Source organism: Archocentrus centrarchus, chromosome 2 (genome assembly GCF_007364275.1).
Source record: "Archocentrus centrarchus isolate MPI-CPG fArcCen1 chromosome 2, fArcCen1, whole genome shotgun sequence".
Classification (NCBI taxonomy): domain Eukaryota; kingdom Metazoa; phylum Chordata; class Actinopteri; order Cichliformes; family Cichlidae; genus Archocentrus; species Archocentrus centrarchus.
Window position 1 is genome coordinate 26782317 of NC_044347.1, and position 259487 is coordinate 27041803.

Genomic DNA, 259487 nt, shown 5'->3' on the forward strand with positions numbered 1-259487 from the left:
GCATCACTTTCCAACCTGCAGAGGCAGTTGGGGAAGTGGAGGGCACTATCACACAGACCTTCATCCAGGCGTCAAGAGTTTGTGTCCCATCTGGGACCACTTTTCTTGTATTGCACTTCATTCACTTTTATTTTCTCTTTACAATTCAGCAATAGGAGTACCAGTAAAAGTCCATTTCTGTCCCTACAAAAGTACAATCTACACAAATGTGCCCACAGGGCTAATCGCTGGGCCTCAGGTACTATGTGCACCTTTCCAAGGGCCACAAGTATAAATGAATGTTTCCAAGCAGTACAAGGTTCATATTTGCACATTTCTTCTAGATTTGTGGTGCAGATTTACGGTGGTGGAGCTCGGCCAGAAGGCATTATTATTTACTGTTAGATTTTCAGGCTTTACTGTTTAATACGTCTCTCTGCGCCTGATGGGTCGTCTTTGGGTGCTCTGGCTTTCCTCCCACAGCTCATTTAAGGTTCCACGGGACATTAAATTTGCCGTAGCTGCAGAGTGCGTGCATCAGCGTTGAGTGGTCATAAGACAAGAAATGATTATCCAAATGCAGTCTATTTCCAATGATGAGTAATAATAAATCATGGTTACCCCATATCCAATTTTGCACCTCTTTTCTTAAAGTGTACCACAAGTGTATAAAAAAGTACACTGTGCCTTAGAGAGTACTGCCCCGAGTCAAGCTGCTAAAGGTACAATAAGGCCTTTATGTATTTTTTTACGTGTACCTTTTTGTGCCACCCTGGTTAGGTTTCGAGGATCATTTAGTGGCCACTTAAACATCTTGGTTAGATCAGGAGAAAAATGGTTGGAGTTAAAGCAGCTGTCTCACCCGCGTAAAACACGCAGTAAAAAGCAAACGTCTCTGACCTCCACAAGTTGCTTTGACATTTCCTTGGTTACCTTGGGTGGGCGTGACGATGAACTGGAAGGTAAGAGGTTCAGTAGCCACAAAGAAAGTCCACGTGTCAAAGGACTTTTCAAAAACACCCCCCCCCCCCCCCCCCCCCCCCAGTTGGCCCTCGATGCATCCTTTAGTGTGTGTGATAGTGCTTAAGAGGCATAAAGGAAAAAAGCGCTGAAGAACAGCTTCCTCAGTTACCATGGTCACAAGTCCAGCTACAGTGACAACACTAGACTTTTGCTCGTGGTCACATGTGTTTGCATCCAGCTGAGACACTGTCGGACCCCTACTGACGTCTATCAGACTGTTTAAAAAAATGACGCTGAAGGGTGCCCACTGTGGCACAGTGTGGATCAGAAGGTGGGACTGAGACCGGTTGGAGTAAGTGGTACATTTGTTAAAGACCCATTTAATACGAAATTGTTTTGAGGGTTTGGATACAAACACAGTACTTGTCAATACATAAATGGCAGGTCCCAAGTTTTCCAGCAAAGCATTACTTCATAACGAGCTCATCAAAGCAATTCATAATATCTGTCAGTTATCGTGTTTTAGGGCTTATGGGTGTACGATATGCTAGCAGGAAGTTAAAATAAAGGAGGTGGTTTAAATCCATTTAAAGGTACTTGAATAGAAGACAAAACTACTCAGTACAGTGAGTAATTTATTAGCCACTGAAAACAAGGAAAACAAAAATTTGCTCGCCCTTTCTTTTAAGAGGTCGTGTGTGTGTTTCTTCAGTCGTGTTGTCTCTGATCACTGAAACTGCCAGAGAGAACAACAAGGCAACCTGAATCATTTCAAGTGATATGTTAGGAGACCACTGCACAGATGCCCTTCAGGAGTTGTCAGTTTGATATCTCACCCAGTAGTGTTCACACACACCCATGCACAACACTCACCCACCCACCCACACACACACCAACACACACACCACAATCCAGAGTGTGGGTCTTTAAGAAATTTCTCATATAAGAGGACAATTAGAGTGTCTCATTTCCCCCTAATATCAATCACACAGCTCATGAATAAAGACAATTAGGCCCTCACGATTCCATACAATTGCATCTGCCCTTTGAGCTCCCCTCCGAATTGGGAGCGATGCCTCTTGGGTATATGGTTCTCTCATCACCGCAGCTCAGCATGAGCCACCGCAGTCAATAACAAGGAGACAAAACAGAGGAGGCAAGGGCCCAGTTTCAGACTAGATCAGATCCTCTGGACGCATGTCACTCTTCATTAGGGAGGCGGGGTACCAGGGGACGCCCTTAAGGTGAGGATGGCCACAGAGTGGAGAGGGCTAGGGAGGGGAGGGGCAGAGAGGCAGCTGTGGAACAATGACAGAATCTGTGTCCAAGGCCCCCTCAGGCCAAACACCAGCTCTCCTCCACCCTGAACTGATCCTTCGCCTCCAGACCAAGAGAGGGAGGGAGCGAGGGTGGAAAAAAGAGACAGAAATAGACCAGTCACACTCAGTGGACTTTCTATCCAGACTTGCTGTACTGAAGACTGGCTGACATTGATGGAACACATCACATCAATGTGTCTAATGTCATATTCATAGAAATCTGATTGGTTTACCTCAGGCATGGGTGGTTCCCCTTACAGCACAGCAGCTTGGATAATGTCAGGTATTAATCTTTCATAGCCTCCATTAAATTAAGCACTTTGATTCACTTATTATTAATGTATACTGATTGCTGCAATGTTGGCGTACATGCAGGCGAAAGCAGTTACTAAAGGATACCCCTCCCTGGGATTGCCATTTGGGAAGACAGTGATCTTTACCCAAGCAGGAATAAACATTTCACGTGTTATTACGTGCGCTGGTCCAAGGCTGGTGCGGTGAATTTTAACTTTAAGATAACATCAGATGACAACAACTGTTTCTGAATGCAGTGTACCTCTTAAGTGGGAAGCTGGAACTTAATATTTCCAATCTTTGTGCATTCGTTGCATTGGCATGGCTGCCTCCAGGTTTGCTTTATTGCTTTTCTGCAAACACCCACTCAGAATATATAAATGATGGATTTCACAGAATATATAAATGATGGATGCTGCCACTGAAAAGTGAAGCCAATGCAAAAGGACCTCAAAAATTGTGTCCTTCTTAATAATCAGCAGAGTGACTACTCACAATGTAAAAATGTATAAAAATCAATAAGAAAACAACCCTCCTTCCCCCTTGATTTATGACCTTAGTAAACACTTTTCTAATGAGTTTATGATCACAATTGCTAATTTATTGCCTTACTTAATACAGCACAATATCTACTTTGTAATTTATGCCCTTGTTTAGAGTGATACAGATGAAGCAGGGGTGTGGCTACCTTGTGGGTGACCATGAGTAAGTATCCTCAATTTCTAAGTTTCATCCACCACTTGTTTATCATGTCAAAATCTCAATCTTGAGAACTTCACAAACCAATGGGTGATATCACCATGGCACCATCCATCTTTTATATACAGTCTATGCTTCTTCTTGCTTCTTCACTTAACTGAAGGAAGAAGTTTTGTTGGCTCAAGAATAAGAAAAGAAAGACTCGACATGTCGTAAATGTGAAAGAAATGTGCTGGTTTTACTCCGACATTAGAGAAGCAGCGTGCTTATTTTGGGGGAGCAACATAAACTGAGCGATTCATGGTTGAAAACTCTTACCTTAATTACCGAATATGAAATCTGACTTCTGGTTGCAACGTGTTTTGGATTTTTCCAAGCAAAAGATCAAAAATTCTATCTGCCCTCAAATACAGCGTTATTTCATATTTCCCTATTATACGACGCACTGAGTGGTGCAGCATCCAAGCACCTGATCTTTGAGCAACACACACATTTTTTGGCATCAGCGATACATCAAACTAATAACCTCATCTAAAAGAGGACAATGGGTGCTGCGACGCAGGCCGCGGTGCTCTCCTGCCACACGTAGGTGGCACACACTCGCCTTATTAGCCAGGTCAAACATAATCAGTGATAGACACGGCAGGGCTGTTTAATTATGGCTGGCAGCTGGCAGCGGGGGCCTTCCTTCAGGGGCCGGGTTATGCCCATGCATGAACCCCCCCTCCTCCTCCACAAATACTCCTCCACCCCCACCCACACTGCCCCAAATGAAGAATAAATCTAACCCTGCTTTTGTTCGGAGCGAGGCATGTGGCAGCCCCTTCATTTAAGGCTAGAATAAAAATGTGGGCAGAATACGGGATTAATAGAGGGGAACGTGGCATTAAATTTGTGTAAATGTGAGGTAACAGGACTGTGTGCGTTCGCGTGCGTGCTTTGTGTGCTCGCGTGCGTAAACATAATAAAAATATCCCTCCAACAAGAACAAATCCATTTCTCAGAACAAACCAACAAAGCACCTGAGCTATTAGAGGACTCCGATTTTTCAGTTTCACAACACAGAATGCCTGACAGCTTGTTTGCTGCACTTTAGATGACACGACAGATGTATTCACACGGCAGCTTCCTCCCAACTAGGCGCGTTGAAAAGGCACCTAAGCTCCTGTTGCAAACAGCTTTTAAATCTGCACTTAAATGAGAGCAAGCGAGAGCCCGACTCCTGCCTGTCTGTCTGCCTGCTCACCTGCTGCATCACTGAAGAGATACAGCCTCGTGAAGTTTGGAACAAAGCAGTCCGGAGGCTGATATACCGTGTGATTACATTGTTGCTTCACCTTAACGTTGTACACTCAAAACAGTGTGTGTCTGTGCATGCAGCAACCAAACAGAACAAAACCAAAAAAAAAACTGCTGTGTGTGAGAGACACAAATAGAGAAGCTGTTTGAGGCTGCAAGCAGTTGTGCACTCTGATCTCCCAAGGCTGTCTGTCCACACACACACACACACACACACACACACACCACACACACACACACACACACACACACCACACACACTGTCTCTCATATATGCAGAACTCCCTGATTCAGCCCCCTCTGGTATATTGATCCACTTCATTCTGCCTCAATGAGATGCAGACAGCATCCCAGGCCCAGACCACTCATAATCATGATATAACACTCGGCTGCATTGAAATCTGCCATAGGAGGCCACAAATCGGATAACGCTACAGCTGGGATAATGAACAATATCAGACGACATATTGATGTTGTCACGCACGGCCTGCGATGGAACATAAATGTGCATTGTGTGATATTAGGTTTGAGTTGGTACACTCATGCAGGAGCGGCCAAACAGCTGTAAACACATGTTATTTGTGCTTTAACACTGCTCCGTGTACGGGAAGCCATGAAAGCGAAAAGAGCTGCAACCTTTCAAAGCGGGCCCTTGGTCATTTCTCCATTCAGACTCAAGGCTGTTTTAATGTGTGGCTGCGTTTATATATACCTGAACTCAAGCCCACTTTCCTCTTCCTGCTCCCTTTCGCTTCAGCCTCTCCCCATCACATCCCACTGTAGCCATGGCAACTATTGTGATCGATCCAGCGCCATCTAATACCAAATCTTTCTCCAAACCAAAACTTAAACAATCAGGCAGGTCATCAGCGACGCGTCAGGGAGGGAACGGCTCCGGCAGAAAGGGGATGATGGGAGTGAGGTTTGCTTTCCGTGCCTGCTGGTGTGTCAGCCTCATTGTGGATTGTGAGCAGTGGCAAATTCAGTTCAATAACATCCAAAGTATTTTTTTTTCCTATCATGTGATGGAAATGTGCTTTTGCACATGTGCAGCACAGTCCCTTTTACATCGCATAAATGAGCGGTCCGTTTATTTATTGTCAATCACAACCAAATGCGGACAATGTAATTAAATACGTGGAGATCACAACACCTGTGCAGCACCTAAAACTGTATAAAAAGACGTGCGTGGCCCAGTGGCCTGTGAAGTCTCTCAAACAGCTGTTGCCAAATTGTTCTTTGGAACCAGAAGTGAGCATATTAGACGAGAGGGTGGAGTGCTGAGTAATCGGCTTGCAGGCTTGGTTAGTAAGATGCATCCATAGACTGCATGTGTCCAGCACAGTACAACACAAATGAAGTGCTAAAATGTCACTCAGCAGAAATGGAGCATTGGCTTCTTGGACAGCCTGTCATTCAGTTCAACTTAAGGCCACATGCCTAATAGAGCGAACCTTAATCCTTAATGAAGTTTAAATGGGTGAATGATTTATTTCCACTTTTGCTCTTTAACATGGAATTTATGGGCACTGACACTCCGGCTGCATATCGAACTCTATTTTCTGGCTTTATTTTTCAGAGATTGCTGCTCGCACAGCACGCGGCAGAATTTTATTACACAGCAGGCGTTTGTCCTTCAAGTGTGCTCAGCTTTTGTCACTTTTTTCCAACTGCTGCACAGCTGCTTCATATATTTTCATGCACTTCCTTACTTCTAAGAGCTGTTAGCGTTCTCATGCAACACCGCTGCAACAAAGAAGATAAAAATCTAATGCAGACTTTAGCGCTTGCCAGCAGCTGGAAGGGGAGAGAGTGGGGCGGTAGGGGTGGTGGGTGGTGGGGTTTATGTGAGGAGAGATGGTCATGTTACTTTGTGTCAACAGCCATAGATACTGGTAGGGTTCAGGGGGTTACACTGTGATATTTCGCCATGTCTCTGTTCCCCTAAACAGCAACTGAGCTTGTGTTTATGTCCAGAAGCAACATTGCCTCTCGTACCAGATCTCTCTGTCTGCCTGCGTCTTTTTATGTCTGGGGAATGATAGTAAGACAGAGAGTAAACCATCCCAAACACAAAAGCAGAATCAACACAAAACACAGAGAGGATGAGGAGGGAAAGAGTGAGAATGAATGAAGAGAAAGCTTATTACCAGAAAACAGATGCCCCCCAATCATAGTGGCCCCACGGGGGACCTGGAGGGACAACTCTTTGCACCTCCAGGTTACCAGCGCTGCAGAGAGGGGTGGAGCACTTAAACACGACTCTGTGTGTGTGCACTTTTGTGTGTTAACTTGTAAACAAAAAGCAAATTTGTGACATCCTTGGCAAGGTGCCACCGTCAGCTCGATTTCCCAGGAGTTCGTGTTTTAAAGACTATTTCATTAGAGCTTTTGTTACATCTGAAAAAGGATGAAGAAAGACAACAACTCGGCGACGCCACGATGCTGCCAGCGAGGGAGAGTTGTCGAGAGTTGAGAGTTTGTTTCCTCTGCGGCTCCTGCTGCAAAAAAAAAAAAAAATTTTTTTAAATTTAAAATCAGACCTTGCATGTTGAAAACAGCGGAAAATCCTTTTTGAAAACCTGCACACGCGCATTGGCATCGCCTTTTATTTCATCAAACTCATCAGTCGACATCGCCGCTGAGCGAGCTAATGTCACAACATCCGTAAAATGAGATCTCACACGCACCCAAACATTCACACCCTTTCTCTGTGCCTACGCAACTGTACGAGTGGACACACACGCACACACACACAGATGACAGGCAGTGAGTGGAAATGAAGGATTTGGAGTTCCATCCCGTTACATTATGCAGCAAGATGGCGTGCAGGCCAAGCCCGGCCAGGCCTCTCCCAGGAGAGAAAGAGTGAGAGAGGAAGAGGGGAAGAGAAAGATGGGGGGGAGGTGTAGAAAAGAGGGGTGAGGGACAAAGCTGTTGTCTTTTTTTTTTTTTTTTTACTTGCGTGAACGCACGTGTTTGTTTTCCTATTTTTTCCTGACTCCCTCTTGGCTCCCCTGCGGGACAGAATCCTTCTCCTCTCTCCTCTCTTCCTCTGCTCTTCCTCACATCACCTCTCCACCCCCCCCCCCCCCCCCCCCCCCCCCCCCCCCCCCCCCCCCCCCTCCTCCTGCCCAGCTGAGGCTGCACCTGAGACCCAGCCATGGAGGCTCCAACCCCAGCTGACCCACCGCTAGGAAGCAGAGGACAGAGGAGGGAAAAGGTGAGAGTGGACGGGAACGATAAAATGCGGTACAGCTTCAGGTAAAGCACCGTAGGAGAGCATTTAAGAGAGAGAAAGAGTGAACTAACGAGCTTTTTGTTGTTCTTTCACATGAAAAAAATGATCATATGTGTCTCAGTGAAGTAGCTGTGTACTCTGATTAATTTGAAGAAAAATTCACACATGCATAGACTGCTGCTGACTTGATCAAATGCCACAATCAATACACACACACGCACGCACACACACACACACACACACACCACTCTCTCTCTCTGATAGACACACGTGCAAAGTGTTCTGTGAAGTCCCCAGATCTTTGCCCCTGGCGCTTTTTGTTTTGTGTTTTCCGAATTAATTGAGCCAACGCTCAAGTGTGGGGCCAGATGTCACTGCGACCTGTGGGGATTATTAGAAATCTGTTACCCACTCATTGTTTATGTGGACCCCTTCAGACCACGACGCCTTGCGCTCTTCCCTCTGAAGTTTAAGGGACAAACAAGCCCCAAACCAGATTGCTAATGTACGAAATAACAGTCTCCAGGTTCCAGGAATGGGACTGAGCCTGCATATTGACATGTGGGACATTATGGGACTGTTCTGTCCCAACTCCAATGACCAAGGCCTGTGCCCAATGGCCACCAGGGGCCCCCCTGATGCCCTCCCGGTTTGGCCCAAACAATGCCACACTCCTTGGCAGAGCTCTGGGCTAATGAACTCATCAGCCAGCTGGAGGCCCTAGATGGAGGGACAGGGTATGCTCAGGGGACGATGGGGGGCCAGAGGGAGAGAGAGAGAAAGAGAGGGTCATCAGGCTGGGGTGCAAGGTATGCTGAAAGTGGATGTGTGGGGTGCTGAAGATAGCTAACTAACACCATAATGAGACAGGTGCAGCTTCAGATGAGGGCTGAGGGCCAAGACAGGAGGGTCAGCGGGCAGAGGGAAGAGTTTATGGGAGGCTTGTGGAGGATGTGCGAACAAAGTGGGATGGCAAACAGAGAGAGATGAAGGAGAGGGGCAGGATGGATGGCTCTAATGTGGAGCTCAGGTGAGCAGGTGGTAACAAAGGTGATAACAGAGAAGCTGGGAAGTTTCAAGCAGATTAAGATAAGAAATAAATGCACTAAAAATGTAGACAACAAGGAAAACCCATTCGCAGCTTTGTTGTAACACAGTGTGTTTTCAAGCTCAATAAAGCCACAGATCCAACCAATATTAATTCCTATCATAAATAATGAGTTAAAAAATGCACTTTCCCCACAATAAAAGGAAGTGTGCACGCTTGCTGAGAAGAGCGATGCAAGACTGACACCTCTTTTATACAGATTGGTGACAAGTAAAGGAAATCATGAGCCCTTGAGCCATACAGTGAAGGCTCTCTGTCCCTTAGAGGGAAGGGTCAGTAAAAATCAATACCTGAGTTCTGAGTGATCACCTTTTTCCTGTGATGACACATTTCTATCCTCATGGGTATGAAAATGATGGAAATTATGGCCTGACCTTCACGGTCAACCCACCTGAACCACCTGTGGGAGTTCTGGACCACAGCGTCAGACATCTCCAAACCACCACAATCAAATTCCTGAATATGGAAATATATTTTCCAAGAATGGATTTTCATCCATGTGGAAGAGTTCGAGAGACTTTTAGAAGTAAGGCTCAGGAACATTTTGGAGCAACACCTCATGAAGACACTTAATGGTGGCTTTTCCTTCCATTTGCATCTAATATGCTAGCAGGAGGCTATATTTGACTCAGGTGTGTTGGATCAGGGACACAACTAAAACCTGCAGGACACCGGACCTCGAGGCCTGGATTTGAGGATCCCTGCTCTACACTTTCTAACAGCATAAACCTGAGGCTACAGTCCCACACACCAACACAAATCTCTATCCCCATGAGAACACACATTTCTTTTAGTTGAGCACAAAACCATCAACACAATGCAAAGCTGAAAACCAGCTCAAAGACACTTTAAAGTGATTTTACTGTAGAAACATGTACAGGTAGAAATGGAGGCTACAGTGGTACAAGCCTGACTGCTGCGTCTCTGCCTTTGTTACCTGTTGAAGTTCAGGCTCTGGCTGCTGGTCTGGGGTCAGCACACACTCAGATTTAACATCTCGCTGGGCTCTTTGCTAGCTTTGTGCTAGCATGTAGATGCTTACAAAGAGAAGATGTTGCGTTAGCAGTATAGTGCGGTTGTTTCTGTCCTGGAAGCAGTTTGTATTTCACCATTGCACTCTTAAAAATAACATCCATATCTTCACTCCTCAAAAACTCTAGATCACGCCACTGTTTCCCTCCTCCATGGACTGAAATTAGCTGATTGTAGCGCGAGTGTGCAGGAAGAAAAATGTATGTTTGTTTGATTTTTTTCTTTTTATCTACCCGACATGCAAATAACTGAAGAGCATTTGTAACACAAGTAACAACATCATTTAAACTGTAATGTAATTACTGAATTTAGTACACAAACGCATTACATCACCGACTTACTGAAAACCATAATTGTGATTACAGAGAACACGTTACTTTGGAACATGTTACACTGGCAGGCAGATAAGACTCACGAGTCTGCTTAAATGAGCCAAAAACTATAAAATATTTTTTTAAAAAGCCACAGAATATTAATTAACATCCTCGATAAAATGAAACTGAATGATTTTGTGTGAATTGCAGAGAACATCGGGGTCATTTGCTTACTAATATTTGCCTCTGAAGTCCATCACACGTTAGATCAGCATCATCACCAAGACACTCTCATCCTGTTTCGCTGCACAGTCAACAAACTCATCATCCTTCTTCCTGCATCTCTCACCGCTTGTTCCCATGTGTGTTTCTTTCCACTCCTGATAAGTGAGTGTGTGTGTGTGTGTGTGGTGTGTGTGTTGGTGTGTAACTGCACGAGAGATAGAGAGAAAGTGAGCACCTTGTGTCCATATGTGTCTGGGTGGCGTAGAACATGCTGGGCGCCCTGCTGGGAGCACAGATGGTGCCGAGGCCTGCCACGGCAGCGTTCTGACGACGCCACATTCTCACATGGGACCCCCCAGCTTTCTGGATCCCACACTCCTGTTCAGGCCTGAACGACAAACCCTCCCCTCCCCATCCATGCACACTCACTCTCTCTCTCTTTCACACACACACACACACACACACACACACACACACCACACCACACACACCACACCACACACACACACACACACACACAGCACATGCACAAGCCAAAGTCCAGGGCCAGCTGCCTATTTCACTAGCCTGGAAGAGAAGACACAACACAGCACATGGACAAGTTTGGCGGTTACACCGCTGGCCCAGAGTGTTTCCCAGGTGCGTGAGTGTGTGTCTGAGTGATGCAAGTGAAGTAAATGTGAGAGAAGTGGAACTAGAGTGCCGTCAACTTTTTGGCTTCTGGGCCAAATGATCAGTCGCAGCAACTTCCCCTGTCTCCTTTTTGCATATTACAAACTGCGTTTTCTCCCACTTCGTCTTCATTCTCGCTCACCTTCACGGACCTCCCTCCCTGTCTGCTCGTCTCCATCTTTTCTTTCCAGCATCTCTTGCCTCCTCTCTCCCCGTCTCCCTCACGCAGACGCCCCCTGTGGCTCACTGTCCACCTGAGAGAAGCCTCATACATCTCCTGACAAAGTGACTAATCCTTCCCATTTCACAGCTCCATCCCACTGCTCCCTGGGAATGTTCAAAACTGTGTGTGTGTGTGTGTGTGTGTGTGTGTGTGTGTGCGCGCGCACGTGTGAGTGTGTCTGCTAGGTGACAGGAGGGAGTATGTCGCGCGCAGGTTCAAGGTGTTTTTTTTTGTTGTTGTAACAAGCAGCTCAGACAGCTGCAGGGGTCTACAGAGCTCTGACTGATTAGAGAGATAACTCCATTACATCAGAGTGACATCACTTCCCAACTTCTCCCTGACAGCTTTTTCACGACGAGGTCCACCTACACACACACACACACACACCACACACACACACACACACACACACACACACACACACACACACACACACACACACACACACAAAGGCTCGTTTTAAGTCTTAGAAGCTTTTTGACTAAACTCCAGGAAACAATTTGATCCTTTCAGGTTTTACATTTGCATCTTAAATCCTCACACGCTCAGCAGCAGTATTAGGCCTCAGCTGGTTGATATAAACCCCTCAAACAATAATCATAACCATAAATCACTGAACTGCTTCCTTCCTGTGCTTCTGCCAGTCTGAATGAGTATGGGAACAAAGGTAAGGGAAGGTTTCAGCAAAGGTGGTTGATTCAAAGGAATATTTCAACCTAAAAAAGAAAAAAGTTTGATCAGTTCTTTTAAATGCTTTTCAGCAATTGTCTCTAAAATGTATTTATATCATCTCTGGACCAACCAGCCTGCCTGAAATGACACAAGTTATTAACATGCGATATGTGTCACAACAAAGTTTCGTTTTCCTGAGTGGAAGTATGGCTTGATGTGCACACTAAGCAGCTCAGAGTCAGCTCCGCTTTTTACACCATGACTAAAGCGAACATCATCCATTAACCGTTCTCTGGTGACTCCACCACCCTGCAGTTTGCCTGTCTGTCTCCAGAATCACTACATCAGCTGTGGGATGTAATTGCAGCAGGCACTAACAAAACAGCCTTGGAGGGGTCCTTCGTGTCTTTGGCCAAAGGCCTTATGGTCTGAGGAGGGGTCCGGACGATGCAGACCACCAAGCTTATACTATCTCCACTTCTCCCATCTGTGGAGCAATTAGGGTGGTGGTCCGTGTGTGTGTGTGTGTGTGTCTGTGGGCTCCAGCTGTCAGGAGGCCTCTGTCTCCTGGTCTTGACATGTCTCCGATACGCCCCGCTGTGAGTCCCTCTGTGACACGCACACACTCCATGGACCCGGCCAGAGCCCAAGGCGAGCTGTCCATCATCTCACACACAAGCACACCCGCACATTCCCACTCTCTCTCCCTGTGTCATGCACACACACACAAACACACACTGATTTTTCACTGATATGGTCCTTCTGGCACTGTGGTAGTACTTCTGTCTCTCATTCACATTTTGCGTGTCTGTCTGTGTGCGTGTGCGTGTGTGTGTGTGTGTGTGTGTGTGTGTGTGTGTGTGTGTGTGTGTGTGTGTGTGTGTGTGTGTGTGTGTGTGTGCATGTGAGACAATAAACACGTTGGTGGCTGCGGGCCACAGCAAGTCATCCGTGCTTCCCCTTATCGTTTTAATCACCTCGTTAGGCGCAGCTAGTCCCCACACTTACTGGCCGCTGCTCCTCCTCTGGAACCATGCCCTTCTGACCTGACGCTGGTGGTGCCACCGGGCACAGAGATGCATGATGGGGAGAAGAGAAGAGAAGAGAAGAGAAGAGAAGAGAAGAGAAGAGAGAAGAGAGAGAAGAGAAGAGAAGAGAAGAGAGAAGAGAAGAGAGAGAAGAGAAGAGAAGAGAAGAGAAGAGAAGAGAAGAGAAGAGAAAGAGAAGAGAAGAGAAGAGAAGAGAAGAGAAGAGAAGAGAAGAGAAGAAGAGGAAGAGAAAGAGAAGAGAAGAGAATCCATCAAGTTTTCTTGATTTCAAGATTTACTCTCAAGTGCTTGTGAGTAAATCTTGATGATTTACACAAAAAGAGCATTCCTGGTGCTTAAATAAAAATATTCTAGTCCAAAAACATCATATGACTGTAAGCCTGAGATAAATCTCCGCCTTGAAATCCGTCTGGAGTTAGCTGTTGCATCCATCTTTATTGTGTGTCTAGATATCCCGTTTGTTTTTTCCATCTCTCTTCGTTTGCAGGGACAGGAAAGAGCTGAACTTGAATAAAAGTAAATGATGTACAGGCTGTTCCCTGTTCTCTAATATCAGTGTTTAAAGCAAAATCCTCCCAGAAGCAGCATTCATGGTAACACCTGCAGGCAGTCGTTTGGAAGCATTATTTAAATTTACTTTAATTTGAACAGTAGATGGCAAATAAAAAAACTACATGTGTGGAATCAGCTGTCAAATCTGATTTAAAAAAAATTTTAAAAACATAAAAAGTTTGATGACTTTGTTCTTGTTGGTCTTGATTCAGAGACATTTTTTATATAATCACGAGTGCAATAAATCACTTAAAAACATGGGATGAAACTCATTCAGGTGTGTTATCCAGGAAAATCTAAGTCCCACCCATGTCACCCAGTGTGCACCACCAGGATTAAAACCACACAAAAAGTTTAACTAGACAGAGATAATACAACAAATATGAAAAACCTACAATTGTTTTATTATTTTTGCCACTTTACAAAAAGGTTTCTACTTTTCAAAAATCCAGAATAATAATCAAAAAGGATTTCTTTACCAGCGTGCGTCACATTTAAGTTGAAAACCCCGCTCCCCTTCCCTCTGCATTTGCATTGAAAAAATTATATATACACATATTTATAAGCATTACTATTCACTACAAACGCGAACACGTGCATAAACTCACAACATAGACAAGTATTGTTTTTTTTTTTTCATCCTTTATCATGCACACATCTCTGCTTTCCCTTTGCCCACTACTCCCACGGGAGGGAGACCGCTTGAGGGGCTGAGGGGCGTGAGGAGAGAGGGAGGAGGTGTGTGTGTGTGTGTGTGTGTGTGTGTGTGTGTGTGTGTGTGTGTGTGTGTGTGTGTGTGTGTGTGAGGAGGAGCGAGAGAAGGAGAGAGAGAGGGGTGAGAGAGGAGGGAGGGAGGGGCGGCGTTAGACAATACCATTCTTCAAATATATTCCATCCCCTCCGTCCATGAAGTGAGCCTTTATTAGTCGAGATCGTTTGGATCTTATCTCGCATATGACACTCGGTGGAAGAAGGAAAAGAGAGGGGGGATTATCTGCGAACCGCCTTCCGATCCGCTGATTCCTGACACGGGAGAGCCTCGCTTATCTATCCCTCTTTATCCCCATCTTCCACAGGCGGATGGACGAGTAGCCCTGGCTGCACTTTCACCGCTATCAGCCCATCTCCTCTATTGTCTCACCATCTCTGGGATCATACAGGGGGCTGACTGATCCCCGCTTATCATCATCATCATCATCATCACCACAATCATTATTATCATTTCTTTTTCTCCAAATCGAGCGACCAAATCATCTCAAGACTTGCGGCTGTTTTTGATCAGCAGAAACATTTCCATGTTTGACGTTTGACCCCCGCGTGATTCCCATGTTGCAAGTTCGCGGCTGAGAAAAGTCAAAGAAGTACCTAAAAAAAAAAAAATCGTTTCTTTGAGTTGATTTTGAATGTTCTCCTCTTTAACATCTGATGCTTTTTTTTGGCCGGAGGAATATGAGTTAATTTGGAGTTGAGGCTCCGCTCAAGAGCGTCTTTTTAGTTCCTAACAAGAAAAAAAATTAACCTCCAACTCTTTGTCAAGGTGAGTCTCAGATATGTGTGTGTGTGTGTGTGTGTGTGTGTGTATGTGTGTGTGTCGTAGTGGTGGTGATTTGGGGGGGTACGCTTTCAAAAAAAAAAAAAACAAATTCAAATTTTCCTCCCAGTTTTATTAATTTTTTGCACCCGGCATCCATCTATTTTTCTTTATGTGGCTCCAAAAACTGTTTTACTCTCGTTGTTCTTTTTTTTTTTTTTTTAAGCAAAACAAAAACAAACAAACAAACAAACAAAAAAAAAAAAACTCAGTGGATCCAATAATTTCAGGTCCAGCAGATGTCAACATTATTTTTACCGTCTTCTGCCTCCATGCTGTCAAGTCGCTCCGGCCTCAGCCAAGCAGATGTGTTCATCACACTGTGACAGATGGCCAATTCTGATTATGGTAATTCGCAAAAAAAAAAAAAAGAGTTTGTTCCTTAAATTAAAAAAAAAAATCATTATTTTTTTAAAGACATTCATCGTTTAAAAAACAGTATTTACATACAAATTTTTAAATATGGCACTTGGAAAACTCTGCTTTTATACTAATTGTTGGACTCCTTTTAAGGCCTAAAGCTTTAACGAGTTAACCGCGGATTTTGAGCCATTTATTATTTATGGAGTTTAATGGTATTATGCAATAGGCACAGAATGGATTGGAGTTCTGGGGAGAAGTTTGGGGGGGGGGGGGGGGGGGGTCATCTAGATTGAGATTGCCCTTGGATTGTATGTAGTTAATTATATTTTTAGATAATTTAAAAAGCAGCGTTTTAATGACTGGTTTTGCCCGTGCATAGGTTCTTAAGAAGAACTGCCCACCAACAGAGAATAAAAATGATGCTGAGCCCGGATCAGGCTGAGGCGGACCTCTCCTGGACTCAGTCCGACCCGGAGACGATGCTCAACGGTTTGAAGTCGGCCGGTTGCGCCTCGGACGAGCCGGCGGAGATCGAAGACAGAGCCAAATGCAAAGCCGAGCAGCCCCTGAGCAGAGAGGAGAAGAGGAGGAGGCGGAGGGCGACGGCCAAGTACCGCTCGGCCCACGCCACCAGAGAGAGGATCCGGGTGGAGGCGTTCAACGTGGCCTTCGCGGAGCTGAGGAAATTACTCCCTACCTTGCCCCCAGACAAGAAACTCTCCAAGATTGAGATCCTCAGACTGGCTATATGCTACATCTCCTATCTCAATCATGTGTTGGATGTCTAAAAGTGAACCCCCTCCGCCTTCCACGCACGTACACGAGGAAGACTGGACTCAAGCAAGCGTGCTGGGAGTTATTTGGGTATGGCAAGGTTAGCAGTTAAGGTGGAGTGATGCAGGGGATTTTTATAAGGTTTATTTTGGTTTTCAACAGCATAATCACCACTTTGAATAAAGTGAAAGTAAATAAAGTAAAAAGAAAAAAAAATTAAAGGAATGAGGAATTTTACAATAATATGAATAATAATAAAAACAATCACGACTTTTACTGCAGCGTGCAAAATGTTGATTTTTGGTTGAATTGGTTGATGTAGAGTGTCCAACACCTGTGACACAATGTTGCCTTGATGAAACTGAAATCTATTTTAATTATGGGGGAAAAAAAAAATCACCTACAAACTCCAACCAATTCCAGCCCCAAATCCGTTCAGCATCATCTCCAACCAAACTGAAGCATCTCCTCCCCCCCGGATGCTGAGACTTTGCCATACCTCATACTGAGCTGAGCCCTTCAGTGTGAGTCCAGTGTTGAATGATGTAGTAGCAGCGGTGGGGGGAAAAAAAAAAGTTGTGGGAAAGCCTAAACTTTCAGTCAAGATCACTCACTGCGAGCTGTTTGAGCTGCTGGATGCAATAATGAGAATTATTTTTTCCGATATTCAGTGTGTGATGATGATGATGATGATGGGGGTGGGGTGGGGTGGGGCGCGGGGGGCTGGAAGAGCCCCGCGAGGCATTCATGTTTCCTTCCCAAAAGTGATGTAGTGGAGGATAGAAAGAAAAAAAAATGCGTGGGCTGTAAAATAATGATTTCAAGAAGAATCTGGCTCTTTTAATTCTTCATTTCACATTTAATCAACATCTAAAACGGTATTAGCTTAATCCCGTCTAATATCATGAATATATTTCTGAACGCTCCCCCCTCGCTGCGTCACTTTGAGGTTGAACAAAACAAACACTGGGGGTCTTTTTTTTTTTTTTTTTTTTTTTTTGGAAGGATGTAAACGAGATAGCTGCTTTAGATCTAGTTTAGATTTTCCATAAAGGAAGAAAAAAAAAATTCAATGCGTAAGTGCCACTTATGACATATAAAATTGTGACCTTAATCATGTTTGTTTTTGAAAGTGTATGGAATTATTTATTTAATTGTGTTGATATTTAAGGCTAATTTATTTATGTTGATATCATAGGCTGCCGTCTTTTTGTATAAATGTATATGGTTTGTTGCTTCTATATTTTAGGCTGTGAATTTGAACTTGGAAAGTGGTGGTGTTCTTCAAAAATGGCACTTTCTGTTAATCCATAGCATAACTTATTCGTTTGATGTATGTTCGATGTCTTTTATTTTCTTCTGTTTTTAATGTCCGCTGTCTATCGACAGCAACGATAAGCACTTCAAGATGGGGTTCAGTGGCCCCACGAATTTGTTTCCCTAAATTGTTGCGTTAAGAGGTCGCTCGGTGAAAACGGTTTGGGCTGCTGAAATTGTTCTTTTTTTTTTTTAAACCTTGGTGGTTTGAATTGTTAAACAATTCAATCCACCAAGGGGATAAAAGTCAGAGCTGAACCTCTTTATATTGTTTTATTTTATTTATTTATTTTGCTATAACCAAAAATTATTATTTGGAGAAAAAATATTATCTTCAATGTGCTGATTTGATTTTTTTAATTATTATTAATTGGGTTATTTATTTGTCTCTGCTTTGTATTAGAAAAAAAAAAAGTCAAGAAGTAATTTTATAGTGAAAGAAAAAAAAAACATATCCTCTATCCAAAGATTTTTTGTCTCTTCAGGGTTGTGTAGGCTACTTGTTGCTTTATGCAGATCTTTTGTAGTAGAGGTATTGTGTGACAGCTGGTTTCTAATGGACAAACTTTTCATATTTTCCGGTGTTATTTTTAATTAAAAAGGAAAGACTTAAAAAAATAAAAGGTTTTCTGTTTTGAAATATTTTTTAAATAAAGTCACTAAAGTTCTTTTTTTTTTTTTTTGGTTTTGAAATGTAACAGAGAACTATGACATATTCCTATCCACCGTCAATATTCAGCAGATCGTAATGATGGATATTGGCCGGATGACGTCAGACTCACATAAACGCGCACGCGCATGCACGCACGAGCAGAGTGGCATAAGTGTACATGCAAATCAGTCAGCACACATGTAATGCAAGCTTTCAGATGCTTTCTGAGCTCTGACACACATAAACACACACACACACACACACACACACACACACACACACACACACACACACACACACACACACTAGCCTACTCACATAAAAATTTGCATAATGTACAAACACACACACACACACACACACACTGAAAGGTGAAACAAGTGCAAATCCAGTTTAGCATACAGATGAAAACTCAGCCTACTGTACACACACATGCACACACACAAACTGTGTGTATTTGCACATGTGCATGATAAAACAAGTGCACACTCATAGAAGGAAACAGTCCACTCCACACACACACTCTCTCAGACACACACACAGACCCAATGGTCAGCAGCTAAAGGCAGTGGTAGCCTACATGTGTGCTCTTGGCTGAAAGGCTCTCTCCCTCCCCAGAGAGGGGGCAGGTGTTACTCCAGACGAGCCAAGACAACCAAATTACTGGCCGTCTGGCACCTCCCGTGGGAAACCCGGCGAGAGAGTAGGGATGGGAGAGATGGAAATTTATGAGCGAGAGAGCAAGTGCTGAGATGTAATATTGCCAAATGGTATGAGCAAAAAAGATCCAAATATTTATATTCATTTGTGATATATACGCCTATCCCCATCGATTGTGCTATAAAAGGCTTGTAGCTGGGTTCAGTTACGGAAAAAGAGACGTGTGAATGCTTTTATCTCAGCCACATTAGATTATCATGAGTGAGCCCTTTTTAAGCATGTGTGGCCCCAGAGGGAATCAAACCTTTAACCCTGGAAATACCAGAATTGTGCACTTCCAAATGAGCAACAGAATGAATAAAAATACAAATCTATCTATCTATCTATCTATCTATCTATCTATCTATCTATCTATCTATCTATCTATCTATCTATCTATCTATCTATCTATCTATCTATCTATCTATCTATCTATCTATCTATCTATCTATCTATCTATCTATCTATCTATCCATCCATCCATCTATCTATCTATCTATCTATCTATCTATCTATCTATCTATCTATCTATCTATCTATCTATCTATCTATCTATCTAAAGGTGGCAGGTGCAGCGGCATTTCGGCCATATTTCTCCTTAAATTCTTTTATTTGTGGACACTGAAGGTAGCATGAAATTTTCTTTCCTTTTCAGCTCGAGGGTCTCTCGGGTCTTGTTTTTTTTATCTGGTATTTCTCTGTTTGTCAGTCATCTGCCAGACATTCTGGTTTTCACTGCAGTCTCACACGCTGGGAAAGTTTGCTGGCTGTTAATTTACTGATCAGACTGACATGTCAGTTATAAAATTCAACATAACTTTTGAAAGAAGAAAAACTAGAAAGTAGATGATGTCAGTGCAGCGGCTCAGTGGTCCTACGCAGAGCTTTGCAGACCTATGTCTGCATATCACCTTGGACAGTGGCAGAAATATGTGGAACAACATGGGTCACTCTTATTTGTGTTTGTGCTCTTGTTGGCCCTTCAGTTTAGGGTTAGGGTTTGTTTGTACTTCTACACTCACTGACCACTTTGTTAGGTACACCTTGCCACTGCAGTGTTGGACCCTCTGTTGCCTTCAGAGCTGCTGTAATGCTGGAAAAATTCCTCGGAGATTCTGGTCCACGTTGATGAGATAGCATCATGAAGTTGCTGCAGATTTGTCAGCTGCGCATCCATGATGCAAATCTCCTATTCCACTGTGTGCCAAAGGTGCTACACTGGATTGAAATCCGGTTACTGCAGAGCCTATTTGAGTACAGCAATCTCACTGTTCATGTTCAAGAAACCGGTTTGAGGTGATTTGAGCTTTGTGACATGGTGTGTTATCCTGCTGGAAGCAGCCATCAGAAGAGGGGTACACTGTGGTCAGAAAGGGATGGAGATGGTCAGCAACAAAACTCAAACAGACTGACTGCAAAACTCCCGGAAATCGAGTCAGACCATGCAGCTGATTTCCAGTCATCTGTTGTCCAGTTTTGGTGAGTCTGTGCAAATTGGAGCTTCGGCTTCCTGTACTAAGCTGATAGCAGTGACACCCGTGTGGTCTTCTGTTGCTGTAGTCCATCTACTTCAAGGTTCCCCCATGTTGTGTGCTCAGAGATGCTCTTCTGCATACTTTGGCTGGAGCTAGTGGTTATTTCAGCTACTGTAACCTATCATCTCGAGGCAGTCTGGCTATTCTCCTCTGTTCTCTGGCATCAGTAAAGGATTTTTACCCACAGAACTTCCACTCATTAGATATTTTCTCTTTTTTTGGATCATCCTTCATAAACCCCAGAGTTCTTTGTGCAGGAAAATCCCAGCTGACCAGCAGTTTCTGAAATACTCAGACCAGCACGTCAAGCCTGCCACATTCAAAGTCACTTAAATCACCGTTTTCTTCCTCATTCTGATGCTTTATTTGAAATAAGTTGTCTTGACCGTGTCTACATGTCTAAATGCACTGAGTTGTTGTATTAATGAGCAGTTTAACAGCTGCACTGAAAAAAGGTGGAAGTCTGATGGTATTTTTGCCCTTCTTCTTTCTGTTCAAGCCAGCTTTTCAGCTAGCAACTTTTGTTTAGCTGTCAGGCCCCCAGCTAAACATTTGAGTTCACTCTCTCCACGTTCTGCATTTGGCGTTATTAGTCGAAACTCCAGGGGCAAAATCTTTTCTCAGGAGTGTACAGACCAAAACCAGAGCTAAAAGCTGGGTAAATATTTGCCTGAAGTTGAAGTAGTGAAAACACAACTCCAAATGAATGCTAATGTTTCCCCACAGCTAACATTCTGTAGTTGAGAAGCATCTCTCTTCACAACCCAAACCTTTAAGCAGACGACAGCTTTTGCAGCTCATTGGACAAAAATCCATAAAATCTTTTAACGTAATGCTATTCTGTTGGTCTAATTGGAAACTAGACTCCTGCATCCCATCTGGGCTCTGCTTTCAGGTTTTACATATCCAGCCCATGATGGGGAACTTTGGCCAATCACAGGTCTTTTTAGACTAGATCAGATAGCTAGTTAATGATAATCCACACAGGAAGTAAGATGTGATGGAGCAGTGGGTTAAGCAAAGGACTTTTACCTTTAAGAAGCTGAATTCTGTCTTTTTCCTTTCTGTTTTTCTTTCATCTCATCTAAACCTAACTTTAGGCTAACATGAACCAGAACTCTGGCTTGAACCCTAATCCTTGGAATGTCATGATATACAGTCAACTTGCTGGGTTTATTCACCATTGTACCAAGTGTACACACACTAGCTGTAAACTAGCCGGCAACAGGCGCTGCTGCTGTGTGTGTGGGAGTGCATTAACGTAGAGGCTAATCTTGTGTTCAGCTCGGCCTCTGACCAAACAAACGGGAAAATCTGGTTCTTTACTCCCTATCCCTGCAGTCTCTTTCCCACTCTCTGCTCCCTGTTTCTGTATACCCTAAACATTGTGAGCAATCATGAGTTTGTGCCGCAACAGATTAAATTTGCTTCACATTTTACCTGAACTCACAACAACCACAGGAAAAGAATACCACACCTGTCGTGAAATGAAAGGAGATGCTTCGTCGCATTCAGCTCTTATTCCTGTCAACCTTTCATTTAGACTTTCATTAGACTATTTGTTTTACATTATTCAAATCTGACAGGCCCAGTATTTCAGAGTCTATCAATGCTTTCATCAAAAAAAAAAAAGGGAAAGAAAAGAACGCCAATATGTTGCATCAACAGATTGTCCTCTTCAGAACACAAAACAAGCTCTGTGATTCTGGCATGGTGTGGAGACAGACTTCTGCTCAAGCTTATTGAATGGAGGAGTCCATCTGTACATTGCCACGAAGCACTACAAGGCCATTTGTGCTCTTCATCCCAAAAGCTTCCATAGCATCAGTCCTCTTCAATTTATTCTTTACAAACCCCCAGAAGGGGCAGGGGAGAGAAAAGTGACAGGCGAGGCCCAAACTGCTGAGGGCACTGAACAGCCTGGCTGACAGTGTGGCCGGTGCATGCTTGTGTGTGTGTGTGTGTGTGTGTGTGTGTGAAAGTAAGTACCACGTTTCACCACATCCCCCCACCCTCTTTGCACTGTGTGGCTTATGTAACGGTGGAGGCCGAGGAGTGACCATATGTCAGGAGGTGTGTGCAGACGGCAGGGGATTATACAGGGGCCATTAGCAGCGTTTGGACATCCTTCTCCTCATCATCATTCAGGTATAGACCTACACAAATCCAGGAGAAGCTCACACACACACACACACACACACACACATTTAATTCTGAGAGCTCACTTGCTCTGTGTAAATTGGACAGGGAGAAAGAGTATGACAACAAACAGCCATATGTTCACAGTACAAGGAACAACATTTGGGGCTTTTTGTGCTGCCTCATTTTTTCACCCTCGCCTTTATTCTCCACGTCACCGGGTATTATGGAAGTGTTCATGTTCAAGGCGAGAACTCCCCCATCAGTGCTGCAACCCCCCCACCCCCCACCCCCTTCTTGCTTGCCTCTGTCATAGCAGTGCACGTTTGAGAGCGTGTGCGCGGAGTGTGCACGTCCCGGTGTGTGTGCGCAGTATGAAGGGTGCTCGTGCTGCAGAAGTACAAAGCCTGGTCCATGTGTTGAAATGCAGCCCCCGGGATGGACCGTATTATCCCTGCCTACTTCACCAGCAGGGTCCCGGGGCTCGAGCTGGCTCGTGGCCCTTTGTCTCCAAACAGATGGAAATAGGCAGAGGAGAGGAGAAGTGGAGAATCAGAGAGGAGGAGGAGGAGGAGGAGGGAAGGAGTAGAATAGATGGAGGAAGGCGAAGGGGAGGGAGAAAGAGTCAGTCTGTTCTCATTAAGTGCTGTATTGAAGAAGACGTCCCCCCACAATGCGTCAGCAACCGTGGATGTTCCCCCTCTCATTCAGGCTCACGCTCAGACCATCTGTACCACAGGGTCTGTCACAAGGTGTGCGTGCATGCATTAGGCCCCGGCATACGGCCCAGTCTGGCGAGTTAAAATGGTGATATTCATTGGGTTTCTATTTGGTTAAGATCGTTTAAATCCAATTGTTGGACCTTTGTTGCGGACGCCTCACTGGATGTGAGTCACTGTGAGTCAGAAGGGGAGTTTATTCAACATCCTGCTGTCCCTCTTTAGTCTCAGAGGGCACACACACACACACACGGAGCCAAGATGTAGATTTATAATTAGTGAATCCTAAATGCATTAAGGAAGAATGATCTCTACTTTAATCCTGTTAATATATTTTACTGTGAAATGAAATATTTGCTGTGTTTTGAACTTCAGCCCTTCAGTTATTGCAGAACAGAGCGGTCATAATTAGTTATAGAGCTACGACATCTTCAGAGATGTCTGAGATTGTTTCATTTTGCAGTGCAAAAACACAAAGAAAAGTATTAAATATTCATATGAGACATAGATACAGTAGAGGCGGCTGCAGCTCAGGAGGTGGAGCTGGTCATCTACTGATTGGAAGGTTGGTGGTTTGATGCCAAAGTATCCTTGGGCAAGATATTGAACCCTGTGATGTTCCTGGTGTGTTCATCGGAGTGTGAATGTGTGTGTGTGTGTGTGAACATTAGATAGGAAACACTCAGACGTGGTAAAAAGGGCTTGTGTGAATGAGCCCTTTAAAGCACTCTGAGTGCTCGAGCAGAGCAGAAAAGTATTGTATAAGAACTGGTCCATTTACCCAGAACAAGCAATTTTTTTTAAATTTTGTTATATTTTTTTAAAAACTGACATTCAAGGACAATTTTAGCATTCAGTGTTGCTCTTCTCCTTGAATTATTTGCAAGGTCACTCTACCTGCCGGGGGAGCAAAACTGGCAACAGACATTTATGAACTAGGTGGGTTAAAAAAAGTAGGGCCCTTTGGACAGCACCATTTTAGTTTATATCATTAAAAATGTATAAAATAAACTTTATTGCCACAATTAAGGCTTGTTGGGGGACCTGGGGGTCAGGGTCCACGGCTGCCCACTTTGTCTCCTGGTAAGAATTTTGTTTTTTGGCTTGTTCTTGTCTTAACTAACTTCATGTGAGTTGGATTAGATAGAATTCATTGTCCAAATCTGTAATTCTGCCGTCCTTTCTTTCTTTTTAGGTTCAAACGAAGAAGTGTGGCATAAACATATCGTTCATCGACAGGGTGCTTCCTGCAGGAGATGACACACTGCAGCAGTTTTCCATTAGCTGCCTGTCAGTGTCCAGTTTTCATTTTAACCTCCTTTTTTTTGCTTGTCTTTAAGGCACTGCTTCCGTGTACAGCTGTTCCAAAGAGCAGGACAAAAACGTTTTCACCTTTTATGACCCGAACAGCTGGAACAGCCTGCCAGCCGACCTGAGACCAGCTGGAAATGTAAAAATCTGTCTACTTAAAACCGACCTCCTTCATTCAGTATGCTTTATAGACATACTTTATTTTATTTGCTTATATAAATTGTAGTTTTATTCTGTTTAATGTTTATCATGGGAGTTTTCTTTAGCGCTGGACTTTCTTGTTCACTGATTATAGCTGATTGATTATTGGTCGTTTTATCTTTTGAATGTATATTTTATCCAATTAGTTTGTATTTTCCTCACAAACAGGGGGGCCTTAAGAGTTAATTTGTCACACACGCTGACTGAAACAGGCCCCGCACAGAGAATCTCATCTGGCTGCCTGCAAAGCGATGTTTCCTCTGGAAACTGTGGCGTTCATCCCGCTGCAGACTGCATCTCTCCATCCATCTCCTTCTCTCTTTCTCTGCATGTATGCGTGTGGTCTCATAAACGGCATCTCTTCCCACTTCATCTTCATTTTTACGCGCTTTCATTTTTCTCCCCTATTTACCAAAAACCCCTCTAAACTCATAAACTCCGTGTCTTTGGGGAGGGATCCATCCATCTTCCCAACACCAAATTGAATTGATCTCAGGGGGGGTGGGATGCGTGGGGAGGTGGGCGCCTCGCCTTCTCAATAGGGGCCATCTGCGCGCGCTTCCCGCTTTGAATAAACGTGAAAAGTGACAGCACGCGCTGCTGCTGCTCCCGCTGCTTGCCGTCACACGGCGCGCGTGCCAATGAGGGCTCCTCGCGGTGTAATTTCACTGTCACTGACGGATTCACACATCGAGGCGGGGGTGGGGCGGGGGCTGTTAACTTGCTGTAATGATGCTGAAGTGTTGTGTTTTATTAATTATCAGCTGAAACGATAACTTTTCATTTTTGACTGAAACATAAAATAGTGTCGAATAAAAATCAAAATTTTACATTTTTAGCGCGAAATCTGTGCGCGTGGCTTTAATTTTAAGGCAGTCATTACAGCAAAAAATTGAAACAATTTAAAGGTCCGCCAGATGCTGAGCTTTGATTTACTCTGGACAGTCATGGGGGGGTGTAATGGCGGCAGATTGCCACGTGGTGGCGCACTAATCTTAAACTACGATGCCTGCTGCACATTGACTCAGCATGAGAACCTGGATTATTCAATCACAAAGCAGCTAAATTGTGAAAGCTGTCAAATATTTCCACTGCTGATTCTAAAATCACAGATTTTTTTTTAAAACTTCCACATACAGAGAATCTAACATCCAACCATGTCTTCCACCCCCCATCCTTGACACAGGACTGGTGTTTATTTGGTTCTCCAAGGGGGAAGAAAAGAGGGAAGCTCTGGGGTCGTGTCCCAGTCATGACCTCTATTGTATTCTGGAGGGGATGAGATATAGCTAAAAGAGTGCTGTGTGTGTGTGTGTGTGTGTGTGTGTGTGTGTGTGTGTGTGTGTGTGTGTGTGTATGTGTGTGTGTGTGTGTGTGTGTGTGTGTGTGTGTGTGTGTGTGTGTGTGTGTGTGTGTGTGAGAGTGTCTAGTAAGGATGCATTTCAAAGGAGGACAAAATATTGATTCATATACAGCTGTGTAATTGCTGGAGGCATCTGTTGCCTTGTGGATTGAGCATTGGGGTGTGTTTGGAGTCTGAATGAGCTGGCCCGAGCCCCCTTTGTCTTGTGACACAATAGATGGAGAAAACAACAACAGAGAAATGTGAAATCAATTGGTGGGGATGTATGTTTTAACTGAGGTTCTGCAACCTTTATTTAAATAGTTTATCAGGGTGAGGCTGCTATATATAGGAGCTGAGGGAGCAGCAGTCTAAGTACAGGCATCAAGACCTTCTCCAGCTTTTCCTGTGGCACTATGAGGCACTCCCAAGCCAAATGAGAGACATAAACTCTCCATCATTTCCTGGGTCTACTCTCCTTCTGGTAGGACATGCCTGAAACTCATCACCTAAGAGGCATCCAGGAGCCCAAACCACCCCCAACTTGCTCCTTTCAATGAACCCCTCCTGACCAAGCTTATCGCTAAGGAAGAACCCAGCCACCCTTCAGAGGAAGCTCATTTCAGTCGCTTGTATCTGTAGTCTCACTCTTTCAGTCACTACCAAGAGCTTGTGGCCATAGGTGAGGGTAGATCGACCAATGAATCAATCGCTTTGCTTTCACTCAGCTCTCTCTTCACCACAACACACCAGTACAGTGTTTGCATACCTGGAGACACCATCAATCTCCCACTTCACCTTGCTCTCACTCACAAACAGGATGCTGAGATACTTAAACTCTTACACTGGGGGCAGCAACTTGTGCTTGACCCAGTGTGAGGCTAGAAGAACCTCATCCCCAAAGAGCAGAGATGTGATCCTGAAGCCACCCGAGCAGAAACGCTCCGCCACATAGCTGGGCATAGAAATTCTATCCATAAAAGATATGAATAGAATCAGTGACAAAGGGCAGCCCTGGCAAAGTCCAGCTCTCACCGGGAACAGGTCTGACGTACTACCAGCAATGAGAACCAAGCTCTTGCTAAGGTTGTTCAGGGACTGAATAGCCACTCTGTAGTGCTTCTGTTGAAGCAGTCCCCACAGGATGCCCCAAGGTGTGCATTTGAATGCCTTCTGCAAGTCCACAAAATACATTTAGACTGGTTGGGCAAACTCCTTCACATCTTCACACAACCTCAAGAGGATAAAGAACTGGTCCAGTGTACCAGGACAGAAGCTACATTGCTCCTTCTGGATCAGCGGTTTGACTAACAGGCAGGCTTTCCTCTTCAGCTCCCTGGCACAGACCTTCCTGGGAAGGGTGAGGAGTGTGATCCCTTTGAAACTGGAGCACACCCTCCAGTCCCCCTTCTTGAAAAGGGAGACCACCACTCCGGTCTGCCAGTCTAGAGATACTGTCCCCGACTTCCACAAGATGCAGCTGAGGCATGCCAACCAAGACAGCCCTACAACATCCAGTGTTAAAGGACTCAGGGTGAATCTCATTCACCCTAGGGGCTCAGCTACATTGATGGGTGAGTCATTCCCCTTGTCCCCAGACCCTGCTTCCACTACAGAAGGTGTGTTAGTGGGATTCTTGAAGTATTCCTTCCACCACCTGTCTATACCCTCAGTTGAGCGCATCAGCACTCCATCGCCATTGTATACAGTGTGATCAGGAAGCCACTCCCCTTTCCTGAGTTGCCTGACAGTTTGCCAGAATTGCCTCAAGGCCAATCCCACACCTGAGGTTTTACTTTAGCTATTGCTAGGACCGCACTCCTTGGCCTGTCAGTACCTGTCATCTGCCTCAGGAGTCCCACAAGCCAGCTTGATAGGACTCCTTATTCAGCTTGATGGCTCCCTTCACCGCTAGTGTCCCTGGGTTACCAGCATGATGGGCACCAACCATCTTGTAGCCACAACTCTGTACACCAGCTTTGGCAATGGAGCTGTGGACCACAGTCCACTCGGTCTCAATGTCCCCAGCCTCCCTCAGAATGCTGTCAAAGTTCTGCCTGACATGGGAATCGAAAATCTCTTGGACCAGGGCCTTTGCAAGACACTCCCAACACACCCTCACTACGCATTTGGCTAAACCAGGTCTGTCCAGCATCCTCCCCACCACCTGATCCAACTCACCACCCTTATGTTAAAACACAGTGTTTGTAATTGACAAACAGTGGTTAGCACAACATCAAAACACCACTCAGGTTCAGCTCGGGCAGTCACCCTCCAGGTCACACTGTGGTTGCCCCTGTGAGTCTTGAAGTCCCCCAGCAGGACAATGAAGTCCCCAGCAGGGGCACCTTTAAGAACCCCACCTAGGGACTCTAAGAAGGCTGGGTACACTGAACTGTCGTTCAGCATTTAAGTACAAACAACCCAAAGTTGCAGTGAAGCAACCCTCTTGTCCATTGGGGAAAACCTCAGTTCAGAGGCACTGAACCCCTACAGTCCTTGCTGCAAGTGGTGCACCCACAAGAGGGCAGACCCATATATTTCTTTCAGGCTCTCCCCAGCCCAGCCCCATCAGCCATGTTCCTCGACTTTTTCTTCATCATAGGGTTTTTTTTCTGAATCACTCTTTGAGTGGATGATTTGTTTGCTTTAGGATACCCTACCAGGGGCTGATTCCCCCAACAACATAGCTCCTGGGCACACAAGCCCCTCTACCCCAATAAGTTGGCAAATTTATTCTGGATTCACCTTGCCTTGTCCTTTCCCCCGTGCCACCCCATTTAAAAAAAATCCTCCTGTTATGACCATTTTGGAGGCAGCAAACCAGATGTTGGGAACTACTGGACAAAACCAGCTAACAGAGGATATTTTACTGCACAATCACTAATTTGATACTTGATGCTTTGATACATACTGCTGACTCCACAGAAGTATCACTCACCCTTTGGGGAAATCTTTGAGACGGGCTCTTTGCATTTCCAAAATATCTTCTGCAACATTATTTTATTAAATCATAAATGCTCAGGCAACACTGGCAGTAGCATCATAATATTTTTGCGTTCATCTTTATCAAAGGAAGAGAAGTTATCTGGAGTGTTTGTTTACATTCTATTTTCAGACGCTTACTCAAGGCCTCACTGACTGCATTGTGTTTCTTTCACTGACTGCGTCCAAGCCAGATTGCCATCGCTCCGCTGTTTTGTTTCGTTGCTTCGAGTGAGTGACTGAATGGTTACATCGTTGACAAGTGTTTACCTTTTTCAGCACCATGAGCTGTGACAAAAACATCGCCTGTGTGTGTGTGTGTGTGTGTGGGTGTGTGTGGGAGGGAGAAAAGAGACTGGCGCTTTTGTTCAACTATCAATCAATCTTCTCAGGATCAAAGTCTTCCGTGAACTTTTTGAATTTAATGCAAATTTAGAACGGAACTAGTTTTCTTTATTTAACTCATCCTCAGCCCATTTAGCTCATGCAGTCTTGTGTCAAGATATTTTTTTTTTTAACCTTTCTTAATGTTGTATTTTGGCATGCTGCCTCTATTCAAATATACTTATTTTCTCTTAAACATCAAGACTACGGTAAACAAGGACATCAGGGCTCAATGCTGTTGCATGTTTATCCTGTTGGAGTCACATTCTCTGGAAAAATCGATTTCACTGTTGTCTACAAGATGTCTCGCTGCCATGACATCGGGAATGTTGAAAATAGTGTTTCCAAAAAAGCTCCCACAGTGATCAGTGAAATGGTGATCAGTACCTCCGCCAAGGAGGTCGTGTTTGATTAACCTTTGTAGAGGTGCAGAGTGGGGTCATGTTAACGATCCATTAAAATCTGACTTACACCCACCGAGGTCTTCAAGGTCAACTTAATGATTTATTGGTTGAAAATTTTAACTATGATTCTTACAAGTGTGGTGTGTATTGTCAACTTATAGAAAATACTGTACAAAGATGTATGTCAAATGTGACCTCTCCTTCAAGGTCAATAGATTGACCTGAAGGTCAAAGGCACTTCCACTTATCCTTCTCAGGATTGCAGCCTATCTCAGCCTGTCAGAGGGCTAACAAAGAGAGACAAATAACCATTTACACTTCAGAATCGCCAACTAACCTAACCCCACAAAGTGCCTGTCTTTGGACTGTGGGACGAAACCAGAGCACCACCTCACAGACGTGCAAATTGGAGGTGGATTCAAACCAGGACCTTCTTGCTGTGTGGCAACAGTGTTAGCCACCATGCCACTGTGCTTGCCAAGGAACGACATAGGGGGATTCTAAATATTATGTTAATTTGTACCTCTGACCAATTTTTCAAGGTCAAATAAGGTCAAACGTTCATAAAATGTCTTTTATTTTTAAAACTGTTGAAAATTCTGCTGGCTTTGTTTGTATTGGCAGCAGTTAGAAAATGATACCAATATATGGGGATTCTAAGTATCACATTATAGTTTGCATCCAAATGTCACATCACATTTGACCTCTGACCTCACTTTTGCGTTTCACATCTGCCTTTCTTTCAATGTGATCCCAAAATGTGTTACATCTCTAAAGAAAGAGGGGAAAGAGAATGAGCTGCCTGGTTAGTTAGATATATGCTGTGGTACAATATTATATAAGTTATTCATGTGCAGTTATTTACAAATCAGTACTTATTATCCATTACCTGCTCCTACATAATGTTTGTGTAATCAAAGTAAACATCTGCCATGCTACCCTGATCTGAGTTTTACTGCAATATAAACTTCTTAAAGTACGTAAGAATATGAATATATATACAAAATATAATACTATTCCCTTAAAAGTAAATACTGCCCAGAGAGTGAGCTCAAAAATTATGTTCAATTTACAAACACACATACAAAAAAGCTGAAATTGAAAACTGAAATTGAGAAACTCAGAGTTTTGTTGTTGCTGTTGTGTTTTAAAATATAACTTTATGCAAAGTTTTAATGCCGGTATAGAATGGCCAGACTGCTTCACGCTCATCAGGAAGGCACAAGTGACTCTTAGTTTTTATACCTATCAGGTTTAAAATCACCAATTGATCCCAAATAACTAAGAGAAATTAAAAATGCAAACAAGAGTTCAGGTGTCAGGAGGATGCTCTGTAATCAGTTATGTAACTAATACTATTGAAATTGTCATTTCACATATTGCAAGAATCTTCAACAGTTTCCAGTGGGAGAAATAAATTAAAAAGTAGACTGTAAATGCATATTTTATCGCACAGTTCATTATTAAATCACGAGATGACTCTCCTGGTCCTCCATTTAATAGGACACATTACTGTGATTAAACAACTTCTGCACAGGGTCACTTTAACTCGCTGTCTGTGATCTTTGCAGTGGCAAACTGGGGGCAAAGACACCCCCCTAGCGCCATGTGTCCGCACTGCACCCCCTCATGCCGAGAAGCTCTGCCCCCTGTGAAATTCCTCACTGCCAGGGTGATTCCTACGGTTACCAAAGCCTGTTTTTCCTACTGTAGCCTACCGTGCGCTGTGAGGCAAACTATTTTACAACCTCTGGATAAACTATCAACCCCGGGAATGATATCTCCAGCGATAAAGGGTGAGTTATGATTTAATTACACCTGAGATAGTGTCGGCCATATGTGTGTTCTGCAGATGTTAGTGTGCGGGCTCACCAGTGTGTGAAGCTCAGCCTTATAGCCTATAATGTCCTGTCTTGATTCCTGTAGCTCACAAAAATGTGCGTTAGCGTGCCTACCTGTTTTTCCATACAGACAACAAAGGCAGTTGTCCGCTGAATGTGTGTTTTTAAGGAAAGACTTGGGAACACGCCCTTGCTCCCCCCCCCCCTCCTACCTGTATGAAAGACAATGTTTTTAACTTCATATGAATGTCCTCAAACTGCGGTGAGACCAACGCACTAATCCACTCTGGGAAAGTTAACCGCGTTTATTCATATTTCGCTGCAATTTGGAGTTTGTAGCCTGCTGTTCGATCATACATAGTAATATTTTACTGTCCCCTTCTCAAGCACAAACTCCCAGAGCGATTCTAAAAGTCAACTGTTTCATACGGATGGCTGAAGCCGCATAACCCCGGCTGGTGCACCACAGCTCAGCTGTTAACTGTAACCTGCGGCGGCAGAGTTGTCGCGGACGGATACGTTACACCACCTCTAGCCTGGAAAAACAGGCAGGAAACCGACAAAACACCCGGATCACCCGCCTGCAACCACTACAGCCTGCTTTGTTTTGTTTTTTTTCAACTAGTCGTATATAAGGGCTACAGAGGTTAGGGAGAGCAAGAGGGGGGGTGTCCGAGGCCACGGTAAAACCGGGGAGTTTCCTGCCGCACTAGGTCCGCCTGCCTGCCGGGTCACAGGTAGAGGCTGTGCGGGTAACCCTGCTCTGGAGCTCCACCAAACAGAAAAATGACTCCTGTTGGGGTAAATGGTATCACTTACATTAGGCACAATAAAACAAGTGTCAAGTATAGTTTAGCTGGGTAGTTTCCGTCGTATGCGACTTATTAAGACAGTCTGTGAGAAGAAAAAAATGTCAGAAATAAGTTAAGGCGGTGCTCCTGCAGCACTTGCGAGTTTGGTGAGGTCTAATTAATAACCGGTAACAGTTTCTGTTGAGCTGCTTGAGTCCTCAGTGGTTGCCTGCTGTGACAGAAACTTCAATCTAGAATTGAATACACAAGTCCAGACTTTACTGTGTCAGTTTAGACAGGGTTGCATCTAATTATGAACTGCTATAATAAAAAAAAGACTAAATCCCAAAGACAAACCAAACGATATTAAGTGTATAATTATATGAAACTTGAGTGGAACAGCAAATATGTGGTACTTTTACTCCATGAATTAGTTGTTTAATGACTAATTAACCACTTAGTAGTCCTTACTCACAATGTAGGCAATTTGTCTAGTAGACAAGCCTTAACAAATAAATTGTATTTATAATTACAGTCAGTCACATAAATGCAGATATTTCCTGAAATCTGTTCAAAGAAAAGCGGCATGCGTGATGCAGTGCGATCCCTGACCGACATTACACTGTGACAACAGCTCCCTCTCCATAAATTATGTAAGATCCTCCTCATCATAAGGACTTTATATTCAGAATCATTCCTGTCACATTGCACATGGATTCTTTTTCATTCTCTGCTCTAGAAAAGTCTCTCTGGTTTTCTCAAAGGTTATCAGTGGCATATCTCATTTGGAAGGCATGTGCTTAATAAATGAGGTGTATATAGATATATATTTGAAAACATATCCAGTCTCAGTGGGGAAAAAATCATGCTGGATATGTATACTCATATGGACTGGGCAATGTGTTAGGAATGAAAGGATGCCACATTATTTGATGGAAATGAAAATGATCAACTTACATACAAAGTTGTTGATTCAAAGACACCTGAAAATCAAAGTGATAAAGTGATGCAGCAGGCTAGTTAGTCCATTTTGCCAAAATTTCATTTCAGCAACTCAAAATGGTATTCAGTAGTTTGTATGGCCCCTAGGTGCTTGTATGCATGCCTGACAACTTCAGGTCATGCTCCTAATGAGATGATGGATGGTGTCCTGGGGGAGCTCAACCCAGATCTTGACCAGCGCGTCACTGAGCTCCTGCACAGTCTGAGGTACAACCTGGCGGTGTTGGATGGACCGAAACATAATGTCCCAAAGGTGTTTTATTGGAGTTAGGTCAGGTGAGCGGGGGGTGGGGGGGGCAGTCAATGGTATCAATTCCTTCATCCTCCAGGAACTGCCTGCATGCACTCACTACATGAGGCCAGGGCATTGTTGTACACCAGGAGGAACCAGGGCCCACTGCACCAGTGTAGGGCCTGACAGTGGGTCCAGGGATTTCGTCCTGATTTTTTGTGAAAATTTGTGAAAAGCACAGGGCACCAGTGGTGGACCTGCCAATTCTGGTATTCTATGGCAAATGCACTGTGCTGGGAGACACAGCAAAACTTGTGGCAATGGTACGTATTGATGTTCCATCCCGGAGGAGCTGGACTACCCGTGCAGTCTCTATAGGGTCCAGGTATCACCTCATGCTACCAGTAGGGATACTGGGGTGGCTGTGGCTCAGGAGGTAGAGTAGGTCATCTACTAACTTCATATGCTCTCTGATGCATCTGTCGGAGTATGAATGTGTGTGAATGTTAGATAGAAAGCACTTTGAAGTAGAAAACAGTGCTCGTATGAATGTGTGTGTGTGAATGGGTAAATGCAAACATGTTGTATAAGTGCTTTGAGTGCTCAGCTAGAGTAGAAAAGCGCTATATGAGAGCTAGTCTATGCAGAAGTCTACCATTTACTGACCCTAGCCAAATGCAAAACTAGTGAACAACAGGGAAGAATGTCAGTGGCCTCCACCTGTAAAACCATTCCTGTATTGGGGGGTTGTCTCATTGTTGCCCTTCTAGTGCACCTGTTGTTAATTTCATTAACACCAAAGCAGCTGAAAATGATTAACAACCCCCTCTGCTACTTAACCGATCAGATCAGTATCCCAGAAGTTTAACTGACTTAATGCTAAACTCTGATTAAAAAGTGTTCTTTAAAATTTTTTGAGCAGTGTAAAATGCAATATTGAGAGCTCTTCCCATGTGATTGAGCCACCACTCACACCTTGATCCATGTGACCTTAAAAACTCACATTATGGTAGGGTGGGGCAGTGTGTGTGTGCGTACAATTTATTTTGACTCAATTCTTAAGCTTGACATCAGAGTTACTACTTCTGTCACATAGCCACAGAACATGGACGTTTCATTGGCTGGTCAGAAATCAGTGAGCTCTGCAGAATTCCTTACATTGCTGGGGTGGTTCTGATAACCTAGAGGCTCAACCATCTCATGTTCACTGCTGCAGTTTAATGCGATCTGTTGAGTAACTTCAAGTGACAGTCTGAGTATTTAAATCATTCCACGAGCTGTTCAACTAGAATCGATGAGGAAATAGTGCGTTCTTTAAGAAACAGAAGAATCTTTTAATTTATGTCCTTTTCTTTGTGTATCGGTGGACTGTGATTTCTTTGTTTTTGACTTATGTGCTGGTTATCTTTAAGTGCTGTGGTTGAAGTAGTTGTTTGATTTTTGGAAAAAGGCTTAAAAAAAACCCCACAAACTCCTCCAAAGTACCAAAGGAAGTATCAAAGTACTTAATGTGGTTCACTGGGGGTTTAGGTTTTTGTGCCAGTAAGTGATGTTTAAATATATACACTACAATCACACATCCACAAAGTACTAAGTGTAAAGTGTTAAAAATAATGTTTGTGAATGTGTGAGAAATGAGTATGCTGGCATTTTCATATGTCCAGTGGTCGAAAACATGAAATACTGAAATGTAGTTAATATTTCATAGTGACATTTTGAAGCTTATTGTCACTTGAAGAACAAACTATTCCATCTGGACTACAGTAAGTCTGCAACAAAAAGAAGACCGAACAAAAGAATATTATATTATCACCTTTTTGAGTCAAAAAGTGTGACTACTAGAGCCCTACCAATCTAGGATTTTTAAGAACGATACAGAAACGATATTTGGTCAGTTAAAACCTGATATTTCAGCTGATATATTTTTGCCTTTTCAGATATATGGAACATAAATAGATTTCTCTAACATTTGTTATGTGTAGTTATTTATGAGTCCTTACTAAGATAATATGACAATGCTGTTTAAAAATAATTAATTTTATTGTCACAGTAAGTCGTGGGTTACTCCTTTATGTTCTGCCCAACTCTACTTGGATCAGCTGGTTGTTGCCAACAGGGAAGTTGCAGAATGACCTCTGGTAGACTAACTGTCTGAAATCAATAACATGGCTCCTTTTTAAATTTTCACTTATCGGCAGCGATAAATGCCGATATTGCTATATCAGCAGTAATATCAGTAATATCGGCTTTTGGGCTCTAGTGACTACTGATTAAAAATTGTGTCCTATCCAAAACCATGGAATAATTACTTTTAGACCTAGTGGACTTTTTATTTTCAATTAAAAAATAAGTTAATAGTCAGAGTTTGCTTGTTCGGGTGGGGTTGGGGTGAGGAACCTTACTCGGATTGGTCTAAGCTCTGAAACTACCTGGTTAGTTTGTGTCCCTTTCACAATGTTAACCACGTTTTGAAAAGCTTATCTTGCTTATCTTGTTGACTGAAAGCCCCGAAGGCAAACCTCTCCCATGTGTGGTCTTTTTTTCCTCCAGTAACAAAGCCGTGACATGACAAAGAGGTAACTGATCAGTTTAAATGATTGTCCTGAAGCGGCACTAATTATGATGATGTAGGAACAACACCAACATGGCAATATCAGATACACAAGTAACCAGATGTGCCAAAGTCCCATTTTTTATTTCCAGGATACTGAACTGGTGTTCCAACATTTGGAGCACAGTCATATTACTGAAAAAATATCCCAGCTTTAGTAGTTGAGCATATTTACAGTACAAACCCAGTGAACTATGAGGGCAAGAAAACACACACAATAAAATATATGTGTGTGTGTGTGTGTGTGTGTGTAATAATAAGCAATCATTAATTGAAATTGAGGTCAATTGTTCAATTAATTGTGATTTTGATGTGAGGTTATTATCGCCCATCCCTGCTGCAAACCGGGAGCTTTACATCAACTAGATAACCCGCCTGCAGCTCATCAGAAGCCGGTTTATTGACTGACCACCGAGGACCAGCTTGTTGTGGTTGCCTAGTAACACCAGCGCAAAACTGCAACAGGTAAAGGCCAACTGCGACTCAAGCATAAGGTGTGGAGTTGGTGTCGCTGAGCCTGCCGCTCTGCAGCAGCACAAACTGTGCACGCTGATAAACTGTGAAGTCACAAATCCTCCGATTCCAAATATCAAGTGCTGGTAAAAGTCTGTGTCTGCTGCTGCTTCGCTGTTCAAATCTCAGTGGATATCTGTGGGTTTCGGTTCTGCGACACTCGGGAATGTTGATTGAATTCCACAGAATTAATAGCCCTCATTTGCTCAGTCACAGACAACAGCACAGTAAGCTTGTGACCGGGGCCAGACTTCCACAGTGACATGCTTCCATCGTGTCCCGGCACGCCTCATGACTGCAGCCGTCGCTGAGCTGCCTTCTCTCCAGCTTAGTGGAGTCAGTATTTTGCACTGGGAGCTGCTTGGCTCTTATTACAGTGAAGGGAGATGGTTTATCATGGTGGTAATAGAGGCAGCGCAATGAGGGCCTTGTGGTTAAGGAGGGGGGAAGGCGAGAGAGAGAGAGAGAGAGAATGAGCCGCGTGCTGATGGCGGGAAGCAAGCGAGTACGCTAATTTGTATTGTGACGAATCACAAAAACAGGTTTGTGTTCGAGATTATGTCAAAAGTCGGGTCATCCAGTCATTTAATAACTATGTGATAATCCCCACTTTTGCACTAAGCCCATCACATGCTGGAGAGCTCACTAATCAGAGATCTCATGCATAATTAGCTCTAAATATGGATGATTGTTTAATAGTATCTTTCAGGGTGAACATCTAGGCTGACACTGATGTTTAACAGTGTGTCTGACAGATGTTTTCTCTTTAGAGTTTTTGTGGTATTTTTTTCATCACAGTATTTTTGAACAGTGGCTGAGTATAAAGTTAGGCTTCGGGACGGTGCAGGAATCAAAGATTTGAAATAAAAGGCCGTAGGATTTCAGGATTAATCACTGCTGGGTGTGAATGATCGACAGAGCTCTTCACTCCTGCTCTGCAAAAGGGAAGAACGGATGAGCGGCTCGCCTGAAAGGAGGTTTTGAATGAAAACATGATAGATCATCTTATCTGGTTCATTAGATGCTTAATTTGCTGCTCCACACAGGAAAGTGCCATTTCTGCCCCTAGCTTGGCTCCTGCTCAGATAATGAGCATGCCTTCGTGGTTTAGGAAGAAAGCATCTCGTTAGTTCAGTGACTTTGGCCTCTGTTTGAAAACAGCAGGTTCTGTACAGCAGACTGTGTGTGTCTCTTCATCTGCTGTTGTAGAAGTTTGTCGTGTGTTATGGGATCAGTAAGTTTGGTAGGTTGTGAGTGAGCCGCGTGCTTCCTGGAGTTTCCCTAAACAGCTTCGTAAAGGTCAGTCTCACAAGTAATTCTTGATCCTCTCGAGCTGCAGCTGTAACTACTAAGCGCTTCCAAATCGATGTATTAAAATATAGGACATTTTTCATTTAGCCTGATTGCTGTCAGTCATATCTGCTGCGGACGAGACACCCAGACTGAGAACGACCTTCTCAGGGGCCCTCGGTTCACTTCCAGGTGAGCTCTGGTTTGTGGTGTGAAAACAAAGCAGACAAGCATGTGATGGTATTTGTATGTGAATTAAAAGGTAAAATGTCAGGGCTACTTTATTAATCTGAAGGCTCTTTAAACATTACACATTTCAGCAGCCTAGCATGATTTAAGCAGGCATGAATGACTCTGTGTGTTTCTTACAGTATTGCAGATGTTTGTGCCACGGTTTGCAGTCTGGGTTTTAAATATGTTACACCACTAATAGTCATCCATTAGTCCGTCAGCACTGTCTTACAATGGCTGGAGGATATTTACTGTTCCTCGTGTTGCATGTCTACTAATATAACTGTTACATATGCATTGTAGTGCTTTCCCTGGAAGCCATCTCAGTCACCCAAACCACAAAGCTTTCATTAAAATGCATACTGTGCATTTTTTGTTAAAGTGGATCTATTATATGTTCTCATTTTTGTCATCATAGATACACCTTTACAGTGGTATGCTCATTAAAACATGAATAAAGTTTCAAAGAATGAGGTTAGTGTATTTGCAGGTGATCCTCGCGAGTCAAAAGCTCAGGCTTCAGACTGTGTTGAACATGTTTTTCTACTCTTGGCTCTTTGTGATGTAAATTAGAGTAGTTATCTCTAATATGGCCACTCCTGGCACGCAGCTCTGGTTGTGAGTCAGCAGCTCCACCCATGTGCTGTTCAAACCCTCTGTTTGCAATGGATAGCCAGTCATAAAAGTGTTTGCTTAAAGGCTGGGTGGTCTTAAAGGCAGGAGAGCTAAAACTGTTTCACACAGAGGTTGACCTGGTTCTAAGATAAATAAAGATTACTGTGACCTGTTAATCATGTAAAGCTGCAGTGCTCTGAAAAGGTATTTGCTGCCTTCCTGATTTCTTTTTTTTTTCTGCATACTTACTGTCACACATGCTTCAGATCACCAAACAAATGTTAATATTTGACAAAGAAAACCTGTGGAAATTATTTAATTTGTTAAAGGAAAAAAGCTATCCAAACCTACCCGGCCCTACTGTATGTGGAAAAGTAATTATTCTGCTTGTTAAATCATGAATTAACTCTGATTAACCACATTTTTTTGGAGAGCTGAGTTCAGTTTTACTTCCAACACCCAGGCCTGAATACTGCCAGACCTGCTGAATCAAGAAATCACTTAAACAGAACCTGTCTGACAAAGTGCAGCAGGCTAAAAGATCTCAAAAAGCAACACATGCCACGACTGAAAGAAGCTCGAGAAGAGATGAGAAACAAAGTCACTGACATCTATCAGTCTGGAAAGGGTTATAAAGCCATTTCTAAGGCTTTGGGACTTCAGCAAATCACGCTGAGAGCTCTTATCCACAAATGGAGAAAACTTGGAACAGTGGTGAACCTTCCCAGGAGTGGCCAGCCTACCAAAATTACTCCAATAGTGCAGCGATGACTCATCCAGGAGGTCACTAAAGAACATCTAAAGAACTGCAGGCCTCACTTGTCACAGTTAAGGTCAGAGTTCATGATTCAACAATAATAAAGAGACTGGACAAACTACTGCTGACCAAAAAGAACACAAAGGTTCGTCTCTCATTTACCAAAAAAATATGTTGATGGTCTCCAAGATTTTTGTGAAGATATTCTGGACTTTTTGTTGCAGCTGGCATAAAACTACATATTAAAATAAAAATAACAGTAACAGTCAAACATGGTGGTGGTAGTGTGATGGTCTGGGGCTGCTTTGTTGCTTGTTGCTTTGTTGCTTCCTTGAATTCTGCTCTGTACCAGAAAATCCTGAAGGAGACTGTGTGGCCCTCAGTTGGTGCCCTGAAGCTCAAGCACTCTTGGGTCATGCAGCAGGACTGTGATCCAAAAGACACCAGCGAGACCACCGCTCAATGGCTCAAAAAAACAAAACAAAATGAAGGTTTAGGAGTGGCCTAGTCAAAGTCCGGACTTAGATCCAAGTGAAATCCTTTGACCTTCAACAGCCTGTTTATCCAGTGTGGCTGAATTAAAACAAGAAGAGTCGGCCAAAATTCTCCCACAGTGATGTGAAAGACTCATTGCTAATTATTGCAAACGCTTGATTTGTTTGATGATTTAAAATATGTAAGTGTGACAAACATGCAAAAACATCAGAAATCAGGAAGACTTTTCCACAGCAGTGTACTCTAGTACAGTCCAAGAATAACAATATAAAGGTGGAAAGAAGCACAATAGTTACCTTTTATACTGCATGTAAAGGATAATGATCTTTGAGCCATGTTATGCCGCTTAGTGCTAAAGCCATGACGTCAAATTGTATACGTGTGTTCACTTGAGTCAGTAATAATCAGATCTCGCCATGCTGCCAGCTTTCACTGGATGTGACGGGAAAGGTGCAGCCACGCAGCAGCGTGTAGTTGGTGGCTGACAGCAGATGTCTCGTGGCTCCGGCAGAACTTTGCTTCCACTCTGCTCCCGGATGAAAGTGTGTTCTTGGGCTGTTTACGCAAGGTTGTTAGTTTACGTTCCCAGTTCCATCTGCTGGCTGTTTACTCGCAGTGTGCTCAGGTTGATGCACCTGTTAGCTTATATTAGACTGGAGTGTATATTAAGTTTCTATCATATATTGTTGAATTCAATGATATGTTTTCACAAAGTCTATGAGAGGGCCTTGTGAGAGAATATACCCTTCATGCTTGATTGCTGTGATATGATTTAGCCCTTCCTCCTCTCCCAGTGCTTGCTGCGGGTGTTTTCCTGGGCAAACAGACAAGCCGGCAGCTCAGCAGGGGTCTTGGATTACTGTGAACAACCTGTCAGGCTGCCTTCCTCTTCGAGAGGGGGGGGGGTTCAGCTTTCGACTCGCAAACTTGAAGTGGTTGAAGTGGTTTCTGGTACGGCGAAGACAGAAACCACACGTGTTTCGCACATCCTGTTTCACAATCCAGACCTCAGAGCTGGGCTGCTCACTAGATTTGCATTATTAGGGAGTGTGTGAAGTATCTGAGCTGCTTTTTTTATAGTAAACACACTGAAGCTGGAAATAATTGATCAGCTTTTAACCTGGCTGCTCTTTACCTGTGCCTGTACTCACACTGACCCTGGACCACGCACTCATTTAACCCTATTAATCCCTCCTGAAGCTGCGCGCCCTCACTTTTAAGAGGATTAAACCAGGTGTTGGAAATGCATGTGTGATGTGTCCAGCTCATTTAGCACACATTATTCAGTGGATGTGTCCCTGCAGTAGAGCACTAGGTCGGACCACTTAACAAAGGGTGACAAGCTGCTGGCTGAGGGGCCAGAATCAAAAGGATTTTTTTTTTTTTAACAGTTGTTAACAAGCGACTATAGTTTATTTAATCCATGTTGAATTAACCTTGTTAGTTCTAAGTCATCTTCAATGATGAAAAGTAAACCCAAGGCTAACCCTATGTTTTGGAGAAAAACTAAAATGATTAGGATTTCCAAAAGTCTGCTTCAGTGAACCTAAAATGTTGGAGTAGCGTGGATGCTAGCTCTAAACATAGCAAAAATCTATCTGAAAACAAAAACCCATCGGTGTGGACATAACCTATGGGGTATCCCTGGGAAAATTGAGTTCTGGGCAAATCCGAATAGAGACAAATCCCCTCCCCAAACAGAGTGGATAAAGTGCTCTTCCTTACCAGGTTCTGGTGGCGATCTCGTTCCATTAAAAAGGAGGTTTTCCTCCCCACTGTTGCTACGTGCTTGCTAATAGGGGATTTTTGGATCACTGGAGTTCTTTCTCGTAGGGTTTATCTTACAAGATAAGGCCCCTTGAGATGACTGTTATATCAATATAACTGAATTTGACATCTGAAGCTCACCAAAACAGATGTTTAGGCTGTCTTGTTTGCTTTTTCAGTCTCTGCATTAGCCATGATGTAGGTTTACATGGTAACTGATCCTAACACAAAGCCAGACTCTCGGACCACTCACTTTGTTTTTTATACCGATTAGACAAATGACTTGTAACGTGTTAAAGGTGCTTTTAGGCAAACATCATGGCTTTTGGACTAAACCAAGCTAGCTGTTTCCTCCTGATACCTGTCTTTATGCTAAGCTACTCAGCTGGTGACTCCAGCATTAGCTTCCACAGGCATATGCAATGCTGATCTGTTGGAGGCCTTTTTATATCCGAGAAGACCGAGTCTTGTGGAAACCCTGCTTCCCTAATGCGAGTGTGTATGGATAATGCAGCTGGCTGGTGAGACTGCAGAGAACCAGTTGAGGGAGCATTTGTCATTATGTGAGGATGATTCAGACATTTAAAAAATGATTTGCAGGATGAGCATATCCAAATATGCAGTTGAGCAATCTTCAAAGCATTTTCAGGCGTCTGTGACAGGATACGAGGATACACGCACAGATGTACCGACACCACTCTCCTTCGAAATGGGTCACACTAGATGTTTAGAGTGTATTTTTGGAACCAGTGGTGTGTGTGTGTGTTACCCACTAACAGGGAGATAAGGAGTGTAGTTTGCACACTGAACCTGGCTAAGTGACTCTTCTGCTGGAATTTTTGATGTGAAATAACAGGGAGCCAGTTTGTTCAGGTTCTCATCACCTTTGAGGTGACTGGAGCCATAAATCAGCCATAAATCAGCCATAAATCAGCCGTAAATCTTTCTATTCTGTGCTCCGAGCCTCGCCTGAGAGTTTCTGTGCAGGTCTTGATGAAGAAGCTGGTGCAGTTTCAGACTAGGGCTAGGCAGTGTGGGAAATAATTTTATATCAGTTGATATCAATATGTCACAATATAAATCAAATCGATATTTCTGTCAAGCTTAAAGGTTCTTTTTTTACACCCAAGTGAAGGTATAAGGTTTATTTTAGCGTAATTATTTTCTGTCAGGTGTTGAACATGATTAAAGTAGTGTAAATAACAACAAATAAATAACAAATAAAAAAAACATTCTGTATATGGCCTCAGTGCAAAAACAGAAATGACATATATGTTTATGCTCCAAGGCAACAAATAAATAAAATCTTAAAGGCACAGGAAGTGTGCTACTGTCTCCATGAAGTGTGCAGTGAGGTGTGTGTATGGATCAGATGTGCGACTTCACCACAGATCTGATGTGGTAGCAGAGCTTCAGGTGATAAGAGTGATTTGTGGGGTTTCCTGCCTTTGTGGAAACAAGCTTTCAGCTTTAAACAGCTAAAATATCTCCCCGCTGCGCAGCGTCCTCGCCTTCTGAGCCTTGGGCTGCGTCTGTTGGGGTGTCGCTCGAGTTCATTAAACTTTTCTGCTGCCGTTTTGTCTTTTAACGCTCTCACACTCCTAACGTGGTCGTGGGTAAAAACTGTATCTACCTGAAGTGTTCCTTATAGGTCACCATAACTAAAGCACCACATCACGTCTGTTATTTGAGAGTGGTGTCACATTAATATCAGCTAAGATATAATAGCAGCTGTATATTTGTCCTCCACTCCATAGAGGTTATGGCTGTTTAATGACAGGTGTAAGCAGACAGGCTCAGCGTGCAGAGCCGGGCAGAAATTTGATTTAGCTTGAACTACCTGTGTGTTTTCATCTGTCTGAGTAGTTTAGAGGATTTGTGTGTGCGCGCGCGTGTGTGTGTGTCTGTGTGTGTTCTGCTGCTTCATTCTGTGAATGTATTTACAAGCACGCCTCAAGCTGTGACTAACATCTTACTACAAAATTGTGATTTTAATCTGACTCTGAGCCAAATTTATCTCACTCAAACACTTCTCCACACCTCTCATCTTTTACCGAGTAAATACTCTGACCACTCCAGTAAAAGGCTTCTTGTAGCCGCCTTAATGAAGCCTTCAAGTCTTGTACTTGCTCCAGGGGACAGTACATAATTTTACTTTCTTGGTTTTTGTTGTAACTTTGGTTGTTCAGAATGTTTGATGTGTGGGTGCTGCAGCATTTTTAAAGCTATGTGATCCTCTTGAGGGAGAATTGCAACTTGACTTAATTTAGGATGCAATTAACCAGAGAAATTCTGCTAATTATAATCAATGCAATCACAGTGTTGTTGAGTGCTTTGGATAAAAGCATCAGTCTAGGTGGGTGAATTAAAAATGTGACATTTGTTCATGTTTCATGCATTTTAGGACGTTCCCTGGATACTTTTGTTCATTGTTCTTGTTGATGGGTGGCGTTTACATGATTACATTTTTGCATGTTGGACATACAGAACCTTGAAGCAAATGTGCTACAGTAGCAGATAGGACTGCAACTATCGATTGTTTTAGTAATCGATTATTCCATCGATTAATCAAGTAATTGGTAAGAAATACTTTTGGCTTAATAACAGTTCATCTGCATATTTTAACTTCCATACTGCAGAGTGGATGGAGCAGCTACAAAGTTCTTTTTTCTTCATGTTGCTGATCAGGTGGTTGATGAAGGACCTCCAGCTGTTTCCCAGTAAAGGTTTTAATGGCGGCTACAGGAACAAGCGCTGCTGCTTTAGACGCTAGAAAAACGTTTCTTTTCGCCCCACCTGAGCTCACCTTGTGCAAAAGTCTTGAGCCACCCCTCATTTCTTTATGTTTTGCTAGGAAAATAGGAAATAGGTGCAGCGATTTATTGAAACGTACCAACACACAAACAGAGTTTGTACAGAAGTGTGTAGAATGAAGGACATTCAAAGCTCTTCTTTGGATGTTGGCTGCCTTTTGTTCCATTCTGTGTGCAGATGATTCCACGCTGCTTCAATAATGTTGGGATCCGAGCTCTGGGGAGGCCAATCCATGACCGATAGTGTTCCACTGTGTGTTTTTCTATTCAGTTATGCTTTTACTGTGTGTATGGGATCATTGTCATAATGAAAGATGAAGCCTCTGCCAATCAGATGCGTTCCCAGATGGCATTGCATGGCGGATCAAAATCTGCCCATACTTTTCTGTGTTCATAATTCCATAAATCTTAAAGATCCTGAAGACCACCGGCTGAAATACAGCCTCAAACCTTGACAGAGCCTCCACCATGTTTTACAGATGGATGTAGACACTCATTGTTGTACCTCTATCCTAACCCCCTCCATACATAGCTGTTGATGGTGATTTGAACCAAAAATGCCACATTGGTATTCATCGCTCTATAAACCCGTTGCCCCTGATTTTCAGTCCAGTTCTAGTTTCAGATACTGTGGTAGATAGTCTTTTAGACCTGCCACTTCTTTTTTTTGTTTCCTCTGCTTGCTCAGTTCCTGCTGGCTTACTTGTGGTTCCTCGGATACTCAAGAGTAGAATGGGAGGCAGAGCCTTCAGCTTTCAGGATCCTCTTCTGTGGAACCAGCTTCCAGTTTGGATTCAGGAGACAGACACCCTCTCTATTTTTAAGATTAGGCTAAAAACTTTCCTTTATGATAAACCTTATAGTTAGGGCTGGATCAGGTGACCCTGAACCATCCCTTTAGTTATGCTGCTATAGGCCTAGACTGCTGGGGGGTTCCCATAATGCACTGAGTATTTATTTTCATTCACCTCTTTTTACTCTGTTTATACCCCACTCTGAATTTAATCATTAGTTATTATCAATCTCTGGCTCTCCTTCACAGTGTGTCTTTTGTCCTGTCTCTCTCCCCTCACCCCATCCAGTTGCAGCAGATGACTGCCCCTCCCTGAGCCTGGCACTGCTGGAGGTTTCTTCCTGTTAAAAGGGAGTTTTTCCTTTACCTCACTATATAAAGCGCCTTGAAGTGACTGTTGTGATTTGGCGGTATATAAATAAAACCGAACTGAATATGGTGATATTACATTTTTATATCGCATAAAAATTGTATGTATTATCACAGAGGAAATGATATAGCACAGCTGTGTATGTTTGCAGATATTTCATTACATTTCCCTATTTCCCATTTTCCTATCAAAATGTGAAGAAATGAAGGGTGACTCGAGACTTTTGCACAGTACTGTATAGATTTCATTTTTTTAAAATGAGGCCTAACAAGGAGAAAAACCTTTTTTCAGAATGGTTAAAGGTTTTTCTCAGCTGCCAGGATTATACAGCTATCTGCAGACATGCAGGTAAAACTGTTGTGTGAATTTCCTGTGCTCATGTGCATAATTTGGGGGTTATGACCCCCCCCCCCCCCCCCCCCCCCCCCCCAATAATCTGATCCAATCACTATACCCCCCCCCCCCCCCAATAAAGTCACATAATTTCGATTTACAAAAAAAACATCTTACATGAATAACATGGTAATTTTCTTTATTCATTATAAATTTTGGGTAAAATACTAGCATGTTTACTCATTCGGTAATGTAACCCCCCCCTCTCCCCACAAAAACTTGGTATCACCCAACCCGCTTTCTCTACCAAGCAGCAGTTCACTGTTTGCTTGTGGAAGCAGCTGCTGGGGAGTGGGTGTAGCTCGAAAAAATGAAAAGAGCGACAAAAAGCGGACAACCAACAACTTTTCATTTTTGGTCGACAACAACACTTGTAAATGAATGACTTGAAGCTACCGCAGTCTAAGTGCTCTAATATTATATAAATTAAGTACGCAGCTGCAACTCTCTTGTTGTCTTTAGGTAATTTTGACCTGATTTCAAAATTTACAGTGTCATAAATGTACATTTAAGCATAGTTGCTGAAAATGGCATGCAGGGATTTAGACTGCTCTTGTTTAATGACTAATGGCTATATTTGTGGAATTGTGTCATAATTTCTCCTAGCCAAATTATAGTGCACCAGGTAAATTCATACACTTGGAAAACTGAGAAATTTAGGTGTGTGATATAATAGATTCTAAAAGTGTCAAATATTTGTTACTGTTGGAAAAAATGTGAGAAATGTAAGCCTTTTCTTAATTGTTGAAGGTGCAGAGTAAATACAAAGAAAGTTAAATAAATACATAGTAAAAGCATTACAATGTATTTCTAATACGGTTAACCCCAAATCTCCTGAATCCTTTTAGAAAAGTAAATGATTTAATAAATAAATAAATAGGCAGAGAGCTTAACCCCCCCCAATGTTGGACTCAAAGTTACGCCCTTGCCTGTGTTCCCATCATCGACACTCAGTTCCAAACCGGCAACACCTCTGTCTCATCTTAGCGCCTCCTTTGAAAAGAAGGCTTATCTCTGTGGCGCTCTCGCTCTCTTCATCTTGGAGCTTGTCAGGCTTAAATTGTTTGCTGTGTGTCAGAAACTTAAGACTGCCTCAGAACAACAGTCGCCAGTCAAATGGGAATAAGAGCAAATTGCTGTTTCAGGGTAGCACTTTTATCTGGAATGCTCAGCTGAAGTGTAACCTCCCGAGAGCCGCCTATAATGGGAAGTGTTGTCACTGTGCAGGTTTGGCACTGGGAGGCTGTGATTGTAATGCAGCTGCAGATAAACATAAGCACACTGGAGGAAAAATAGATGTGATGAAAAATCTTGTGACTTGAATGCCTGATTTGGTTTTTAGTCTTTAGCTCCTCGGGTCTCTTAACAGTCAGATGTGGACAGGTTTCCCAGACACCTAACGTTATGAATTCAAATTTTCCTGTCTGTCTCCCCCCCCCCCACCCCTTCCCCCTCCTTCCACCCTCCAGGTTAATGTTTCCTTACCGGGCGCCCTCAGGGTTGCTTTCAAAGCCTGACTGCCGACAGCTCGCCGCCTCTGTCATCCTCCTGAGCGATCTAATCGATCACCTCTAGCTCGACAAGAAAGCACACGAGGTTCTGCCGCGCTTGCCGGCAGTTGAGTCGAGCAGTCTCTGCAGGACTGCATCACCATGGATACAGAGTCCACCTACTCGGGCTATTCCTACTACTCCGGGCGCTCCCGGGGATCCCACAGACATGGGTGAGTCCTGCCGGTCAGTTATTTGCTGTAGTGCTGTTTTGCTGCTGAATTTGCATTTTGGCCTTCCTGATGGTGAAGGGTGAAACAGCAAAGTATCATAAATAATTAATCAACTTTTTATTATTATTAATTTCCACCAAAAAAAAAGATACTTTTACTAAAATTTTTGTAGTTTTGCCTCTGTGGACCACCACACTGGATTTTAAATCAGACAAACAAGATGTGATTGAAGTGCAGACATTAAGCTTTAATGGACTGTCTGAAGTCTAAAAGCCATGGACATCAGCAAATGTGGCATTTCCTCCCTTGAGGTTCTCTGCTAGGCCTTTACTGCAGACACCTTCAGTTGCTACTTGTTTGTGGGTCTTTCTGCACTTAGTTTTGGATTTAATAACTGCCAAGCGTGCTTCACCATTAAGGAATATCCCATTTTTTCCCTTGAGAAACTATTGGGTTGCTTTTGCAGCATGGCTCGGGTTATTATCCATTTGCACTGTGAGGCACTATCTGGAGGAACGTGTTTGTGAACATCTTCATCTGTGCATGTGCATCTACATCTGATTGGAAGCACAGGGGGTGATGTGCACATCTCCAAAAACAGAAGGCGAGCAAAGGTTTGTTGTGGCAAATATATGGAAAACATCATGATTAAATATGGTTGGTGGACTTCTGTGCAGTACGGTGGAGTATTTTCTTGTAACTTTGACAAGCCTGTTGTGGGTGGGCCTCGAACCAAGGGGCAAGTTTGAGCTCATGTCTCATGAAGCTGCTGGCTGGTCTGAAGCTTGGGGCTCAAGACCTGGGAAGCATATAAATTACCGTATTTTTCGGACTATAAGCCGCTACTTTTTTCCCACGTTTTGAACCATGCGGCTTATAGCCCGGTGCGGCGTTTCTGTGGATTTTTCTTTAACCACCAGGGGGCTCTTTAGCAGGATATGAATCATGGGACGTCAAAGTTGGAAATCAAAGAAGAAAGCGCCAACAAGTGCTAGCAGCAGGCACAAAAGAGATTTTTTTCAAACTCCCTCATCATGGAAACCACAAAAAGAACTTCCTATGATGCCGCTTTTAAGTTGAGGGCTATCGACCTGGCACTACAGGAGGGAAATAGAGCCGCTGCACGTAAGCTCGGCGTGAACGAATCAATGGTGAATTGACTTGTTATAACTCAAATTTGGGGTTGTCTGTCCCCCTCTGCTGAGTGCCGAGTAATTGTGGAAAACCGAGAGCGGCGGAGATACCAGCGGCTTATAGCCCGGTGCGGCTTATATATGTACGTTTCCAGTTTTTTCCAAAAAATTTGTAGGTGCGGCTTATAGTATGGTGCGCTCTATAGTCCGGAAAATACGGTAAGTGTCTCAAATTTTTAATAGTAAATGGACTAGTTCTTATATAGCGCTTTTCTACTCTGACTGAGCACTCAGAGCGCTAATACACACTTTTACATTTACCCATTCATACAAGCACTTCCATATGAATCTAAGCTAACGGCTTTTTTACTGTCTAACATTCACACGCATTCATACTCCAACGCTTGCGTCGGAGAGCAACTTGGGGTTCAGTATCTTGCCCAAGGATACTTTGGCATTCAGAGCAGCCAGGAATCGAACCGCCAACCTTCTGATTAGTAGGTGACCTGCTCTACTTCCTGAGCCGCAGCCACATTGATTTATGAAAAATCAGTTTACTCAACACCATTCATTCATCTTTTGTACTCATGATTTATCCAAGAGAGTTACCTGTATGTATGTAGGAGTCTTGCGGCTCTTTAAGAGGACAGTCTTATTCTTCCTGTCGAAGCTTCTGAGCATTATAAGCTAACACAATAAATCTGTTGCACCTTCTTTCCACAGTTTTCTTTCTGACTGTCAAACATTTGTTTTCCTGCCCCTGCTCCAACACTGTCTCTTTGTCCACCTCCATAGTCTGACCTCATGTGTCTCTGTGCCTTTCCCTCTGGCCAAGCATGTGTGGAGCCTGCAGCTCATGTAGGCGCATTAGTCTGTCAGCAGTGAAATGATTACGGTTGACAGGCCTCAGGAAGGCAGCAGGAGACAGGTGCTGAGGCCTGACTGACTGGCTCAGCGGATACAGTGAGAGAGGAGATGAGAGTTGACCGCTGGAGAAAAGGATCCTGTTCCACAACAGCCCCTCCCGGGTTACTCCGCCCAGCTTGTTTGCCATATATCTCTCGGGGTTCCTAATGCCTTTCCCACTCTTGCTGCCACCTGTTGTCATTTAAGGGATTTGTCATGTTGTCGGCGGCTTTCTATTGCTGTCTCGTTCCCTTTAACACCGTATCCCTCTCAGGCCTGCCTTCCTTATCTCTTTCCTTTCATTCTCCTCATCATTAAACTTTTTGCTCCCATGTGGCCGATCATGACAAGAAGGCAGCAGCTGTCCCTGCTCTCATTCACTTCCGACCTGTTCTCTGTGATCACTTTTTCTCCCTTTTCTCCTCCCACCTTTTAAATGTAGTCCACACTACTCTTTGAGGATGGGAAAGCACGGGCGTATCACTTGCTCCCAGGGCGTCTTCATTCCCCAGGGCAGCAATGTGTCCTTGTAGCTCAAAGTTAAACAGAGGAAAAGTGGTCTTCTTAGAGTGGAATCAAAGATAGTGGGGACAGGGCAGAGCTTTGGAAAGTGGAGGAGACCTGTGTCCTCTTTTTGCTGCACCCTTTCAAGTGAGTGACAGCAAATTGGAAAGGAACATATGGGCATCCCTGCCAGGCTGCATTCAGATCCCTTCTCCTCCTGTCCTGCAGTCTTACCATGACTGTGCCAAAGCCACCAGCTGGTCTCTAATTTAATATAGAAAAAACTAAATTGTTGCCTTTGAAACCCCTTGCTGTCCTCGCGTGAAGGTAATCTTTTTACACCGAGGGGTGCCGCGCGTGAAGCTGCTTCGGATCGCTGTCGTCTAATTACCCTGCTGCTGGGAACAGATGCAAGCACGTGGGAGTGTGCTCACTGCTTGTGTGCATACAGCCATACAGACAAACAGATGAGAACACTATCCTTATATAAGGATACATTAGAGTCACTCTTGAATATAATTTGTTAGGACATAATAGAAAATACGGGATTGGCTTAGATTCTCAGTGGCAGACGTTGGAGGGTTTTGGGAGTTGCTTTCCCTCGTTGCTGGCTTTTTACCCGACTCCTGTGTGAGGACCGTCCTCTCTTGGTGCCTTCAACAAACCACTCCCCTGGCTCGTCAATAATGGCAGTGGCAGCTCTGTCTGTGGATGTTACTTCCTGCCAAAAACATGCAATTTCTTATTTGCATCTGGTAAATTTGTATATTTCTGTTATGCTGCGCTAGAATCCAGAGCTGGACAATTAATTCTGAAATGAAAAAAGTTTGATATGATTTTTGCTAATTTTACTTAATAATACAGTACCACCTGAATCACTGGACTTAGAGGCTGTCATGTGTTTGTAGATTGCAGGATTTAATTCAACATTTTTTCCCATTAGTGCAGTGTATAATAATTGATGCTCAAAACAGGCTGCTACTGAGCAAATCCTAAGAATTTTGACTTGCAGAAATAATTGTAGCTGCTGTAACTGTGCCTTAAACAGCTTCCGCTCTCATACTTGAGAAAGTTTAATCCACTTTTTTAGGAGCATGGTGGTTTGATGCAGAGCCAAATTAAGTTCTCTCCCAGAACTTCTCCAAAGCTAGGCACTCTCACTCATTCAGTTTTAAGTTTTTAAATGATTATAAACTTGCAAATCACATATTAGCAGCTGCTCATGTGTAAAATTGGTTCTTTTGATTGCTGTAACTCCAATCACAGAGCAGCGCACAGTATTCACACAGGACAGAGTCATTTCAAGTAATATTAATTCATAGTTTAAATACCATTTAAAGGTTTCTGCATGACGTTATGCTTAAAGCAGAGTGGTGTACTTTTTGTTTCAACTGGATTAATTAGTATGAAAGTTAAAGTAATAAAAAGGCAGCCTGTTATTAAGCTTTGGAAGTGCTGTATGTAATTGACATTAACATTGGATGGGAAAAACAGAAACAAAGCAGTATGGCTGGAGTTAAATGGTGAATTTACAATGTGAGCCTGACCTGCTCAAGCTGTAGGGAAACATTAGACACATTAGTTGGTGGAAGGTGTCACTTCACTGCAGGGTCGCCTATATGAAGCTAATGCAGATGAGCAGGCAGAACGAAGGGCTACTTATGACACTGAGTACCCCTGCAGCTCAGCTGGAGGCAGCACCCAGAGGTGCTTCTCATGACTAATTTACTCATCTCTTAAGCAGGAGGAAAAAATCTGACTCATACACTCGTCTAAAAGTAAGCTTATGATTAAGTAACACTGATTGCTATCATGACGTTTAATGAAGTCTGAATGAAGACTTCATTAATGAAGTCTAGGCACCAGTGTTTTGATCTAAGCAGGGACCACTGGATCATTGCATATCTAAATATGAATATGCTATATGTGTTCTTAGTGTCTGTGTCATGTTCATATTGTCTGTTGTCTAGTCTGTTATTTACACTGAGAGCAAAAAATCAACTAGAGCCCAGTGTGTGTGCACAAACTTGGTCAATAAAGCTGATTCTGTACTGCCGAAAAATTATAGTTTCCTCAGGAAACATAAATTTTTTAGGGTACTTAGTTTACCTGCCCATGGGACACACGTCTGAATGAAGTTTCAGGGAGATTTATCTCCCAGATGTCTCTGGTAGTGCTTTGCCTGCATGCACAAATTTGTGAAGGCTGAAAAGGGGGTGGAAAATATAGTGATCGTTCAACTAAGTTAGGTGTATCCATAGCGTTGTTATTGATCCAGGATTTTAAATGCTCACATGCAGGGATGGGAATCAGGCACTGGCTGCAGTTGGGAACCAGTTCCAAGTCCATTGGACTTTTTTTTTTGCCTTCAAACCTTTCACTTTTTTCAGTGCTCGTTTTTTTTGATAGCTAAACACTGCAAAAAAAAAAAGTGATTTCAGAAAGCTATCTCCTGCTCTGTTTTCAAACTGTTCAAACTCAGAGATAATAAATTAGATGTAGAGATGCTGAACACCTGTATAGGCCTAATTTTTATCCCCCACATAAAGAATACCGTATTTTTCGGACTATAAGCCGCTACTTTTTTCCCACGTTTTGAACCATGCGGCTTATAGCCCGGTGCGGCGTTTCTGTGGATTTTTCTTTAACCACCAGGGGGCTCTTTAGCAGGATATGAATCATGGGACGTCAAAGTTGGAAATCAAAGAAGAAAGCGCCAACAAGTGCTAGCAGCAGGCACAAAAGAGATTTTTTTCAAACTCCCTCATCATGGAAACCACAAAAAGAACTTCCTATGATGCCGCTTTTAAGTTGAGGGCTATCGACCTGGCACTACAGGAGGGAAATAGAGCCGCTGCACGTAAGCTCGGCGTGAACGAATCAATGGTGAATTGACTTGTTATAACTCAAATTTGGGGTTGTCTGTCCCCCTCTGCTGAGTGCCGAGTGCGAGAGCGGCGGAGATACCAGCGGCTTATAGCCCGGTGCGGCTTATATATGTACGTTTCCAGTTTTTTCCAAAAAATTTGTAGGTGCGGCTTATAGTATGGTGCGCTCTATAGTCCGGAAAATACGGTAAACAAGAGTCAGACCTACAAGCAGGATTAAGAAAAACATGTATATCCATCCCTTCTCACTAACACACTGTTTGTTCGGACTGTTTGGCCGATAACGAGATGCAGCAGCCTTAGAGATATGACCACCAATAAACTGATCTCAAAGTCTTTTAAAGGCTTTATTGTCCAACCAGGACAGTTTTCAAAGGGAATTTGAGACCACTGTACTATTGATACGCCAGTAAACGTATTCGCTGAGGCTTTCTTGACCTTTTGAACTGCTGTGAAAACATAAATTCATGTCAGTTGTATCGTATGGTACCGCTTCACAACAACTGCCTCAGGGTTTTTATTACAAGGTAAAGACTGTACAGGATTAGAGTAAGAGCTCTTACAATCAGACGATCCCCTATGAGCAAGCTCTCGGCAATGGTGGAATGGAAAAACGCAGGCAGGGAGGGGCAGCCACCAACCACTGGGCTCACAATCAGCTGGGAAAGATTTTTCCTTTGGGAATGTTTCTCATCATTAGTTCTATGGAAATAAAGTTCCTGGAACTTGTGTGTCAGTGTGAATAAAAATACAATTTCATGTCAAAAACAATGGTTTATTCCTTGATTATTTGCTCACCCTCCCTCACTTGCTCTACATGTATGAGTTTGTGAAAGTCTTGCTGAGTTTGTGGTGTGTTGGTTTGTACTCGACGTCACGATCCTTGTTGGCGGTGGCTGATCTGCCCGCCGGTACTTTGGCTCTGATTGCCGTGTTGACACAAAGCTCTGTGTCGCACAGGTGTGTGGGTTACCCTGCCAGCCATAGAGAGGACAAATTGGTCCACAGACAGCTTGGCATGCCACCCTAGTTGGCTGTACTTTTTCGGTAGCCTTCCTGCCACCATTCTCCTTCTGTGTGAGGTGGAGAATGGAGAATGCAATCACACTCATCCTCAGGTGTTAGAGGGAAAGGCTGCTTCCGGAGCCGAACTGGCAGGACTCTGCCCCATCCATCGTCAGTGCTCCAAAAAGCCATACCCATTTCAGGGATCCACACTGGAAGTCAAATTCCATTAATCAAATCATACCGCAGCACAATTTTGGAATACCAATGAGCGGGCTGCATGCTAATGAGGCAAGAAGAGGATGTGGTAAAAGAGACAAAGGGGGAGGAGTGCGTGTGTGTGCTGGAAGCTTGGTATCCATACGGTGCAGGGACCCCAGAAGCTTGCCGAAGGGGAATGAGAAGAGGGGAGGGTCTGCTAGACGGAGGCCAGTCTGTTCAAAACATTTGCTGGACTGTCCACACGTCTGTTCACCTCCACATTTCCTTGCAAGTTGCATATTTTAAAATGCTTTTTATTCAATTTTTGGGGTCTAACTGACATTAATTTTCCATCTTATTATTTACACATAGGCTGTCTTGCTAAAATGGGGAGGACCAGGGTTTTTTTCTTGTTTATGATTACATAGCTGGCTGTGAAATGTAAAATCATTAATTGAAACATTCGGATGAATGCTTGATTTCAGACGGCTTCAAAACAGCTTCTTTTTTGAATGATTATTAATCCATTAATAAATGCTTGAAATGGAAAAATGATTTACAGAAAAAAAAACAATATAAACCTAATTTCAAAACATTTTTTTAAAATTCAGAATTAAAAATCAGATTCTCAATCATTTCAGAAAATGCAATTTAAAATCGAATACAGATTTTTCCTGACATTTAAAATGCTAATTCCACTCCTTTTTTGATTTCCTTTTCCTATTAGCTCCTAGATTAGCTATTTGATTAGCTGTGCGAGTCGCTTCTCCGGCTGCCTGTCTGTGACTCTTTTGGTCCTTTGGAGAAAAAGTAATGCAAGTTAGCCATGCGGTGCGATGTAAGGAGCTCTCTGATTGGTTAAAGAGACACAGGCTGCCTGTCTGGAGTTTCTTGTGATGCCGTTTTTTTAGCTGATAGTTTTTGTGCTGCACAAAGACATTTAGTCTCAGTGTTCACTCTCTTAAAATGTCAAACACAGACATATGAAGAATATGAAGGCACACTGCACTGAAAGGGAGCCCCGACCCTTTGAGTGTGTACTGGTGTACTCAGCGTGACAACCTGTTTAAGGTGACGTGCTAATGTGGCTTATACTAGCATCACTGCACTCTTTTAGACTCATGTTAGCTTGTGAAAATATTATTTCCCAGCAGTACTAGTTGACTACTGTTTTTAGTAAGCCAGTGTGCTCTTCTTAAATAAAGCTTGAAGCATCGAGCGCTGTTAGAACCAATGTACATTGCTCTAACACTGTGTGTCAGTGGTTCTAACAGTTTGCTTGAAGCTTTATTTAAGAAGAGCACATTAACGCTAACCACCTCACCTCCAGTGAGGTGGTGGATAATGAGCGTGAGTGTGACAGGGGTTTAACCAATCACAGAGCTCCTTACATTGCACTGGATGGCTAACTTGCATTGAGTTTTCTCCAAAGGTCCAGAATGCTAAATGGAGAAGCTAATCCCAGAGCGAATCCAGTAGTTAATCCAGTAGCTAATAGGAAAAAGTAACTTAATTGCAAAGGAGGAGTGGTGTTGTCATTTTAAATGTCAGGAAAAATATATTCCTAATTTGATTTTTGAATGTCTTTACTTATTTCTCTTTTTAAATTGTTTTTTTTTTAATTTAGAAAATTTGTTTTTTTTTACAATGAGGGTGGCTGTAGCTCAGGGGGCAGAGCAGGTCATGTACTAATTGGAAGGTTAATGGTTCAATCCCTGGCTGCTCCAGTCTGCATGCCAAAATATCCCCGGGCAAAATACTGTTGCTCTCCAGTTTCACTAATAGTTAACAAGTTTGCGTCTTCCATATGAACTACTGGCAACCACCAGTGCCAGTATTTTGCATGGTAACTACTGGCAATTGCAAGCAATCGCAAGTTTCCCGTGGTTGCCAGATGGTTGCTGACCAGTCTCTAGGTCTTGTGCTTTGTAAGTAACGCTCGGATACAGCTCTAGGTTGTACGTCTGACATGCTCTAAATTGTCACTGAAATAGCTTAGCTTTTATTTTTTTGCTTTTAATATAGCTTTCTGCTACTTTCCAGTCTTCTTTGGTAGCTGCAACCTTTTCCTTACTTATCCCCCAGGGCAATGACCTTGAAGTAGGATCACTGCTTTGTGAGCCCTGCTGCTCCTCCCTGTTCCCTCCTCTACAGCACTTCTCTCCAATTAATAAGCATAATCAGTGGTGGCGTTTGACTGATGAGCACTCCCTCTGGAATAACCATCAGCACAGCGATGATGGGAGTTGTAATAATATTTAAAGTAATAATGATGGTGGTAATATATTTAAAGGCTTACATCCACCTCCTAATCTCCTGGATTTATTAGATAAGAACATGTCAGTCACTTTGTCTGTGAAGTGGATTGCTGCAGGCTATTGAAAATGAGCTTTCTCTCACTGCACACAGGTTTCAAACATTAGTCCCTCTTGTGATTTTCCTGCACTAAAGCGAGTCCATATTTAAAAAGGAAGGGCAAGAATAGAGGCGGAAAGCAGGCTGGGCGGCACCCTTTAATGAAAACACTTGGATCCAGTGCAGCTCCACTGCTGCCAGTCATACACAGCTTCCTCCATTACCGCTGCAGGCAGGATGTCCTGTACATTATGAATATGAATGGTTATTGTGTGTAGCATTCAAGGGTCACTTGAGTTTTTCATGAATAGTTCATTATAAGGTTGATAGTGATGGGACCAGATCTTATTTAGCCGTAAGAGGCTTTTATTGTGTTAATGCCAGACTGCAAAGATTAAAACTGATCTCATCAATATTTGATTTTAATATCAGAACAAATCAGCATGTAGAATGTAAAGGGTACTGCACATACTGACAAAACCGCAAGTTCCCATTGAATCTACAGGCCCACTGGGCACCTTTGAGGCCATTGTTTTGGATTTAGCAAGTGCTATAATGTTTCACCATATCTGCTTTAAATAAACTCAAGTAGCCAAAAAAAGATCAGCTCATGCGGGTGTCAAAAGAAATGCCTCATATGCTTGAGTGTCTTAATATAAAGCAGGATGAAAAAGCCTCTTCCATTGTGGAAATTAGGTTTGTTACACTGCTTTTCCAGTGTTGCTCATACAAAAGAAGTGATTACCAGGAAACAGCAAGCTTAGAGACTGCAGGAAACTCATTAGTGTTTAGCATGACAAAGAATTCAGCATCAAGAAAAATCCTTCTGTCTTTAGACATACAGCTTAAAAGAAAAGAAAGATCATAAAATGTTTTGTTTTATTTACCTGCCTGTTTGTCTGGTCATCTTTTTGCTGCATCTTTATGCCTATAAGAGGTCTGACAGCCTTGCCTCTGACGCACAGTACCTGAGAAATATAGCTTCTCTTATAAAAACTGAACTTGAAGCAGTGCAGTCTATTTGTAGAGATGGTTTTGCTGCATTTTAATCTGGTCCTGTTACTAAAACTGTAACAGAATGTATGTTTGGCCAAATGTCAGCAGCTGGAGGAGAAAGGAGACAGATGAGGGATTAAAGGGGCTGTCTGGCTTTTCTCTGGTAATGGAACTGCAGAGTGGGCTCGCTGCCATGTAGCAATGGTGATGCTGGGCAGAGGATGGGGAAACCTGCCATTCATGCTCTATACAGGATTAGTGCAGCTCATATATTGCAGTATGACATGGTCGGAAGACCTTATGGAGGGTTTAAAGTTATCTTTTTGAGCATAAGTGGATGATATTAGCTGAACATCTTAAGTTAAAAGAGTATCAAGTCATTTGTTTTATTTATTTGCTTTTCTTTAGTTTTCCTAATTCTTTCAGGCTGTTTTATAAAGTATTCGGCCCCCTTGAACTTTTCAACCTTTTGCCACATTTCAGGCTTCAAACATAAAGATATAAAATTTTAATTTTTTGTGAAGCATCAACAACAAGTGGATCACAATTGTGAAGTGGAATGAAATTTATTGGATGTGTCAAACTTTTTTAACAAAAAACTGAAAAGTGGGGCGTGCAATATTATTCGGCCCCTTTACTTTCAGTGCAGCAAACTCACTCCAGAAGTTCAGTGAGGATCTCTGAATGATCCAATGTTGTCCCAAATGACTGATGATGATCAATAGAATCCACCTGTGTGTAATCAAGTCTCCGTATAAATGCACCTGCTCTGTGATAGTCTCAGGGTTCTGTTCAAAGCGCAGAGAGCATCATGAAGACCAAGGAACACACCAGGCAGGTCCGAGCTACTGTTGTGGAGAAGTTCAAAGCCGGATTTGGATACAAAAAGATTTCCCAAGCTTTAAACATCTCAAGGAGCACTGTGCAAGCAATCATATTGAAATGGAAGGAGTATCAGACCACTGCAAATCTACCAAGACCCGGCCGTCCCTCTAAACTTTCATCTCAAACAAGGAGAAGACTGATCAGAGATGCAGCCAAGAGGCCCATGATCACTCTGGATGAACTGCAGAGATCTACAGCTGAGGTGGGAGAGTCTGTCCATAGGACAACAATCAGTCGTACACTGCACAAATCTGGCCTTTATGGAAGAGTGGCAAGAAGAAAGCCGTTTCTCAAAGATATCCACAAAAAGTCTCGTTTAAAGTTTGCCACAAGCCACCTGGGAGACACACCAAACATGTGGAAGAAGGTGCTCTGGTCAGATGAAACCAAAATCGAACTGTTTGGCCACAATGCAAAATGATATGTTTGGCATTAAAGCAACACAGCTCATCACCCTGAACACACCATCCCCACTGTCAAACATGGTGGTGGCAGCATCATGGTTTGGGTTTGCTTTTCAGGGACAGGGAAGATGGTCAAAATTGATGGGAAGATGGATGGGGCCAAATACAAGACCATTCTGGAAGAAAACCTGTTGGAGTCTGCAAGAGACCTGAGACTGGGACGGAGATTTATCTTCCAACAAGACAATGATCCAAAACATAAAGCCAAATCTACAATGGAATGGTTCCCAAATAAACGTATCCAGGTGTCAAGTCAAAGTCCAGACCTGAATCCAATCGAGAATCTGTGGAAAGAGCTGAAGACTGCTGTTCACAAACGCTCTCCATCCAACCTCACTGAGCTCGAGCTGTTTTACAAGGAAGAATGGGAAAGAATTTCAGTCTCTCGATGTGCAACACTGATAGAGACATACCCCAAGCCTCTTGCAGCTGTAATTGCAGCAAAAGGTGGCGCTACAAAGTATTAACGCAAGGGGGCCGAATAATATTGCACGCCCCACTTTTCAGTGTTTTATTTGTTAAAAAAGTTTGACACATCCAATAAATTTCATTCCACTTCACGATTGTGTCCCACTTGTTGTTGATTCTTCACAAAAAATTTAAATTTTTTTTCTTTATGTTTGAAGGCTGAAATGTGGCAAAAGGTTGAAAAGTTCAAGGGGGCCGAATACTTTCGCAAGGCACTGTATGTGTAAAAACTATGACTGGTGACTGTAGGTGTAGAATGCTAATTTAGTGCAGGGTGCAAGTCGACATGTTTGCTTCCTGTAGGTAAAAAAACCCCCAAAAAATAAACCACTTTTGCTCTTTTAAAATAAATATTATACACAAAATATGTGGGTCATTTTAGGCACAGTGAGGTCACCACATCAGATCGTCTGCCTCCATCTCACCCTATCCTCTGCATGTCCTCCTTCATTACATTCACGAGCCTTCTCTGTGGTCTTTCTCTTTTCCTTCTGCCTGGCAGCTCCATCTTCAACATCCTTTGTCTAACATGTCCACTATCCTTCCTCTGCATTTGTCCAAACCATTTCTAATCCTGTCCCTCCTGTTCACACTCAATGAAAATCTCTGCCAGCTACAGCTCTGCCTCCTGTCTCTTTGTCAGTTCCACCATCTCCAAACCGTACATCATAGTAACTCTCACATCCATCAGGAGAATATAATACATAGTTTGGACATGTTTCAAGCAGGTCATGTTTTTTGGCAGCATTTGCATGTGTGTGTTCTGTCTGTAAACACGATAGCGTAAAAATGTTTGAATGAATTGTGATAAAACTTTGTAGGGGTGCAGAGTGGGGTCATGTGATATTCAAAACTATGCTTCTTACTGCCATTGTTTATAAGCATATAGGGATTGATATATCATGTTACTTGGGCCTCTGACCTCTTCTCCAAGGTCAAATAAGGTCAAACTTTCATAAGTCAATTGGAGGAGCTCCAGAGGAGTGCTGTGGTGAATATTACACAGGCCAGAATGCCTGTGTAATAATAATCTTTAAAACTATTTAAAATTCTACTGCCTTTGTTTATATTGGCAGCATTTAGGGTGGCTGTGGCTCAGGAGGTAGGAGCAGGTCATCTACTAATTGGAAGGTTGGTGGTTCGATTCCTGGCTGCTCCAGTCTGCATGCCAAAGTATCCTTGAGCAAGATACTGAACCCCAAGCTGCTCTTCGATGCAACGGTCGGAGTCTGAATGTCTGAATGTTAGACAGTAATCACGTAGCTGTAGAAGGAAGTGTTTGTGTGAATGGGTCTGAATGGGTAAATGCAACTGTGTTCTTTAAAGCACTTTGAGTGCTCAGCTAGAGTAGAAAAGCACTATATATGAGCTAGTCCATTTACCAGTTAGGAAATGATACTGGTATATGGGGATTCTAAATGTCACATTATTGTTTGCATCCAAATATCATGTCACATGTCACACACTGACCTCACTTTTGCTTCTTGTTTTATGTGTGATTTTGATCTTTAAAATAGTCCATGGAAGAACCCTGCTCACATAAGATCGTGTTCTGTTCAGGTTTTTTACGCTGTTAGTTCTTTAAGGCAACATTCACTCACTAATCACAGTTTTTGCGCTTTACTTTGTCTTTCAGAGAGCGAAGCCGGGACCGCCACAAGCCGCGCAGCAAAGACAGCCGCTCAGAAAAGTCTGTGACGATTAACACGCCGCCAGCAGAGCCGCTGCTGGGTGACTCAGCTGTGCGGGGGGAGCAGGTCCAGGTAGGACTGAATACAGACACAGACGCTGCACAGTCACTACCGCGCTACCTGTTACACTTACGGTTTCACTGACAGAATCACAGCTCAGCTTCTGCGCATTCAGCGTTTACAGTGGATGACCTCTCATCAGGGTCCTCTCGAGTTGCTGCGAGAGCTCTGCTACAGTGATTTGTATAGGATTTGGAGCACAGGAGATTTATCACTCACAAGTCAGAATGAGTTGGAATGATAATTGTGTTTCTAAGCCTGGAATGGGACGGGGCCATCTGGTATTTCAGGGCAAAAGCCAGGAGGGCCAGTCCACTTGTGTCGAGATCTGGGCCGCGGCTTTCCAGAAGCCTGTTTCTGAAAACTTCTGCAACAGGATATGGACGCAGCCAGCTTGTTCTCTCGACAGTAAAACTGTTAAACCCACCTCATTGAAGGCAGGCTCTGCATTTCACAGCAGGAGCTGGGTCAGTTTATGAAATGCAGCAGCAGTAGGTGGGGAGATTGTTTCAGCGGCCCCCTCTGAAATGGACCAGGCCGAGTGACACAGCAGCTAAGCTGGCTTTGACTCTGGAAATTCAGTCTTCCCTCAGAAATCATGCTGACTCTGACTTCCATGATTGCGAGCTCAAAATATGGATTATGTGATGGATTATTTGATAGAAGAAAAGTATAAGGTAGGCAACATTATAAGTTATTCCAGCTTACATATTTGCTGAGCATCTGGTACTATATAGGCTGCACCATCTGCCTTTTGTTTCGTTTGTGTCTAACAGAAAGTCTAATGACTCACGTTTAAATTTCGTGCAGCAGGCAGACATTTGATTGCGTTGCTTGGATTCAGATAAAAGGCAGACGGATCAGATAGCGCTGTGTAAACTGGGCCGGCTGGCTGCAAGTTGGCCTGTCAAGACGTGAAATTGCAGGTAGCACTTGAGGAGTACATGACTTCTTAGTCACTGTGGAAGAAACTGAGTAGCAGCCAGTTAGTTTCCTTGTTTTGTGTGGTCTTGTTGATCCATAACACAATTAATTTGAGCATCCCTTAAATAAAGAGAACGGATAGGTTGCGGTTAAGCACTTTAATGCACTGAAAAATTCTTTTCAAAATGGGTGATAAACAAAAATATTGATGTAATGATTGATTGATTGCATTAATTAAATTAACCTTTTAGATCCTGCAGTTTGGCATGTTCACAACCAGTTTACAATCCCACTTATTTTTAAATGAATGAAACCCCCCCCCCCAGCCCCCCCAGCCCTACCAAACATGATGCAAATAGTACATTACAGAGTTGCAAAATGAAAGTAAAAGCAGACGTTTCCCACAGGCAGTGCTGGGTGACTCATAGTTGAGCTTTTTTTGTGGCTTGGTTGAACATTAAATGATGTCAGTTGCACTGAATGGAGAGACTCTTCACACTTATTCGCACATATTCCTATTAGCAGTATATGAGTGTTTAAACATCAGCTCACTAAAACCGAACCTCATGGGACACCTCACAGCTTTAACATATTAGTAAGTGAATTATACTGATGTGCTGCCGCTCCAGTAAGTCTCCTCCTGGGGTAAGACAGACTCCAGCTCGACTGTCTTGGGCTGCAACTGGCAGCTGAAGTCCATGTTTTGCTTTAAGCCAGAGGGCAACTTTAACCAGAAGCTACAGCAGGTGGAAAACGGGTACATGTGGAGGTCACTGAGGCTGCAGAACAGAATAAAAAATATATTTGAACCTGCCCTTCATGATGGCTGAGCTGGAGTCAGTCTGTGGGACATGAATCCCCCTGGAGAGGCAGCTGAACGCATTGTTGACTCATGTGTTTGTCACACACAGTACTCATAAGTGCACATACAGTAATTATAAGTGCACAGAAATTGCTGATGGCATGAATGGAATCAGAATTGAAATGTAACTCTGTAGCAGACACTGCTTGATGTTTCTGAGTGATTCATTTTGTTATGCTGGATTTGATTTTGTGGTTTTTGGAGTAGCTGATCAGCTTAGTCGATGATGGCAGCTTATAATGTTTGAGGTCACACTGATCCAGAGGACGGAGCCCTTCACTGCTTCATCGCTGTCCTCTCTCTGTACAGGATGCTCTTTATCAGTAGGTGCCGTTCCAAACCTTGTTGTGTAACTTTATATTTTAAATGATTGAATTTGTGACTACTTACAGTCAGTTGCCGTCTTCAAAACAACTTTGGTGCATCAAGATGGCGGCAATCTAATTATCTGCTATTTGAAATGAGGCTGTTCTTCTTCTGTTGCACTTTTAAAGGTCAAACTTGCTGCTGGCATGAGTCCGATGCATTAACGGAAGAAGTCATAAATTTTAGCCTTTGTTTATCCAAGAGGGACCTGTCCCTGTAGCCAAACCGTCTGAAACCGCGGACCTCATCAAGTGTTCGGCTTAACCAGCTGAGGGGAAATGATGGCAAACACAAACAATCCAACATTCGCCATCATTTACTGACGTAGCTGGCACTCGCTTTCCCTTGTGGCAAGACTTGTTAGCAGAGCTCGTGCATGTGTGACTGTGTTTTTTCATCTGCATACTGTGCCTAATTTTAACAGATGACAGGATTTGCCACACAGCATAGCCATTCTTAGTATTTTGCTCTTCATATCTTATTCATGCCGTGGCCTGCAGTAGCGCTGCTGACAGGGCGGGGAGCGTTTGGCTTTAGTTTGAGTAATCAGAGCAGCCAATTCTACTGAGGGAGAGGCTCAGCACAAATCCCTGTGCGTGTGCTTGTGGTGCAGGTCTGCTGTCTCACATATGTTTGTGTGTGTGTGTGGGATGTTTGTTTTTTTTTTTCCCCTCCCTTGTCTGCATGTGTCAGTCTCATCCCAGAGTCTCACAGTGCAGCACTGCGCTCATTACTCCGCTGCCGAGACTTAATCAGCGTCTTGGCTGGCAGAGCAGTACATCGCTCCGGGCAGGGATGTCCTCACGATCCAGCGGAAAAGTTTCTGATGACTGTGTCTGTGATGCCTCACCACGGGAAGCATAAAGAATAAAGTATTAATGACATAGAAACAAATCTAAATAAATTAAAAAATGTATTAATGTTATTCACATAATTAGACTTGTTTGATTTGAGCTTAGCGTGGGAGTCTTTGCGGTTGTTTCCGGTTGCACTTCTTTCTCCTTTCTCTGCTCTCTGTTTTACTGCGTGTGCAGATTGGAGGAGGAGAGAAACAGGTGTTACCATAAGTTTGTGGTTAAGTCACACACTGCTGCAAACAAACAAGCAGAAGTTGCTGGCTCACCTCCAAACTGCTGACTCTTTTTTCTTAACCATCTTCCATGCTGCGTAAGCTCAGTCTACTGACTCCTTTTTCTGAGTCACTAGCAGACTGATACCGGATCCAAATATTGGACTGATTTACCCCTACTTCAAATCACCAGGGTGGCTTGATACATCTGAACCGAACCCTTTTGAAGAGCCAGGCTGTATGCTATTGTGAGAATCTGGCAAATGCACTCCAAGTTCTCTCAAGTGCACTAAAATCTTGAGGTGGCTAAGTGTGGTGCCGTAAAGTGTCTGTGGGAAGTGCAGCGTGAAATGACAGTGGGCGCCTGCACCTTCTGTTGATGGACTGACAGGGTCAGTTTATGCTGCTGTTATTGTTGTACGTAACTGGATACTGGAATGTGTAGTAAGCGGTGGATCAGGTGAGTGTAGCAGGACGGCTTAGGAGTGTGTTGTGGAGCTGTATTGTATGAGGTGTCAAACAGGAGAAATGTGATATGTTTAAACCGTAAGGCGTTCTTTGAGAATTAGCATCTTGCTATCAAAGCCGATGGAGAGAGCGCATTGAGCCGGGTATATTTTTACATGTTTATGTGCAGGTCAGGGAAACTCACATTTTTGTACAACTTTGCACCTTACATGCAGATTTAGGCCAGTAAACACCTTATAATGCTTTTTGTGTCTCTCTCTCTTCATGTAGCTAATTCCTTGAAGTTGCACACGTCCCTTCTTTACCGCCTTTCATCTTCTTCCATAACTTGCTCCCCCTCCACCTCCTGCTCTTTCACCTTTTCTCTCACCCTCCCTGCAGCCTGATTTATTCAGTCCAGTTAAACACAGCTGCGGTATGATCTCAGCTGTTGCCCAGCTAGAGCTTCAGTATGGTCAGAGTGGCACAGACTACGGCACAGGTAGCTCTGCTGCCCCGGACTCTAGCAAGCATGTCAGGTTCTTGGAACAGGCAGAGTGCTTGTGTTGGTGTTTTGGATGTCTGCTCTGTGGTGAGTGCCTCCTGGCTCAGTCTCCTGTGAGGGAGAATCCCGCAGAGCTTCATGGTTATCCCGGAGCTTTGTGTGTGTCTGTGTCTGTGCTTGTTGTGAACTGCATGTTACGGCCAGGCTGCAAGCTCCGTGGGTGGGGAGAGAGAAGAGAGAAAAATGCTATGCTGCTGTAGATTTGGAAGGTGGTTTTTGATGTGTTAGTATTTTTTATGCCTTTTAGTAAGTGGACAGGACTCATGGAGGAAGGAAACAACATTTCTGTGGGGCAAACAGCACAGGCACCATCCAGAGAGCCAAACCAATCACGCTTCAGTCAGGTCCATCTCTGAATTTCATATATACTGTATAAACTTTATTTTAAAAAGTCTGAGGCATATAAGTGTAATTGGATTCAGAGTTACTGAAGCAGGAGGAAGTTGTGTCTTTATTGGGGACGGTTTTCAGCTGTGTATTAATACACATTTGTTGCCCCAGTGAATATTCACATTTGCAGGATGATGGCTGTCAAAATAAACTTGAGTGTGAGTGTTCGTGGTAATGAAGGAAGAGTCAGTGTGGCTCACTGATGTTTAAAGGTTTTTGCACAAGTGGAATAAGATGAATTTGACTTGGGCATACAAAATACTCGTTAGTAGGATATGTTCATGAATGTGTTTAGAATCTCACCTGACCTATATTTTTAAGGCATGCCATCAGTTGGTTGTTTTACTTTGCCCACATGCACTTAATCACACATTGACACACATGCCAGTGGCAGCACGGTGACACCACAGTGCTCACTGGGTCAGAAGCAATGGACAGAGAGTGGTGCTGAGGCAAGAGATAAGCAGAGAATGAGGAGGATGGGAGAGGACGCCTTGAGGGAAGGAGGGAGGAAGGAAACGGGAGTGGGAGAAACATACCTTTGGGTGGATGGCAGTGGCATCTAATTGGTGGGTTATTTGTTGTTATCCTCAGTGGGCTCAGATATTTGTTTATCGTGCTCATCTACTTCTCTTTCTGCCCCTCTCGCTCTCCCCTCTTTCTCCGGCCCATCAATCCTTTTTATCCCCCTCCATCCCTGCTGCTGTCAGGACAGCCCATGTGATTGTCTCCTCACTCCCCCACTCCCCAGCTTCTCTTCCTCGCTCCTGCTCTTCGCAGTCCCTCTCTCTCTGTCTTCTTCAATAAAGCCCCTTACATTGTGTGCCAAGTGAGCACACAGTCCCATACAGTACCTCCTGGGGCATGATGGGAGAGATTTCTATATAAAGACGGATAAAGCGAAGGGCTGGGCTGCAGATCGGGTGAGAGTCAGGGAGGTCACATACACACAGTGGCAGTCTGGGATGGATGAGGGGAAGGAAAGCAGCGACTGAGTACTGACAGGACATTAGCGTGAGCCGGACTGAGGTTAGGTTTGGTAGGCGAGGAGTTCAGGATGCAGACGCCAGCAGTGATAGACGCGGGGGATGTACTGCAGGTGCTCGAGGTTTGTGAGGCTGCAGAGGAAATTAAAGAAGTTATTGTCACAACATTAGAAGAAGGCTCGAACACTAACTCAACTCCAGTGGCCAGCTGTGGAGCAGCAACCAAACCAAGCCAGGTAAGACCGACAGGTCCAGCTCGCTGATACGCTCCCTGACTCGCTGGCTCGTGTACTGACTGAAGTTGTTATCCTGCCTTTAGCAAAGTGTGTTTGCTTTTCATGCTTAGAGTGGCTTCATTTCTTAATGAAATCATTTCATCGGGATACACATCCACTCAGGGGTAATGTTTACTTTATGGTATAGTGGGTATATATTTTGTGTGTAAGTGCTGTAACAAAACAGACAGCTGCACCACCGGATGTTTGTAAATGCAACATCACTACCCGCACATTCATCATATATTAAGAATACATATTACTGTTAAGCAGACGAGAGGCCATTTTTTTACACTGATAAAGTAAATGTTTGTTTCACCATATTGAGATATGCAATTCTGTCTGCCACCAACTAAGGAATCAAACTAAGGTGATTTCAAAACCCAGACAGAAAGATTGTAGCTATGAAAGCGCTCCACCTGCAGTGGCTGAAATGGTGGCTGCTGCAAGTGTCATGTCCTGGGCCGTTGGCCCAGCGTTTTGTTAGTTTATTTCCTAGTGTTGTGATATGTCTGCGTCTCTGTCCTGAGTCTGTGCCTGTTCCCCGTGTTTAGTCAGTATGTTCCTTGGTTTGTCACTTCCTGTTTATTTTGACAGTCTGGTTTTCCTGTGCTTTGCGTTCAGCTTTGCTTCCCCTGTGTAATTAGTTTCATTTGCCTCACCTGTTGTTCCCTGCTGTTTCCTCTTGCCCTGATTACCCAGTGTGTACTTAAGCCCTCAGTTTTGTTTTGTTCTCTGTTGCGTCGTTGATGTTTTGTGCCCGCATGTTCCTGTGTTCCCTGTGCCTGCCCTTCGTCTCCCTGTGCCTCCCTTCCAAGGTTTTTGTATTTGTGTTTCCCCGTTGAAATAAATCCCCTTTTTAGTTATGTTTGCTTCTGGAGTCCTTCATGTGAGTCCTTCCTCGTCCGTTTCCTCCCCGGCCATGACAGAACGACGCAACCATTACAAAACCCCCTCCGGCTCCAATTTTTTCGACGGCACTCGTCTAGCGCTGGGGGGCCCGGCGTCTTTGAACAGTCCCCGTCATCGTCACTCACCTGCCTCCCCTTTCGCTGATCCCTCCCTTCCTCGGCAGCCGCGGAGGAGAGGGAGTTCCCGGCAGCAACGGCGGAAGGCACCCCGAGACCCGAGCGGTATAACGCCGCGGACCGCTTCACCACTTCACACCCAATCCTCCGTTTCCGTGAGTAACACTGGCTTCAACGCTACTATGCCTGCGGACAATTATTCCCGTCACCCCCCTGCCTTTCCCCTCCCTGAGGTGGCAAAGCAGACCATTATCTGTTGGGTGGATTCACTGGTTATGGACCTTCTGGCTGACCCATGTGAGCAGGAACAGCAACAGCTCACGGCCCAGCTGCAAGGGCTAGTCGATGATTACCCTTGGTTATTTGGCTCTCTGCATGGGTTAGTGCAGGATTTCTTAACCTCCACCCTTCACCTACAGCAGTCCCCAGTGTCAGCTCATTCTCAGTCCCCAGTGTCAGCGCATTCTCAGTGCCCGGTGTCAGCTGTGTCTCAGTCTCCCCAGTCAGCTGTGCCTCAGGCTGCTTCCACGCAGTCAGCTCCTCTCCCTAGCTCACAGTCAGTCTCCTCGCAGTCAGTCTCCTCGCAGTCAGTCTCCTCGCAGTCAGTCTCCTCGCAGTCAGTCTCCTCGCAGTCAGTCTCCTCGCAGTCAGTCTCCTCGCAGTCAGTCTCCTCGCAGTCAGCTCTAACGCCCTTAGCTCCTGCTCTCTCTAGCTCGCAGTCTGCTCTTTCTGTCTCCCGGCCTGCTTCCACGCGGCCAGTTTTGACGTACTCAGGCCCCTCTAGCCTTCAGTCGGTTTCCCTAATGTCTGTTCACCCTAGCACTCTGTCAGTTCCTCCAGTGTCAGTTCCTCCAGTGTCAGCTCCTCCTCAGTCGCAGTGTTCCCAGTCAGCTGTAGCTCCAGCTCCTCCTCAGTCGCAGTGTTCCCAGTCAGCTGTAGCTCCAGCTCCTCCTCAGTCGCAGTGTTCCCAGTCAGCTGTAGCTCCAGCTCCTCCTCAGTCGCAGTGTTCCCAGTCAGCTGTAGCTCCAGCTCCTCCTCAGTCGCAGTGTTCCCAGTCAGCTGTAGCTCCAGCTCCTCCTCAGTCGCAGTGTTCCCAGTCAGCTGTAGCTCCAGCTCCTCCTCAGTCGCAGTGTTCCCAGTCAGCTGTAGCTCCAGCTCCTCCTCAGTCGCAGTGTTCCCAGTCAGCTGTAGCTCCAGCTCCTCCTCAGTCGCAGTGTTCCCAGTCAGCTGTAGCTCCAGCTCCTCCTCAGTCGCAGTGTTCCCAGTCAGCTGTAGCTCCAGCTCCTCCTCAGTCGCAGTGTTCCCAGTCAGCTGTAGCTCCAGCTCCTCCTCAGTCGCAGTGTTCCCAGTCAGCTGTAGCTCCAGCTCCTCCTCAGTCGCAGTGTTCCCAGTCAGCTGTAGCTCCAGCTCCTCGTCAGTCGCAGTGTTCCCAGTCAGCTGTAGCTCCAGCTCCTCCTCAGTCGCAGTCTCAGACCCCTCAGTTAGCTCCAGCTCCCTCTGCTCACCCTGCTCCCGCTCCCTTGGTTCCAGCTCCCCCTGCACCCGTACCTGTTCCGCGGGTGGGGGCAGCCACGGACGGGCTGACCTCTGCACCCGTACCTGTTCCGCGGGTGGGGGCAGCCACGGACGGGCTGACCTCTGCACCCGTTCCTGTTCCGCGGGTGGGGGCAACCAGGTCCAAGCCTTCGCATCGGTTTTCTGTGTTAGCTGCAGCAGCAGGGTCTCAGTCAGCTCTAGCTCCAGTCGCTCTCCCTCGCCTTCAGTCAGCTCCAGTAACTCTTCCTCGGTCCCCAGTGTCAGCTGTTTCAGTGCCCTCTCAGTCAGTTCCCTCAGCCCCTGTCTTAGTTCCTTCGGTTTTGGTCCCAGTTCCCTCAGCTCCTGCTCCTTCTGTAGCTCCAGTAGTGTCAGCTCCCTCTCAGGCCCCAGTGTCAGCGAGCTCTCGGTCTGTCTCCACACAGCCAGATCTCCCTAGCTCTCGGTCTGTCTCCACGCAGCCAGATCTCCCTAGCTCTCGGTCTGTTTCCACGCAGCCAGATCTCCCTAGCTCTCGGTCTGTCTCCACGCAGCCAGATCTCCCTAGCTCTCGGTCTGTCTCCACGCAGCCAGATCTCCCTAGCTCTCGGTCTGTCTCCACGCAGCCAGATCTCCCTAGCTCTCGGTCTGTCTCCACGCAGCCAGATCTCCCTAGCTCTCGGTCTGTCTCCACGCAGCCAGATCTCCCTAGCTCTCGGTCTGTCTCCACGCAGCCAGATCTCCCTAGCTCTCGGTCTGTCTCCACGCAGCCAGATCTCCCTAGCTCTCGGTCTGTTTCCACGCAGCCAGATCTCCCTAGCTCTCGGTCTGTTTCCACGCAGCCAGATCTCCCTAGCTCTCGGTCTGTTTCCACGCAGCCAGATCTCCCTAGCTCTCGGTCTGTTTCCACGCAGCCAGATCTCCCTAGCTCTCGGTCTGTTTCCACGCAGCCAGATCTCCCTAGCTCTCGGTCTGTTTCCACGCAGCCAGATCTCCCTAGCTCACAGCCCGCTCTCTCTGGCTCCCGGCCTGCTTCCACGCAGCCAGTCGTCTCCCGGCCTGCTTCCACGCAGCCAGTCGTCTCCCGGCCTGCTTCCACGCAGCCAGTCGTCTCCCGGCCTGCTTCCACGCAGCCAGTCGTCTCCCGGCCTGCTTCCACGCAGCCAGTCGTCTCCCGGCCTGCTTCCACGCAGCCAGTCGTCTCCCGGCCTGCTTCCACGCAGCCAGTCGTCTCCCGGCCTGCTTCCACGCAGCCAGTCGTCTCCCGGCCTGCTTCCACGCAGCCAGTCGTCTCCCGGCCTGCTTCCACGCAGCCAGTCGTCTCCCGGCCTGCTTCCACGCAGCCAGTCGTCTCCCGGCCTGCTTCCACGCAGCCAGTCGTCTCCCGGCCTGCTTCCACGCAGTCCCCTGCACCTCTGCTATTCCTCGAGCAGCCCCTGCTGCTCAATAAAGCAGCAGTGTGCCCTGTTCCGCGGTCCCAGCCTACGCATCCGGTGCCTCACTATGTAGGCCCCGTTCAGCCCATGGGCTCAGCTCACTCCAAGCCGATGGGGGTCTCCGCTCAGTCCGAGCACTCCGCGCCAGAGGGCCCCGCTCAGTCCGAGCCGATGGGGGTCTCCGCTCAGTCCGAGCGCTCCACGCCAGAGGGTCCCGCTCAGTCCGAGCGCTCCGCGCCAGAGGGTCCCGCTCAGTCCGAGCCGATGGGGGTCTCCGCTCAGTCCGAGCGCTCCGCGCCAGAGGGTCCCGCTCAGTCCGAGCCGATGGGGGTCTCCGCTCAGTCCGAGCCAGGGGGTCCCGCTCAGTCCGAGCACTCCGCGCCAGAGGGTCCCGCTCAGTCCGAGCCGATGGGGGTCTCCGCTCAGTCCGAGCGCTCCGCGCACGAGGGTCCCGCTCAGTCCGAGCCGATGGGGGTCTCCGCTCAGTCCGAGCGCTCCGAGCCAGGGGGTCCCGCTCAGTCCGAGCCGGTGGGGGTCTCTGCTCAGTCCGAGCGCTCCACGTCACCCGAGGGTTCCCCACCAGAGCCCGGGGTCGCCCTTCTCCGCCGCCGCATGCCCCGCGGTCGGCCTCCAGTGTCTGCTCCCCGTCGCCGCCGCCGCACGCCCCGCGGTCGGCCTCCGGTGACCCCTCCTCGTCGCCGCCACCGCTGGGAGCGCGGTCGGCCTCCAGTGACTCCCCCTCGTCGTCGCCGCCGCCGCTGGGAGCGCGGTCGGCCTCCAGTGACTCCCCCTCGTCGTCGCCGCCGCCGCTGGGAGCGCGGTCGGCCTCCAGTGACTCCCCCTCGTCCTCGTCGCCGCCGCCGCTGGGAGCGCGGTCGGCCTCCAGTGACTCCCCCTCGTCCTCGTCGCCGCCGCCGCTGGGAGCGCGGTCGGCCTCCAGTGATTCCTTCTCGTCCTCGTCGCCGCCGCCGCTGGGAGCGCGGTCGGCCTCCCTCGTTGGGATTTTGCTTTGTGGGCCCTTGGCCTCTGCGGCCTCCTGAACTGTGTGTTTTTTGTTTTTGGATTTCCCACTGACTCCCCTGAACTGTGGACTGTTTTTTCCCCTGCTGTTTTTTTTTTTTTGTCTTAGCTCCTGGACTGTTCCTTGTTTCGACCCCCTGTTTTGGACTGTCTCCGGCCTTGTGCCGTCGCCTTTTGTTCTGGTCCTGTGTTTTTGTTTTGTTCACGCCCTGTGATTTCTGTTTTGCTCCCTGTCTTGGTTTTTGTTTCGGGCCCTCCCTCCTGGTCCCCCGCCTCCCGCCCTTGTCTGGTTTTGTTTTCTGGTTTTGGCCGTCGGGAGCCGGCCTTTGAGGGGGGGGTACTGTCATGTCCTGGGCCGTTGGCCCAGCGTTTTGTTAGTTTATTTCCTAGTGTTGTGATATGTCTGCGTCTCTGTCCTGAGTCTGTGCCTGTTCCCCGTGTTTAGTCAGTATGTTCCTTGGTTTGTCACTTCCTGTTTATTTTGACAGTCTGGTTTTCCTGTGCTTTGCGTTCAGCTTTGCTTCCCCTGTGTAATTAGTTTCATTTGCCTCACCTGTTGTTCCCTGCTGTTTCCTCTTGCCCTGATTACCCAGTGTGTACTTAAGCCCTCAGTTTTGTTTTGTTCTCTGTTGCGTCGTTGATGTTTTGTGCCCGCATGTTCCTGTGTTCCCTGTGCCTGCCCTTCGTCTCCCTGTGCCTCCCTTCCAAGGTTTTTGTATTTGTGTTTCCCCGTTGAAATAAATCCCCTTTTTAGTTATGTTTGCTTCTGGAGTCCTTCATGTGAGTCCTTCCTCGTCCGTTTCCTCCCCGGCCATGACAGCAAGAACCGCAGTAACTGTGGGAACTCTAAATTGTTCTGCTACTGGAAGAGGGAAAGAAAGGGACGAGGGAGAGTGATTAAAAACCAAAAGTAAAAGATGAATTCACTCGATGAAAAGAGCTCTGAGACCTGAGAGGCATTCAGCTGGTTTATTTTTTTTTAACTAGATAACTAAGTGGTGAAATGTGACTAGTTATTTTTCTATTATAGTTATAGTGATTCTTAGTTATTTTTATTTTTCCCCCAGTGGCGTGGGGGAAATTGTTAATTGCCAGTTCAGGTCAGGCAAACACATCTAGCCGTTTTGGAGCGACTCTCGCATTCATTTGTGTTTCTGATGAATCTCAGTCAAATACTGACCTCTGTGTTTGATCTCCAGCAGCTCCTGAGGATAATATGTGGCTCTTTGTCTGACTTGTGTTTACCAGTGTTTATTGGGTCTGGTTGGTGCTCTGTGGACGTGGATGGAGGGGTAAATGCAGCTTTTTAGAGCTTTGCTATGACTGCTTTAAAGGCAACCTTTGAACCAGCAGGTGAAGGTAGCTGTTAGTTAAGGTAGCCTTATTTGTATCTCGCATATACCTGAATCTGTGGCGTACTTTTTGTTAACCTAACTGACTGACGCTGTCACTTTTGGGGTGGGGAGAGGCCTCTTTGAGTCACGTTTCTGCACTCGGTTCCACTGTAAAACTAGATCGTAGTCACACTCGGTTCTGTGGACTCTCCCTCACGATTACCTGATATTTTTGTGTGTAATCCATTGAACCATACGGCAATTTGCCTCTTTTTTCATGTGCCGCTCAGCTGTCAGTCTCCCATTGTCTCACACTCCCTCCTCTATCCTGCGAATTAGCCAAAGAAACTTTAAGTGCTTTGCTTCCTTGTCCAGACAGGTTCTTGGCAGCTGTACGCGCCGTCCGCGCTTTAAACAAAGGAGGTTTTAAATGGCTGTGAAGAGCTCTTTGGGACAGCTTGTTGCTATATTTTACACACACACACACACCCACCCACCCACACACACACACACACACACCTTGCCTCCCAGGAGTAAGTAGAGTGCACTTGTTCCTGCCCTGAGTGAGGGGTTTTGTTTGCTGCCCACTTAGAGCTGAACAGAAAACAGGCTTTTAGTGAGCATTTGATTTACTGTGGGAAACAATAGCTGTTATTTATACACTGGTGGACAAAAGAAGGCAGAAAATACTCAAGTGAAAGCTTTGTAAATGCACGCTAGCTGACAAGCATGCAAGCGTGCTATATATATATATATCTATCTATCTATCTATCTATCTATATACACCTGTGTAAAATACACACAGTGTTTTCTGAGCTGTGTTATCAGGCTAGGCATTTCTTAACTATACCGCTACTTGTGTTTATGAGCGTAAAGGGAACGCGGCTCAGGGTTTAGTCTATTAGTGAGCTGGCAGGCTGCACGTCTCTGTGTACTTTTGTGAGTTGAGAGCTTACGCCAGTTATTTGAGCTCTAAAGAATTTCTGCAGGTGCAGAATATGTTGGTTTCTCCCACTTTAATAGCAGAAATGAGTTGCTGTCTCACCCAGAGCCGCTACTTTGGCAAAAAACAGCTGGAACTGTCACACAATTTTTCATCAAATACACCCCAGAGGCCTTTTGAGCGCAGCAGTTCAGTAATGCAATATGATGCATGCAAATAAGTGCCTTTGTGCAGTTCAGATCAGTCTCTTTGGGTGTGTTTAAAGCTCAGAAGCGACTGTATCGTGTTGCACTTAGTTTGCAGCCTCACCAATAAATTTCTCTTATCAAAGAAAATGCTTTGAATGCGGAGTCTGCATCTGACGCACCTGCCACGCTTCTCAGAGCGCCTCTCCTCAGCTTTTTGCTGGGTGGAATCTGGTGAAGAGGGTGATTTCCTCAAGATTTGCTGTTATGGATGCCTTAGTGCTAAATTAGTGCTGTTTTTTTTTTTTTCCCTATAATTTTCTGAGTGTAATTTTCTTGCTCTCTTTAGTCATGGTTTTATGAATGGTTCATAAATTTCCAGTCACAAAAAAATTAAAGCTTTGTGAAGATCAGCTGCCTCTCCACTCATTCCACCTAATGTACACACCTACCAACCCGCCGTCTTGAACTGCATGCAGGGTCTGTGTCGGTTGTTCTGCTCTACTGTCTGGGTGAATTTGGAGTTTTGGCACCTAAACAAGTTCTGGTGAGGGTGGCCCTACTGTGTGCTACAGATTTCCAAAGCAGAACAAGGACTACCGTTACCAGCTGCGGTCCAAGATGTTGAAATAAGAGAGTGTTTGACCACAGGATGACAGACTCACAGCTGTGACCTGCTCAGCCTGCCGGTGGAGAAGAACCTGATAGGAAGGAATGGGGCCGGCTACAGCTGAAGTTTGGGAGTACGAGCCAGAAGGTCTCTGCTTTTTGTGGATGATGTGGGCTGACAATTATGGGTGGGCGACATAACCTCAGAATTATATCACAATATTTTAAGGAAATTTGTGACAGATCGCTGACTTTGGGTTGGGAATGAGTTGCCTCAAGTTGAGGAGTTTGGAATCTGGAAGTCTGGTTCACAAGTTGTGGTAACGAGAGCATGAAGACCAACATGTCTACTTTCTTAACTTCACCTATCACTGTGGTTTGTGACCCAAGCTCACGCTGGAAGGAGTCTGCTTCTCTGCTGGCTTAGAAATGCTTTGGTCTCCTCTTGGAATAGTTGGAGGTGGTGGCTGGGAAGAGTGTGATCTGGTCATCTCAGCTTAAACTGCTGGCCCCATGACCTGGATTTAGATAGAGGTTGAATGGATGGGGTGAGGGCAGTGTCCACACATGATTTTGATTGGCTAAAAATAAAAATGTCATCTTTTTTTTCCCCCAGAGGTTTCCAGATCTCACTCTGTTCTGTTGTTTGGGACAATCAAGTTTCAGAACTCTACCATGAGTTGGTTGTTTCATTATGGCCTCACTGTTGCTATTACTATTGCTGACACAAATTTTATTTTAAAGTAGCTCAGAGCGTAATGGGTTAAGTTATATTTGCAGAGTAAATGTTTGAAGCCTGGCATCTCTTCCTCTGCTGCTGAGTAGTCTGTGAGAACACGTCACCTCAGATGTTTTCGTCATCGCAGGAATTGCTTATAAAACCTCATCTGGGTCGAATAAATCACTACAAATGGAGGACAAGAGCAGACCTGACAAGTGTTCTTGTCAGGTCGTGTGTGTATGTAGTCGTGAATGGAAGATTTGTCGGTCTCTCTGCGCAGCAATCATCTTTGGCCCTTGAACTGGCCTGACTTTGCCTGCCTCTCTGGATCAATTCCTTTCCTCTTTTAATTGGCTTTCCTGTTGTTGAACATTTCTGTCATGCTCCTGCCCTTTTCCTCCTCCCTCTTTGTTCCCCCTCTCATCTCACTGTTCCTCTCTGTTTCACCCATTTTCATAAGATGAATGAGCCTGGGCCTCCTGCAAGGCTGCTGGTACTGAACCAGATCAGCCTGTGGTGATTGGTTAATCCCATGATGAAATGTGGGTCACTGATGTCTATTTTTAGTCATGCTGGCAGAGGGAAAGCCCAGGTATAGTCAGAGGCATCCAGCATGAATACAGTCCCACATTTTGGTAGCTGTGAGCCTGCTGAGTGGAATGTGGAGGAGGTCTTGCTGAAACTTTAAAGATAAGCCTGATAATTAATGCCAATTTTATTTTTATTTTATTGCTGATTAACAATTTAACAAACTTGTCTATGAAGCCGGGAAGAAAAGTGGAAAAACATCTGTTTTTCCTTTTCCGATTGGAGGTATATGATGATCGAGTTCTTGATGGAGTCATTTACGCAGTGTGTGTGTGTGTGTGTGTGTGTGTGATTCAGGGCCTCGAAGCAAGGGCAGCGAGTGATGAGTGTATAACAGGCGTGAGGCATGAGAAGCTGTGATTCATGTTTTCCCCCGGGTGTTGTCGAAGTACGCTGTGGTTAGAGAGGCACTCTTTCTCACAGCTAATGCCTATTGATTCCCTTCCTCTCAAACACACACATACACAGCATGCTTGGCTTCAGCTAGAGCGAGGTCAGACAGGAATAAGATGCTCTATACTCCACTCAGCATGGATGAGTTGTTATATATTTCCTCATTCAGACACTGAAACTTTTAAAAATTAAAGCTCCCTTGTGTTATCGCCTGTGCTGCTGCGTGTCTGTCTCAGTGTGTCCAGGTATGATTTGTGAAGCTCCAGCTTGCCCCTCCCCTTTTAGCGGTGCTCCTGTCTCTGCTAGCACAAGGAGAAAATAATGAATTTAGCTTATTCAGATCTCAGCTGGGGATAATTGCTTCATGTGAATTAAAGGCCTGTTGCACAAGTCTCTGCGGAGAAGCTGAGGGCTCTCCAGTCCGCTTCTTTCATTATTAATGAAGTGGCTTCAACTGTTCCACAAACAATCTGCACTCCAATTGAGTGGACTGAAACTTGTTTTATTAATGGTTGTGTGCATGTTGTGTTATGGGTTTTGTACTGTGGTCTGTTAATCTCCTTTAAATCTCGAGTTAAATATTTAAAATTGATGCATAGAGGTGATCTACTCTACTAGAGTAAGCAGGTGTTTCAGTAGTGCTGTTTGCAGTTTTTAGGAATAACTGATACGGAATATAATGGAGAGCTGATTTATTCCATTACATTTAGGTTTAGTGCTCATCATATGTTTTAGTCATAATGGTTGACTGCAGACAGTGTTAAAGTACTAATGAGCACTTTGGCACATCAAAGTGTGGAAAACCACATGCTGGGGACATCTCCTACGACTAATAGTAGTACTAAAAATACACCTGGTTGCATCATTTTTAAAGCTGATCATTTATGGCTTGTACTCATTTCTATTGCAAAATACAGACTTTCATATTAAAATAAAAATATTTGAGTTGGGTCTGCCCATGATTTTCATCTGTCATCCAGTGTTCCTACTGCAGACCTAAACATTTAAAGTGGACCTTCCTTCCTTCCTTCCATACTTTCCTTATTATCTGATATGGATGTACTGTTGGAATATTGCTTATATTTAACGCGTCCAACTTTTTCTCCAATTTAGTGTAATTATAAAATTCTGAAAGAGCTGGGACTGCCTCTTTGGTTCATTTTTCTTCCTACGTTCTGCATGTGGATGCAGATCCTGTGTTATTAATATATCAGTATACAGATGAGCTTTTTTGTGGTATCAAAGATGACCTGAGCACACTGCCCGGGTCCTGCCATTGTTCTGCTTCATCTCTGCTGTTTTAACCCTGACGCCAGTGCAGTGGGACGCTCTGCTCCAGTGCATCATCTTCCTCCTCTCAGCCCCCTCAGTCTAATTGTTCACAGTGCGTCTCTTTGCGATTATTGATATGATCCCAAAAATAGGACTTTATAAATATGCATTATATTGCATATTAGGAGCAGTATTTTTGGCTGATGGGGGTAAATCTGTTGTTGAATTTTCTTGTAGCTGATGGCAGTTCATCATCTGCCCTTTTTTACTATCTGGGGCAGCACTCAGCAGCTCACATTAGAGGCTTGTTATGACTGCGGTATAAAGAGTTCTTATCTTTGTTGTTCTAGCAGCTCTGCTCTGACACTGCTGACCATCATTATCTGCGGATGCAGTCAGGCCCAGACGTCAGCGTGTAGCCCAGTTGGCAGCTTGGTCTGTTTGCTTTTTTTCCACTTCCCATTTTTAATTCCTTTCTTTCTCACATGCTTGGAAAGAATCTCTCTTTCTTTTCAGCTGATGCACATTTTAGACTACAAGACATGTTTAAGCATACGTTCATACAGCACTTTATTCTCTGCACTTTCAGCACTTTATGTTAACCAGTACACCCACAGCCAAGTTAGAATCACCAGTCAGCCCAACAGACACGAGTTTGGACTATGAGAGGAATCCGGAGCACTGGCTTTTGAGTGATCTTTGAAGACTGTGTTTCAAATCATTCCTCAACAGCAGATGTGTGTTTGGGATTTCTGTTTCAGACCAGAAACTGTGTAATGATGGACAGAACCACAGCGTATGAATTAGACTTTAATATATATCCACTCCTGTTCATAAGAGAGTGAATCTGGAACATGTAAAATGTAAAAGCTTGATTTATTACACTATGTCTGTGTGTGTGTGTGTGTGTCTGTCTCCTCAGGGGTCCCTGCTTAATGAGCGCTGAGCTGAAATAAGACACTGGAATGTTCTTTATGACAGCTGATGGGATTGAATTTGGGGTTCACTGAAGATCAAGATGTGATTGATTATGAAATAAGGGAACTGGGATGCACCAGTTGTCTGAAATCGGTTTCCTCCCTTTTTTCACAGGATGACAACTGGGGTGAGACCACCACAGCCGTCACGGGCACATCAGAGCACAGCCTCTCTCAGGAGGACATTGTTCGCATCACAAAGGACCTGGAGGATAGCGTGGGGCTCGACTGCCGCCGTTACTTCGCCCGGACCCTTGCGATAATTTTAGGCCTGCTGGTGTTCTTCACGCCGCTGGCCTTTCTGGTGCTCCCCCACATCCTCTGGCCAGAGAACCTAAAGACCTGTGGGACGGCCTGCGAGGGCCTCTTCATCTCTGTGGCCTTCAAGCTGCTCATACTGCTGCTGGCTGTCTGGGCGCTCTTCTTCAGGCCAGCGCGGGCGGGACTCCCAAGGGTCTATGTATTCCGGGCGCTGCTTGCAGTGCTGGTGCTGCTCTTTGTGATCTCCTATTGGCTCTTCTATGGAGTCAGGATACTCGAATCAAAGGTGAGCCAAAAGAGGGCGTTACATTCGTGAAATGTAATAACTTCAACTATAAGTGTGAATGAAATTTCAGGTAATGCTGCACACACAGGGAGAAACAAAGATTCTAGTAGCATAGTAGGAAATGTCTCATATACTGCAGTCACATTCATTTTTAATGCCTTCTGAAGCTCAACAAAATCATAGTCAAAACACAGATATTTGATTTCCCCAGTGTTGTGTGTTTACTCTGTGAGCCGCAATTTAAAATCCTTGTAAGTCCCTTATTGAGAATGTTTGTAGGAACACACACTGAGAGGGGCTGAAAAGCCGTCCTTTGAAATGCGGCTAAATATTTATACGCTCTACATCTAGTCTTACATGTGTATGAACTCCTGTTTTATCCCTTCAGGACTATTTTACACACATTCTTTACTTGGAAATGTGTTGGCACGTGCAGATACTTTTATTAGAAGTGTGTTTACCGCACATGTTTTTAGTGAATTGGTTACAAATGGTCCCCAAAAAACACGACTGTTCGCAGGATGACAACTACCAGGGTATCGTGCAGTACGCCGTGTCGCTTGTGGATGCTCTGCTCTTCATCCACTACCTGGCCATCGTCCTGCTGGAACTCCGGCAGCTTCAGCCGTGCTTCTCTGTGTGCATCACGCGCTCCACGGATGGCGAGACGAGGCACTACAACCTGGGGCAGCTCAGGTAAGAAGCACAGCAAATTTAAAAATGGTTTGCTATTTCTGATAAGAATCAAAAAGTCAACAACTTTGTGAGATTTAGTGACTTTGTGCTAGCAAACAGAAGAAAGAGGAGGAGATCAAGGGGAGATGAATACAGGGGAAACAGAAGAAGTACATGTGGGCGAGATGAAGGCAGAAGAAAGGACAGAAACTGGGACACCTCGAGTGAGAGAGGTGGGAAAATGAGAGGGTAATGGCTGCTTACATGCACAGAGATGGCAGGAAGGAGTTCATGTAGGAAAGTCACAGGAAAGTCAAGAAAGAGAGGAATGTGCCTAAAGGAAAAGTGTGAGGAACACATCGAGAGTGAAAGTGATTATTAAAGCAGAGACGAAAAAAACGTAGATATAAAAAGGCGCGTAGACAAAGTGGCTGATGGGGAGAGAAAATCATGCCAGGAGGAGAAAAAGGAGAGGGTGGGGAAGACTTCAGAGAGGAAACTCCTCAGAAAAGAGCTGCAGACAGAGGGCGGAGTACCTCGGAAAGACCCAGGAGACTGGAGCAAGGAGAAATCTACAGCGGGGAGTGAAAGGGAGAATAGAGAACAAGGGATTAATAGTTAATGGAAAGGTAGCGTTGATGAATGGTAGAATGTGGGAAAGGAAGAAAGAGAAGGTGTGTGTGCGCGCAGGAAAGAACAGACAAGACCAACCAGATTTTTATGGCTTTGTCGTCTCTGAGTAAAAACAGGAAGAGTCCATTTTTAGCCAAACACAGCAGCTCTCCCGTCGCTCTCTGCTATCAATACACAGCCCTCAGTCTGACATACCCTCTTGCTTTTGGGTATCTAATAAAACCTGATGGATTTATGGATAGGGCTTTTTTTTATGGCCGGATGGATGAAATACTATCCATACACCGTATCTGCTCTTACATTTTAAGGTTTATTTCTTCCTACATGTTTTGCCAGTGGGTATGTTCACATCCAGCCTCACAATATTTAAGATACGTTTGAGATCCTTTAATTCTGCAGCCAAAATCCACACAATACAGAAATAACTGCAGTAAATCCATACATCAAAATGGAGCAAATAGAATGTCTGACTTGCTTTAGCATTCATGCTTATCTGGCTCACCAATAGCCAGTTAATAACATATTTAATATTTCTGTATGTGTTATTTAAGAGGTTATTTGTCACAGGAGGCGCTATGTTGCTGTTTGGATACTTTGAGAGTTCCCCAAAGGGCACAAATATTTGATCTACCTGAATAACGATTATTTGATTTGCTAAAATTAATCAGTTTTGGCGCCATTGTTCCAAAATTACATCAAGAGGCACAGGAAACAGGTAACTAACAAAATGAGGCACTTTGCATTGAAACATGCTGTCCGTCCATCCATCCATTCATCCATCCATCCACATCCAGATCTGGGTTGTAGGCACAGCAGAGATGCCCAGACCTCCCTCTCCCTCCTCCAGCTCTTCTTCTTCCTCCAGCCAAGAGACAATCTCTCATTCTCATTCACTGCCCTCAGCTCGTGGACACGAGTGAGGGCAGGAACGTAAATTGACAGCTTTCACTCTCAGCTCGCTCTACCCCACAACAGACTGGTACAGCGTCCACATCACTGTACCAATCTAGCTGTCAATCTCAGACTCCTTCCTTCACTCACTTGTGAACAAGACAGCAAGCTACTTGCACTCTTTGGGGAAGCAACTCCTTCCAAACATGGAGTGGGCATGCCACCATTTTTCTACAGCCTCAGACTTGGAGTTAGGGCTATGTCATATCATATTGTCAGTGATAATATCAGTATAAATTTTTATGTAATCTAAAAATGTTATATTGCAATATCAATGATATAGCAACACCATGCGTTTTATGGTCCCTAATGCTCACGATGAGATAAGCCCAGACATGTCTGATAGTGAGAGCAGCATGTCAGCCTCAATGACTGTTTATTACCTAAAAACAAGCTTCAACAACCTCCACCAAAGCACAGTGGTTCTCATTTACCCCCCAATTATCTATATGGAAATACTTTTATGGTTCTGTAGCATCATACATATCATTATTGCAAATTTCCCCTACTTGGCGGTGCTAATTCTCATTCCATTCAGTTCAAACTCTGCTGCAACCCACCCCAGTGTGAGCTGGAGATCATTATTCAATGAAGCCAATAGAAACACATCATCTGCGAAAACCAGAGATGAGCTCAATGCCCTCTGCCCCTTGGCTGCACCTAGATATTATGTCCCTAAAAGTTTTAAATCAAATTGGCCAAGTCAGACTTAGTGCTGGCAACGCAAACCAAGCTCTCACTATGATTGTCCAAGGCCCAGGTAGTCCACAACAGCATCACAGAACTTGTAAAATTGTTTGCATTTTTGTATTTTTGGTGATTTAAACTATGTCAGTTTGAACATTTCTGTCAAGGCAGGGCAAACTATATATATAAAGAAAAGTAATAAATGTGGAAAAACATGAAAATGGATTTGGATTGGTAGGAACAGACCAGACAAGTTTAAGTGTGTATTGGAGTGGTGTGCACGCTGGTTGCCTTGGGGGTGTCGTCCTTTGTAAGCTGCGCCATTCATCCCGGTTCAGCCGGCAGCAGGCCCAGCCTCGCTCTGTTGTCCGTCTGTGACTGTAAACACTCAGCTAATTAGGGCTCCCTACAGACTGCAGCTCGGCATCTGGTCAGCCTGACACACACAGCCACACGCAAACAGAGACATGCCTGTATGTGCACGGCTAATTGCGCCATATACATGCGAATGACAGATTTGTGCACACGTCGCCACAAACACGAACAGCGCATCATACCCAGACACACAAGTGGGTGTTATGTTTTCTCAGCCAATCTCTCATGTATGTTCTCTATTAACTGGGGGTGGCTGCTGCTCACATTCCTGCTTTTCTGGCATCCATCCTCAGCCTTATCATAATGAGGACCCTACCCTGGGCCGTGAGGCCCTGATGGCTTGTTTCTGTCTGCCTTTGATGCCAATCTGAGGGCCAGCGGAGCCTTTTTTTTGTTCCTTTCTTCGACTGGACAAGTCGAATGTGGAGTGTTTTCCTTACAGCAGTGCTGAGAGAGGTGTGGGTTAAACGCATTCACAGCTGGGACACTTCCCAGTTTACATTCCCTAACTGGTCATTCCTGTGCATCGGATCAATGATCAATCACCTGGTTTATGATTGAACTGCAAAGCTGGAAGAAAATGCTCTTAATTTCCTCCTCTGAGTTTGCATTCTGTTTGCTCTGTCGGCCAGTTGAGTTGCTCGGTTTGAATTGCTTTGCGTCATATTTGCTCGGCTTAATAATTGATTAAACTTGGGCAGAGGCAGGGATTGACTCAGTATTTATGTAAGTTACAGCTAAACAATGGTGCGGTCTGCTGTGGCTCTGAATGCTTAATGTAAGAGAGTGCTGTCTGGGTGTTATCACGCTCCCTGCTGCCCCTTTGGCAGAATTAAGCGCTGACTCCACTCTTGCTAAATAATCAACAACCTGTGATTTATTTGTTTTTCTACAGATTATCTGTTGCCGAAATCTTTGGAATAAGCTGTAAATCCACAAGCTTTCCTAAATTTTAGAAATGGCATGTGACACTAACACCTGTTTCTATAATTAGATACAGACGTTTGTCGTATTTCTGGTCTTGAGGGTTTTTAGGGTCATTAATTCTCTGCTTGTTAGGGTCAGAATTACTCACATGTCTGTGATGGGCCTGTACGCCAAGCTTTCGTCTTTGTGTCTGTTTCCAGGACACTCCGGCTCACAGATCCTGGATAGCAGCATGCAAACAGAAATCCCGAACAAACACAGGCACGGTGCTGTCTTAGTCCCAAATTATTAGAAGTGGATATGACAGGGTGTTATTCACAGAAAATGATCAGACAGTCAATAATGATGTCATTACTTCCCAGTGATGTGTAAGTCCATTTATCTCATTTTCTTAACTGACCTGCTGTGATCACTGCACCACTGTGCCGCCGGGCAAACAAATCAGCAAAGTGAAACTGCACGAATCCTTCAATACATGGAAAGAACATTAAGCTTGTTTGATTAGGAAACTGGTGAGACCATGCTTGTTATTTTAAAGATCCTTCTTTTTTTTTGAGTAATTTTAGCTATGCACCCTTTAGTTATCACCTTACCTCAGTAAAACCGGTTCTGTTTTTAAAGGTCTCAGTGAGATTAGTGTTAATGGAAGTTCAGTTCAGTTTCATTTATACAGCACCAAATCACAATAAACAGTTGCCTCAGGGCACTTTATATCGTAAGGTAGAGCTCAAACGGTAATTACAGAGAAAACCCAACAATCAGACTACCTATAAGCAGCACTTGGCGACAGTGAGAAGGAAAAACTCCCTTTAAACAGGAAGAAACCTCCAGCAGAACCAGGCTCAGGGAGGGGCAGTCATCTGCTGCGACTGGTTGGGCTGAGGGGAGAGAGACAGGACAAAAGGCACACTGTGGAAGAGAGCCAGAGATTAATAATAACTAATGATTAAATGCAGAGTGGTGTATTAACGGAGAGAGAGTGAAAAGAGGTGAGTGAAAAATAAACACTCGGTGCATCATAGGAACCCCACAGCAGCCTAGGCCTATAGCAGCATAACTAAGAGAGGGTTAAGGGTCACCTGATCCAGCCCTAACTATAAAACATACCAAAAAGGAAAGTTTTAAGCCTAACCTTAAAAATAGAGAGGGTGTCTGTCTCCTGAATCCAGTTTTATCTGAATTTTCATCCAGGCCTTTATGTCTTTAAGACATTCCTGCAGTTTAAACTAATTGACGTCTTCATGGACAGATAAAGCAGGGTATCATCTGCATACCAGTGAAAATGTATACTAATAATACTGCCTAGGGAAAGTAGTCCAAAAACCAATCTAAACATCGTTCCTAATACTCTGCGTCTGTCATGATGTCACTGTCAGCACTCATACATGTGACTGTCATCAGACGGCTAAGCGTTAACAATGAATGACTTTTTAATGCTGCCTGGGTGGTTTCCAGCTCTCTTTAATATAGCAAATGACCCATCACTTAATGTATGGTTGGCAGAAACGTTACAAAATGTCAGAAAGCGTCTGGAAGAGCTTTCATCAGTGAGTCGTATTCATGCTGCGATCCTCCTTTGGGATAATAGGAAGCGCATGCTGTCTAGCATGTGTTGTTGTTTGTGTTTATTAAATTAGCTCTCCATGTGGACTAAAGAATGACACAGAACACAGGATGGCTCACACATCTCTGAGTGCATCCACACACAGAGTGAAAAGAGTCCAGTGTTTAGCAGGAAAGTCTTATTGTGGGTTAGTTAACAGCAGTCAGCATCTGCCGTCCTTTTAGCCAAATGCAGGTCATGAAACTGAGCTTATAGTGTTGCTATAGAGTTGTTACAGTGTTCAATCCCTGTGTAGACTGTGACTTAATGCTTCAAAGTTATCATATGTAACATTTAACTAATGAAAATGTAAAGGTGTCTAGGTGGTGCTCAGTGGGTTCTTGTTATTCTGCCTTCGTAATTAGTCGCCTTCATCGGGACTAAGACCGGTGAGAGTCAGTCAGACCTTTTTTACAGCAAAGAAAACGAGTAAAAAGCCACTGAAGTCTATAAAATAGTGCAGTTGCAGTTTTCTGTCAGTTAATCAGCATGTGAATCCATTTGAGTCATTTAAGTCATCCTTCCATTTTCGTAACTCCTTATCCAAATTAGGGTTGTTTAAAATCACCAGCATGTCTTTGGACTGTGGGAGCAAAGCCATGCAGGCACAGAGAGAACATGCTGACTGTAATATGGACGGACAGCTATAATGTTTACGCATAAAACCGTCAAACTTCTGCCAATCTGTGATCACATTTTGGAATAAAAGTCATAAATTCAGTGAACTAAGTTGGTATTACGCAACAGTGTATAGTACTTACAGTCAGTTAGCATTAGCATGGCCACCATAAACTGTTGGTATTGCAGGTAAAGGCTGCAGTGTTGTGTAAGTGATATTTTGGCGTGATTTACCTTTTCGTTTGCAGGAGGAAGATTTCCTCTAAGGTAGTTTGCTTCCAGGAGCACATAGGAACTATATTATTATTAAGCCAGTGATTTATGACTTATAACATGTGAAAATATTCTACCTGTGTACAGTTGGTTTTATAGTGTTGGGTTATGAAAGACAAGACCTGGCATGCTTAGTGATCCACGGTATAAAGGATCAGGATCTGGGTTGCTGACACGCTCACATCAGTGTCTGACTGCCTTCACTCAGTCCTTCCCCTTCATACTCGTGACGCCTTCTCCTGTCTTTCTTTGTCTTGTAACCTCAAACATCACTTCCTTTGTCCTGGTTGGTCTCTTAAACACCTGTAAGGTAACCTTCACACTGCAGCTCATAGCACCGTCTTGTGTGAGGGTGTTTATGGACATGAAGATATGCAGCTGCAAGTTTTTCACTAGACTGAAATTGGTTCTTGAGGCTTTTGTCCGCGTATCCCAGTCCATTTACATCCTACAAAAAGATACAGTATGAGCAATTATGTAAAGGCATAAATGTGAATAGCGCTCCAAGTCTCTTCTATCTCAATTTGTCTGTTTCTTCTCTTTTTTTCCACATCATAATTCATCTTTTCCTTCAGGCTGTGCGTCACCCTTCCTTTTCAAATCTTGCATTTGCTATGAAGAGCAGAGAAAATAAATTGCGTTAATGAGACATCAAGAAGAAGCAGAAATCAGATTTAGTGTCACACTCTTTAGCTCTGACGAATGTAATAATGTAATAACGTATTATAATTAATCCTGCTTCCAATCCTTTCACTGATTCTGTTTTCTGTATTTTTTTCTTCTCTTCAATCTCATCATTCACCAAGCGCTGATTTCTCTTTCAAATAAACACGGCGGGTCCACCTGTACAGCCTGCATTTTCTTCTACATGTGCTGAGAAGTGTAGTGATACTCTGTTCTCTGAGTCTTATTTATATCTTTAAGGATTATTTCCGCTAAGGTATTAAGCATTACTGAGAGATCTTTTTTGCTTCAAGTGCTGCACTGTTCATCCTTTAGAGCCGCTGCCTGTTCCATATCACCCCCACCCCCCGGGGGCTGTATGTCGATGGTACTTGCTATTCTCAAGAAGTACGAGAAGGGTTTTTCTTCACTCATAGAAAGTTTTCAAAGAAAATGTCTTTTGGCTGGTGGTTCCTTCTGCTTTGGTCTTCTACCTTTTCACCGTTCGTTTGTATTCAGCAGGAAGGCTTGTAGAATTACTGCAGGTGTTTTCTAGTCTTTGGTATTACAAGTGAAAAACGTCCCGTGGCTAATGTTTCTCACGTTCTCCTCTCCGATTTCAGAGCTCAAACTCTCACTCCGGCACAAAGCTACCTGAATTTCAAACTCAAACATTTCCCGTGGCCTAAACTTCCTTTTGATTCTCCCATGTCTTCCTCTCCAGTATTCAGCGGGCAGCTCTGGCCATCATAGAGCACTACTACTGTGACTTTCCAGTCCATAACCCAGCGTTGCTTTCTGCCTCCAAGTCCCGCGCTGCCAAGCACCTGGCTGGCCTCAAGGTGTACAACGTGGATGGTGAGTTCCCAGCAGCCCCTGCTGAGGGTGAGTGGGATGTTTCCTGTCTTGGCTTTGTCAGTGCTTTGGTTTTTCTTGGTGCTCTGGTGTGGTGGAGTCTCACTGGTCTGCTTTTGCTTCTTTATACTAGTCTGTATAAAGAAGCAAAAGCAAACTATGCATTGTTACAATTGTAGGGCTGCAACTATTCAACAAACTGATCTCTGTTCAGTCTTTAAAATTATACTGATTAATTCACTTAAGAGCAAGAGAATGTCTTCGAATTTATCAGCACTTCAGATCTTCACTGTATTCAGTTTCAAGTTTATTTATATAGCGTCAAATCAACAAACAGTTGACACACGGTGCTTTATATTGTAAGGTAAAGATCCTACATTAATTACAGAGAAAACCTACAGTCAGAACGGCCCCCTATGAGCAGCACTTGGTGACAGTAGGAAAGAAAAACTCTCTTTTAACAGGAAGAAACCTCCAACATGACCAGGCTCAGGGAGGGGCGGTCACCTGCTGCGATTGGTTGGGGCTGAGGGGAGAGAGACGGGACAAATGACAGGACAATTTGATGAAGCCGCCGCATTTTGTGGTGTAAAACTTTTCAATGATTGATTGTCAATCAAAACTCTTGCTTAATTCTTACTAGCTTAATGATGGGGAGTCATTATTTCATATTCTTAGATTTGTGGTTTGACCACTGACACTTCACTGAATGACCAACTTGGATATTTTTCTTTTTCAAATTGTGATGTCTGTTTTGTATGTAACAATATGGAGCTGAGTCTGAATAAACTGATCATTTTTGATAATTACTTGAAAGCATAAAGCCTTCTAACAATAAGGATTCACATGTTGCCTTTTTTTTGTTGTTGTTAAAAAAATGTAAACATTTTCATTCTCTGGTTAAAGAAAACAACAACAACAAAAAAGTCTTTAACCAGTGAATTTTTCTCACTTTTGCTTAAAAGTAATCACTACAACTGTGATCCGGTCTTCCAGGGCATCCAAAGATGTGACTTGTTTTGTTTGATGACAGTGCAACAAGAATCAGGCTGAAAAACTCAGCAAGTGTTCAACATTTGCAAAGCTGCAGATCTTTTGTTTTGCTTCCAGATAATTAGGCTCATTGAATTAAATGGTTTTGGTCTTTTTGCACCCATTAATTCTGTAAAGCCTGAACAAAGAAATAATTACCAGAAATTTCTTTTTTTCTTTTTTTTAAACTGGAGTGTTTATTGAACCTTCTGAGAAATTAAAAAAACAAAAAGAAATTAAATATCAATTTGTATATGTACGATTTCATTTGTATAATTTGTCCTACATTGGGCATTTTTGTGCAGTTTATTCAGGTTTTTCAGGAAATGAAATCACACGGATGATGTAGAGGGCTCAAAAACCCATGCATCAAATATGATACACTTGGTGTTACAGAGTTAACTACAAATATAATAGGAAACATCCAAATCCTATGAGTTTTTAAATTAATATCTGCCAATATTTTGCCCTCATTTCAACCTAATGTGAGCGCTTAACTGGTGGAAAACTGATTTAATAAATAAATTATAAATCTTTATCACAAGTGTCCTTGATTTTGCAAAACTGCTTTTAAAAGCGTTAGAAACTGCATTAGCATGTAACATTCATTTGACTTTTCTGAGTTGCTCCGAATGACACTTCAAGTCTCTGCAGGTCGAGTCCCTTTGCCGTGTTGGAATGTGCTAAAACATATGACTGCCCGCGAGGAAGAAAATTCATCTGCAGTCTTAGCATAATTAGAAAATTGTCCACCGTAGTATGAAGCACAGGTGATTTGTAGCTGATGTGTCGCAACATGCAAAAATAAAATATAAGTGTGGTCATTTGATATGGCCCTCAGTGCACCCTCTGGTGTTGTTCTGGGCGAGTGGAGGGTTTCAAAGGGCCTGGCTTGACTTCCTCTTCTCCTTCTGTTTTTCCTCACACTGGCGCTAACCCCTTAAGACATCTTGAAAGCTAAACTGAAAGCCTACCTTTTGGACAGTAAGTAAATGGCAGTGCTGCTACCAACAAAAGCACCCTCACGGCCTGCTGCTGTTCACTTTATGAAAGCTGTTCTTTCGGTGTACTTGAAGTTAAACTCCCTCCTCCCCCTCACTCCTCTTCACTCTTTGCATGCCACAGGTTGATGGAAAAAGTTCAATGTCGTCCTTACAACAGCTGGCAGAATGTAACACAAACCCTCGATTAAATTGTTGCCGTCCCTTAAGTGTACTCAAGCTTCACTTAAGTGCACTAACTCGACTCCCTCCTGTTTTTTTTTTTTCTTCTCTCCCTCCTTTCTTCCTCCTCCTCTCAAACGTTAGCGGGAGACATTGGCGGAGATGGCTGATAAATCAATAGCTATTACACCACCAGTCTTCTCATTTCTCTCTCGAGTCTCGTCCTCCTTCATTTTCCTCCTGCAGCAGCTGCTCAGGGACCCCTCCGTCACTCTCATCTCGCTCTTGTCTTGAGCTTTGACTTCCCACTCCTTCCTTTCTGCAGCCGCACCGCTACTGTAATAAATAATTCGGACTCAGGGACAAACAATAATCTTTCCTTAATGAAAAATTGCTGAAGCCCTGAGCGCAAGGCAGCCGTAATACTCAGTTACAGGGCATCCAAATGGCTTCAGGTGATCCTACGATTCCTGGAAGAAGCTGTTCTGTGTCTGTGTTGTTTAGTCAGCTCTAGGTGCTGTGATTGATCAGTGAGGATGTTTTCTGCTAAGAGATTCTCTCATGTGTAAGACCCACAGTGCTGCTGAAATAACCATATCAAAGGAGTAAAGTGAAATGCAGACCACACTGTTACTTCCTGTTACATTGTAACAAGTAATGAGCTCCCTCTTTGAGGCCACATTAAAAGTCCTCACTGAGCTTTTTCATGACGTTTCAAAAAGAAAACTGTAGCTGCTCATATCAGCATTTTAGATCATCGTCCTGTTTTGGAAGCCAGCTTCTTCACTTTCACTTTCTTGCCTGAGTGCATGACACTTCCATCCTGAATTTCCTGAAACACGGTGGAATACGCTCCTTTCTGTACATGCAGTGCTTCCTGTGCCACTGGCTGCCACACCACCCGAGCACAGGATATTACCTCCCCATTTCTTGTTTCCACTGTGATTCTGCTTTATCGAGATGCTGTCCTCCATTGTTCAGAGTTTAAAGATGTGTGATTTTAGTCAGTGTTGTTCTATCCATTCAGATATCACAGGTCTGATGTCAGCATGTCAGACAGCCATGACTGCACTGAACTAATAATGCTATCCACACTATAAACATATAACATAAACTTAGCACAAAAAATAAGGACATTTGTGTTTGGTAGATTATTTCTCTGTTGTAACAATGCTTCTTGGCAATAAAACTTGTACCGTTTGAAAGCCTGTTTATTTCCCCTTAATTGGAGCCACATTTGTAAAGAAAATGCATTTGTGGGTTGAGCAGCAGAGTTGAGTATATGGGTTGCACCCATGACAAACTCCAGGTGCTGACAATCAGGCTTGTCATCAACACTGTGGGGTTTATTAGAAACTACCTCCAGAATTTGGGAGTGGAGAGGATGGAACGGTGAGATCAGCTTATGTGTGCTGTTTGTGCCAGAGTGACCAACACGACCACTCTGGCTGACTTGCAACAAATGCTGGTTGAAGGATGGGATGTCGTCCCACAGCAGTGTGTGTGACCAACTTCCTTTTGCAGCCAGAGGCACTCCCTGCTGGGCATTAAAAAGAATGCAGGCCTGCAGCATTTCACCTTTCAGAACTGGAAACGACACACAGCTTTTATCCAGTGTGTTACATACACACAGTATATATCATGCTTCAGAGCGCTCCTGCTTTCTCTCCATCCGTGGGAGGAGAACCCAGGCAGACATGAGGAAAACATGCAAACTCCACACAGAAAAGCCCCAGATGGATTCAAACCCAGGGCTTTCCAGCTGTGAGGCAACAGTGCTGACCGCTGTTCCACCGTGCTGCGTTCTGTTTTCATGTAAATTTAGGAGGTAACAGGAACATTTGAAACTTCATTAACCACGTAACTTGTAGTATTTTTTGAAAAGGTCTTTAAAAGAACAAAGTAGGCGCACTTGTAATTTTTAATAAGCAATATCAATTTTAAAAAAGTCTTTGCTTTTTTATTTTTACTATAATTGAGTGATCTGATATGCTCACTTTGAGTGAGATTAAAGACTGATTTAGCTGCTTATTGGCTTCATGTGTTCTGTGCCTGTATTGGGTGGGAACTGGACATTAATGTTGCCAATAATTAACACAAAAGGACACCTTTTATTTGTGTGCATGTTCAACAATTTATATCATCACGTCTACATGCAAAGGATGTGAATTAAAAATTCTTTTAAAAATGTCATAAATTTAAAAGAAGCAGTCAGACAATCTCTGAGATCAAAGCCACCAGTAGTGTGACTTGAGTAGCGTACATTAATGGCTGAGACCATCTAGACTACTTTTACTTCCACTGGAGTTCTTACCCACACTTGTTTCTATTGTAACTGTTTCTTCCAGTCATTTAAAACCGTCCACACAGAAACCGCCCCGCGCCAAATTCTAGGTGGACCTTCCCCTGACACTGAGTGTAACGTTTCCCGCCCATAAACCCCATGGTAGCGCAGTGATACCAGGAGCGGGAGCGAGGTGAAATCTCCCTCCTCTCTGTCCATGAATTATTCCGTTCATGCTCGATCCCTGCCCCGCATTAATAATTCACCAGCTCTGCCGTCTTTTAACCCGCATTAACATCAGGCGGGTCTCATCAGCAGCCTCCCATTCCCAATTCTAAAAATGTAAACTTTTGAAGTTGCCCGAGACCCTCATTTAATTGCTCGCCCCGTGCCTCCTGAAGGCAGAGTAACGGCAGTGTTTGCATATCAATCGCCCGTACGCGGGGGAAGGAATGGGTTTTAGATTTTCAAGTGATGACATTGCTCTGAACAATAAAAAAAAAATTCAGACATTATGTGTCTCTTCTTGTCAGCTCCTGAGGGTTTTAGTGTTGCGGGTGATAAAAGGAAATGGACTGAGGTTTATTTGCATTAATAATCTCCCCCCTTCACTCTTAACAGCAGATTGTTCCCTCTCATTGCACTCTGTGTCATCACCAAAGATCTCTTTCTTCCTTCTCCATCGCCTCTAAGCCTGTGATGGGTGCTTCCACCTGTTAAGACTCTCATACATACATTAACCCTCCCTATCTAATCTGAATTTGCCGCGACAGGTCCTGGGAACAATGCAGCAGCAGCAGGAATCGCTCACTCTCAGTCCAGAGCGATGATCGCAGCCGCCGCCCGCCGCAGAGACACCAGCCACAACGAGCTGTACTACGAAGAGGCTGAGCACGAGAGGCGTGTCCGCAAACGCAGAGCACGGTGGGCGTTAGCCAGAAATTAGCTTCAAGCATCTATAGTGAAGTAAAACATTTTAAGGAGTCATAAAATGGATGGAAAAATCCACCTTTGTTGAAATTTTGTTTGCTGTTTGCCCTCCAGGCTGGTGGTGGCAGTAGAGGAAGCCTTTACTCATATCAAACGCATGCAGGAGGAAGAGCAGAAAAAATCACCAGGGGACATTATGGACCCTCGAGAAGCAGCACAAGCCATCTTCCCATCTATGGCGCGGGCCCTGCAGAAGTACCTGAGGACCACCAAGCAACAGCACTGCCACAGCATGGAGAGCATCCAGCAGCACCTGGCCTTCTGCATCACCAACAACATGACGCCCAAGGTCAGACCTGTGACCTCTACACATGAAATTCAGACTTTCTTTGGGGTTATTATAGTGGTTTTTATAATATGCATAATATTTAGTGGAAAAGAGGGAAAAAAATGCTTCCATATGTCTTTCCTTTCCAGGCGTTCCTTGAGAGCTACCTGACCCCAGGTCCGACCCTGCGGTACAGCCGGGACCACTGGCGAGCCCGTCAGTGGACGCTGATCAGCGAGGCGTCGGTCACCAGCAGCCTGAAGGACGGCAGCATCTTCCTGCTCAAATGTGTGGACTTCAGCCTCGTGGTGACGACCAAGAAGATCCCCTACATCCAGATGTCAGAGGAGTACATCGATCCCAAATCCCACAAGTTTGTCCTGCGGCTACAGTCCGAAACTTCTGTGTAGGACTCCAGATGTTTTATTTTATTCCACACAATTTTCATTTTGGGGTTTGCAGTTTTTATTTGTACTTTTTTGGATTTTTTTTATATATTATATATGAATCTATCTACCACACATGTTTGAATATATTGATCTTTTTATTGTTGATAAAAAAAAAAAAAAAGAAGAGTCGCAGCCGGATTTTGCTCACAGGAGTTTGGACGCTTCGGACATGGTTGAGTGCAGATACTGTGTGTGTGTGTGTGTGTGTGTGTGTGAGTGTGCGCATGTGTGTGAGTGTTACTTTGTGTCAAAACAATCACTCGTTCAAAGAAGACGGGAACAAAGAGGTTTCCGACATCCCCACGGAGCAGTTTTTGTGGATTTCCATGAGACTGACGGACCGTCAGGAACCTGATGGAAAGTGTGTTGTTTTTATTGTTTTGTCTACACTTGGAAGTGTTTGAATACTGTGTGTGCGCGCGACAGTGGGAACATGAAGTCTGCTCATAAAGGAAGCGGCACAATCTCCTCCTCACTCCTCTGCAGAACTCCAAACCAACGCTTTTCCTGACGGCTGAGATGTCACACTCCACCGTGTCCATCCTGTGGCGTACAGTCACACCCTCGAGTGCTAATTTTAGCAGCCAAATCGGGACTCCTTTTGAGTTGTTTTCAATTCTTCTCCAGGTGCAATGGAGCAAAAATGTGAAACATTTCCACTCCAGTTGGGAACAACACAAGCATGCCATGTTTAAACACCAGGGTGAACTCGGAATGAACCGGATAATAAGAGATGCATTGAGATGGACGCGTGCCCAAAAACATTTGCCCCGCCTCAACGGTTCAGTAACCTTTTCAGGGCTTTCATGTCGACCACATCTGCCTAACGTGATGGAAAGGGAAGGCAGCAGGAAAGAGAGGCCCAGCTATCACGCCAGAAATAAAAAGTACTACTGATCTCTCCATTCTTTGGCTTACACCGCAGATGTATTCATTCTGTGTACGCTCTCCTTTAAACCGCAGTTTTCAAATAAGGGTTAAAGTTACAGGTCATACCTCTCCCACCTGGCAAGAGGTAGGAGTTAGTTTTCACAGCACTGGCCCTCCTTTTCTAAACTACTGTCTGCAAAATTCCACATTTCCTTTGTTTAGTTTGGATTTTGACATTAAAAACCTGGGAAAACTGTAAAAGTTTGATTTCTAAGGTGACAGGAAATGAGCATCATATAAATTTGAAGAAAAAAAAACCCAAAATACAGTTATGGAAAGCTTTTCCTACTTTTACCATGATCTTTGCTGTCGTGGAGTTCAGGAGTCTTTGAGTACCATCTCTCTGTTATGATGTAATGGCAGCAGGGGTGAGAATCAAAGCTAGGTTTTGTTGTGGAAATACGCATCTAACAGCCATGCTGCACTGCTTTTATTTTGAAAATTCCAGAGAAAATGTTAAGTTCCTTCCATGGTAGTGCTATGAAAACAGAGATTAATTCTTAATTTGTCAGTATGAGTAACTAAACAACTGGCTCGTTCAGCCTCTGAGCATAAGCAAGTGCCAGTGTGTAAAGTGTGATTTCATCTCAGGGCTCACAGGGTTTCATTATGCAGGATGATAAATCAGCAGTGAGAACTGCAGCAGCAGGGCGGAACCTCCTTCCCAACTGGACTGTCTGGTTTTCCTTTACTGCCTCATCTCACCTCTGTTGTCTGACAATTCCCTCGAGGTCAGCCCTTTCAGGGAAGGCTCCAAAGGGATTCTCTCACCTGCTGATTCAGTTTACACTGAGTGTGGAAAAGTACAGTTAAATGAAGTCAAAATGACACCTGTCTGTCACTCTGTTACTGTCATAACTGATCTGGTAAAATCACCAAAGGAAAAAAAAAAAACGAGTCACTGAGCACGCTCAAGAAGAGATACTGACAGTATGATTGTGCCTGTGAGCATCGCTGTCCCCTACTGCCCCCTGGTGATGAAACACAGCATTGTCACCGAGTGCATGAGTTCAGACAAAAAATAAAAATACTGATGATTTAATACTTTTAATGGTTTTACTGTAAAGAAAATGTTAACCCACCTTAAAAAAAACAGATATGTGATATTTTCTGCATAACACATCTACAGCAAGTCTAAAAAACAAACAAACAAAACAAACCTGCCACTGGTCAGATTTTGCTCCACCTGACAGATAAACTTTGTATGATCCCGATGTGACTGTGCCTCCTGTTTTTAAACTGTATCTATTTATATGAACAAATGTGTGTGTGTGTGTGTGTGTGTGTGTGTGTGTGTGTGTGTGTGTGTGTGTGTGTGTGTGTGTATGTATGCCATTCCAGTTGACGCAACCACACCCCCCACCCACCCCTTCCCCTCCACCATCTGTCACACTGTTGCCAAGTCACAGTCCTGCGTCATGGATTGGTTTCTGATGGACAGTTTTCTGGTGGCGCTGCCGTGTAAGATGTGTGTGAGTCTCACAGCGTTAGTATTTGTAGAAAAAATAAAGCATTTTTATGAACATTTGTAAAGCTGCTGAGTGCCGGGCTGCTGTTTTCACTTCCAGCGTTACTTTGAACATTTATGATGCGCAGCAGTATCCCAGAATACTTCATCCCATTTCACATTCAAATGCACCTCTCACTTTCTATATAAGGTGACAATCATGAGTTAATATTTCCTTCTTTTTTTTTACTACAGGCAAAAATATAAGACTATCTTAAGATAATGATTATTATAATATAGTTTGTTTTTTTAATTAGATTTTTGTTGCAATTTGCTGGCAAACTGCACAGCGAGAGTGAGAAACCACAGCACGGGTATCAGTTTTTAAATGTTCCCATGCAGGCCTTTTTTTTTTTTTTTATTTTATTTTGCTCATCTCCATTCCTCGCAAACTAACAAGTCTTCTGTTCACTTCATCACTATCTCCATATGTACTCGTTCCCTGCCCCGGCTGCAGGCTTGCTAACACTCTCTTCTGTCGCTGCGCATTAAGCACCGGGTCGTGCTTTGTGACATGCCTGAGCAAAAATATTGGCTTCTTTGGCCATATTTTGGTGGCTTTTTGTTGTTATGGCGCTCAGCAATAATTGGCTCGCCGTCGGCCTGTCAGAGCAGCGCGGTCGGCCCTTGTGGGTAAATGAATGTCAATGTCACTGTCCAGTGCTGAAAACGAACAACCTCATCCCTCCCCGAGCCCGGGGCGCAAGGCCGCCTGTCGGAACTCATCTGTCCTCGGCTTAATCCCCCTCCCACACCCACCTGCTCCGCGCAGGACCTGGTTGAGAAGGTAGAGAGGAAAATGAGGAGCATTTGCATCTAAATGGAATGTTTTCTTCCCTTCATTTCTCTCTCTCTGTTTGGCTTGCTTATGTGTAGATCGAGACGTGAGAGGAAATCCCCTCTCGCTTTTTGTAGCTTCGGGTTTAAACATAAATTTAGGCCTTAATTCATCTTACTCCTCTTTTCTTTGTCCTGGTTTATATTGAACCTCTTAGACCGCTTGTCTGCAGCGTGATTGTCATTCCCAAAGTCCATCTTCATGTAAAACCCGTCACATCTGACATTCACAGGACCCTGAACACCTCACACAACATCAGGCACTTACACGGTAACGCCGGCTAGCTGTTTTTCCCCAGGAGGGAGTGCGACATGTCTACTCGCCCCGGGTCACATTTTAAATGCACACTGAGTTGAATGTCTCTCATCACCTGGCATAGATTAAGTGTAAACCCCCCACCACGATACAAACATCCTGTTGACACACTACATCACATCCTCCTCCAGGGGCATAACCATTCTTGCTTGGCCTTGTATTATTAATTCATGTCTAGACTTAGAGGTTTGTCAGGGCTCTGTCCAATCATCATGCAGCTTGTTGGGCCCCAGTGTGCAGACTTTGAGCCTCCCCCAGCCTCAGTGTCCAGGTCCCCACTCCCATTAGGAGGCATAACAATACTAAATTATTTACCCATGTTTGAATAATTCAAGGTGAAACACCCACTGACTGGGTGAGAAAATGTGCCAATCGGATCCGTCTTGGGAATCAGTCTGAACTTCCTTATTTCGGGTAAGAAGTTAATATTATTGCATAAACATAAAAATTTTCCTCAGTAAGTCACAAGAAATAATTCAAGCTTTAATAGCGGTCATTTATTTTCACAGACATGCATACACATGCATCCTATTCCATTATATCTTATTCTTCACAGCTTCAGACTCTCTTATCTGTTTTATCTATCTTCTAAACTTAAGCTCTACGCCAGCTACATGTTAGAATTCATTTCATTTAGTGTTTTTAAAGTAGATAGAATTTAATGTGCCGAGCTAGTTCAGTTCAGTGCTTTTGGCGCAGGTCTGAACTGCCAGGACATGAACCTTTGGGAGTCAGTTGTAGTTATCGTCATTATCTTCCTCATCTAGGTCATGAATTTCATCGCTGTCCTCCGTGACGTAGCTGTCAGAGTTTTCCCGGTCATCGGCTGACTCGTCGTCGTCCTCGGTGTTCACCCTCCCTGACAGGACATCCTCTATCCAGTCCTCCAGCTCCTCTGGGGTGGGCAGGTCCTCATCGTTGGACATGTCCAGCCACACGCTGTCTGCCTGGATAGCGTGTGATAGAACCACAAAGCTCAACGTCTATAAGCTCTTCTTTGGTGTTTTCTTAGGTTTTGAGCTCTACTTACATCTGTGACATTGACCACGCCGATCTGGGGTCTGAACAGGTCCAACTTAAAAGTTTTTTCCCAGTAAGTGGTCAGCTGGAAGGACAAGATAAGCCACGTTCACTTCAGAGATTTTCTGCATTTAAACAATGGTGAAAAGCTTCTATGTATAAACTGTTTATGAAGGATAACCAGAGGGAAGTCGTCGGGGTCGATCCAGACGATGCTCAGCTCTGGGTTGTTGGTGTTGTCTCTGGCCACGTCTTTCAGGATTTCCAGGAACTCGTAGCCATCTGAGGATGACAGGACAGAGTTACCTGAGCTCACCTCCAGCTGCAAACGAAGGATCGACAGCTGTGATGTTAAACAACAGAAAGCTCTGAATCACAGCTGCAGACCTGGATCTTCTTCCTCAGCAAAGGCAACGATATGGATCCCATCCATGTCATCCTCCTAGAGATGGAAAGAATTTGAAGAACCAGAGTGGTTACAGTCTGAACTCAACTTTGACTTTCATACATGTAAGGAAAGTGCATTTATGCTATATCATTTCCATCTGCTCTGATAAGACCAAACAAATAATCACCCATGTCTCAAACATATTCTCTGCTCGGAGCTTCCTCAAAGTTGCCCTGTAAGAAGCACATTATTATAAAATAAATGCCTGAAATTGTTTATTTTTAACAAAGATTTTAATTAAAAAAAAAAAAAATTGAAATTAACCTCCTGTGCTGGGTCACAAATTCAACAATGTCCATCTCAGACAGAGGTCTTCCAGGCAGGATGGCTGGCTCCTCCATAAATGGCTCATAGAAATTTACTTCGTTCATCTTGAGTGAAAGATGTTTGGCTACCTGAAAAAAAATAAATAAAGAAATGAAACAAAGTATCCTGAGGGTGATTTGTTTTGACTGTTTGAATTGAAGCTCATTAATCAAGGGTTTAAACTTCTCAATTTTTACACAAATGTCAAACTCTAATTGTCGCTAAGACTGTATTAGAAAGTGTTTTCAAAGTTTTACATGCTATAATATATTTTTGGTTTAAGACTCACAGATTTATCAAATGTAGCAAAAAACTTGATGTAAGGCTGAAACCGCTCTGAGGCCTCCTGAAAAGCTCTGAAGTCTGAAAAACAACGGGAGACGGAGAGAAAGAGATGGATGAGAGTTGTAAAGAGATCGACGGGAACAAAAGCTGAAAGTTCAGCAGTGACGTGATGAGGAAGGTAAGTGTTGGCAGGGGGGCTCTTCATTCAATTTCTCATCATGATTCCAGTGTCTTCATCCCAGTAACAAAGTCTCCCCTAATACGGTTTTATACACGCTCCTGGCTCTTTTCCCAACAAGGTCACCACCAGGGACCAACCTATATCTGGACAGAAATAGGCTTCATAATGAAAATTTGTGCCACTGTCATGTCGGCTGGATAGCATCTTCCCTGCCTCACTTTTTTCTCCTTTTTCTGTGTGAGAGGAACTATAATTGCAGTTTGACCTATTAGGCGGGGAGCTAGAAGCTATTTAAGGGCTGTCATGAGACTGAGCGAGAGGAGCAGAGTCTAGAATCAGGTTTTCATTTAGCCGCCAGTGAGGCTACACAGTGCTGAACCTCCATCAGCCTCTAGATTCCATTAGCATCTCTGGATGAAGCAAGTTCATGGTGTGGTGACGCACTCCCAAGCTTTATCATTTCCTTCAGAAATGCATTTGTTTACATGTAGATACTGGCACATGAGTTTGATGCTAAACTAACATGAATCTTCTCCTTTAAAGTAACCAATGAGGCGGATGTCTTCCTCCATCCTCTCGAAGGCTCGCAGCTCCATGGCATTGTTGAGCATTTCTACTGGGTCCTCCAGCACCTAGGGGGCAGTATAATACAGAAGCAAACCACGTATTTAGGCAACTTCTTCAGTTTGTTACAGTGTTAGATGCACATTCATTTAATGTGAAGTCACAGCTTTGATTAGCTTAGCATAAGCACTGATGGCAAACAGCTACCCTATTTCTGCTAATCCAGTTTACAGTGTGTCTTTGGATAGTGTACACATGCTGTCTAAGAGCTTATAGGTGTTGCAGTGGTCATATGGGAGGAATTCTTTGATTTAAGTCCACCAGTGAAACATTTATCCTCTTTGTGGATGACATAACTGTCAGTCTGAAGTCTGCAGATTTTACTACTCACATCCAGCAGGAACTCCACCAGAGTGTCTGCTGAGAGCTCCCCGTCGAACTCAATGACGCGGTCGTCCTTGAACACATACAAGCTGCCCACCTCCTCCAGTCCTGGTTAGGCAGCAGATAGATTAACCAGCACTTTAAAGACTACACATTACTGGTAGGATGGTACAGGAAACAACAAGAACACAGATGAGCTACGAAACTCATACCCAGCTTTTTGGCTACTTTGGCATCTTTCTGGGAGTCCACCATTCCAAAACCAATGTCTTTGTTCTCCAGGACTTGAGCTGTAAGCTGTGCTCAAGAGAACAAACATCAGTCACTTTAAGGACTTTTTAATCTGTTTATTGAACAAGTTATTGAATGTGTCAGGAATAATTCTTGCTGAACATAAAAGACAGTTCTTGTGTCGGTCATGGAAGATGACTCAAGGACTCCATTCAGACATCCATGCTTCTCCCCTGGTTGGCTGCTCATAGGCCTATTTTAGAGCTGACTCATCCTCATCTTCAAACTCAGCCTGTGCTATAGCTGACCCATGTGCAGAAGTCTCACTGTGTCCCCACTGGAGGGGACTGCGTTTGAGTCTGCAACCACACCATTCCCTGTATGTCTTTGCCCTCACTTTCTCTCCAGCTTCCTGTCTGTTTTCAGCTCCGTCCTATCCAATGAAGGCAAAAGACCCCATGTTCTGAAATCTCTTCATTTTCCAAATCTGATCTCTTTTCTAAAGTCACTGAGGTCCTTTGAGCAGAGCATCTTTTCACCATCTTGATCAATAAGTAAAGCATTTTATCTGTTGTGTACACACAGTGAGCTGCAGCTTGGGTGGTAGGGTTGGTTTTATACTAACAGCTGTTGCTGTACTAGTGTACGTGCACTAAAATGCACACGATGCAGCAGCATTCAGCAATCACACTGGGAGATAAAACTGGCCTAAGCATTTTTAAAATTCCAAACTACATCCCTGAATTATTATCACCTTATCTCTGGAAGAGACTAATATCACCGTGCTTGGTAAGCAGAGCTTGAGATCAGAACACTGGTGTAAACAGCCTCTGCTCAGAACTTTGCATTTAGCTTTGACTTCTACGCTGTGTACTTGAGCTGGCATCCACAGCTGCTGCTGTCTTTGTCAATACATCTTTTCACTACCAGGATGTCTGTGTGCTGAGAGCCCCCCGTGGAGTTTTCTTGTTAGAGGGAAGCTGTGAGTCAGGACTGCTTGCCTTTCAGCTTTCAGCAGTTGTTGTGGAAGGATAACAGATTTAGAAAACCACCGGGGGGAGGGGGGGGGGTGTTACTTTCTTGATTTCTGCTATCGAAGAGTGCATGAAACATGACAGCAGTGTAAACTGAAAGTGTTGCTAACAGTGAATAAAAATGGTGAATACCAACAAATAACGTGGGCTCCAAAATGAAAAGGAAAGGACTACGAAAGCACGCCTTGTGAGTTCTAGTTCAAAGAGTTTTGGGAACAAGCTATAATTAACAAAATGACCTAGAAACAATCCCTGGATATATGCAAACCACAGCGGAGTGCACCAAACGGGAATAAAATGACTGCTTGCCAGTGAAGAGTGTGCACAGGTACAACACAGATCTGGTCTAAGCAGCGTGTGGACAGAGGAAGCACGAAGCATTCGCTGCCTGCTTTTTCGTAGAACACAAAGGATCAGTAACCACACATGACTTGTTATGACAGGTTTGCATGGCAGAATGTGATCTGCAGGGATTTGAGCTGCAGCTTATTAATCGGTTTCGCTGTATGTCACAACAGATGGATCTCCAAACTCCTGCTATCTTCTTTGATCAGTGATGATATCTTCCCCATAGGTTTCAGGTATTTGTATACCTGAAGAATGTTTATTACTCTTAGTCATCAGGTTTTTAGTGACCCACTCAGAGTTAGGGAAAGGGTTAACAGGTTTTTTTTTATGGATTTTTTTTTTGCCTATTTGACATAGTCAAATATCACAGAGCTGACCTGTTAGGCTGTACTCAGGCCTTTGACCTAAATGTGAATGCCATCATCCTGATATTAGCATGCTCAGTACTGCTAAGGTTTTTGGAAATGTGATTTGGAATCATGGACCAAAATGAATCTGAAGCAACTGTTGATCAACTAGTCAATCAACAGAAAAATTACTGGTAATGCTTTATGATATGGCCCAGAACTAAGGGTGTTTTGTTATAAATTACAATGTAATTATATTTTCCTACAAATATTTAAATGCAGGCACACTACCAAAAGGGGGGTAACAAGTCAGGTTTTTACAGGAAACAAAGCATGATGTATGATGGAGTGAAAAAAGCATTGCTCTTTGTAAAAAAGAAGATCAAATCACTGTAGCCAAAAACTACAGCTTCACTTTTCCTCATTTCTCACCTCGAGCACCAGCTCTGTCATCTGGAACCTCTTCTGGAGACCCTTGTTGGCCGGCAGAGGTTCATGGTAGAACAGGCACAGCAGGTCGTATCTCTTGAGAGCCTTTTTGTAGTTGCGCTCATTGATGTCCATCACCCTGTCCTTCCCGTCGAAATTGGGGAACTCCAGACCTTCCTCGGCTCTGCAAAGGAAAACCAGGTGAAGGCAGAGGCCAAGCAGAAGAGAGAGACACGTTTGCTGCATTTTGTTCAGCTGTGGATGTGTTCGCAAACCAAAAAAAATCCAAGATCCTCTCAAGACCAAACTTGACAAAATTGGCTATAAATAGGAGCTGCAATTCATCCCCAGATTTGATCTCTATTATATCTCTAGCAAATATGAAATATTCTCTCTAATATTTTATCACCCCCTCTGCTTCTATTTATTGCCCTCTTTTGATAGCTCTCCCTCTCTCCCTGTCTTCTGTCTCTTCCTCTCTCTGTCACTTAGTCTTACTGCCCAAATCTCAGGAGGGTCCCTTTCCTCCTCCTTTGCTCTCTCTGACTGAGAAACTCATTATATTGAGCACATTTGAAGGATAACCATTCATGAGGTTTCTGTTCATGCCCTTGAAATAAATTGGGGATTTCATCAGCCACTGAATCAGTAACATTGTTACCTATGTAGAGGAACAAAATGCTTTGTGGCAATGTTTATACATTTGAAAACCATAGCTTATGTTGTAATTAATATAAAAACAAGAATTTTTAGTAAAATCAGTGGATATGATATTTTAGTTAAAGTGGTAATTGCTAGACGATTTGGGGGGAGTGATCCTTTAATGACGCTTTGCGTTAATCTTTTAGGCGTTACGGTAAGAAAAAAGTGGATTTCGCTGTGCGCATTACCGTAATGTCTGTGCGCAGCCAGAAGCAGCAGATCACAGATCCCGGCTTTGATTCTCCTCTTCAGACAAAGCTGGAGGATCGAGGGGGAAATGGAGCACCTTTGGTTGTGGAGGTTTTTAATAGTGGTCCAAGTTTTTGACTTGTGTTTGGCCGCTGATTCAGGTGATTCAATTTTAAACAACTGCGGCTCTTGAATTTATTTAAAAAAGTGAGCTTTTATTTGTCCGTGGCTCCTTAAGATAACTTTTGGCACTACAGTCAACCATCACTTCACCGGTGCTCGCTAACTAGCCCAGCAGCTAACTTGTAGGTTGGCATGAATTGTGGCTAAAAGCTAGCTTTGGTGCTAAATAACGGTGTAAAATAGCATGCATTTTCATTCAAGTTTTTTTTTTTTTTTTACTTGCAAAAGCTGGGCGAGGTTTTGGAACAAGTTTGCTCACTGCTGCCTGACAGTCATTCATAGGATATTCTCAAGTCGAGCCATTGCATGAGAGTGGATTTTGTGCAGGAGGTACTTGAGGTGTTGGTAAGCTGTGTGGGGCTGCTTGTTGTCAAAGCCCCAACCTACATAATACATGTGTAAGTTAGCAATTTGCAAACTGCGAAAAAGCCACATGTGTAGGTTTTGCTTGTTCCGTTATTCAGTGTTTATCAGCTGATCGTTCAAAGATTCTGACAAAAGTAACCAATCGGCGCTTAAAAGACCTTATAAATGAGCTTAAGACTATAAGCTTAGTTATATTGGGTGGCTGTAGCTCACGAGGTAGAGCAGGTCATCTAATCGGATGGTTGGTGGTTCGATCCCAGTCTGCATGCTTAGAGTATCCTTGGGCAAGATACTGATGCGTTCATCGGATGTGTGTGAGTGTTGGAAAGCACTTGTTTTTTGGCTGTTCCAAAGTTATCTAGCTGCCTGTTTGTTCTTGGCACCAGAGGAGAGGCCAACACACTGTGCCGCTGCAGGGGAGTTCACTGTAGCTTCACATATCAAATACTTTATATATTTTTTTTGAAAAATGGTCCCTTCACCCAGTTCCAGATTTTTTTTTTTTTGCATATTAAAATCTGTGGCAATGTTTGAACATGAATATCTCAGCAACTATTAAAGATAAAAAGCCTGAAATTTTCACCGGTCTTTGTTACCACCAGAATGAATCAGGATCTGTAATTTGGGACACATACATTAATGTCTGAGCACTGGCTAGTTAAAATGCCAAAAACCAAACTGTAAAGTCTAATATTTGAGCACACTAATTAAAAAAAAAAAAGTCATATCGCAAAAGACAACTAGTGACGATTTCTGAATGGGATATAGTTGAATTTCATAATACTGTAAAATAAAGCATGAAGAAATGCTATTTTCAGCTTTTGTGCTTATTGAGCAAATATTACAATTTGTAGTTGTCATGTTGAAAACTTTTCTACTGATTCTACTCTGAGTTGAAGTAGAATGACCCATTTATTAAGGGGAAAAAAGTTAAAAACATACCTGGCCCTATGTGAAAAAGTAATTGTGCCCCAAACCTGATAACTGGCTGTGTCACCCTTGGCAGAAAAAAACTGCAATCAAGCATTTGCAGTAACTGGCAATGAGTCTTTCACATCGCTGTGGAGGAATTTTGGCCCACGCTTCTTTGCAGAATTCTTTCAACTCAGCCACATCGGAGGGTTTTCCAGCATGAACGGCCTGTTTAAGGTCATCTTAGTAAGATTTAAGTCTGGACTTTGAATAGGCCACTCCAAAACCTTCTTTTAGCCTGCTTCACATTGTCAGACAGCTTCTATTTAAGTGATCTCTTGCTTCAGCAGGTCTGGCAGGAATCAGGCGTGGGTGTTGGTATTGAAATTGAACTCAGCTGTCCAAAAAAAAAAAAAAAAAAAACAGCCCTGTGTTAAAATGAAAAGCTGCATTTTGTATTTTCTCAGGTTGTCTTTGTCTGCTATTAAAGTTCATTTGATCTGAAACATGTAAGCATAAAAACTATGCAAAAAAAAAGCAGGAAGAGGGCAAATACAGCACCTGTATGTGTGTTAGGAATAATTAGGTTCATATTTTGGGAGTTTAAAAAAAAGACCCACTCTATTTAGACACCTGTAATCAAACAACAACAGCCACAAAACCCACTTGTGTTAAACTTTCATAAGAGTTGGAACTGCAGTTATGGCTCATTATTAAATGTGAGGGGGCTGGCACAATAATAAAATCTTCTCCAACACAATTTGCCATTTGATGTGTGTTGTTGCAGGAAAACACTGGGAGAGAATTAAGGAGAAGATATCAGATGCTGTTAAAGAGCACATTCCATGCAGACCTGCCAACTGTAGCTGCCACCTGAGGTTGGTGCACTTCCTTACCTGTGACTTTAATCCAGGAAATACATCATTCTGCTGTAAACCTCTTTATTATCAAATATGCATACATATTTCTGAGATTGATTTTAATAGTATTACCATCACTAGCATACCCATCAAATGCACACATAATGCTGCATTCCTGCTGTGCAGATTAAGCATAAATGGATAACATGGAGCCTGGACGTCTGTCTCAGTGTTTTACAGCAGGATTTACAGCCCTTTAAAGGGGGGATTTCAGAGGATGTCATGGCTGCCACGGTTCAGAGAGGAGTGGGAACCCACTACCAGATCATTGGACACAAGCTGTACAGGGAGCACAACTGCATGTTCCCCGCTAGGTAAGGAGGAAGAGCACCTGGTATGACTTTTAGAATTTGATCAGATAAAAGTCGTTAATGTTATCCGAACACCAACATCGGTCACATCCATGGCACTATCCGCGTCACTTCCCTGTTTTCAGGTGCAGTGGGGTGGAGCACTTCATACTGGAGGTGATTGACAAGTTACCTGACTTGGAAATGGTTGTAAATGTGAGGGATTACCCTCAAGTCCCCCACTGGGTGCAGCCGACCCTGCCAGTCTTCTCTTTCAGTAAGGTCAGAATGTGGGCAGGATTTTGAGGCGCACGCGAATGTTTTAGTGCAGGAAGTGTTGTTGAAATGTGGATGTTTGATTTTAAGTAGACCTCAGACTACAAGGACATCATGTACCCAGCATGGACGTTTTGGGAGGGCGGGCCTGCTGTGTGGCCCATTTACCCCACCGGACTGGGAAGATGGGATCTGATGAGGGACGAGCTTGAAAAGTAAGGTTCGCACTTTGGAGAGGAGCCGACTAGTGAATAAATGAGGTCCTACTCGGCTCCTCCAGTTATTTGGGCAACGACACACTTGTGATTTTTCCTCTGTACCTCTTCACAGTAGGCTTTAAACCAAACAATCACACTGTGATTGAAGTGCAGACTTTCAGCTTTGAGGGGGTTTTATATTTTGCATTGACTGTCTAGAAATTACAGCCATTTTTATACACAATCCCCCATTTTTATAGGCTCAAAATTAATAATGATTCTGGATTAAGTCCATCTTTGTTTCATCTGAACAGTTAAAGGCTCTTTTAGGTGTTTTCTGGCTAAATCTGAGCTGGCCGTCTTCTTCTTGAGTGTAACCAGTGGTTTGCGCCATGTTGGAAACTCTGTATTTATATTCACAAAGGCATCTCTTAAGTGTAGACTTTGACAGTGCTACATCTACCTTTGTGAGTGTTGCTCACCTGGATAGATGAATCATCTGCTCTTCTCTGGTCTCCGAGGCCTTTTGGTGTTGCTGAGCTGGCCAGCTGCATTCATTCTCTTTAAGAACGGAGCAGATATCTACCAAGATCGACACTTAGAGTGAACTCCAGATTTTTGATCTGCTTAATTTAAAAATAATGAAGGAAAAGGCTTCACCTGGCTGTGAAAGGACGTGTCAGTCAGTTGTTTATAACTTCAGAATGAATAATAGTAATAATAATAATAATGTGTTTTAGATCTGCAACAAATTGGCCGTGGAAGAAGAAAGAGTCCAAAGGATTCTTTAGAGGTTCCAGGTCAGTCTGCTCAGTTCTTTTACAGGGTTATCTTTTCTTTTAGACAGCGCTGCCCCTCATCATGTCTTCTACGCTATCCTCTCTTTCTTCGGTAGAACCAGCCCTGAGCGCGACCCTCTCATCCTTCTGTCCAGAGAAGCTCCAGAGCTGGTGGACGCAGAGTACACGAAGAACCAAGCCTGGAGGTCTGAGAAGGTCAGTCATACTGACGCCACGTCACACCAAGCTCCGATACATTTGCAATCATTGGAAATCAGTAAGATGTTTTTCTTTAGTTTGTCCTGCTTATGTATGGTCATGTGATGGTTGTAGGACATTTCACAGTGAAATCAATCAGACTGACTTAAAAATGTTTTTGTTTGTGTTGTAGGATACACTCGGGAGACCCCCTGCCAAAGGAATTCCCCTGGTAGATCACTGCAAATACAGGTGAGCTCATTCTGATTAAGATAGAAATTCAGTTGAAAATGTCTTTATTTCATTCATATTTAAAGGGGACCCATTATACTCTTTCCCAGCTCCATACTTTTGACCTCGCATTAGAGTAGCTCAGCATGATCCACAGATCAGAATAATCCTTTTTATTTCCTTTCATCCTCTGTCTGAAACAAGCGTCTTCTTTTTTTAGCTCCTCCCCCTTTAAACCAAATTCTTCTGATTGGCTGCTCCTTGCAAACTGAAGGATTGAACTGTAGGTGCTGTGCTCACAGACAGAGCTGTGTACCTGAGATGGCCATATTGGTACACCCTCTCATAGCATCACCTCAGCTGCTGGGCTTTTATTTTGAAGAGAACATGAGCTTGCTCAAGCTGCCGAGCATCAGTGATTTAAAAGAAACAAACAAATGTAGTCTAATGTGACATTTCGCTCCAATCCCCACCGCAGGTATTTATTCAACTTCCGTGGTGTGGCAGCAAGCTTTCGCCTCAAACATCTCTTCCTCTGCGGTTCTTTGGTGTTTCACGTGGGAAATGAATGGCAGGAGTTCTTTTACCCTCAGCTCAGGCCCTGGGTCCACTACATCCCAGTCAAGCAGGATCTGTCTGATGTCAGGTGGGTCAGCTTGTGTCACCTCTTCCCACATATATAATTTAGGAATCCTAAATCTCTCCCATCCTGTTTGGGATCTCAGATGTCCTCAAAATTTATTTTAAGATTTTGCAAATATCAACATGTCTGTAAACGCTCTGTGTCCTCAGGGAGCTTCTCGAGTTCGTTAAAGAGAATGATGGCATCGCGCAGGAGATAGCTACAAGGTAAGAGATCACAACTTTATGATTAAGCGGTGCTATTGCTCTGACCTCGTCCCAGCAATGTGTGACTTTTCTGTTTCCCGACCTCCCTCCAGGGGTAAGGAATTCATCCTCAGCCACCTGCAAATGCAAGATATTTCCTGCTACTGGGAAAGACTTCTGACGGAGTTCAGCCAGCTGCTCACCTACAAACCCCAAAGAAAGAGCAGCTACAACCAGATAGTCCACAGAGCCAGCAAAACAGAGCTGTGAGACAGACTGCGTGGGGCCGGTGCAGCTGCTGTGAAGGAAAACCTGAGATTATGAATGTGATGATGCACGATTTCCTTTCGAGCGGCACTACGCAGCGTTGTTGGTATTCCATTTTTGCCTGTGTTTATTTAACTGATCTGAAGTCTGACGATTTAAGATTCTTTTCATGTATTTCTGTTGAGTGCAGTGTTTTGGACCAGTGTGCACCACACAACAGCACACGTGTCCAAAAGTTACAGGCTATACAGCCATACTGTTGACTGTAGATGCTGTCATTATGGCCCCTTTGGTCACCACGTACACAATTGTGTACATCACTTTCTACAGTTATATATTGTACTGAAATATTTAATCCCTAACATTTCCTACCTAAAAAGATTAGGTGGGAAGAATATGGATTTTTTTTTTCCCCACAAAAATTCCTGTATTGTGACTGAAGGGGTTAAAAAAAGACATGTGCTAAACTACAGGTAAACAACAAGGATCCCTCCATCCATGCATCCTTCTGTTTTCTTAACAGCTTGTCTAATTAAAGGTTGCAAGGGGGCTGGTGCCTCAGCCACCTATCATAGGCCTTTGTTAATAAATCCGAGCCCCCCTTTTTTCATGCAAAACCTTCAGGTGCCAGTAGGGGGCTTATGTGCCGAGTTTTTATTGATCACTCTGGTTCAGTCCAGAAGTGGCGACTGTTTTCACGCCTGTTATCCATCTGACCAGCACAAAGTGTGTTTTTAAACAGCTGAGCTATTTTTACTTACTAAAGAGGCATTCCAGAAATTTCACACGTGACTTTCTTTTTAATTTGTCATGATCACTACTTGTAGAAAAAGTTGGCAAATTTGCTTCTTTGGGGAGAAAATAGCCATGATGATGATGATGATGATGATGGTGATTGTGATTATGTTATAGTGACATGATCGAGACTATTTGAGATGATGATGTGAAAGGAATGAGTGAATAAGGTTCAGTCCCTTCCACGAGAAAACTCTGAGGGATTGCTGAGTAACCGCCGTAAATAAATGACACATGAATATGTAGAATCTGGAGGCAAGGGGCGAGAGTTTTTGGTACCAGAGCCTCTCTGGGTTCTGTTTTGCAGTCTGCTTGCAGAGCTCATGTTTGAGCAGGCTTTGGTTGCATGCAGGTAAATGGTTCATGTGATTGGTCGAACAGTTGTTTTAACAGAAACTAAAAAAATCTTTTGATCCTTTCCTGGAGACATTAGATACATCTAATGAAACTGTTATGCACTAAATTATTGAAAAGTTTAATTTTAGACACTTGAACTAAGACATTTGTTTGGATATATACAAAAGATGTGTAATTAGGGTGGATAGGGTTATCAGTTTTTACATTAAATGTAGTTTACTATGTTGGGATCATTTTATGAACAATAAATCTCTTTTTTTAGTATTGGTTAATTCTATGCCTGTTTGGTACAGTTAGTAAAAATATTCTGTAGTCCAGCTACCAGAAATTAGAGTAGTGGCTGATAAGATGTAGAATTTCTTCTTCATTTAAGCTTTGTTACATTTAAGCTTTGTTACACTGCCCTCTGCTGGGTAACTGAATAATCTCCAGACTTTTATGTTTCAGACAACATGAAAGCAAATCGTCAACTGTGTCACTCATTTTGATGGCACCGCCATAGTTTTCATAACCTGAAGATGAAATAGAAGGACATTTTCTTTTACACAAAGTGCCAGCAGTAAGCAATAATGATATGTTTGTTTTACACTTCTGTTACAAATCTGCTGATTTGACCAGAAATGCTGTGATGTGCAGAATGTTTGTTTTTATCTCAGTAAATGAGTTAAAATATTTTCACACAGTCTTTGTGAGTGTGTTTCTTTCTTGTTTTTTTGTTGTTGTTTTTTTTTTAGTCACGTGAGTTTATGGTATCTAAATATACATATCAGTTAGAAATTTAGTCATGCTTTTAACCCATCATAAACCTCACCTGATCTCAGGTGTTTCAGCGGCAGTAACATTGAGTCCTCCAGCCCACAGGCGGCGCTATTTTCAGGTCTGCGCAGCTGCACGTCTTGAGCGGGGTGAAAGGTTGGGACGCTGGTGTACAGCCTGACAGTGAGCCGCATGAAAGCGCAGCTCTGAAGGGCAGTAGTGAAAAACAAATGTCTGCGTTAGTGTATATTCACCGGATCGACACCACTGTGTAAAAACAAACCGTTCGTTGCAGAGGAATCAAAGTAAGTCGCTTTTTCGCCTGCGGTCTGTCAGAGAGGCTGACAGCATGCTAACGATGTTTTGGGTTATTACCCGGCAGTGTTTGAAGAGCCAAGTAAACAGACGAGAAGTATAAAGCGGACCGGAATAAAAGCCGGTGTCACGTTTTGGGAGCAGTTATGTAAAATTGTTTGGTGTGGTCACATAAAGCGCTGCTGCTAAGCTAGCCCGAGTGATGACCTGACAGCTACTGTAGCATCAGGCAGTGTTTATGTGGCATCACTAAACAGCATGCGCCTTTGTTTTTTAATCATTTATATATTTTTTTTAATAGTTAAAAACAGAATATAAAACTGTAAAAGTTTAGGCATAGACAGACACCTGTTTCAAGTGCACACTATCTAAATGCTATCAGAGTAGTTCAGTTTTTCCTCAGTTATACAGAAAGTCAGTCACTGTTGCAAAGACGGGGTCAGCCAGGAAGGCAGCTCCAAAGTTCAGAAGCAACAGCATCAAAAGTGTGATCGCCTCTAGATTTAAAACAAACCAGCTGATCAGATGGTTATGAATCTGTGGTCATAAAGGGGAGAACGTGGTGGACAACAGTACGTTTGCATTTAAGTGATGCTCTGGGTTTAAGGGGCCCAAAGTGTGCAAATGTCCCCCACTCTATTACACCACCACCTGCAGCCTGAATTGTTGATGGCAGGCTGCATGCATGCTTTCATGTTGTTTATATTGAAACAACATGACCCTACCTTCAGAATATTGCAGCAGAAATCAGGGCTCGTCAGATCTCATTAAATCAGGCATCTCACCCCCCCCAACATTTTTGAAATCTATTGTACAGTTTTGATGAACTGGTGCCTCGATTTCCTGTTCTTAGCAGACAGGAGTTGCACCTGGTGTGGTCTAATGTTGCTGTAACCCATCTGCTTCGAGGTTTGAAGTATTGTGCATTCAGAGATGCTCCTCTGATTCCTCGGTTGTAAGTCTGGCTCTTCACCTCTGGCCTGTGGCATCAACAAGGTATTGTTGTCCAGAGAGCGGCTGCCCACTGGATTTTTTTTTTTTCCTCTCTTTTTTTGGACCATTCTCTGTAAACCTTAGAGATAATTGTGTGAGAAAATCCCAGTAGATCAGCAGTTTTTAGAAAAACTCCAACTGACACCAACAACCGTGCCACATTCAGAGTCACTTAAATCACCTTTCTTCCCTAATTTGATGCTGAATTTGAACTCCAGCAGTTCATCTTGACCTTGAGTTGCAGCCATGCCATTGACTGATTAGATATTTGCCTAATAAAAAGACCAGTGACTGTATATATGCCATGCTACATAGTGAGGGTTACATTTTGTGGATAACAATTTCAAAATTGTCTTTAAACAGATTTGATTTGACACCGTCGGGCCCTGCTGATATCAAACTTAGCCAAATGATGGTGAAATATATTCACCTTTGACCCTGGGGCATCTGACTTAGCAGATCTGAGGGTCCCATTTATGCTTTGAAAGATCAACAGTGTGTTTTACAGTCACAGAATAAAGCCTGCTTTATAGGACTGCAGCATTTAACAGCTGCTGAGTGGAACAGCCGGCGCAGCACTGCCAGGATCTCATTTGCCTCAAGGCTCTTTGTTTTGAGGATGGAGCTTAAGTTGAGGCGTCGAGTGCGACGTCTCAGCCCATGACCATGTGTTTCTCCCTGTTGCAGCTCGCGAGCAGCTGAAGCATGATGCATCCAGAGCAGCGCCGGACAAGCTTTGCCCTGCGGAGACGACTGGCAGATTCAGCCCCTCAGGGCGTGCTGAGCACCGGCCAACTGCAGGGCTTCATCCAGAGCGCTAGGCCTCCTCTCTTCTGCTTTCTGCTCCCCAGGGTCCACGCAGCTGATGCGGCTGCTGCCCAGCCTGCACAGATGCCCTCTTCCACTTCCTCGTCCTCTTCCTTCGCCGGTGCTGCTCCCGTGCCCATCCCTTCTCCCAGCACCCTGCCAAAAAACATCGGCAAGCCAGAGTTCCCAGACACAGGATGGGAGCGCATCAAGGATCTCTTTGTCAGAGAGTTAGTTTTATTGTTGTAGTTTTTCACTCTTCATGATTCCATTAATAGCTGTTTACCTTAAAATCTGTTTTTAAATGTTACCAAAATGTGCTTTTCTTTCAAAAACAAGAACAAAACCCCAAAACATTCGACTCTCAACGCAGCTTCCTGATAAAACCAACGTCAGGCAGTTAAAAAATGTTCCCTCGTGTGTTTTCCTGCTCGCTTTTTGTCGACCTTGATTGAAAATAGGACGACTTGAAGGAAAAATGTGAAGGAGAATTCATAAGGGCAGACATTCTGACTGTGCCGACACCACAGGCTACAGTAACAAAGACAAGACGGTGAAAACCAGAAACAGAAGCGATGCTGGATAAACCTTAAATATGAACCTTAAATTCACTTATTTGATTCATTTTAATCCAGTAGAATTTTTCTATGGATATTTTTGGTTTTCATTTAAGGCACTGACTTAATAAACATCAGATTTAATAAGAGCAGCAGCAGCATTAATGTTCAGACTTGGATTTAACGCAGCCTCAGTGATGGTTCGAGACACATCAGCAGGTTTTGGCATGAAATGGAAAATGCACTATTAATTAATACTCACGCGATCTGCAGCAGTTTCTGTGTTGTTTTCATGAGTGGTCTGGTGCTGCACCCCTATGAATTGTGGGAAAGAATGGTCCGGTGTATTCTCTGCAAAAGGAGGTTAAAAAATGAAAACACTTTTATTTAGCAGCCCAAATGCTTCCAGTGTGAACAGCTCAGGTTTCTCTGAAACAATTCCAGGCTGATGAGGCGCTTTTTAATAGGAAAACTGCCAGATTTGAGCTTTCTGCTGTGAGTTTGCTCATGAAGATATGACACGAAACATTTCCTGTTCTTTGCCGGTTGCGACAATGTGTGAAAGTAAAAAAAAAAAAAAAAAAAAGAATGAAAAGTGAATATTTGTCCACTGCACTGGCTTTATTCTCAAAAGGAACATTCTCGTGTCTGTTTAGTGCAACTCAGAGATACCCAGAGGAGATCACCAATGTGGTAAACAGCGGTGCTATTGGTGCGCTTGCAGGCTTCGTCTATGGAGGTCTGCCAGCAGCTCGCTTCGCCAGGGAGCGCTACATCCAGGCCAGCCAGGCGGAGTTGTACACTAATCGTGTGGATGCAGTGGTAAGTGAAATCTGTATCCAGGTGTGCATGTGCCTGTAAAACTATAGCTGCCAGGATTTTTGTGGCAAGTGTTAATTTCCCGATTCAGCTTTAATATTATTTCTCATTTTTTTTGGTTGAATTATAATTTAATTGGTCTAGATTGGAGCATAAAGAAGGATGCTGTAAATAAAATAATCCTGTTAAAGTCTGAAGCTCATCCTCATATCTCGCTGTGCCTTTTCAGCGCTCGGCACATAATGCAGCTATCCGGGGTTTTGTGAGATATGGGTGGAGATGGAGCTGGAGAGTAGCTGTAATAGTTACCTTGTTCAGGTAAGCAAAAAAAAAAAAGGCGGAGCCTAATTTTGTTTCAGACACTGAACGTGAGGAAAATGTGTGCAGTGTTATTTTGCAAGGGATCTGGAAATTATATAAATGTATAACCAGAGAAAATTGATAATGCACAGATTATTGAATGTGCAGATGTTTGTTGGATGTGAGTGCTGAATCCGTTTGTTTTGGTCTCTTTGGCTCCATATTGTGTGTGTTTCCCTCCCCGTGCAGCTCTGTGAGCACGGGGCTGTCCGTGTACCAGGACAGAGATGCTGTCAGCCAGTATGCAGCAGCTGGAGGTGAGTCAATGAGCTTTTTTTTTTTTTGTGTAAACCTTTATCAGCACAGGGCGAGTGTGCATGCTATTACACATATGGGCACCCACTGGCTGGGGACCTTTGTGGCTCACCCTCCTTTCTATAATGAGGGGCCTAAAAGTGCCCATTAATACGGGGCCATATGTGACGATATTAAAATGTGACGTCTGTCCAGTTAATACCAAAATCGATGTTTTTTGTTTGACAGTAAAAAGTGTTCTTTAAAACGTATTCTTTCAACGTATCCAGTACAAAATCCAGCACATTGAACTGTGATTGATGAAAGTCTGTGTATGTGAGCAGCTGTGACCGTAGGCCTTTTCAGACTGACCCTGGGCCTGAGAGGGCTGGTGGCGGGCTCGATCATCGGAGCAGTCCTGGGGTAAGCTCGGCTTCTTCTACAACAGTTCATTGACTTCCAGAGATCCTCCTCACAGTCCGTGTCCAACTTTTTCCAGCTGATCTAAGAGAACAGTTTCAGTTCTCAGGACTGTGCTGACGTCTATTCTCAGATGCTGTGTATTAATTTTTTGACATGCCTGCGTGCCCTCTCGTGTGTGTGTTTGTATTCACATTCATGCCTGCGTGCTTGAAATCAGTGAGCACTCTGGCAGCCAGCTGCGCCCCTCCCAGCAACCCTCTGTCACCCAGCTGAACACCCCCCCCAACCCCTTCCAAGTCTGTTCATGGTGCCAGAGGGACTCGTGCACCACAGAGGACAGTGTTTTGGGTACTGAACCAAGGAGACAGGCCAAGGCAGCAGCTGCCCTTCTCCTTTATACCATCACTGTTATTCCAGCCTCATCTCCATCTACTGTGGTCTGATGTAGACTTGGTGGTGCTTTACTCTCTCATCTCGTCTCCGCTCAGCTCACTCTGGACCACTTTGCACTCGCTCCTTCTTTCAGCTGAGCGCACAGAGCTAACTGAGTGTGCTGCTTTTTGATGGTGTAACAGGAGAGGGTCTTGTTTGGATCGTCATATGTGGTCACCTCCATGATGGCTCAGCCGTGCTTTCCAGTTGGCTCTGCACTAGCACTGCTTCCTCCTCCTCCTCCTCCTCCTCCTCCTCTCCCTCTCACTGCCCGCATCAGTGGCCAGCCACCTGGAGCGTCTGATGTGCACAAATGGCCCCGGCCACGGCTACGCCAGGTGTATTTGGGGCAGAAGGGGTGAAATGAAAGCAGGCAGCTGATCGCAAAGCACATCACGCTCCAGATCCTGCACTGCAGTTGTCTCCTTTTCCGTGTAGCTGAGGTGTGACCGGAAGCGCAGAGGCTTTGGAGGGGCTGGGGGCAGCAACTGTTGAAGGAAGATGTTACAGTGTTGATGGTTCCATTAAACAGTCGTCTGATGTGTTTTATGTCAGCTTACATTTTATGATGGAACTTAGACTAGCTGATGTCTAATGATAGGACTGCATATGGTACAAGAGCGTTCATATATTATGAATATTAATGTAAAATGGTTACAGCTCTATAAACTGACTTCTACACAGGATTCCTGTTGGTGCTCTTGTCATTGGCTTGCAGTCCCTGACTGGAGAGACGGTCCGAGAGAGGCGGAGGAGAGAGCGTAGGGAACTGTATGAGCTCAAGCTTGCAGAATGGTGAGATATATTAGGAATAAATACAGTGTCATTTTATCCTGGTGCTTTTGCTTAATCATAACTTTTTTTTTTTTTTTTTCTAATATAAAGGGCAGCCCGTCTGCAGCTGACAGACGAGCTGATTTCCAGCTTGAATGTCAGCTCTCAGGCCGAGGAAACCAGTAAGGACATGCAGAGGATCCAGGAACTGCTCAGTCTGCCACAGAATGAGGATGCGGTCAAAGACTCGAGCGGCCAGTGAGCGTGGCCGCCTTACTCTGTGCTATCTGTTGGACGCTGTAGGGTGGGATGTGGAAAATATGCGTTCTCTTACTGACTGGAAACAGATTCAGAGGAAGTCAAGATGCTGCAGTTCAGCATGACATAAGTACCTCCAAAGAAGTGCTCACCTAAATCTGAAGTGGGATGCAGGAAAAGGATTTTAAGATGATGTGTTTTCCAAGTATTCAGTATCTGTTTGTGCCCCTTAACCCACACTGTGATTATGAAGGTTAAATTGGATTTAATGTGCTGCTTATCAGTACTTTAAATATTATACCTGGAATTTAAACTTCATTTAAAATGACACAGTATTGACTGACACAGTATGATCCAATGTTGACATAAGAAAAATCACCATTGTTGGCGATTCAGTTGACAGAAACTCCAAACTAATAAATATCAGTCCATTACAGACCGGCTCCTTCTCTCCTGTCTGTGTAATCTGTAGTTTGCTTTTTCTTTTGCCTCGTGGGCTTTTCAGCAACTAGGTCAAACAGAGCCTTGGCCCCTGGTGTAAAAAAGATGTGACACCACAACAGCTGGGGCTCGGGATGCAGCAGTGACTGCTGACGTGGACGGCCAATAGAAACAGACTGAGCGATTTGTGATGTGGAGTGCAGCAATCCCATAAAGAATGCGTCGTCTTCACTCACCTCATTTCACCCTGTGTTTATACCCCACTCTGGATTTAATCATTAGTTATTATTAATCTCTGATCTTCCACAGCATGTCTTTTGTCCCGTCTCTCTCCCCTCAGCCCCAGCCGGTCACAGCAGGTGACCCCCCCTCCCTGAGCCTGGCTCTGCTGGAGGTTTCTTCCTGTTAAAAGGGAGTTTTTTCCTTCCCACTGTCACCAAGTGCTGCTCACAGGGGGTTGTGTGATTGTTGGGTTATATCTGTATTATTGTGGGGTCTTTACAATATAAAGCACTTTGAGGCACCTGTTTGCTGTGTTTTGGTGCTATATACATGAAAGTGAATTGGATTGTTTAAATGTATGCTGATTTCCTCTTACTTACTTTTTGGAGTGTTAGCTTCACATTCAGTAAAACGAATTACCTCATTGGATTAAAATACACAGTAATCCTGTACAGTCATGATGAAGCTGCAGCTCCTCTGCATTTTCGCTGCATCCGAGGCAAATACAGTAAGTATTCATATAATATTTAAAATTCTTTTAACATGTTTTTGTAGGTAAGTGAAAGTCGATATCTCCTGAATTTTCACTCGTTTTCACAGACAAAATAATCTGGCCTCTAAAATGAAAATATGACTGAGTCATTCAATGATAGAATGACTGCTTAGTGATGAACTAACATTTTATAAATGGGCTCTGAGCGCCCCCTGCTGATGGCTTTGTGGAAGTGAGACACCCCTCAGGTAACTACTGGATTTACTGTAGTGTAGGACAGAGGAGTGTGTTTATCTGTGCAGCGTCTTCAAATTGTTTTTGTTTTTTTAATTAACTATGTAACAAATTAGAAATATTGCAATATATCTTGTCGAAAACAAGCTCTGAAGGCCAAGTTGAAAACTGCTCCACAGTAGAAACAAACTTTCAGTTCGCCTCAACATGATTATGGGCCGTGTCTGCATCAGGGCTGGACTGGGACAAAAAATCGGCCCTGGCATTTTTGACTTAGACCGGCCCGCAACCGTGTCTTAAAAGCATTTCACATGGTCTTACGCTTATAATAATAATTAATGAATAATAATGAATTACAATAGTCCAACTTAGAAGTAGTAAATGCGTGAATTAGCTTTCCAGCATCACTCTGAGACAGAAATATTAGAGTGTAGTCTACTCATTAAATTAGTGTTGTTACAAGTGTACAAATCTGGACAGTTAGAATAGTCTCTTCTTTCTTTTAGGAAAGTGGCATTTGTAAAAACTTAAACCAAAAGAGTTTCATGACAAATGTGGGTGAGCTTGGGGGGCCCCCTGGTGGTCAGCCGCATATGCCGCCTATGTCTGTGACCGGCTCTGCCTACAGCTGCTGTTGCTGGAGCATTGCTGTTACAGAGGACGTGGAGGCTACAGCAGTGAACATGTCTGTGATCTTTACACATTTTGTAGCATCTACAGCGACACTTTAATTTCTCCTCATGTAACTTCTCCGCACCTCCTTCCTGCTGCTTTGGTTTCTCCGTGTTGCCTCTCCTTTAGCAACGCGCTCAACACTGAAACTACTAGCGGGAGTTACAGGGCACCACGCAGAGAAAGGGTGGGGCCGCTTTCATCCTATATCCTGATTGGTTCCATCCATTGTCTATATTGAAGATGGGCCAATGGGCCGCCCCCTCTGGCCCTGAGGACGGTCGGGCACCGCGTCCAGCCCTGCCGGGCGTCCACATGGAAGACAGTTGTTAGAGGAACCGCTGTCCTGCTACAGACAGCGTGCTTCCTGCTCAGTCTACCCGTGAAAGATGGATAGCTGGTGATAGGAGCAGTGACGTGCGGTCAGGGGAGGCAGGTGAGGCAGTACCTCCCCTGTCATTTTGACAAGTAAAGTACTAACAATGACAAGAGAAAATACATTTGACCACTTGAATGTTGTATATATATGTTTGATTACACATGTGCTACACATGCTGATGTTCCACAGTCTGTCTAATACACTGAATGAATGTGTGTGACATGTTTATTCTTTGTGATCGGTCATAAATCACGGTGAAAACACACAGGGTGAGGCAGAAAGTACCGTGCCGCACCGATAGGGGGCAGTGCTGCCCCATAGGGAGAAGGATAGGCGCGTGGACTTCATCTTCAAATAAAGGTAATATAATACATGTTTTATGTTATTTATTTAAAAAGAGAGACCCCCCACACACACACACAAATAGTTTGACCTTACATTAATTATTTTGTTTGTCTTGCCATCATTGTTGAACAGTTTGAAGTTGAGTGAAGCATAATTAATCATTAGCATAATTAAAATTTAAATATAAGCTTCTATTTATGGTTCTTATATGTGAACATCGGACTCCAAACAAGTCAGTGCCTCACCTGTCCCAAACCTCACCGCACCTCACTGGATAGGCGCTCATGCCATCCCGAATGATGTGGTCCGAAAAACAAACATGAAAAGAAGCTCGATGAATATTTGGTTGGATGAGATGAAACTTTGAGGGAGGAGTGTAATCATAAGAGGCTGCTGATGTGCAGACGTTGTTGGGCAGATGCCTTCGGTAGGTGGCGCCATGAATGCCTCAGTGTATAAGCTAACAAAATGACAGCACAGTCAACACAGTCCTGACAGAAGAGAAATAAAGCAAAGCACCTTGAGGTGACTGTTGTGATTTTTGGTGCCATATAAATAAAATGTAATTGAACTGAAATAACTTTGTCCCAACATGACTCTCTGTGACTTGGACAACTAGACTGATGCCATAACTTCTGTTATGATGACACAGCATTTCTGGACTGTCAGATCTCATTTAGTAAATGTGAGGGTCAGGATTGACTTTAAATGCTTCATCATGTTATCATGATACAACTTTAGCTCAAAGAAACTTTTTTTTTTTATCTTTATGAAGAACATGATTAAAAGCCTTGAGTTGATGTAAAAACAGATTATTAAAGGTCAGTTTCTTCCAAATGTCACTGTCTGTTTATTGTTTATAATATCAGCAAACGGCAAAAAGCCATTTGATAAATCCTGTGAGGGCCGATGATAATCTGTCAAACTGCAGTCAGAGTTGTAACGTGTTAAACCAGTTTGTGGCATGGAAGCTTTTTGATGACGTGCTGGGATTAAGTTTCAGACACATTAACTATCATTTATTTGTGGGTGTGAGGATTATAACAGGCCTTCAGACTCTTGAATCTTTCTGCTAATGAAATCACTGTTTAGAGTCAGAGCTGTCATGTGTTTTTCTCTTTCCCCTGCAGTGATTATTGTCTGAAACTCTGATCCAAAATCAGGATGTTCGGCTGTGAACGCCCAGGAGGACACACATTCAGTAAAACTGCTCGTCTTTGTGCTGCAGTTTTTACAGAAAGCGTTTATGAAAAGCTCAAACTTGGTTTTGAATAGTTGACCTACAAGCTCCTCCAGCTGCCACAGTGGCACCTTGCATGTGTGTGTGGGGGTCATGAGAAACATTAAGTCTTATCTTTACAGTAAGCGCACACTTCCCAGTTGGATTTTAAATCTAGATTTGTAACTGTGAACATTTGGAGCACCTTTGATTTGACCCCACCTGATACTAGACTGATTTGGCCAATACCAATTTTTAGGAAATGATAAATGATCTTCCCACCTACCTGCCTGTATGCCTGCCTGACCTCGAAGCAGTCAAAAGAATTCAAATTTGTAAACCACCACCATCTGTCAATCACTCGTTAAGCTAAGAAGTCAGTGTCGTAGACAGAACTCATGCAGGCACGGGGAGAACATGCAGACTCATAAAAAAAAAAGGTCCTAGCCAACCAGTGGATTTGAACCAAAGACCTTATTACTGTGGGGATACAGTGCTGACCATCTTGTCATTGTGCCACAGCTGGATTTCTGGGTCTGTTGAGAGCATAAGAGAATTAGCTGCAACTTTCAGAATTAAGCACATGGAGAATTCTTTAATGCTTCACATGTGCTGATCTCAGAGGCGGCTGTGGCTCAGGACGTGTGTGTGTGTGTTAAAGTTAGATCAAAACACACTTAGCCATGTGTGTGTGTGTGTGTGTGTGTGTGAGGTTTGTAGGAGAAAACGCTTTGAGTGCTTAGAGTAGAAAAAGCACAATACAAGCACCAACCCATTTAAATTACTGTTTGTGTTGTACTTCAGTGACAGTTCACAGTATTGTATTTAAAGTCTATGTTTCCAGTTATCAAACACCAAGTTCTGCAGACTTTGTTGCTCCCTTCAGATTAAATTCATTTAAAGAGAAACCAGAAACCTGTACATGAGAAACTTGCTCCATTCTGGGAAACACCGATGCGGTGAGCTGGACGGTGGAGAGGCTAATGGAGCTTAAGGTTATATGTTAACTCACTTCTTAAGACATCTTTAGTTACACATCAACTCTGTTCTGCAAAACTACTTGGAAATCATGAACCTGAGATAATACAAGGCTCAAAACCTTAATTCCAGCACAGTGTAAAAGTGGTAAAGTCTTAATAATTTAACACAATATTTATACAGAGAAGGGGAAAGTGAAGGCCCTCAACTTTTTTTTAAAAGCAAAAATATAAACTGCATGTCATTTCTGTTTATTCAGTTCACTTGATGCTGTGGGAAATGTCAGCTGATTTCATTTAAGACCAGAGAAAAAGCTGAACGTTTAGTACAGAAGCCTCTGAAACACACAGATGGACACAGACACACACTCACACCGACTATGTTTTGTGTTCCTTTTGTCTCCCAGAAGAATTCTTCCTTGCAGTAAAGAAATCACATAAGCAACACTTTCATCTGCTATCAAAGCTCTGTAAGCTGAGACTTTATAGGGCCACAGTTATTGTTTAACTGTTATCAATAGCTGACTCTAATATGCACGCATTGGTGCAGTGGTTAGCCTCACAGCAAAGAGCTCCTGGGGTTGATCCCACCTAGCTCGTGTTTCTTTCATTTTGTAAAACGCCCACTTTCCTCTGATTGGCTGTCCTCACCTGTCTGCTGTATGTAAATGTGTTGGCTGTGGCTGCCACGCTCTCAGCCTGCTACGGTGGAGGATTACAAAACCAAGCTACTAACCTATTAAACAACATATTTTCTTGTATAGCTGGAATCTTCATGCTGAACTCTGTTCTCTGGGCTCTCCTTGTATTTCTTGCTTTGGGAAAGCCAAACTAACTGAACTTGCACTCACAATGAAGAAAATGTTTTGGGCAACTGCCAAATGTTTCTGAAGTACTCTTGAGCAGAGCAATGGTGGGTCAACATGTGCTGCTCAGTGCCACAGCTTGAAATACCTGCCGGCTGACTTAGCTGACCTAAGAGTTGTGGGAAAATAAAACATTAGATCTACTAAGAAGAGCATGTTAGCGAGGTGGTGTGATCACAAAAATATGCTGATGGAAGTGGAAAGGTTTCCAGCCGATCTACTCACAGTGTGCTAATTTATGAACAAATGACTGAGGCAGTCTATGCACACAGCAGCTCAGACCAAGGACAGGCCTCTCAAGGAGAACTGATATACAGACCAAGAGTTCTTCTTAATCTTTGACTTTAAAATAAAACACAAATGAAGCACCTAGCCACTGAGTTCGAGTGAGCTCTTTAGAGTAAACACTGTAGAAGTAGTGTGTAGGCCCAGTACTTTTGATATAAAGTACATTACTGTTAACAGTTATATATGAAAAGAACACATAAGGCATATAAAAAAAAGCTTTTTCCTGTTATTCAGTGAGAAAAATCGATGTGATACCATAATCATGCTTATTCTTTGTTATTTCTTATAAAAAGATACCATAAAATTGAGCGGCTGTTTTTAAATCCTTACTTTGTTGTGACCATCATCTCACCTTTAAATCTAGATTTGATGTATATCTGTATATTTCAGTATGGGATGCCCATGTATCCATGGCTATAATGAACTTTGTATGAATTTTATGGATAATATGATGGGAATTATTAACTAAATGAGTAAGAAATAAATTGCCAGATGCAAGATGTCCTACAAATACTTTGTCATTTTTTTTAACAAGTAATTATGGCTGTTCAGAATTCATTTAGAAATACTACTTCTAGTTTACAAATCACTCACTGTGCTGGGATGGAAACAGTATGAATTGGTGTGCCTGTTAGCTATTTCTGTGGTCAAGAAGAAACCATCCTGGCTATATGTCTCTATGTCGCACCGCTGACCACAACTAACAGAGATGTCACAATGTAGTAACGACACACCCAGCTACATCCCTGCAGCGTGCTGATGTCAGCAGAAGGCTTCTGTTATTTCTTGTTCTCTTAACCTAAACCAGAATTTCTCAAACTGTGGGGAACACTTCAGGTCAGGCGTGAATGACCAGGGGAAAAATATTGAACAACATGCTCTGCGCTGCAATTTACATTCAGCTGGGCCCTGCCGTGCTGTGTATTTGAGCTGGCACGCACAGCTGCTGCTGTCTTTGTCAATATATATTTTCATTAGCGAGATGTCTGTGTGCCGAGAGCCCCCTGTGGAGCTTTCTTGTTGCGGGGAAGCTGTGAGTCAGGAATGCTCGGCTTTCAGCTTGCAGTTGTTGAGGAAAGATAAAAGAATTGGAAAACCACTGAGGTGAGGGTTTATATTTTGTGTTTCTGCTTACGTGCATTCTGTTGAAAGACCAACAGATTGCGATAGCTGTGACTGCAAAAAAGACTGACGGTCCTGTAGAATGAGGGAAAACAGCTTTCTGTCTTGACCTCTGTAAATGCTTTCCTTATAGGGTTTATAGCTGTAACAGCTTCATGTCCAGGGAATTTACATTAAATGGAAAGTCACCACCTTATAAAGCACCCGAGGAACTGCTCAGCAAATATATGGATGCTGAATATCAGTCGGGTGGCTGTTTTTTTGTCCATTTCTAGTCCTGATGGAAAATAGTTCCAAAATAAAAGTAGAGGTGATGGTGCAACGCTGGTTCAAGGTACCTCTTCAAAGTCCCTTAAATGTCCTTGTTAGACTTTCTAGTAATAGAAAGTTTGTGTTCAAGAATTGCTTTATATTATGTATTAATCAGTTATAATAATAACAATACCTGTAACAGGATGACACATTAAATTCACTACTCAACAAAGAGACAGACTTTAGATGTACTTACACTCTACTGCCAAAAGTATTCTCTCATCTGCCTTCACAGACACGTGATCTTGAGCAACGTCCCATCCTTAATCCATAGGGTTTAATATGATGGTGGCCCACCCTTTGCAGCTATAACAGCTTCAACTTTTCTGGGAATTTTTTCCACAAGGTTTAGGAGTGTTTATGGGAATTTTTGACCATTCTTCCAGAAGCACATTTGTGAGGTCAGACACTGATGTTGGACGAGAAAAGAGTTCACTCCAGAGAGTCCAATGGTGGCATACAGCTAAGTACCAGCTAAAGTAGTTTTACATTTCTTGAACAGTTATGTCACTTGTCCCAGACAAAGTGCCTCTATGTTAGCCTGACTAATGGCACAGGAATAGTTGACCAGAGCAAGCTGAAGTAATGATTCAACTTCTTACTCAAGTAAAAGTAAAAAAAAGTACAGGATTGGCACAACCACAATCAATGATTTAAATGTGTCCAATGACACTAAAATCTCTGAGTAATACGCCACCTGGTGGTACGTGTCGAGGTACATCCTGAAAGAATGTCTGAGCTAAGATAGGCCCACACACTCATCTTGTCCCATCCTTTCATGACCAAGCTTGGGCACCTTTGCATTTCCACCACACTGTTTCCTGAAATATCCGTAGCTTTTTAAAGCACAGTCGACTGTTCTAATAATATTTATAAATAAGTGCTCAACATGTGTAGAAAGGTGCTGTGTAAGTACCAATCCATTTATTTATTTAAATCTATTCACCACTTCCTTTTCCAGCCTTCTGTTGCCACATCCCAACTTTTGAGATGTGCTGCAACCATGAAATTCAAAATGAGTGAATGTTTTTCACAAAACAGTAAAATGTCTCATTTTATGCATTTGATATGTTTTCTCTGTTCTATCATCAGTTCAGTCTGAGTTTATGAGAATTGTTTTTATTTACATTTACACATCATCCCCACTTTTTTTTTTTTTTTTTTTGGAATTGGTGTGTCTGCTCATGCAGACCTGTCCCATCAGCTGCTGCGGGTGAATGCTAGGACACACCTATGCGCTGATATGGAGGAGATGATGAGAGCAGCCTCTGCTCGCTTGCCTCACTCACCATGGTAACATTTAACCACAGATGTGGAGAACATGAAGAATCTGTACAGCAGCTGAAGAGAAGCGTCACAGAGAGCTGGGCCTTTTCGTCATTTGCCCGAGTCACACATCTCCCAGCTGTGTGTGGACCCTTTGGAGGAGGTGGTCACGGAGCGGTTCCTCTATAGTGAGAACCTGAAGCGACCAACTACCTGCAAGTTTGAGCTAAGCGTCCTCCCGTAGTCAAGTATGCTTTGCATTCTGGGATTCGGAATGGTACTACAGACGTGCAGAGAGAATACTGTGGCAACAAGCTGTAAAATGAATATTAATTTTCCACGCGATCCAGTGCTCCACAGCACAGCACCTTCTTACTGCACACCCAGCCGGCCAATAAATGGACTGAACCTTCTCACTTGTTTTTCTAGAGACGCACTTCAGCGCTTGGAGTCCAATCCGAGGTGGACAGAGGCCATCCACGGATCAGACCATTTTCTTCCGCTGGTTCAGTTGAGGGTCGCGGTCGCGCCGGAGTCTATCCCAGCTGTCATAGGGCGAGAGGCGGGGTGAACCCCGGACCGATCGCCAGTCTGTACCGCAGGGCTGAAAAAGAAACCAAAACACAGGAAAAAAGCTACAAGTTCCGAAACTGATTCAGACCAGAGTAAACGAGCTGCAGATGTAAAGATGCCCAAGGACTCTGGATTTTATCCTGTAGCTGTCTCTTTGGTCATGTGTGGATTTTTTTTAAAGAGTATATGAATATTTGAACCTGTATTTATCGTGGAGGCGCACCCAGCTGATGTTTTGGTGCTTCTCTGCGTGGAGTCTGGCTGGAAGTTTGAGGTGCGGGAAAAGCAGACTTTTAATAGTGTACAGGTGGATTTAGACTGGAAACGTAGTCTCGGGAAAAATAATAATAATAAATCCCACTTTCACTTTCATTTTGTCCTTAGGGTGCTGTAGGGTGGGGTTACATATAGGTTACCTCAAAGAACCTGAAACAGCTAAACTCCAGCCAGAAAAGCTGCAGCGATGTTATTGGCTGAGGTTTGCATAACTTCATATGACTACATAAGTACTGAATCAGGTCGGGTGTGCAGGGAGTACGGTCAGAGCGAGCCACTGAGCTGACGCCTGAACAGCCATGGAGCTTACGAGGACAGGCGGCAGGCACAATCCGCTGGCGACTGCCGGTTTTTGTTCAAGGCTCTTTTTATGGTAAGTGTGATTGATCTAAATGTGGACGCGCAGAGAAGTAATCAACCAGGGAAATCCAAATGGTGACGCTGAAATAAGCAAGTTCACTGATTTCATGCATTTATATTTGTATTGCCGTTTTAATTGTGACTCTTCCAAGTTGACTAGAGCTGTGAAGACCTATCACACCCACGAGGAGATTTAACCTGTGCCATAAGTCTTTTTTTAATTGGGGGCCAAGCAGCGAGGCTGGGGCACCCATAGTGATTCTGTTCTATTCTATTTCTTATATTATCATCAACATCTTTCATTTCCAGTGGGGGTCTATGACAGTCCCTATAACATCTGCTCCAAAGTTGTGAAATTTGACACACTCCCCGAGGACAGTCTCATTATCATTTTCACCCAGGAATGTGCCACTACCTTGAGCTCTCTAGCGCCACCATTGGGGCAAAGTTGTACTTGCGTCTGCTACCACCCGTGTGGCCAATTATGGAAATCGATTGGACTCCTTTTTTTTTTTTTTTTTTAAATCAACTTTATTTAACTCAGCAAGTGTAAACATAAAAAGCATGAACCACAAAGAAAAAACGTTGTTTACATGTCTTAATAACAATCACAAGTAAAAAAAAAAAACAGTGAACCCAACCTAAATCCCTTAACAAAAAAACAAAAAAGTTATCTTAAGACAGAAACCACAGTAAGCTCGTCTGTTCCCTCCTTTTGCTCTGGCTCTTGGATGTTTTTAAGTAACAGTTTCAAGCTCAAACACTGTGAGACTGTCACATTTTCAAAGTATGGTAAAGGCCAGCAGCTTGGTGTCAGATGCAACACAATGCAGTGATTTATGCACAATCAGTGCCATCTGCTGATTGTGCTCAAACCTAACTCTAATCAAAACCTAACTCTAATCATTGTTGCAATATGCATTGATCAAACATAACATTTTGATCACTGACTGGTAAAGTGGATAACATTGATGATCTCTTCATCATGACACTTGTTAGGTGGGATATTTTAGGGAGCAAGTGAACATTTTGTCCCCAGAGTTGATGTGTTAGAAGCAAGAAAAATGGGCAAGCGTGAGAATTTGAGTGAGTTTGATGAGGGCCAAATTGTGATGGCTATGCAACTGGGTCAGAGCATCTCCAAAACTGTAGATCGTGTGCTTGTGGGGTGTTCCCAGTCTGCAGTGGTCAGTATCTATCAAAAGTGGTCCAAGGAAGGAACAGTGCTCAACCAGTGACAGGGTCAAGGGTGACCAAGGCTCACTGGTGCATGTGGGGAGTGAAGGCTGGCCCGTGTGGTCTGATCCACCAGACAGGCTACTGTAGCTCAAATTGTCGAAAAAGTTGACGCTGGTTCCGATAGAAAGGTGTCAGAATACACAGTGCATTGCAGTTTGTTGATGAGAAGAAGGCAAGCAAGAGGAAGCAGTGTGATGCTTTGGGCAATGTTCTGCTGGGAAACCTTGGGTCCTGCCATCCATGTGGATGTTACTTTGACACGTACCACCTACCTAAGCATTGCTGCAGACCATATACACCCTTTCATTGAAACAGTGTTCTCTGATGGCTGTGGCCTCTTTCAGCAGGATAATGCATATGTGGGATGTGCTGGACAAACAAGTCAGATCCATGGAGGCCCCACCTCACAACTTACAGGACTTAAAGGTTCTGTTGCTAACATCTTGGTGCAGATACCACAGCACACCTTCAGGGGTCTAGTGGAGTCCACGCCTCGACGGGTCAGGGCTGTTTTGGAACCAAAAGTGGGACCAATGCAATATTAGGCAGATGGTCATAATGTTATGCCTAATCGTGTATACATATAGCTGTTTCAGTCTATGGTTATGACTATATGATCCTCCAAACTTTATGCAGCATGCCCCACTTCTAGACATTTTTATTTTATGAAGCCATAAAAAAATGCATAATCTGCAGAAAGCATGTGCATTCATTTGGGATGAACTGACAGAATGGTAGTGCTATTATTGCGTATCATTGCTGTGCATTTATTTGCGAAAAAGATTGCAACCCAGAATTTCCGCACTGTCTAAATCCTGAGCACGGGTTTTCTGTCAGTAACCTAATTTCCTGGATTCTGGTGACCTTTCTCACATCAGTTTTATTTACATTTTTAAAATAATCATTCAGAAAACTTTCTCATGTTATCCCTGCTGAATCAACACTCAAGCATGATTTATTCTTCTGACAGCAGCTTGTAATATCAAAGTGCTTGGATTGTACACCTACTGTATAACAGTGGTTCCCAAAGTCAAGAGTGCTATGGCCCCCACTTTTTGGGAACCACTGTTATAGTGTAGACCTTGACTAAACACATACTACATAGGTAAGTGGTTATTCCTTTGGTGGTATTGAAAGCACTGAGTAAGTGAGTAATAACTCACTATCAGAATGTTCAAAGTGCACTTCCCTGCTACATACCAAGGGAGTCTTCATAATCCATCCCCAGAGAATGATTAAACTGGGAGAAGTAGAAGACTTTGCTACGCTGATCTCAGTTGTTGATGCATCAGTCTTCCTCCTGCTAACCGGACAAATGTGATGGCACACACACAGACATTAGGCTGTGCAAACCAGTGCTTGCAAAATATTAAGTGATTGTTCCAACTATTCCATTTGAACGGCCAGAAAAATCTGGAGTTAAGCTGAGTTGAATGAATATTATTTATGTTGGGAAAAGAGAGAATGGCCCCATTTTTCTGACTTGGGGTGTGTGTGTGTGTGTGTGTATGTGTATGTGTATGTGGGGGGGGGGGGGGGTGTTCTTAAGAATAGGGGTGTGCTAACCTGTTTGACATAAACATAGGCTTCATTAGCTGAAAACTGTGCTGTTGTTTTTGTGCACGTGTGCGCTTTAAGCCAAGTTGATCAGTTTTAACTTAGACATCAGTAAAATCTCAAGCTGTCAGTCACCAGCAGCGCTGCCTTCAGGCATTTATTGTCCGTCCTGTAACTCTGTATGCAACCTTCTGTTTCAGCTGGTTAACCCCTTTGCTGCAACTTGGCAAAAAACAGAGCCTTGAGGAAAATGACATGTACAGCATCCTTCAAGAGGATAAGTCTGAAACCCTGGGAGGAGAGCTACAGAGGTACGACACTGCTGTGCTCCACTAACAAAGGTCGAGGCTGAGAAACCGAGAAGGCGTTGTCTCAGACATGGGTCTGTGCAAATTGCCCTGACTAGTTTGAGCAGAGAGTTATTCTGCCAAGGAAAGTTACGGGTTAAGGCTCACTCAGTGGTTGGCCTAGCACCAGAGGTCTTTGAAAACAGTAGTTTGCAGTAGTTAGTGTAAACTGGCCTTTTAATTAGCCCAGAAAAAGAGGTGCTGCAGTGTATTTATGGTGGGAAAAAGGTCACTTCTGTCAAACCTGAAGTACCACAACACAATAATGCCCCAAATATTTTTTCCCGAAGTCTGCCGTCTGTTGAGAATCTGTGTTTTTTATTCTCTCTCCTCCACCTCTCCTTTACTGCAGACTGTTCATTTCCTCTGGTGAATTGTCTAAATATTATCTGTAGACAAACAGGTAGACTGTGGTGCCTCACCAAGAGAGGCTGCATTCTTGTAGCTGTGAGTCTTTGTATTGAGAGGGAGTGCTGCTGTAGTGCGAGTCACACCTGATGTGCCATTATTTATTACTGTTTGCTATATTATCTCTGTTCACAGCAGGCAACAACCACCCTCAGGCCATCCTGAAATGTCCCGATGCTCCCAACAGGCAATTCTACCACTGCTAGTACAACAGAAACAGCTGTAATAGGGCTCATTAAAACTGTCACTTATTGGACTAAAAAATAGACGTTGTCACTATCGTGCAGCGCACCACTATAGGGTTTTTTTTTTTATGATGGTGCTGCTAAATCCTGAAATTGCCATTTGTTATTCCTCACTGCTTGTAAAGACCTGTTTTGTGTCTAGATTGACATAAAATGTAAATTAACTCCAACTTTGTACTTTTATTAGTACCTGAGGAGTTGTGCTTTGACAGTTGCATCATTATTTGGCCTAATGAATGTTTATCTTGCAGATTTTGGGACCGTGAAGTTAGACATGCTACAAAGGAACTCCAGAAGCCAAAACTCAGCAGAGTTCTTATAAAGTGCTATGGAAAGTCCTACGCGGTGGCTGGGATATTTGCTTTTTTCCTGGTATGTTTGTGGTGTCCTTTGTTTAGTCAGATGACATAATTGTAATGAAATAATAAGAGGAATGATGGTGTAGACCCTCTGGTAATGCTTTTCATACTGATGACCTGTGGGGTGATAGAAAGTGAGCCATAGCTAGCAAACATTTGTATCACTTTCTTCCAGTGTGGGTAATGGATGAATTCAAAAGCTTTTTTGCATCTTTCATTACGTATTTTGTCATAAAGGAGGCAATTAAAGTGATCCAACCACTGCTCCTGGGGAAAATAATCCTCTTCTTTGAGAATTATCACCCCGATGATCAGAGAAGTCTTCGCATGGCGTATGTTTACGCTGGTGCGATTTCCATCTCCGCGTTTGGATTGACCATCTTCCAGCATCTCTACTACTATCACGTCCTAAGAACGGGCATGCAGATCAGAGTGGCCGTGTGTCACATGATCTACAGGAAGGTCAGTGAATAATCAGCACAAATGCAGATTTTTTTTTTTGTGATCATTCCATCTATACCAGAAAAGTACAATTTCTCCCATCAGGCTCTTGGTCTCAGCACTGAGTCCATGGGAAAAACAACCACCGGACAAATAGTGAACCTCCTCTCAAATGATGTCAATCATTTTGATGAGGTAACAGAAACATGCGCTCAGACACAGATAATCTAAATCTGCTAAGGCTTCGAACAAACTCCAAACTTCACTTGGAGATTTTTCTCTACAGATTACACTTAATCTGCACTACCTGTGGGTGGGGCCTCTCCAAGCCGTGGTGATCATTGTTTTCCTCTGGTATGAGATCGGTCCCTCATGCCTGGCAGGTGTGGCAGCCATCGCGCTCATGATGCCAATACAGACCTGGTTCGGAAAACTCTTTGGCATCTTCAGGTAAGGACCAAAGATACTGGAGCAGGATGTCTCTGATAATAAACCTGTTTTGTTATGCAGGTTATCATTTATTTTCATTTCTATTTTTTAAGCCACTAATGCACATACTGTAAATGACGTTTTCTCATTTGCAGGAGCAAAACAGCAGTCCTTACTGACAGCAGAATCCGTATCATGAATGAAGTGGTGTCTGGTATCAGGATAATCAAGATGTATGCCTGGGAGAAGCCATTCTCAGCTCTGGTGACTGAGGTCAGAAAGTAAGGACAACATGTTTCATAAAGAATCAACAAACTTTTGACAGGGATTTCCTTTTCATATTTATATCTTAATAGGATGACTAGATTATATAGAGGAAATTTGGTCACTGCTAGGATAAATCAGTCCTAGAAGACTACAAAGATTTAAAAAAAAAAACATGTACAGCTGGATAGTGAAGAAGTCAGTGATGCTTCAGTTTTTGGTGTTGATTATACAGCCGCTCTTGATAGTGTCTTCATGAAAGCCTGAGTTGCATTGTAGTCACAATTAATGCAGGGTTCTAGGAATAATAATGTTTTTACCGATTACCTTTAAGTTGCAGTGAGTCTGTGATAATAAAGAATTCTTAAGATATCCACAGCTACAAAACTCCATAAATATGGAGTAATGTGTAAACTTTAATAACAATACAGCGTTGATTTGTGGTGAAATGGGTTTTGTATCGGCAGCACGTTAATTAGGACTGTTCCCTCATAGCAAGAAGGTCCTAGGTTCGAATCCAGCGTCTGGCCCGGGCCTCTCTGTGTGGAGTGTGCATGTTCTCCCTGTGTCTGCGTGGGTTTTCTCCGGGTACTCCGGTTTCCTCCCACAGACCAAAGACATGTAGTTAGTGGGGTTAGGTTAATTGTTGATTCTAAATTGCCCATAGGTGTGAATGTGAGTGTGAATGGCTGTCTGTCTCTCTGTGTTGGCCCTGCGACCTGTACAGGGTGTACCCTGCCTCTCGCCCTATAGCAGCTGCCATATGCAATGCGACTTGGTTGATATATATTTATGCTCTTCATGGTCTCATGAAGAATAGCTCAGTCCTAGTCATATGAGCATCCATTTTTTTGGACAATCAACAAAACTCTTATTGCCCTTTTTTTTTTTTTAGGTTGCTATAAAACCCTAAATAAACTCCTGACTTTGTGTTCTAAGCCTGCCTGTGTTCTCTTTCACTGCCAGGAAAGAAATCCATCAGATATTAAAGAGCTCCTACCTGCGAGGACTCAACATGGCTTCCTTCTTTGCCAGCAGCAAGATCACAGTGTTTGTTACCTTCACAGTCTACGCTCTCCTGGGCAACACCATCACTGCCAGCAGCGTGTTTACCACCACATCCCTGTACGGTACCATTAAGCTCACGGTGACCCTGTTCTTTCCTCTGGCCATTGAGAAGTTGTCAGAGACCGTTGTGAGCATTCGCAGGATTAAGGTGATTCTGCTCTGTCACAAACTGGAGAACAAGTAACGAAACTGTAGCATGTCAGGCAAGCTGATGTCTTTCATTAGTACCACACAGTTACTACTACTCAGCCAGGGATGAACAAATCCTAAAGAAACATTGAGATCCATCGCAGTCATCGTCTGACTGTTTTGAATAACTCCTGCAAAAAAAAAAAAAAGCAGATAAAAGGTTTCAGGTAACGTGTGGAAAAGAATCGTAATCCTAGTTTTAGTTGTTTTTAGGCTTTGTAGACAGGTAAAGTAAGAGAACCATGCTGTGTGGGTTTGGGATTTGTGTAAAGGCGTGTGTGTGTCTATTAAATATCTTCCCAGAATTTTCTCCTGCTGGAAGAGCTTGAAAGAAAAAATGTTGCTCTGCCTTTGGAGGGAAAGAAGGAAAACTCTATTGAGATTGAGAAACTGACCTGCTACTGGGATAAGGTCAGTGTTAAAGTGTAAAGCTCATAAGGTCAATGAGTCAACTTGGATATTTTAATCAAATCCCAAACTTTCTATGACTGCATTCTTTTCTTTTCTTATTTTAGAGTTTGGATGCAGCAGCTCTGCAGAATGTTTCCATCACAGCAAAGTCACACCAACTTCTGACTGTAATCGGACCAGTGGGGGCTGGAAAGGTCAGCAACTGATACACACTATATTGCCAAAGTATTCACTCATCCATCTAAATCATTGAATTCAGGTGTTCCAGTCATTTCCATGGCCACAGGTGTATGAGCCAAGCACCTAGACGTGCAGACTGCTTCTACAAACATAGGTCGCTCTCAGGAGCTCAGTGAGTTCCAGGGTGGTACCGTAATAGGATGATAGCTGTGCAACAAGTCCAGTTGTGAAATTTCCTCACTACTAAATATTCCACAGTCAGCTGTTGGTGGTTTTATAACAAAGTGGAAGTGATTGGGAACGACAGCAACTCAGCCATGAGTGGTAGGCCATGTAAAATGACAGAGCAGGGTCAGTGTGTGCTGAGGGTCATAGTGCACCGAGGTCACCAACTTTCTGCAGAGTCAGTCACTACAGACCTCCAACCTTCATGTGGCCTTCAGATTATCAGTGTGTAGAGAGCTTCATGGAATGGGTTTCCATGGCAGCTGCATCCAAGTCTTATATCACCGAGCGCAAAGCAAAGCATCAGATGCAGTGGTGTAAAACACACCGCCACCGGACTCTAGAGCAGTGGAGACGTGTTCTCTGGAATGATGAATCACGCTTCACCGTCTGGCAATCTGATGGATGAGTCTGGTTGTGGTGGTTGCCATGAGAACAGTATTTGTCTGACTGCATTGTGCCAAGTGTAACGTTTGGTGGAGGGGGATTATGGTGCGGGGTTGTTATTCGGGAGTTGGGCTCGGCCCCTTAGTTCTAGTGAAGGTGAACTCTTAATGCTTCAGCATACCAAGACGTTTTGGACAATTTCATGCTCCCAGCTTTGTGGGAACAGTTTGGGGATGATCCCTTCCTGTTCCAACATGACTGCACACCAGTTGTAGCAGACCCTCAGACCCAAGAAAACACGGAGAGCTTCGACGGGTGCAGTGGATTCACATTTACTTCAGTCAAACCCAAATATTGCTGGAGTGCACCAAATACACCGTGAAAACTAAAAGAAAACATAAATACATTTGCTTAGGTGCCTTTGATTGACTCAGAACATGAATATATTACATAAAGTACAAACTTTGTGAACTAATACAACTCTAAACATGTACCTCGCTCCGCTGTCCAAGGGCTGCAAGGCGATCAAGCTAAAGTTCCTGCTGTGCTGCTACGAGTCCTCCTTGAGCTGCTTTCTGACAAATGTGCGCTACCAGTTCCGATTCACAAAGATGAAGAGCATCTTCCTCTTCCTCTCATCTGCAGGATATTCCAACCCCGAACACAGGAAAAGCGCCAAAAACCTCCCTAACTCTTGTTTTTCGGTTTTTTAGTGAAGGCACAGCTCATTATCAACTAGGCTGCAGCACCCTCTATTGTACATAAATGGTAACAACATAGATTCAACTTTTCACCACAGAACGGACATTTACACTCCCACCAAATCATGTATGACAAAATATGTTAACAATGACTCATGCATGATTTTCAGCATGACAAATGTACGTTAAAGAAGTAATGAACAAACAAAGGACAGTTAACATCACGCATGAACCTTCAGTATTGTAATGTCTGATGTGAGCGTAATAAACATCAATTAGTGACTTTCTAAAAGAACTACAAGCTTTTGAACAGGTCGCTCAATTAGGTGAGGTTTGTGTGTTGTACCCTGCTTCTTTGTTGGATTTCGATCACCAACTTGAAGCTTGACTCTGCGCACCAAACCATCATCTTCCTGTGGTGCTTCCACAACTCGACCCAGTTGCCATTGATTTCTGGGAAGCATGTCTTCCTTTATAATGACGATGTCATTGACCTCAAGATTTCGACGAGGCAGGTGCCATTTTTGTCTTGTAGATATGTTCAGAAGGTATTCCATTTTCCACCTACTCCAAAACTGTTCAGTTAGATATTGCACCCTGCGCCACCTTTTCCTTGCGTACAAGTCCTCCTTCAAAAACTTTCCAGGGGAGGTAGTGCAACCTTTGACTTCATTAATATGAGGTGGTTTGGAGTTATTGGTTCAGGTGACTTAGGGTCATTGATTCCATCAACGCTTAGTGGTCGGCCATTGATTATAGACATTGCTTCATAAAATAATGTTCTTAGAGAAGCATCGTCCAGTCTGCCTTGTGATTGCGCAATAGTGGCATTGAGAACATTACGGATGGTTCGAATCTGTCGTTGCCATGAACCTCCGGCATGGCTAGCAGATGGTGCATTGAATACGAACTCACACTGCTTATCTGCCAGGAATGCCTCCAGAATATTTTTGTCACATTCTCTGAGAGCCTCCTTTAGTTCATTTTTGGCCCCAATGAAATTTGTACCTTGATCACAGTACAGCTTACAGACAGCCCCTCTTAAGCTGATAAAACATCTTAGGGCATTAATGAAAGAGTCCGTAGACAGATTCTCTAACATTTCAATGTGGACTGCACGTGAAGAGAGGCAGGTAAGAAGGAGTCCATACCTCTTTTGCTCTTTGCGGCCTTGCTTGGTGGTGAATGGTCCGAAACAATCCATTCCACAGTAAATAAAAGGACCTGAGACTTCAACTCGTTCCTTCGGCAGCTCAGACATACGTTGTTCCTCTGTGGGCCGCCGAAGTTTTCGACATTGCACGCATTTGCTTATTAGCTTTGCAACTTCTTTACTCCCACCAATCACCCAAAATCCATTTGCTCTGATTTCCATGAGCGTCTGGCTTCGACCTTGATGGCAAATCTTTGCATGAAAGTGAGATATGATCAGCATGATAATGTGATGGTCTTTTGGGAGAATAATAGGGTGTTTCAGTCCCTTGCAGAGTGTTGACTTCTTTAGTCTTCCGCCAACCAGGACAAGTCCCTGATCTATAATGGGATCCAGTTGAAAAAGGGGGCTTGAGCCTGGGAGGCTATCACTCGCCTTCAACATTCTCAGCTCTTGAAAAAACGCTTGCTGCTGGAGGAGTTTTATTACTATGTCAGCAGCTGCCTTGCGTTCATCCGCTGTTACAACATTGCCAAACTGGGTTTTGTTTGGTCTCAGTCGTTTCACTCTTGCAACCACTTTAAGGAGCATTGACTAGCTGGAAAACCTTTCAAAACGACTGAGCATGGTGTCTTGTTTGCTTGTTTGAGTTGTAAAGGTTTTGGCTGCTTTAACTTCTGGATCTCCAACCAGCAACTCAGCCGAGGGGGAGGCTGAGTAGGAAATCTCTTGTTCCCACAGGAACTTTGGGCCAGACAACCAGCAGGTTGTCATGATCTCTGATGCATTAAGGCCTCTAGAGGCATGGTCTGCTGGATTCTGAGCTGTGTCAATGTAGTGCCACTGTTTGGGATCTGTAGTTTCCCTAATCAGCTGTACACGATTTGCAACGAAGATGTGGAATCTTCGTGCCTCGTTGTTGATGTAGGCCAAGACTACTTGGGAGTCGGTCCAAAAGAACTCCTCATCAATGTTCATCTCAAGCTCTGATTTTAGCATAACGCTCATTTTGGCTGAGGTGACTGCAGCAGAGAGTTCTAGTCGTGGGATGCTTGTAACCTTGGTAGGTGCGACTCTAGCTTTAGCTATAACCAGACTGCAGTGTACCTTGTTGTCGTCACTTTTGAACCTAATGTAGGAGCATGCCCCATAACCTATGTTACTGGCATCAGAGAAGTGATGTAGTTCCACTTTAACAATGTCTTTTAGTTCTGGTGGATGGTAACATCTGGGTACTGTGACTGATTTTAGCCTTTCCAGACCATTTTTCCAGTCCTCCCACCGTGAACGCAGATTGTCGGGAATGGGGTCATCCCATTCGGTGCCCCTACGGCATAGCTCCTGTAGAATACTTTTGCCACTTAAAGTGAAAGGAGCTACAAATCCTAGTGGGTCGTACAACGATGAGATGACTGACAGTATGCTCCGGCGAGTAGGGGGGTGGTCCTTTGTGTTTACGTTGAAGTTGAAAGTGTCATTTTTGATTGACCACTGGATTCCGAGCACGTGACCTTCCGATGTGGTCTCAGGTTTGAGGTTGAGTAACTCTGTTGTGTTGGCTCTTTCTGAGGATGCAAGATGAGAGAGAGCATCACTTTGGTTGGAATTGAACTTGTGCAAACGTAAACCTGCAAGTTTGCAAAGGGCTTGCGTTTCAGTGATGAGTTCTTGAGCCTCTTTGACTGAAGGGACACTCGTCAACCCATCATCTACGTAAAAGCTCCTTTCAACAAAGTCTGAGGCCTTTGGGTACTCAGATCTGTGCTGTTGTGCTAGGTGCTTAAGGCCAAAGTTAACACATCCAGGGGAAGAACTAGCACCAAATAAATGCACAGCCATTCTGTACTCTTTGGGCTCTGTGTCTAATTGCCCATCGGGCCACCATAGAAATCGTAAGTAGTTTCGCATCACAGGGCAAACAAAGAACTGATGGAACATTCTTTCGATGTCACAGACTATAGCTACGTTCTCCCTTCTGAAACGGCAGAGCACTCCCACCAATGAGTTGATCATGTCAGGACCTGTGAGAAGAGTATCGTTCAGTGAGAGGCCAAGAAACTTAGCAGAACAATCAAAGACAACTCTTAGCTTTGCTGGCCTTTTGGGGTGGTACACCCCATGGTGTGGGATGTACCATGCAATCTCATCATCAGTCACAGGAGGGGCTGGTTCTGCATCACCACTGCTGATGATGCCACTCATAAAGGTGCGGTAATGCTCGTGATACTGTTTGTCAGCCTTTAGCCTTTTCTTTAGGTGTTGCAGCCGAACTGTGGCTAGCCTCTTATTGTTGGGAAGGGCTGGTGGTTTATTGTCCTTGAACGGAAGGGGCATCTGGTAGTGTCCGTCTTCTCTTTGTATTATGGTGTCACTGAGGATTTGTAAAAAACGAACGTCATCCTGGGATACGTACTTATCCTCATAGTTTCTCTCGTTGAAGTCTGACTCTAAGACTTTAAGCACATCAGCAGCTGAGGGTGTGGGCATTTCTTTGACTGTAATTCGGTGCACATAACTCTGATTTCCCTCTCTGTCCAGGTGGGGATTGCCAGACCCAATGATACTCCAACCAAGTATGGTTCTTTGTGCGAAAGGCTCATTTAGCTGTCCTGAGACAATCTCTAGGGGAGCTAGTGCTAATGGACAGTCATAACCGATTAGCAAGCCCACTTCACAGTCCTGTAGTGGCTGTAGCTGATTGGCTAGGCCTTTAAGATGTGGCCAATGAAGTGCAGTTTCTCTAGTGGGAATATGAGACTTGTCAATTGGGATGAAGTCATGAGAGTAGGCTTGTTTTATTTTGACATGGGTGTCAGAGTCAAAGCCACGCACCTGCAAGTTGCTAGCAAGTTTACTCGCCACAACCGTGTCAACAGAAGTCATTGTGCTGAGTTTTAAATGCACTGGTTGAGTATCCACCTTCAGCTCCAAGGCTAAATCTTCTAAAATAAAAGAAGAATCGCTCTGGGTGTCAAGCATGGCGTATGTGAGTATTTCTTTCTGTGGCTCAGATGCAACTGACACAAAAACTGGTACTATGCTGGAAGTGGCAGATGTTTTTCTCGTGAGTACATGGGTCATAACTTTATGCACTTCCTTGTTTGCACTCTCAGCTGGGGGCACAGAGGCCTCAGTTCTTCTTTCTTCTGGTTCTTTTACTCTCTCTGTGTGCAGGCAGGTGGGGTGACGTCGACCGCACTTACTGCAGGAGTGACGTCCCTTGCATTCTTTAGTTACGTGGCCCTTTCTCAAACATCCAAAGCAGAGATGATTTTCACGAATGAAAACTTTCTTTTCATCATTGGTTTTTGCTGCAAAGGTAGAACACTTGGTTAAGCCATGTGATTCATCCTTGCAAAACAAACAAGGTGGTTTAGGTTTAGGAGTGACCACTGTGGGTAAGGGAGGCCTTGTCTGAACAGTTGTACTAAGTGCTTTAGCTCTTTTAATGTGTCTCTCCTCAGTTTTTTCATTCATTAGGAATGGTGAGGCGACAGGATTGCAAGCCACTCTAGCTTCCCTTTGTATGAACTGGGTGAAGTGAGCAAAGCTAGGATATTCCTGCTGTTTGTCTAGCTCCTCCACTACAATGCGACTCCACCTCCGTATTATCCAGTCAGGCAGTTTCTTAAGAAGCTTGTGATTTTCCTCACAGTCATTGAGGATATCCAGGCCCTTGACTTGGGGAATAGCCTCTGCACAGCTTTGGAGAAAGTCTGCAAACTCTCTCAATGCCAGGGGATCGTTAGCAGCTATTTTGGGCCATTTTGCAAGCTTGGTTCTAAATGCTCTTTGGACAATGAATGGACTGCCATACCTTTCTTGTAGAACATTCCAGATGCCCTGGTACGCCTGCTCAGTGTTACAAAAAAAATATCCCTCTACTGCCTTTCGTGCTTCACCTGCAAGATAATTCTTTAGATACAATATTTTCTCACACACAGGTAAGGGTTTGTTGCCAATTAGTGCCATAAAGGATACTTTCCAGTCAACAAACTTTAGAGGGTCACCACTATAGATAGCTGGTTCAGGTACAGGAAGTCTGTTTAAGGTGAGGGAGTTTGCAAGCGCTTCAGCTAAGCTAAGTTCTTCTCGTTCTGCACTGCTGTGGTGATGTTTAAATGATGGAGCCAATGGATTTAAGGAGGGCTGTGGCACGCTGACAGGGTCATTTAAAGCATTTTCCATGTTGTGGCAGGATGCTAGATCACAGTTTTCAGGGTCGTTTAAAGTGCTTAAAGCTCTTACTCGTGCTGCTGCTATTTTCACTTCACTGTCTGCCTTTAACTGGTGTAGTTTAATTTTTTCCTGCTCAAGCCTTGACTTTGTTTCCAATTCTTCTTGTTTTAACTTTGCTAGTGCCTCATTTTCCTTTAATTTCCATTCATTCTCCATTTGGTTGACTTTAGTTTGCTGTGCAAGTATCTCTTGTGTGGCCTTTGCTTGTTCTATTTTAGCTGCAAATTCAGCTTCTGCCTCTTGACAGCTTGTGGAATCTGCCTTTGAGCATGCAACTGAACTATCTGGAAATGATGTTTCAGTTTTTGTATCACCAAACACAGAGCCATAGTCATTCTTGTTTAGCATTACCCTTACCCTTTCCTTTTCAAGGTGATCGTTAAAGGGCTGATCAATATTTTCTTGTCGTTTACCAATAAGCTCACAAATGTCCATTGTAAGCACAGTACAGGCATCCATTCTTTTGACTATGTTTGGGGTCATGCTTTGGTTGCGGCGAATAGGCTCATAATATTGTTGTACAACTGTATGCTTGTCCCTTATCTCATGGCTGGCACTGTTTAAATCTTCGGGTGAGCAGAAAGTCTTTAGTTTTGTTCTTATTTCTTTAGCTGACTCCTTCCAGGAGTTATATGCTCTGTCAAATGCCTTTTCATTTTTCCTTGCATCCTGTTCATGCATTTCCTTGCCCTTTTCGGTTAGGCATCTTTCACGATTGCTGGATCTCACTTCTTGCTGCTCTATGTTGTCGGGTTCTTCAGCAGGGCACGACATTTTTCCTTTAATGTGTGTATTTGCTCTTTGTTGTAATGTCTGGACTTAAATTTCAATGAGCGTTGCTTTAACTTTAAGACTATTTAGAAACAACGCTCAGATCAGACATTTAAACCATGCAGGTACACAAATTAGCAACCACATCTTGACTGTAAATACTGCTGTTATACCACAAGTTACTTGGGAAGATAAACAACCCATACAATTTAAGGAATAGCATTGACCTGATGCACATACAATGTAGCTTTAAAATGATAAAACCACAACTGCATTTGAGGCAATAAACTCTGAATTAGTGTGCAGGTAATTCGATCTTGTTATCAGCAAAGTCCTTACGGAGTATAATACCTGAACCTTTGCGAATAGCCAAGTCAGAGTTCAATATGAAGAACAGTGATGAAGGAGTAATGATTCTTCACAGTAGCAGAGTCTCTCTCGGCTGTCACACAGGCCTCGCTCGACTGACGTGGGTTACGCTGATCTACCGTGGGACTTTCTTTCACTCAGCGACGAGTTTTCACTGTAGCAGACCCTCAGACCCAAGAAAACACGGAGAGCTTCGACGGGTGCAGTGGATTCACATTTACTTCAGTCAAACCCAAATATTGCTGGAGTGCACCAAATACACCGTGAAAACTAAAAGAAAACATAAATACATTTGCTTAGGTGCCTTTGATTGACTCAGAACATGAATATATTACATAAAGTACAAACTTTGTGAACTAATACAACTCTAAACATGTACCTCGCTCCGCTGTCCAAGGGCTGCAAGGCGATCAAGCTAAAGTTCCTGCTGTGCTGCTACGAGTCCTCCTTGAGCTGCTTTCTGACAAATGTGCGCTACCAGTTCCGATTCACAAAGATGAAGAGCATCTTCCTCTTCCTCTCATCTGCAGGATATTCCAACCCCGAACACAGGAAAAGCGCCAAAAACCTCCCTAACTCTTGTTTTTCGGTTTTTTAGTGAAGGCACAGCTCATTATCAACTAGGCTGCAGCACCCTCTATTGTACATAAATGGTAACAACATAGATTCAACTTTTCACCACAGAACGGACATTTACACAGTGAACAAAGCAGGTCCATACAGACATGGATCAGTGAGTTTGGTGTGGAAGAACTTGACTGGCCTGCACAGAGTCCTGACCTCAACCTGATAGAACACCTTGAATTAGAGCAGAGACTGTGAGCCAGGCCTTCTCATCCAACATCAGCGTCTGACCTCACAGATGTGCTTCTGGAAGAATGGTCAAAAATTCCCATAAACACTCCTAAACCTTGTGGAAAGCCTTCCCAGAAGAGTTGAAGCTGTTATAGCTGCAAAGGGTGGATCGACATCATATTAAACCCTATGGATTAAGAATGGGATTCACTCAAGATCATGTGTGTGTGAAGGCAGATGAGTGAATACTTCTGGCAGTAGGTTAGAAGATTGTTTGTCAAAATTGTGTGTCCTTTTTCACCAGGCTCACGTGTGCATAACATTCATGTTTTCCTCAGTCATCCCTGCTGAGTGCCATCCTGGGAGAACTGCCTCATGACACAGGCACAATAAAGGTCAGAGGGCAGCTAACCTATGCAGCCCAGCAACCCTGGGTGTTCCCTGGAACCATCCGCAGCAACATCCTGTTCGGGAGACAACTGAATCCCAAAAAATATGAGAGGGTCCTCAGAGCCTGTGCTCTGAAGAAGGTGAGATATAATACTGCTACAGTGTAGAACCAGTTTTTGTTAGGCCATCAGCTTAGGTCAAATCTGGTTACCCTCTAGTGTAAATCCATACTAGATGTAGGTTCCTACTTATAGAAAACGTCTCATTTGTCTCATTTGATGTACAGTTGTGGTCAGAGTACCACTGGCAGCAAAACAGCCCCAGAGCATGATACTACCACCACCATGCGTGACAGTTTATACAGTGTTCTTAAATTTAAAAGCCTCACCCTTACTCCTCCAAACATACCTCTTGTCATTGTGGAAAATAGCTCAGTTTTTCTCTCGTACGACCATTAAAGCCTTCTCCAGAAAGTATTTGGCTCGTCCATGTGAGCAGCGGCAAATTTCAGTCGAGCTTAAAGGTGTTGATTTGGGAGCAGGGGCTTCTTTCTTGGTCGGCTCCAAGAAATGCCAGTCCATTTCAATTCAATTCAGTTTTATTTGTATAGCACCAAATCACAACAAACAGTCGCCTCAAGGCGCTTTATATTGTAGGTAAAGACCCTACAATAATACAGAGAAAACCCAACAGTCAAAACGACCCCCTATGAGCAGCACTTGGTGACTGTGGGAAGCAAAAACTCCCTTTTAACAGGAAGAAACCTCCATCAGAACCAGGCTCAGGGAGGGGCAGTCATCTGCTGTGACTGGTTGGGGCTGAGGGGAGAGACAGCTCAAAAGACACGCTGTGGAAGAGAGCCAGAGGAGATGTAAAACTGGCTTCACTGTGGACAGTGATGCTGGTGTCCCAGAAGTTTCCAGTTCATGGCAGGCTTGAGCCTTGGTGACTCCTGGGTTGTTCCTAAACATCCTAACCAGTTTCTTCTCATCTGAAATCGTTAAGGATGTATGCTGTTCCACTCTAGGAAAAGATCAGTTCAAAGAATTCATTAAAAGCCCCCAAATTACCTTGACATTTCATACCATCATGTATAACTTTGACGACAACTGTGTTTGTCTTCTGCCACTATGGTTTTAAATCTAGGACCTAGAGCTGTTCCCAGATGGAGATCTGACTCTGATTGGGGACAGAGGCGCCACACTCAGTGGGGGGCAGAAAGCTCGAGTGAACCTCGCAAGGTACGAGAGCAGCCACATTTATCATCTGGACGTTATTTAGTAAGAACACCACCAAGAAGAAAAGTCACACGTAGGGTATCATCAACACCCTGACAGTTTGTGTAGGATTCTAAGGAACCGAAACCAAAGGCAACAAGCAGCTACATGTTAGGGTGCATGAATTTTTACCCTGCACACACTTCACATGAAAGTTCAGTCTTTTTCCTGACACTTACCTTGCTCTAAACCAGAGGTGCCCAAACTCGGCCCGCGGGCCGCTTCCGGCCCCACCCCCTACTTCCAGTCCACGAATTGAGGTTAAAAAAATAACATACAATTTGGCCCTTTAAGTTACTTTTTTGACATTTCGCCTTCCCCTCCAATTAAGAGGGTTAAGAAAAATGTCAAAAAAGTAACTTCAACGGCCAAAGTGTATATTATTTTTGACCTCAATTCGCAGACCAGAAGGGGGCGGGGCTGGAAGTGGCCCATGGGCCGCAAGTTTGGGCACCCCTGCTCTAAACTCATTTTGTGTGTCCTTGTTTTCAGGGCTGTGTATCAGGATGCAGACATCTACCTCCTGGATGATCCTTTAAGTGCTGTGGATGCAGAAGTTGGAAAACATCTTTTTGAGCAGTGAGTGATAAACTGTTCAGTCCTAATTCTCCATAATGGTAATCTCTAGAGTCATGCTTATGCTGTACAGGACATACTACATGTTCATCGGTACTGTTTTAATTCACAAATTCACAACAACAGTCACCTCAAGGAGAATCAGAAAGCCTTTATTGTCATTTTACCAGCCAATCCCGATGGTCTGTGGATAGTCAGGAAGTCCTTTATCCCAGGGAGACCCAGAGCCAGCAGTTTGTTAATAAGAATGTGAAGTATGATGGTAATGAAAGCAGACCTGTAATCCTAACAGGTGCCTTATATTTTAGGGTAAAGACCCGATAATATTAAGTAAGCTAACATAGCTTCAGTAGCCTACAGTTACTTGTAGTTGCTTTTACACATAAAGCACCAATCAAAAGTTTGGGCACACCCATGTGTAAAATCAGGAAAAGTTTTGAATTTGGGACACTGGTGGTAGTATAATGGTGTAATCTAATGGTGAAATGTACTGTGGTGGTAAATTTGGACCTGGATACTTGAGCTTCGTTTATTCATGCAGTAAGTACAGAGTTCTATCAGATTTCTGAAAGGAGAAAAAAAAAACTCTTCTTCTTATTCATGAATCGTGTATATCTGTCTGTGTTCATGATCAGCTGTATCTGTGGCCTGCTGAAGAATAAGTGTCGTATCCTGGTCACACATCAGCTGCAGCATCTGAAGGCAGCTGACCAGATCCTGGTCCTCAAGGAGGTCTGTTAAATGAAGTCGGACTTATAAAGTCAACTCATTTATTTTAAACACCGATTCTTCCATTTACTGAAGCAGGTCTATAAGTACTGCTGGCATGGTCTGTTTCCGTCTTTCATTTTCAAGTAAAATTATCGACTTAGCTTACTGCATTTTCATTTGTGTGTTTAATTCTTTGCTTATTTTCATTATTTGCTCGGCAGGGTCATATCAAGGTCCAGGGAACCTACAGTGAGCTGCAGTCCTCTGGCCTGGACATGGTGTCCCTGCTGAGAAGTGATGAGGAGCCACGTTCAGCTGACCCAGAGAAACTGTCTTCACACAGCCAGAGGACCAACCGCTCACATGATTCACACTGTTCTTCCAGCAGCCTCCTGCCTCCAGAAAGCAGCTGCACTGATCAGCTTCCTGTAGGTATATTTACAAAAGATTAAAGTCCCCATATGAATTGCAACATTTTATGGGCTTTCTATACATTTTTCATTTCTCAATACATCTCCTCTAAACTCAACCATGGGAGGTTGCTTCAAGAAGGCCATCTGGCATAAAGTTTTTGCCATATCAAACACACGTATAATCAAGGATGAGATTTCCTTGCTAGATCAGTCAGGGCCCGATCGATTTGCTGGGCAGAGAGCTCGAGCTAGAAAGGATGGCAGGTTAGCATGTTTAAAGACCTGTTATGATGTATGGTTTGGAGATGTTGGCAGTAAGAAAAAACAGGATGTGGAGCTGAAGATGTTAAGATTTTGATTAGGAGTGATGATGATGGATAGGATAAAAAATACGTCAGAGGGACAGCTCAGGTTGAACAGTTTGGAGACAAAGGTGGAGAGGCAGTGCATGAGATGAGGCAGAGGACAGATGGTGGATATATTGGGAAAAAAAGGTGTTGAATATGGAGCTGCAAGGCAGGAAAAGAGGAAGACCACCATGCCAGAGACGAAGTGAGAGGGGGGGCAGATGATCCGCTGTGGCGATGCATAAAGGAAACAGCCAGAAGAAAAAGAAGAATACATTTCCTCTAAAACATTTTCCTTGCGTTGACCTTTCTCTGGTCTTCTCTGGGGTGGCTGTAGCTCAGGAAGTAGAGCAAGTCATCTACTGATCGGAAGGTCAGTGGTTCAATTCCTGGCTACTCGAGGCTGCATGGCAATGTATCCTTGGGCAACATACTTAACCCCAAGTTGCTCTCCAATGCAAGCGTTGGAATGTGAATGTGCGTGAATGTTAGATAATAAAAGCACTTAGCTTAGTTAATCATGGAAGTGCTGGTGTGAGTGGGTGAATGTAAACATGCTGTATAAGTGCTTTGAGTGCTCAGAGTGGAAAAGCACTATATAAGAACTAGTCCATTTACCATTTATCATACAGCTCGGGTCAAAATAGACCTACATGTGCTGTATCTATAAACTCATTTTAAAGCTGAAATCTAAAATGTACAATAAGAAGGTCCTCTTAAAGACACGACTTGGTGATTCCTTGTTTTTGCAGGTTGAAGGTGTTCAAACAATTACAGAAGAAACTCGAGCTGAAGGAAATGTTAGCAGCCACGTTTATCTCAAGTACTTCACAGCAGGCTGTAACCTTCCTGTTTTAATGGTTATAGTACTGCTCAGTATTATAGCTGAGGTAAGCCCTAACCCTTCTAAAGCTCTGAACGGGGTCCAGACATTACCTGGTGACTCTGTGCTAAATTGTAAAAAAAACCAAAACAAAACCAAACTTGGTTTCCTCGTAATTATGAATGTTTAAAAAACTGGCCTAAGCTGAACTTTGTTTCCACAGGTTGCGTACATTCTGCAGGACTGGTGGCTCGTATATTGGTGAGAACTTTATCCATGTGGATATTTTTAATGGCAAATACAGTATGCAGTATGCAGCAGCTTAATTTTATGCTGTTCATTTGAGTTTTCTTTAATGAAATGAGATTATCTTTTGCTGTCTGCCTGCTTTGATTGTCTTGTCACTCGACAGGGCAAGAGAGGAGTTTTCTAACAGCACCGTGCTAACAGTTGTCAGCACTGAGAATGGAATAAATGTTACCAGGTCACACCGAGAGATTAATCTCACTTTTTACCTCAGCATTTATTCAGGTGAGCCTTTCATTCCTGTAGCTCTCGCTGCAGTCTTCAGATGCTGTTGTCTGCTTGATGTTTGTTATGTTTTTTATGTTTGGTAGAAACTCGTGCTGTAAATCAAATACTAAAAAAAAATGAACCATCTCCTATGGTCCTGCTGTGTTTAGGTTTGACAGCAGCTGCTGTGGTCTTTGGTTTTGTCCGGAGTTTAGTAATATTTCACGGGCTGGTGCGATCGGCTCAAACTCTCCACAACAGCATGTTCAGCGCTGTGCTCCGCACCCCTGTCAGCTTCTTTGACATCAACCCCATTGGTGAGTCCTACTCATTATTTATTTGAACTTTAACAGAAAAGAGAGCCACATATTTATGTGTGACTGAATCAGACTGACCAAACACTGTCACCAGAGGGGAATCTTACTAAACAGTAGAGAACAAGTACCAGCAGTAACTTACATTTAAGTAACACACTGGCACACTTCCTTCTGTTGATATCTCTGCAGTGTAGTACAGAGGTGTCTTGAAATTAACCAAAGGTTTTAAAGCATTTTTGAATGAGTAATCTTAGATTGGATCTTTTTAGTTAATCAAGCACTGCTTCTATTATTACTAGTACCCTTTGTCCCATGTGAGATGTAAGGCTGTGAGAGTGATGCCTGCCACCATGCAAACAAAAACTGTTGTGAGCTGTGCCCATGGGTCAGCAAAAAAAACTTTACCATTTCAGCTTTTAATGCGCTCTTTGGTGCAGGGGTGGGACATCATTGCTGTTATTGATTGAAGTATTATTTGCCAGCTCTCATTTTTTATATAATGTTCCTGCTTCTTGTCCCATGTGGCAGGAAGGATTCTCAACAGGTTTTCCAAAGATGTCAGCCAAATGGACTCCATGCTACCCATGACCTTTGTGGACTTCTATCAAGTGAAGACTACTGTTACATGCTATATGCATCATAGTTTGGATTCTCTTCAGTAATTCTGAGCCGTCCTCATTATGTGATGTTGTTTTAGTTATTTTGGCAGAATGCTGGTGTTATTGCGGTGGCGGCCTCAGTCATCCCTCTCATCCTCATCCCCGTTGTTCCTCTCCTCTTATTCTTTCTGTACTTGAGGAGCTTCTATCTCAGTACCTCACGTGATATCAAACGGCTGGAGTCAACAAGTATGTTGATTTTTATTTATTTAATCGTGATTCTATCATATCCGGGAGATGGCTCATTTTGAACTGTGGGTTAAAATGTTTTAAGAGTTTCCCACACTTCATTTTTGCCTTTCTTATAGCTCGGAGTCCAGTCTTCTCCCACCTGTCCTTGTCTCTTCAGGGTCTTTCCACAATCAGAGCCTTCAAAGCTGAGGAGAGGTTAAAAAAAACCTTCGATACCCATCAGGACCTGCATACAGGTTAGTAGATTTTCTAGCTGATAAGATAAGCAATAAAGCAAATGTCACTCTTGGTTATTATTCCTCATGATCAAGCTCCACAGGCTGGTAGAACTGGAATGCTGTATAATTTGCAGATGGTGTGTCAGGGAATACCTTCTGACAAGAAATGATCGCGTTCCACAGCTCACTTAAAAGTTGTTCATTCACTCGACTATCTCTCCCAAGAGACGTCGAGTTAAAAAGGATGTAGATCATTAATGATAGCAGAAGAAGCCTGGAAGACTGCTGCAACGTGACTGTTAATCTCTGTCTCTCTTCCACAGTGTGTCTTTTGTCCTGTCTCCCTCCCCTCAGCCCCAACCGGTCCCAGCAGATGACTGCCCCTCCCTGAGCCTGGTTCTGCTGGAGGTTTCTTCCTGTTAAACAGGAGTTTTTCCTTCCCACAGTCATTGAACGCTTGCTCATAGGGCTCATTTTGACTGTTGGGTTTTCTCTGTAATTATTGTAGGGTCTTTACCCACAATATAAACCTTGAGGCGACTGTTTGTTGTGATTTGGTGCCATATAAATAAAATTGAATTGAATTGACTTAGAGTGCTATTGCCGAGTGCTAAATTACAGGCGTGCTTCCATTCTCCCTGTCATTGAGCTTCACTAAATGCTTCTGGGTCTGCTCACAAGATTAACTCGATAGCCTCTTATATAATAAAACGCTCTTTTTTTCTTGTTTCAGAGGCATGGTTTTTGTTCTTGATGACCTCGCGCTGGTTTGCGCTACGCCTCGACAGCATTTGCTCCATGTTCATCACACTCACAGCATTTGGCTGCATCTTACTCAGAGATGGTGAGAAACTGTTGGAGCACACGACAAACTGTCCATCCATCCACCTACAACAAAACTCTAGAAATTTCTGTCATTACTACAAAGTGCTTACAAACTGATAAACATAACGAGGTTCCCACTGTTTCCAGCAAAGCTGTCAGCTGATGTAAATAATGATTATAGTAGATTGTGTAAATTGCACTTTGGGCAGTCAGAGAAAGGCGGTCCACTTTCTAAAGCAGCGTCTGCACTGGAAGCAGTTCGTTTGTTGATTTGAAGCTGACAGACGATTGGTCGCTTGCAGAGGTTCCAGATGTTGCCTAGGGAACCCTCTAATGTATTTACTACCGCATCACATGTCAGTCGATGGCACGCTGAGATCTTCGTTGTTGTTTCACTGCCTTGCCTGGAAGTTGAGAGGTTTATCTGGCAACATTTTGTGTTGCCAGCGGTTATTTTGTCACCATGCTTCCAGCGTGGATACAGTTCAGCGCGATTTCTGTTAATTCAGTGGACAAAACTTGAAAAAGTGCTTTTTGGGTAAACTTTACAGACCATAACCGTGTGGGATAGATGGCTGTTCAAAATGAGTTATAGCATCTGTGAGATCTCCTTTTTTACCTGAAGGATTTAACACCCAACCCAAAACATCTTGGATACTGGATACAATTCACAAAAAGACATGTGCCACAAGACAATGTGTGGCAGGAAACAGCCATGGAAAAAACATGTGTTACTGAATTCAAGATAACTCTTTGAATGGTCCAGCCCATCGAATCAAGCTGAAAACCAGCAGGTTGTCTAGTGAAGAAAATACAACCTTTGTCCAGATTGGCAATATTACAGTACTGCTACAATGTAACACTGGTCAGCATGTGGCCGCTATCTACGACAAGTGAGGAAGCTAACATTAATATATTTTTGGGCTACCGTTGTTACTACAATATTGGATAGGAGAGATTTTTAAACTTGCTAAGGTTACCTATGTTTTGCTGAGGTGTCTAAACAAGCCCACTGGTGACATGCAAGCTACAGAAACGACACACTGACTAGCTGGGGAGTCAATTTAAAACTTAAGCCTAGAACAGTGTCCTGAAGTAGCCTCTTATTTCTAGTTGTGTCTTGAATCCGTCAGGGCTGGAGGCTGGAGCGGTGGGCCTTGTGCTGACCTACGCTGTGACACTGATAGGAAACTTCCAGTGGACAGTGAGACAAAGTGCTGAGGTGGAGAACATGGTGAGGGCTGAGTGATGGCATTTTATATTTCATTTATGTTTCCAGTTCTGTTATGCCTCAGTTTAGCTTTGTGTTTTTACTCCACTTTTTACTTCTGCAGTTATGGACGCAGAGTGATGGGTGCTTTACAGATTAAGTCCTTTGTGGAAAAGTTGGGATTCATGGAATTTGGGTTAAAAAATATAAAACTCTCCTGATGCCTACATGATGAGTAAAAGCTGAAGTAGGGCATAAACAACCTCATGGCTTTTCAGATGACATCAGTAGAGCGGGTGGTGGAGTATACTGAGCTAAAGAGTGAAGCCCCCTTGGAAACTCAGCAGCGTCCTCCCCCTGATTGGCCGAGCCAAGGAATGGTGACTTTTGATAGAGTGAACTTCTTCTACAACACGGATGGACCACCGGTCCTCAAAGACATCAGCGCCACATTTCAACCCAAAGAGAAGGTGACACGTCTATTTGCAGACACAAACAGTGTCGATTCATGATGTGTTGAGTTGAGTGATGAGCAGCTGCTGATACTCTGTCCTCTGGATCAGGTTGGTATTGTGGGCAGAACAGGAGCTGGGAAAAGCTCTCTGGTCTCAGCTCTGTTCCGTCTGGCAGAGCCTCAGGGAAAGATCTGCATCGATGGTGTTGTGACCTCTGAGATCGGCCTCCATGACCTGCGCCAGAAGATGACCATCATTCCTCAGGTAAAACATCGGCTAACACCTCAACCGCCTGAAGGAAAACTAAATATCCTGCGTGCATTTATGTTTGTGTACCTCACAATAAGTGCCAATGTTATGTCATTTATTTCCAGTAAATTTCCTGTTTGAAGTCATGTGGTGCTGCATGTCTTCTGTTACCACGTTGACTTTGGCGGGACTTTATTATGACACACGTGTGGACCTGCATGTGCAGCTTTTGGACATTGAATGACTTCAATCTGAGGCTAACCATTTTTCTGCCTGACCTCTCACCCCCCCTGTTCCCCAGGACCCAGTTCTCTTTACTGACAGTGTAAGGAAGAACCTGGACCCTTTCAACCAGCACACTGATGAAGACCTGTGGAAAGCACTGGAAGAGGCCAGTATTTAATCAGCACACCCAAAGGTTTAGTTAGTGGTTCCCATTACTGCACACAGACCATCTGTAGGGTTTTTTTTTCCTGATTCTGTCTCCATGTTCTCTGCAGGTGCAGCTGAAGTGTGTGGTGGAGGAGCTGCCGGGGAAGTTGGAGACTGTCCTGGCAGAGTCAGGCTCCAACTTCAGCGTGGGCCAGAGACAGCTGGTGTGTCTGGCCAGAGCCATCCTGAGGAAGAACCGCATCCTCGTCATCGATGAGGCCACGGCCAACGTGGACCTCAGGTCCTCCAGACGCGTCACACACAGAGATCTCTCACACATTCAGAGGTTTTCTCAACACACCTCTCACGTGGTTCTCCTGTTGCTTGTTGACGTTACTGCAGGACGGACGAGCTGATCCAGAAAACCATACGGGACAAATTCAGAGACTGCACTGTGCTCACCATCGCTCATCGCCTTAACACCATCATAGACAGCGATCGCATACTGGTGAGTCCTCGCCTCTGTCTCAGTGCAGCTTAATATGATTTAGAACTGGTTTCATATTCACTTCCAGGTACTTGTTTTCAGGTAGCTTGTTTTATTTATACTTTAATTTATATGGTATGCTGGCATGCAGAAATTGTTCATGCATTAGCTGCTAAACCCACTGGATGTTTACTGTTGGCCTAAGGTGCTGGACAGTGGCACCATCCAGGAGTTGGACTGCCCTTTCACCCTGCTGCAAAACAAAGAAGGTGCTCTCTACAAAATGGCACAAGAGATGGGCCACGCTGAGGCAGCGGCTCTGCTGGAGTCAGGCAGACAGGTGACGTGAGAAAGTCTTTCAAGCATACATCTGCAGTTTGTTCTGTTACTTGTAACTCTTCTTAAATACATTTTTACAGGCAACAGGAAATAAAGCAGTCCCGACAGCCTGAGGCAGCGAAGCAGGATTCTGAGGATGCTCTCAGATGTCAGTCATGTCTGAGAACTTCCAACACAATACAGAGGAGCAACGAGACTGTGATGATGCTGAGTGAAACACTGGAGACAGACCAACTGTCGAGGACTTGACTCTTACGTTAGCAGCTGACTCTTGCTGCAGCTTCTGCTACATTAAACTGTATTACTGGCGTGATGAGAGTCGCTGCCATTTGCTGTTTTTTGGTTTTTTTTTAGCTTTATGATCGTATTTGTACCTGCAGCTTCAGCTGTGGCCTCTTTAAGTTATGCTGAAATGAAATTATGATCAACATCGTCACATGTGAACAAGCTAGTACCTCATGTTTCAGAGTTTGATCTTTTAATTTCTAAACTGTTATATTTGATAGTTTTTGAACTTGTAACAGTTGTGGTCTTCTTCACTTGCCCAAAGCAAAATTTTATCTTGCTAGGAAAACATTTGCCAATTGTTACTAAATAAATAAATGAATCCCATGATAGACAATAGATCAATAACATGCATACACTATAGAGCCAAAGTTCAAAGTGTGTAGCCTTTTATATAGTATTTGTCAAAAACATATACAAAGTGGCAGCTTTACAGTGATAGAAAGTCATTCAGCAAACATTTCATCCTGTAAATCTTTCCATCGGCAGATTAATCTACACAAAGAACAAAATATTCAGCGGTAAAATCTTCAAGTCTTCAAAACATGTCAAAAAATAGAAATGTTTACAAAACAAACAACAAAAACTAAGATTACAGAGAAATGCCTGCAAAGTTAGATTTGGTCATTACCCCTGAAAAACAATGCCACGTTTGCATTTACAAATACAAAAGGAAACTTTGGCTACACTTCCAACATTAAAATAAAGCACTTGGGATTTTAAAAATTAGGTAGCCGTTAAAAGGCAATTTGTGCAAGGCATCAGAATACTGAGCAGCGATTTAACATGTGATAGATAAATAAGTAGTGCTCTACATCAACAGCTTTTATACCACTGACTTCGGAGCTCTCAGCAGCACTGTGCGGCCACAGCAGGCTCAGCCAATCAAAGCCAGACCGAGGCTGCAGCAGGTCACGTCCTCCGTGTCTCGTCGCCAGCTGCAGCGGCTCCGTGCTTTCACCAGACCCTAGAGAGGCTTGTATAGCCCAAGGCACCGCCTCAAATCTTCTGGCAGAGCAGTGAGTCAGAGCCTCCCTGAGCTCACAGAGCTGTCTCAAAGATGACCAAGTTCCCGTCTGCTGTTACGGCATGTCCGTTTAAGAGGTTGGGACGGCTTCTGCTGTCGTAAGCCTGGAACGCATTGTTTGCAAATGTCAGTTTACAAAAAGAGCTTGTCAGAAACGTGAAGAACTCGAGTCAAACTGACCTTTTTAGCTGCCTCCAGTAGAGCTGCTGCCTCCTGTTTGCCCGTCTGCTGCACCATTTTATAAAAGATGCCACTGCGATCCTGCAGCAGGGTGTACGGCTCATCATATGCATGGATCTTCCCTGCTTCCAGAACCTGGAAGCAAATTGTTCTGATTATTGCAGAGAAGTACCAGCGCAGCACAAAGTAAAACTAACTGCCTCTTGACTTGCATCTGTGGCACGTTTCAGGTTTTGCTGTGAAAACACAGAAAAGCTCCTAAACCCGATCCAACGATCCATCTCTTGACAGCAACACTTGTGTTACAGTTTGTGTGTTTGCAGCTTGGTTGAGCTCACACCGATCTTGACATATACAGAATGCATTGCTTTTATTTGCCCAGGCTTCAAAAGGTATTTCTTGTTACCGATACAATGGAGATTATTGCAATTTAATTTGTGCTGCTTACAGAATGAAGAAATGTTCCAATTTACCTAGAAAATCTATAGAAATAAAACTGAACTGAATTATGTTAAGAGCTGAGCTTACCATGAGTTTAGAGACAGGATAGTCATTTTTTTCTTGCTTCCAATCTTTACGCTAAACTAGCTGGCTCTCAGCTCCCACATTTAATGCACGGATAGAGTCGCAGCAAAAAGCCACGTGACCTTTTTTTTTTTAAAACCTAATCAAGTGGCGGCTGACGGCTTCAGCTTATAACTGCACCATGTCAACGGTTCAGCTGTAAACCAGGACTCACCAGTATGCGATCGCTGTCTATGATGGTGTTAAGGCGATGAGCGATGGTGAGCACAGTGCAGTCTCTGAACTTGTCCCGTATGGTTTTCTGGATCAGCTCGTCCGTCCTGCAGTGACAGAACGTGTCAACACTGTTCTTGCACAATACTGTGCCAGAATAAATGAACTAATACTTTCTGTATCTAAAGATCACACTATCATCAGCAAATAACCACAGCGATGTATGAGGCACGATGGATGATGCATGAGTCAAAGTCAGTCTGGGTGCAGTACCTGGGATATTATTCTTTCTAGCAACATGTTGGTGTGCAGTAGTAAAGCATTAACTTGCAGTACCTGGGGTCCACGTTGGCCGTGGCCTCATCAATGACGAGGATGCGGTTCTTCCTCAGGATGGCTCTGGCCAGACACACCAGCTGTCTCTGGCCCACGCTGAAGTTGGAGCCTGACTCTGCCAGGGCAGTCTCCAGCTTCCCCGGCAGCTCCTCCACCACAAACTTCAGCTGCACCTGCAGGGAATCAAAAATAAAGCAGCTCCAACTACATTCTGTTTGCTCTATAAATATTTTCTGCTTTGCATCAATTATGTGCATGATTAAGTGTGAGGACAGGAAATCATCAGAATAGTGTTGCTGTATCACAGATGTGCACATACTGCAAACTGCAGCTTCTTCATAAAGTGCACTGCATTCGAAACAAAACCATATTTGGAGACCCTTTCTTAAATATTTATGAATTATAGACTGATTTCTAACCTTCCTGTTGTTTCAAAAATTCTTGAACGAGTAGTTGTCAAACAGTTAACTGATCATTTGCAAAGGAATAGCTTCAGTCAGGATTTAGAGTGCACCATAGCACAGAAACAGCATCGGTGAAGGTTACAAATGATCTTATGGCCTCTGACAGTGAACTCATCTCTCTGCTGGAGCTCAGTGCAGCTTTCGATACAGTTATGGTAATTGGTAATAGACTGGTTCTTGTATGGCACTCTTTTACTCTAAGTGCTCATCACATTCACAGTTCTACAAAGATTAGAATTATGCTGCTGGTATAATTGTAAGGAAGTGCGCTGCAGTTGTTTGAATCATACTTAACGACTCCAATTTATACATGTAAACAGGGAGTCTTCTTCATACACACAAGTTAGCCACAGAGTTCCACTGGGCTCTGTGCTGGGACCAAGTCTGTTTACATTATATATGCTTCCCTTAGGAAGTGTTACTAGAAGGAAAACTGCAGGAATACACACTATTTTTTTGTTTCCCCTGGAAGCCATGAAGTGTCTGGTGACTCTGAGCAGTGCTTGGTGGCACTGCCACCTGCCCCAGAATCTCTTCTCTCTGAACTGGAGGGGCTGGGGACAGAGAGGGCTTATGATGAACTGGGCACCCCAAGAGCCTCTGATTTGGATACTCCGTCCTTCTCTTTGAGAGAGGAGGGAGAGGTGACACAGAATGTTATTGGCGTCACCAGCTTTGAATTTAAAGTGAACCTCCAGATGGTCTTTGGAGCAAAGTTGGCAGTTAGATAATAAGGAAGGAATGTGGAAAGTATTCTGCATCTTCCTACCTAAGCAAGTTATCGTAAAGCAAGAGCTAAAACACACACACTACTGATGGGCTGTGTTACTGACCTCTTCCAGAGCATTCCACAGTTCCTCATCTGTGTGTTGGTTAAATGGGTCCAGGTTCTTTCTCATGGAGCCCGTAAACAGCACCGGATCCTAAAATACAAGAAAGGGGACACCACACAGATTAGTTATCTAGTCCACTAAATCTAAAACAATTTATAAAAACAACAGTACAGCATTTGTCCTGCTGTAAAAGGCATTTTTACTGGCAGGTAGAAGTTTAAAAATTACCAATACCACACGACTCTTTAAGAGTTGAGCAGTAATTAGTTACTTAGTGTCCAAATGTGTATCTTGGCAAAATAAAGCCACAAAACAAGGCAGCGTTTTTTCTTTGTAATTTTGTAACTGTGCAAAAAAAAAAAAAAAAAAAAGCTACAGCGCACCAAAGGAAAAGGGGAAGTCCCAAAATCAGAGTAAGATTTATTTAAGAGAAATACATATAGAATGAGCACACATACTGTACACACTACCCCTCACAACAGACTGTACTAAACCAAACTGGACTGTAAGGCATCACATAAAGTTGTAAAATACAGAAGGAGGTATTTTGTAAGGAATGATAACAAATAGCTTCTTTTGAAGTCATTATTTATTAGGACAACAGATGTTAGTGTTGTGCTCTACTAAAGAGATCGCCTGTGATGTTTTACCTGAGGAATGATGGACATCTTCTGACGCAGGTCATGGAGGCCGATCTCAGAGGTCACAACACCGTCGATGCAGATCTTTCCCTGAGGCTCCGTCAGGCGGAACAGAGCTGAGACCAGAGAGCTTTTCCCTGCTCCCGTTCTGCCCACAATACCAACCTGACCCAGAAGAAGAAAGAAGAACATGAGCTGAGGTTTGACAGCAAGTCACACAAATGACTCTGGGTTCCCACAGAACAAACGCGTCTGACCTTCTCTCGGGGTTTAAACACGGCTTTCAGGTTGTGCAGCACCTGAGGTCCGTCAGCACTGTAGGAGAAGTTGACCTGATCGAAGGTCACCAGGCCTTTGCTCGGCCAATCGGGGGGAGGCCGCTTCTGGGTTTCCCAGGGTGCTTCACTCTCCAGTTCAGTGTACTCCACCACTCTCTCCACTGATGTCATCTGAGGACAGAGATGCAGGACACATTAATTCATCTTCAGTCTGTATCGTTTAGTCACCACACGCTTAATGAAACCATTCAGATCCAAGTTCAATATCATCTTAAAGAATGGATTCATGTCTAGAACTACACCATACATTCAGTAAGAAGACACCCCACCACCACCCTTAGTGTGTCAGTTCTTCTGGGGTGCAACACCAACAGCACCACGTAGTTCTTTTTCTTGTTTTGAAATAATCAACATGCTGTTGAAGGAAACAGACTGAGTACAGCACTAGTTTAAGCAGGCCACAGGTCAACTACTGCCGCAACAGCAGAAGATCAGCTGAGCTTGATGCCAGCACACATCAGGTGTGTCAATTTATTTCTGACAGTAGTTATGCTGACTAAATATACTTGGACTCCTAACAATTACTGAGCAGTCAAGTCTGCCAACATGGACAGTTTAAGATGCATAACACACTGAACTCAACCATGCAACATCAGCAAAGATGCCTCTAATTTGCCACAATGACATAAGTCCAAGAATCATAAATAAAAATCAGTGAGATTTTCATGGGAACAACAAAATTCAGTCACATAAAGAAATGATACGGATTCTGCAAATAACACTGAAATCTGTTTTGTAACAAACTCAGAGACACGATGAGTATCTTACCATGTTCTCCACCTCTGCACTCTGCCTGACCCCCCACTGGAACATGCCCATCAGTGTGACAGAGTAGGTCAGAGCCAAACCAACGGCACCAGCATCAAGCTCTGACAGGAGCAGGAAAAGGAACATTTCACTGCACTTTTTAAAAACAAACAAAAAAAATCAAACAGCAGCAATCACTCAGCACCTGCTGCCCCTCACATGTAACCCGTCAGACTGTCGCCTCCTGGTGGCGCACTATAGCAACAGCAACAGTAAATGAGTTCTTTCTTACGGTCTCTGAGCAGCAGGCAGCCAAAAGTGGTGATAGTAACAAAGATGGAGCACATGCCATCAAGACGGACAGCAAACCAGCGAGAGGTGGTCAGGAACAGGAACCAGGCCTCTGTGCGGGAGAACATAATACATCACTGACAGTTCAGGAACATAAAACTTTGAGGTTCTCTGCTCATAATATTATATGGGCTTTATGTGCCAAGCCTGAGGAGAACCTGAGTGCAGGTCCTGATGGGCATCAAAGGCTTTCTGGAACCTCTCCTCTGCTCCGAAGGCTCGGATCGTCCACAGGCCCTGGAGAGATGAAGACAGGTGGGAGAAGACGGGACTCCGGCCTGCAGGACAAACCGTAATGACGCGAATGAGTCAGAAGTTGCCAACGAGTCAACTTTCGAATCATTACAGTAAATAAGAGTGCTTCAAACTTTAAAGATATTTAACACGCAGGTTTTAAAATTAAAGAACGAAAGCATATAGAGTCTTAGTCACACACTGCTGTGCTGTGGGACACTCACTGGTGGACTCGAGCCGTTTGACGTCTCTGGAGGTCTGCAGAAAGTAGCGACGCAGATAAAGAAAGACGAGGAGGAGGGGGACGACGGGGATAAGGATCCAGGGAATCACCGATGTTGCAACAGCAATGACCCCAAGTATCTGCAGGAAGACCTGCTCAGACACAACAGAAAAAGATCAACATTAAACTGAGTTTTTCTTAAACTGCTGACATTTTCGACTTGAAACCGTCTAGTATAAAAAGGGGGCTTTGAAAGCCCTTCACTTTTATTATAATAGTCATATCCGTTTTACTAATTTTATCCTTTAAAATATAGATCTTATGATCTGCCTGCTTTGTCCAGCTGCTAAAATAATAGCTTTATCTCACCCAAAGATGGAGGTCAGCAAAGGGCAGTGCCACTGCTTTACCTTTCCTCATAGATTACTCTTTGATTTGAAATCAACGTTGACTGTTTGATCCAGATTCACTGACTGTTGTGAGAAACACCTGACACACATTTTCTTCCTGACAGTTTAAGACCAACAAGGACTGAGTGAGGAGTGTAATAATTAGCTCCTAGGTTAAAAGCTCATGAGTTATTAACCCTTGTCTGGGTGAAGCATTTTAGGTATTGCAGGTATTTCATAGTGATGTGACACCACCTGTCAGCCTGCAGCAAAGTTTACAAGAAATTCAAAGATTATCTGCAGACAAACTGCTAGTTTGGCACTGATAGCTTTCATTATGGCTCGTTCTGTGGAAAACCACCCAGCAATGGATGAAAGCTCGTTTGGTTAAGTTTTTGAATAGATGATTACATAAAGAACTTTTATTGTCTTTTCACTCTTGAAGCATTGTCATTACAGCAACAAGTGCTGCTGTTACTTTAGGAAGAGAATCGCTTTCATTCCACCAGCCTTCAACTGTGTTTGTAGCAGAGCTGCTGTGTTTGTCAGAGTGGAGGCTGCAGCTCCACCAGAACACTGTCAGAACAGGTGGAGTTTGTCTGCACTGTCACTTTGTGAGTTGCCTAGAAAAACAGAGGCTGCTTAGACTGAATCTCTTTGTGCTCAGTTTTTTGGCTGCAAACATATTTGTTCCTGTTTTTTCACTTTCTTCATTTCCTCGAGTCCTTATATTGATTGTTCCTGATTGTTATTCCATCCATCCATCCATCCATTTTCTTCCGCTTATCCGGGGCCGGGTCGCGGGGGCAGAAGCCTAAGCAGAGAAGCCCAAGCTTCCCTCTCCCCAGCCACCTCCTCCAGCTCATCCGGAGGGACCCCAAGGCGTTCCCAGGCCAGCCGAGATACATAATCTCTCCAGCGTGTCCTGGGTCTACCACGGGGCCTCTTCCCGGTGGGACATGCCCGGAACACCTCACCCAGGAGGCGGCCAGGAGGCATCCTAATCAGATGCCCGAGCCACCTCAACTGGCTCCTTTCGATGTGGATTCGATTGTTATTCCTCTCACTGATAAAGTGACCGGAAACGCACAAGAACAGAACAGGTTCATCACAACGTTGCGGCTGCGTGGCAGCGAGGAGCAGTCACATTTCTCCGGAGGTGAACGCCAGATTACGTCGGTTCAGAGCGGTTTCTGTAGCTGCCTTGTGTGCGCTTCTCAGGTGGACTTTGATGTTGGTGTTTTTTCCTCACTGAGACGTGTTCCATACATTTTTCATCATTCACAATAAGACGCTCTTCTATCTGTATTATCGGACTCAAAGAAACTCCATATGGGACTCGTTCTTTCCTTTTAATTTGAGTTTTTATTTATTTCAGTTTTCGTTATTTCGTTCGTTTTCGTTAACTATAATAACCCTGGTAATTTGTTGAGAACAAAATGATGCAACAACAGTCAGTGAAAACCCAAATCAAACCTCTGAGGGCTGGATTCAAAAATCTAAGATAAAAATTGTTTTTGAGCAGTATACATGATCTCAGACCAGAAAGTAGGGAATGTTTAACAGCAGGTAAGAGAATGGCAAAGCTTTTCGAAGAGCTGAGACACACAGGTTATGCCTCACCTGAATGAAGTCCACAAAGGTCCACGGCATGTTGGAATCCAGCTGGCCGATGTCCTTTGAAAACCTGTTTAATACTCTTCCTGAGGTGAGACATAAGAAAATCACCACACTGAGGAATTACTGGCTGTGTTCCCAGTATACACAACACTCCAAATTTATAAACTTTTGCTCACCAATGGGGTTGATGTCAAAGAAGCGCACAGGTGTTCGGAGTATAGCGCTAAACATGTGGTTGTGCAGAGACTGTGTGCACCTGACCAGCACGCTGAACAGGGCCAGATTCCTGACAAAGCCAAAAATTATGGTGGCTGCAGTCAAACCTGGAAAAAAAAAAACACACAGTGCTGTACATGAAACACCCACACAACACAATCAGATGACATTAAGCTCAATAAATAAGAGAATGGGCGTACCTCCATAAATGCCCAGGTAAAAATCTGTGTCCAGCTCCTTGGTGACATTTAGTCCATTCTCTGTGAGGTTGCCGTTGGACGTTAGCTTTTCTTGCTCGTCGGCCCTGATCAGTCAGACACGAGGATAAACACGCATGCAAAAGCTGTGATCTGTGAGGAAAACTGCAGACTGAAGATACTTACCAATGAGCTAGCCACCAGTCCTGCATGATGTACGCTACCTAGAAGATTTAAATATAAATAAATTAAATGCTTGGGGAATATTAAAATACACTGATTTATTTTCCCCCTTGTGAAATCCATTCAACACACAAGTCCTCGTGTACCTGAGCCAAGATGTTAACCACCATGACAGCCAGCAGAACCACGATGTTGGCCCCGGCTCTCAGATACTTGACATACAGACGGATTCCAATGGCTCCCTGAGCTCGACTCTCCTCTGCTAAGGTATGAACTTGCTCTGCCTGCAAGGAGTTCATTAACATACAGATGACAATTATCACTGTTCAGCAACTTCTCAGTGTTTAACTGGTCACACAGCCTAGTGCAGACTTTGGTGATTATCCCTCATGGTGCATTGTGTTATAGTATTTTTCCCTGCAAGCACAAATCATTCCCTGCTAGGCTGCAGAGTGACACAGCAGGTGAGGAGAAACCCTGATATATTAAAATTGGGCTGCTTTCACTGATAATGATGTACTAACTGGTAAGTGGTCTCCATCTTTGACGGAGTGGGCAGAGGAGGCCTGGGAAAGCCCTGAATTCTGAGACAGAGTTCGGGTTCTGATGGGAACGTCGTGAGGAGGCTGCTGCTGCTGCTGTTGCTGCTGCTCCTCTTCCTCCTCCTTCTTCAGAAGGGAGGTGAAGTCCAATCCAGACTGCTGAAGCTCCGTGTAAGTTCCCTTAGCCACCATGTGACCCTGAAACACACACACACAAATCAGCAAGAGTTAGGAAACTGCACAGCCGTGTTTCACAGACCACTGCCAGCACCTAAACACCACCTCATCATGTATACACACACACTTTGGAAATATAGCTCTTCAAATACTGACAAAGCCCAGCTAGTAACCTCAATGGTCTTCATTGTACTGTGGAAGATAACAGCAGTACTGTGGCTGAATTCTGAATACACAAACATTAAAAGTTTCCTGAAGAGAGAAAAAAAAAAAAGCCCTGCAGTCCCTTCATATCTTGTGTGCAAAGCTGATAACAGACCTGAGGGTGGCGCCACAGGAAACCTAACAGAATGCTCAATAAAAGTTTAGCACAGTCCTCTGATGAGACTTGAATTTTGAGCATCATCATCATCAATACTCTGAAACTACCACAAGGCTGCTTTGTTTGTGGGTAACCATGATGATCCATATGAACACAATAAACTATGTATTGCAGAGTTTCCCCTGTCATCGTCTCAGTCCCCACCTTTACAAGAAGCCAAAATGGGAAGAAATTAGTCCTTTTTTTCCCCCAATTTCATTTACCTAATCTTGAATTTACCTGGAGTTAACCATCCAAAGCAACAGACAGTGCATAAGAGGTGAAGAAGAGAGTGGGTTGGGGCCGCATTGACAGTGCTTATGAATAAGGTTCAAAGTACTCCCAGCACATGGGTGACCTATGCTGAACACCATCTGTGTAGAACAGCACCCACTGCTGATGCAGCTCTGTTAATTTAACTCCGAATGCATCGGCTGTGGCACAACATACTTCAACAGCGCCGCCGTTTTTTTTTTTTTTTTTTTTTTTCTTCTCAGCTCTCAGCGGAGACGGTCGCACTTTTCTTCTCTCCCCAGCCCTTCCTTTTTCCCCTGCTTTGCTGCTTGCTGCTTTAGAGCCTCTCTTCACACAACTTCCGAACTGGAATTTATAATTATGGATCTGGTCAGCTGGTCTCTCAATGCCATTGTTTTTGATCAATTTTTCACCATGAGGAGATTGGGGGAAGGAGAACCTTATTCCCTCTTATCAATTGACATTCCAGCTGGCTACGTTATGGATTCCTGTGTGGTGTGGAAGATGACGTGCCTGGCCGTATTGTTAATGGAATACACACACATTTGGCTTATTGACACTGGGATTTCTCCGAATTGGACCGGGAGACACCTGGCTTGTCGTTGCAATTCAGGAAGTCTAGGCAGCTGTCTGGCCTTGGTAAGGCTGCTTGGGACGGGAACGTGGGAAGGGTACAGACTCAACTCAGACTCAGTATATCTGGAGCTGATTCAGAGGGGTAAGATCTTGGAGATGTATGTATCTGTTTCTGCACGGCGAAGGAACGAACCAAGAAGATTCGGATGAATTGGATTTTTCGCCACAGAGAGGTGCCAGTAAGACTGAAGGCTGTCAACAATTTAATCAGTACAGTCTGTACCAAAACAAGTCATAGAATCAGGAATTTGGCTCCCTGACGTTCTTGGACTGCCGCTTATCAAATTGTCTCCGGGATGTTTGTAAACAGATGCTCTACACCCCCGCTGTCCTGTCTTCTTCTGACCTGTGTTGGACTGATCTCCCTGACCTAGCTGCTGATGAACTCTACATCTTATCAGAACTGTTAGCTGAGGAGGGAGTTTGAGTCAGCCCCACAGTAGCCCGCCCCCGCCCCCCCCACTCGCCTCCGCTGGCTCCCCTGTCCATCCCTCCCCACCCTACTGCTCCCATGCTATATGTTTCTGCTCTATCACAGAGGTTTTTGTAACCTTATACTGTGTATGTGTGAATGTATACAAAGTATGAGATGATTTTTTTCCTCACTCATCCCTATATGTTTTCACTATTGTTTCTGTCTTTTTAATGGCAGTGCCTCCAGAAGGGGGGCAGCATGGCCACAGTTCACCTATCTCCCCATGTTTGTTCTGTTTGTCTTCTTGGATGGGTGTTCTGTTAACTGTAATTTCCCCATTGTGAGATCAATAAAGTATCATCATCATCATCATCAAATACCATAATACCCCTACATGGCTGTGAAGTGCAATTACTGGGCTTGCAGGAACTGTTTGAATTTTTCAGATAGGACAAACGGTCGCGGAGTTACGATAAAAAGTCAGCTGATCAAAGTTCCTTTAATCAGTCGCCCGAAGTTAAAGGGTTAAACATCCTCCGACAACTCTGCTGGTAACTTGTGTGTATGACTGAACAATCACATCTACACAAAGTTGCGGCCTTTTGCCCTTAAAAGCTGAGGCTGTACTGTGCACAGACACACATTTGGTACGCAGGGATTATTGCATCTCACTAACCTCTTTGAGGACAGCAATCTGGTCTGCTGCCTTCAGGTACTGTAGCTGATGGGTGACCAGGATGCGAAGCTTGTTCTTCAGCAAGCCACAGATGCATCTGATACAAAGAAAAACATTTTCTTACAATCCAGTGCTAGTACACATACTTAAAACATTAAAAAGCACAAATTTATTTTAGTTCCACAGAGTAAAAACACTGAAAGGCAAACACTGTACCTATACCTGCACATGCTTCCCTCTTTAGTTCAGTTAAAAAGAAATCTATTATCTAAGAGGAAGAGTAACAGGAAGAGTGGGGCTGAGTTCAATTGTCTGCCCGATGCTGGCAGTGCCGCACCTCTTCCTGGCTTAGTCCAACACATGCGAACCTTTTCTCAGTTTTTGTCTGCTCTCACTGAAGATGTATTTTTGTTTCAAAGAACTGCGTCCAGTGACAAAGCTACAAAAACAATATTAAACAATGGGCCACTGCTGAAATCCTTCTCTCGGGTTAAAACTGCAGTCAAAAGCATGTTTTACATCATGTACAACAACAATGCAGCTACATCTCTGGCCCTCTTAATGGAAATTCTCTCCTGCCACGAAGTGACGCTGAAAAGTTTCCAGCTTTGAAGTAATCTTCCAGTAAGGGACTTACACACACACACACACACACACACACACACACACACACACACACACACACACACACACACACACACACACACACACACACACACACACACACACACACACACACACACACACGTACTAAACAGAAAGACCAGATCAGACTTTACTAGAAAGCTTCTAAAAAGACTTCTTAGGTCTGCTAAAAGACTCTTTGGACTGATTAAGTCAAGAAATTGAAGCAGAATAATAGAAAAGTGTGGAGAAGGAAAGGAACAGCTCATCTTCCAAAGCATGCCTATTATCTGTCACACCCTGGAGGGCAGTGTGATGCATGCATGGTGTTTACCTGTGAAGTTAATAGAAGCAGGAAGAAGAAATGTAAGGAGTGATATTTTTAGATCATCAGCACTATAAAGAAGTTGCAGCATTCTGACTGAACAGTGAGCTAAAACACACTCACAGCCACTTCACCATGACTGACATTGCTGAAAACAAAGGCACCGCTGTGGTTTTTTTATGACAGGCTGCTAGTAACAAAGTGCATAAAGATATTTTTTTTTTTTTCGTTATGTGTAGGTAAATACATTCCTTTCAAGGGACTTCAGATGCAAATTAGCTTTAAGCTAACTCTGGTACAATGCATCAAATGGTAACATTTATGTTTATATTGTAATATTGTACATGGTCCCTGGACTGGACTAAAAATGGGTGAAAGAGCAGCCGAGGCTGGCTCCACGGAAGCAAAATATAAAGAAATGAAGCGTAGCTCAAGACTAAACTAAATGTGTCATATATGCTGGGACGAGTTTAACTGAGGTCACTCACTGTTCAAAGAGGTGCCTCCCAACCTCGGCATCCACCGCGCTTAAAGGGTCATCCAGGATGTAGATGTCAGCATCCTGATACACGGCCCTGAAAACAAAAGCATATTTATGTTTTAGAACAAACTACTGTTTGCAGGTACTTAACACATATTTGCGCCACAGCTTTTCACCCTCCGAAACAAAACACTGCATCTTCCAGTAAAACCAGTTTATTCTTGCTCCTATAGAGTCGGTGTGCCTAAAGGGGAATTTATGTTGCCGTTCCATCGGTGTTATTTACCATGTTTAAGTACAGTATACGTTTATTTTTATTTTACATTAGCTGCTACTAGAACACAACCAAATGTGTGACCAAACAGCAGTCCAGTTGCACTGTGTGAAATGTACAGTATACTGCCAAAAGCATTCGCTCGTCTGCCTTCACACACATATGAACTTTAGGAAATCCCATTCTTATTCCATAGGGTTTAATATGATGTTGGCCCACCATGCAAACCTGATTTGCAAGGTGTCCCAACTACCCTTCAATATGCACACCTGTCTGCATATTGAAGGACAGTTGGGACACCATGCAAGCCTGATTTGCATGGTGTCCCAACTGTCCTTCAATATGCACACCTGTCTGCATATTGAAGGACAGTTGGGACACCATGCAAGCCTGATTTGCATGGTGTCCCAACTGTCCTTCAATATGCAGACAGGTGTGCCAGTGAAGATAAACAGACTGATACACATGAATGCTGCATTTCAGAATACACAGCATACTCACACATGAGAAACTTGGCATGCATGAAATCAGGTACATCCTACTGTGAAGCCTTTGTATTTACTTTTACTTTACTTTGTGTTATATTGTACTCTAGGCAAGGCCATAGTGTTGTACTCCACAGGACATTAAAATAGTTAAGATCTTGATCTCATCTTCTCTAAGAAGACAACACCCTGGACATGGAGAGGGATGTTTGTGAGAAGGGTTGGAAATCGTGGCCTGTTGGGGCTCAGAGAGCTGTTTGCATGGAAGACCAGACTGAATAATGACGTGCTGATTCACTCCTACAGTACAGTACGTGTCACCATATTCAGCCTTTCACACCTCTAAATAAATAAATTCTGTATTAGGCTGGACACTGTTTGCTGTTGTATTTGAAGTAGCCCTTTAATAGCACATCATTAAAATGAATCACACAAAGGAGACACACACACTGGACTAAGATTGGCAGTAATCCCTCGCTACTTCGCGGTTTGCTTTTCACGGACTCGCTGTTTCGCCGGTTTTTTAATCAATATTAGTGTAAAATATTTATTGTGGTATTTTCGCTGTTTCCCGGGTTTTTGCGGTACTCGTTCTTCACGTGCGTAGTACATGTTGTACAGTAATGTATATATTTGGTGTATAAGTGTGTCGGGAGGGTTTATAAAAACTTAAAATAGTGTATAACTACTAAAATAATGTATAAGTATTAAAATTAATATAGCGTCCCTACCTCGCGGATTTTCACTTATCGTGGGTGGTCCTGGAACGTAACACCCGCGATAAGTGAGGGATTACTGTAATGCTGAACGTGAACATGCATGACAGTGATCGTGGCTGCTGCTGGCACAGGAATATTCCCTGTAGTTGTAAGCCTAGTTTAGCAGTGAGGAAATTTCACGACTGGACTTGTTGCACAGGTGCATCCTATCACGGTTCCTGAGAGCGACCCTTTCTTTCACAGGTGTTTGTAGAAGCAGTCTGCATGCCTAGGTGCTTGGTTTATATACCTGTGGCCATGGAAGTGATTGGAACACCTGAATTCAATGATTTGGATGGATGAGTGAGTACTTTTGGTAATATAGTGTATGTGGCACCTGTGGATGGGAAAGAAAGTGTGTGGGCACGATAAACACACATAATGGGGGTCAGGAAAGACAAGAAAAGCATCACTTTAACTTTGATGTCACATAACATTAATCTCTTAATTAAAATAAACAAAGAACATCAATTTATCTATTCATCCAATGAAAGCCATCTGATTCCCTGTCCCACTACCTGGCCAGGTTAACACGAGCTTTCTGTCCCCCGCTGAGTGTCGCTCCTCTGTCCCCAATCAGTGTCTGGTCTCCATCTGGGAGCAGCTCCAGGTCCTGCACACACAGCCAGCAGAGTAATATGACTACACAACTCGCAACAGACTAATACTGTGACTGATGATAGATAACTTGGTAGTATACTGTAATGTGTGGAGAAAAACACGTTTTATTATGAAAATCAGGAGAAAATTCTCATTTCAAAGTCTAAAGGATAAATGATTGTCAACAAATACTGATGTGCTATACCCATCAGGTTAGTTGCAGCCTCGCCTCCGCGCAAATAAGAATGACATAGTAATACTATCCCAGTTTGGCTTATATAAATGTGCATGTGTTGGGCCTGATAAATGTAATCTAGAGTTTTACCTACACTTTTACCCACACTAATTAAGCATGTTCATAAGTGAGAATGATTCAGCATGCTGATGACAAAGCAATTCATGAGACTATAAAGACCTTGAAATGGTTTGATAGGTCACACATCAAATAAGAGGAAGTGTGTGTTTACTGACCTAACAGGTCTAATCAAGGACAATAAATGTTAGCTCTTGTCAGAGCAGGATTTTTTTTTTTTTGTTAAATTTTACACAGTAAAATGACTCACAAGTAACTCATTTACCAAACACAGCATCTGAAATCTCTCCTGCCAGATTAGCAAGGACTCAAGGTGCAACACAATCATGAGTCAACATCTTTTATATCAGACACCACGAAGAGCGCAGACGGACAAATCTCTTCATAGAGCCACATAAAAACAAACCAATAAAAGGGTCTCAAGGCCGAAGATAAGAAATCACATTTGATGAACTCTCCACCACCCAAAATGAGCGGCAGCAAACACGGCAAATACAGCACAACGCTGTCGGCGTTTGAATGTGTGTGAGTGTTAGATAGAAAGCACTTAAGTGCGTGTATGAATGTGAGTGAGTGAGGCATGTTGTGTAAAGCGCTTTGAGTGCTCAAAGCAGAGTAGAAAAGCACTATATAAGAACCCGTCCATTTACCAGCTTTTACCAAAATGTAAATAAAATTATAACAGCTGATCAAGTTAATGTATATATGAGAAAAACTTGTCATATCTTGTCAGCTAAGTGCCAGTACATTATTAAAGTTGTATCATTACACAACCAAAAACAGCCTGATGACAGCTGGATTCTATGAAAGACCATTAATAGAAAAAAAAAAAAAAGAAAAAGAAGTATTTTTCTCTATGAAAGACCATTAAGAAAAATACTGCTGCTGACACAGGAAGTCATCTGTCTAATTAAGCTTAGAAAGCCTCCTATTTTAACAAACATGACACCAAAGTAATTTTCATTCCTGACAATGAAGGGAGAACAGGGCAGGAGACCGTCCCATCAGCACCACCGAACAGAGAGAGTCAGACACCTTCCTACTACTCCATTAGGTCACAGCCTGTGAAGGCATGCGTAAGAAAGGGCATGACTCACACAGCACAGATGACACACGCGTGCAATATCCTGCAAGAGCCTTTATAAACAACATCTTTCAGGTTAAAGACCATCTGAAGTGCATTCTCTCATCCAGCTCTATCCAGTAAGGTCCAAAGGTCAGGACAGCAGTTAATGTGTGAAAACTACTGAAAGACGAGCTGGTCTCACTGATATCCAATTAGTGGGTATACCAGTTGCCACTGAAACTAAAACAAGCCAAACAGGGCCTCAGTATGAACATAATACTTTCAGCTTTACTGAACTATAGGAAGACTCTGGAATGTTGTTGGTCCACAGTTTTTTTTCAAATGCGTTTTTCACATTCAATTAGTATCTGGTGACTGGCTTTACTAAAAACAACAATACAAGCTAATCGATCAGCTTCACAAAGCTGCTTACCAACCGTCTGTCATTACAGACACTTCAAGCAGAGACTGAGCAGGGAGCCGTCTGTCATAAAGAAAACAAATCTGTTGTAACTCTGAAGCAATTTACCATCTTTGTCTCTGCATTTAATGGCTCGGTCATGCACATCCCAGTGGTTGACTACTTTGTGTCCTGCAAATAAAGGCAACCTGAAATTCTGCTTAAATTCTACATCTCACCCTCTTTAGCGCACAGGCTCTGATAACCCTCTCATACTTCTGGGGGTTCAGCTCTTTTCCAAATAGGATGTTGCTGCGAATGGTTCCAGGGAAGACCCACGGCTGCTGGGCTGCATAGGTCAACTGACCTGCGACTTTCAGCACACCCTTTTCAGCAGGAAGCTCGCCCAGGATGGAGCTCAGCAGGGATGACTGAGTGATGCGGGGAGATGGACAGATATGGCGTCAGCATGATGAAGGAGAAAATAAAAACGACACAGCGACACGAGTAGATCTCTGACCTTTCCGGCTCCCACTGGTCCAATTACAGCCAACAACTGATTTGAGCTGAGACTGAGCGAAATGCTCTGCAGAGTTGGTGCATCCAAACTCTGAAAAGGGAATACAAATCTTTAAAGATTACAAAAAACGTTATAATCAAACCTGATGCTTAGGGCTACCATGAGCAAAACAATGGCTAGTTAACCATGAGCAAAACAATGGCTAGTTAAAGTAAAAGTGTCCACTCGGCTAACTCGGAGCATTCCTACTGGTTAGAGCAGTGAGTGACACGTCTCTGACCTTGTCCCAGTAGCAAGTCAGATCCTGAATCTCCACGGCAGCATCCTTCTCCTCCGGTGGCAGAGCAACTGTGTTTTTCCTGATCTCATCCAGCATCAAGAACTCCTTTACCACAGAAAGAGAAAACTGTGAGCGCCAAGATCCAACAGTTACACACAAACCCATCAGCCATGACAGTGAAAATCACTCCCATGATTATCTCCCAAAGCAGTATTATGCAACAGCACTAAGTGATCACAGTATGTTTATTGAGGAGTCTTTTACTACAGTGGTCTGGTAAATTATTTGTGATGTTATATAATTTCATGTAAACCTGAACCCATGTTCAGAGGTACAAGAATTAAAAATAGGGAGAACTTTCCAGAGCTGAACCATCGAGATGCCGCGTGAGAACAGCAGTCCTGGACTGAACGATAATGATCATAATCAGTTACTAAAGCCTTTATCTGCTTTTATGAGTCTGTTCACAGGCTTTCAAAAAAAAAAAAAATTAAATAGTGTAATAACACTTGATATTTTTTATAAGACTGCTACTGTGGTTGGGAGAGAGCGAAAATGCAAGTGTGGCTCTGCAGTTTATGATTCGCAGAATATAAAAAGAAAGAAGCACTGCTCCATTCTGCTGGCTCTACCTGTTAGAAAGCTGCATGGAGAAAGACACTGACCCTAAACCTGCACTGAAGTAGACCCAGGCCCATCTCTAACAAGTGAAACAGAAACACCTGTTGCCTCCACTGATTTTAAGCGAGTATGTCTAAAAATAGCACTAATGCAGAGTACCTGAATCCTGCGGACGCTCACACGGCTCTCAAACAGCTTTTCAATGGCACTGGGGAAGAAGAGGGTCACCGTAAGTCTCACGCTACTGTACAGAGACACGGCCACAAATACGCGGCTGGCTGAGATGATATTTCCCAGGAGGACATAGAGGGTGAATGTGACAAAGACAATGAGCTTGCTGGCGCAGAAGAAGGAAGACATGTTGAGACCTCGCAGGTAGGAGCTGTTCATGATCTTGGAGATCTCTTTCCTACAAGGACAGAATTACAACTATCAAACAGTTTGCTCTGTCAAAATTTGGTGCATTCAAAAACAAATATCTAACATTCATATTTTAGTGATAAAACATGGACACACACACACACACACCTGTGATTAACCAGTCCTGACTTTGTAAAAACAGTCCAGTTCAAGTGGACCTTGGAAATAAAGTCACATGGCAGAGATCACAAGAGCAAGACATGAAGGGAAAGAAAGCAGAGCTAAGTCTTTAACTAGACAGGCCTGTTACGTCACCAAGATGTTTGTTATTGCTAGGCTGATTTGTGCAGCTCCAAGTGACAACGCAACTCATTACATCCCAGTCAGTTTGTCAGCTAAATATGTGCATATTATAGCAGTCGTGTGTTACACACCAATTTGACTGGTGGATGTTTCACTGGTTTTGCGCCTGGGCTCTTACTGTAAATCCGACTGGTTAGTTTTCCTCCTTAATGTGATTCATCTGGACAGGTGTATGATCCCTAATCTCATTTGCCTGCAGATTAAAACAACTGGAGCATTTGTGAGGAGCAGCAGTGCTGACAGAAAAATAAAGAACATGGCACAACCAGCTTGTAGCAGCCTAAAGACTCTCACACTGCAAGAAGACCAGTGAAAATAAATTCTGCTCTGAGGTCTTGGTTAGGCTGCCAACTGCAACGTTTCTCTCAGAACACAGCCTCGTCTTCCTGTATTTACTTTCTTGCTTCCGCCCCAGACACGTGACCAATTAGCGCAGGAGTTTGGTGAGTTGTTTTTCTCTCTGTTCTCTAAACTCTCAGCATTCTCTTCTTGGTTCACTTTCAAATGTATAGCAGTCAGACTAGCCCATAAATGCACTATAGTCTAGTGCATTTACAGACTATATGGGTGCAACACAAACATAGCTGACACAGCTTTGATCACACATCAAAGATAATATGCTGAGGTGAGGGTGTGCGCCAAAACCAGAGCTGCACAGTTGCACTGCATTTTAAAAGTAATTGCAGTGTTTTGGAAACAAAGCAAAGTTATGTTTGCGTTACCTGTTACTCACCAGCACACCCTGGAAGGTCTAACAAACACGATGAGTGTGTTTACCTCCAAGCAAAAAATGAGCTAAAATACAATTAAAATCTATTATTGTTCTCTTCAAAATGGGATAGGCCCCAAAGGGTGGTTCAGAATGACTGAGCTAAGATCCTGTGGGACTTCCAGATAGAGACGGAAAAACTGATGATGGCTAACCAACTGGAAAAAGTAGTGCTGGACAAGCAGAGGAAGAAGCCCGTACTGATAGTAGCAATACCAAGCGAGAGGAACATCAAGAAGAAACACAAGAAGCTCGAGAAATACCGAGGGCAGAGAGAAGAGCTAGAAAGGATGTGGAAGGTGAAGGCAACAGTGGCCTCCGTGCTAACAGTGAGGTCAGTGACCCCCAAACTGTGAGAGCCATTCCAGCAGATTCCAGGAAGGACGTCCAAGATCTCTGCCCAGAAGATCTCAGTCCTAATAACAGCTAAGATACTGCGCAGGACCCTGAAGCTCCCAGTCCTCTTTTAGAGGACCTGAGCTTAAAGGACACAGACCGCCTGCAGGGCGAGTGGGCAATATACATGTATTTTTAAATTTTGTAAATATGTTTTTACCTTCTGACCTCGGAGACCAGAGCAGTGAAGGGTTTCTCCCAGGCGTACATCTTGATGATCCTAATTCCGGACACCACTTCATTCATTGTGCGGATTCTGCTGTCAGTCAGAACAGCAGTCTTACTCCTGTGAAGGAACGTAGAGAACTCAAACTTGAATACACCGCTTAAATATTGTTTTACACAAAAACTCATCTGGAACATCGATGTTTGAAGGCAATGCAAATGTGCACCAGCTCCATCAGCGTTATTTCTCACAGTTCTTGTGTATGTTTACCTGAACTTAGAGAAGAGTCTTCCAAACATGCTTTGGGCAGGCATCAGAATCAAGAGGACCCCCATTCCTGCCAAGCACGATGGACCGATCTCGTACCACAGCAGCGCCACAACTGCAGCTGCCTGGAATGGCCCCACCCACAAGTAGTGCAGAAAGATAGTCACCTATTCATAGGAAAATATCAGGAATAAGTTGCACCATTATTAGTAACAGAAATACATCTGAAACATGCGCTAAGTTTCTTTTAAGGAAGCATGTGTACTCCCCCATTTGGGAATGGCTCATTCCGCGCTTACTTTCAAAAGACTTTAACTAAGATCAGTATAAGCATGACATGGTGCAATTAACATCCTGCTGCCAAAGAAATGAAATGCCCCCAAGCAGCTGGCATTTTCACAGCAGGCCCTGCACACACTGATTAAAAGGAAACCCAACATTCCAATGAGGAAAACTGGATTGGATACAAAGAGTGTAATTAAGTCTGAGCCTCATGCTAGGAAAGGGATTTGCCAGAGTTTCTCTGAGTGAATACAGTCAAAACAGTGCTGACATGAAACACTGGAGCCACACACACACAAGCTTGCTGACTGCTACCAAAAGCATCTGGTCCAGGCGCAACTTGCTAAGGGACACTTAACTAAATATTAGTGGGGGTGTATGTTTATATTTGAGCCTGTATGTGTACTTTTTACCCAGGAAAATCAAAACAAATTCAAACTTGTACACCCAACTCTTGTTTTTTTTTAAAAGTCATTAAAGATGTACGTATTATATAACGTACAATTATTCCACCCTGGAAAAAGAACAGTCCAAAGTCCAAAATTACCCTGACAATCATGCCCATGAATGTGTATGTAAACGTCTGACCACAACTGTATCTGTAAAATTAATAGCAGAAAAGCAACATTCTTCCTGCACTTCTCTCTATAGGTAAAGTGCGAGAAAGTGCCACCGGAAATAAAGTTTGGCTATGAATAAAATCTTGTTACATGCAAGGTTACAGTATTGTTTGGTAGCTAGTCTGAACCACTTTGACGCCTCAGTAAAAACAGCAGTAATTTTGCTTTTTGTTTTCTAAAAGCCGTAAAGTTGACATACTTCATCAAACTTGTTGACGTCATTGGAGAGAAGGTTGACAATCTGACCTGTGGTGGTCTTTCCTATGGCCGAACTGCTCAGATGCAGAGCCTTAAAAAAAGAGAGGGAACATGAGAGATGCACCAAATCCAAATCATCCATTTTTGGGACTGCACAAGCATTAGCATTTCTGCTGACCTTCTGGTAAATCATGTGACACATGGCCACTCTGATCTTCATGCCCGCCCTCTGCACGCAGTAAAAGTAGAGGTGATGCATCACTGCCAGGCCAATGGTGCAGAAAGACAATCCAGCTGCATAGCCAAGGGTCTCGTGTAAAGCCCTGGTGTTACTTGGGTTATAACTCTCAAAGTACTCAATTATCTTCCCCAGTAAGATTGGCTGGACGACTTTAATGATCTCCTGAAACAGAGAGGATATGAAGAAGGGTGAGTATCTAAAAGTAATCATAGCATAGCAGTTTTTTGGTTTATGATTCTAATCAAAATCTCCGCTGCTCTGAGGTTTGAGACAACACAGACGTTTAAATTTGTGAGCTGCTTGGCATTTATATGTACACGTTACTGATACACCAGTCAACTGAATGTTTGAGTCTTTTGATTTCTCCCCCATTTTCTCTTCATGCTTAATTGTAATGAACACATCACTGACCTCAATTAATGTAAAGAGTCCTAGCACTGCATATGACTTCCAGTAGCATTTAATGATGGCGGTGGCGAGTTGAGGCTTCCGCAGCTCTTTGGTAGCTTTCTGGACTTCGTGATCCCAGCGTCTGTCACGGAAAGATGTTATTCAGTTATTTTTTTGTCTTATAAATCCAGGAATCCAAAATAGTCAGGACTTCACTGTGAAGCAGCAATTAAAGACGACATAACGAAGGGTCCCCTACACTTGACTGTTATGCTTGTGGTGAAATACAAAAGGTTAAGAATTACACCGTTTTCGCAAGTGTGCTGTGGATGTGAACAAAAGAAATCAGTTTAGACTTGAGAAAAAGTTTCTGTTTTTAGATGCTCGATTTATCAAACCTTTAATTACTGAAAATTTTATGCACATAGTTCATCTGTGAGCCGCACCGTTGCAGTTATAAAAATTGTTGTTCGGCAATGAAGCTCTATAGCATGGAGGAGTGTGCTATGGGCTATTGTTTGTAAGTTGAATAATTCATTGATGGTGCGGTCTTTTGGCCTTTCACAGAGTTCGTTAATGACCCAACGACACTTTGAATGAGCGCGCTCAAAGATGAAACGAGGCTGTGATTCAGTTGTGAAATGTTGTAGAAAAACTGCTGCAGAAACTACTCAGAATGTATCCATAGAGCACTGCAAAGAAAAGTATTAAAATTATACAAATCCTAGCCACATTCCTAAAAAAAAAAAAAACTAAAAAAATTACATAGCTCTTGACTTTTTTTTCCTTCCTCAGTGAAATTCATAATCTTAATCCTTCCTCTGCACATTTCAACACTGCACACACACACAAACCAGAAAATCATGACTCACGGTAAACAGACCTCTGATGTCATAAGGACCGAATTTCCCACTCGGACATTTGAAGTTTTACATGAAATTTGATCGCACAGAATCCAGTGAAAGAAACAACACAGTAATTAACAGCTGTCCAAGAATCAGATTCGAACTTGACCTCAGTTTCACCACAGCCTTTCTGCAATCTTGGAATTTATGGAAGTGAAGCTGAGTTTTACTGCCTGCTGTCACAAGATGCTTTTGTTCCTAGCCAAGATAAAATATATATATATATATATATATATATATATATATATATATATATATTCCATTTATCCAATTCAGAGTCATCTGGGGCTGGAGTCTATGTCCACACTGACAGACACTGTTGGGAATTATTTATTATTTTGGTATTAGTATTTCCAGTAGCATTTATTGACAATTACAGTGGTCACATACACTGGATTAAGGTGCAAATGAATGGCGTGCCCGTAAAGAGCCCAGGCAAGCATGGGAAGAACATGAACACTCCACACAGAAAGGCCACAGCTGTCCAGCGGATTCAAACCCAGTACCTTGCTGCGAGGCAACGGTGTTAACCACTGCAGGGTTCTAGCCGTTACTGGTCAGGGGGGCCAGGGGTCCCACTCTGTACTGGACAATCACTTGATAGTGCTGGTGGCTGCAGCCACTTGCAAACTGTGGTGTTAGTGATCTCAGCCCAGCAAGATAGTACCTCAGCCCAACTGGGCGATCAACCAGTAGCTAGAACCCTGGTAGAACCACTTGCTCTAATGCAGGGACCGTCAAGTGGCGGCCCGCGGGCCACATCTGGCCTGCCAGAGCTTTGCATCCAGCCCCGAATAGTACTGCCACAGGTACACCAATCAATCATCTCACTTCATAACCTATTAAATCTCCATCTCTGACTAGTCTGAATCATGAAAATCCTCCAAACCATTGCCCAATACCAGCATGTCCCTAGAACCAATCAGAATGCAAGATCAGACCATGTGACTTCATGCATTTTCTGGGTGCACTGAGGAGCCGGCTTTTGTTCTTGGTGATCAGATTGTAAACACAGCTGAAGGAGAGTCTAGCCAGTTTTTGTGTCGAAAAAATGTTCGGCGATCAAACTTGTCTAACTAAAGTCGTAACGAGATTTCTGTCAGTGAACCTGCGGAAGGATCGTTACTGGCTGCCGAGTGCACTCCCGGGCCCGCGTGGCGCTCTATCTCCTTTGCTGTGAGGGTCTCTCACACGATCTACTCGCGGGGATGACTGGACGGGTAGGTGACTCGACGGCTCGGCGTGTACCCGCATGCAGTCACAGTCTGATATTTGGGCCTTTTGCCTTCACTCAGACTGGGCAGACGACGGACTGAAGAGGCTGCTGGTTTTGCCTCAAAACAAAATATTATTTATTAAAAAGTAGGTAAATTACCATATTTACATTTTTGAAAAAAAAAAAAGGCACCTCACCATTGCCTGTGAAATGAAATTACTAAAACTTACGATAAGAGCCAGATTTTAAAAAAAAAATCCAGATTTAGAGGAGTTTGCATCTGAACTTCTATATTCATTTTATAAAAATAAATAAATAAATAAATAAAATCAACAAAAACGGCTTCTGAAAAGTAGATTGTGCAGAGATTAACTTCATTGCTGTCATATAACATTTTACTGTTTCCCGTCCTCGTATATCATAATGAGAACTGCAAACAGCAGCAGTGTCTCCATAACAACTGTCAACATAACAGAGAAGAACATGCAAGTGCAAGACTTCCACATCAAATCATTAAAAATAGTATAAATTTGAAAGGAAAATTGATATATCAAATGATAATATATTACTTAGGATACAATATTAATTTTATTTGACTTTAAGAGAGCATTTGGCCCTTGAACAAGTGTAGTTGATGACCCCTGCTCTAATGGGTTCTGGAAAAATAAGCTGAATGCTGAAACCAAACTGTCTGAGATTTACTGAAGAAAACTTTGCAAAAGGATAAACAACATGAACAGTATCAATACTAGTACTGATACTGTATATAGGCAAATATCAGCTCCTTTAAACTCTCTGCAGTCTCTCTGCAGCTGCAAAACTGTATTTTCCCCACTATCATGTGTGCACCTGCTTGATAAAGAGTGTGCCTCATTACTCGCAGTTTTGTGCAGCTTTTTACAAGAAGTGTGAAAACTATGAGAACAGGAGTGAGACTCATTCTTTTAGGTGCAACATCAGCCTCAACTTAAACAGCTAAATACAGCCAAGAATAAAAATGCACTTATTTTTTTGGTGTTCATTAGTGAAATAATAAATGAAGACAGGTCCATGAAAAAAGTGTACTGTTTTATTCATTTAATTTAATAACACTGGCCTTATTTCAGATCAAAGTGAGTCATTAGGCTGCTGTAAACTGTTGTCATTTACAGTCACGGTCCTTTCACCTCCACACATACGTGAAGGTAGACAAAGGGAGAAACCTGGGGTTCAGACCTTGCCCAGGTTTACTCCAGGATAGAACAGAATAGAATAGAATGCCTTTATTGTCATTATACAGGATGTACAATGAGATTGGAGGGCCACTCCTGTTCAGTGCCATGTAACATGGAGGAGAGGACTAAACCGCTGAGCTTCCAATTAGTAGACGACTTGCTCTACACCCCCCACCCCGAGCCGTAGCTGTCCCTAATGTTGAAACAAGCATGACAGCTCTGTTAAGTGGCCCAGTCGCCATCATTAAGCTTGTGCAGATGTTTGCAGCACCTAGCAAGCTAACCGCGTGACCTACCTAATGACATATCAAGAGTCTATGTACTGGGTTTTAGATTTCAAGTATTATCCCAACTATCTGACAGAGACACAGAAAGCATTTTTACAAAAAAACAGTCCAAAAAGTGACTTGTAACTTCAAAAGTATTTCCCATAACAAGTAAGTTATTTTTCACTTTTTCCTGACATTTAAAACTGGCCCATGATGTGAATCCTGTACAGTATCTACATCTTAAACACCAGTTCCGGTACATTGCCCTGTGCATGAATATGAAGCCTCCGTACCTCTGCAGCTCCTGTCCCAGTCTCGCCGACCGGTCCTCCGCGAGCACTTCGTACATGTCATCTTCCTCCAGCCTACGTTTGTACCCGGTGCGGAACAAAGGATTCAGCCACCTGAGGGAGAAATGAGGGCAGGAGTCAAGAGAAAGAAAGACACAGAGAGGAGACCACAGGTTATGGTTTAATTCAGCTGATCATCAACGCTACATGGTGTTACAGCCGTGCCAAAAACCATGTAATGTTGTTAGTAGTGATGAACGCGACCTTAAAATGAAGTGTGGAGAACATGATGTGATAGGCTGGAGGCACAGATGGATTAATAGATATTTAGTCTCACGAAATCCCCCCAACAATGCTTAAATAAAAGCAACTCCCACAGACCACAAAGAGGAACAAAATGCAGGTCTTTGTTGCTTCTTTACATCACTCTGTGTCCATTTCATTTCTTTGTGCGCAGTTTTGTAGTCCCTTTGTGTCCCTTAATACATTCCCTTTTCTCTCAAGTCATTTGAGCCTCTTGAGTCATTTGAGTAATTTACTTTCCAAGAAGAAATGTCTCTTAGTACATACTGTTATTCACTGAAGCAGTGCCAGTGCCCAGTCTGGAACTGATGCCTCACATTTCCACAGATGCCAACAAGCGGGCGCTCACATGATACCACAAAAATGTTGGGCCCAAAATCAGAACCGTTGTTCTGAATGGCCATAGGAGGGTTTAGATAAATGTGATTTGCAGTATTGTGAGTCAGCTTATCAGAATTAAATAAACAATATATTACACAACCTATAAAAAACATGACATAAAACCGCACCATTAAAAGCAGCATAAAACACATACAACACAGCATGTGGTTAGATTTTGATAGACCTTATAGCCGTGGGGACACATCTGCTTCTATAAGGCTTTGTTTAATATGTGGGTATTTTGTATCTACGTCCTGAGCGGGTGTAGCGGGTGAGATATCCTCTGTCCCTGTCTGGAGCGCAGGAATATCGGGATTTGGTCGCCTCTCTCTCGTCATCTTACTGGACCACTTCCCTATTTCTGCCTGTAGACTCTGCTTATCCCTTTTTTTAATTACTTCCACTGTCACAGGGTTTGAGAACGGAAATTTATGGTTTGAGAACACATGGGCGGTTGTGTTATGAAACTCGGAAAAGAGGTAGCAGAGGGTTTTGCTCTGGGCCCGGCGCAAGGTAAACCGGTCCAATTACCTTTGAAAGCTGAAGAAGCGCAGGTGTAATAATAAGTTCCCGCTTCTGTTTCCGAGCTCGTGATTAATTAGGATGCAGTGGGAACTGAGCCACGATCAACTCCTCACCTGGGATATGGAGGGAGGGAAGAGGGCTCGCTCCTCCGTATCCAGCTGACATCTGAACTTGGGTTTTGCCCGTGACTCATCGGGAAAAATGTGTTTCTGACATTAAGGACTTTTCTAAACGTAAAAAAATATGTTCTGTTACGAAATCATGTGACGGGTGTTGTGCCAAAAAGTGATCGTCTGCCAAAAAGTGAGTGCCAGAAAATGATTGCCCATATTTAAACTGTTGTAAATGACTTGCTGACCTATAATCTGTGAAAAATATGTCAAACATATCTCTTGTGAATGATATCAAATCATTTTGAGTAAAAAACAACATTTCTGTCACAAGGTAGAAGCTGCAATCAGTTTTTGGCAGCGACTTTTATATATTCTTTATTTATCAGGGTAAAAACTGCGATTGGCCAGATTTTTAAAGAGAAATGTGGCCAAGAGGGCAGCAGAAATCGGAACAAATACACTACACTCTATAAAGATATTTTAAGTGACCAAAGAGGACTGGATTTATTATAATGTACGTGCAATAATGCAGCGTCATATTTGAATAACAGGTCATTTCTTTATTTAATATCTAAGCCCTTCATAAATCCTATTGACTACACTCTATTCACCAATATGAGCAAATACATTACACATAAAAGCACACAGAAACATCAAAAATCACTTTCTGGCAGACGATCACTTTTTGGCACAACAACTGTTTTGGCACAACAACGGCAACCAGTCACATTTCAGTAAGCGCCTCATTTCTGGTTCCCGGCAACTTTCGGTTTAGTCCGCTGTATGGTTAGGTTTCTATTACTGTGAACACAACACTTAAAAACATTTCTCCGCGCGTTTGGTACATTTTATTTAAATTCCCCGCTAACAGCATCTGCCACACACTGTGTTTTGTGTACCTACCAGAAAAATATCTTGGACAGCAAGTTCGCCGTCGCAGCCGGGTTAGTCTTGGCATCTTTACTGACTTTTTCCATAGCAGCTCACGCTCACACCGGAGGTCCCCTTCAGCTCGCTGCCCTTTCAAAAACTGCTGCTCCTGGCTATGTGGCGTAACTTCGGCACAGACGCATGTTACGCGGAGGTCAGCAACCTGAAGGAGCGTTACATATCCGTAAGACATATGGGCCTGCTCCTTACAAGCGGACATTAAAAAAAAAAAAGAAAAGATATTTTTATTTGCTCCGCCCCGTGGCATCCTATTGGTTAAAACTGAGTTGCACGCTATTGGCTGTGTGCCTGTGGTGCAGTCACATGACAGCGTAATAAGTCCAATTTACCTTGATGGAGAAAAAAATGTTCAGGTACTGTAGAAGCATCTCTTTCTTATACGGAAGAGGAGAACCTGACACTGCCGTTCAGTTCAGACAAAGAAGCTTCACTAGGACCTACTGGAATTACGTAATAAAGGATTATTTTGCATTACATTTAAGGTCTTAAGGTAAACTTGCCATTCAAGATTAGGATTAGGAATATCTCATTTTCCTTATCTTTACTAAGTAAAAGAGCTCAAAGGTGTCCAAGTAAGCTTCCTGTGTGTCTTGTCATTAGAAAATACTGAGCTCCTCATAGAGCTGAACTTGTGTAGTTGGGAGGTCTCACTGACTGTTTTTTTCTTTCAAGTTATGATAACAATTTTCATGTTCATGAAAAGAAATTGTGTTTGTCCCGATATGTGTGACCAAATCTGAGAGTTTTCTCATCAGAATTTCACACACATCTCTGCAGGTTCTCTCCACCTGCCATCCCCTGAACACAACTTCCCCACAGAGACGGTGCCTGCTCCCAAACCACCAAATAACAACCCAAAAACCAGGAAAAAAGGGAAAAAAATCTAAGCATAAAAATTCACAAAGAAAGAACAATATCTTTACTCTTTGGTGCAGTTGAGGATGCTATAAGATTAGACTCTTTCTCTTCGATCCAAACATCAACATGTCTGTTAGACATCCTACTAGACTGCTCAAAGAAGTCCTTCCATTAATTAATGCTTCAATCTTAAATATTATCAATCTGTCTTTATTAACTGGCTATGTACCACAAGCTTTTAAGGTGGCAGCAATTAAACCATTACTTAAAAACCCATCACTGACCCAGCTGTCTTAGCTAATTATAGGCCAATCTCCAACCTTCCTTTTCTCTCAAAGATTCTTGAAAGAGTAGTTGTAAAACAGCTCACTGATCATCTGCAGAGGAACGGTTTATCTGAAGAGTTTCCGTCAGGTTTCAGAATTCATCACAGTACAGAAACAGCATTAGTGAAGGTTACAAATGATCTTCTTACAGCCTCTGACAGTGGACTCATCTCTGTGCTTGTCCTGTTGGACCTCAGTGCAGCTTTGATACTGTTGACCATAACATTTTATTACAGAGATTACAGCATACTATAGGTATTAAAGGTGGTTTGAATCATATTTATCTAATAGACTCCAATTTGTTCAGGTAAATGGGGAGTCTTCTTCACACACTTGAACTGAATTGAGAATTTTCCATGGCAAAGGAGGAGCTTTTGTTTGCTTGCTTCATTCTCTCTGTGACTTTATGATCCCATAGACAAATACACAGACGTGTGATGTAGACACAAAGAGGATATCCTAAAAATAAAAGCAGGCTGTTGATGAGAGATGGTGCCTGACACTCTACAGGTGTTTCCTGCTTTGACATAAAAGACCAGAGAGAACAAGAGAGCAGAGACTCAAACACCTACCTCCTCTCCTTCCACCTCCCCTCCCCTTCCCCAGAGTTCAATGAAATCCAGTCAAACATAACCAGGGTAAACTATTGTCCTGACACTCTGTCTTATGATTACACGACAGCATGTTCATAGCCCCAAATCTCACATGTTACATTGCACTCCGGTTGATGTTTAGCTAGCACTGACTGTGAGAAAGGCCAAAGGAAGAGAAGCCAGCAGGAGATTATTACAAGCAGCTGAACTCGACCCAATAACATTCATCTGCAGGGGATCAACTCTGCTTTCCCTTGCTATCCCAGCAGTGTGGCAGGCCTGCTTCATTTCTCACGTCCTGTATTCCCAGGTTCAAAAAGAACAAGAGTTTGTTTATATCACGTGTTTTATAATGAAATATTAGCAAGAGGTAAGCAGACATAAAAAAGCAAAAAAGAAATAGATAAATAATTGTAACAGAGAAATCACAAGGACAAAATTACAATTACTAATTATTTTTTGTAATTAGCCTTTGAAAAATGTGACAAAATTTCTGACCGCCGGGGTGGAGAGTTTTACCAGCAGATGCGGTGTGATGTTTTTGGATGTATACTACAGTGGGATGTGTGGTAAAAAAAAAAAAAAAAAAGATTCATAAAGCTCTGACCTCCACAAACATCCATTTGGAGATTCACATTTTTGTGGCATAGATTCAACAAGGTGCTGGAAACAGAGATTTTGGTCCACGCTGACACCAGCAGCCTGAACTGTTCATACAAAGCAGCCTGAACTGTCCATATATATATATATATATATATATATATATATATATATACACTGCTCAAAAAAATAAAGGGAACACTCAAATAACACATCCTAGATCTGAATGAATGATCCCCCCCAGGGGGGAGGGGCGCCAGGCTGAAAAAAATTTCTGGCTAGAAGCCTGCACTATGTACAGTATAGACAATAATTCAATTCAATTCAATTCAATTTTATTTATATAGCGCCAAATCACAACAAACTGTCGCCTCAAGGCGCTTTGTATTGTGGGTAAAGACCCTACAATAATACAGAGAAAACCCAACAGTCAAAACGACCCCCTATGAGCAAGCACTTGGCGACAGTGGAAAGGAAAAACTCCCTTTTAACAGGAAGAAACCTCCAGCAGAACCAGGCTCAGGGAGGGGCAGTCATCTGCCGGGACCGGTTGGGCTGAGGGGAGAGAAAGACATGCTGTGGAAGAGAGCCAGAGATTAATATCAATTAATGATTAAATGCAGAGTGGAGTATAAACAAAGTAAATAAGGTGAATGAGAAACAGTGCATTATGTGAACCCCCCAGCAGACTAGGCCTATAGCAGCATAACTAAGGGATGGTTCAGGGTCACCTGATCCAGCCCTAACTATAAGCTTTATCATAAAGGAAAGTTTTAAGCCTAATCTTAAAAATAGAGAGGGTGTCTGTCTCCCGAATCCAAGCTGGAAGCTGGTTCCACAGAAGAGGCGCCTGAAAGCTGAAGGCTCTGCCTCCCATTCTACTCTTAAGTATCCTAGGAACCACAAGTAAGCCAGCAGTCTGAGAGCGAAGTGCTCTGTTGGGGTGATATGGTACTATGAGGTCTTTGAGATAAGATGGTGCCTGATTATTCAAGACCTTGTATGTGAGGAGAAGAATTTTAAATTCTATTCTAGATTTAACAGGGAGCCAATGAAGAGAAGCCAATATGGGAGAAATATGCTCTCTCTTTCTAGTCCCTGTCAGTACTCTAGCTGCAGCATTTTGGATCAGCTGAAGGCTTTTCAGAAAGCTTTTAGGACAGCCTGATAATAATGAATTACAATAATCCAGCCTAGAAGTAATAAATGCATGAATGAGCTTTTCAGCATCACTCTGAGAAAGGATGTTTCTAATTTTAGAAATATTGCGCAAATGCAAAAAAGCGGTCCTACATATTTGTTTAATATGTGCATTGAAGGACATATCCTGGTCAAAAATGACTCCAAGATTTCTCACAGTGTTACTGGAGGCCAAAGTAATGCCATCCAGAGTAAGTATCTGGTTAGACACCATGTTTCTAAGATTTGTGGGGCCGAGAACAAGAATTTCAGTTTTATCTGAATTTAGAAGCAGGAAATTAGAGGTCATCCAGGCCTTAATATCTTTAAGACATTCCTGCAGTTTAACTAATTGATGTGTGTCATCTGGCTTCATTGATAGGTAAAGCTGAGTATCATCTGCATAACAATGAAAATTGATGCAGTGCTTTCTAATAATACTGCCTAAGGGAAGCATGTATAATGTAAATAAAATTGGTCCTAGCACAGAACCCTGTGGAACTCCATAATTAACCTTACTGTCTGAAGAAGACTCCCCATTTACATGAACAAATTGGAGTCTATGAGATAAATATGATTCAAACCACTGCAGTGCAATACCTTTAATACCTATAGCAAGCTCTAATCTCTGTAATAAAATGTTATGGTCAACAGTATCAAAAGCTGCACTGAGGTCCAACAGGACAAGAACAGAGATGAGTCCACTGTCAGAGGCTCTAAGAAGATCATTTGTAACCTTCACTAATGCTGTTTCTGTACTGTGATGAATTCTGAAACCTGACTGAAACTCTTCAAATAAACCGTTCCTCTGCAGATGATCAGTTAGCTGTTTTACAACTACTCTTTCAAGAATCTTTGAGAGAAAAGGAAGGTTGGAGATTGGCCTATAATTAGCTAAGACAGCTGGGTCAAGTGATGGCTTTTTAAGCAGAGGTTTAATTACAGCCACCTTGAAGGTCTGTGGTACATAGCCAACTAATAAAGACTGATTGATCATTTTTAAGACTGAAGCATCAATAATTGGAAAGACTTCTTTGAACAGTCTAGTAGGAATGGGATCTAACAAACATGTTGCTGGTTTGGAGGAAGTAACTATTGAAATTAACTCTGAAAGATCAACTGGAGCAAAAGAGTCTAAACAAATACCAGCAGTGCTGAAAGCAGCCGAACATGAAGAATAATCTTTGAGATGGTTATGAATAATTTTTTCTCGAATGTCTAAAATTTTATTTGTAAAGAAATCCATGAAGTCACTACTAGTTAACGTGAAAGGAATACTCGGCTCTACAGAGCTCTGACTCTTTGTCAGCCTGGCTACAGTGCTGAAAAGAAACCTGGGGTTGTTCTTATTTTCTTCAATTAATGATGAATAGTAAGATGTCCTAGCTTTACGGAGGGCTTTTTTATAGAGCAACAAACTCTTTTTCCAGGCTAAATGAGCATCTTCTAATTTAGTGAGACGCCATTCCCTCTCCAGCTTTCGGGTTATCTGCTTTAAGCTGTGCGTTTGTGAATTATACCACGGAGTCAGGCACTTCTGATTTGAAGCTTTCCTTTTCAGAGGAGCCACAGTATCCAAAGTTATACGCAGTGAGGATGTAAAACTATTGACGAGATAATCAACCTCACTGGGAGCAGAGTTTAGGTAGCTGCTCTGCACTGTGTTGGCACATGGCACTGAAGAGCATAACAATGAAGGAATTAGATCCTTAAACTTAGTTACAGCACTTTCAGAAAGACTTCTACTGTAATTAAACTTATTCCCCACTGCTGTGTAATCCATTAAAGTAAATGTAAATGTTACTAAGAAATGATCAGACAGGAGGGGGCTTTCAGGGAATACTGTTAGGTCTTCAGTTTCTATGCCATATGTTAGGACAAGATCCAGAGTATGATTAAAGTGGTGGGTGGGCTCCTTTACATTTTGAGAGAAGCCAATTGAATCTAACAATAGATTAAATGCAGTGTTGAGGCTGTCATTCTCAGCATCTACATGGATGTTAAAATCACCCACTATAATTATTTTATCTGAACTGAGCACTAAATCAGATAAAAAGTCTGAGAAATCAGACAGAAACTCTGAGTAGGGACCAGGTGGATGATAGATAATAACAAATAAAACAGGTTTTTGATTTTCCCAATTAGGATGGACAAGACTAAGAGTCAGGCTTTCAAAAGAATGAAAACTTTGTCTGGGTCTCTGATTAATTAATAAGCTGGAATTGAAGATTGCAGCTAATCCTCCTCCTCGGCCTGTGCTTCGAGCATTCTGACAATTACTGTGACTCGGAGGTGTTGATTCATTTAAACTAACATATTCATCCTGCTGTAACCAGGTTTCTGTAAGGCAGAATAAATCAATACTTTGATCAATTATTAAATCATTTACTAATAGGGACTTGGAAGAGAGAGACCTAATGTTTAACAATCCACATTTAATTGTTTTATTCTTTGGTGCAGTTGATGAAGCTGTATATTTACAATATAGAGATTGTGATCAGTATAGACAATATAGACAATGTGACCAATCAAATGTCAGTAGTGTAGTTACGTACATAGCAAAACACTCTCATGTCTGGGAGCAGTGCTGGTTAAAAAGTCTCACTGCTGCAGGCAGGAAGGACCTGCGGTAGCGCTCTCTCAAACATTTGGGGTGCAACAGTCTGTCACTGATGGAGCTTCTCAAGGCTGTCACAGTTCCATACATGGGGTGGGAGTCATTTGACAGCATAGAGTACAACCTTCTTGTCATCCTCCTCTCCGTCACCACCTCCACAGTGTCCAGGGAGCAGCCCAGGACAGAACTGGCCTTATTGATGAGCCTATCTAGTCTCTTCCTGTCAGCAGCAGTCATACTGCTCCCCCAACACACCACACTGTAAAAAAGAGCTGATGCCACCACAGAGTCATAAAATGTTTTCAGGAGTGCCCCCTGCACTCCAAAGGACCTCAGTCTCCTGAGCAGGTAGAGTCTGCTCTGACCTTTCTTATAAAGTGCATTGGTGTTGTCTGAACAGTCCAGTTTATTGTTTAGATGAACACCCAGATACTTATAAGAATGTGACCCCATCAATGTCCATACTTAGGATGTTTACCTGTGTGGGGGGAGTGCACTTGTGCCTGTGGAAATCCACCACCAGCTCTTTGGTTTTGCTTGCATTGATCATGAGGTGGTTCCTTTGACACCAGACTGAGAATCTCGGTATCAGCTCTCCGTATTCCTCGTCATCCTCGTCACACATAGACCATGTGAAGACAAACAAAAAATCCTCTTGAGGCACCCCCCGCACAACTCACAGGAAATCCGCCAGCTTGGCTCGAAATTTGGTTTTTGCCGAGTCAGCAATTTCGCTCACCGACATCTTCTCCTAGGGCATTTGACCCAGTGACCCCAAAATTCCTCAGCATCATCTAGAGACATAGGGCATCAAAAGTTATCAAAGGCTTTGTAGAATATTCAGCTAATGAGCAATTCAGATTGAATTGCTCATTAGCTGAAGGTACCTGAGGTTTATTATGAAAAGTGGGCCACCTACTAGCAGAAGTGAACATTTTTACACATGTGCATTAGTTTCTATGAACCTGTTCATTCTTTTTCAAAGCAAAGACAAGTAATATTTAATGACCAGACTTCATTTTATAGTATTTTTTTATTTTAAAACTCATTCTTGTCATACGATGTTACGAAGCTACTTTTTTAAACCTCAGTTCTTAGCTGTGACACAAAAGCAGAAAATACCAGTTGCCGTTATGACACATGAGAATTGAAGTATACCTTTGATCATGTGGTTATGAATTGGACATTGCCCTTTTGGTTGTCCCTGCCTGCCTGTGTGAGGTCAGTGGGATATTAGAGCTCAAACATAAATATTGTAGCTCCCCAGAGAATGGCTTAGTTTTTGCAGTTTCATGGTAAATCGCAATACAACTTTGCTGCTTTTATTTTGAAGGCGGCTGCTATTTTGTTCAAATTTATGTACGTATGTGTGCAAGTGAATCTTAAGAGCTTAAAAAAAATGGAACAACTGGACTTCTTTAAGTTTTTTTTCTTTTTGAAGAAATTTCATCTTTTATCCAAAAGACTTCTTCAGTTCTAAAACTAAAAGCTGGAGAGTCCCGGGTATTTAAACCCTAGTGGGGGGGGGGGGTTGTTCCTTTTGAAGGGGGTTGTTGATCCACTATTGGTCATGCGCATCATCACATGAGCCAAGGTGTAAAAAAAAGAGTGTGGGCCATTATCATCAGGGGTTTCAGGTGAAACCACTAGTGAGACCTTGCCCCACCTTATATGTGACCTATTGAGGCCACCTGAAGTAAATTTTGAGTGGGGGTTAAAGTGCCTGGGAAGGGATCTCTAGACTGCATTGTAAATGGCTGAAAGCTGGACTTGTAAGCCACCACCTCACACTTTGCTTTGCCATTTTATGCTCATTTCATTTTCACTTACACACTAAAAGAACACTGTGTGTCAAACCTTGCATAAGTGTGTGTGTGTGTATGTGGTGACAAATGGCAATAAAAATGCCAGTTGTCACTTTTGAGAGTCATTAAATTTCAAACCTGTACTTGAACTGAACCAGATGTTGGGGCGGCACTGGTCCCGACTAGAGGAGCTACACTTGGATTTGTAATCTTATTGGGATTTTATCAGCAGATATTCATATAACTGTCTGTCCCATCTGCTACCCTTTCATCAGCAGATATCCAGCATGAGGGTGCGCTCTGAGATTGCCCAGCAACAGCAGCTATGGAAACCCACCATTAAGGCTTCAACTAACAAGAGATTTCATAACAGCACTTGCGGCGCCTTCTCTCTGTTGTTTACTGACACTGGGACACCTGGGTTTAGTTTTCCCAGAATGCTTCCTGTTGGAACACGTGCTTATTTTGTAATCCCCAGGAGCTGTCCCAAGATCCGGTGGGAACTGCAGCACAGCAACAGTCTTTCTAATAATAATAATATGCCCAGAAACAGTGCCTTTTTTTTTTTTGCATGCGTGCACAGATTAGATCTAATCTTTGCTTGGAAATGTTCTACAATAGAAAAGACCAATAAGAGCTTTTTTTCCTTTCTCAGAAGTATGAGATTAGGAATATAATTAATATCCTCCGGCTTTCCACTTGTTTCATGTCCAGAAAACTGAACGAATTATATTCATGACATTCATTTTTACTTAAACTCACTCTCCTGCCTTTCTCTCCATCACACGTCTCTCTCGGGCCCCCTCCTCAGCTCAGTGCTCAAAGTTCAGTGCTGTTGTTGAAGAAGCTGCTGAGCAGCAGGACACAGTAGAGCTTTCACCACTAAATGTTGTATCACACAGGAATCAAGAGGTTCTTTGTTTAAAATGGGCTCTCTTGTTTTTCCTTATTTTCAGTCATATTGTCGCAGTAGTGAGTGCTCATATTAGATTTAAGTGTATATACCAAGCAGCAGCTTCCGCAGGTGAAAAACGAAGCAATGAAGTGCCAAAAAAATGGGGTCCCTCTGGTGCCCACTTGAGGCTGGATCCCAATCAATACCCGCACACTCCCATTTGAAAATGTCCAACTTAACAGTATTAAAAACCATGTTCACAGCCTGGTACAAAAATGGATACTTTCTACAGGATTGATTGTAATTATAAAATAAAGTATTATTTGTTTTTCCCTACAGAAATCAACAAATCCTCTGTTCGACCACACCCTCTCTGAAGCGGCTGCTTGCTGCACCAGAGCGTCCTGCTTTACAGTTCAAGAGCCACTTTTATGTATTCACAGCAAGGCCTGTCAACTTAATCACAGTGCATGCTGGTAAAAGATAAAGAGTCCCAGCACAGAGGAGAAAATGATGCTGACACAGAGACAGAGAACATAACACACTGATATAGTGATATAAATGGTGACTAAGTGGTAAATAAATGACGATAGAAAAGGTGACACATAGTGATAGCAGTAGAAAGCAAATACAATTATTTAAGCACTGTACTTAGTGTAAAAATAAGGACAATTCAGGGACCCTTTAAGTCACCCTTAAGATTTAAGCTTCTTTATGCTACTGTGCTACATTTTAGAGTGGAGGATTGGACTTTGTGTAGCTCTTTGTAACATTTTGAGTCACCCAAAAAAACAGCCCTAATTTGGATAGTTTCACTTCCTGATGTGTGCTCACTCGTCACATGACAGGAAACCCAGGATTATTATTATTATTAACCTCACAATATAATAGTTGCAGTCAAATGAAGTCCTGTGTTTCCTCTTTCTGCCACTTGATGGAGCTATAATGCTGTACAACAGGAGTGTCAATCATACAGCAGGGGGGCAGAGTCCCATGTGGCCCACTGGATGGTTTCTAAGAGTATAAATTTAGGACTTTTAAATGTACTATTTAAAAATCAGTTTTATACTCTTCTTACTGACAGAGACATCAGCCATGGCCAATCATACTGCACTAAAGTAAGTAAGTAAAACATAATCCATTAATCCTTGTTGCTGGTACTACACTAAATAACAGAAAAGCTCCTATTTTCAATGTTAAATATAATTTTTTCTGTTTCTTTGCAGCATTTTTACAGCATCTTTCCTGCCAGTGCTTTCTCTGTAACGTTGTGCCTTTTATTTCTTAACGTGTAACTCCACTGAGCTGCGCTGATGGGCTTCTTTGATTTACTACAGCAGTATTTGTTCATAATATGAAAAAACTGAGACACTGTTGAAACTGCACACATTTAAGATAAGAAATAAGAAAGCTGCATTCAACAGAATATGAAATACTGGATGATTAACAGGATTGTGACCAAAAATCTCTATCTTGTGGACTTAGCTGAAATGACAAAGACCTCCAAACCCACTTTCTTTTCTTTTTTTTCTGTCCTGCATCTAATCCCTTCTATCTGTGTTCCTCATCTTGCCTTTTCAGATCCTTTCAATTAAAGACTTCCTTCCCCTGCAGATCCCCTTGCAAACTCTATGCACGTTGTGTGGAGTGATGGCTTGTGTGTCCATACCAGCCCCCATACCATACGTGGCTACGGATCGTGCATCAGAGAATGATGTGTATTTGAATGATGCTTGGATGCAGGCTGAGCAGTTGAGGCAGAAACAAAATTCTGCTGAACTGCCAGCACTGACGCACCTGTCCCGAACCGACCCTCCCACCTTTGAGGGAGAGAACGTTTCCCTCTCCCAGTCCAGGGAAAATGGGCAACATGGCAACAGAGATCACTGCTTTTCTCCTGACCATCTCAGGGTGGATCTTGGTGTCGTCCACTCTGCCGACAGACTACTGGAAGGTATCCTCTGTGGACGGGACGGTCATCACCACGGCCACCTTCTGGTCAAATCTGTGGAAAACATGTGTGACTGATTCCACTGGTGTGTCCAACTGCAAGGACTTCCCATCAATGCTGGCTCTGGATGGTGAGTTTGTTGTAATTGCTGTTGTTGCTGTCACAGGACATGATGATATTTCTGCCATCAGTGAGCAGACACAGAAATAAATCTCTTCTTACACGTGTGTCTGATGAACCATGCATCTGTGAACATCCATCTGACAGATGCACTTGTTGTTTTTAGCTGAATGACCTCCTTTCTGCAAAAAAAAAAAGAAAAACATTTGGGACTTGATATTTCCTTCTCTGACTCTGGCTTCAGGCCAAAAACAACCACTACATTTAAAGCTAAAGAGGAGCTGAGCTAGACTTATGCTGTATGACCTCCTAATGTGTCCAATTGATGCGATCTAAGAAAGAGGTCACGTGTTGCTTCCCATTACCTGTTATTCACTTTCATTTGAAGGAGCAGTTCCTCTAAAGCTCTGCTTCATTCTTCCAGCCTACATCCAGGTGTGTCGGGGTTTGATGATCGCTGCTGTGTGTCTGGGTTTCTTTGGTGCCGCTCTCGCCTTGGTGGGAATGAAGTGCACAAAAATAGGAGGCTCGAAGACCACTAAGGCTCGTCTGACTGTCCTGTCGGGCTTCCACTTTATTCTTAGCGGTAAAAACCACAACATCCTCTGTAATATGTCTGCATTTAACAGAAAATAAGTTGCACTGCATTTTTGATATTATTGTGGAATTAATTCCTCTTGACCTAAAAACATAAACTCAGTCGCCCTTGATATGAAGTAGTTATCAGCTTGTTTCTGTCCACAGGTCTCTGCTGCATGACAGCGTGCTCCATATATGCTCGCAGGATCACAACTGACTTCTTTGACCCCCTGTTTGTTGCCCAGAAGTAAAAGGGGGATTCTTTTAATATGGCTCAAAGGCACAATCATATTAAACAAAGTCCAGTCAGAAATATATAGATGTATATCAGTTTTTATCTCTTTTTTTTTTTCCCCTGCAGGTTTGAGCTGGGAGCTGCCCTCTTCATCGGCTGGGCTGGATCTGTGCTGTGTATCTTAGGAGGACTTATCTTCTGCCTCAGCCTGTCTGAAGGCTTCAGTATCAGGCAGGTTGCTCGATTTTGTAGATACACTGAATGCTAACAGCGGGATCTCACATGAACAACAAGGGCTTAGTGCAAATCTGATTTAGATGCATTTGAGCCACTAACTCAATCGGGCAATTTAAGTAATTACTTTAATTGCAACAGAGAGACGAATCCAGTCGAAAACATCCAGTAATCTCTCTCAGCATCTTGCTGCATAATTGCTGAACCTACATGGGAAATTGTTAGCATGTTATTTTGATTAGTTACTCCAGCTGAATGTTTCCTTTGTTGCGGTTGTGTAAGAAGGAGCTTTTAGAAGTTAAAGTCACCTTGACTGAGGGCAGCTACTGAGAAGTGTTACATGAGATGGGCAAAGAAAACCAGACTTTTTCTTTTTTGTTGTTGTTTTTTTAAACATCCTGGTTTTTCTTCTTCTTTTTTTGTAACAATCAGGCTGCTCAGACTGTTCTCACTGTATATTGTGAATACAGTGAATAGCACAGAGGGATGCCAGCAATGGCACCAGGTTTTATTGTGGAGTTGGCATTTATGGTTTGGAGCTAAATATCTGAACCATAAATATCTGGGAATCTCACCAGTTGTATTCATGATTTCTACAGGATAAATCTGGATGTATCTGGTAATCCCAGTCAGTTTTCCTTCTGTGTAATCAGAGACATTTGATATTTATAGTTTTGGGTAAACTATCTTAACTATTGGATGGATCTCACATTTTTTTTTTTTTTTTTTTGGACATACAGACATAGTCAAAATTGTTGGTATCTTTCTGTTAAAGAAAGTAAAAGCCACAAAGGTCACTGAAATAAATTAAAACTGACAAAAGGAATAACAAATAAACATTCAGTGAAAATTAGCTCATGAAAATCTGGCATTGCTTTTGAATTATGGATCAACAGAATTATTTTAAAAAACAAACTAATGAAACTGGCCTGGAACAAAAACGACGGTACCCTTAACTTAATATTTTGTTGCACAACCTTTTGAGGCAATCAGTGAAATCAAGTGATTTCAGTGACTTTTGTGAGTTTTATTTTCTTTAACGGAAGGGTACCACGTCTTTATATTCATGATTTCCACTGGAGAGCCCTGTGTCATCATAAAATCCTGAGGGTGCCCATGGTCCACAGAAATTTAGTGACTTTTGTTACCCTTAAACTCTTGTGAAACTCTCCATATGTGGTCAGTGGCCCTAAAAATTGATTTTTCGCTCTGAAGGGAGCCGTGCAATCTTTAGTAAATGTCCTCAAGTGATAAGTTAACAGTTACTTTGGATTATATTCAAATACATTCAAAACTAATGACAAACATCAGCATGCAGCATTGCCATTATGATGTGAGCATTTGTTGGTGACTTAGTTCACAGATGTGGTTGAAGACTGTTGGGCTGCAGCACTTGAGATGTCTTTTACAGCCAGAAAGCTGAAAGCTGTATTCATGATTAGCCCTGCAATAGACCAGAGACATCCAGGGTGTACCCTGCCTCTTGTCCTATGACAGCCACCCCACCCCCCATTCCTTTAATTGGAAGATGGATGGATGGATGGATGGATGGAATGAGCAAGAACTCTAACAGGATAAGAAATGAGAGAGAGGGTTTGTTTGAAACACAGATTGTGGTCTGTATTTTTGTTTATGATTCATTTATTGGCTGTTTTGATTTTTTTGCAGAGCTGAATACTCCTACAGTGGAGCTGCATCTTTTGTGACAACACGCAACAAGGCCAGTAAGCCGGCCCAGAGCCTGAACAAGGAAACACGGGAGCCATCGAGGCAGTTTGGAAGAAACGCCTATGTGTGAAACTAGACTCTCGTTACATTTTGTTAATTTGGGAATTCACCATGTCAATAATATTTCATCATTAAGGACGGCATTCACTGGAATGAACTTACCTGTGTCTGCAGTAAGAAGGAAGTGTGGCTACTTTGGGTGACAGTTTACACATTTTATTGACTTGAAGTGTTCAGATTCCTCTTTAAATATGGCTGCCTGGTTTCTGTCAGTAATTCGTCCATCAAAGATAAGCACTGAGAGAACGAAATTTGATTTGACACCACGTGATATTCAAAGTCTCTGGTCACCTTCGATAAGCTGGCTTTTAGTGCCTCTTGCACATAGACACAAATTAAATTTCATGCTTCATAAGCCTCAAATCAGAAGCCAGTGGATAGTAAAACCTTTTTTTCTTGCATGTTTGGCATTAAAAATAAATGATGTCATATAATTGTACCATGAGTGAACCTACTGCTGCAGCTCACTATATGAATACAAAGGCTTTGTATACTGCTTGTTATAAACGTGCATTTTTTTAAAAGCATTTTTTTACTAAAAGTTGCATAATTTACAGTAGCTTTATCTTCGCATATTTACAACTTATTATTTGACACACCATAAGCTATTGTGGAAGAAACCAAATGATGGCTTTTTCTTGTGGGTAATTGCTTTGCTTTGTAGATGTGTAGTTGTCCTGAGTTCAAAGTTAACATCTCTCAAACCAAATGAGGAGTTGAATAAGGGCCTTTCTAGTCTAGAGCAGTCTGACCTCCAAGGGTAACTAGGTCACATCTGACCCCAGAGATGGATTTGTAGCTCTGGAGGCCCAACCGGAGGTTTCCCCTCCTATCAGCCATCCATCTCCACCTAGGAATTATTATCAATAGGAACCCCAGGCTATGTTACGCAAAACCTCTTGGCCCAGAGGGTAAAAACTTGAACCAGCTGGCAGAGAGCAAATGCCATGTGCTTCCCACTGCTTTGCATCTATAAAAAAGTGTCAGGTGTCTATGGCTCTGCAGAAGGCTGGCTTTGTGTTGTTGAATGTCTGAAAGGTTAGCAGCGCTAAAGCCCTACACCCATTTTAGCTTGAAGTCTCTTAAAAAAAAAAAGAAAAAAAAAGGGAACCTTCAAAAATATTAACAGCTAGCAAAAGCTTTGGCTAAACCAAAATCTGATTTGTTACAACTACATATCTCAATAGAGACAATTGTATCCTGAATGTCTGTGTAGTTTTCTCGGTCATTTAAGACCACTGGATGTGTCATTTCAAAAATCATTTCCTCAACTTTCTTTCACACATTTCTAGACTATTCTAAAGTTGCTCAACTTGCATCCTACATCTAAATTACCAAGATATTGAATGTTAAAACATACATAAACGCCACACTGGGGGCAACCAGCACAAATGGTTTCTTTGGTAAATATAAGATGAACTTTCCAGTCAAGTGATTTCCAGGACAGGAAATAAGTAAAAACTAAAGTGAGCAACACAGTTACAGTTTGAAATACTGCCTGCATAGTTTACTGCCTTGCATAGTTCAGTTTACACTCATCAGGCACTTTGTTAGGGACATCTGTTCAACTGCTTGTTAACACAGATAGATAATTTACAGTAGCTTTATTTTTGCATAGTTACAACTTATTATTTGACACATCATAAGCTATTCTGGAAGAAACCAAATGATGGATCTTTGCCACTGCCAGTCTGACGTGCCAAACCTCAGTGCTGCTTTTTAATGTTCTAATAAAAGAAATGCTAAAGCTAAGCAAAAGAGAATGTTTCAAAGATGATAAACTGTTTTAAGATGTTTCACTCTTATGAACTTGTTTAATTTGTTGTATAACAATAACTAATCCTTTTTAAATTAATGTTAAGTGATTGTCCTGACGCTGAATTAAGCCAATGCTGACTAATATCAGGTAAAGGAAAAAGACAATCAATGTGTCTGTCTGTGAGGGGCTTTGATCTCAGTGTTCATGTCAGTATCGTAAGATCAGGTGCAGCAACAATCTTAACATATTAACATTATTATACTTTTTAGAATGCTTGCCACTGCGTTAGCATGCTGACCTTTCTAAGAAGCATTTAACATAAAATGTAACTGATGCAATTCATTTTGTGGGTCATAAACCAATGTACTAGCAGAGTTGTTACAGTTTAGGGATTTTTTTTTAAAATTTGTGTTCCTTTTTCGTTTTGTTTTGTTTTGTTTTTTCCACAGTCTGAACTAAAACTTCTCCTACAAGAAGTTTTGTTTGGTTTTTGGAGTGATTTCCTGGGAAATATCCTTTAAATTTTAGGAAACAAAGGAAAGCACATTTCTGTACATGCCTGGAAACGTCATATAAAGACAAGCAGAAAGTAATGAAAGCTTGGCTAATACATGAATTGTAAGAGTTGCATCCTTAGGCCTCAGACCTAATGAGGTCCTCCAAGAAGAGGGGCTCTTGAGGGCACACAATCAACAAAGGCTGGGAACTGCTGACCTGTTGGACGACTCCTGATGGCATACTGCTGTAGCAAAATGAGCATGAATGAAGATACCGTGTCATCACTCCCGTTGATATCACACCACCAGAGAGCGGTATTCATGCACATTTAATTGCTGACACGTTAGAGGAGACTTCATAACATGTAGCAGTGCCCACTGAACTGTTAAGAGAGCAGATGGACCATTTCCTTAATGATATACTAATTGAAGCTAATTTAAGTCACCTTTGCCAAAATAATTAAGGCTCCCCAACCCTCCAGTATCTCCTTATCACATTACCAATAACTTTGTCATAAGCCTAGTTGACTTTGGAACAAAAAAGAGCTTTTTCATCTCCGCCAAAAGAGCATTCATCACTCCCCAGAACTCTCATTACCTTAGATTTAAGTCTAATTAGAACAGCACAAAGACTCTATGCTGTAATTATGGGAGCCACAGCACAGTGAGGTCCTGTCAAAATTACTAATAACCAGCAGCTTAAATGCCCAAGGCAAAATTGAGAACAGCGCTTCAAGCCTCTTTATTACATATTTCATGGAACATGCAAAGGTCACCAATGAATAAATATTCACTGTTTTCTTCAAATATCAAGCAATGTGATATTATACTTTTATTTGAAAAAGAAGGATGTCATAGCCTATAAAGTGTGATTATTTCAACTTACGTGGTCCAGATTGTCATCAGTTTAAAGGAGTATTACATCAGCCTTTTCACAATGTTTTCACTTATTTATAAGGACTACATATGATTGACAGGGGATCTGTCCATGGAGTACCCCACCCCTCACCCCCATAACAGCTGGGACAACCCTGAATTAGACAAGAGCAAGCAAAGAGATGGATGGCAGGACGTCGCACTCTGTGAAAACACTGTAAAACGTCTTGTGTCTCAAAAAGGAGCTTTGTAAAGACAGATAGTCCAGCAGTTGTGGAATATGCAGAAGACAAAACACCCCTTTTAATTTGGTAATTATTTCAGTTCCTTAGTTTAAATTTTGTAAAGTTTTTTTTTTTTTTCCAGGCTATTTAGCCATATTATTATTATTTTTTTTTTGGGGGGGGGGGTGTTCAAAATGCCTGCAATCACAAAATTAATAACCAGTGTTAATTATGAATGAGAAATAAATGAAGAAAACTATAATATCATCCCGTGCAATAAAGCCAGAATTATCTGACAGGGGCAATATGTCTGCAGTAATTTGAGATACATGCTAAGGTAAGCACTCTCAGGCCCATGAGAACCTGCCTGACTGTTTTCTCTCACACACACATGTATACACAGAGAAATGCCTGGAAAACAACACTACACACTTTTCTTTTCCATGAGGTTCACTCGTCTTTTCCTCTCTCTGAGAAGAGCTTCCACTCTGGCATCTGAGTTTGGATTAAAACCTGATACTGAGGCCTCCTTGAATGACAGACTGCCATCGCAAGACAGAAAAAAAGAAAGAAAATCAACAAACTGATGATTTGCAATAAAAGATTATGTAAATTACAGTTTTTAGGTCAGAATTCTTAACAGGAAACGACTCGCAGAGAGGCCCTAAGATGAAAATCCGAGTTGTCCAGATCTGGGGCTTCCTGATGACGGTACTGGGCTGGATCTTCGTGGCCTGCACTTTGGCAATGGAGGGCTGGAAGATTGCCTCTGTTGGGGGTATGGGAGGTTCGGCCATCATCAAGGTGGCCTGGCACTGGACCAGCCTGTGGAGATCCTGTTTTACAGACTCGACCGCTGTCAGCAACTGTCGTGATTTTCCTGTACTCTGGTCCGTGGACGGTATGTTGACATACTTAATAGTCAAATTGTATTTACTCTCTCGCAAATCCAGAATGCTTATTTAAATCTTTGTCCGTCTTTCATTGTGACTCTAGGCAATGTCCAAATCGTGCGAGCCTTGTTGATGTCAGCGCTTTCCCTCGGTGTGCTGGGGTTTGTACTTAGTCTATTGGGAATGGAGTGCACCTACATCGGGGGAAAAGAACCATCAAAGTACAGGAAGATCTACACCGGAGGATGGTGCCACATCGTCAGTGGTAATGACGGGAAAATCATTGGGGTGGATACAAACTTATCATTATTTTAGATGGGATGGTTTCTATTTAATTTATACTTCTATAAGCTCTGCTCATTGTCTGCTCTTTGATATTGCTGCTTCATTGTGTCCATGTGTTAGCAGAATTGACTGGATGAATGGAATTTAATTTTGAAATCCTGTACAGTAACTTAATGCAATTTAAAAAATTTTTTTAAACATCTCTGTTTGACAAAGAATTACGCAGAAAAATAAATTTGGTCATTTACTACATACTGAAAAGCCACTCAACAATACATTTTTCTTAAATTCAGTTCTTAAAAGACTCTAGCTGATATTACTAGAGTGACATGCTATTATATAAATAAAATTTTACTGAAAAGTCATAACAAATAAAAATTAGATATTTGATTAAAGACACCATTCTGCAGTATTGAATGCAAAATATCCCCTGGCCTAACATTTGACCAAGTAAAGCAATTAAATATTTATTTTAACTGAGAAAAATTATTTTATAACATTTTATGACCAAGCACCTTAAAAACTAATGACAGTCCCATCAGCCTTAGCAGTACTTTGTAGATGCTGCTAATCAAGTAACATGTTTTGCATCATCTTTATGGACATCTAAGGAGGCTGTTAGCATTGTGCTTTGCTGTGGCAAGAAATCCGCACCGTCCTGCTGATACTACTGTATTATAATGTAACTCGACTGTGCTGAATGTTTAAAAACAAATGAACTACATTAGGTAGTTCATTTGTAATTCATGCATTTTATGGGTGCCAAACTCAAAGCTACGCCAACTTGCCTCTCAGGTAGTCAGGAAGGTTTCTAGGTGAAGTATTTGTGCAGCAGTCACAATAAGAGCTGGTCAGATTCTCTAAATTCTAACAAAAGCCATCGTAGTTAGAAACCCTAACCACCTCAACTACACTGTTAAAAAAAATCTGTAAAAATCCAGAAATATTCCAGCTGCTCGGGTGCCAGAAAAATGCTATAATAAAATAGAAATTTTTTGTTCTTAAAAAAAAGAAAGAAAAAGGAAATAATCCCACAGACCGATGCAGCCAGGGATCAAACTTTCATCCCTCTGATTGGTAGGTGACCTCGTCTACAGCCACTCTGAACTGCAGCAATGCAGATGCTGTGCCAGTCTGTTGTGGTGAAGAGAGAGCTGAGGATGAAAGTGAAGCTGTTGATTTACCGGTTGATCTATGTCCCTACCCACATCTACAGTCATGAGATTTGGGTAGTGACCGAAAGAACAAGATCCCAGATACAAGCGATGGGAAATGCGCTTCCTTCGAAGGGTGGCTGGCTTCTCCCTTAGAGACAGGGTGAGGAGTGCAGCCATTTGTGAGGGCCTCAGAGTAGAGCTGCTGCTCCTCCACATCAAAAGGAGCCAGTTGAGGTGGTTTGGGCATCTGACTAGGATGCCTCCTGGGGACCTTTTAGATGAGGTGTTCCAGGCATGTCCTACCAGGGCTAGACCCAGGACACACGGGAGAGATTATATCTCTCTGCTGGCCTGGGATTGTCTATATGTTCCTCCGGGTAAGCTGGAGGAGGTGGCTGGGGAGAGGAGGGTCTGGGTTTCTCTGCTTAGACTGCTGCCCTCACAGCCCAGCCCCAAATAATAACAATAAGAAGAAGATGGATGGATGGATGGATGGATGGAATAATAAAAAAAATAATAAATAATAAAAATTATAATTCCATAATCTAAAAATCATGATCAGTCATGGGTAAATGTTTTTCACATTATTTCACATTAGACATGTTAATTCAATGTTTTTTTATATTGCAAACATTTAAAAATAACAGGAAAGTTCTGTAAAACTTATGGGGAAAACATTTTGTCAAATTACAATTTTTTTTTTACAGTGTAGCTCCTTTTATTATAAAGGAGCTCTACTCTGAGCTACTACTACTCCTCCATCCTTCTGAACAACTGAGCACCTCACTGTGCTCTGGCACCCTACAGAGGAAGCTCATTTCTGCCACCTTTCATTGTTTTGATCACTATGCACAGCTCGAGGGCAAGTATGAGGGTAGTATGGTGCTATATAAATAAAACTGAAATGAATTGAATTGACTTGAATAGCACAGCATGGTGGTGCGGTGGTTAGCACTACTGCCTCAAAGCAAAAATGACATCTGGAAGGTTTGGGCTCAATTCCACCTTGGCCCGGGCCTCTATGTGTGGAGTTTGCATGTTCACCCCATGTCTGTGTGGGTTTCCTCCCACAGTCCAAAGACATGCAGTTACTGGGGTTAGGTTAACTGGTCACTCTAAATTGCCCATAGGGGTGAATTGTTGTCTGTCTCTCTGTGTTTGCCCTACGACAGGCTGGGAACCTGTACAGGGTGTACCCTGCCTCCTACTCTGTGTCAGGTGGGATAGGCTCCACCCCCACTGCAACCCTGTACAGGATAAGAGGATGGATGGATGAATTGAATAGAAGGGTTCATCAAGCTTTACCATGAACTTTGTGCAGGAGGATTAGGGGTCTGGATTGAAAAAATAAAGAAAACTTTGAAAGCCATCAACAATTTTTTCTTTTTTATAATCTTGCTACTGTTGTAAGTGGAGGTCTCCTTCCTTGTGTTGGGTACATAGATATTAGAGACAGTACAAAAAAGACAGATGTAGCCTCAGGTTCACAAATCCAACTCCTGGTTTTAAAGCTTCCACTTGTGAAAAAGATGAACTGCTATGTTATCACCTAATGGCAGCAAGACCGGCCAGTAACAGCATCCTTATACTTTATGGGTTTAACACACAAATACCCACTAATTAGTGCTAAATAACTTACCAATAAAACACTAAAATTTTACCCACCAACACTAGAGCACAGGCGTCTTGGACAGGGTTTGACTCCCATTAACTAGGCCTAATTGTGCAACACCAATTACCAAAAAGTTGGGTAAAATGTCAATATGAACAGAATGCAATGATTTGCAAACCTCATAAATCCATATTTTATTGACATTATAACAGAGAAAACATTAAATGTTTATAACCCTGATCTTGTAAATGAGACATGCAGTAACAGAATCAAACATAAATGTTACTGGAGGATAAGTAACGTTTCTTAAAATGATTATTTTATTGTAGGAATGAGTAATGCAGACGTTGGTTATTGTTTTTTTAATTACTGTTTCTTTTGGTGCCCTTTTATAAAGAAGTTTTATGTTCTCTCTATGAAATTTGTATCTGTATAAGTAGAACCGGCTTGTTTTATGGTGATGGGATGTGGATGTTGGTTTAAGTGTGTAGGACCCCATGAATGCAGATTCTGATTAAACAAACAAACAAACAAACAATCAAAAGGCTGGAAAAACAAGTGTACTGGAAAAACATTTTGCAACTAATTAGGTTAATTGGTATCATGTCATTAACTAGATTATAGTGTCCCAGCTGTTTTGGAATTGGGTTTGTAATTTGTGTTTGTAGTCATCAGTGCACATAGCTACTAGTGTAACTTTTTAACCCTACTTCTCAACATGATTTACATTCAGGAGTGCTGTCCACATCTGGGTACGGTGTCTATGCACAGAATGTCTCAGCAATACATGTTGACCCTGGCCCCACTGGACTCCAGTAAGTATCCAGGCTTACAGAGAACAAACTTTTGTTTTCTTGCCTTAAAGACAACTGAAATCTTCAAATACTGAGCTCAGCCTCTTCCTGGTTTGCCACTAACAGGTTTGACCTCGGCACCCCTGTGTTTCTCGGCTTGGTGGGTTCGGCCTTTCATATGACTGGTGGTGCCTTCTATCTGTGGTCGGTGTGTACACCGCTCTGTGGAGGACAGAAAATGTGAGTTCAGACCATAGACAGTATAAAAGATGGACATAGCCTCCAGGTCAGAAAAATGAAGCCAGTGCAGAAGTGTCTTAAATCTGCGTTTTATCTGACGACCACCAGATGGTGATAACTGTGGTTGCAAAAAAACTTGCAGTCCTATAGAAGCTTTCTGTCTTGACCTCTGTAAACACTGTGCTGGCAAGTTAATGGGCTCAGTCACTAATTTTGGATCATAGTGAATAAAAAACATCTATTTTGTCAGTCATCTTCATACTGTCTTTCAGAATGTAGGATTATTTGTGATATGAAAGCACATGCTCAGTGGCTAACAGTTAGCTACAAAGTCAGACCCGCCCCTTTAATGTAGACAGTTTAGAGGTCTTCATGATCCACTTACACAGTTAATTCCAGAATCCCGTGGAGTGACTCAAGCTGGACTTTTGGGAGAGGAATGCTGTCCCATTCCTGTCTGATACAGGATTCTAGCTGCTCAACAGCACTGGGTCTATTTTTTGCTTCATGATACACAGCTCAGGAGGTAGAGCAGGTCACCTACTGATCGTAAGGTCGGTGGTTCGACTCCTGGCTGCTTCGGGCTGCATGCCAAAGTATCCTTGGGCAAGATACTGAACCCCAAGTTGCTCTCCATCGCAAATGTTGGAGTGTGAATGTGTGTGAATGTTAGATAATAAAAGCACTTAGCTTAGATACTCATGGAAGTGCTTGTATGAATGGGTGTGAATGGGTAAATGTAAATGTGTTGTATAAGCGCTTTGAGTGCTCAAACAGAGTAGAAAAGTGCTATATAAGAACTAGTCCATTAGATGTTTCCAGTAAGTGAACGGTCTGGACTGCAGGCAGGCCAGTTCAGCTCATGCTGTTGTTTATGAGCTTTCCAAATCATTGCATTCTGTTTTTATTTACAACCAGATTTGTATATATATTTGTATAATGTATGCACTGCAAGGTGACAGCAAATATAAAATTCTTAATTTTGCACATATCTGAACATAAAGCATTAGACTAATTAAAGCTTTGGGCTCACGATGGCTACTCCGAACTTTATGATGCTCAGCTGAATAGTTGTTGAGATATTTTAGTGCAGATGAAGCTGTGATCTGTCAAACCAATCAACTAACCAAAAAGCACATGGCGGGACTCTGGAGCTGCGCTCATGTTTGGAAAAAGCAGCTGGCTGACCCATTAAATATTAAGCATGTTAAGGGGTATTGTAAAAGCTGTGGCTACAGCCATACATGAATTTTTGTTTTAAAGCAGCTTTGTTATGTTCAACAATAATGTGTGTCTCCTTCTTTAGGGTGATCAACGTGCAGGAACTGCCAGACCCAAAGCAAAACAAGTCCACCACAGCTCTGTCCACAGTGTCAGAGATCACCTCCAAGACCAAACTGTCCTCTGTCTCTGACATGTCATTTGAGTCGGAGGGCTCTGATTTCTCTAGCATTTCTTCAAGTTCCAGACGCACAGCCAAGTCAGGGCGATTGTTGAAGACGGGGCGGACCACCTCGCCACAGGCAGATTTAGGATCAAGATCAGGATTGAATTCTGACCTCTCTTTGAGGTCCAGCCTATCGGGTTTGTCAGAATCGAGGAGTGGCAGGAGCAGTCAGAGAAGCGGGGCAGAATCCTCAATGTCAGGCACTTATAGGAGTGCGACTACACCATTTATCAAAAGGTCTTATATTTGAACAAATCATTAGGTGAAGAAAAAAACTTCAGCACATGTGAAGACCAACCAGGCAGATGCGTTTTTTTCAATATGTGGTATAAATTTCAGTGTGTTTCAGTGGTCTGTTTTCTATTAATTTCAACTGTTTGACAAATATTTTATTTGACTTTTTTTCCCCCTTTAACTTGTAAGGTTGTTGCTGCCACACATCAACTTCTTATATAAATAACGTTTAAATAAAGCCCCACCAGGCTAATCAGGTCTGGTTGACTGTAAACACAACCTGCTTTGCTGGTATTTAAACCCTCACTCAAATATACAAACAGCAGTAAGAAGACGATCTGGAACAAAATACTTATGCTTAAAATACCAATAATTATTGGTGGACTACATAAATTTACTAAATGAAAGGGATGTGGAGGAGACTGGCTCAGGTCCTGGAGCCGCTGCTCAGCGTATATAGGCTGGACTTTGGTGGCTTGCACACTTGCTATAGACCACTGGAGGTAGGCAGATACAAGCTAGAAGGGTGTGTGTGTGTGCATGTGTGTTGATACAAAGAATGTACTTTCACCTAGCTTAAGACTTCTAGAGTCTCAGCATGTTTATTTTTTTTTTTTTTTCTGGAAAAAGAAATTAATTGAAAGAATTTGGGGACCCCACACAACTAATGTCAAAGTATCACAACAGTGCGAACTGAAGGAGAGGTGTGTGTGGGCAGCAAGCAGAGAAAATTAATCTAGTTTTTGGTGTTAGAACATCCTGACATGTTGAAACTTGATCAAAGAGCAGAGGAAACCAGACAACCAGAGCTTTAATAAGCACCAAAGAGCGCCCATTATTTGTACACGTTACAATGGTGAGTGAAAAGGATCAAATGACAAGTATAGAAATAATATCACTTAATGCCATTTTATGAAAAAGCAATCAGTGCCTCCCACCTAACTGGTACAATAAATTTAGCATACTTCATGAAGCTCTGCTAAATTTGACCTTCATGCTGTAAATATGTTTTCAGTTCTCAAAGTACATAAGGATAGATTGATTTGCCCCCCCCCCCCCCCCCCCCCCCCCAGCCTTTTTGAATAATATTGTGAATATGAAATTTTCAGGGCTGAAAAACACAAAGAGCTCTGTTAACAGCTGCAACCAAATCCATTTCACACCCACTCACAACATCACAATCTAACAGCAATATCTTAATTTGTTGAGCATGACTTTGAGCATCAAAGGCATCATTGTTTCAGTAGCAAAACTGCACTAACTGCAGATTACAAGAAAGAAGCTTTAAAAGAAAAAAGTTTCTGGTTTTTGATAATTCACTGGAGAAAACTTCAAGAGTGCAATTTGGTCGAACTTCTACTGGTTGTTTCACTATGTGGGATTGGTCAAAAGAAACCATAGTTTCTGATGGATCTCATTTTTTGTGTGTCTACACATTGCAGACAACTTAGCAAAAAGACAGTTTTAAATGGTATCTCAAAGGCTGGGGACCTCCACCATTTGTTTTAGAACTGAAGAAGCCTTTCAGATGAGGTGAAACATCATCAAGAAACTTCAAGAAAGAAGTCCAGTCATCTTTTTTCAGTCTTCAGCAACTACCATGACCTGGAAGACTTTAAACCTATGTATGGACTAGTTTTTCAATATAACTCTGAGACAGGATGTTTTTAATTAATTTTATTTCTTATATCCTGCATGGAGGGGGGCACAGCTGGATGGTCAGGGGAGCTTGTCTGTGGTGGTGACAGCCTAGAACTACTCCAACCTGGCACTGCTATGAAGACTCCACTTCTGTAGTGAACTGTGTAGATTTTGGGGTGTTGTGGATAGCTAAATGTAGGTACCAATAATTAAGATTTTAGCAGGTTCATTTCTGATGACATACTGATAATGGAGTGCACACACATTGGGGGGAAACCAGAGAAGCAAAGACAGGATCTTAATAACAGAATCTGCCTTCTATGTGGTCGGCTATGAGTATCATTTGTTTGCATGAAGAAAGCCCGAGCTGTTAAGAAGCTCGAAGTTGCCTCAGAGTGCTTTATACTGTAAGGCAAAGACCTGACAATAATACAGAGAAAACCTAACAGTCCAAATGACCCCCTATGAGCAGCACTTGGTGGCAGTGGGAAGGAAAAAACTCCCTTTTAACAGGAAGAAACCTCCAGCAGAACCAGGCTCAGGGAGGGGCAGCTATCTGCCGTGACTGGTTGGGGGTGAGGGGAGAGAGACAGGAATGCAGAGTGGTGTGTAAGCAGAGAGAGAGAGTGAAAGAAGAGCCACTGGTGTGTTGTGATTTTTTCTCCATGTGTCATCAACTCTGCCTCATGCAGGCGTATCAGGCATGGCTGCTTACCGTTTATACATAAACAAAGTGGTTGAGTTGTTTTTACATAGACAAGCAGATCCAGCGAAACTGAAGTAATGTGTTTTTTTTTTAAATGGCTCACATCAATACATAAATGTGAGCAAATGATTTTTTTTTTTTTTTTTTTTACCGTTTTCTTCTCAGCTATGAGATCAGACCTGCCCTGCACTTTGGCCTGGTATACTATACATTAATGTATTTTTCTTTAACCTCCAGTAGTACCTTAATACTACCCCCAGTAGTATTAAGGTGTCTGTCAGTATTATTTAAAGCTTGAAGAAAATTCTAACTGGATCCTCTCCCTCCCTCAGAGTTAAAGAGAAAGTTAAAGAGACATTCCAATGATGCGTCTGTGAGCTGTCAAAGAGGTCAAACTTTGCTCCATACAAGATTACTTCTATTGTAATTGTGTAGTACAGATTAACTTCATGATGTGTAACATAAAGAATGAAAAATAAGATTTAAGTTTCAAATCATATATTGCCAAAAATATTAAGAAGGTATTTTGCTTGTTTTCTGTCATGACCAGGGAGGAAACAGGTGAGGAAGGGCAAAAACGCAGGACTGCAGAGGTTGGCATAACGTAAAAGGTATTTATTTAGGTAGGGGGGAAACGAATACAAAAACCTTTAGAAGGGAGACTAAGGGAAGACACAGGGAGCACAGGAACACGCAGGCACAAAACATCAACGACGCGACAAAGAACAGATGGAAACTGAGGGCTTAAATACACACTGGGTAATCAGGGCAAGAGAAAACAGCAGGGAACAACAGGTGAGGCAAATGAAACTAATTACACAGGGGAAGCAAAGCTAAACACAAAGCACAGGGAAAACTAGACTGCCAAAATAACACAGGAAGAAACAAACCAAGGTACATGATGACTCAACATGGGGAACTGGCACACAGACTCAGGACAGAGACGCAGACCTAAATACAGGGGAAGACAGGGACGCGGGGAACAAGAATCAAACATACTGGGAAGACAGACTCAGGAAATAAGAACTACACTCAAAACGCTGGGCAAAAGGCCCAGGACATGACATTTTCTCTTTTAGTAACAGCCACATCTAAAGATACTGTCATATCAGGATACACTGTAAACCCAGATTTTGATTTGGCTTAAAAATATTCAGTTCATATTACTTAAAATTGCCTAGTATGTGAACATTACTTGTTAATTCTGAGTAAGCTGAACTGTTTCATGCCCTTTTTTTATTGTAATTGTGTTTTTAAGTCCATTCAACAGCTCCTGCTGAAATAAACTGAGTTCATATTACTTAAATATCTGTCATTTCGCAACATTACTTGTTAATGCTGAGTAGACTGTACTTTTTGATGGTCTATCTTATTGTATTTATGTGTTTGAGTTCAACTTAATATCATCAGGTTTTGCACCCGCTAAAAATCTAGTTGATACCGGGTTAATGAGCATGGTGGCGTGATGGTTAGCAGTGCTGCCTCACAGCTAGAATGACACCAAAAGGTCTAGGTTCGATTCCACCAGGCCTCTTGCTGTGTGGAGATTGAAATAGTAGATATTTGGTGTTTTTGTTCACCCTCAGGCTCTCTACTTGTACAGTTTTTCATTGTTCCATGGACAAATGTTATTTGTAAATGTTAATGTACCAGTCTTCAGCAGGGCTGAGTTTTATCACGTTTATCTACAAATTTAAACAGACACAGTTCAACATCGTAAAAAATATCTTTGCTACAGGCAGCATGATGGTGTGGTGGTTAGCACTGCTGTCTCACAGCTACAATAACTATCTAATAATCTGGGTTCGATTTCACCTCTTCTGTGCAAAGTTTGCATGTTCTCCCCACGTCTGTGTGGATCTGAAGACATGCAGTTAATGGGATTAGGTTAATTGGTCACTTTAAATTCCCCACAGGTGTGAATGGTTGGCTGTCTCTTTCTGTGTTAGGCTAGCAACCTGTACAGGATGTACCCTGTGTCTTGCCTTATGTCAGCTGGGATGACGAGTTACCTTGGGTTTTTTTTAAGTAGATTCAACTTATCCGGGTTTACAGTGTACACGAGTGTAATATAACCAAGTACATGACCTCAACAAGTGAAGTAATGTACAAGACTTTTTTGTATTTTTTTTTAAAGTGGTTTTGAGTTCTCCAGGCCAGGGTTTCTGTAGGTATTTCAACATTTTTCTTTGGACATTGGCTGCTTTTTCACTGATTTTAAAGTGTGTCTTACTAGATACTAGGAGCCTGTTGAAAAAACACCCATTAATTCCCATTTCTATAGTTGAATCTGTGACAAATATCAAACAAAGTATAAAATGGCAGGCATAAATAGTATATTTGCACCAACAACTCAAAGAGCTTTTAGCTGAAAACTTGACACGTCAGCATATGGGCAGCATGTCCTTAAAAAATTTGAAGTAATGCATGATTTTCAGGAACCCATTTTTAAGGAAGGTAAACAAGGACAACAGGCTGAGGGATGACAATATATGCAAAAACTTGACTGACAATCAGTGGCAGCACGTCTTGGAGTGATGAATCCAAATTTGAAATTTTTGGTTGGAATCGTCATTGGAGGAGGTCTGGACAGTGGCGCTGGAGATTCTGTCATGGTTTGGAGCTGCGTGTCAGCCAGTTGTGTTGGGGATCTTGTTAAAATTGATGGACCTATGAAGACAGAAGTACTGTAAGATTCTGATCCATCATGTAATACCATCTGGAAAGCATCGGATTGGCAACAGCTTCATTTTTCAGCATTACAATGATCCCAAACACACTGCCCATGCAGTTCAATCATCTCTGGATAGAAAAACACACAAGGGTCCACTATCAGTCATGAATTGGCCTCTCCAGAGGCAAGACCTCAACATTATTGAAACAGTGTGGGATCATCCTGATAGTGATGGAAACAAAAGGCAGCCAACATCCAAAGAGCTTTGGAATATTCTTTGAGAAATTACAAGAAAGCTGCCCAAGAGAGTTCAGGCTGTGTTGTAAAGGTAGTCCTACCAAGTACTGACTTTCAAGCTTGTTAGAAATATGCAATCTCTGTTTTTGTCTTATAAACTGAATTTCCATGTGTGCTGAGGTTTAGCAAACTACAAAAAACTGTGTCTGCAAATTGTGTAACGATTGAAGAATAATGTTTCAACCTCTCCCTGGCCCAAGCAGTCATCCCCCCCTCACCTAAAAACAGCCACAATCATCCCTGTATCAAAGAGGTCATCCATCACCAGCCTAAAGGATTACTGTCCTGTGGCCCTCACACCAATAATCATGAAGTGCTTTGAGAGGCTGGTTCTCCAGCACATCAAATACCACCTGCCCCTGACTTTTGACACCCATCAGTTTTACATATCGTGCAAACAGATCCACAGAGGACGCCATCGCTGTAGCTCTCCACTCTGTGTTGAGCCACTTGGAGCAGCAGCAGAGCTACGCTTGGATTACAGCTCAGCTCTTAATACAATCATCCCAGATATTCTTACTAGCAAACTGCACACCCTGGGCCTCCCTCCTCTCACATGTTCCTGGATAAAGGACTTCTTGACCAACCGGCCCCAGACTGTGAGACTTGACCCCCATCTCCACCCACACACTGGCTCCCCACAGGGCTGTGTGCTGAGCCCCCTCCTGTACTGCCTCTACACCCATGACTGCAGTCTGACACACAATAACAACCTCATCGTCAAATTTGCTGACGACACCACAGTGGTCGGGCTCATGTAAAGGGGAGATGAGGCAGCCTACAGAGAGGAGGTCCAGAAGTTGACAGCCTGGTGTTTAGAGAACAACCTGCACTGAACACCATGAAAACCAAAGAAAACATCGACTTCAGGAAGCACAGGACTGACCCAGCCCCCCTCTACATCAACGGCAAGCGTGTGGAGAGGGTCCACACCTTCAGGTTTCTTGGTGTCCTCATCTCTGCTGATCTCTCTTGGTCAGATAACATCACAGCTGTTATCAAGAAGGCTCAGCAACGACTTCACTTCCTGAGGGTCCTCAGGAAGAGCAACTTGGACTTAAACCTGCTGCTGACCTTCTACCGCTCATCCATTGAGATCATGCTGTCATAACTGTATCACAGTATGGTACAGTAGCTGCACTGAGGCAGACAGAGACAGGGTCAGGCTTCAGAGGGTAGTCAAGTCAGCACAAAGAATCTTTGGCTGCCCCCCTCCCGGGGAGAGGGCATACATTTATGTGTGGAATTTCTACAGTGTGGCACTGAAACAGGAGTAGTCTTCCAATCTCATTGTACATTCTGTATAATGACAAATAAAGGCATTCTATTCTATTCTAAAATTGCAAAAGACTTTGAATATCCCATGTTTTACGGTGCATATTATCATCAAAACATTGTGAGAATCTCAAGAAATCTCTGTATGCAAGGGACAAGGCCAAAAATTACTATAGGATGCCTGTGATCTTTTGATCTTGAGGATGTTTCATTTTTGCTGTTTTTTTAAGTCCTCTGAACAAAATGGCATGTTAGTTTTCCCTGCTGTTTTTGAGCTTCCAGATGTACAAACATTGTCAAATACTGTTAATTCTGATTTGCTGTATACTGTGTATAAAGGGACTAGTTTCCATCCATCCATCCATCTTCTTCCACTTATCCAGATTGCGGGGGCATCAGTCAAAGCAGAAGAACCCAGACCTCCCTTTCCCCAGTCCCCTCCTCCAGGTCACCTGGGGGGACCCCAAACGGTTCCCAGGCCAGCCGAGTGATATAATCTCTCCAGCGTGTCCTAGGGCCTTGTAATGATGGGGTTGTGTCTGGTGGTGAAGAGGAGGTGGCAGATGTACTTAGCAGACAGTCAAAAATACACAACCACACCGGTACTGGGAATTCCACAGTGTTGTCCTTTAATAAACATATTCTTCACCAACCTTATAAAGCCCGATTGAACGGCTGCTGCATTATTATACATGAAGTAAGCAGAGTTCATACAACCCGTGACGTTACAAAGAGTTAGGGAGATGGAAAAATAGAGGTCCAACTCTATCCATGCGTCCCTCTGCCAACACGTTTCTCCCACGCTCTCTACAGAGGAGCAGTGGTGCACACTTGTGACATCACTAACAAAAGCTTAGACTGTCGTAAAGAGACACTACACACTGTTACAGCCTCCAGGTGCCTGAACCACCTCAACCGGCTTCTTTTGATGTGGAGGAGCAGTGGCTCTACTCTGCTAATTCTCATGCCAGTCGCTTCACACTCTGCTGTGAACCATTCCATTCCAGGAGGCCACCACCCTATGAAGCCAGCAGGACCACATCATCCACAGAAAGCATAGATGAGATTCTGAGGCCACCAAGGTGGAAACCTTCCACCACTTAGCTACGCCAAGAGTCAGTGGTGAACGGCAGCCCTGGCAAAGTCCATCACCCACAGGAAACGAGTCCGACTTATTGCCAGTAATATGGACCAAGCTCTCCTTGCAGTTGTGTGGGGACTGACAAGTCCAAGTCTCCAAGTCCACAAAACACTTGATGTAAACTTGATGGGCAAACTTCCATGCACACTCGAAAATCCTCGAGAGGATGAAGAGCTGGTCTAGCATTCTGTGACCAGGATGAAAACTGCATTGTTCCTCTTGAATCTGATGTTCGCCTATTGGATGGACCCTCCTTTCCAGCACCCTGGCACTACCTTATCGGGGATGCTGAGTAGTGTGATCCCGAACACACCTTCCAGTCCCCCTTCTTAAAGATGGGGACCACCACCAGGGTGCCACTTCTAATTTAGTGGCATGCAATGTTGCAGAGGCATATCAACCAAGACAGCCCTACAATATTTAGAACCTTCATGAAATTAGGGCGAATTTCATCCACCCCAGGGGCCCTGCCACCAAGGAACTGTGACCTCACCCCCAGGGCGAGTCATCCCCCACATCCTCAGACTCTGTTTCCACTACAGAAGGTGTGTCAGTGGGATTAAGGAGGTCCTCGATGTACTCCTCCCACCACCTGACTATAGCCTCAGTTGAAATCAGCAGTGCCCCACTAGCACTATAAATCATGTGGGCAGAGCACTGCTTTCCCTAATATTTTACACCATAATAGGTGTGAAACATTGAGAAATAGAATAAAACATATTGGGTTCAATCTTGCTGGGGTCTGATCCCACAGTGGGGTTATCATGTAAGATAATACCAAATACAGCACATTTACTGGCTTTCCAGGAAAATGTATTTTTAATGTATTAAATAAATAGTTTACATTTCACTACTTTTCAACATTTTGTGTCGATTTCTTCTGCTTAGAGTGGTATGAAAAAGTTTGGGCACCCCTGATAATATTCATGATTTTCCTTTATAAATCATTGGTTGTTCGGGATCAGCAATTTCACTTAAATATATCATATAGCAGAGGAACATAGTGATACTTGAGAGTGAAATGAAGTTTATAGGATTTACAGAAAGTGAAATTAACCTAACCTCACTAAGTGTGTGTCTTTGGGAGGATTCAGACCCAGGACCATTTCTGCTGTGAGGCAACAGTGCTAACCACCACACCATGTCACGCCCGTGCTGCCCATATTTTGTGTTTAATTCTACACATTTGGCATTTGAGATAGTGGGAACCTAAACAGAGCAGAGATCCACCATAACGAAAGGGTAAACAGAATGAGCCATTAACAGGTAAAGCTGGGAATGTGAAACATGCTTATTAAACAAAACGATCTAAAAGATAAGATGAGATCAAAGCCAAACATCCACACTTCTACTCTGACACTTACACATCAGCAATGGCACAGAGGGGGAGCTCGTTCACATTTCCTGTGGTGAGACGTTAGTTTTTCACCTCTGTTGCAGATTTTGGTTGAGGACCAGCGCTCACCATGAGGTACAGGACGGTGGTGATGTACTTGGAGATCGGCTGCTTTGTGTGCTGCCTCTGTGGCTGGATCCTGGTCTCCTCCACTCTTCCCACAGAGTACTGGACTTTCTCAGAGGTGAGCAGCATAGTGCTGACCACCTCCAACTACTACTCCAACCTGTGGATGGACTGCGTCTCTGACACCACAGGGGTGTCTGACTGCAAATACTACCCATCCTTGCTGGCCCTGCCTGGTAGGATATTCTGAGACCTTCAAAGCTTTATAATCCTGCTTTTAAATATTGAAATCATCTGTAGATTTAGGGACTGTGTAAAAATGATTTGCATATTCCTTCTTTAAAAACAGACAATCCAAAAAAAAAAAAAAAATTATGAATTTCCTGCCATTTCGAAGTTCAGCTAAAATACTGCTAAGTAATTTGGATTCCGTAAAAATGCTTTAATTAGATATAATAACGGCACAACCTGATAAGTATAAAATATGAATCTGTTCCTTACATCAGTCACATGTCAACAGCTTTCTGTGACCTGTTACATAAAACAAACAAAACCCAAATAAATAACTAAAAATCCAAACCAATGGAACTGCACCTTTTCTTCCTCGAGTAATTTACACACAGTCCCTTACTGAGTTCATGCCCTGAATGCATGTTTGGATAAAGAGCACAACATGAAGCACTAATTCCCATAAATTCCTTTATGTTATCTTAATAAAATGCTCTACATTTAACATAAACTGCATTTAGATTGCCCTTCACTTCCACCTGCTGTCTTTCAGCATTCCTGCAGGCCTGCAGAGCTCTGGCTGTCTGTGCTGTCATCACAGGCTTCTTTGGGAGCGTCCTCACACTCATAGGGATGAAATGCACTAAAATAGGTGGGACAGACATTATCAATACAAGGGTGACATTTTCTGGTGCGGTCACCTACCTGGCTTCAGGTAAAAATCCTTTAATGCTACCATGCTATTTTATTAATAAAAAAAAAAATCCACAAGATGTTTAAAATATATTGTCTTTTGGTAGGTGGCTGTGGTATTATCACCTACTCATGGTGGGCCAACAGAGTCATAAATGAATTTAAGGATCCAAATTTCAAGGCACAGAAGTGAGTAATTTTCAAGTGGCATTATTATAATGTAAAAATAGTTATTAATTTTTTAAAAAAGCATCAAAAACAAAATAAAAACCCCTGCATTCACTTCAGATTTGAACTTGGAGCTGCTATTTTTATTGGCTGGGGAGGATCAGTTCTCCTCATCTGTGCAGGAGCGGTGCTGGCTTATTTATCTGGGAAAGAAATTCTGTCATCAAGGTGAGTAAAAACCTGTTCCTAAAGGCTGCAAAGAGATAACCTTTATCTGTATTTCTGCTCATGAATACCCCGTATAGCAGGCCAGAACCAACAACCAGCAACTAGTGATGGCAGATCGATCCAAATATCAATAATATCGATACCAGCGCTGATATTGATATTGATCAATAGCAGTGTAATGATACTGATACTTTAGCTTCAGTTTCTCTCTTGTACGCAGTGCTGTGGTTTTCGATGGGAGCTGCTCCTGTCACAGCACAGAGCATGCACACGTTGCTCCTCCCCTCCCCACAGTGTTTTGGCATTTTACCGTCACGTGACACGTAACATATATTACTTGGGAAAAAAAAGAAATTTGCTTTAAATGTTTTATAACATTGTGGAGTAATAATTTTGTACAGCTTTTTTATTTAAGAAAAAATCCAGAACATTAGTGAATGAAGGGATATTTTTATTACAGTTTTGCATTATACTTTCTGACCACTCTACCTGAAAAAAACCCGTTTTGATTTGTTCTTGAGTGATCATTTTGTACACTTTAAGAAAAAAAAAATCCGGACATCACAATATATGGGGAAAACTTGTTACTGTTTTATTTTCTCTGAACAAAAAGTTTTATTTTGATAAAGTATTTTCTATTTACCTATAAACTTTGCCCAATTCTATCATGGGTTTTAACTAATTAATGATCAACAGAAGAAAAAAAAAAATCACAAAACACTTAAACTTCATAGAAATTCTTCATGAATATGAAACAGTGTTGGTATCGGTATCAGTATCTGCAATACTAGCCCTGTATTTACTTGGTATCGGATTGATACCAAATCTTGCAGTATTACACACCACTACCAGCAACAGCTTGAACTACTTCAACTTGTGTTACCTATTCTAAAGGTCACGGAGGTCACAGAGAATGGATACGCCGCTGCCCTCGACCTCTAAAGTGACGCTGGTGCCGCCGGTGAACGGCCGAACAACCAGAACAACAAACCTCACCAGAGACAGCTTCGTCTGAGCCAGAGGGAAGAGAGCAGAGTCCGTTCAAGATGAAGCTGGAGCGGGCAGTGAGCTTAGCTTAGCCTAAAGGAAACAACTAGCTTGGCTCTCATTGGTGGGCTTTGTTACTGTTTTTCCTCATGCTATGCTAAGCTAATTACCTCCTGTGGGACAGATGGAGAGTGATGTCACTATCAAGAAAACAACTGAGCAGATTTTCCATAGGCCCTTTTCTGATTTTCATAGCTAAAGCTTCTTGCTTTTAACAGGAAGTATCTGCTGTTTGGTGACGCTTTCAGTCTTTCCTGTAGTGTTGCTGTGTGTGTGTGTGTGTGTGTGTGTGTGTGTGTGTGTGTGTTTTAAAGCATAAATGCTCTTCGAGTTAAAACAGCATCACTGCATGACACAACACTCAGGAGCTGTTTAGGATCAGGGTTAGAAATGGTTGCACAACTACCTGCAAATTTTTAATAAAAGAACAAACTCATTACAAATGGTTGTAAATGCAAGAATTCAGTGTGTGTGGCATGATCTCGGTTTACCTCAGTGAAGGATTTAACTGTCAGAGATTCAAGTTCAGAACAAAAATGGCTGACTGGTTTTTGTTTTTTTTAACCACCTATACATGAAGGGAAAAAAAATCATTTCCTGTCAGGATCTGCACTGTTTGTGGTACGCCTAAACTTTGATCAATAAACACATCGGTGTAAAAGATGGCTCCTTTATTTTAAATGGTCACTTGAACAGAAAAAACTGATGAGTGTATAAAATTATCAGTCAAATCGCAGTCATGTGTGAGTTAGGCCTGAATTATGCTTCTGGGTTGGGTCTTTGCGGGGCCTACGCACGTAACCGGACATCCCCTCTTAAACCTACACAGTAATCATAATCCTTGCAGGCTGCATCAACCCGACATCAAGAGGTACATGTCAGGTTATGGTGTAATCTGACATTATCTGCATGTAGAGGTATGCGGGCGCACCTGTGCCTGCACCTGACGTGCAGAAGCATAATTCAGATCTCAGGCGTATGAAGGCCTAAATTATGCTTTTGCCTAAATAATTATGTACGTAACCAGAAATCCCTTCTGAACCTTACGCTACACCTATGGGCAAATGAGAATCACCAATTTACTAACCCCATTAACTGCATGTCTTTGGACTGTGGGAGAAAACCTTGACAAACACGGGGAGAACATGCAAACTCCACACAGAAAGGCCCCAGCTCTGATTCAAACCCAGGACCTTTTCTGCTGTGAGGCAACAGTGCTAACCACCACACCATGTCACGCCCGTACTGCCCATATTTTGTGTTTAATTGTGAAAAATATAATTTTCTACACATTTGGCATTCGAGCCAGAGCAGAGATCCACCATAACGAAAGGGTAAACAGAATGAGCCATTAACAGGTAAAGCTGGGAATGTGAAACATGCTTATTAAACAAAACGATCTAAAAGATAAGATGAGATCAAAGCCAAACATCCACACTTCTGCTCTGACACTTACACATCAGCAGTGGCACAGAGGGGGAGCTCGTTCACATTTCCTGTGGTGAGACGTTAGTTTTTCACCTCTGTTGCAGATTTTGGTTGAGGACCAGCGCTCACCATGAGGTACAGGACGGTGGTGATGTACTTGGAGATCGGCTGCTTTGTGTGCTGCCTCTGTGGCTGGATCCTGGTCTCCTCCACTCTTCCCACAGAGTACTGGAGTCTCTCAGAGGTGGGCAGCAAGGTGCTGACGACCTCCAACTACTACTCCAACCTGTGGATGGACTGCGTCTCTGACACCACAGGGGTGTCCGACTGCAATTACTATGACTCTCTGCTGACCCTGCCTGGTAGGATACTCTACCGTCAAAGCTTTATAATCCTGCTTTTAAATATTGAAATCATCTGTTGTGCAGATTTAGGGACTGTGTAAAAATGATTAGGCCGGAGCTGGGAGCTGAATTATATATTTCTTCTTTAAAAACAAAAGGAAAACAAAACACAAAAGCATGAATTTCCTGCCATTACTAAGTTGAACTAAAATGCTGGTAAGTAGGGCGCCCGGGTGGCTTAGTGGTGAAGCCGGCAACCACATGCATATACCGCGCTGCGGTGCGGGCGGCACAGGCTCGAGTCCCAGCCTGTCACCAGCTTGCCCACATGCCCTCACCTGTGTCCCTGTTTCACCTCCATCTCCACTGTGGATAAAAGCTACTGTGGAAAAATAAATAAATAAAATGCTGCTAAATAGACAGAGATAACTAACCACCAACTTGGATTCTGTAAAAATGCATTAATTAGATATAATAACGGCACAACCTGATAAGTATAAAATATGAATCTGTTCCTTACATCAGTCACATGTCAACAGCTTTCTGTGACCTGTTACATAAAACAAACAAAAGCCAAATAAATAACTAAAAATCCAAACCAATGGAACTGCACCTTTTCTTCCTCGAGTAATTTACACACAGTCCCTTACTGAGTTCAGGCCCTGAATGCATGTTTGGTTAAAGAGCACAACATGAAGCACTAATTCCCATAAATTCCTTTATGTTATCTTAATAAAATGCTCTACATTTAACATAAACTGCATTTAGATTGCCCTTCACTTCCACCTGCTGTCTTTCAGCATTCCTGCAGGCCTGCAGAGCTCTGGCTGTCTGTGCTGTCATCACAGGCTTCTTTGGGAGCGTCCTCACACTCATAGGGATGAAATGCACTAAAATAGGTGGGACAGACATTATCAATACAAGGGTGACATTTTCTGGTGCGGTCACCTACCTGGCTTCAGGTAAAAATCCTTTAATGCTACCATGCTATTTTATTAATAAAAAAAAAATCCACAAGATGTTTAAAATATATTGTCTTCTGGTAGGTGGCTGTGGTATTATCACCTACTCATGGTGGGCCAACAGAGTCATAAATGAATTTAAGGATCCAAATTTCAAGGCACAGAAGTGAATAATTTTCAAGTGGCATTATTATAATGTAAAAATAGTTATTAATTTTTAAAAAAAGCATGAAAAACAAAATAAAAACCCCTGCATTCACTTCAGATTTGAACTTGGAGCTGCGATTTTTATTGGCTGGGGAGGATCAGTTCTCCTCATCTGTGCAGGAGCGGTGCTGGCTTATTTATCTGGGAAAGAAATTCTGTCATCAAGGTGAGTAAAAACCTGTTCCTAAAGGCTGCAAAGAGATAACCTTTATCTGTATTTCTGCTCATGAATACCCCGTATAGCAGGCCAGAACCAACAACCAGTAACAGCTTGAACTACTTTACCTTGTGTTTTCTGTTTTAACCCCCAAAAGGTCACGGAGACCAATTTCCTCCACTGTCCGTATGAGAGGAACAGATGCGCCGCCACCCACGACCTCTAAAGAGACACTGGTGCCGCCACTGAACGGCCGAACAACCAGAGCAACAAACCTCACCAGAGACAGCTTAGTTTGAGCCAGAGTGAAGAGAGCAGAGTCCGTCCAAGATGAAGCTGGAGCGGGCAGTATCTTTTGTCCTGTCTCCTTCGCCTCAGCGCCAACCGGTCACAGCAGATGACCCCCCCCTCCCTGAGCCTGGTTCTGCTGGAGGTTTCTTCCTGTTAAAAAGGACTTTTTCCTTCCCACTGTCACCAAGTGCTGCTCATAGGGGGTCGTTTTGATTGTTGGGTTTTCTCTGTAATTATTGTATGCGTATGGTCTTTTCTGTACAATATAAAGCACCGTGAGGCATCTGTTTGTTGTGACTTGCTGCTATATAAATAAAATTGAACTGAATTATACAACACAACATGGTTGACACAGCCCACAAAGATTGTAATTACTGTGTAGGGTTTAGAGGGGATTTCCGGTCACATGCGTAGGCCCTGCAAAGACCCCATGAAGAAGCATAATTCAGGAGAGTCACACTCACAGCTGGTAGAAAAAAAAAGACAATTTTAAAAGATGGGCTCATTTTGTGTTTGATATTTTTATTCTTGACTTCTATTAGAGTAACTTCACATGTTATAGCACCTTTCCCCTTCAAACCCTTCCAACTTTAACAGTAAATGTAGGAAAGGAAATAAGGAAAGGCACAATAGGTCCAGATAGTGTTGTTGTGACTTGGTGCTATGTAAATGAAATTTCTCACCCCCCCCAAAAAATGTTAAACCCAGTTAAACATTTGGAATATAACATAATTAAGTTGATCTTTAGGATGTTGCTGGGAACAATGTCATCCTATAAATCCTTTAAATTCATGCTGAAATGTTCACACAAGGAATTTTCTAAAATCCATGAAAGGTATGTCAAAAATATATTTTTGTCTGACATGTTGATTCTATTTATTGTATTGATGATGCCTCACAGTAAGAATGCTCCCAGTGGAAACATGCAGAACACTGCAAATAAATCATTCTCTGGGCTTTCAAGTATGCATTTCACAAAGAAATATTTTATTGCTCGTATAAATATTTTATACAGTCACATTTCATTGCTCCATTTGTCACATGTATAAAATTTGATATACAAAATTTTACACAATCTACATAGAGTACCAAAATCAGTACCTCATTTTGAGTTTAGCTTGTACGCAAGTGAAAAAGCAGAAGAGGCTCTATTAAAAGATAAACGGTAAAAATGTCTAAGGCAAGAAGAGAATCGGCACTATGTTATTTATTAGATGGTCACCTTTTATATGCCAACCCCTGAATCCTAGCTCCCTTTGTTAAATATTGCTTTCCTCTGTTTTATAGCTTTCATGGGTAGAAGTATAAAAAATGGCTCTTTGGCGTTGATTGTAGATGTCAGAGGAGTTCAGAGGTCTTTGTGTGTGATCAGCTGATGTCCTCGGAGTCACTGATGTCACTGAGGGAGCACAGGCTGCTCTTCAGCGTACTTCCTGTTCCAGCTTCAGGCAGACCTGCCAGGCACAACATCACAGACAGAATCCAATTTTCAATTCAGTTTTATTTATATAGCGCCAAATCACAACAAACAGTCGCATCAAGGCGCTTTGTATTGTGGGTAAAGACCCTACAATAATACAGAGAAAGATTGAAGCTTTATTCTCCAAATGTTAGCATGTCCTGCTATAAACATTTATTTGTGCTTAAGTGGGACTCACCTGATTTAGGACCCTTTCCTGTGGAGGTTCCCCAGATGCTGGTGCTCTGTGAGTCCAGGCTCTTCCTCATTGGTCCAGAGCCCTGGGCTGGCTTGAACACATCCTGTCTGTCCTCTAAGGAGGAGACCATCCACTCGCTGCTCTCCTCTAGATCTGTATACTGCCACCACACACATAATTCATTCATCATCATCGATCGCTGCGATCAGTGCAATATCAAATCAAAGCTGTCCACCGAGGTCCCATCGACTCACAGTGATTTCCTGAACCTCATCCTCCCTCTCTGGTAAGATGCTAACGCCCCCTGCTGGTTTCTTGACTGCTCTCTCAGCAAACTGCTTCTCCATATTTCTGGCCAGTTCACTGATTTTATTCTCTGTAAGAAAGGCATAAACACAGACACCATTCATAAAACACATTAATGCAGCTTATCACATTTTACACTGCAGTACAATGCAGTTTCCAATCATGCAAACGATTATACAACACAATAACAGCCAGACAGCTGTAAAGAATGCAGGAAGGCCAAAGGCACAGATTTACATCCTTCAGCTGTGTGTGACTGTGTTATTAACCCTGAAGCATTTAATTAGTGGCAGTGTCTTGTAATTAGTGTTTCACTGAGAAACAGGCAACATGAGCTGGCTTCAGCGTGAACAGCCACAGTCTGTGAACCTGTGACAGATGCTTTTGTGTGGAATGGGACAAAACAAAGTCAAAGTCTGCTTCTCGATGATTGTGGGCTGTGAATATCAGGACCGTGCAGAGCAGACTGGTGGTAATGAAATTAATGATACGCTACTGTATATGCTGGGATGTTAAAATAATTTAAAAAGAAGAAAAACAAACTTGATTATTTAAATGTAACATTAATTAAGTACGCGTACTGTAATTAAAAATACATTTTTAATCATCTTAAATGTATTTTTTCACAGCCTTTAACCTGACTGACCTTTCCCGTGGTTCTTCTTCTCCACATTTCCATTCTGGTCTTTGTAACTCTGCAGCTGTCTGGGGTCAATCTCCTGCAGCTCGCTGACGTTCGACCAATCATCCTCCTCATGATCATTCTCCATTTTTGTGACTGCAGTCTTGGTCACACTACCCACTGACACTCGGGGCTGCTGAAGGCTGAAAGCAGGCGCCTGCCTGGCCTGGACAGGACTGGCTTTGCCAGCTCTGATTTGGATTGGGGTAGCTTGGTTTAGCCTGGGTTGTGGTGATTTTCCCTGCTGGTGCTTTAGGGGCTGTTCCTCATCTTCATCTGTGACATCATCCTCAGAGTCCTCCTCTGAACTGAAGGGAGGGGTCCTTATGAATCACAGAAAAAACTGTTTTTACTACACACAACACAGTAATCAGAACAGCGTCACAGGCAGTTTGTGTTTCAAATAACCGAACAGTGCAAGTGTTAAGCTTTCCCTATCAAGTGAATGCAGACCGTGCACTCGACTAATCCAAGTAAAAGTGTAAAACACACCACCGATCACCAACTCTACACTGCAACCAGTTTTAATGAAGCTATAGCTTCTGGACCACACAAAGTAATGCTACATGCAGTATATGCAGGATATTGATGAAGGTTTTTATGTTTTCTGATAAGTCAGCATGAGGCTCACAGTGTTCTTAATGGTATTTCAGACTTTGCAACTTCCTGGAAAATGATTACAAAAATGTTGATTACTCATCTTGCACTTAGAAGCACTTTTTTCCTCCTTACAAAAAATACCCACAGGGCACGTTCAGTCAGAAATGTGCTCTTTACTGTGGGTGTCAGAGGAGTGACCCAATCAGCAGTGGCATGCACTCTATTAAAAAGGCAGAGCACATATGAGACTAAGGTGAATCTTTGCAGTCTGCGCCCCCCCCTACACATGCATTAGCATAGCACATTAGCTTCATAGCGAGTGGATAGCACTACACATTAAATTCCAACCTCTCCCTCAGGCTGGTTGCAGCCACTGAGGCCTAACAGCACATTGTTACCATGAAACCCATAACACACACACAAACACACAACTCTGCTGATGGCAACGTCCACCTTGCTGTTGTGGGTGTCTTGCTGCTGTGGCAACCATTTGCTGGCTATTTTATCATGTTAATGTTTCTATTGGAGGTGTGACTGCAAACAGAAACACGCACGCAGAGCTCGGGAAGCTCACTACTGGGCAGTTATTACGTTTTTTTTTTTCCTAATTAGAATGCAAACAGAGTTAAGCCATAACATTTACTTGTAGTCTAAATAAAAATAAAAATATAAAGTTCCCTGATGCCTGAGTTTGACCGAGATGAATTCATGCCTGGAATAATTCAACAATCAGCAACTAAAACCAGGTGGTAATGATGGCGGAGTTCACAGCCCAACACTGAGCGCTGCTTGGAGATAGTTTGGCTTTTGTTCAGTAAACCTTCACTGATAGTGAATTAACCCAATGAGAAGCTAGTAATAAAAGTAACAGTGATATAATGTGATGGTTCAAACCTGTGTGGGATTTTTTTTAACTACTCATCAAAGGTGATGTGTGAATGTTTATCAGAGTCCCGCCTTCTGCTATGATTAAACCGTGTGAAAACTAAGAGGACATTCATGGTGAATTTTACAGAGATTGATAAATGAACTTTTCCCCTTACCTGGTAGAGCGGATCTTTAAGGCAGCCTTGGTGTTGGGCGTAGAGGTTTTGTATTGGGTGGTGGTCTTGGTCCTTGGTGCTGGCTGTGGAGTCTTAGGCTGCCTGACTGCAGACATCCCCTGGCTCGCTCTGGAAGGCAGGCTGCTGGAACGAGGACGGATCTGCAACACTGCATGAAGGGAAAAATGAGCCAGGGAAACACAATTAGCAGATCAGTCACTGACAGTGTGTCAGAGCTTAAATCCAGTTATGTGGCAGCAAAACAAGCTTGAACAGATTACGCCTGCCTTGTGGAAAGCACACAGTCAATGGCAATCAAGTACAAATTCCCCTTTACCAACACGCAATGAAAAATTCTGATTGTAAAGGCTGCAAATTTAACTGCAGCTAGTTCACGCAAGCACAATGTCGAATTTCTTGTTGGCCTGTGGAAGTTAAGCAGATGATCTCATATGCTAAGAGGATTTTGGATGATTAAGTACTGGAAAGCACCTTGAGCAGGGTGTCTGGATCTGGCCTGAGAGTCTGCAGCAGGATTTCTGGTGCTCTGAGCACCCAGCTTCTGCTCCACAATGCTCATGATCTCTTCCCGGTGGCTCCAGTAGTCAGGCATTGTCTTTGCAATGCTCTGCTGCTTTGAATGCACCTTGGCCAGAATCATAGTGAGCTCCTTGTTCTTTAGGCCACTCTGATCCTGAGAAGAGGAAGAAGGAATAAAATCAGTTTGCACAAGGATGGAGATAAGGAAAACAATAAACTGTAGTACCATGATGGTACAGGGAAGGTTCTTGCTTGCTAATTAAGAACGTGTAACATACAGGCTTGACTCCCAGGTTCTCCAGCTTCTTGATCAGAGTCTGTTCAAGCTCCGGTCGCATCTCTCTCTTTATGTTGGAGTTCCTTTTCACAGCACTGGTGTTCGCCTTTGGCTTCTTCTCTGGAGTGGGCTCAGGCTTCTTCTCCGCTGGCCGTCTGTCTGAGTTGCTGCTTGAGTCTGAAAAAGACATCTCAGTCAGTCGAGCTTCTCGGGACATTCGTGGTCCAATTACAGACAGCAGAGGGGGAAAAAAAAAAAAGAGAATACAATGAGCATGCATTTGGCAGTTTTCACAGGAAGCTCCAACCACAGGATGAGTTGGGTAGATGTGACTGCAGAGGAGGAGAATCTCTACAAGTTTCTTTGCCAACAACAAGGCAACAAGGTGATGGATGGACATCATGATGATGATGACGGCATCATAGAATATACATAGGCCAAGAGCTGGCTTTCCAAAAAGCTTTAGTGTACTAAGGTCATCTTAATGCCTTTCATGTCAGTACAGAATAAGATGAGCTCAGTCCCAGTGCACTGATGGAAAAAGGCCGCTCAGAACAGACGGATGTATCCATGCAGCAGCAGCAGCAGCAGCATGCAGTCAACCGGATCTGCTGGTTTTAGTGTCTTCAGTGTATTTTACCTTTCTCCTCTTCTGACAGCTCCTGAATAGGATCCAGCTTAAGAACAGAGACTGGCTCCTCTAATCGGGCAGCACATGAGGCCAATATAAGTCAGAAGGTCAGATAAAATGAATATTAAAGAGAGGAGGACAAGAATGTGGTGAGAGTACTGCTTTCTTGAGTGTCTGCTGTGCACAGAAGCACATGCGCAGCCTCACTGGGAGTGACAAATGCTGCGTATGAAGGCTGGAGTCTACAAACTTACCGAGTACGACTCTTCTTTGTTTAGGCTCCGAAGCCAGGGCGCTGACCATGACTGAGAAACAGAAGAAATGCGGCATTAAGAGCAGAAATGCCATTTTCTTCTGTGATATCTGTGAGAACATATAATTTTTACTTCATACACAGAGGGCTGCTCCAGCAGAGTATGTGTAAAAAGGTAGTAAAGTGTCTGCATAGTGGTAATACACACACACCAGCTAGAATAGCAGCAGAATGACTCCTGGAGCTGTGACTGAGCCATTAGCAAAATGAATCCATACCTGGTACTTCCACTACTTTTGTAGGCTGGTTTGAGGAAATGCTCTTTATCTGGGGAAGGGGAAAAAAAAAAGTCACTTGCTAGAACACATGATCTCATACTTTCAAGGTTTTTCTGGTTTATAATCTAAAAATGTGAAACGACTGCAGGAAAAGCATTAGCAGCTTCCTGCCAAATGTACAGTATCACATGTCAATACAAGCCCGAGTAGCAAATACAGGATATCCTGAACAAGGGCTGACCCTCCGCCCCACTTCCTCTCTCAGCATAATCGTACAGTGATGTGATTACTGTGCCAGTGTGACTGTGTGTTAACCTGCTCCCTCTGAGCCTTGATGGTCTGCTCCTTTTCCTGCAGCCGCTTTCCCATCTCCTGCTGCAGCCTCTGGCTGCGCTCCTGCTGCTCCGATAAAGACGACTGCATTCTGCTCAGCTCGTTCAGCAGCTGGAAGACAACGGGAAGAGGATGAATTTCAAAAGATGCTCGTTTAATATTGCATATGCTTTAATCCCATTATAATCACGGTGAACGTTAAAGCATACCTGATTCTTTTCAGACTCGTGCTGAGCTTTAATTTCTTGCAGTCTGGATTCCCACTTTTTATCCTGTAAGAGTCATTTTGAGAATTTTAGGTGGTATGAAAAAATATCAGTTTCGGTTTTGCAACAATCTCAGCACCGACCTGTTTCTTCAGCTGGTGTTCCATCTTTTGGATGGCTTGTATCTGCCTCTCTTTGTACATGTCCACATCTCTCTCTAGCTGTGAGTGCACAGGGCTGACTGACCTTTCGTGCTTGGCTGTCTGATTCTGATTTACTTCCTATGAATGGAAACACACGAGAAATAGCACAGCAATGATTAAAAGACGCCCCTGAAGATCAAATCGGTGGTATGCAAATAAATACGGATCAACACAAGAAATGATCCTTTTAGTACATTGAGAGCTTGAATGTTTCGGTTGTAAAGAAATTCCATCTCCCTGCGCATGCCGTCCCTGCTGTCTTCGATCTTTCTGTCCATGCGCGCCATCTCCTCAGCCTTAAAGCGATCCAGCTCCCTCAGCAAGTCTTTGTGCATCGATTGCTGCTCTTTCTCCTAGAATCACAGTCATGAATGTAATAACAGTAGATATGTTACAGCCCCAACTTTTCAAAAACCTGTTGCAAGACTAACTCTTTCTGATTAGGGTTCAGAGGTTTGTCATCCTACCTGAGCTATTTTGGCTTCTAAGACCTGCTGCTGCTGAACAATCTGCTCCTTCAGACTGCTGATCTCTGATTTGAGACTATCAATCTGAGATTTCTGCTCACTGTGAGAATGCAGCTCTGAAAGGACAAGAATAAAAAACAAAAGTACTGTGAGGGAATATTTCACATTTCATTTTCAAACACAGCCTCATATTTATTCCAGTAACAGAACTGTATATATATGTTTTATCATCATGTTTCATAATCTTTCTCCACGTCCCGCTTCAATCAAACCTAACTTGACTTACGGATCTCATACTCTTCCGGGTGCCTCCGCTGCACATGATTCTGGAGAAAGGAGGAATTCAGGAACGACTTCTCACAATGCAGACACTAAAAGAAAGAAAGAGTCATTCATTAACTTGACATATTTGCAAAAATAATAATTATAAACAAAAAAGAAAAATCTTTATTTACATGTATTTTATCACACTGTAGTGGCCAGTGTGCTCTCTGCTTTACCGCAGTGTGTTGGAGCTACAGCCTGATGGGCAAAAACAAAAACACCAAGCCGATGAACAAGCTGGTGAATAAAGCCAGCTCGGTGCCTGGCAGGAGGCCGGGCTCGCTTAAGACTGTGGTGGAGAGGGGGCCCGCTGAACGAGCTGAAAGTATAATAGACAGCAGCAGACACCCTCTCCACAGCCTCCTCGTGGGCAGAGGAGCAGCAGCAGCAAACAGCTCCTCTCACTGCGCTGCAGAGCAGAAAGGCTCAGGTCCTTTGTCCCCGCTGCAGTGAGACTCTTGAACACCCTTTAGTGTGAGTTTTCAAATTGATCAGTTTTCTTTTTCTTTTTTCCTGCATTTTGTCAAGTTTTAGGTTTTCCGTTACACAGCAGTAGGGTAGCTCTAAGTTTCAAATCACACTTTTTTCTTTACCTATTAAAATGCAGTTTCTAGATTACCTGAAAATTAAAAACAGCAGAAAAACAGCCGAGTCCACAACTCAAAGGAGCAAAATCTTCATGGAGCTAAAAACTGCTTTCAGTGGCTAATAAATGATCAAATCAGTTACAGCTCAATTTTGAACAATGGAAGTAACGAATTAAATCACTGCTTCAGCTCTTATACAGTGCAGTTGTTTAGCAACCTATTTTTATATCCGTGTGCTGGATAACACTGGACTCAGCAATTTCCTAAAGGGAACAAAACCCTAAATTGTGGTAATAATCAAGCACTACAGTAGTAATGTACACTGCAGCCTGCTGTTAAGGTAAAATTACTGAGGACCAGAGAATCTTAAGTACCAATAATATTGGTTCTGCTCTGGGTAATGAAAATAAAAAAATTCAATTTTCTTTATTAGAAAAGTTATCAAAACAGATTTCCTACTTATTATTGCTCAAAAACTGCTGTTTCACATGTTATCTTCCCAACAGGCCTGCTCTGCCTTTGTTTCCACAGACTTCATTAATGGGGGTAACCGGGTAAACACACATACACATATATATGCACAGTCCATCTGCCTGGATACGTACACAAGTGAAAGAGATGGATCGTCAGCATTATACTTTATTTTATCAAGTAATAGCTTAATAAAGTAAAGCAATTCCAACTATTTTCTCCTTTAAAAATTACAAAAGTAACCAATAAGAGAGCAGTTAAAGCACCGACTCAGTAAGCAGCATCAGTACTAATATTAGTACCCTTAAAATCTTAAAAATACCATCCTTTTGTGCAGTAAATCAGCAATCTGCGATAACACAAAACGATACAAATTTTTAGGAGTTCAAACATGTAGTGGAGCAACCCCACCCCACCCCCCCCCCCCCCGGCTGTGTGTAAATGAATGCAGCAGGCGTTAGTTTCAGAGCCCGACAGCATAAAGATGACGCTCCAAACTGCAGAATCCACCGAGTTCAGGCTCATGTTCCCAAACAGACACATAGCGTGAGTGATGATGATGTCCTCCCTGCGGCAGGCATCGCCACACTCCAGCTCACTAACACACACACGGATCACATGCTACATTTAACATCGCCACTCATTGTGCCTGGGATTTCACATTGCTACTGATATCATGTCAAAACACATGTTAGCAAAACCTGAAACGCAGTCACACGACACGGAGAAGTGCCGTTCAATTACATCAGTGGTTTGGAATAAGTGGAAATTTGGAGTGTGGGCTCATGTTGTAGAACTGTGGTCAAGTACCAAAGGACACACACACACACACACACACACACACACACACGGTCTCTCTATAAATTATTGAACCAGCTCTGTTAGCTGAGCTTCTAGCACACCTAGCAACCGCTCTGTGCTCTCATGACACACTATATCTGTTGCCTTGGCAACAGCTTGGCCAGGTCAGTGGCGGGTGTGCACTTGAAGAGGACTGGGCGATTTTTGATTGTGTTATAAATAACCTAGACAAACAGCGTTTACAGACAGACGTATCCAGTGAAGACTTATCAGAGTGGTCTGCCCTCCTTTTTAAGAGATTAAAAAAAAACTAAAAAAACTAATGACACCATCTGCTCGGCAGCTTTAAATCTGATCATTCCAGGCTGGAAACAAAGCTTATTAGAATTTAGCTGAGGTTAGGACACAACAGCTTTCAGAACTTCAAATTTCCTCAGGCTAAAAGCTTTCCTCTTTTTCCCCTTCAAACCCTGTTGTGAAATGCACTAAAGCCAGAGCTGTGAATAGATCTCGGGAACAATGACAGAGTTGGGCCTGTGGAGGAGAAAAGGAGGGTGGGGGTGGATGCCTGCTTGCCACACATATATTAAATGCAAACGGCTCCGATAGCCCCCAGAGAGCGAGCGTTTAGTCTTCTAACGGTACCTTGTGGCTGCTGGTGATCCGTGGGGCGAGCAGCGACTGCTGGGTGCGGATAACCTTCTTCCGCTGCTTGAGCTCTGCGGTCAGCGCCTTCACCTTCTCCTCCTGCTTCTGCTGCTGAGCCAGCAGCTGCTCATGCTCCCTGCCAGCTGCCGACAGCTTCTCCTCCACTGCACGCAAATTGAGGGTGAGGAACTCCTGACAATGGAGAAGCCATTCCACCGTTAGCTGAGCCAGGCGCAGGAGCTTCACCAGAGCCGGGTCCACGGGGCTCTGGCACCGCTGGCATCGCTCCCCCTCCAAGCTGCAGAAGGTCACCGTGCTGATGTGCTCCTGGAGGGCATCCACGTCCAGCTGGCTCACTACTAAGTCTACATCCACCGCACCGATCCGCCGCCAGTCCACGCTCTCCCTGCGCAGGCGGAACTTGAAAGGGAGAAAGGTGGAGGTGGTACTGGATGGAGTCATGCCCGGTGCGGATGATGCAGCATGGCCATTTACAGAGTTCTGACTGAGCGGGGAATTCAGCAGAGAGGGGATCCCTGCTGATGAATGGGTCCCCTGGGTGTCACTGGTGTAGGGGTAGTAGACTCCTTCGTGAAATGGCTGAAACACAGATAAAAGGAAGGGATCGAGTCACATTAGCATCAAGTACAATCACTAGGAGAGAGAAATAAAGACATCAAGCAGCATCTGCTTCAGCGAGGTAACACAGCAGAGCACAGATTCCACCACTTCCCGCTCAGCCTCCATCTACCTATGCTGCTGCTGTCCTCACACAGCCGATCCCCCCGCCTTACCATCTTCGACTGGTTTTGCCTTTAATCGGAGAGAGAAATCGACGAGCCGTCGCTCCTCTCCGGTTCCGCCCCCTTCGGAAAAGCAGCACAAAGCGACAACCGAGGCTGGGCGTCCGCCACGTTACCATGGAGACAGCGGCGAGCGTCCCTGCAGAGACAAATGTTATCAAAACACTGGCGGCAGTCAGCAAACATGTCCACACGGAGCGCGCACCGTATCCCGGAGTACACTGCAGCCTATCCTGGATACCAAAGTCCCCTCATTCACCTCCTGCTGGACGGTGTAAAAGTGAACAACAGGAGAGCTACCGTACCTGCGGAGGAGCGCGAGGGAGTTTAAGAAATGGTTTCCTTGCTAACAAATACCGCTAATCTCACGTCTCTCCAAATACTCATTTCAAGTTGAGGCAGGGTTTTTTTTTTAACCCCTCCTGCTGGACCTCAGCAGACAACAGCAGACATGTATGAACTCGCCTTTCTTCAGAATAAAGTCACGTTTCAGAAACAAGAAAAAAAAAATCACGAAAGCTTTCCCCCAAAGTGAAGCTGCTAGCTTAAAAAAAAAACCCGACTCTTTGAAATCTCTTCATGCCTGCCTGCCTGGCTAACGGACATTTTAAAGTCAATATTAAACATCATTACACATCAGTAACAGCTGTGAATGTTTAACACTGAGTTTTACACTGGACTGCGCCGTCAGAATCACTTACCTTCAGGACTGTGTTGCTAATTCATAGCTTTTTAAAAAGTTTTCTATCGACGGGATCCCAGGCGATTTGAGGGTGACGTAGCTGCTGGTCTCCACATTCCTGAGTCCCTGCTCCGCAAAGACCGCCGTCCACACAGACACAATAAACACCACATTTCCGGCACTTTTAAAATAAAATACGCCAAACACAAAGCTTAAACTAAATGTAAGCCTTTAAAAAAATTTTTTTTAAATATTTTTAGGGAACCGTAGTGGTACCGTGCTCTCAAACAGTAGCCATATATTTTGCATATATATATATATATATATATATATGGAGAATTGCTTGATCTTTTTAATTTTGCATTCATACAATAGGTCTGTGTAAGCTATGAGCAAGTTTATGTCTTCATGTTTTATTGCTGAGAGAATCCTTAAAGACTCAAACGCCAGTTCACCGGTCACACTAGAAACACGTGTCCCTTTACAGGAGCCATTCCGAACCCTTACTTTGGAGGCAAAGTGCATCACTTCCGGTGTTATTCGGTTGCGTTTGACGCAGCTCGCAGTAAGAAGGGGGAAGGGAGCAGCTTTAAAATTGAGGGCTGAAATGGGGGTGCAGGAGCTTCCCACTTCAGCGGAAGGAAACGGGTTTAAACAGCTGAGAACCGATCAGAAGGAACCATCAGCACATCTACAGCGACGCGATCACACCATCTGTGGATGCATGGGAAGATTTTGAAAACTTTCCGACCCCCTAACAAACATTATGTCAGGCTTGCAAAAAGGCTCCACCTTTTCTTTGCAATCCCATAGAGGGAGAAGGAACACAAACACACAGTACTAATGCTCTAAAACGGGTTTAAAAGCAGCAGCAGCATAGGTAGATGATTTATGTAAAAATGTGGCTCTGATGTGTTTTTGTTTCCACCAACAAGCTCATGAAATTAAAACTGCTCTGCAACAGTTTAAAAATTCTCCATCTTAGTTATTAAAAGAAATATATATACAATTATTTTTTATATAAGTCTAAATACTAGGCACAAGCTGTTGGATATAAACTGGAATAACCCTAACCCTGACTCATAATTGACTTTGTGATGTCACAAAGTCTTCCTCTATGTATGCAAGCACAGTTAATGTGAGTGTTCTTCAGCCAGTGGATAAGAAAATACACTTGAACACACTTTGGATGTTGCACGCCATTTCATACAGATCCAAGTAAGAAAATATGTTTTAGAGGGGAGCTATAAATTTACCTCTGTAGTTATTACTTCTCCATCACATACACACATATATATGCACAACCCCATTTCAGAAAAGTTGAGATCTGGTGTAAAATGTAAATAAAACAGAATGCGATGATTTGCAGATCTCATTAACTTATGTTTTGTTCACAGTAGAACATCGAAAACATATCAGTGACCTTTCAGATCAGTAACATGACTGGTACAAAAAGAGAAGGAGAGTGTCTCAAAAGTAAACAATTTCTACTACAGCTACAGTACATCTGGCTTATTAATTGACGCTCAGTTCGAAAGCCTGCATCTCTAACGCTATGGAGGCCTATTAATGCCTGTGGAGTTGGCAGCTTGCACATCTAGAAAGCAACCATCAATGCTGAAAGGTATATACAGGCTCTTGGTTGGGACCTTTCACCAACTGAAAGCATCTGATGGATCCTGGACTATTACTGATACAGCGCTTTTCTGCTCTAGCTGAGCACTCAGAGCACTTTATACAACATGTTTGCATTTACCCATTCACACAAACATTCATATCTATCTAACATGCGCACACATTCATTCTCCAAGGGTTGCATCAGACAGCAACTTAGGGTTCAGTATCTTGCCCAAGGATACTTTGGGATGCAGACTGGAGCAGCCGGGAATCAAACCACCAACCTTCTGATTAGTAGATGGCCTGCGCTACCTCCTAGCCACCCCATCATGAAACAAAAAATTGACACAGCAACCCAACTCTCTGGAATTGGGGTTGCAGTATTTGTGATGTTGGTAGAATTTGCCTTTTATTGTAAGCCTCTGGAGCTTGAAAAAAGGCGACTGGACTTCTTTTTGTTTCTTGAAGACGTTTCACCTCTCATCCGAAAGGCTTCTTCAGTTCTCAACCAAATGGTGGAGAGACCCAGGTATTTAAACCCCTGTGGGCATAGTCCCCTGGAGGTGGTTATGACCCTCTATTGATCATGTGCTTGAACACATGTGCCCAGGTGTGAAGGGGGCGTGGGTCATATTTAATCAGTGGTTTCAGTTGAAACCAACTTAGGACTCCGCTCCATTGTTTCCTGTGGCCTATTGAGGTCACTGGAACAAAGGTGTGAATGGGGGTTGAGACGTCTGGGAAGGGAGCTCAGGACAGCACTGTAAGCGGGGGAAAGTTGGTGACGTAATCCACCTCCTCTGTTCAATGATGGTCGTTCACAGTGGACATAGATGGCTTCTTTCACTCCTCTTTCAAACCATCTGTTTTCCCTGTCCAAAATGTGGACATTGGCATCCTCAAAAGAGTGCCCTTTTTCCTTCAGATGCAGATGCACTGCTGAATCTTGTCCTGTCGAAGTGGCTCTTCTATGTTGTGCCATTCGTTTGTGAAGAGGCTGTTTGGTTTCACCAATGTAGAGGTCCGAGCACTCTTCACTGCACTGAACAGCATACACTACATCGCTGATCTTGTGTTTGGCGGGTTTGTCCTTGGGATGAACCAGTTTTTGTCTTAGGGTGTGACTTGGTTTGAAGTATACTGAGATGTCATGCTTGGAGAAAATTCTTCTGAGTTTCTCTGACAAGCCTGACACATATGGGATGACAATGTTGTTCCTCTTGTCCTTCCCATTCTCTGTAGTTTGTGTTTGGCCTTCATTCCTGTGCATCTTAGCTGATTTGATGAAGGCCCAGTTGGGGTAACCGCATGTTTTGAGGGCTTTCTTAATGTGTGTGTGTTCCTTATGCTTCCCTTCTGCCTTAGAGGGAACACTTTCCGCACGGTGTTGTAGGGTCCTGATCACCCCAAGTTTGTGTTCCAGAGGGTGGTGGGAGTCAAAGAGGAGATACTGGTCTGTGTGTGTGGGCTTCCGGTAAACTTCAATGTTGAGGCTTCCATCTTCCTCGATAAGCACCGCACAGTCCAGGAATGGTAACTTGTTATCTCTGGTGTCCTCCCTGGTAAAACGTATGTATTTATCCACTGAGTTAATGTGACGAGTGAAGGCTTCTACTTCTCGGGTTTTGATTTTGACCCAGGTGTCATCTACATATCTGTACCAGTGGCTAGGTGCCATCCCTTTGAAAGAACCAAGAGCTTTACTTTCCACTTCCTCCATGTAAAGGTTGGCTACAATGGGAGACACTGGGGAGCCCATGGCACATCCATGCTTCTGTCTGTAGAATCCATCATTGTATTTAAAATATGTTGTGGTAAGGCAGAGATCTAAAAGTGCACAAATCTGATCTGGGGTGAAGCTGGTTCTGTTCTGTTCTGTTCTGTTCTGTTCTGTTCTGTTCTGTTCTGTTCAGTAAGGAATCGTTCCTTACTGAACAGAACCAGCTTCACCCCAGATCAGATTTGTGCACTTTTAGATCTCTGCCTTACCACAACATATTTTAAATACAATGATGGATTCTACAGACAGAAGCATGGATGTGCCATGGGCTCCCCAGTGTCTCCCATTGTAGCCAACCTTTACATGGAGGAAGTGGAAAGTAAAGCTCTTGGTTCTTTCAAAGGGATGGCACCTAGCCACTGGTACAGATATGTAGATGACACCTGGGTCAAAATCAAAACCCGAGAAGTAGAAGCCTTCACTCGTCACATTAACTCAGTGGATAAATACATACGTTTTACCAGGGAGGACACCAGAGATAACAAGTTACCATTCCTGGACTGTGCGGTGCTTATCGAGGAAGATGGAAGCCTCAACATTGAAGTTTACCGGAAGCCCACACACACAGACCAGTATCTCCTCTTTGACTCCCACCACCCTCTGGAACACAAACTTGGGGTGATCAGGACCCTACAACACCGTGCGGAAAGTGTTCCCTCTAAGGCAGAAGGGAAGCATAAGGAACACACACACATTAAGAAAGCCCTCAAAACATGCGGTTACCCCAACTGGGCCTTCATCAAATCAGCTAAGATGCACAGGAATGAAGGCCAAACACAAACTACAGAGAATGGGAAGGACAAGAGGAACAACATTGTCATCCCATATGTGTCAGGCTTGTCAGAGAAACTCAGAAGAATTTTCTCCAAGCATGACATCTCAGTATACTTCAAACCAAGTCACACCCTAAGACAAAAACTGGTTCATCCCAAGGACAAACCCGCCAAACACAAGATCAGCGATGTAGTGTATGCTGTTCAGTGCAGTGAAGAGTGCTCGGACCTCTACATTGGTGAAACCAAACAGCCTCTTCACAAACGAATGGCACAACATAGAAGAGCCACTTCGACAGGACAAGATTCAGCAGTGCATCTGCATCTGAAGGAAAAAGGGCACTCTTTTGAGGATGCCAATGTCCACATTTTGGACAGGGAAAACAGATGGTTTGAAAGAGGAGTGAAAGAAGCCATCTATGTCCACTGTGAACGACCATCATTGAACAGAGGAGGTGGATTACGTCACCAACTTTCCCCCGCTTACAGTGCTGTCCTGAGCTCCCTTCCCAGACGTCTCAACCCCCATTCACACCTTTGTTCCAGTGACCTCAATAGGCCACAGGAAACAATGGAGCGGAGTCCTAAGTTGGTTTCAACTGAAACCACTGATTAAATATGACCCACGCCCCCTTCACACCTGGGCACATGTGTTCAAGCACATGATCAATAGAGGGTCATAACCACCTCCAGGGGACTATGCCCACAGGGGTTTAAATACCTGGGTCTCTCCACCATTTGGTTGAGAACTGAAGAAGCCTTTCGGATGAGAGGTGAAACGTCTTCAAGAAACAAAAAGAAGTCCAGTCGCCTTTTTTCAAGCTCCAGAGACTACTATGACCTGGATAACTGAGAATCTACACAGACATATTTTATTGTAAGAATATTTTTAGTTTCTACCTGCTGTGTTACAGGACCGAACAGATGTGAATTCCAGGAGCAGATGCTTGATGCTGAGTAAAGAAAGTGTAGCCAGACTGCACCTCTAACATCACATCCCGTCCACTGCATCATCTCACCAACAGAGGTCAGTAGAGAGCTGATGTGCTCTTCCGCAGGTGCTTTGGCTCTATTGTGGAGCAGCGGTGGAGATTCCCTCCTCCTTCCCCCTTTGTCAGAGTAAATGTTGCCCACTGCTGCTGTGATGGAGAGCAGCTACAGGAGGCGACACAGTCCCACCTTTGATAAGAAAGAAAAACTCAGCAGGCTGGATCCACGCAGTCACGCACATACAGGCTGGACTGCTTGTGTTCAGCCAACAGACCTTCTGTGTTTCTTTTAAACATAAGATTAAAGAATGATTCATATTCAGGTTGGCGCTGGCACCGGGACAGCACTTAAATAGTGAAACAAAGTGTGAAGTTGGGATGAGTGTGCTGTCAAGAAACAGTCTGCATGGGCACATCGGAGTGTGCTGAACTCTCCATCTGAGTCCCTCTGTTGGAAGAGGCTGCCTGTGTGCCGTGCGCCATTTCCCCAGTTGGTCCCCAGACAGCTTCAGTCGAGTTCTGATAAATAGAGATTTTAATTAATCCGGACAGGGCCTGCGACTGTCAGGATGGCCTGAGGCAAGCAGGGGAGAGTCTCCTTGCAGGCTGTGTCCGGGTAAAGACAGGCAGTAAAGACAGGCAGCTCTCACCAGTGGCATCACAATGGGGTGGCGGAGTTCAGCTGTAGGACAAGATGCTGATGCTTGTTTGTGGACCCAAATCCCAGCTAATCTCGCTTTTCTTTCACCCCCCTCACCATTTCTAGATGCTCCCACACTCACTGTAGCCTCCAGGCCAGAGTTACGATGTTTACTTGAAAATAAAATCCACACTTTTTGATAAGAGTTTACCAGAGTGAGAGAGAAAGAAAGAGAGACACACGCACAGGCAGAGAAGTTGTGGCGTTGCATTAGTCATGCAGTAAAAAAGGAGCAGGGGTGTGTGGAGGAAGAGGAGCAGACCTCTTGAGATGAGTAAGCACAGCCCTACACTCAATTTACTGCTTGATTTATGAGTTCATTTCCTGCATGAAGTTCTCTGTGGGGGTGAGGTGGTATATCTTTCCTACTATAGGTAGCAATGGCTCCACTTCCAATTCTCCCACGAGACTCTCTCTCACCACTGCGGGCCTTAGTGGGACTATAAATAATGGTCCCTGTAACAAGTGCACATTGAACACAGAGAAGAGAGGATGCCCAAACATCTTTATTCATGAAGGTGGTTCTTATCTTCCCCTGCAGAGGACCAGATGGATTCAGACCACTCTGCACGCTGAAACACTGCACGCATTAATGCTTACTGTATCTCTGCTCTCAGATAAGCATCTTGATATTCGGAATAATAGGATGACAAAAGTGTATGCAATTCATAAATCAGAAAGACAGACAACCTATCTAAATTCTTTGTTTTTCTCCACAACTTCTTCTTTTTTTTCTGGATTTCGAATCCATAACTGGGTGGATTCAGAAGTGTTTACACATCCATGCTAACCATGTAGATGATCAGGCATATATTAACATTTTTTTTTAAACATCCAGCCTGATATAAAGTGGGAAGATATTGTTGTCCGTCCGTCCGTCCGTCCATCCATCCATCCATCCATCCGGGTGTCTGCCTGTGAGGTTTTACCTTTCCGGTCTATAGACTTCCAAAACACAAGGAGTCGATCCGAGCAGGAGAATGACATGTGCTAAGGGTCCAAACTACCGGTAACTTGTGCTATGCATCGAAAGCTAATATACTGTAAACCCAGATTTTTATTCAACTTAAAAATATTGAGTTCATATTACTTAAAATTGCCTAGTATGTGAACATTACTTGTTAATGCTGAGTAAGTTGAACTGTTTCATGTCCTTTTTTATTGTAATTGTGTTTTTAAGTCCAATCAACAGCTCCTACTGATATAAACTGAGTTTATATTACCTAAACATCTGTCATTTTATCCGGGCTTACAGTGTATACAGTAGCTGAAGCTGTCCCAGCTGTCATAGGCAGGAACAGCATCAACAGTCTAACAAGAACTGAATATACGTCTGAAAAATGGGAGTTCCTCGAAACCCCCAAAACCCAGAGGGGCCAAATGGGTTAAATGGCACCACTTAAGTACAGTATTAGCTACTGTGAGCTCTGCATTTTTAGCTTATTTTCTGACCAATTGGCGTTGCCCCGTGGCACACTATGAACCCCATAAGAAGAATATTCCTTAATAAAGAAGTTAAGGCAGTTAAGGAATCAAAAACAAAATCATAAACAAACTAAGATATTTTACAGTTATTAATTCAGCAGATAGATTCTGGTATGAAAATATACAAGCAAGTAACAGCCAAGTTGGGTGAGGTCCACGAAAACTGGTTTGGAGTTCAGACTGATCTCAGCGGTGTCACATGATGTAATGTTTACATTTAAATGAGTGGCACTTAGTTTGGTAACGTATAATTGATGAGCAGGTGGTCTATATTGTAACATATGCATGCAACTACATCCTGGAGGCAAACACATTCCAGAGCAGAGCTCATTTGAATCAAATCTGCAGAACAATCAATAGAAAAACACTGTCAGTTCATTTTTGGCCCGTGCTATAGAGCAGCACGGTCCTGCCAATACTAAATGCAATGCCATTCATTTTCATGAAACGGTGCAGAGGAGCTTTTTCCTTTTTAGAAAATGAAAAACAACCAAGTGGCCATGCATAGCTCGGGGGCTGGAACCATGGGCAGAGCTGGCTTGCAATAGAATCCAAAGGCCTGGAGTTGAGTCACAGGGGTCTGCTTTCCCTTCCATATGTGTCCAAATCTAACCTCAACCCCACCCTCAGCCGGTCCTGATTTACGATGCGCAGTTAGTTCGTTTACATTAAACACGACGCATTTAATGATGTTTCTGCAAATGGACGATTTAAACTGCCTAATGACCTGAACGTGACACTACAGGATGGATGCCTTTTGGAGCTTTCCATTAATTTTGCCAAAAGAGTCGTATTAAATGCTTTGAGCAGCCCTGCTAAAAATGTGCTATTTATATAAACTTGCCTCGCCTTGTGCGCAAGGCAGCTCCTGTGATTTGTTTTACTGTTGCATGAACAATTTGCATCCCAATGAAACAATTACTAAGCAAAAAAAAAAAAAAAAATAATTCCTTTTATTTAGTCATTTTAAGTCTTCTATTAAAAAAATGATCTTGTGTTTAATACTCACAGCTGTGGGTGCATGGCAGTGCCAGCCTGCTCCCTTCTGCAGAACAAGCCAGACAAATGGATGTGTCAGCTCAGCTCCGAGAGAGATCTTGCCACTGCCCAGGCAACTTGAAGCTGAGCGGCAATCTAGCATGCAACTGCCCACCGGTTTTCATCTCAGACACTTTGTTGTCTATTTTCAACGAGGCAGCCGCAGGGGTCACCAGTGGTGAATCAGCCTTGTAGGAAGGGGAGATGAAAGAGTGCCACGGTAGGGAGGAGAGAAAGAGAGAGAGGGAGAGAAGCATCCCACCGTTTCCTTTTATTGTCCCCTATGAATGTTGCTAGGGTCATAAAAGACCCCGGCACTAAAGAATTATATATAGCAGACAAATGACGAGGTTTGCACTGCTTTTTTTCTGATCCTCCCACTGAGCGAGGAGGCCCGGACTCTATAGGGCAAATCAGCCACAGCAGCAGGGAATCTTTGGAAGGGAGAACAGGTAACGGAGATCGAATATATATGGAGGGTATAATGTATGATGAATGTGCTCATGGGTATACCACTAAACTCTGAATTTATTGTAAGACAGTATCTGCTGCTTGTGCCAAATTGGGCATGTTTCCCCTTCATCATAGAAAGAATATATATTTATAAATGTTCAGCTTTTGAACGGGCAGCACGGCGGCGTAGTGGTTAGCACTGCTGCCTCACAGCTGGAAGGTTCGAATCCACCTGTGTGGAGTTTGCATGTTCTCCCCATGTCTGTGTGGGTCCCAGTCCAAAGACATGGAGTTAGGTTAATTGGTGATTCTAAATTGCCCAGAGATGTGAGTGTGAATGGTTGTCTGTCTCTCTGTGTTGACAGGCTGGTGACCTGTACAGGGTGTATCCTGCCTCTTGGCCTATGACAGCTGGGATAGGCTCCACTCCAGCCCCCCCCCCACGACCAGGTAAAGTGGGTGAGGATGGATAGTTTAAGAACCTTTTTTTTTAGGTTGTTTTAAGTGACAGAGTCCTTCAATGCACCACCTAAATACCTGTTCTGAATGGACAGGAGGAAGAACAGTGTCATGGTCCGGGTAGATCTGGGCTATGTTTTCTTTTTCCTTCCTCTTTCTCTTCTGTCCTGCTTCCTCTCTCTCTCTTGCAGGTGGAGACCCTATGTTTGTTCTGCCAGCGGGTGGAGCCCTCCTGTTCCCGGGCTTCAGCCATCTCACCTGTTGCCACTAACTCATCAACGAGAGTACTGAAGGAGCAGCTTTAGCACGCACTCCCACCACATCGTTGTTGCCCTCATGGTGGTAATCAGGCCTGTTTGCTGCTTCTTCTGATCCCCTCGTCACACCTTCATAAAATGCCTTCTTTAAAAGATGGTTACATTTTTTTGCTTGGTAATCTGTATAAACAGCCTTTTAAAAAGCAGTATCTGTGCTAATTAATTCATTTGTTTAAGGAAACAAAAGTTCCTTGCCAGGTTCTATTCCACTGATCAGTCAGTTCTGTCCAGTGATCGAGCTAAACGACACTTAGCGGCAGTATCTTAGCATAAAGCCTGGAAAAAGCCCGTCTGCTGCTGCCCAAAGTGGGAACAAATTCAAATGCCATTCAGTACAATTCAGACACTTTACACTCACTGGTCACTTGCTTGTGCCAGGTTGCCTTCAGAACTGCCTTAATTTTTTATGGAATAGATTCAATAACGCACTGGAAGCATTCCTCAGATTTTGATCCCTGTTGACATGATGGCGTCACACAGTTGCTGCAGATTCCAGCTGCACGTCTGTGATATGAATCTCCCGTTCTGCCGCATCCTAAAGGGACTCGATTGGATTGAGCTGTGGTGACTGTGGAGGCCATCTGAGTGCAGCCAACTCATTGTCATGTTCAAGAAACCAGTTTGAGATGATTTCAGCTTCGTGACATGGTGTTATCCTGCTGGAAGCAGCTGTCAGATGATGGGCACATTGTGGTGATAAAGGGGTGGACGTGATCCGCAACAATACCCTTTTATCAGTGGATTAAGGGGGCAACTAATAACTAGATGTAAACAGAAATGTAGTTGCTTTTATCAAAGTTTATTCTGTTTTCGATAAATTAGCTAATCACATTCAGACATTTAAACTGAAGTCGTTTTTGAGCCTATATGCTTTCCCTCAGTTTATTGTGTTCAAATGTGCTATTTTAATAAACTCACTTGATTTGACTCGATTTAACGTCACCACTCCCTGCCACTAAAAAACACCCCCACAGCATAATGCTGCTACCACTGTGCTTCACTGCTTGTGCAGGTGATGAGTGGTGCATGAGAGAGGTGATTCTGCAGACTGAGGAAAGCTGTTTCTTTGTGGGTTTAGCCAGACCGCAGACTCTTGTTTCTCACAATTTTGGAGTCATCTAGGTCTCTTCTTTTTTTTTTTTTCCAAACTCCAAACAGGAAATTATATGTCTGCAGGCAGACCTCTGCCTAGTCACTCTGCCGCAGAGCTCAGGTAGAGTACTGCAGTGCTGCTCAGCCAACGTGAGTGTGGGGTTCTTGATCGCCTCTCCGACCAAGGCCAAGCTAACAGCACTAGGAAAGAGCTTGTTATTTTAAAGCTGATTTTTCAGCTCCGCTGTCGGCGACAGTCAGTCAGCGGAGCTCGGTACTGAGCCGTCCTCGCAACTTTTTGCTAAATTTGCTTTTCAGGTAAGGCTCTATAGCACAGGGGTGACAGAGTTTCGATTCTTACCTTTTTTGATTTTTTTTATCAGCTCAATACCTCATCCAAATTAGTTTGACAGCGGAGCTCTAAAGACCAACAGGTGTCTTGTTTTTTGTGTACAGCATGCGTATCAACAAAGTTTTGCTGTTTTGCATTGTCACCTGTGAAACTTAGAACCCAGGGTAGGACCATCTCCAAAGACGGTCTTAACTTAGGTCAAATGTAGAAACGTGCTCTGCATGTTTTCTGAATCCACTCTACAAAAAGTCTTAGCCCTGTGAGGCTTTTTCATGTCTTGGGGACAACACGCCTTTAACTGCTAATTTTCTAGGTGTGATTTTCCACCTTGTGTTCAGATTTGCTGAATGATGAGAAAAGCAGCACCGTGGAAGCTGCTATTGACAAGAAGGTAAATGGGAGCCATTGTGTTTCTGCCTCACAGTTACTCAGGTGCAGCTCCAGACAGCTAAAATAGCATCTTGTTATGACATTAGCAGCTTAGGAATCATAGTTTCTCCAACATTGTCCTCTTGAAATCTTCCGTGCATGGGGAAACTAATTATACTTTCCTCTCAGTGTTAAGTTGCAGAGCAATCAGTGAACAGCTTGTGCTGGAGCTGTTTTTAGATATATCTGTACGGCGGCGAGGACAGTTTTAATGTGAGTTACGCTGACTGGAATCTTAATCGTGCTCTTCCAAGCAGCTTTGTGCTTTATGAAAGAAATCTAGCTCCCAAATTTAGTTAGGCCCGAGAATGGGAGATCCAGTCGTCCTCTGGGCAGCCCTATTAGAGACTAAATGTTACTTCTGACAGTTTGAACAAATGAGGGAGAGAGCAGGAAAGAGGAAAGCAGATAACTGTCCCTCTCTTTGAGCTATGGCAGCCATCCAGTAAGGGCCTTCTTTGTATTCAGAGGGCACCTCGTTTTCGTGTCAGCGCGGGACAAGAGAAGCACTTAACGTGACATTTAGAGATGCTCAGAGATTCTCTCTGGAGACCAGAGGGAGGGAGAAAAGAACCAATGATGTTATCGCAGACATGTGTTTTAAATGCCAGGAGGGCTGCTTTGCCAAAGAGCTTTGGCCACAAAGATAAGAGAATAACCCGGCCTCTGGCCCCGCACCTCTCGCACCGGTTCCAGGGCTCACGTTAAGCTTTGTCTGAAATGGTTTCATCTCCTTTCTATCAGATATGATCTTGTAAAGCTTACAGAACAATCTTCTTAGATTGTACATTAGGGCTGTGGTTATCCTTAGAAGAAATCCACACGTGCACGGCGCATTTTAAATAGTCGGCCACAGGATAGGACATGCTCAGCTTTATGCGTGGGCAACTCGAGCTTTCTGGGATTCTGAATCTTAACCAGATGGCTGTAATGCATATTCTTAACTGTGGATCACAGCCATTTGTAAAGACTCTGGTCCCTTCATGAATAATGTTGAAAATCTCTCTTCCATTAATACTGCACTAAATATCTTATTGATGTGGGCTTTATCCTGAAGGGACAACAAGACGGCATGAATATTTAACGGGTAAAGAAAGGTCAGTCCTGTGCTGTGGATACTAAGATTGAACTAATCAATCCTTGTTTGTGTGAAATCAAATTCATTTAAAGCAAAAGCGCCGCGTGCTGCGAGAGGAAAACGCAGATTTGTCTTCCCTGAGACGGCATCGGGAAAAAGTTTAGCAAACAAATTCGTGTAAATCCACGAAAACAACTGTTTGAATGTTTTGCAATTCAAATGCGCGCTCCTCATCTGTCTCACCAATGCATCCTTCCTGGCGCAGTCTGTGCAACCATTTGTACTTGTGTACAAAACGCCTCAGTGTTTGATGCAAGGTCTAGCGACTCTGCCATACCCTCCAATAAATCAGGCTTGGAGTTAGATGTATGAAGATAGAACCGCATAGTGATGAAGCTTCTGCATGGGAGCAGCGTTTAGGAAACAAGGTTAGCCATTCATCACGAGACATCGTGCGCATACATCCTGAGAACTTTCCCACCGGCTCATTTTTTGCCCCGTTTTTGTCTCATATGGCGACTCGCTCCTGCTTTGGCGCAGCTTCACCGTATTTAACAGTTTTCTTGGAAATTTGTGAATAAACAGAAGACGTCACAATATTAACACTGTCAGTGGCAGCAGGATAAGGTGGGAAGCCCAGCTGGTTTTAGAGGTAAAAACTAGTGAGCTGCGGTAATGCCAGGTTTGTCTCAGAGATGCATTCTTCTTTTATTACTCCCCATCACTTCCCATCATCTTGAACCACTCCAATTTGCCAAATGCTCCCTTGCAGACAGTCCCCCCCCCCTCACTGTACCACATGGCTGTATTCAGTGTGTGTTTATTCAAGGAGAAATAATCCATTTGTACATTACTTGCCATCTCAGGGCTCCTTGAAAATTTAAGGCTTTGATGTCTGGTTGTCTAATGCAGTTACCTAAGCGGCTTGCCATAACCGGCCTCCCAGAGATTTCCCCTGCACGCTTCTCTCCTATTTTCTGCCGTGTGTCTGGATTGTGACAATAAAGCATCCTTTTGAAGCCTCCTCTCGCTGCCTCTCGGGAAGGTGTTTTCTGTAGATAATGACTTATTCCAATTCAGACTTCACCCAAAGAGTGCAGCGCACATCTTTTTCTTTCTTTTTTTTTTTTTTAAATTCATTTATAAGGATCGAGTACCTGCAAATGCTGTGACATGAATTTAATCGTGACCCGCTGGTGCGAGCACACATGGCAGATTTGGCCAGGCATTAATTATCCCTTCTCTATGGCTAATATAACAAAGAGCAGGTGCTGGCATAGATGCAATGTGAAAAAAAGAAAAAGAAGAAGCATAAACATGGTTGGACATTTTCCAGCGAGTGTGTGCCTGGAATGTGTGATGAGTGAATTCTTGAGCCCTGCAGTCTTGAACAATGATTCTGTAAATTGGCTGTAAAGTAGTGAACTGTTGACTGCCACAGTTTTCGGGCACATGGCCCAGACAGTCACTGACTCAGCTCAAAGGCACAGTTAACTTGGCACAGACGCACAGACCGGCTGGATGCGCCGTTAGCGTCCATAATCAGGCTGAACCTCACTGCAGTGGATTTAAATCTCAAAAACTGATGTTTTTTATGCTAATATGATTTTGTGTTGGAATACAAATTCTCCCTTGATAGAAAAAAATTGCCTTATTAATCATAAGTAAAATAACACTTACAAAGAGAAGTGTGACCTGATTTTTTCCATTGGTTAGTTATTAAAAAAAAGTAATAAATTAAAAGGTAATTGACATTTTTGTATTAAAAAAATATGGAAGTAGCATATTTTTTTTTTTCTTTGTTCATATTTAAAATGTGAGAAAAAAGATGTTTGTGCACCACAGAATTTTTTTTCAAAGAAACCAAGTAACAAAAATCTCTTTCTCGCTTATAGTTTGACAGGATCAGTAAAAACACCATTCATATATGTGTGACGCCACCCACTGGTTTGTGGGTGGCGCCTTTCCGCTGTCATCTTAACCCTTTGAAACCACAGGGAGGGCAGGGTGGATCTAACTGAGAGACACTGTCTGCTCACACTAGAGCTACTATTCAAGTGAGCTTCACAGTGTACCCTGTTTCTTTCCTCTAATGGCAACCATAATTTACAAAATAAACATTATATTACATCCAATAAGGCTTGAAACTAGTTGTTTAGGCCAGAAGCTCCTTAGGAATTTTTTTTTATTGAAGGCATGGGAATTTCCCATACACTTACATTCCCCAAAAGTATTCGCTCGTCTGCCTTCACACGCAAATGACCTAGAGTGACATCCCACTGTTAATCCATAGGGTTTAACATGATGTCAGCCCACCCTTTGCAGCTATAACAGCCTCAGCTCTTCTGGGAAGGCTTATGTGTGTTTATAGGAATTTTTGGCCATTCTTCCAGAAGCACATTTGTGAGATCAGACACTGATGTTGGACGAGAAGGCCTGGTTCGCAGTCTCTGCTCTAATTCAAGGTTTCACTTCCTCCCTTTGTGCTATTCCCTTCAAGTTCACCTAGGCCCTAATCCTTATTCCTTCCTTGTGTCTGTTTAGTCTGTATTTCTTCAGTCTTTATCTTGCCATCTTCAACCTCGTTTTTTTGATTGATCCTGTTTGTCCATTTAAGGTAGTTTTTTTCCCCCCCTGTCATTGCTGTGCAGCGCTTTGCATTAAGTTAGTATTAAAGTGTCTTTCCTGCAAGTCCAACCCTTTTTTAGTCTCCCCAAACCAGGTGAAAGTCTTAATGTTTAAGAGAAAACATGGACAACACCTAAAAAACAAGTTCAACCCTCATTATACAGGTTACATGTCACTGTGCCTCTGTGCTCAGAGAGGTTACTATAAAGCACAGCATACTTTGTTGGTATGCTTATATTCTGAACTAAACAGCATTATTATTTTCAAAATGATCATCAAGCTCCTGATTTACACATCACGTTCAGAGCCTCTGGGTCTGAGATACTAAGGGAAACCTGTACTATAGATCAGGGATGGGCCAGACAGGAAGGAGCAAAATAAATTGAGTTGCATCATGGGAAATCACACATTTTACAAATTAAAAAGAATGCTGTTTTTACATGTCCACAAAATTAATGAAAGAGCAATTCCCTTTAAGTTTGTGGGATTCTCAGGAAGAATCGTAATGTAAGAGCTACCACAAATTTAAAAAACATGATGAATTAAATTAAAAAGTGCATATTACTGTACGACACTCTAATAAAATTACACAGTTTTTCAGGTTTACAGCATAAAAAGAATATATATATATGTAAATATCCCAGCTCGCCCTGTGGGCGGTCTTTGTCCTCCAAGCTCGGGTCCTCTACCAGAGGCCTGGGAGCTTGAGGGTCCTGCGCAGTATCTTAGCTGTTCCCAGGACAGAGATCTCAGATGTTGTTCCTGGAATCTGCTGGAGCCACTCCCCCAGTTTCGGGGTCACTGCCCCTGAGTCTTCCGACCACTGTTACCTTCCGCATCTGCATCTCCTCTAACTTTTCTCTGAGCCCTTGGTATTTTTCGAGCTTCTCATGTTCTTTCTTCTTGATGTTGCCCTCACTTGGTATTGCTACTTCTATCACTGCAGGTTTCTTCCTTTGTTTGTCCACCACTACAATGTCCGGTTGCTTAGCCATCAGAAGTTTGTCTGTCTGTATCTGGAAGTCCCACAGGATCTTAGCTCGATCATTCTCAGCAACTCTTGGGGGCGTGTCCCATTTTGACCTCAGGACTTCCAGGTCATACTCGGCACAGATGTTCCTGTACTATGCCGGCCACTTGGTTATGGCGTTCCATGTATGCCCTGCCTGCTAGCATCTTGCGCCCTGCTGTTATGTGCTGGATTGTCTCAGGAGCATCTCTGCACAGCCTGCACCTGGGGTCTTGCCTGGTGTGGTAGACCCCAGCCTCTATTGATCTTGTGGTCAGAGCTTGTTCCTGTGCTGCCATGATTAGTGCCTCTGTGCTGTCTGTCAGCCATTGGTAGGATTTCTCTATGTCAGCCACTTCTTCTATCTGCCGGTGGTACATGCTGTGCAGAGGCCTGTCCTTCCATGATGGTTCCTGTTCTTATTCCTTTTCTTTCTTGGGTTTCTGCTGCCTGAGGTACTTAGTAAGCACCTGAGCCTTTGTGGCCATCTGCCTGATGTATTCATGGATCTTTGTTGTTTCATCTTGGACAGTGGTTCTGACACACTCGGCCACCTTCCTTTCGCTCAGCGTACAGTCTCAGGGTGCTGGATTTGGGGTGAAACCCTCTGTGCATGGTATGGAGCTTTCTCATCTTGACCAGTGGCTTCTATCTCCTCCTTTGGCCAGCTTATTATCCCAGCAGGTTATCTGACAACTGGCAGAGCGTAGGATTTGATAGCTCAGATTTTGTTCTTTCCATTCAGCTGACTCTTTAGGACTTGCCTTACTCTCTGCAGGTACTTGGAGGTTGCAGCTTTCCTAGCAGCCTCTTCATGGTTCCCTTTTGCCTGTGGGATCCCAAGCTACTTGGAGCTGTCTTCAGTGTCTGCAGTGTTGCCTTCTGGTAGTGCAATCCCTTCAGTTCTGACTACCTTCCCTCTCTTTGTTACCATCCAACTACACTTCTCCAGTCCGAATGACATTCTAATGTCATTGCTGTAGATCTGTGTGGTGTGGATCAGTGAATCGATATCTCATTCACTCCTGGCATACAGCTTGATGTCATCCATGTAGAGGAGGTGGCTGATGGTTGCTCCATTTTGTAGTCGGTGTCTGTAGCCAGTCTTGTTGATGATCTGGCTGAGGGGATTCGGGCCTATGCAGAACAGCAGTGCACAGAGCATCTCCTTGGTAAATCCTGCACTTGATGTGTAACTCGCGCTGTTGGCTTGAAGTTGACCTCCAGTGTTTCCATTGAGTTTCCATGTTGTACTGAGGCAGGTTATGGGCCGATAGTTGGATGGGACCGGTCCCTTCTGAGGATCCTTGGGCATCAGGACCGTCCGGCCTTCAGTCAGCCATTCTGGGTGGGTCTTAGCCTCTAGCAGCTGGTTCATTTGTGCTGCCAGGCTCTCGTGGAGTGCAGTTAGCTTCTTTAGCCAGTAGGTGTGTATCATATCAGGGCCTGGTGCTGTCCAGCTCTTCATATGTGAGACTCTTTCTTGGATGTCTGCCACTGTGATGGTTCCTGGATCCTGTTCAGGGAGGTTGCTGTGGTCATCTCTTAGATCCACTAACCACTGAGCATTGATGTGTGACGCATCCTTCTCCCATATGCTCTTCCACTATTGCTCTGTCTCCAGCCTTGGTGGGGGTATACCTGGTATACCTCTTCAAGTGGTTAGCCACGGCTGTGAGTCTTTGCTTGGCAGTATCTAAGACTTTATTTATGGACGGCCTGTTGTACTTCTTAGGCACCCTGTTCTTCATCACACCTTTCTGCAACTCTGATAGCTGAATAACTTCCCTCCATGCTGCCTTGATCTTTCTCTCTCTCTCTCTCTCTCTCTCTCTCTCTCTCTCTCTCTATATATATATATATATATATATATATATATATATATATATATATATATATATATGTGTGTGTGTGTATGTGTGTGTGCGTGTGTGTGTATTAATGAAAGCCATAAACTCTGCCGTCAGAATATTGGATCCAAGTAGTGAATTTCAAAGTGAGGAACAGTGGCTCTGATACAGTCACTGTGTAAACAAACATGTGCACACACTCTTTAAAAGAAGGCATCATGCCACAATCACAGACTGGGCTTTTCAAGTTGAAAAAGTGTTCTGACAAAATTAAGTCCAAAGAGATTAAAAAAACCCCACCTCCACTCACAGTGATCATCATCATCATCATCAGAGTACACTGACCTAATTAAACTCTTTGATCAACTATTACGTGACCACTTTGTTAGATGGGAGTGTTCTTGGAGAGGCAGAGTACATGTTGACAAAGGCAGGAGGATGAAAACAAAAATGGTGCGACTGCACCTATCAAGCGTTCCATATACTTCCTTTTTCCTTTCCTTGATCAAAACTAAACTTCACATACACCGATGATCACATTATACTTCAGGGTTTCACTTTGAAGACTCTATTGCTCAGCATGAGAAACTTCTTTGAAAGGATTTCTCAAGAGTGACAGAATATTTACCCCCAGTACTTTAGACAAATCTTAATGTCTTCTTCTTCCATTATTCTAAATCTGATCCGCTTATCTTTAAATTTACTGCGGTACATTACATTTACTCTGTGCTTGGTAGTGTCTGCATTAAAGCCTCCTTTTGAGTCAGCGGGTATTGAGTGAATGTGAGCAACAAATCTCTTTGAATTAATCTCCCTCATTGAGAATGTGGAGCATGAAGGCTTTTTCACTTCTGTGTACCTTCCTTTAAAATGTGTCAGGGCCAAGAAGTGAGACTGACAACAAAAGATACACAGAATGGTTTTTTTTTCAGGTTTTATGAGAATGCTGCTGTCTTCCAGGCTTTAGCAGACCCTAACAAACACAGTAATCACATGCATCTGTGGTGATTTCTTTTTTTTTTTAGGGAATCAGTCATGAAGTTAAGGTTAAGGAGACCTGATCTGCACATTTGCACTTGTGAGAAGGTGTTAGTGATTCTAGTTCAGGCTGCAACCCACATTTCGATTGCTGAAAACCTGCATTTCATCAATCAAAGCCAAAAATAGGCCAATTTCGTACTTTCTCGCTGAAACCACTTGAATCTGGACTGGAATAAAAGTACAGCCAGACTCTGTTTTCTATTTGTGGAAACAAAAACAAAAAAGTGTGACTTTCCTGTCTTTTTTTTCCTGCATCCAAACTACATCAGACCAAGTCTAGCTCAAACCTGCAGAAATGCTTCAGAACGTACTGCAAGTCACAATACAACAGAACAGGATGGGAACTGAGCGGGGAACATGCAAAATAATTCATACTGTAGATATTTTTGAATGAATTCCTGTCCTGGTACTGCCAGATGTAGATGCCTAGTCCATGAATGACCAGCAGCTGCTCCTCTTTACAGCTTTCAGGATCCAATAATCTATATTTTATTTTATTTTAAAATGCAAAATTTCTCACTATGCTCGCAGCATTCAAATCTCCTCTGGCATTACTCACTACATCCCATGACCATCTTTACCACCAGTTGATAATTCAATACATATAATAAATTACAGTCACTGGAAAGTAAAAGGAGGGAGAACATATTAGCAAGCTGTGAGCCACTTTTTTTGGAGTTGAGAATTGATGTTGCTAGTTTTGTGAATTTATATACAGTAATCTCTCGCTACTTCACGGTTTGCTTTTCGTGGGTTTTCAATCAGTATTAGTGTAAAATATTTATTGTGGTATTTTCGCTGTTTCGCGGGTTTTTGCAGTACTCATTCTTCACATGCGTAGTACGTGTTGTACAGTAACGTATGTATTTGGTGTATAAGTGTCTGGGGAGGGTTTATAAAAACTTAAAATAGTCTATAACTACTAAAATAATGTATAAGTATTAAAATAAATATAGCGTCCCTACTTACGTCCCTTAAGTGAGGGATTACTGTACAGATTCCTTGTGCTTCCTAAGGTATTTAAAAGTAGAATGGGAGGCAGAGCCTTCAGCTTTCAGGTCCCTCTTCAGACACCCTCTCTATTTTTAAGATTAGGCTTAAAACTTTCCTTTATGATAAAGCTTATAGTTAGGGCTGGATCAGGTGACCCTGAAGCATCCCTTAGTTATGCTGCTATAGACCTAGGCTGCTGGGGGTTCCCATGGTGTTTCTCCTTTACCCCCAGCCAGCTGCTGCAGATGGCAGATGACTGCCCCTCCCTGAGGCTGGCTCTGCTGGAGGTTTGTTCCTGTTAAAAGGGAGTTTTTCCTTCCCACTGTTGCCAAGTGCTGCTCATAGGGGGTCATCTGATTGTTGGTGTTTTTCTGTATTATTGTTGGGTCTTTACCCACAATACAAAGCACCTTGAGGCAACTTTTGTTGTAATTTGTCGCTATGTAAATAAAATTGAAGCTATATTTACAGTCAGACTCCAGAACAGTTGAAATGCTCTTCACAGGAGGTGTGTGTGTGTGTGTGTGTGTGTGTGTGTGTGTGTGTGTGTGTTTGTGCGACATGTTATTGAAAGTTCTGGAAAAATGACAATTATTGCAGAAACACATCCAAGCTAATAAATTCAAGGGTTGATGAGTTAAAATAAATAACTTTATCAACAGTATGAACTATAGGAACAATAGCACACCTTAGGACTGCCTATTCTAGTAAATATTGAACTGTTAGCTGTTTGCTAATAAAAAAAATAAAATAAGGAAAGTGCCACAATAAACAAATGCAGAAGATTTAAAAACTGTGCTTCCGAATTTACATGCAGGAAATTAAGTGGCTGACATGTAAAATTCTGCAGGGCAGATTTTCAGACCTCCACATGCTTCTTTCTTTTCCTCATAAGCACCACAATGGTGGACCTGGGGGGAAAACTGGATAATGCATTCTTAAGTACTTTCCAATATACTACTGCTATTTTTTTCGACAACAAATCGTTGTCGATATCTTGTGCACAGAACAACATGATTAATCTGATTACCATATCTAATGTTTCCTGTTTCGGCTGCTGATTGGCTCTTTGAGGGCCAGTCATCATCTTTAGCATTTCAGAAATCTCCCATATTTTGCTCTATTATCTCTGACAGAAAGCCCCACTATTAGGATCCCTCACACACTGACTGTTAAATCCACGTTATTTAATTGTTTTAAAAACAGCAGATCTGTCTTTCTGAGCACGCCATCCCTCCAGTTTTACTCACTTAGTTCCACTTCTTTCACTACGCCCTCCTTGACTGCAACTAGTAATGAATTTTTTATGGAAGCTCAATAAATTCTCTCGCATTCTGCCTCCGTTCCTCTTTGTGACATGGGCTGTTTTTTACTGTCGTATGCATCTTATGTCTGCAGTGATCTAGTGACCTATGTTTTTTGATGATTCTTAGTTAAGTCAGAGCACCAAAATCAGAGGTTTCTGCAGCTCAGTAGGTAGAGCTCATCTGATGAAAGGTCTGTGGGTCAAGGCCCGTCTCCTTCAAAGTCTCCTTGGTCAAGATAAATGCAGTTTGTAGTATAAGTAGAGATTTCACTTGCCAGTAAGACTAGAAAAGCACAATACAGCATTTTACCGTAATACCTGTTTGCATTTTAGAAATACATACATACATTTTTAAATCCTTTTCTCCACAAATGAATTCGCCTTACTAAAATCATATATCTTATTGGGTTTGACCTCCATTGTGAAGAGCCTACAAGTGTTACCACTGCAGTTTTTAACAGGACTAGTGTATCTGGAATCTGTCCTGTGGCCCAGACTCCCATTGCACTGTGATTTGAAGTAAAATGCAAATTGAGTTTCTGTGCAGGATATAAAAAAAAAAAAAAAGCCAATTTTTCTGGGTGGGAATTTGAAAAGAAAAAAATGACTCTGATTTCTCGAGCTATCAAATCGGCAGAAATGTTTGCAGCAGAAACCAGGAGACAAAGATTTAAAAACAGAAGCAACTGCAAATTTAAAAATCAAAGCGTCACAAGTTTGTTACTTTTTTTTTTTTTTGGAATGAGATTGCACGATACTGCCTAAATTAATCAGTGTAGCCAGAGAAGGTGACCTTAATATCGGGGTACATTAAAGCTTGACGAGTCAAATTACAGCAATTTTCCCTCTGACATTCATTCAGTGGCTTGAATCAACTTCTGCGGGCAGTGACATGCAGGCTCTGTTTGAGGAGATGATAAACATCCATCAGTGCTGATAGTAAGGACAGGAAGGCTGATTAGACCGTGGAAAGAGACATCACCATCAACTGTGTCCCCAAAGCTTCAATCAGCTGCTAGAAAATGCAGATTGTATCGCAGCCCTAGTCTCCAACGTACTCATCGTGCAGTGGGTAGCAAACCAATCTGGGTTCTTCTCTGTCAGGCTGCCAAGGTGCACAGCATGGGCCAACAGCTTCCTTTTCATGCAGCACCAAGTGGAGAGAGTGTCCGTTTTGATTAAGCGCTTTGTGGTGGGAGCCTGGCACAGGTTGGCGTGGTGCTGTTGCTGCACTGCAGCTCTGCGGGCCTGCTGCTGGATTCCCGTGGTGGAGAGTTCACACATCTTTGGTGGCTCACACCACGTGCAGCCAAGGCGAAGGGCCAGCTGTAAATGGACCAAAACCAAAAATGCTGCTTGGCATCTAATAGCATGAATAACAATTAAAACGTTTAATTTTGCAAATGGAGAGAGTAAATGATTGGTGACAGTGCAGAGCTAATAAGTACCGACAGCCAAGACGCTGCTGTTTAATGCACTCAGTTATCTGATGAAGGTCAAAAAAAAGGTACGCAGCTTCTCTGTAAAACACTTTCTATAATTCAGGGTGAAAACAGCAAAGAAGCATGAAGGACAACTTCCAGAGCCTATTTGTTTAGGAATGTCAATGTCTTAATTTATCCATTAGTTTGGCTTATGTTCAGATGGCTGAATAACTAATAATATGCCTCAGCTGCTGCTCACTGCTTCTTTCAAAGCATTTTCCCAGCATGTTGTTTAATTAGTAGGAATTCAGCTGGAAAAAATGTTTGTGACAGCCTCTTTAGGTGCTTTTAAAAGCTACAGTATGTCCCACTCAGAGCTGACAATTATAGCTATAATCAGCAAATTTATAACAAGTTACTGTTTGTAGAGCATAATGTTTCATTAGTTTTGATCTATCCTTGATGTGTAAAGCAGAAAAACGCAGCTGATTAATGCTATTTAGAGTGTGTGACTACGAAGCTAGCCACGAGGGACAACAATAATACCAAGTTGGAATAATGAGAGATTTTCCTGCTCTTCCCATTTTGCAGATATTGCTAGAATATTGCATCTGAGCTATTGTTAGATTGCTAAAAGCTTCTTTCAGCTGCTTCTTTATAAACAAGGAGTTGCCATCAGGGGTGTGTCTACAAGGGGGTCATGGGCTGAAACCAGCAAAATATCTGGGAACTAAGGAGACCTGTTGCTGGACAGCTGGAAGAGGAATGTTGTCCCATTCTTGCCCAATAAAGGGTAGGATTTAGCTGCCCAACAGTCCTATTTGAGACGTGTTGCTGCCATCAAATTCAAAATGAGCTAATATTTTTCATGAAATAGTAAAATGTTTCAGTTGAAATATTTGATATGTTTTACATGGTCCATTCTACTCTAAGTATTTCTATGTTATGCTGTTTTCTGCATTCACTCCACTGTAATTTTGATGCAAATATTGTACTTGGTATCCTTTATTTTAAAGCTTTATTTACTTACTATTTTTTGCAAATTAATTGCATTATTATAACCCAAGCTACCCAGCAATATCTAAGTAATTAAATTAATTAATAGCTGGAGCATTAAAGAGATATATGCACATGTCAGTGAATCACTGATTATGATTAAATAATACAGATGTAGCCCAGTATATGATTCTGAAAAGTGCCGATCTATGTAATTAACATGTTTACTTTGTGTACTTTAAATATATTTTTATTGCACAACTTGTGCACTATTGTGAAAATTGTGCCCAAAATGCTAATTTTAAATAATTTTATTAAATGTAAATTTCCCATGTCATTTTGTTACATACATAAGAAGCTTCTCCTTTACTTTCTGCATTAGCAGGGTGGCACCACCTGGTATTTGAATGGCTGCCTGAAAAGGAGCAACAGCAGGAAAGCACGGAAATAAATAGACATGCTGATTGCTAAGATATTTGTGACATGCTGCAAATAAATGTAATCTGGGGGGGAAAATGCATTCCCCTTGATGTGCTATTGAAATTGGACTAGTTGTTTGGGGATGTATTTTTAGGGGACAGAACTGGCTACCCAGTCAGGTGACAGTTGTGTAATCAGGTGAAAATGGTGTGGCAGCTGCCAGCCTGGCAGCACCACATCAGCATGTTTTGTCAGGTGACATGCTCGATGCTTTTTTCCCAGTAGCCACAGCCTGTAGATCAAAAAATGGTGATATCAATGGATTTATCATATTTTATTTAGGTTGGCCCCAAAAAGCCACATGTACACCGCCTCATATCCTGACACTGAGCACAATTTGATGAATTGCACAACGGTTGGAAATTTGCACCTTCGAAGCAGAATATTAACCATGACAGGCTGTCTGACTTCCATCTTCTTGCTTAGCCTCATAGAATCAATCTCCAGTTTTATTAGCCGTAATTTCTTCATACTGAGCTCAACAGAGCAAACTTGTTTTATCTTCATTTAATTTTTTCAAATAATTAACACAGAAAACCTCCTGTGAAGTAGCTAAAATCCCCCATAGGAGTGCTGTAAAACTGCAACCAACAATTATTTACATTCTCAAAAATCTGTTACTGCACAAAAGTGTGGAGTCGCCCATCATTTCTTTATATTTAACTGGGAAAATGGGAAATAGGTGCAAAACTTTATTGAAGCATGTGCAAACATAAATGGAAATACAATATATATAAGGCAAAAACAGAGTATCGAAAGGCAAAATCTGGTGTGGCCACTTTTTATTCTTCAGCACAGTCTGAACTCTCCCAGGCAGCTTTCTTGTCATTTCTTTAAAGAGTCTGCAGGAATAGTTCTCCAGGCTTCCTGAAGGACCTTCAAAGCTCTTCTTTGGATGTTGGCTGCTTTTTGTTCCGTTCTCTGTCAAGATGATCCCACACTGCTTCAATAATATTGAGGTCCAGGCTCTGGGGAGGCCAGTTACACTGATAGTGTTCCATTGTTTGTTTTCTTCTATCCAGGTATGCGTCTACTGAGTTGGTGGTGTGTCTTGAATCACTGTCATACTGGAAAAAAATGAAGTCTTTGTCAATCAGATACTTTTCAGGTGGTGTTGGCAAACGCTCCAACACCACTGGCTGAAATGCAGCCCCAAACCATGACAGAGCCTCCACTGTGCTTTACAGATGGCTGTAGACACTCACTGTTGTCCTTCTCTCTTGACCTCCTTCATATTAATGATGATTGGAACCAAAAATTTCAAATTTGGTTTCATCACTCCATAAGACGTGTTGCTGCTAAT

The 259487-nt window shown here is 43.1% G+C and overlaps 12 protein-coding genes across 19 annotated transcripts; 9 read left to right on the forward strand and 3 right to left on the reverse strand.

Moving 5' to 3' along the window:
- The first annotated feature begins 14556 nt into the window (after nucleotides 1-14556).
- Nucleotides 14557-17055, forward strand: nhlh2 (nescient helix loop helix 2). Its single transcript, XM_030751245.1, has 2 exons — nucleotides 14557-15178; nucleotides 15975-17055. Exon 2 carries the CDS (start codon nucleotides 16012-16014, stop codon nucleotides 16381-16383), a length of 372 nt encoding a protein of 123 aa, XP_030607105.1. The 5' UTR covers nucleotides 14557-15178; nucleotides 15975-16011; the 3' UTR covers nucleotides 16384-17055.
- Nucleotides 17056-31683: 14628 nt separating this feature from the next.
- On the forward strand, nucleotides 31684-97166 carry LOC115795504 (vang-like protein 1). Of its 6 annotated transcripts, XM_030751486.1 has the most exons (10): nucleotides 31684-31853; nucleotides 48041-48294; nucleotides 61736-61862; nucleotides 79868-80139; nucleotides 80242-80299; nucleotides 80820-80995; nucleotides 88429-88589; nucleotides 93812-93962; nucleotides 94083-94317; nucleotides 94446-97166. In XM_030751486.1, the coding sequence occupies exons 2-10, from the start codon at nucleotides 48224-48226 to the stop codon at nucleotides 94704-94706; spliced, it is 1512 nt and encodes a 503-aa protein (XP_030607346.1). In that variant the 5' UTR covers nucleotides 31684-31853; nucleotides 48041-48223; the 3' UTR covers nucleotides 94707-97166. The 6 variants fall into 6 exon arrangements, with proteins under 6 accessions (XP_030607346.1, XP_030607325.1, XP_030607333.1 ...); XM_030751465.1 differs by having other exon boundaries at nucleotides 79868-80299; XM_030751473.1 differs by having other exon boundaries at nucleotides 79868-80299; nucleotides 88429-88562.
- Nucleotides 97167-99012: 1846 nt separating this feature from the next.
- Nucleotides 99013-104168, reverse strand: LOC115794890 (calsequestrin-2-like). The gene is made up of 11 exons (XM_030750585.1): nucleotides 103916-104168; nucleotides 101736-101820; nucleotides 101531-101631; nucleotides 101099-101207; nucleotides 100399-100472; nucleotides 100068-100198; nucleotides 99931-99976; nucleotides 99743-99797; nucleotides 99537-99637; nucleotides 99366-99440; nucleotides 99013-99282 (listed from the first exon to the last, which is right to left on the reverse strand). Exons 1-11 carry the CDS (start codon nucleotides 104156-104158, stop codon nucleotides 99067-99069), a joined length of 1236 nt encoding a protein of 411 aa, XP_030606445.1. The 5' UTR covers nucleotides 104159-104168; the 3' UTR covers nucleotides 99013-99066.
- Nucleotides 104169-104853: 685 nt separating this feature from the next.
- Nucleotides 104854-112058, forward strand: poglut1 (protein O-glucosyltransferase 1). The gene is made up of 11 exons (XM_030750329.1): nucleotides 104854-104964; nucleotides 107052-107142; nucleotides 107355-107498; nucleotides 107621-107756; nucleotides 107844-107965; nucleotides 108688-108747; nucleotides 108843-108942; nucleotides 109118-109176; nucleotides 109634-109801; nucleotides 109948-110004; nucleotides 110097-112058. Exons 1-11 carry the CDS (start codon nucleotides 104892-104894, stop codon nucleotides 110251-110253), a joined length of 1167 nt encoding a protein of 388 aa, XP_030606189.1. The 5' UTR covers nucleotides 104854-104891; the 3' UTR covers nucleotides 110254-112058.
- Nucleotides 112059-112301: 243 nt separating this feature from the next.
- Nucleotides 112302-118566, forward strand: timmdc1 (translocase of inner mitochondrial membrane domain containing 1). Its single transcript, XM_030744990.1, has 8 exons — nucleotides 112302-112463; nucleotides 114154-114503; nucleotides 115487-115652; nucleotides 115879-115967; nucleotides 116199-116266; nucleotides 116588-116666; nucleotides 117783-117893; nucleotides 117984-118566. The coding sequence occupies exons 2-8, from the start codon at nucleotides 114172-114174 to the stop codon at nucleotides 118132-118134; spliced, it is 996 nt and encodes a 331-aa protein (XP_030600850.1). The 5' UTR covers nucleotides 112302-112463; nucleotides 114154-114171; the 3' UTR covers nucleotides 118135-118566.
- An 8673-nt stretch (nucleotides 118567-127239) lies between these two features.
- LOC115790604 (multidrug resistance-associated protein 4-like) lies at nucleotides 127240-154976 on the forward strand. 2 transcript variants are annotated; one of them, XM_030744452.1, is made up of 32 exons: nucleotides 127240-127813; nucleotides 127924-128188; nucleotides 131172-131282; nucleotides 132223-132343; nucleotides 132568-132792; nucleotides 132877-132966; nucleotides 133058-133221; nucleotides 133356-133481; nucleotides 134431-134680; nucleotides 135025-135132; nucleotides 135237-135326; nucleotides 144291-144482; nucleotides 145489-145583; nucleotides 146112-146198; nucleotides 146831-146927; nucleotides 147128-147334; nucleotides 148419-148556; nucleotides 148713-148750; nucleotides 148902-149020; nucleotides 149173-149319; nucleotides 149848-149927; nucleotides 150017-150167; nucleotides 150287-150406; nucleotides 151122-151232; nucleotides 152347-152447; nucleotides 152702-152893; nucleotides 152987-153142; nucleotides 153429-153518; nucleotides 153628-153800; nucleotides 153902-154007; nucleotides 154192-154326; nucleotides 154406-154976. In XM_030744452.1, the coding sequence occupies exons 2-32, from the start codon at nucleotides 128115-128117 to the stop codon at nucleotides 154436-154438; spliced, it is 3927 nt and encodes a 1308-aa protein (XP_030600312.1). In that variant the 5' UTR covers nucleotides 127240-127813; nucleotides 127924-128114; the 3' UTR covers nucleotides 154439-154976. The 2 variants fall into 2 exon arrangements, with proteins under 2 accessions (XP_030600312.1, XP_030600304.1); XM_030744444.1 differs by having other exon boundaries at nucleotides 127240-128188.
- A 20-nt stretch (nucleotides 154977-154996) lies between these two features.
- Nucleotides 154997-183545, reverse strand: abcc4 (ATP binding cassette subfamily C member 4 (PEL blood group)). Its single transcript, XM_030744432.1, is given in 32 exon segments — nucleotides 154997-155741; nucleotides 155818-155952; nucleotides 156557-156662; nucleotides 156892-157064; nucleotides 158189-158278; nucleotides 158839-158994; nucleotides 159087-159278; nucleotides 159936-160036; nucleotides 160207-160317; nucleotides 160424-160543; nucleotides 160724-160874; nucleotides 162735-162814; nucleotides 162908-163054; nucleotides 163148-163251; nucleotides 163331-163368; nucleotides 163474-163611; nucleotides 163852-164067; nucleotides 166390-166486; nucleotides 167827-167913; nucleotides 169855-169949; nucleotides 171955-172146; nucleotides 172236-172325; nucleotides 172516-172620; nucleotides 173296-173545; nucleotides 175185-175310; nucleotides 175461-175624; nucleotides 176559-176648; nucleotides 176736-176960; nucleotides 177210-177330; nucleotides 181086-181196; nucleotides 183308-183383; nucleotides 183386-183545. Coding segments are annotated over 32 exon segments (4119 nt in total). The 5' UTR covers nucleotides 183528-183545; the 3' UTR covers nucleotides 154997-155651.
- A 10254-nt stretch (nucleotides 183546-193799) lies between these two features.
- cldn10a (claudin 10a) lies at nucleotides 193800-197538 on the forward strand. Its single transcript, XM_030752039.1, has 5 exons — nucleotides 193800-194309; nucleotides 194724-194885; nucleotides 195044-195125; nucleotides 195240-195344; nucleotides 197016-197538. Exons 1-5 carry the CDS (start codon nucleotides 194090-194092, stop codon nucleotides 197143-197145), a joined length of 699 nt encoding a protein of 232 aa, XP_030607899.1. The 5' UTR covers nucleotides 193800-194089; the 3' UTR covers nucleotides 197146-197538.
- A 3622-nt stretch (nucleotides 197539-201160) lies between these two features.
- On the forward strand, nucleotides 201161-207289 carry cldn10e (claudin 10e). The gene is made up of 5 exons (XM_030755675.1): nucleotides 201161-201392; nucleotides 201488-201649; nucleotides 205172-205253; nucleotides 205359-205472; nucleotides 206779-207289. Exons 1-5 carry the CDS (start codon nucleotides 201161-201163, stop codon nucleotides 207167-207169), a joined length of 981 nt encoding a protein of 326 aa, XP_030611535.1. The 3' UTR covers nucleotides 207170-207289.
- A 9064-nt stretch (nucleotides 207290-216353) lies between these two features.
- LOC115797282 (claudin-10-like) lies at nucleotides 216354-218985 on the forward strand. Its single transcript, XM_030753823.1, has 5 exons — nucleotides 216354-216585; nucleotides 217131-217292; nucleotides 217378-217459; nucleotides 217559-217666; nucleotides 218561-218985. Exons 1-5 carry the CDS (start codon nucleotides 216354-216356, stop codon nucleotides 218679-218681), a joined length of 705 nt encoding a protein of 234 aa, XP_030609683.1. The 3' UTR covers nucleotides 218682-218985.
- Nucleotides 218986-220271: 1286 nt separating this feature from the next.
- On the forward strand, nucleotides 220272-222274 carry LOC115797305 (claudin-10-like). Its single transcript, XM_030753851.1, has 5 exons — nucleotides 220272-220503; nucleotides 221286-221447; nucleotides 221532-221613; nucleotides 221713-221820; nucleotides 221969-222274. Exons 1-5 carry the CDS (start codon nucleotides 220272-220274, stop codon nucleotides 222108-222110), a joined length of 726 nt encoding a protein of 241 aa, XP_030609711.1. The 3' UTR covers nucleotides 222111-222274.
- Nucleotides 222275-223098: 824 nt separating this feature from the next.
- On the reverse strand, nucleotides 223099-234045 carry dzip1 (DAZ interacting zinc finger protein 1). Of its 2 annotated transcripts, XM_030749311.1 has the most exons (18): nucleotides 233915-234045; nucleotides 233205-233352; nucleotides 232408-233010; nucleotides 229866-229950; nucleotides 229580-229695; nucleotides 229307-229465; nucleotides 229053-229190; nucleotides 228913-228975; nucleotides 228686-228814; nucleotides 228371-228419; nucleotides 228094-228144; nucleotides 227210-227385; nucleotides 226884-227085; nucleotides 226392-226560; nucleotides 224713-225071; nucleotides 224015-224136; nucleotides 223761-223920; nucleotides 223099-223556 (listed from the first exon to the last, which is right to left on the reverse strand). In XM_030749311.1, the coding sequence occupies exons 2-18, from the start codon at nucleotides 233205-233207 to the stop codon at nucleotides 223471-223473; spliced, it is 2670 nt and encodes an 889-aa protein (XP_030605171.1). In that variant the 5' UTR covers nucleotides 233208-233352; nucleotides 233915-234045; the 3' UTR covers nucleotides 223099-223470. The 2 variants fall into 2 exon arrangements, with proteins under 2 accessions (XP_030605171.1, XP_030605180.1); XM_030749320.1 differs by lacking the exon at nucleotides 233205-233352 and having other exon boundaries at nucleotides 233915-234041.
- Nucleotides 234046-259487: the final 25442 nt, after the last annotated feature.

What these genes read in the sequence shown, in the direction of transcription:
- LOC115790604 (XM_030744444.1), top strand. Translation starts at nt 128,115, where the DNA reads ATGGAGCTTACGAGGACAGGCGGCAGGCACAATCCGCTGGCGACTGCC. An exon ending in AAACTCTTTGGCATCTTCAG is followed by an intron (nt 133,222 to 133,355) that starts GTAAGGACCAAA and finishes TCTCATTTGCAG; the next exon opens with GAGCAAAACAGCAGTCCTTA. An exon ending in CTTTGACATCAACCCCATTG is followed by an intron (nt 149,320 to 149,847) that starts GTGAGTCCTACT and finishes CCCATGTGGCAG; the next exon opens with GAAGGATTCTCAACAGGTTT.
- cldn10a (XM_030752039.1), top strand. Translation starts at nt 194,090, where the DNA reads ATGGGCAACATGGCAACAGAGATCACTGCTTTTCTCCTGACCATCTCA. An exon ending in CTTCCACTTTATTCTTAGCG is followed by an intron (nt 194,886 to 195,043) that starts GTAAAAACCACA and finishes TTCTGTCCACAG; the next exon opens with GTCTCTGCTGCATGACAGCG. An exon ending in TCTGAAGGCTTCAGTATCAG is followed by an intron (nt 195,345 to 197,015) that starts GCAGGTTGCTCG and finishes ATTTTTTTGCAG; the next exon opens with AGCTGAATACTCCTACAGTG.
- LOC115795504 (XM_030751465.1), top strand. Translation starts at nt 48,224, where the DNA reads ATGGATACAGAGTCCACCTACTCGGGCTATTCCTACTACTCCGGGCGC. An exon ending in TCAGGATACTCGAATCAAAG is followed by an intron (nt 80,300 to 80,819) that starts GTGAGCCAAAAG and finishes GACTGTTCGCAG; the next exon opens with GATGACAACTACCAGGGTAT. An exon ending in GTCCGCAAACGCAGAGCACG is followed by an intron (nt 93,963 to 94,082) that starts GTGGGCGTTAGC and finishes TTTGCCCTCCAG; the next exon opens with GCTGGTGGTGGCAGTAGAGG.
- timmdc1 (XM_030744990.1), top strand. Translation starts at nt 114,172, where the DNA reads ATGATGCATCCAGAGCAGCGCCGGACAAGCTTTGCCCTGCGGAGACGA. An exon ending in GTAATAGTTACCTTGTTCAG is followed by an intron (nt 115,968 to 116,198) that starts GTAAGCAAAAAA and finishes CTCCCCGTGCAG; the next exon opens with CTCTGTGAGCACGGGGCTGT. An exon ending in CCAGTATGCAGCAGCTGGAG is followed by an intron (nt 116,267 to 116,587) that starts GTGAGTCAATGA and finishes GTATGTGAGCAG; the next exon opens with CTGTGACCGTAGGCCTTTTC.
- LOC115797282 (XM_030753823.1), top strand. Translation starts at nt 216,354, where the DNA reads ATGAGGTACAGGACGGTGGTGATGTACTTGGAGATCGGCTGCTTTGTG. An exon ending in CCAAATTTCAAGGCACAGAA is followed by an intron (nt 217,460 to 217,558) that starts GTGAGTAATTTT and finishes CATTCACTTCAG; the next exon opens with ATTTGAACTTGGAGCTGCTA. An exon ending in AAAGAAATTCTGTCATCAAG is followed by an intron (nt 217,667 to 218,560) that starts GTGAGTAAAAAC and finishes CCTATTCTAAAG; the next exon opens with GTCACGGAGGTCACAGAGAA.
- nhlh2 (XM_030751245.1), top strand. Translation starts at nt 16,012, where the DNA reads ATGATGCTGAGCCCGGATCAGGCTGAGGCGGACCTCTCCTGGACTCAG.
- LOC115797305 (XM_030753851.1), top strand. Translation starts at nt 220,272, where the DNA reads ATGAGGTACAGGACGGTGGTGATGTACTTGGAGATCGGCTGCTTTGTG. An exon ending in CCAAATTTCAAGGCACAGAA is followed by an intron (nt 221,614 to 221,712) that starts GTGAATAATTTT and finishes CATTCACTTCAG; the next exon opens with ATTTGAACTTGGAGCTGCGA. An exon ending in AAAGAAATTCTGTCATCAAG is followed by an intron (nt 221,821 to 221,968) that starts GTGAGTAAAAAC and finishes AACCCCCAAAAG; the next exon opens with GTCACGGAGACCAATTTCCT.
- cldn10e (XM_030755675.1), top strand. Translation starts at nt 201,161, where the DNA reads ATGAAAATCCGAGTTGTCCAGATCTGGGGCTTCCTGATGACGGTACTG. An exon ending in ATGGTGCCACATCGTCAGTG is followed by an intron (nt 201,650 to 205,171) that starts GTAATGACGGGA and finishes ATTTACATTCAG; the next exon opens with GAGTGCTGTCCACATCTGGG. An exon ending in CTCTGTGGAGGACAGAAAAT is followed by an intron (nt 205,473 to 206,778) that starts GTGAGTTCAGAC and finishes CTCCTTCTTTAG; the next exon opens with GGTGATCAACGTGCAGGAAC.
- LOC115794890 (XM_030750585.1), bottom strand. Translation starts at nt 104,158, where the DNA reads ATGCAGCAAACGTGTCTCTCTCTTCTGCTTGGCCTCTGCCTTCACCTG. An exon ending in TGACAGAGCTGGTGCTCGAG is followed by an intron (nt 101,821 to 103,915) that starts GTGAGAAATGAG and finishes TCTTGAGCACAG; the next exon opens with CTTACAGCTCAAGTCCTGGA. An exon ending in ACCCCGACGACTTCCCTCTG is followed by an intron (nt 99,441 to 99,536) that starts GTTATCCTTCAT and finishes TTGTCCTTCCAG; the next exon opens with CTGACCACTTACTGGGAAAA.
- poglut1 (XM_030750329.1), top strand. Translation starts at nt 104,892, where the DNA reads ATGGAGCACCTTTGGTTGTGGAGGTTTTTAATAGTGGTCCAAGTTTTT. An exon ending in ATGAGGGACGAGCTTGAAAA is followed by an intron (nt 107,966 to 108,687) that starts GTAAGGTTCGCA and finishes AATGTGTTTTAG; the next exon opens with ATCTGCAACAAATTGGCCGT. An exon ending in AAGCCTGGAGGTCTGAGAAG is followed by an intron (nt 108,943 to 109,117) that starts GTCAGTCATACT and finishes TTTGTGTTGTAG; the next exon opens with GATACACTCGGGAGACCCCC.
- dzip1 (XM_030749311.1), bottom strand. An exon ending in TAGAAGCCAAAATAGCTCAG is followed by an intron (nt 229,466 to 229,579) that starts GTAGGATGACAA and finishes CTGTGATTCTAG; the next exon opens with GAGAAAGAGCAGCAATCGAT. An exon ending in TCAAGGCTCAGAGGGAGCAG is followed by an intron (nt 228,420 to 228,685) that starts GTTAACACACAG and finishes CCCCTTCCCCAG; the next exon opens with ATAAAGAGCATTTCCTCAAA.